General features: G+C 43.1%; 2 long non-coding RNA genes and 1 other non-coding gene across 5 annotated transcripts; 1 reads left to right on the forward strand and 2 right to left on the reverse strand.

Moving 5' to 3' along the window:
* Nucleotides 1-46923: 46923 nt before the first annotated feature.
* On the reverse strand, nt 46924-148674 carry LOC126483612 (uncharacterized). 3 transcript variants are annotated; one of them, XR_007587745.1, is made up of 3 exons: nt 148520-148663; nt 59166-59256; nt 46924-47114 (listed from the first exon to the last, which is right to left on the reverse strand). It is a non-coding gene; the product is annotated as an uncharacterized LOC126483612 (long non-coding RNA). The 3 variants fall into 3 exon arrangements; XR_007587743.1 differs by lacking the exon at nt 148520-148663 and adding an exon at nt 72125-72208; XR_007587744.1 differs by lacking the exons at nt 46924-47114; nt 59166-59256 and adding exons at nt 120882-121072; nt 133601-133691 and having other exon boundaries at nt 148520-148674.
* Nucleotides 148675-213406: 64732 nt separating this feature from the next.
* LOC126484580 (uncharacterized) lies at nt 213407-243885 on the reverse strand. The gene is made up of 3 exons (XR_007587884.1): nt 243819-243885; nt 219936-220039; nt 213407-213589 (listed from the first exon to the last, which is right to left on the reverse strand). It is a non-coding gene; the product is annotated as an uncharacterized LOC126484580 (long non-coding RNA).
* Nucleotides 215328-215402, forward strand: Trnal-caa (transfer RNA leucine (anticodon CAA)). The gene has a single exon. It is a non-coding gene; the product is annotated as a tRNA-Leu (tRNA).
* Nucleotides 243886-288358: the final 44473 nt, after the last annotated feature.

Raw genomic sequence — 288358 nt, forward strand, 5'->3', positions numbered from 1 at the left:
CATATGGCAAAATACTCTCCTCTGTGTGTGCTATCATTTACCAAAATCTCGTTACCAGGTGTTAAACCGTTTATGAAATATGTGGAATCTTGTGGATATTCGACTCTGGGTTAATCGGCAGCCCGGCGCCATCGCAAATGAGTGTGCTATATCAGGTTAACTTTCTCGAGATTGGTGACAGACAGAGACTTCCATCCAATCTAAAGAAAAATTCAATATGTTAGGTAAATTTCACATGCAGCAACATATTATGTAATATGCACCAAGTGGAAAATCATAGTGACCGCTATTTTTTATTGCAAACTTTTTCGAATTTCGCGCAATGTCTTACAAAAAAATGGTCCAAATGGCTCTGAGCACTATGGGACTTAACATCGGAGGTCATCCGTCCCCTAGACGTAAGAACTAGTTAAACCTAATTAACCTAAGGACATCACGCACATCCATGCCCGAGGCAGGATTCGAACCTGCGACCGTAGCGGTCGCGCGGCTCCAGACTGAAGCGCCTAGAACCGCTCGGTCACTCCGGCCGGCAATGTCTTACATACAAATATCATAACAAGCATGACTATTAACGAAAAGATGGGCACATCATATGAAGCTGACATATAAAGCTATAAGTAATGTAAAAATGAAACTTTTTTGCCGAATCGTTTCTGTAGAATCGTTTGAGAAACATTGCAGGCCGTGCGACTCGATTCTGTTATCACTGCCCGGGTGAAAGGGGGCAAACGCTGTCGGACTCCCGAATAAATGAATGAACTTGCCCAGCATTATGGACCGCTGCGCATCGGCCACCGTATCATGTGCAAACTCTTACACACAGTCAATAAAATTCTTCTTGGTTTGAGACCGCATTGTCATCTCTAAAATTCCGACGTTTCGGCGACTGTTGCAAGGCGCCTTCCTCAGTGCGTATTGCTAACTGATGACAGATGACAATGCGTCCTCAAACCCAGAAGAATTTTATTGACTGTGACAACAGCCGCGGAAGCCTACGTTTACTTATTACACACAGCTTACACAGAGCTTAGACACAGTCGGCAAAAGACAGGCGACCCGCTTGCCCCTCGCAAAATGGGTTCGCTGCCGACAACAATTCGGTGGCCTCCGGTTCGGCGCCTGGTGCTTGCATCATGAGGGTAAATTTCTCTGATTTAGATGTCTGATTCTGAAGGAGCTCCGTAGTCCGGTGCTCACGGACGTTTTGGTGGGGTTGTCCGAGTACAATGCACGAAATTTGATTGGTGTACGATCCTGCGCACAACTCCAATCGGAAGTATCGGGGCGTGGAGGGAACATGACGCATTAACTTTCTGGGTAGGTGCTAAGAGCTGAGCTTCCAGAGGGAGGGAGGGAGAGAGAGGACAGACAGAGAAAGAGAGGGGGGGGGGAGGTTTTTGGAAGTCTCTGGAACAGCAACGAGTGAATTAGAGGTGTAATGAGGAGTGATCCTGTTTCGGTAGTCCGGGTAGAGGCTGACAGATTCCATTCGGACTCGATGGTCTGGAATGTTTGCTTATGTACTTCGCATTTCATTGGGTCACCATCGTGGACGGAGACCGTCGCCTAGGTCAGCATACCTGAGGTAAGCATGCAGTGCAACCCTGGGCGGAAAACTGTCCACTAACGAGTCGATCTCACATATGGTAAGGAATTCACTCCACCGGCAAAGTAGTGACTTGTTTATTTGTACTAATGCTCTCACCGACGTACTCATTCACCTTTCCGCCACAGCAGACACCATTTGCATGTGGGTTTCCGTTGACGAGCTACCCTATTCGATCACTGTTGTGTAATAGAATCTCTTCGCAAATTTGCTCATGCACACCACAGATCATTGGATGCCGTAATTATATCATAGGACAGAATTTTTACTTAGCCAACAGCTCGTTCTGTTATACCCCTATGCTTTTATTTTATATTCAATTATTGGGCCATATGCTGAACTATTTCAAAATGCTCAAGTGAATAAATATAATTGTTATACTAAATTCCTCTATCATTTCTATGCTTACAACATTCACATTTAATATCTAATACTTTATCACATACTGTTGACAGCTATTAATTAGTCACGTTATTAATAAATTATGAGGAAGTGCCAACTCTTGAACAGTCCACCAACAGGGCTAAATAGTTTTTCTGCATTTCCTTTTTTTCTGTCGCGTGATAAGAAAAGTGGCAGCTCAAGGGGAGGTAGTGTGTATCGGTATTCTCATAAAGTTTCTTTTTAAATTAGGTGAACTTTACACCTTTCCACCCCGACACCTCGCAAATTCCGCTGCTACTTACATTAGAGTTGCCATTTTTTATGCTGTCTGTAATGTTCTGCCATGCCATTTGAATGTTGTCATGCGATGAGAAATTTTCTAATTCACTGTCAAGCTAATGTTGATCTGGTTTCTCGTACTTCACCGTCAAGGTAAAGTTGATCTGGTTTCCCGTACTATCCTACTTCAAAACTTTCTCTTGATGTACGTTTCACTGCTTGGTTGCTTTTATTAGTTTTCAGCAATTTCTTATGCATTGCTGTTTTTATAACTAATGAATAATGGTTTGCTTAAACATCATTTTTAATGCACACTTCTGCACCACATCGTAATTTGGCTACTTTCATTTTTGTTAGCATGCGGCCAGTGAGGGCTCTATGACTACAAGATTCTGTTAGAAGTATTGATGCATATCTCTGTGTCTATTTTGATGTTCCTTCAGTCATTGAAACTGCAAAAATCTGTTAGTGACCTTCCGTTTAAATTTAAAACATGCTCTCCAATTTTCGTCTTATTACATTCTGCAGAGGTGTGTTCCCTACTCGAGCAGAGAGATTTACCATCGGAACACTCCTGACAGATCTTCTCAACAATGTATCCAGTTCTGTACCGCTACTACACCACTGTTACAGGAACTGTTAACAACATTTTTACAACCATCCTGTTGCTCGAACATCGAGTTATTCAATCTTGTTTCTGATCTGTTCTTTCTGATCACTCCCGCTGTTGATAACCACTTTTTTCAAATTCTTTGAAGCATGCAAGGTATTTTTGTGGCTATAACAGCGCTGGGATCTATAAAAGCAGTCAGTGATTCCTACAAGTCTGATGCTGTTATCTGCAGATTACTGTTCGTTACTTGAAAGCGACTGGCCAGCGTCGGTCGAGTAGCCTACTTTCAAGTGCTGACAGTAATACACTCCTGGAAATGGAAAAAAGAACACATTGACACCGGTGTGTCAGACCCACCATACTTGCTGCGGACACTACGAGAGGGCTGTACAAGCAATGATCACACGCACGGCACAGCGGACACACCAGGAACCGCGGTGTTGGCCGTCGAATGGCGCTAGCTGCGCAGCATTTGTGCACCGCCGCCGTCAGTGTCAGCCAGTTTGCCGTGGCATACGGAGCTCCATCGCAGTCTTTAACACTGGTAGCACGCCGCGACAGCGTGGACGTGAACCGTATGTGCAGTTGACGGACTTTGAGCGAGGGCGTATAGTGGGCATGCGGGAGGCCGGGTGGACGTACCGCCGAATTGCTCAACACGTGGGGCGTGAGGTCTCCACAGTACATCGATGTTGTCGCCAGTGGTCGGCGGAACGTGCACGTGCCCGTCGACCTGGGACCGGACCAAAGCGACGCACGGATGCACGCCAAGACCGTAGGATCCTACGCAGTGCCGTAGGGGACCGCACCGCCACTTCCCAGCAAATTAGGGACACTGTTGCTCCTGGGGTATCGGCGAGGACCATTCGCAACCGTCTCCATGAAGCTGGGCTACGGTCCCGCACACCGTTAGGCCGTCTTCCGCTCACGCCCCAACATCGTGCAGCCCGCCTCTAGTGGTGTCGCGACAGGCGTGAATGGAGGGACGAATGGAGACGTGTCGTCTTCAGCGATGAGAGTCGCTTCTGCCTTGGTGCCAATGATGGTCGTATGCGTGTTTGGCGCCGTGCAGGTGAGCGCCACAATCAGGACTGCATACGACCGAGGCACACAGGGCCAACACCCGGCATCATGGTGTGGGGAGCGATCTCCTACACTGGCCGTACACCACTGGTGATCGTCGAGGGGACACTGAATAGTGCACGGTACATCCAAACCGTCATCGAACCCATCGTTCTACCATTCCTAGACCGGCAAGGGAACTTGCTGTTCCAACAGGACAATGCACGTCCGCTTGTATCCCGTGCCACCCAACGTGCTCTAGAAGGTGTAAGTCAACTACCCTGGCCAGCAAGATCTCCGGATCTGTCCCCCATTGAGCATGTTTGGGACTGGATGAAGCGTCGTCTCACGCGGTCTGCACGTCCAGCACGAACGCTGGTCCAACTGAGGCGCCAGGTGGAAATGGCATGGCAAGCCGTTCCACAGAACTACATCCAGCATCTCTACGATCGTCTCCATGGGAGAATAGCAGCCTGCATTGCTGTGAAAGGTGGATATACACTGTACTAATGCCGACATTGTGCATGCTCTGTTGCCTGTGTCTATGTGCCTGTGGTTCTGTCAGTGTGATCATGTGATGTATCTGACCCCAGGAATGTGTCAATAAAGTTTCCCCTTCCTGGGACAATGAATTCACGGTGTTCTTATTTCAATTTCCAGGAGTGTATTACTGAATATGAAGGAACGCGATGAGTGTCACTTTGCATCCAAACTAAGCAAAATCGCCATATATAGTTATAACTGATTAACAAGCACAGTAAATATCACGATCGTTCGAGAGTACAAAATCAAAGCTCTGAAATGGCCTACATGGCTGAAATTGACCAGTCGTGTTGATGCAGCAAACAGAATTCAACTGATGATGTAAAGCCTTGAGGTATACTGGCCTTGGTTGCTGCTGCTGCTATCGTTGTTGTTGTTGTTGTTGTGGTCTTCAGCCAGGAGACTGGTCTGATGCAGCTCTCCATGCTACTCTATCCTGTATAAGTCTCTTCTTTTGTGGACAACCTGTTTCCAGCTCAACTCGCATACTCTTTTCCTCTACAGTTTCTATCTCCGTATTGGCTCCATTGCCAGATTAACATTCAATAAATTTAGCATGATGGTGCCGTATGTGAGGAAAGCTTGTATTTTTGTAATTTTCTTAGTATTTGAGTCAATTTATATTTATAAAAGTATGAAAAAAACTCAATCTGCGGTCAGCTGACGATGTAGCACATTTGTTAATTATTTGAATCTTCGTGTTCTCCCTTTTAGCTCAGTCAGTTTATCAATGATATAGGTGACTAGGGGTAAGATAGATACTGCCTACAGGAAAAACAAAGGGACCTTTGGAGAAAAGAAAACCACTTGCACGACAATCAAGAGCTCAGATGCAAACCAACCTCTAAGCAAAGAAGGGAAAGCAGAAAGGTGGAAGGAGTATATGGAGGGTCTATACGAGGACAATGTCGTTGAGGACAGTATTATGGAAATGTAAAAGGATGTAGATGAAGATGAAATGGGAGATATAATACTGCGTGAAGAGTCTGACAGCCCCTTAAAGATCTAAGTCGAAACAAGGACCTGGGAGTAGACAACATTTCATCAGAACTACTGATAGCCTTGGGAAAGCCAGCTCTGCCAAAACTCTACCATCTGGTGAGTAAGATGTATGAGACAGGCAAAATACCCTCAGACTTCAAGAACAATATAATAATTCCAATCCCAAAGAAAGCAGGTGTTGACAGATGTGTGAATTAGCGAACTATCAGTTTAATAAGCCACGGCTCCAAAATACTAACACGAATGGAAAAACCGGTAGAAGCCGACCTCGGGGAAGGTCAGTTTGGATTCCGTAGAAATGTTGGGCCACGTGAGGCGATACTGACCCTACGACTTATCTTAGAAAATAGATTAAGAAAAGGCAAACCTACGTTCCTAGCATTCGTAGACTTAAAGAAAGCTTTTGACGATGTTGACTGGAATACTCTGTTTCAAATTCTGAAGGTGGCAGGAGTAAAATACAGGGAGCGAAAGGCTGTTTACAATTTTTACAGAAACCAGATGGCAGTTATAAGAGTAGAGGGATATGAAAGGAAGCAGTGGTTGGAAAGGGAGTGAGACAGGGTTGTAGCGCATCCCCGATATCATTCAATCTGTATATTGAGCAAGCACTAAAAGAAACAAAATAAAAATTCGGAATAGGAATTAAAATCCATGGAGAAGAAATAAAGACTTTGATGTTTTCCGGTTACATTGTAATTCTGTCAGAGACAGCAAAGGACCTAGAAGAGCAGCTGAACGGAATGGACAGTGTCTTGAAAGAAGGATATAAGATGAACATCAACAAATGTAAAACCAGGATAATGGAATGTAGTTGAATTAAATCAGGTGATGCTGAGGGAATTAGATTAGGAAATGAGACCCTTAAAGTAGTAAAAGAGTTCTGCTATTTGGGATGCAAAATACGTGATGATGGTCGAAGTAGACAGGATATAAAGTGTAGACTGGCAATGGCAAGGAAAGCGTTTCTGTAGAAGAGAAATTTGCTAACATCGAGTATAGATTTCAGAGTCAGGAAGTCTTTTCTGAAAGTATCTGTATGGAGTGTAGCCATGTATGGAAGTGAAACGTGGACGATGAATAGTTCAGACAAGAAGAGAATAGAAGCTTTCGGAATGTGGTGCTACAGAAGAATGCTGAAGATTAGACGGGTAGATCACGTAACTAATGAGGAGGTATTGAATAGAATTGGAGAGAAGAGAAGCTTGTGGCACAACTTGACTAGAAGAAGGGATCGCTTGGTAGGACATTTTCTGAGGCATCAAGGGATCACCAATTTAGTATTGGAGGACAGCGTGGAGGGTAAAAATCGTAGAGGGAGACCAAGAGATGAATACACTAAAGAGATTCGGAAGGACGTAGGTTGCAGTAGGTACTGGGAGATGAAGAAGCTAGCACAGGATAGAGTAGCATGGAGAGCTGCATCAAACCAGTCTCTGGACTGAAGACCACAACAACATCAACACGTGACTAAGAAGCTAAAGAAATTAATTATCGTGTGTTCTCTAGACTCATAGCGAACTCAGCATCCAAAGGGGCTGTCTTTCTGCTCCTGTATTAATCAGCAGTTTTAGCCCTTCTTCCACTGCCGTGGTTATTAGACGTTGTGTTTCCATGAACTCGGTGTGCTACTGTGATACTAGTTACAGGAGCTAAGGGTGGTCTTTAATACATTTTCCACTGTTGTTAAGATAAAACATCTACGCAAAGACCTACCATTTGCCTTCGCTGAAAGTCTCTGACGTGTGATATGTTGGTAGATCAGCACAATACCACAAAGAACGCAGACGTTGTGGCGGCCCTAAAGATGTTTGGGCGCAATGTAGTGCAAAAGGGAAAGCAAAGGACAACTTCAGTATGTTACAGATAAGTCAAAGAAGAGATCCAGAAAATTCATACTCACACCACGGTGTTAGTGATATTTTTTCTAATCCTTGTACAAGCTATATGTTGAACGTCTCAGTAACAGATTTGAACACTAGAATAAATAGGATCCTCTCGACTCACCCAAAGTGTATGACGAGGCTAGCACGTGTAACTGCAGGAGGAATACACAGCCGGAGGAGGACTCCTTATATGCCAGGCGCTCGGCTGATAGCACCTCTTCGACGAGAGGACACTCACGTTCCACTTTGCTGTTTGTGGAACAGCTTAGTACACAGACGACTGTTGCAGCCAGGGTCACGTATTTAAACTGCTGATTGCTGAGTAATGTTTATGGTGTTGCTCTAGTTTGCCTTGAACCCGCTAAGGGCACAGTTGTGAGCAAAGGCGTGAAAAAGATCGCAGTACATGGCAATGCTCGTCAAAGTAAACCCAGAATTCGATGTGGCTCACCGCTACGACGTTATACTGCTTAGTCGTCGTACGGTACTGTTCTGCTCTGTACCCTGGTGTTTTAACCTCTTGTTGTCGCCCTCTACTCTTGGCTACTCAAGCGGAATATTGCTTCATCTGACGTGTTGCTCCTGCCTTGGACAACTGCCGAAAATTAGCCGTTTCCCTCGTGCATCTAAAACCTATAATACGATTCTCATCAGTACATCAAAGGTACATAAGAGTAACACGGTAGATAACTGATCGACTGTTTCAGATTAAAAGCTCTTTGGTTTCCTACGCTAAAATTACAGACAGTCAAAGTTTATTCTGATGTAATGTAACATATACCTCTGAATTAAAAACAGACTTGTTGGGAACTTATTCTTTTATTATCAGCATGTTTCGCCTTCTTGGGACATCTCCACATTACCAAAAGGGATGACAAAATAAGCAAAATATTGGATGTGGTCCTAAACGTGAATAAAAAACTGTTACTAACCTTAGAATTTTGCTTTTACAACGGATTAAAGAACCATAAAACTGATCTGTGCTAGACTGAAGCATGCATCGAATCAGATGAACCCACAGAGACCTAGATAAAAAAATAAAAATAAAAAAAATGCTACCGCAGTTGGAAGATATTCTAGGAACATGGACAGAGCATTTCTCAGAAATGTTAAATTGCACTGACTCCCACATAACATTCAACTACACAGAGATCGAGAGTAACAGCAGTAATATTGACGAATACAGCATTACAGTACAGGAAGCGGTACACACTATTCAAAAGCTGATAAACAAGAAGGCTGCAGGCAAGGACCAGATATCAGCAGAGATGTTAAAAGAGGACGTAAGCAAATTACTCAAAGAAATTTATCACCTTATCACAATGATCTGGAAAACTTAACCTGAAGACCGGAAAACTGCAGTACTTTATCCATACAAAGAAAGGAAACGAAATGGAATGTGGAAATTGCAGAGGAATCAGCCTACTGAACATTACACAGAAGGTTCTGGGTGGTTCAAATGGCTCTGAGCACTATGGGACTTAACTTCTGAGGTCATCAGTCCCCTAGAACCTAGAACTACTTAAACCTAACTAACCTAAGGACATTACACACATCCATGCCCGAGGCAGGATTCGAACCTGCGACCGTAGCGGTCGCGCGGTTCCAGACTGTAGCGCATAGAACCGCTCGGCGACCCCGGCCGACTAGAAGGTTCTGTCAACGATCATTCTCGACAAAATTAAGCCGTACACAGGAAACATTATTCAAGAGTACTAGGCTGAATTTCGACCAAACCGTTCCACAAGTGACAATCTGTTTACTCTAGGGCAGATCTTTGAGAAATACTGGAAATACAACAAAAACATTCTGTGTCTTTTCATTTATTTCCTAGGAGACTATGACAGCATCCACAGAAGTAGCCTATACAACAAACTACGAGAATTTAGAGTGCCTAATAACATCATTAGGATGATACAACTGTGCGCAGATTGCTCACAGGCAGTAGCGAAGTTCAGAGGATCCGTATCCCCCAGCTTTCCAATCAAAACAGGCTTACGACAAGGAGATGCTCTTTCATCTGGTCTCTTCAACCTTGAATTGGAAAGTGGTTTGAGAGAGTGATTTACAACTATGCAATAGCCTTCGATTTGACCACAGTGAAGTAAAATTCCAGGCATACGCAGATGACGTAGTCTTACTCAGCAAAACAGAAGAAGAGCTGAAGGATAACTCTCAGCACAGTGCCAGCAAAATAGGAGTTTTGACAAACCAAGAGAAAACAGGATATATGGAAATAAGTCGAGTCATAAACCCAAATCCACACTTTGAAATTGATCGCCATACTAGATTCAGAAACGTTCATCAGTTTAAATACCTCGGATCGCGCTTCCTAACATTGGATATAAATGACAGAATAGCCCCAGGATCAAGATGTCTGTTCTCTCTGAGCAGCCCACTCAAAAGTAAAGCTTTGTCAGTCACCACAAAGATGAAGATAGATAACACCACCATCTGCTCAGAAGCACTGTGTGATTCGGAAAGCTGGACACTTATCAAGTAAGAAAGAGAAAAACAACGTTTTCGAAAGAAAAGTGATGACAAAAATCTGGGGACCTATGTTGGAGAATGTCATCGGGAGATTTCGAAAGAACGCTGAAATTTATCAGTTTATGAAGCAACCTGCTATCGTCCAGAAATTAATAAGTAGGAGACTGCAGTAGGCTGGGCATGTGGCGGGAATGGAAACCAACAGAACTGTTAAGAAGGCATTTAAGGGCACTCTCCGAGCAACAAGACCGTTAGGCCGACCTCGCACACTGTGGAAAGATGACATAGAAAAGAACGTTACAGCGTTAGGAACCCCCACATGATAGGGAGAGACAGCGAGAGATAGGAGAAGATGGAAGCAGATCGTTTACGCAGCGCGTGGTCTACAGGACCTGTGACTGCTGAAAAGAGGAAGAAGAAGGAGTGGTCCCACCACTGCACCAGTTAGGCCTGCTGGTACGACTTTATTAAGGTATGTCTCGTTCACTTTGAGTATTTATTTAGCAGTCTATCCTGCGATTACACGATGTTACATTAGATGTTTCTGACTAGATCTCTGCGGTTTCGTCGGATTCGACGCGTGCTTCAATCTAGCACAGAGTAATTTTACTGTTTTATAATACGTTGTGAAACGAAAATTTTAAGGTCGGTAACAATTCCTTACTCACATTTAGAATCGTGCAAGCTGGAAGCATAACCTAATTTTTGTTTGTTTTGTTATCCCTATACATAATTTGACGATGCCCCGCGAAGGCGAAGCACATTGTTAAAAGAATCAGTTAAAACCAAGATTGTAATTCAAATATTCTACATACGTCTTGGATATTCATCCTGGACAATAATAAACCGCTTCAGCTGTATTTACTCCTTTATTTTTATATCAGTAACTGTTTCATGGCACAAAAAGCCACGTCTTCAGGTGAACATATGTATAACAATAAATCAAGAAGGAGAAACAACACTGAGACATCCACTGATATGATAATTTTCTAAAATTATTTTAAGGGGCTTCGGAACGCCCTATACTTGCAATGTTAAAATAACGCTTATAAATTACATCTTTCCTCACAAAGTATTTGAGGTAGGAAGTTGAACTTTTTACAGATTATTTATTGGAATATGGGCTACAACTTAATTCAGGGATTTTACAAAATTTTAGTTCAGTTATTAAAGATGATTTTTTTCAATTGTAATGAAAATTCACAACATTTTTTTGCAATTTTTTATTTATATATTCAAAAATATACAGTTTTTTGGAAAAAGGCTGTGTTAAATTATGCAGAAGGTACTGTGTAACATTTACTGAAAGTTTGAAACAAATATGTTTGTAAGATCCTTAGGAAACATGTAATTAGTATGAGAAAATAAAAGTTTTGGGAATCGAGCGACAAAGATTGGATTAACTTTTTAGTGCATTCCAGGTCCATAGGATGGATTATCTTCATCCTCTGCAAACTCCTCCTCCAGCTTCCTCTTGTTACTCCTCCTGTTTACTCTTGCTTGTATTTCTAGACTCTTTACAGCCCTGTCTGCAACCCGAAGGCGTTCCTTGTCTAAAGCAAGCATCGCTCGTTGTTGTGTTCGTAGATTTTGCTACCATTTTCTTCAGTTGCAGTTACTGCAACACTGTTCCAAAAGGTGGTCATGTATGAACACTTATCACATTTCAGTTGTATTTCACTAGCAAGTCCTACGTGCTTTATTATGGAGAGTTCCAGACCAACTTCACTACAATGAATACATCTTACACAGTTTGAAAAAATTCCTTTGAGAACCGACATATCAAATATTTCATTCACATCCGATTCGCCCATAAAACATTCATAGTTTTCACTCATTGAACCAAGCTTCTTCTGTGAAGTATTTTCTTTCCCACTTTGACTGCTATGGGCAGGTGTACTTGAGAGGTTAGGTTCACTCACTTGGTTATCGTCTTTATTGTTTACAGTAATAACACATACCTTTGGCTTTCCAACATTTCTCCTTTTCTTAAAAGCCTTCAGAGGATTTCTAATAACTTTACTTTTACTCATTATTATACTTCAACAAAACAGAGACTCAAGAAACAGAATTAATTACGAATATTTTCGAGATAACGACAGAGTAAATAAACATGAAACAATCGACAATCACACCAGCGATATATATTGAACCATCACAGGTTAGCCACAACACATACTTTATCTCACATCACTAAAATGTACCTGATGAACACGGACGTTAATAACACCATTTGACAGCAGTTTAACAGCGCCACAGTGGGTCACGCCCATGTAGAACACATTTCAAAAAAAATTTAAAAATAGTTGTAGTCTTCGGAATTGAATAAATTATATATCTAATAAAAGGTAACAGTCTGCAGATTCAGAAAACGCAAAAAAGTAAAAATTGAACTTTTCATGATTTTGAGCCTTTCCGGAGCCCCTTAAGGTCTTTAAAAATTATTGTAAAGCTATTAAAAACTTTTGCATGAGGATATTAAAATATTTGTACTCATTGAAACTGGCCACCGAGTTGTGCAATTTAGACTCGAAATTCAAGGAATTAACCCAAGAGAGGAGCATATTTAATTGCACAATACGCTATCTGACATTGTTATGTTGACCCTACAATACAACTAACTTGAGAGTGACCAGTTTCCTCATATAGGATTATGTAAATCTTTACCTTTTTTTACAACCCTCCAAAATTAATGATTGGTAGGGGCCAAGGAACGGATGTTTTGAGCAGATAAGTGCTATGAGGACCAGAATAATAACTGAATTTTTTCAGTTCAGCAGATACAAATCAATTAGATTGTTATTGAAAGTTTTCCCTACGTGGTTAGAAGAGAACAGTTAAAATCTACACAGTAAACTTTGAAACAGCTTGTGTGACGGCTGACATTCTCCCTGTCCAGATGTTCTGCACGAAATTGTATACGTATTCCGTCAAAAGTCTATATAAAAATAAGAGAGAGAGAGAAAGAAAATGACGTAATGTGGCAATTGATCAAGAATGATGTGAACTAGTAATCAAAAGTCGTGAGTTCTATCGTTCTAGCAATATGGAGCAGTACTCATTCTGGAAACATCCCCCAGGCTGTGGCTAAGCCATGTCTCCGCAATATCCTTTCTTTCAGGAGTGCTAGTTCTGCAAGGTTCGCAGGAGAGCTTCTGTAAAGTTTGGAAGGTAGGAGACGAGGTACTGGCAGAAGTAAAGCCGTGAGTACCGGGCGTGAGTCGTGCTTCGGTAGCTCAGTTGGTAGAGCACTTGCCCGCGAAAGGCAAATGTCCCGAGTTCGAGTCTCGGTCGGGCACACAGTTTTAATCTGCCACGAAGTTTCATGGAGCAGTGCTGATCAAACCTTGCCGGTGTTGCGTATATTTACCAGCAAAAACTGCAGCTGTACCCGGTGTTGCAGTCGACTGCCTGCATTGATCGATGGATTGCTATGTATATGACCGACGGAGCTGCAACTGCGCCGATGCGCCATCACGGTAAACGTGTTCCTAGGTAAAACTGCTACCTCCGCACTCCGCAGCGGAGTACTACTACGATTGCTCGCTAAGTTGACAGAATACGAATCCTTTCTTCTCACATCGAGGGTAGCCTCAGTCTCTCCTACTCTGTACAAGCGGCTACCCAATCATCTTCTTGCAACAAAATTTCCGCCAATCTCCTGTCTTCCCACCAAACATTGTGTGCGCGGGAATCAACGCCCCACGTCACACAAGTACAGCCAATGGGTGGCTTCTGGGATACGTTTTAAGTTGAAACATTCTCGAGTCTTCTGCGTCGCTAACGGGACTATCGGAATGTTTCTGCAGAGTCCCACGTAAGAGCAGGTGTGTGAGGGGCTAACAAGGAGCACATCTCGCCAGCTTGGTCCGTAGCGGCGCCGGGCCGTCTTTTGTGTTAATCGGCGTGTTGGTCGCAAAAAAACTGAGTCTGGGCCAGCTTTCCACGTAGTGGAGGAAACGCAGCTTCAAGTGGGTGACGAGGGTGCCACGCCTCCCCCGTCCTGCACAAAGGCTGCCGCCCGCCGAGGGCGACGCGTCCGCTGACTTTCTGTCGGGCCGTCCGTGGAGTCCGCTATAAACCAGCCCGACTCGGCCGTTACCCCGTTTCATCGCGCAGGGTGCGTTGCGGCTCGCTCACAGAAGCTGAAGCTAACTGAATCATTTGCAAAAGTTACTATCTGTGTGAAATGAGTCATTTAATCACCTCTTGGTTGGTTGGTTGGTTTTGGGGAAGGAGACCAGACAGCGTGGTCATCGGTCTCATCGGATTAGGGAAGGATGGCCTTTCAGAGGAACCATCCCGGCATTTGCCTGGAGCGATTTTAGGGAAATCACGGAAAACCTAAATCAGGATGGCCGGACGCGGGATAATCACCTCTTGCGCCGCTTGGTTACTCCCGTGTGAAGATGTAGAAATATTGAGAATTATTCCGCAAAACCATTTGCTAAGTCCACAGTTGAGTGTTAAAAATGTAAGGTGGGCGAGTGATGTGGGTGTTGCACTCATTGTGGAGGGGCCACGGTTACCACCATGCAATCACGTAACTAAAACATTAGAGCTAAAAAGCTCGCAACTTTGTGCCCAACATTTGTAGTGTGTCAGAACAAAACATCGCTAAAAGGCGGCGTGTCATCGGATAAAAGAGCCGGATTCCAGTCGAATACGGTGGATGGGTTCGCTTCTCCAGTCTATATGCAATCACAAGAAATTTATTGTTTCTTCTACATATACACATACCGGCAGAAGTAAAGCCGTGAGTACCGGGCGTGAGTCGTGCTTCGGTAGCTCAGATGGTAGAGCACTTGCCCGCGAAAGGCAAAGGTCCCGAGTTCGAGTCTCGGTCTGGCACACAGTTTTAATCTCCCAGGAAGTTTCATATCAGCGCACACTCCGCTGCAGAGTGAAAATCTCATTCTGGAAACATCCGAAAAAGTTTTGCATCACTTCGGTTCCGAGAATTCAGGAACCTGTACAGAAAACTGAAATAGAGATCAACATAAACATCATTTCCGCCCTTTTTATTGCTCATGAAAACCACACATTACATGTTGCGACACCTTCAGACGTGGTGGTCCAGATTGCTGTACATACTGGTACCTCTAATACCCAGTAGCGCGTCCTCTTGCATTGGTGCATGGCTGAGCCCTGCGTGGCTCATTTTCGTGCCACATCTCATTAGACATCCTGTTTTTACTGTACGATCACCTCGTTACGTTAATTTCAATTACTGGTCTCACTGAGTTGCCGCCTTGCCTGCCCGTGAGCGGCAGCAGCAGCGCTTATCTACAGGGTGTTACAAAAAGGTACGGCCAAACTTTCGGGACACATTCCTCACACACAAATAAAGAGAAGATGTTATGTGGACATGTGTCCGGAAACGCTTCACTTCTATGTTAGAGCTCATTTTAATTTCGTCCACTTACGCTCAATGGAGCACGTTCCGGGATACTCTACCTGTGCTGCTAGAACATGTGCCTTAACAAGTACGACACAACATGTGGTTGATGCACGATGGAGCTCCTGCACATTTCAGTCGAAGTGTTGGTACGCTTCTCAACAACAGATTCGGTGACCAATGGATTGGTAGAGGCGGACCAATTCCATGGCCTCCACGCTCTCCTGACCTCAACCCTCTTGACTTTCATTTATGGGGGCATTTTAAAGCTCTTGTCTACGCAACCCCGGTACCAAATGTAGAGACTCTTCGTGCTCATATTGTGGACGGCTGTGATACAATACGCCATTCTCCAGGGCTGCATCAGCGCATCAGGGATTCCACGCGACGGAGGGTGGATGCATGTATCCTCGTTAACGGAGGACATTTTGAACATTTCCTGTAACAAAGTGTTTGAAGTCACGCTGGTACGTTCTGTTGCTGTGTGTTTCCATTCCATGATTAACGTGATTTGAAGAGAAGTAATAAAATGAGCTCTAACACGGAAAGTAAGCGTTTCCGGACACATGTCCACATAACATATTTTCTTTCTTTGTGTGTGCGGAATGTTTCCTGAAAGTTTGGCCGTACCTTTTTGTAACACCCTGTATATAAGTCATGGCATATTATCTTTGCTGACTGCTATTACTTCCCGGTTCATGTGTTCGGAGAGAGTTCGGATGTGCCAGGCAGTTGGAACGTACCAACAGTGGAGTTCGGACCTGGCAGCCGGACAGGTAGGACGCGGCAGGAGTCGGTCGGGTTGGAGCGGCAGTGAGGTTCGGATAGCCACGGCTCGCCCGACCGTTGCCGGCACACATGGTTTCAATAGGGACGGTCTTGGTTGATCGTCAGTTGGTCGTCTTACCGGACGACGTGATTGCTCGCCGATCGTTTATGGGTTGGCGATGTGTGTGTGTCTCAACTCGTCGTTCGTCCTCGTCACTCCATAGTCACTGCTTTTACCATTGGTCGCGTTCTTCGTCCAGGTGTTTGTGATATTGTGTGTAGATTGTTATGTCGACTGCCCAGTTATTTTAGTGCTGTTTCAGTCCTGATGTGTAGCAGTTGGTCGGTTGGCGCAGTCGTGACGTTGCATCAGCAGCGGGGCATGCAGCGCCAGGGAGCCGCGGATAGCCACCACTTGCCCCACGACTGCCGACGCACGTTTTCAGTGGCGACGACTTTGGTTGACCATGGGTCTGACCGTGTCAGACGACGTGTATTCGGCCGGTTTATTGCTTATGGGATGGCTGTGTGCGCCGGCTCGTGGTTCGTCCTCGTTATTGCGAAGCCACTGCCGCGAGCATCGTCTAGTCCTCGTGCAGATGTTCGTGGGGCTGTGTGTAGTTTATGTGATTTTCACTGACAAGTTTATTTGTGTTGGTGGCGTACTGGCTCTGAGATAGTCAGTCGTTTGATTAAACGACGTGGGTTTTCGGGTCGTACACCCCTTTAGGGTTGTCTGGGATCCGTTCTTGTTCGTTTCCACAGTCTCCGCTGTCAGCATCGTTGGAATTTTGGTGCAAGTGCAGAGCGGAACCTTGGTGCAAGTGTGGAGCATTGGTCTGTTGACTGTCGGTCGGTTGTGTTGCCGTCGTAGCGTGAATGGTTGGCCCGACTGCCTTCTCACCTAAGGGAGCGTTAGTGGTTGAATTACGTGCCGGCCCTCGAACATCTGGGCGCCCTTGTGTGTACTGGCTTTTTCTTTTCTTAAAATTCGTTCTTGTTGTTGGTACTTGTATGGATTCGAGCCGGTTTTGTGTTTTAAATTAGTTATTTTACTGTTAAGGCCTTCAGCCTAGTTTAAAGTACTGTTTCACATAAACCCTTTGGCATTTAAAATTTTTTTTTTAATTTTTAAGTCTTCGGCCTTCAGCTGATTTGAATTTAAGTTGTTTACTTCAGCCTAACTAAAGAACCGTTTTAAGATAAGGCTTTCCTTTTAAATTTCTGCTTATGCTTGTGTTTTAAGTTTATCCTTCAGCAGTTTTTAAATTAAAGTGGCTTTCGGAAGGTAATTAAGTCCCAAACGTTAAAGCTGTGTGTTTTAAAATTTTTTTTGAGCTTTTGTGATGTTTGACCAAATAATAAAGTTCTATGTTCGAGTGTAGCTGACAGCCCCTTATTTTGGCCCCTTTCAACAATTTATTCCATCTGTCCTGTCCTGCGGGCTAAGCAGGGCGTCTCAATGCCTGTATTTGTCGTGGCATGCTATCCACAAGTTCATCAAGGCACTGTTGGTCCAGATTACCCACTCCTTAACGGCGATTGTGCAAAGATCCCTCAGAGTGGTTGGTGGGTTACGTTGTCCATAAACAGTCCTATACAATCTATCCCAGGCATGTTCGATAGCGTTCATGTATATAGAACATGCTGGCCACTAGTCGAGCGATGTCGTTATCCTGAAGGAAGTCATTCACAAGATGTGCACAATGGGGGCGCGAATTGTCGTCCATGAAGACGAATGCCTCGCCAATATGCTGCCGATATGGTTGCACTATGGGTCGGAGGATGGCACTCACGTATTGTACAGCGGTTTCGGCTCCTTCCATGACAACCAGCGGCGTACGTCGGCCGCACATAATGCCCCACATAATGCCTCCACCTAGCTGCACTCGCCGGACAGTGTGTCTAAGGCGTTCATCCTGACCGGGTTGCCTTCAAACACGTCTCCAACGATTGTCTGGTTGAAGGCATATGCGACACACATCGGTGAAGAGAACGTGATGCCAATCGTGCGCGGTCCATTCGGCATGTTGTTGGGCCCATCTGCACCGCGCTGCATGGTGTCGTGGTTGCAAAGATGGACCTCGCCATGGACGTCGGGAGTAAAGTTGCACATCATGCAGCCTATTGCGCACAGTTTGAGTCGTAACACGACGTCCTGTGGCTGCACGATAAGCATTATCCAACATGGTGGCGTTGCTGTCAGGGTTCCTCCGAGCCATAATCCGTAGATAGCGGTTATCGACTGCAGTAGTAGCCCTTGGGCGGCCTGAGCGAGGCCTGAGTAGCTTCACTAATTTTGTTGATAAACCGAACGCCCTTTCATTCAGAATGGGATACTGTGTCTTGTAGGAGACTACTGTTGTGAGATGCCTAACACCACCAAATCTGATACGAAAGCACTGCAGCATTTGACTTCAATTTCTTTTCTAACAGAACCAGGTGGCGTAGTGGTTAGCACCCTGGATATATACGAGGTGTGGCTAGAAAAAAACCAGACTAGTACTGGTGAAACAATAAAACGAATGCAATAAGTCTGAAAGTCGCGTGGCCTTTCACGTGACTCTCGCTCCGCCTACTGCTCGAGTTTCATCTGCCTCCTGCACTCAGTCTGCCCGTGGCGTCTGTTTTAAGTAGTTGACGTTTTGTCTGTGCGTCGGAAAATGTTGAGTGTACAGAAAGAACAGCGTGTCAACATCAAATTTTGTTCCAAACTAGGAAAATCTGCAAGTGAAACGTTTGTAATGTTACAACAAGTGTACAGCGATGATTGTTTATCGCTTATCGCGAACACAAGTGTTTGAGTGGTTTAAACGATTTAAAGATGGCCGCGAAGACACCAGTGATGACACTCGCACTGGCAGACCATTGTCAGCAAAAACTGATGCAAACATTGAAAAAATCGGTAAACTTGTTCGACAAGATCGCCGTTTAACAATCAGAGCAGTGTCTGAGTTAACAGGAGTTGACAAGGAAAGTGTTAGCTAGATTCTTCATGGAGAAAAAAGTCATGGATCCTTCACCAAGACAATGCCCCAGCTCACAGTGCGTTGTCAGTGAAGACGTTTTTGGCAAAACACAACATTCCCATCTTAGATCATCCACCCTACTCACCTGATTTGGCCCCCTGTGACTTTTTTCTTTTCCCTAAAGTCAAGTCAGCTTTGAAAGGAACTAGATTTGAGACTGTTGAAGCAGTAAAAGAAAAAGCGACGGAAGTAATGTATGGACTTACCGAAAATGATCTGCAGCATTGCTATGAACAGTGGAAAATTCGTATGGAGCGGTGTAGAGACCGAGGAGGAGAGTACATTGAAGGAGATAACATGAAATTGTAAATAATTGTAAATAAATGTTTTTTTCCAGCATCAGTCCGGTTTTTTTCTAGCCGCACCTCGTATTGAGGAGGACGACAGTCAAATCTGTGTCTGGCCATCCAGATTTAGTTTTCCCGTGACTTTCCTGAATCTCTTAAGGCAAATCCGAGGATGGTTCATCTGAAACCACGATGACTACCGCAGTCCACTTCACCCCTCTGCCGCCCCACACCGAACCCAGGGTTACTGTGAGGTTCGGCCCCTGGTGGACCCCCAGAGAACGTCTCACACCAGATGAGTGTAACCCCTATGTTCGCGTGGTAGAGTAATGGTGGTGTATGCGTACGTGGAGAACTTGTTTGCTCAGCAATCGCCGACATGGTGTAGCTGAGGCGGAATAAGGGGAACCAGCCCGCATTTGCCGAGGCAGATGGAAAACCGCCTAAAAACCATCCACAGACTGGACGGCTCACCGGACCTCGACACAAATCCGCCGGGCGGATTCGTGCCGGGGACCAGGCGCTCCTTCCCCGTCTGGAAAGCCGTGCGTTAGACCGCACGGCCAACTGGGCGGGCTTTCGACACACCACTTAGTTTTTAATTTGCCAGTATTACAGTAGATTTTAGTGTTTTGTTTGAGCACTGAAGTTCTTGTGTGAACAAAGGTCACTCATTAACTAACAAACATCATTAGCATGAACAGAGAACAACCTGTCAGCAAAGAACGACTTTTTATATTATAATTATCTCTAAAATATAAATGAAATTGGCTTACAGCCTAAATTAACAACGTATTTATAGTATGGATGCAATGTATGTCGGAACCAACATTATATAATTTGAATTGTAAACAAAAGCGTTGTTCAATCAAATAATACTGGCAGATTGTGGTGTGTCATGGAAGCTATCAGGATATGCAGCTGTGTCTCCATTAGATAACCTTCATCAGAATCAGCAGCCACACAAGAAAATTCATCTAATCTGTCGATTTCTTCATGGGATAGCCATTGAAACCCGTCCATCAGCAGAGATGCAAGGCATGACTGTATGAGTTGTTTATGTCCAATTATAGGATCTAACTCAAATCGTCAGATGTATTGATCATCTCACACATTCATGGATTGTTTGCCTCAACATGTACATGCACACTGCGTTTGAAAAAGATTAGAATGTCGACATCGGTCAATAGTTCGATTTTGACATGTGTCTTTTCAACATGGCGACCCACGAAAGCCGCGCTGTGATATTAAAGATGACAGGATCCAGCATGTAAGTAGTTGTGCATCCACTCCGGATATTTTTAGAAAATATCCTGAAGTAAGGTACATCAGAGTGCTTATATAGCTTATATGCTAGTTTCTTAACCATTTTCTGCAAGCTCACAATCAATATCCGTTATGGCATTGCCTATGACTTATGAATGATGTTACTTCGACAATGTGGTTTCATTGAGCCCCTCCTTCGAATCCAGATATTTGCATTAGAAGATCTTCATCATCACAGTCTGAAACTTTGAATCGTTGGGATTTGCAGATAAGGTGAGGTGCATATCCTCATGATGCAATTGTTTCTGCAAGCTTCTGAAGCTAAGCACGCATAATCGAAGAGAGTCTAAGAAGTGGAGCATATTGGTTTTGGTGATTCATGAATGAGATGTGGTTTTCGACATTCTCAGGTAGGACCTTGCTATTTTCCAAGCTGAAATCACTCACGTTCTCAACAAGGAAGTGAGTACCATACCCGATGAAATTGTGAAAGAAAACAGCTATGTGTCATGGGGTCTGGTATTTCAGGTCGCGAGTATTGTGTGCTACATCATGGAATTTCCCTGTTAGGTGACAGTACAGTGGCCGGTACGCGAGTTTCCACTTTTCTATCTAACGGCTGCCCACTGATATGATAGTGAACTGCTTTCCTGTAGAATGTATCATTCTCCCACGTTTTTGTCATGTGAATGTTGGTGTGTTAAATCTCGCCAATACAACCTGCAAATTGTTAGATCTCAGAGAGGAAACATCTTATAGGATTATCCGCGATGTATGAACCAATATGATCAAGATTTGAGTCATATTTGCATAGAAGCTGGTGTGCCACTCTATGAACGTACTATGGGAGGCAGTGCGGTCACCCTGACAGTGCATCGTAGAAGTGAGGAGGTACTCGAAGTCAGCAAATATACGAAAAAAGGACAATATGACTGATGGTGTGCGTTTTTAAACTTCAAGAAGTTCTCTACCTTGCAATCCGCACTTAACGTTTCCTGTGTGGTACAGTCTACCAAATAATTTGATAAATAACCCGCTCATAGAAAATGAATTGAGGCATCAAGGAAAAACAACGCACAGTCTTAACAATTTTTACGCTACTAGGAGTGAAGTAAATGAGGTATGGATTCGTATGTAGTGCTGAATCTCCCCCAGGGAGAAAAGGTACAAATGTACGTGTTTGGGAAGCTGATGGGCTACTTGAGAAAAGTGGATGGGTCCGACGACTTTATGCTTTACCTCGTTCTCATTTGGAACGTCGTGCTCTTGTTCTCGCTTGCTTTCTTCTTCTTCCGCCTTCAGGCCTTAAAAGTCAACTGAAAAATCCGAATTATGCTTCTCAATTTTCGACACATCCTGCAGTTTAACAGGGAAATCGATGCTACTAAGTTATATTACTCACAAATATTATTACCTACACTGTATTTAGTTGGACATTGTGCACCTTTCGTGCAAGTTCTGACACGAGTTGTTAGTTATCGACGAAACAAAACTAATCTTTGCGAATTTGAACATTAGTACAACCCTGTGTAGCAACTACATCCTTTGCAAGGATGATATAGGAGGACGTCCCTTTTAGTGGATCGCAGACAAACAAGTGAATGTCCAAATGGAGTTTACAGCTGAGTGCCTTACCAAACCCCTTTCCCAACATATCCGACAAATGAGCCAGTATGACACTCGAACTAAAAGTTTCGAACTACTCAGTGACTGAGACACCTTGTGATATCACTGATTTATTAGCAGAACAGGCAGGAGAGTTGGTGCTGCTAGCCAGTTAGTTATTTGTGGAACTAGCGGCGGAGCAGATTGAGGGCTGAAGTGAGCGAGGAGACAGTCCTGGAAGCTGTTGAGACTTTGGCCAACGTTGTGGAGTTCACAGTGAGTGTGATGGTGCAGGATACTGGCGTGGTGTTGATGAAAGCCCACCTCCAGATCACCCCACCATGTCTGGAGTGAAAAGATAATGATGACGTTGATAAGTATCATGTGAAGATTTTGAGAGAAACTTGATAGAAATATGCAAGAGTAAATAATGATCTCATGCATTTACCTAGCAATTCATTGGATCTGTAGTGTCCCATGTGGATTTCATATCGTTGTCAAGTGGATTCAATTGTACTACATCATCATCAACATTATCACCAGCAGCTAAGCTTCCTATAACAAAAAATGTTATAAGCAATAAACACTGCATGCAGGTGTGAATTATTAACTATTTTAATGTTACTTAGCTTCTATTTACTCGGTCAATGTCAGGGATATTAATCACAAGGAAATCTGAATGGAGGATTGCATTGGAACATCATCATAATGGCGTAAGTCGTTAACCATATCCCCAACCCATTCCGATCTCTTTACCTCATCATCCAAACTCCCTAGAAACATTAACATTTAACAAGAATTCAAGTGTCAATTATTTTTATTAGTACCTTTTCCTATGTGAATCAAACACTTACTTATCTGATCTCTGACAATCGGATCCATTCACCAAGAACTCTGGATGGAGAATGACATCATGTTATTACAGGTGATCTTGAAGTAGACGTGCTTACACAACTCAATTATTTCATCTACATCATCTACGTTAAGTGTTATAGGCACATGTACATTGTAGAAACACTTTCAATGTGACATGAAACACATATGTATCTGTTTGTCCTCGTATTCGATAACTAATTCTACACAGTGCTAGCTGCCTCATCGCAAGCAGCAGCCGCAGCGTGGACTTGCTTGCACGGCTCAATTGCTCTATGTAACACAAGCTGCGACAATGTCGGGAATAAAACAGTGACCCATATATAAAATAAGTTTTCTTTAATTTACGTCTATGGTCACAAACTTTTTGTTAGCAAAAAGTTTGTGACCATAGACGTAAATTAAAGAAGACTTACTTTATGTAAGTCTGCTAGAAACAACAAAAAACAATATATCGTCAATGATGTGTGCATACGTAAATTGTAAGGAGACTTTTGACATGAACTGACAGACATATGTATTCACTCGTCCTCGTTATCGACAGCTGCGACAGTTGGAACCTCGTTTGATAAACGCTCTGTGCTACTTTCAAGTACAACATGCCCACGCACATCCATGAAGCCTAATCAGTTGAAATGTCCTGCACAAGAAAAGAACATACATGTATCAAGTAAAAAATACACACGCATACGCCGATACATCTTACATATCAATTTGACCTTCTATCGTTGGCTTATCTGCACTGGACAATGCAATGATAATGTTTTCATTTGATAATGCCAAAATGAAAAACAATAAAACGTCATATAACCAATTTAAACTCTAAATACAAATATAATAATAGGAAAAATGGCAACAACAAAAAACAGTTAATGTAAGGTTAGGAAATATCGGGAATGCATTTGTTTAGGTGACATATTTACGTGATTAACATTGGAAGATGAAAAGTTAATGTAAGTGTGAAATAAGACATTGCAAATGTGAAATGCTGATACATTAGTAACCTGTGTAACTACCCGAATGTTGAATGCAAGTATGAAAACGTGCGTGCACTGTGTTATACAGGTGCAGAATGGTAGTTTATGGGATGGAGTTCCACGCCTGTTACACTTGGTATGTCAGTACATGGACAGTTAATCTGTTTGTGGATGATGATGGAGTTGTCATCCAGTAGTGTGTCATATATGCTCAATTACATATATATCCGGTAATCCAGCAGGCTATGGCAATATGTCGACACTCTGTAGAACATGTTGGGTTGCAACAGCAGTTTGTGTGTGACAGTTATCCTGCTGGAGAACATCGCTTGAAATGGTGTTCATTAAAGGCACCACAACAGGTCAGACCGACAGACTGAAACACAAATTTGCAGTGAAGATGCATGGGATAACCATTTGACTGCTCCTGTTGTCATACGATATCAAAAAATGGTTCAAATGGCTCTGAGCACTATGGGACTCAACTGCTGAGGTCATTAGTCCCCTAGAACTTAGAACTAGTTAAACCTAACTAACCTAAGGACATCACAAACATCCATGCCCGAGGCAGGATTCGAACCTGCGACCGTAGCGGCCTTGCGGTTCCAGACTGCAGCGCCTTTAACCGCACGGCCACTTCGGCCGGCTCATACGATATCACATCCCAGATCATAACTCTAGGTGAAGGCCCAGTGTGTGTGTGCCATGCAGACAGGTTGGTTGCAGGACCTCAACTGGGCTTCTTCTAACCAACACACGGCCGTCACTGGCACCGAGGTAGAACCAGCTTTCATCAGAGAACACAACTGACCTCCACCCTGCTCTACAATGAGCTCTCGCTTGACATCCTGAACTCGCAAATGGCGGTGGTTCAGGGTCAGTGGAATGCACACTTCATGGCACCTGGCTCGGACCTCTCCTTGAAGTAATCGATTTGTAACAGTTCATTGTGGTACCAACTGCTGCTGAAACTGCTGCTGCAGGTGCAGTACGATGCACCAGAGCCATATGCTAAACACAATGGTCTACCCTCTTGGTAGGGCCACGTGGCTGTCCAGAACGTGGACTTGTTGTTACCGTACGTTCCCGTGACCACCGCCGCCAGCAATCATGTATAGTGGCGACATTCCTGCCAAGTCTTTCTGCTATATCGCAGAAGGAACATCCACGTAGCTGTAACCCTATCAGATGACCTCGTTCAAACTCAGTGATGTGTTAATAATGGCATTCAGTTCATACCTCGTATGGTGTATTCTCTCCCTGACGATCGCAAGACTTGTCTTCCGCAAAATTCTATTCACTGCAGCAGTTCGGATGTGATGTTTGACAACTGCAAAATTTGGTACAACCTCCTTGTCACGACAACGTTGTAGAAAAGCCAGATTACTCAGCAGCTGTGACTGTTTCAAGCGCAGCTTGTTGATCATTTGAATAGTATACATCAGAACATACGATTTACAGTGGAGGTGGAGAAGGATGGGAAGCTACCCTTCTTAGATGTGCCGGTGGAGCGAAAATCAGATGGACGTCTCGGACATTCTGTGTACAGAAAACCGACGCATACAGATTTATATCTAAACGCGCGTAGTTTTCACCAGTCAGCTCAGAAGAGAGCTATGCTGAATACCTTGGTACACAGAGCAAGGACTATTTCGGACAAGGGTCATCTCGCCTCCGAGATTAGCCAGCTGACGACGGTATTCAGAAAAAAATGGATATTCCGATCGTGATATCAGATCTACTCTTTCGAAGAAACCTAGGAAGGTCGCTGTTCGAACAGATGAAGAGGGCCAGCATATCGCGCTGCTACCATTCTGCGGTGCAACGACCAGTAAGATCGGCAGAGTCCTGAGCCGGCAGGGAATCAGACCAGTCTTCCGGCCACCCAGGAAGATTAAGGAAATGCTGCGACCCGTGAAAGATAATCTTGGCCTGAGAGGGCCGGGAATTTACAGCATTCCTTGCGAGTGTGGCAAAAATTATGTGGGCCAGTCTATAAGAACTGTTGCCGATCGCTGTGTGGAACATCAGCGTCACCTGAAAAACAGGTATCTAGAAAAATCAGCGGTGGCTGAGCACAGTTTGATGAATAAACATAAGATTTTATTCGATGAAACAAGACTACTGGCTCACGCTTCAAACTATTGGGACTCTGTCATCAGGGAAGCAGTTGAAATTAAACTCTGTGAAAATAATTTCAACAGAGACTCCGTTTATGCACTCAGCAATGCATGGAAGTGCGCAATTGATGAAGAAAGAGCGCAGAGGGAGACTTCTTACATTCCTCGCAGTTCTCCGCCTGTTGCGATGGATGGCGCTGCAAGCAACGCTGGACAAAGCGCGCAAACAAAATCTATGGATATAGAGGCCGCCACCTCGGTACGCGCCGTTTTCACCGTGACGTCATCCAGCCAATGAGAAGCCATCCACTGCTTATAAAAGCGGAAGCCTCACCGGTCCACGACAGTCAGTTTTACCCCTGACGAAGATGACGGAGGTAGTCATCGAAAGCTTGGGATGTTATCCAAATTTGACGCGGCAAGTAAACCGAGAACTTTTTATGCAAGGACTCCGTCGCGAAAGACTTCGTAATCAACTTTCGTTTATGTCGCATAACTCCTTGGTGTTGCGATTTTCTTTCAGTCAGTGTATACACATAAACATATGTGCATATATTCATAATAGTTGTCAGTAATCCCCATAAACGTTTCCATGGTATCATCACCACTGAGTGGCAATGCTAAGCTTTCATTTGCAATAGAAAATTCAATAGTCTATGTCCTTGTTTGGGAAAAAAGAACGCACCGATAATGACTAAGGTGCATACCATCAATGCAGTAGGCAAACAAGGATGTGTACAAGTGCTGCTGCTTCTGCTGTTGTCACCACCACACTTACTGAATGAGTGTTTCATGCTTGATGCTAGCACTCTTAAAGGGAAATAAGCTTAACCAGAGCAATTACTATTTGTGTTTATGTTCGGCCTGTGGGTGGTGGACAGAGAAGACAGATCTGTGTTTGCACCTGCATGTTTGTGCTTGCTTCCTGGTTCACATGGAACTGATTCCTGCCAAGAATGAAGGTTATGTATTGGCTCCTGGAAACACGCATCTTGGGTCATCAGGGTGGAATAATGGTTCATAATGTTTTTCTTGGAAATTAGAGCAGTAGTTCTTCTATGTACCTATCTGAAATATACAGTGAAGTGCCCAGTCTTGGGATAGCGATCTGCACATATACAGATGGTGGTAGTATCGTCTACACAGGGATAAAAGGGCAGTGCGTTGGTGACACTGTCATTTGTACTCTGGCGATTCATGTGACAAAGTGTACGATGTGATTATAGCCGCAAGGCGGGCATTAACAAACTGAACGACGAATGGTTGTTGGAGCTAGACACATATGAGATACGCCAATTCGTAAATCGATGCAATATCCCCAGATCCACAGTGTAAAGAGTGTGCCAAGAACATCAAACCTCAGGCACCATGTCTCATCACGGACAAGACAGTGGCCGAGAGCGTTGACTCAATGACCGAGAGCAGCGGGATTTGCGTAGTTAGGGTAACGGAAAAGCAACACTGCGTGAAATGGCTGCAGAAATCAGTGCGGGATGTGCGTCGAAATTTGGCGTTGACATGGACGACCGACACGAGTGCCTTTCTAAGAGTACAACATTGTCTGCAGCACCTCCCCTCTCGTGACCAGATCAGTTGAACCCTTGACAAGTGTCCAACTGGCTCCTGGTCATACGAGTCCTGACTTTGTTGGATTGTCGAGTTGGAATGTGGCGCAGACCTCATGAAGCCACGGACCCAAGTTTTCAACAAAGGCACTGTGCAAGGTGATGGTGGCGCCGTAAGAATGTGGGCTGTGTTTACATGGAATGGACTGCGTCCTTTGGTCCAACTAAACCTATCATAAACTTGAAATGGTTATGCTTGACTACTTGGAGACCATTTGCAGCTATTCATGGACTTCATCTTCCCAGAAAAAGATGGAATTCTTGGGGATGACAATGCATAATCTCATCAGGCCGCAAGATTGTGCGATTGGTTTGAAGAGCATTGTAGACAATCCTAGCGAATCATTCGTCTGCCCATATCACCCAACATGAATTTCATCGACCATATACGGAACATAATTGAGCGGTCAGTTCATGCACAAAATTCTGTACCGGCAGCACTTTAACAGTTACGGACAGCTATAGAGGCAGCGCTCAGTATTTGTGGAGGGGACTTCCTAGGACCTGTTGAGTTCATATCACATCGACCTGTTTCACTGCGGCGGGAAAAAGAAGGTCCAACACGACGTCACCTCAGAACATATACACGGAAGAGCCAAAGGAACTGGTTGTTGTTGTGGTCTTCAATGCAGAGACTGGTTTGATGCAGCTCTCCATGCTACCCTGTCCTGTGCAAGCTTCCTCATCTCAGAGTACCTACTGCAACCTACATCCTTTTGAACCTGTTTAGTGTATTCATCTCTTGGTCTCCCTCTACTATTTTTACCCTCCACGCTGCCCTCCAATACTAAATTGGTGATCCCTTGATGCCTCAGAACGTGTCCTACCAACTGATTCCTTCTTTTAGTCAGGTTGTGCCACATAGTTCTCCTCTCCCCAATTCAGTTCCGTGCCTCCTCATTAGTTATTTGATCTATCCATCTAATCTTCAACATTCTTATGTAGCACCACATTTCGAAAGCTTCTATTCTCTTCCAGTCTAAACTCTTTATCTTCCATGTTTCACTTCCATACATGGCTACACTCCACACAAATTCTTTCAGGAAAGACTTACTGACGGTTAAATCTATACTCGATGTTAACAAATTTCTCTTCTTCAGAAACGCTTTCCCTGCCATTGCTAGCCTACATCATCAGTTATTTTGCATCCCAAATAGCAAAGCTCATCTACTATTTTAAGTGTCTCATCTCCTAATCTAATTCCCTCAGCATCATCTGATTTAATTCCATTACATTCATTATACTCGTTTTGCTGTTGTTGTTGTTCATCTTACATACTTCTTTCAAGACACTGTCCATTCCGTTCAACTGCTCTTTCAAGTCCTTTTCTGTCTCTGACAGAATTACAATGTCACCAGCAAACCTTAAAATTTTTATTTCTGCTCCATGGATATCCTACTCCAAATTTTTCTTTTGTTTCCTTCACTGCTTGCTCCATATACAGATTGAATAACAACAGGGATAGCCTACAACCCTGTCTTACCCCATTCTCAACCACTGCTTACCTTTCATGCCCCTTGCCTCTCATAACTACAGTCTGCTTTCTGTACAAATTGTAAACAGCCTTCATTCCGTGTATTTGACCCCTGCCAACTTCAGAATTTGAAAGAGTATTCCAGTTAACATTGTCAAAAGATTTCTCTGTCTACAAATACTAGAAACTTAGATTTGACTTTCCTTAATCTATCTTCTAAGGTAAGTCGTACGGTCAGTATTGCCTCGCGAGTTCCAACATTTCTACAGATCTTCCCCTAGGTCACCTTCTACAAGTTCTTCCATTCGTCTGTAAACAATTCGTGTTAGTATTTTGTAGCCGTAACTTATTATTTTCACATCTGTCGATACCTGCTCTCTTTGGAATTGGGATAATTATATTTTCTTGAAGTCTGAGGGTATTTCGCCTGTCTCATACATCTTGCTCACCAGATGGTAGAGTTTTGTCATGGCCGGTTCTCCCGAGGCTATAAGCAGGTTTAATAGAATGTTGTCCATTCCTGGGGCCCTTTTTTGACTTAGATCTTTCAGTGCTCTGTCCGCAGTATCATATCTCCCATTTCATCTTCGTCTACGTCCTCTTCTGTTTCCATAATATTGTCCTCAAGTACATTGCCCTTGTATAGACGCTCTATATACTGCTTCCATCTTCTGCTTTCCCTTCTTTGCTTAGGACAGGCCTTCCATCTGAGATCTTGATATTCATACACGTGGTTCTCTTTTCGCCAAAGGTCTCTTTAATTTTCCTGCAGGCAATATCTATCTTACCCCTAGTGAAATATGCCTCTACATCCTTACTTTTGTTCTCTAGCCATCCTTGCTTAGCCATTTTGCACTTCCTGTTGATCTCATTTTTGAGACGTTTGTGTTCCTTTCCACCTGCTTCACTTACTGCATTTTTATATTTTCTCCTTTCATCAGTTAAATTCAATATTTCTTCTATTACCCAAGGATTTCTACTAGCACTCGTCTTTTTACCTACCTTCACTATTTCATCTCTCAAAGCTACCCATTCTCTTTCTACTCTATTTATTTCCCCCTTTCCTGTCGATTGTTCCCTTATGTTCTCCCTGAAACTCTGTACAACCTCTGGTTTAGTCAGTTCATCCAGGTCCCATCTCCTTAAATTCCCACCTTTTGCAGTTTCTTCAGTTTTAATCCACAGTTCATAACCAATAGATTGTGGTCAGAGTCCACATCTGCCCCTGGAAATGTCTTACAATTTAAAACCTGGTTCCTAAATCTCTGTCTTACCATTATATAAACTGTCTGAAATCTTCCAGTGTCTCCAAGCCCCTTCGACGTATACAGCCTTCTTTCATGATTCTTAAATCAAGTGTTAGCTATGATTAAGTTATGCTCTGTGCAAAATTCTACCAGGTGGCTTCCTCTGTCATTACATACCTCCATTCAATATTCACCTACTACTTTTCCTTGTCTTCCCTTTCCCACTATCGAATTCGAGTCCCCTGTGACTATTAAATTTTCGTCTCCCCTTCACTATCTGAATAATTTCTTTTATCGCATCATACACGTCATCAATCTCTTCATAACCTGCGGAGCTAGTTGGCATATAAACTACTGTGGTAGGTGTGGGATTCGTGTGTATCTTGGCTACAAGAATGCGTTGACTATGCTGTTCGTAGTACCTTCTCCGCGCTCCTAATTTTTTGTTCATTATTAAACCTACTCCTGCATTACGTCTATTTGATTTTGTATTTATAACCTTGTATTCACCTGACCAGAAGTCTAGTTCTTCCTGCCACCGAACTTCTCTAATTCCCACTACATCTTAATTTAACCTATCCATTTCCCTTTTAAAATCTTGTAACCTTCCTGTCCGATTAAGGGAACACCAGTTTTCTTTCTCCTGATAACGACATCCTCCGAGTAGTCTCCGTCCAGAGGTCCGAATGGGGGACCATTTTACCTCCGGGATATTTTCCCCAGGAGGACGCCATCATCATTTAAGCATACAGTAAAGCTGCATGCCCCCGGGAAAAATTATGGCTGTAGTTTCACCTTGCTTTCAGCCGCTCGCAGTACCAGCACAGCAAGGTCGTTTTTGTTAATGTTAACAAGGCCAGATCAGTCAATCATCCAGACTGTTGCCCCTGCAACTACTGAAAAGGCTGCTGCCCCTATTCACAAACCATGCACTTGTCTAGCATCTAAACAGATACCCCTCCGTTGTGGTTGCACCTACGGTACGGCTATCTCTATCGCTGAGGGACGCAAGCCTCCTCACCAACGGCAAGGTCCATGGTTCATGGGGGGAAGAAACTGGTACACCTGCCTAAAATCGTGTAGGGACCCCGCGACCATGGAGAAGTACCGTAAGGGCTCGACTAATGTCTGAAGTAGTGCTGGAGGAAACTGCCACTATGAATCCTGCAGGCTGTCCATTAGTTCGTAAGGGTACTAGGGGGTGGAGATCCCTTCTGAACACCACGTTGCAAGGTATCCCAGATAAGCTCAATAACGTCAGATCTGGGAAATTTGGTGGCCAGCGAAAGTGTTTAACTCGAAAAAGTGTTCCTGGGGCCACTCTGTAGCAATTCTGGACGTTTGTGGTGTCGCGTCGTCCTGCTGGAATATCCCAAGTCCGTCGGTATACACAATGGACATGAATGGATGCAGGTGACCAGACACGATGCTTACGTACGTGTCAACTGTCAGAATCGTATATAGACATATCAGGGGTTCCATATCACTCCAACTGCACACGCCCCACACCATTACAGAGCCTCGTTCAGCTTGAACATTGCTCGGCTGTCTAGCAGGGTCCATGGATTCATGAGGTTGTCTCCATATCCGTACACGTCCATCCGCTCCATACAATTTGAAATTAGACTCGTCCGACCAGGAAACATGTAATAAATGAAAAGCACCAGTTTGCTCTTGTTCTACAATATATTACAATGTTGTTCTACCAAGAACCGACGGAAGATTCTGTTAACAGGAAACATGTGTCCAGCCATCCAATGTCGGTGTTGACACGCCCACGCGAGGTGTAAAGCTTTGTGTCGTCCAGTCATCCAGGGTACGCGAGTGGGTCTTCGGCTCCTAAAGCCCATATGATGATGTTTCGTTGAATGGTTTGCACGCTGACACTTGTTGATGGCCCAGCATTGAAGTCCGCAGCAGTTTGCGGAACAGTTGCACTTCTGTCACGTTGAACGATTCTCTTCAGTCGCCGTTGGTCCCGTTCTTGCGGGATCTTTTACCGGCCGCAGCGATGTCGGAGATTTGATGTTTTATCGGATCCCTGATATTCACGGTACACTGGTGAAATTGTGGTATGGGAAAATCCCCACTTCATCGCTACGTCGGAGATGCTGTGTCCCATTGCTCGTGCGCCGACTATAACACCACGTTCAAACTCGCTTAAATCCTGCTAACCTGCCATTGTAGCAGCAGTATCCGATCTATGAACTGCGACAGACACTTGTTGTCTTAGATAGGCGTTGCCGACCGCAGCACCGTATTTTGCCGGTTTTCATATCTCTGTATTTGAATACGCATGCCTGTACCAGTTTCTTTGGTGCTTCAGTGTATGTAGGTCACTAAAGTGAAAGGGGAAGAGGTCTGCGTTGGATTCTGCGCGTTGATACTCACAGGGTGAAGTGATACAGATTTCTGGAAGCTCAAACAGCAGCAGGCCATCAGGGTGAAGTCATTCGCAGTGTTTTTCATGGTAATTGGGCAATAATTCTTCTTCTATCCATCTGAAAGAATCTATGTGTCGATAGTGTTGTAAGTAGGCTGTTTAACTATTTATGTTGGTAACGCCACGGAGCGCTCTGTATGAAAATTCACTGACTGTGCTGTGTGCAATCTTTGGCTGTTTGGACTCATTGTTGGATTATTCTCTTGTGTAGTGTTGGGCAGTTGGATGTGAACAGTGCGTAGCGTTGGGCAATTGGAGGTGAGCTGCCAGCAGTGGTGGATGTGGAGAGTGAGATGCCAGAGTTTCGAGTGGGCGATCTGGACGTGTGTCCCCCAGTAAAAGGAAATTTGTGAAGATGGATGTATATGATGACTTTTGAACGCTGTTAAGGTAAATACATTGTTTGTTCTTTATCAAAATATTTCATCTGCTAACTATGCCTATTAGTAGTTAGTGCCATCAGTAGTTACAATCTTTTATTTAGCTGGCAGTATTGGCGCTCGCTTTATTCCAGTAGTTCGAGTAACGAAGATTTTTGTGAAGTAAGTGATTCATGAAAGGTATAGTTTATTGTTAGTGAGGGCCATTCTTTTGTAGGGATTATTGAAAGCCAGACTGCTTTGCTCTAAAAAATAAAATATTGTGTGTCAGTTTAGTGATGGTCAGAATAAGTAAAGAGAGAACTGACTGAGTATGTTGAGTTTTGCTCAGCTGTCTTTATATCAAATAGCGTAAGAGGATTACCAGCACAGTAATTCATAATTTTTCTAAGACGACGTTGCAGTGTGGTTTACAATTTCTTTGGGTTAGATGAATGAATGTACCATTTAAAATGATATCCGGAAACGTACATCTCAGTGCACTGTATTCTTATTACTTGTTGAGATCAAGCAAGTTGCACAAGGAGAATGCCGTGGGAGACTTTTATCTGTTATGCACGTCTTAATAGACAAAATGTGCATCTGCTGACACTTATCTCTCATTAAGCTACAGCTGCAGCTACGAGATATACTCATCTGGGTGGTGGTCATGTTGTCGAGCAAGCTGGGACGTGTTGGAGGTGCCTCCCACCACCAGAGGTCACGGCCACCAATGCAGGGAGAGAGACCGAGCAGTGGTGCGGCATCCAAGGGAGCATGGCCACTGTGATTAGCTACCAGCGCTCGTGCGCCCGGTCTCAGGTAAAGTAACCTGGTCGCAAGTTGGTAGTAGTGGCCCCTACATAATAGAGCCGCTGCTGATTAACTCATGTCAATAAAACAGCTATAATAGTACATTTTTTCACACACTAATTTTTGTATTTTTATTTATTTATTTATTTATTTTTTTTTTTTTTTGGTCATCAGTCTACTGACTGGTTTGATGCGGCCCGCCACGAATTCCTTTCCTGTGCTAGCCTCTTCATCTCAGAGTAGCACTTGCAACCTACGTCCTCAATTATTTGCTTGACGTATTCCAATCTCTGTCTTCCTCTACAGTTTTTGCCCTCTACAGCTCCCTCTAGTACCATGGAAGTCATTCCCTCATGTCTTAGCAGCTGTCCTATCATCCTGTCCCTTCTCCTTATCAGTGTTTTCCACATATTCCTTTCCTCTCCGATTCTGCGTAGAACCTCCCCATTCCTTACCTTATCAGTCCACCTAATTTTCAACATTCGTCTATAGCACCACACCTCAAATGCTTCGATTCTCTTCTGTTCCGGTTTTCCCACAGTCCATGTTTCACTACCACACAATGCTGTACTCCAGACGTACATCCTCAGAAATTTCTTCCTCAAATTAAGGCCGGTATTTGATATTAGTAGACTTCTCTTGGCCAGAAATGCCTTTTTTGCCATAGCGAGTCTGCCTTTGATGTCCTCCTTGCTCCGTCCGTCATTGGTTATTTTACTGCCTAGGTAGCAGAATTCCTTAACTTCATTGACTTCGTGACCATCAATCCTGATGTTAAGTTTCTCGCTGTTCTCATTTCTACTACTTCTCATTACCTTCGTCTTTCTCCGATTTACTCTCAAACCATACTGTGTACTCATTACACTGTTCATTCCGTTCAGCAGATCATTTAATTCTTCTTCACTTTCACTCAGAACAGCAATGTCATCAGCGAATCGTATCATTGATATCCTTTCTCCTTGTATTTTTATTCCACTCCTGAATCTTTCTTTTATTTCCATCGTTGCTTCCTCGATGTACAGATTGAAGAGTAGGGGTGAAAGGCTACAGCCTTGTCTTACACCCTTCTTAATACGAGCACTTCGTTCTTGATCGTCCACTCTTATTATTCCCTCTTTGTTGTTGTACATATTGTATATGACCCGTCTCTCCCTATAGCTTACCCCTACTTTTTTCAGAATCTCGAACAGCTTGCTCCATTTTATATTGTCGAACGCTTTTTCCAGGTCGACAAATCCTATGAAAGTGTCCTGATTTTTCTTTAGCCTTGCTTCCATTATTAGCCGTAACGTCAGAATTGCCTCTCTCGTCCCTTTACTTTTCCTAAAGCCAAACTGATCGTCACCTAGCGCATTCTCAATTTTCTTTTCCATTCTTCTGTATATTATTCTTGTAAGCAGCTTCGATGCATGAGCTGTTAAACTGATTGTGCGATAATTCTCGCACTTGTCAGCTCTTGCCGTCTTTGGAATTGTGTGGATGATGCTTTTCCGAAAGTCAGATGGTATGTCGCCAGACTCATATATTCTACACACCAACGTGAATAGTCGTTTTGCTGCCACTTCCCCCAATGATTTTAGAAATTCTGATGGAATGTTATCCGTCCCTTCTGCCTTATTTGACCGTAAGTCCTCCAAAGCTCTTTTAAATTCCGATTCTAATACTGGATCCCCTATCTCTTCTAAATCGACTCCTGTTTCTTCTTCTATCACATCAGACAACTCTTCACCCTCATAGAGGCTTTCATTGTATTCTTTCCACCTATCTGCTCTCTCCTCTGCATTTAACAGTGGAATTCCCGTTGCACTCTTAATGTTACCACCGTTGCTTTTAATGTCACCAAAGGTTGTTTTGACTTTCCTGTATGCTGAGTCTGTCCTTCCGACAATCATGTCTTTTTCGATGTCTTCACATTTTTCCTGCAGCCATTTCGTCTTAGCTTCCCTGCACTTCCTATTTATTTCATTCCTCAGCGACTTGTATTTCTGTATTCCTGATTTTCCCGGAACATGTTTGTACTTCCTCCTTTCATCAATCAACTGAAGTATTTCTTCCGTTACCCATGGTTTCTTCGCAGCTACCTTCTTTGTACCTATGTTTTCCTTCCCAACTTCTGTGATGGCCGTTTTTAGAGATGTCCATTCCTCTTCAACTGTACTGCCTACTGCGCTATTCCTTATTGCTGTATCTATAGCGTTAGAGAACTTCAAACGTATCTCGTCATTCCTTAGTACTTCCGTATCCCACTTCTTTGCGTATTGATTCTTCCTGACTAATGTCTTGAACTTCAGCCTACTCTTCATCATTACTATATTGTGATCTGAGTCTATATCTGTTTATTATAAAACATCAAACTATTAAACTACGCCAGCCCTTCATCAACACGAGTGCAGAGACAGGACTTGTGGATTAAGACGGAATATACTGTAATTAGATTAACGTGATGATTGCCGGAGTTCCTCATATCAGTCAGCATGTGTGGGGCCTGGGGAAGAGGTTGGAGTCAGTCCGTGTCGATTTCGATGGAGCACTGACAAACTGAGTAATATTCTCTCAACTATTCTTGACGAATTTCATAGATAGCATATCCGAACAAAACTGAATACATACTATTAATAAATAGTTACCAGTACGACTTGATCAAACCTCTGGAGGAGGAGGAGTAGGAGGAGGAGGGGGAAGAGCAGGATGTGGAGGATAAATACATAATAATACATCTATTTTCATCAGAAATCATATATTTGTCACCGAACTTAGGGTAACTTTATACTTTATGAAGCAGACATAAAACGATTTTATTCGTCATATTTCTTCTTCGTCTGTCAGAGGGAAGGACACCCATACGATCTGAGATGCAAGATTGCTGCTTTCTTGTAGATCCCGCGCATCCATGAGATCTACTCATCATCTTTAACAACATCTTTGTGGTCAAATATTTGAAGGAATATCATTATATCTTGATAAGATATGTGCAGATTATCACATCATACTTAACGGTGAAAATGTGTTAACAACAACGGAACTCATCCTGTTTTGGCATGTTTCACCTCCTCGAAAGGATTTGGTCAAGCAACGTTTGCAGAGCATGTGGTTATTGAATGTCCTCTGGAGGCGAATGGAATAAATGCAATATTATTAAAAACAAATTTTCTGCATTCGTCATGGACGATTTAGGCGTCTGTAACAATGTTCACACTTTGAGGTATCATCATGAAATGCTTTCGCTATCACACAAAACTCGTTCACTTAAACATCTGGCTGTGAGTGATGAATAATCAGTGACACTGTCGTATATTACTAAAGCATAAGTTGTAGTGTTAGGCAGGAAACTGAAGGTTCGAATTACATTCTGACATATATTGCTCTTGATTTAATTATTTCGTTCTGCTTCGAGCAGTCTATTATGATTATTGGCGATTATTGGCGACAAATTTCGTTGGAGTGAGCAGACATATTTCGTCTTCGTTAACACTCTCATAGTGCGAATGGTGAAGCCTCACCAGGACGTTATGGCTCCAGTCCATTCAGCGGAATATTCCAATTCCCTTTTACTTTAATCGATTGGTGGTAGGTGTCTCACGCATAGAACTGGCGATCGTTCTTGTAGTGTCAGAGTGTATAATACCACATCCGAAACTCAGCTGATGCAATGATGTACATGGTGCATGTTTCTATACGTTTTTCAGGCGGAATAGCAGGCAGAAATGTCCACAGAGAAACGAGTCGAGGCCTTGGTGGCTTTGAGAATTGCAGAAAACACAGTTTCTGGTGCACTAACGGCGCAGTTTTTCAGGTGGGTGCAAATGAAATGGCTCTGAGCACTATGGGACAACTTCTGAGGTTATCAGTCCCCTAGAACTTAGAACTACTTAAACCTAACTAACCTAAGGACATCACACACATCCATGCCCAAGGCAGGATTCGAACCTGCGACCGTAGCGGTCGCTCGGTACCAGACTGTAGCGCCTGGAACCGCTCGCCCACCTCGGCCGACGGGTGCAAATCATCAAAGTGTGTATCCTGTAAAGTGCGGGCAGCACTTTCTTTGCAGTCAGCTTTATTACATGAATATGTGGTTGAAAACGAACAGTTTCCTAACAGTATCGGTGAGGCTCACATCTCTCCGCTGCCCATGAAATTTTACAGTCGCAGTACAAAAGAAGAAGACTAATGTGTCGGTCCTCTGATGAAGTTGGCGACACTGCCATGCCACAAGGCCCGGCATGCCGAATTCAGCCAAACAAGACTTATTAAGAGAAAGAGCGGCGTTAACAAATGCCAAACTGGTTACCATCACGTAGGGATGGGACAGCGCTATGGTTATGACCACTACAAACGTCGTGATCATAGTGAAGGTATTGTTCAATGCATGATACGTGTGTTCTAAGAAAGATACTGACTACGACTGTTTTAGACATAAGATTCGTGCGTTCATAAAAGTTCCCACGTTTCCTGCACAAAATTTTAAGATCATTGGAGCTATTGGTTTTAAATCGAGAAATGTAAGAATACAAATACAAATGCAGATGGAAGTAGGGAATGGAGTTATAAAATTCCCACTGCAAGTAGTAAATGAGTTAGCAATAGAACGTATTTTTGGCATTGATTTCCTAAGAGAGGAGGAAGCATTAATTGACTTCTCTTCAGGAAAATGCTTTCTAAACACCAACAACCAAAAAAATGTAAACAATTTAGTAAAAGCAACGATAGAACATGGAAAATACTGCCAGGATTTAGAGGTAACGTTTCTTTAGGCAGAAACAACGTGCACCATTAGTACACTGTTACAGTGGTCAGATTGAGAATACTGGAAATGAAATAATACAAGATTGTAGGATCTAATACTATTGACTCGTTGCAACAGTCAGAATTAAAAGAATTTTTATTTAAATATGTTCAAGTATCTGGAAATAAGCCTGGTATTATTAACACATACAAACGTCAAACGGAAAGTCGCCCCCGTGACATATACTGTCAGAATACGTACTCCACCCTGTGTACTAAAGAAAGGGGTGGTCACTAATGAAATAATGCAAATGCTTGAATGGAGAGTAGCGGAACCCTCAGTGTCACAACAGTGTAGCTCTCTTCTAGCTGTGACAAAGAATGGTGCAAAGATTCACCTACTTTTATATGCAAGAGCCATCAATAAAATTATTTTTGCTTGAAGAACCAGACCTGTAAATTCAGATGAACAGTTGCAGAAGTTCCATGGAGTTAAGTTCTTACCACCCTGATCTGAGGTGTTGATACTGGCTGGTCAGGTAACCCAAAGAATCCAAAAGACATACTGCTTTCATCTTTGGAGGAAGGAGTTATCAATTCTGTATACCATCCTTCTGATTGTATGTAAGTTGAAGTGTGTTTACTATTGCCTTGGATAAAGTTTTCAGACCTGAATTACTAAACAGAGTTACTTCATGTGTTGATGATCTATTAAGAGCCACCTCTAGATGGAAAGAGCACATAGGTTTGTTGGAAAGAACATTTCACAAATATTCTGAAGCAGGAGTTACAGCAAACCTACAATAGTCGAAGTTTGTATTGGACAAAATTAAATTTCTAGACCACATTATTTCTTCCATAGGAACACCTCCCGACCCAGACAAAATCAGTGGTTTAAAGAATTTTCCTTATCCTAGTGGCAAAAAGCTACTTGTAGCATCTTGGCTTGTTTCCTTTTTTCCAGATAATTCATGCTATTAAGCAGCACAGATATGTTAAGTTTATTAAAGAAAAATGCACATTGTGCGTGGCCTAGCGGCTGCACAATGTAATTTGATCCAATAAAAATGCTTTAGTCAATTCTGATATTTTGCATCATACAGAGATTTTTTAGTAGTAACTGATGGTCGATGACTATTTCAAATTAACGAGGATAATGGGAAGCAATATACTTGTAAAATTTTAGAAAGCATTCCATCAATGAAGCATACACAGCGATCGGTATCCAATGTTAAAATTCAGTCAATTAGTCTCTATGCTGACAGATGTTTATTTTAATTGGTGGTTGGTTTTGGTCTATAATTTAGACCATCTTCGGACTGTAAGCACCATGACAGCGGCTGGTAGCTGTGAATGGAGCAAGATCCGTAAGAGCAGTTGACATCTCCATACTCTTCTGGATTTGGCTCTGTCCAGTGACATCAGCAGCCGTCATGGGGCTTATGGCCTGAAGATGGCCTAAATTATAGACCACTGGGTGCCAACCAAAATAAATATCTGTTGCAGCCGAGACTTTTTTTCTGAATTGTAACAAGATATTTGTGTTATAAGTTTTTTTAGCTGTACCTTGTTAAAATGTGAGCGAGCCTACTCTGCTACCGAGTCGGAAACTCTAGCAGCACTTTGGGCCTTGAAGGAGTTCAGTTACTATATTTATGGATAAAAACATCGAGGTTTTCTGTAATAATCAGGCATTAAGCTTTCTTGTCATACAAGCTACTTTATGCACGCTAAGATCGTTGTCACTATTTCTACAAGAGTACAGTTTCGAGGTCACACATTTGAGTAAGAGATAATATAGTGGCAGATATTCTGTCACACCTACCACAAGATTTACCAGAATGCACAGACATCATAGAACAAATCACTGACTACCATATATTACTAATGAAGGAGAGGAAATTTCGACAGTACTAGTTAAATATTTGCAGAAGCATGTCTGTTTTGCAGAATGCTGTCTATCATTGGTGTGAAATTAAATCACTGCTCTCACAAAACGCTACAGAAAAATTAAAACAACATTTCAAAACACATAATGAGATTCTATTTATAGATGTGGTACTCGATCTGACATATGGTGTGTTTGCATTCCAGGTACATGTGAGGATACTTTAATTTGGTACACCCACCATGTGTGAGGACTTTATGGTGCATCCAAGTGTATAATGAAAATGAATCTGTATTGCTATTTTCCTAAAATGAGCAAATGAAAACACTTCCTTAAAACATATCTTGTATGTCAGAAAGCGAAACCAACAAACAAATGTGGACGTACAGAATTACATCCACTTGTACCAACAAAACCACTAAAATTCGTTTCAGCTGATATTAAAGGACCGTTTCCCTCAGCTAGAGCCGGGGTTAAGTACGTAGTAGCGCTATATAGTATTTTCACAAATTATTTTAAAGTATGCTACAAAGTCTAATGCAGTGGGTCCAATCATTAAAACAATAGTAAACCATTGTATACCATCAGTTGACAAACCTGACGTCTTGCCGTCAGACAACATCTCAGATTTCACTTGTTGAGCTTAGGAAACATTTATACATAACATTAAAAAGATACTAATACCACGATTTCATCCAGAAAGCAATCCCAGGCTATCCACCTTTTGTGAGCTTAACCATATCATACGAACATACGCACACAATGTTCAGACAATATGGAGAGACTAATTAGAATTCTTCGAACAGCATGTAAGCAATATGCCACTGTATACCACACAATTAACACCATCTGAAATAATACGCAAGACAAAAGAGAAGGATGAATGGATAAATTTGTTTCCATGTCTTTAGAGTGAAGAATGTTCCTGGGAAGAAAAGATAAGATAGCTTTTAGTTGCTTTCACTGAACAAATGCACTTGAGAAAGATCTACTATGATATGAGGTAACGGTAAATGCTAAGATATCAGGTAAGAAAAGTATTCTGTTGAAAACTCACCCAAAATCTTCGCTCCTTCAAAAAAGAAATTGTAAATGGCAGCTTTTATACACAGCTCCTTATAAAATAATCAGTATTCCGCATGAAGAAATTTATCTCATGAATTATTCTAAAACTAATAAAATTAAGGGATTTGTTGCCCACCTGGATCTTAACTGAAAGCTACATGAATGATTAGTCTTGTTTATGCTATGTGAGATGTTTGCACTAAATTGCTTGTTAACTGTGATATAGGGACTGATTTAACCAGTGATGTTAGTAGGAAATTTTGGAGTCATGTGTAGGCAAAGTTTTTGTGCAGACTGAAAAAAATATTGTGCAAGCAGTAATAGTAGTACTTGGACATTGATTAAAGGAGCGAGTTCAGGCTACTAATATATAGGTGAAGTTATTTACCACATACCAGTTGTGTATTTCTAATGAACTGATTGTTAGGCACAGATTATTCAAACACATACTGTTATATGTACGTAAATATCAGTCATTAAGAATGTAAGATCAAGAGACACTCTAGCATTAGCATGAATATAGCATGGACACTGTTCTTAAGAGACAGAATCTATATGTTGCAGTAGAGATGTTAAGGGACAGATGGCGAACCACAAGCAATCCTGTGGGACGACAGCTACCGTTAGCTGGCTGCCAAAGCTCTGCCCCGATGGCGGCACTACCACAGAAAGATCGAATATAAAGATTCTGCAGAACAACATCAACACACTGGTTTGTTGTCTAAGGAACTTCCGTCAGGCCACCAGTCACCACAGTAATGTGCCATGATAGCCTCTCCACCAGCAACATAAGTATTACCATCAACAGTACTGCAGTCACGGATACTACTTCGCATTCACAGATGATGCGAAGACCACGTGCTGAATAGATAGCATTCTGTCGTATTTAGGACACCGCCCGGCCACTATGCAGCAGTTCAGTTCACAGAGCCAAAGAATGATCTACTCATTGCTGCGTCCAAGCAGCCAAAGAGGCTGCCACCGTATCAACCTGGACGTCATGCCTACGCAACCACAAGCAGCAGCCAGTAGACAGCTACGAACCTCAGCCTCTCCGACATTGCCGTTTGTGGACTCTGGGCATTCTCCATAGTTTATTGACTAAAGAGATCGTGTTTAACGACAACCCTCGTCATAGTAGTCCAACTGAACTAAGAAATGTAGCATTTACACTCAACTACTGTTCGGCGATTTTGGTAGTATTGGTATCATTGATAGATGAACAACATAGATGAATATGTAAGAGAGAAACTGGGAGCCAACGCCTTCTCTTTGTTTATTTTGTTTGTTTGGTTGTTTGTTTTGCCTATCTTTGGAACTGTACATCATGCATCATTCAGCATTAATCAATAGTGTATTTTATATCATCACAGAATATAAATTGCATTTTGTAAGTAATAAAACTTAACTAATAGCATAACTTCTTCGTTCGTACATAAACAAAACAATTACTTTAGATGTAAGTACAGTTTGCATGCACAAACATAAAAAACATAATTACTGTTGTTATTTTGTACTCAACAGAATTTTCTTCATCATGGTGGAAAGAATAATTTCCTGTTGTCATTTACAAATGCATAAGTTCTTCATGATTAACAGAATCCTTTTTATATATGTTCGATGAAATATTGAAGCGATATTTTATACGTCTTTGGATCGTATTTGTTTTTTATTTTACCTGTTTGTTGAGAAAATTGCGTTTTTTAATGCTATGTGATAAATCTGTATTGTTTTGTTTATTTTTACTACAAAATCTCTCCATTTCACGTTAGAAATCAATAGTTTTCGAATAAATCATGAATTAAACATTGACTATTTAAGTTTCTGTTCACTTATTGTTTATTTTTAAGTAACAGACAGGACAACTAGGTAGAACAAAAATATTCCATAGGTTACCGAGATCTTTACATATCCTCACTCAGGTTCTAGATGGTTCACTGCTTCCGGTTTGTAGCGGAATCTAGTAACACATTGATCGCATAAGTAAAGAAATCGATGGATATGAGGCAACGCCCGGTAAGTATGCAACAACCGAACATACAGGTAATGCAGGTACGACCTCAACTGAAAAAAGCAACCAGGAAATATATCGTAGTCTACACATATTTATGATAGCCTACGGTAGCGTATAGTAGTTTTACAGCTCTAGTTATCTTGCATCTGGTGGAAATTGTAGACCTGAGTTGTGGATCATTTTTTTTGCGCTAGTTACGATAAAACGTTTGCGGTTTTATATCTACCTGGGAATCTTGGCTACATCGTGCACTGCACACAGCCACTACAGCATTCAAAACTAATTTGAAATTAACTGCCATGTAGCTCGTGATGTAGATAAATATGGAACAGGAGATGTTTATGTCAGTGACAGATACGCGGAAGGTTTCTTTGGCTGATGCTAAGCCCTCTTTGTACTTGACGGAGGCTGGTATGTGACTTTATTATTTTGTGATTGGCAGAAGGGGTGACGTCTTTTTACGCTGTTAATGAAAATGGAAGGAGTTGGACATAATTTAGCTAGGAACTGTTCTGCAGACAGGTAATGTTCTTGATATATTTTGGTGACTTTCAATATAGATTTAGATTATGTCAACCAATTCTTCATTAGTAAATGCCATTGTACTACTGAAGACAGGTTAATGTATTACTAACGATTGAACTATGTGTATGTAACAGACCGTAAATGAACCGCAGCGTTCCTCATAACAAAACTGATCTACATAAGTGAGTGGTTCCACCGCATTCCCCCGAAGTACAATACACAATTGAAAACGTATCTCTTATTTCGACGGCACATGTTTCTATCAAAAGTAGCGTAAACATCACGCACCTACTGCCTCGGCCACGTAATTTTCCTTGCAGAATGATGTCATCTTTCGGGTAGCTGTGCATTAAATCGTTGCAAAGGCCTGAAAAATCACTATATTCAATGTATTTCAGATCCCTGCTTTCTTGTTACATCTGCAAAAAATTATATCACTTAACTTATATCATCGAGATCCACTATTTGAGGGTATAAATAGCATTGTTTTATTCAAAAACATAGTTTTGATTCCTGTATCTCCGTTATTAAGGAAGTTGTGTGAGCGAATTGTTATTTGCTTCACGAGCTCCTTTTCACTGTTCGTCTAGCTGCAAACAGATTACAAATGAACTTAATGTGACGCTAATAATTTAATATTTATAAACTGAAGTATGCATAACGGATTAGCTGTGTGATACACTCACAACGTCAAGAGACTATGCACCTTCATCACCGTAAACAGGACAGGCTACGTTGGTAATATCGCAGTTTCTGTACGCACCATGCCGCACCACTGGCCAAATGAATGGAAGACACTATACTGTCGTGGTGGAAGGAATGATCCGCTTGAACAAAACTGCCAGAAAGAAACTGTGAATGTGGAGGCGAGGAGAACTGTTGCTTAAGTCTGATGTACAAGTTAACACCTATAATCAATTCAGTTAAACTGTAATTTGGTGTGTTGTTATGTTACGTAATTTCGATATACAGCCTGTAATGCAGCCGGAAGCGCTTCATTGTAATTAACTTTGAAGGCATTTTTAGAAGAAACAAGACGATCCACACTACTGGCCATTAAAATTGCTTCACCACGAAGATGACGGGCTACAGACGCGAAATTTAACCGACAGGAAGAAGATGCTGTGATATGCAAATGATTAGCTTTTCAGAGCATTCACACAAGGGTGGCGCCGGTGGCGACACCTACAACGTGCTGACATGAGGAAAGTTTCCAACCGATTTCTCATACACAAACAGCAGTAGACCGGCGTTACCTGGTGAAACGTTGTTGTGATGCCTCGTGTAAAGAGGAGAAATGCATACCATCGCGTTTCCGACTTTGATAAAGGTCGGATTGTAGCCTATCGCTATTGCGGTTTATCGTATCGCGACATTTCTGCTCGCGTTGTACGAGATATAATAACAGAATATGGAATCGGTGGGTTCAGGAGAGTAATACGGAACGCCGTGCTGGATCCCAACGGCCTCGTATCACTAGCAGTCGAGATGACAAGCATCTTATCCGCATGGCTGTAACGGATCGTGCAGCCGCGTCTCGATCCCTGGGTCAAAAGACGGGGACGTTTGCAAGACAACAACCATCTGCACGAACAGTTCGGCGATGTTTGCAGCAGCATGCACTATCAGCTCGGAGACCATGGCTGTGGTTACCCTTGAATGCTGCATCACAGACAGGAGCGCCTGCGATTGTGTACTCAACGACGAACCGGGGTGCACGAATGGCAAAACGAAATTTTTTCGGATTAATCCAGGTTCTGTTTACAGCATCATGATCGTCGCATCCGTGTTTGGCGACATCGCGGTGAATGCACATTGGAAGCGTGTATTCGTCATCGCCATACTGGGGGTGCCATTGGTTACACGTCTCGGTCACCTCTTGTTCGCATTGACGGCACTTTGAACACTGGACGTTACATTTCAGATGTGTTACGACCCGTGGCTCTACCCTTCATTCGATCCCTGCGAAACCTTACATTTCAGCAGGATAATGCACGACCGCATGTTGCCGGTCCTGTACGGGCCTTTATGGATACAGAAAATGTTCGACTGCTGCCCTGGCCAGAACATTCTCCGGATCTCTCACCAATTGAAAACGTCTGGTCAATGGTGGCCGAGCAACTGGCTCGTCACAATACGCCAGTCACTACTCTTGATGAACTATGGTATCGTGTTGAAGCTGCATGGGTGGCTGTACCTGTACACGCCATCCAAGCTCTGTTTCCCTCAATGCCCAGGCGTATCAAGGTCGTTATTACGGCCAGAGGTGGTTGTTCTGGGTACTGATTTCTCAGGATCTATGCACCGACATTGCGTGAAAATGTAATCACATGTCAGTTCTAGTGTAATATATTAGTCCAATGAATACCTGTTTATCATCTGCATTTCTTCTTGGTGTAGCAATTTTAATGGCCAGTAGTGTATTACATGGTGACCTTACGAGACACTAAACAAAACTCATTTCTTTGTCACAGAACTTTCATTTAACTTAGATTATTTTGCCTTTGTAAACGGACACTTACTAAGGGGAGCAATCATAGGAAAACGTGACATGTTAATACAACATTAATAGCAGTTTATTGATCACACAGATGAGTTACAAAAATGTTTCAGTTAGGCAGGCGTGCGACCGCTAGTCTTGACGCAAGACGGGACGTCGCAGCACGGCGCTCTGACACACACCACCTGCTCTGGCACGCAGCGCTCTCCTTTGGCGCAGGGCGACGACCTGCATGGATCCGGACACTGCAACAGAGACGAAGGATATTTTGAGAGTGGAGCTTCGGACGTGACCAATTTAGGAGCAATTTCAATTTCCAGAATTCTGTGTTAATAACCGAATAAGGCCTGAATTGCAATTAATCTTTGTGGTATAAGCAACCATGGTCATTGATTTGTCACTTTACATCGAATTTCCAAGATGCAGCCATTCACTATTGAGTGTAAATTGTAATATCCCTGAAGGGATAGCGACAAAACGTCTAATAAACTACTAATCATGCTAGTAAACGATCGCAGTTTGTGGCTAATATTGCCTCCTTCTGAATGTATTTATCGACAATGAAAGTCATGAAGATCATGTGGTACCCTTACATTCTGACCGCATGAACTGTATTTGTGGTGTCACCGCCAGACACCACACTTGCTAGGTGGTAGCTTAAATCGGCCGCGGTCCATTTAGTACATGTCGGACCCGCGTGTCGCCACTGTGTGATCGCAGACCGAACGCCACCACAAGGCAGGTCTCGAGATACGGAATAGCACTCGCCCCAGTTGTACGACGACTTTGCTAGCGACAACAATGACGAAGCCTTTCTCTCATTTGCCGAGAGACAGTTAGAATAGCCTTCAGCTAAGTCCATGGCTACGACCTAGCAAGGCGCCATTAACCGTATCTGAAGAGAGTCTTATTTGTATTATCAACAGCGATGTACCACAACATGGAATAAAGTTAAGTATTTGAGGAGCTGCATACTTTTCTTATTAGAATTCACTACTTATCCTGTTCCAGACTTGACGCCAGTCGGCGTGTGTGTACGCGTGCCTTTCGGCTCCCTTCTCAGTGTGGCGTAGCTAGCTTGTTACGCCACAACAGTATTGTTGTGCTTTTTCAGTCAAGTTGTCTTTCTTCCCGTAATCGCAGCTTTGCTTCTAAGATGCTGAGGTACGCGAGCGAAGAGTCGTACGTGGCGAAGGCTTTTCGATTTATTGCACAATTCCAAGCTGTCGCAATATTTCCGACACTTCTGGGGTCTTCCCTCTTGTTCAGTCACCTGCATCTCGCAAAGGAGCAAAAATGTTCCTCAAAACTACACACTCAGAATAGTTTGTGCCGACCTTTTGGTACTCAGATTCTCAGTTCCAAATAACGCAAACGAAAGTACACTGACGGAAATGGAAAGATGTTACATCACGAAAACCTTGACCGAGGGCTACCAAAGTGATACTTATTTTCAGTATTTTCAGCACAGTAAAAGTCATTCCTACAGATGAAGAACCATGGGAGGACAAAAAGGCTATTGTGCGTATCTAGCGCGTGTGTAACACATGGCGAGGAAGTAATTAATAGTGCGGAAAGAGCATTCCAAATGACGAAAAACGTATATAACAAAAAAACTTTGTCCTGGAACACAAAACTAAGATGCTATCAAACAGTGAGAAGGCCTGAAAAACTGTGCAGAGCAGAAACACTTCGGTGAAGGAGATCTGGGGATCTTGAAAAACTGAAAAAGTTGAATGAAGAGGTACAAGGAAAATACTGGGGCCTAGAAGTAACAGTAATATTGAATATAAATTAAGATAAAACGGGAGTCGTATTTGAAAATGGGAAAGGTAATTCATGTAACGAGGAAAAGAAGGCTACAGTTTTGTGGACACATATAACGAATGAATAATAAGTTACTAAACAGTTACAAATCCAATTGCACATGGTTCATCCAAATTGACAAAGATATGAAAAACACAGAAAATAAACTGGACACGATAGACAACAGATTGACTTTTAGAGAAGTAACAAAAGAGGCAGGATTTCACGATTGAAAGACGTCTGAAAAAGGAAGAAAGTGGACACAGGAAGAAAAGGAAGAGAAAGGATTTCACGTAAGAAAGACGTCTGAAAAAGGAAGAAAGTGGACCCAGGAAGCAAAGGAACGAAAGATGAAGAAAGTCTGGCAGCAACGAAAAATAAGAACAAAGAAGCGAAACCAAAGTTGATTTAACGTACCCTCCAAAAGGGTTGTTAGAATAAATAAATAAATAGTGTGGAAACTTCAAAATTCTTAGATCTACATATTGTTGATGATTTAAATTGGACAAAGATCATTTTGAAATTTCTAAAACAGTTTAGTTCAGCTACATTTCCACGTAGAATCATTGCAAATCTTTGGGAAGAGACAAATCATTCAGCTGACGCATTCTGTATATTTTCATTTAATAACATCAAACAGAATAGTGTTCTGAAGTAAGTCGTCTTTCAGAAAGAAAATCTTCATTGCTCAAAAACACGCTGTAAGGATAATATGTCGTGCTCGCCACCTGTCATCTTGTGGAAATCTGTTGAAGGAGATGGGGGCCCTGACTATTGCTTCATAGTACATTTATTCACATAAGAAGTTTGTTGCAAATAATCCATAACAGTTCTAAAAGGAACATCGATGTATACAATTACAATACCAGAAGGAAAATTTGCATTCATTATTCCACATAAAGATCGTCTTTAGCACACACAAAAAAAAACTGTTCAAATGACTCTGAGTACTATGGGACTTAACATCTGAGGTCATTAGTCCCCTAGAACTTAGAACTACTTAAACATAGAAGTTGCAGCATTAGGAAATTGCAGCGAAATTCAGGAAGATCTGCAGCGGATAGCCACTTGGTGCAGGGAGTGGCAACTGACCCTTAACATAGAAAAATGTAATGTATTGCGAATACATAGAAAGAAGGATCCTTTATTGTATGATTATAAGATAGCGGAAGAAACACTGGTAGCAGTTACTTCTGTAAAATATCTGGGAGTATGCGTGCGGAACGATTTGAAGTGGAATGATCATATAAAATTAATTGTTAGTAAGGCAGGTTGAGATTCATTGGGAGAGTCTTTAGAAAATGTAGTCCATCAACAAAGGAGGTGGCTTGCAAAACACTCGTTCGACCTGTACTTGAGTATTGCTCATCAGTGTGGGATCCGTACCAGGTCGGGTTGACGGAGGAGATGGAGAAGATCCAAAGAAGAGCGGCGCGTTACGTCACAGGGTTATTTGGTAAGCGTGATAGCGTTACGGAGATGTTTAGCATACTCAAGAGAGGCGCTCTGCATCGCTGTGTAGCTTGCTGTCCAGGTTTCGAGAGGGTGCTTTTCTGGATGAGATATCGAATATATTGCTTCCACCTACTTATAGCTCCCGAGGAGTTCACGAATGTAAAATTAGAGAGATTCGAGCGCGCACGGAGGCTTTCCGGCAGTCGTTCTTCCCACGAACCATACGCAACTGGAACAGGAAAGGGAGGTAATGACACTGGCACGTAAAGTGCCCTCCGCCACACACCGTTGGGTGGCTTGCGGAGTATAAATGTAGATGTAGATGTAGAAACGTAACTAAACTAACGACATCACACACATCCATGCCCGAGGCAGGATTCGAACCTGCTACCGTAGCAGTCGCACGGTTCCGGACTGAAGCGCCTAGAACCGCTCGGCCACCGCGGCCGGTTATCACAAAAAGAGATGCATGAAGCTGCAACTAAAATTTTTAATGACTTACCTAGTTATATGAGATGTCTAACAGTCAGTACCAAAGTATAATTTGAAGACAATCTGAAAATTTTATCCTTGACAATTCCTTCTATTCCGTAGAAGAATTTATATTATCGTAATGTTTGAAAGGTGATGGGTAGGAATTACTAACTCACATCGCTATACTAAAAAAAAAAAAAAAAAAAAAAAACCTTATAAATGTCAGCACGTTATCATATTTACAAATTAATTTGCGACGCGAATGCAAAATGACATCATTACGATTTACCGTGCAAATTAATCCATGGAACATGAAACTAACCAGCTAACTAAACATTTTCGGGTGGTGATCACAGTACAACATGCCCGGATGTTCTGCAAGTGGAGCCCAGTGTCCATTATTCAGACGCACGCAACCAGCGGTTGTAAGTGAGTCGCTGTTACCAAGTGTAAACGCCCGCATCTCGTGGTCGTGCGGTAGCGTTCTCGCTTCCCACGCCCGGGTTCCCGGGTTCGATTGCCGGCGGGGTCAGGGATTTTCTCTGCCTCGTGATGGCTGGGTGTTGTGTGCTGTTCTTAGGTTAGTTAGCTTTAAGTAGTTCTAAGTTCTAGGGGACTGATGACCATAGATGTTAAGTCCCATAGTGCTCAGAGTCATTTGAACCATTTGATTTGAACCAAGTGTAAACAAGTCAACTCATACATTCCGTATTTCCACTTCTCTACAGTATTCACACCAATAGGTTGAGCAGTGGGACATTCGAAAGAAAGTGGGCGAAAACCCCAGTTGATAGTGGTCAATTGAAAGCGAGTGGGATCGCTACATGTTATGCTGACCCCACCAGCGGTGATTACGGAAAAGATACCCCTAAAAACCAAAGTGTCATGCCAGGCTGCAGACGGCCCATAACTTACAAATCAACAGCCCAGCATGAATTACCATTACGCCAGACGTAGGTCCAACCACAACAGCTCCAAGAGCCCGTTCTATAGAGGAAAGCGCCAGAGACTTCCTCTGGACTCAGAGAGACAGTGTATGTGAGGAGGGAGGAGATCAATGTTTAACATCCTGTTGACACCGAGGAGATTAGAGACGGAGCACAAGCTCTGATTATGGGAGAGCATAGAAGGAAGTCGGGCGTGTCCTTTCAAAGGAACCTTCCCGGGTTTTGTCTTAAGTGATTTAGGGAAATCACTGAAAACTTAAATCTGGATGGCTGGACGCCGGTTTGAACCGTCATCCTCCCGAATGCGACTCCAGTGTGCCAACCACTGAGCTCCCTCGCTCTGTACAGTTTATGTGAGTGTCGGCACCCTAGTACTGGTAACAATGCTGGCATGTCAGCTACAGTCAGTTGTTCTTCGCAGCTCGGACTTACCGTAAATGATCAGAATGGCGGCATGTTTATACATGTAGACAGTCATCGGAGCAATTCCACTCAAACTGTGTCGGCAACTGTTATACCCAAAGCACTAGACTAGTAAAACAGAGGATTTCAACGATCCTAGCTAAAAGCAATCGTTACGGTCACTATAATAAGGGTCCGTGTACAGGGTGGTCCATTGATAGTGACCGGGCCAAATGTCTCACGAAATAAGCTTCAAACGAAAAAATGGTTCAAATGGCTCTGAGCACTATGGGACTTAACATACCAAACGAAAAAAACTACAAAGAACGAAACTCGTCTAGCTTGAAGGAGGAAACCAGACGGCTCCATAGATGGCCCGGTACATGGCGCTGCCATAGGTCAAACGGATATCAACTGCATTCTTTTAAATAGGAACCCCCATTTTATTACATATTCGTGTAGTACGTAAAGAAATATGAATGTTTTAGTTGAACCACTTTTTTTGCTTTGTCATAGATGGCGCTGTAATAGTCGCAAACGTATAAGTACGTGGCATCACGCAACATTCCTCCAGTGGGGACGGTATTTGCTTCGTGATACATTACCCGTATTAAAATGGACCGTTTACCAATTGCGGAAAAGGTCGATATCGTGTTGATGTATGGCTACTGTGATCAAAATGCCCAACGGGCGTGTGCTGTGTATGCTGCTCGGTATCCTGGACGACATCATCCAAGTGTCCGGACCGTTCGCCAGATAGTTACGTTATTTAAGGAAACAGGATCTGTTCAGCCACGTGTGAAACGTCAGCCACGACCTGCAACAAATGATGACGCCCAAGTTGGTGTTTTAGCTGCTGTCGCGGCTAAACCGCACATCAATAGCAGACAAATTGCGCGAGAATCGGGAATCTCAAAAACGTCGGTGTTGAGAATGCTACATCAACATCGATTGCACCCGTACCATATGTCTATGCAGCAGGAATTGCATGGCGACATCTTTGAACGTCGTGTACAGTTCTGCCACTGGGCACAATAGAAAATGCGGGACGATGACAGATTTTTTGCACGCGTTCTATTTAGCGACGAAGCGTCATTCACCAACAGCGGTAACGTAAACCGGCATAATGTGCACTATTCGGCAACGGAATATCCACGATGGCTGCGACAAGTGGAACATCAGCGACCTTGGCGGGTTAATGTATGGTGCGGCATTGTGGGAGGAAGGATGATTCGCCCCCGTTTTATCGATGGCAATCTAAATGGTGCAATGTATGCTGATTTCCTACGTAATGTTCTACCGATGTTACTACAAGATGTTTCATTGCATGAAAGAATTGCGATATATTTCCAATATGATGGATGTCCGGCACATAGATCGCATGCGGTTGAAGCGGTATTGAATGGCATATTTCATGAGAGGTGGATTGTTCGTCGAAGCACCATACTATGGCCCGCAAGTTCGCCGGATCTGACGTCCCCCGATTTATTTCTGTTGGGAAAGTTGAAGGATATTTGCCATCGTGATCCACCGACAACGCCTGACAACATTTGTCAGCGCATTGTTAATGCATGTGCGAACATTACGGAAGGCGAACTACTCGCCGTTGAGAGGAATGTCGTTACACGTATTGCCAAATGCATTGAGGTTGACAGACATCATTTTGAGCATTTATTGCATTAATGTGCTATTTACAGGTAACCACGCTGTAACAGCATGCGTTCTCAGAAATGATAAGTTCACAAAGGTACATGTATCACATTGGAACAACCGAAATAAAATGTTCAAACGTACCTACGTTCTGTATTTCAACTTAAAAAACCTACCTGTTGTCAACTGCTCGTGTAAAATTGTGAGCCAGATGTTTGTGTCTATTACACAGCGTCATCGATCACAAAGCGAAAAAAGTGGTCGAACTAAAACATTCATATTTCTTTACGTGCTACACGAAAATGTAATAAAAAATGGGGGTTCCTATTTAAAAAAAAAGCAGTTGATATCCGTTTGATGTATGGCAGCGCCATCTAGCTGGCCAACCATAGCGCCATCTGGTTTCCTTCTTCAAGCTAGACAAGTTTCGTTGTTTGTAGTTTTATCGTTTGACGCTTATTTCGTGACATATTTAGCCCGGTCACGATCAATGGACCACCCTGTATAATATACCTTGAGAGTAATCGCAAAATGTGGGAACATTCCGTCCTATGGCTGTAGGTATACTCTCGTTTAAAGCAAGTAACGATGTAATAATCAAACTGTTGATATCAAAGAGAAATAAGGTAAGAGTTGAACTCATATCTAGCAATCTAGTTCACTTATGTCATTATCACTGAAAGAGAATGTTCTGTATCGACACACATGATAGATAGGGAATTACCCACAATATCGATACGGATTTAAATGATGACGACATAGTAATTAATATTTATAAGCATCAGTTCATTGCTCAATTGGTACATCTCGAGTTTAATTCATAAACGATTTAAATTCGTCGCAGTCTGAGTTCTGCCCTTGTCAGTTAACAGATATTCAGCGCTTGTAATAATTTACTGCAATAACTGCCGAGATTAATCCATCTACTTTCATACTGATTATTTCTCTTTCCTGTTGGGAGCTTTCTATGTGGTATTTTCTGTAGTTTCGTTGGGTCCATGAAGAGTCAGGGTAGCATAGAGAGCCAGGGCAGTGACTCGCTGACTGGTTCGACACCCTGGCAGTTTTGATTCGGTTTTCAAAGGAGAAAGCGACGGGGCTGAAGTGAAGTGTCCATTAGCACCAGGTACAATGCAACAACTGAAGATCTGTTTGTTCCGGGCTCCTGGGAGCCGCACTCTGGCAGTTTTTTTTTTTCATAATGTGCCCTGTGCAATATGGGGTGCAGGTTTCCATTCAAAGAACTTATGTAACGTGCTGTGACGAGCATCTGCACTAATGCAGGATCTTGGTTTTTACCAGCAGTGCCTTCTGGTCTAAAAACACTTTAAAAGTACTGTTTTTCACCAAAGAGTCGCCCTCCTGGAATGCTATGTTGGTGGAAGCTCACCATACACACTGATCTCTGTATTTCGTGAGAAGTAACATAACTTCCTTGTGTTCAATAATTCTTTTTTATGTTTGTAAAGCATTGGACCTACTTTCTGGGACTCCTATACCCGGGTGAACACCCAATTGTTCTAAAAGTTTTAAGAGGTTTCCTCATTGGTTAAAGAATTGTGGAGAAGAGAAAGTCAGGAGCCATTTTTCAAGAAATTCAGTCGTGGAGGCTAGCGTATTGGCTGAAGTGAGAAAAACATAACTCAATAGTTGAGGTGCAACACAGAATTGTTTAAGAACTGCGTACATTGGAATTAGTCAGTTGGTTAATATTGAGCAACATTTTCTTGCTGGGGAGCTAGTTATTTGGCTAACAACAATATCATTGGCCACCATTTTGCAGAGCCTTTCTCACTGAGACACAGGATTTGTCGGGAGTAGTAGAGAGAAGAATGTTTCAGAAGAGAGTACTTGGTCGACGGGTTCTGAAGGTAACGCTTTTGGCTGCAGATTCTGAAGAGAGCGCCTTGTCTGTCGAGTCTGAAGAGAACAGGTGTTGCCACAATTGACAGCTGATGTAAAGCAGACGGCACCAGACCTCTGCACTCACAACTCTCCACATTACTGAATGCAGAATATGGTGAGAAATTGTAGCGTTGGTCAACAGGGTGTGAGACTTACTGAATGTCTTTAGATGCATTGTTAGGATAAAGCAGAGTCCGCGAATCTCTTGTTCCCAAGCAACTGAAGATTCACTCACGTCTCTATTGTTAGTGTTACGTGCATGATGTAGTTTTTCATTCTTTTGACACAGTCAGGCTATCACCTTGCGTGCATAGTGGATTTGTATTTCTATAACTCATTTGTAAGATCCCAGTTTTGTCCCATTTTCCTAACAATCTAGTCTCTGCCAGTTCATTTCAGTGCTAGATTATGACTATTCCATGTTAACAGTTGTCAGTTTTCGTGTTCTCTGCATTTTTTTAAGATCGAATAGCTCCTATGATTATTTCTTGTTCGCGAGTACTTTAGTGTGGGACATTATAATAAATAGGGGTTAATGTGTATCAGTGTTCCAGTTGATAGATGACCCCCTATTTATCATGTCTGATGTTTGCTAGGACCAATTGTTATCTGTTAGTTACCTATTGCGCTACAGACCTGCTGAAGTATATGAGCCTACGGGATGCGATCTATCAGGCAATCCAACTAATGCGATCATTCTGGCATCCACCGGGGTATGTTAAAAGTTCAGTTGACCCCTCACAATATACCATCACCTATATGGTTAAAATTAAAAGCATACTCCTAAAAACAAGAGGTCAGTGGTGAATCCATCTATCGAATTACTGTAGGACTTCAGGTGACATTCAGGTCTCGACGACATCCATACAACGTCTCATTTTACTTGAGGTGCGGGGTTCTACACCATAGTTAGTTTTATAACTGCCTCCGGTTTTATCACGTATGGACGCAGGATCGGAGTAAACCATGCTGCGCCAGGTGTGTTAGTCAACATGATCACACACAGTGTAGATCAACATGTCCTCCTAGATGCCTGTACTGCTCTGTTAATCACCATTATACCGACTGGAACTTTATATTATGTCCTAATTTACCGTCAGATACAAGGGCGCCGCCGTTTTTGGAGTTCTAAATTCACAAACCTATATGCAATTGTATTCATATACGAGGAATGGAAAATTCCCGCCAACCGACGTGAATATGTCGTGAGATCTGAATAAATGTACTATTTAATTTATGAATCATGAGTTACACTTTAACTCAAGACGTAAGAAAAAAAATCAGATTTTCTTTGCTCTAAAGGTTCACTAAAATTCAAGTCTCGCAAATAACAACCTTACAGTAAATGATAATTAATTGAAACCCTCAGCCGCCGACAGGTGCTGGTGATATACACGATGGGGACAGCTGAAAATGTGTGCCCCGACCGGGACTCAAACCCGGGACCTTCTGCTTACATGGCAGACGCTCTGTCCATCTGAACCACCGAGGACACAGATGAATAGCGAGACTGCAGGGCCTTATCCCTTGCACGCTTCCCGTGAGACCCACATTCCCAACTGTCCACAATCTACATACGTAATGTTCCTACTAGACATTATCATTTATTCTAGAGAAGCTTCACGGTCATCAATGGTATCTGTTCTTTCGAGAACAATTACTATCTTCATATAAACCTCGCAATGCTTTTCAAAACATTACAGCAATCATTCATTGGCAGAGGGAATAAGCTATTAAAATATTATTTTCTGTATTACAACTTACATGAGATATTTACTACTGATTCCTAATTAAATATGTTTCATAATAAAATGTGACCTATCTGACGATGAAACACATAAAAAAATACAGGGTTATTACAAATGATTGAAGCGATTTCACAGCTCTACAATAACTTTATTATTTGAGATATTTTCACAATGCTTTGCACACACATACAAAAACTCAAAAAGTTTTTTTAGGCATTCACAAATGTTCGATATGTGCCCCTTTAGTGTTTCGGCAGACATCAAGCCGATAATCAAGTTCCTCCCACACTCGGCGCAGCATGTCCCCATCAATGAGTTCGAAAGCATTGTTGATGCAAGCTCCCAGTTCTGGCACGTTTCTTGGTAGAGGAGGTTTAAACACTGAATCTTTCACTTCACTATGCGTGAAACTTGCCCGCACGCGTTCAACCGTTTCTTCGCTCCTGCAGGCCGACCCGTTGATTTCCCCTTACAGAGGCATCCAGAAGCTTTAAACTGCGCATATCATCGCCGAATGGAGTTAGCAGTTGGTGGATCTTTGTTGAACTTCGTCCTGAAGTGTCATTGCACTGTTATGACTGACTGATGTGAGTGCATTTCAAGCACGACATACGCTTTCTCGGCTCCTGTCGCCATTTTATCTCACTGCGCTCTCGAGCACTCTGGCGGCAGAAACCTGAAGTGCGGCTTCAGCCAAACAAAACTTTATGAGTTTTTCTACGTATCTGTAGTGTGTCGTGACCATATGTCAATGAATGGAGCTACAGTGAATTTATGAAATCGCTTCAATCATTTGTAATAGCCCTGTACTTTAACATTATTTAAAGGACTCACAGCGCGCAAATCGTTGCAACATAAATATTGTACTATGTTTTCGTTTCCCTTTACGAATAAATTAAGGAAAGAATGGCAACTTACACACAACCATACCATGTGCGATTATTCCAATAGTATCTGTTCAGCACACAAGACAGGTTATTCAGCTCGCATGAAACGCGGCACACCGTGGCTGGCTCTCATCTAGTCGGTCAGAACTACCCACGAATGCGTGTCTGCGTTACTACTGCAACATCCCATTGCCCACGTCAGTGCTTCATAAGTCCAGTTCGGATAATTGTGGCCAGTCAACTTCCCTACTACCACAGTCATGTATACTTCACTTCGTCAGCTGCTCAATGTGCTTACTCCGCAGAACCTCACCTCGGGGATCAGTTACCTGTCATCTCGTCATAAACGAAAGACAAGGTCTCACTTAGCTAATAAGGAACCTTTGTACATCCATAAAACAAAAACTTCTGCAAACTCCTTCTCTGTTGCTGCTGTCTGGCTCTGGATAAAGCTACCCTACAGACAGTTGTGTGCCTTGTTGTTTTTATGAAGCAGGTGAAGCACTTATTTCTGTTGGCCTCATACGCTCCCTCAACGGTTAATGTACATGACCGGTTTCCCTTTTGTCAAACATTAAGGCAAATACTCCCATATTCTTCCAGTTTGTTTGTTACTCTTTCCAGTTCTCCACTAGTCACGCTACTTTCTTTTCCCCTGCCTACATGATTCGTTCTTTACCATGTTCTCTTTCTGTCCTTCTTCTACAGTTTCTCTCTCGTCCATTCCTGCTAGTCTTCATAGTTTCAATCTACTTGCGTGTAAGTTGTCTTAATTGTCGTACTTGCAGTAAACAGATATCAACTGTTTTTTTTCTGCACTATCCATATCATACTAGTTTCCAAATGTTGAATTCTATGTTCGATGTTAGTTATAACATGCTTGTCACAAAAAAATGTAACGGACAACGACTGGTTGGATGTACGAGACAGCCTAATGGCCCCCAGTATTTCAATGTTAAAAGAAATAATTATACTGTTCAGAAGGAAAACAATTTAGGCATGAAACAAAGTTTCTTTCTCACCTCTTTATCATCAGCTCTAGCAACAGTTGACAACGCCAGCAGTACAAAGCACAGCTTCAGTAAGATACTCATAATTTCTGGAGAAGCGTCCCTGGAACAAAGATTTTGTCTGAGTTATTTTACACTTTAATGTATTGAAATAAACATACAGGTATTTAGTTTTTTTATCGATCATTAGCAACTGTAGTTCTTACACAAAAGAAATCTTATTTCTTTACCGGTTTCAGACACCCAATTCCTTTCTTCAGATGATTCTAAGCGTCGCATTATTTGCGAGTGTCAAAATAAGATGTATGGAGCATACTGCTGTGAATGAATGTTGATAGAAATGTAAACTGAAATAAATACAAAACATTTGTGTTTGTTTCTTTGTTACATCAGCGACGAAGCAAGTACGTGGGAGAGGACGGCAGTTTTCACTGCTGCACAGGTTGTTCGCATGGCCGAATGTAATCTGCCCGGAGTCGACGGCCGTGCAGCCTGCAGCTACATTTAACTGCTGTGTCAACTGTTACGCCAGTATAACAAATAAAATAAAATACTGTATATGTCAAAATATGTTCACTTCTGACCTATCCATGATTGCTTTTGTACATTCTCAGAAACTTAACATTAATTATATGGCTGTAGCATGTAAATTGCTCTGTGCAATAAATATGTTTGATATATTGAAGATAACATAAATACGTTGCTCGAATGATTTGTTTGATATTACCCTAACCAAGATGTTTTTGAAAATTATCTAATCAGAAGATACTTTGAAGAACTGATAATACTGATATAAAACAAAATGGCCTTTACAACTCTAAAGTGATACTCTGTGGTTATCTGCGGTCCATAAACATTAAGTCTACTTGAATTTTACGCTGAATATTTCCCATATTCTTGAAGGATAGGAGCAGGACATTGTCTATCAGTGAAAAGTATAGTGATTAACAGTCCCAAAAATGTACATATTGAACACAAACTTTAAAATTTGAATTAACAGTTGATTCAAATTAATTATTTCGCTTGTCGAAGATCATTGCATACTGCGACATCAGTTTTAGGATGACATGGAAACGCAATTACCTGCGCCACTAATAATCGCCATTTTGGTTGAACTTTTTGATATTTACTATCGAAAAATAAAAGGGATGTTGTGGCCACAATTTAACCCCAAGAAAGCGATAAACTGCCTCCTGAGTCGAGACAAAATCTTCGGAAGTTAGTGACGTGGCATTCTAATGATTGTAGCAATTTCGGTAGTACAACGACGATTTCGATATCATGTTCGGGAGTGCATAGTCATTATACTGTTATCCCACACTAGGACGATCTTTCTGACCATCCAGACCTTACGCCTCTCTCTTTCCATATCCTCCTCGCCACTGTAAGTGCCAATATCTTCCTCCACAGTCCCTCAGGTCAGCTCCCCATCCATCATCCTCTCTGTCCATCTTCTTCTCTCACCTTTCTCTGTTCATCTTTTCATACTCCCATCTCTAAACATCCCCCTCTTCCTCCTCCTCATTTCCCTTCTCCTTCTCCTCCTCGCTGTCTCTGTCCATCTCTTCCTGCTCTGCTCTTTATGTCCATCTCCTTTTTCCCCTCTCTTTTTGTCCACCTCATCCTCCCACCTCCCTGTGTGTCCATCTACTCCTCCTCCCAGTCTCTGTCTCTCCATCTCCTCCTCCCACCTCTCTATCTGTCCACTTCATCTTCCCACATGGCTGTCTGTCCACCTCCTCCTCCTCCCTTTCACTTTCTGTCTCATCCTCCACCTGTCTCTGCCTGTCAAACTCCTCCTCTTTCTCCATTTCTCTGTCTTTGTCCCAGCTCTCTCTGTCCTACTCCTCCTTTCCCCTCTCATTGTCCATTTTCTTCAATGCCCTTTCTATCTGTCCACCTCCTCCTCACCCTCTCTCTCTGTCCAACTACTCCTGACAACTCTTTGTCTGTTCATCTTATCCTCCCCTATCCTTCTGACTACAGCAACCTCCCACCTCTATCTGTCCATGTCCTCCACCATACTCTCTCTGTTTCTCCATTTCCTTTTCCCCCTCTGTCTACATCCATCCACCCATCTCCTCCTCCTTCTTCCCCTCTCACTATCTGTTTCCTCCTTACCCCTCTTTCTGCTCAGCCATGCCAACCTCAACATGTAGCCCCAGCAACACTTTCTGGTACTACCTATACTGACACCTGTCGTGGCAGTGTGGGCTAGATGGAAGAATCTGAAAACCCTATTCACCTGTATCTCTTCTCGTATAGGAGCTAGGAGGTTTCAGCCTCACAATGTTGATTCCCAGAAAGTAAATAGTATGTGTACAATCGGCAGCAAAGAAACACCAGAAACAATAGTTCAGGTATACATGCTGACATCGCAAGCACATGATGAAGAGCTAGAGAAAGTACAAGAAGATATTGAAATGATAATTCAGAATGTAAAGGGAGTTGAAACTCTAATAAACATGGGAGATTGGAACGTAGTTTTAGGGAAGGAGTAGAAGAAAGGGTAGCAGAGAACATAGGAATGAGAGAGGAGGAACACAAATCCAGTTCTGTAACAAATTTCACCTAGTAATAGCGAATACTCTGTTCAAGAATCACAAGAGAAAGACGTATACTTGGAAAAGGGTGGGAGATACTGGAAGATTTCACTTAGATTATATCAAGGTCAGGCAGAGATTCCGAAATCACACATTGGATTGTAAGGTGTACCCAGGAGCAGATATTGTCTCAGATCACAATTTAGTGATAATAAACAATAGGCTGAAGTTTAAGAGACTAGTCATGAAGAATCAATGCGCAAAAGAAGTGGGAAATGGAAATACTAAGGAATCCAGAGATGCACCTAAGTTCTCTGAGGCTGTAGATACAGCGCTAACAAAAAGCCCAGTAGGCAATCCAGCTGACAAAGAATGGACATTTGTGTAAAGGGCAATCACAGAAGTCGGAAAAAAGAAATATTGGTACAAGGAAGGCAACTGCGAAGAAATCATGGGCAACAGAAGAAATACTTCAGAAGAGTGATGAAAGCAGGAGGTACAAAAAAGTTCAGGGAAATTCAGGAATACAGAAATACAAGTCACTTAGGTAAGAAACAAATAGGAAGTGCAGAGGAGACTGAGAATTCGATAAATGAAAAATGTGAAGAAATCGAAACAGCAATGATTGTTGGACCGACTGACTCATCATACTGAAAATTCGAAATAACCTTCGTTGAAATTAAAAGGAAGAGTGATAACGTTAGGAGTGCAATGGGATTTCTACTGTTAAATGCAGAGGGTTGAGCGGACAGGATGAAAGAGTAAACTGTAGACGTCTGTGAGGGAAAGGAATTGTCTGATGATGATGTGATAGAAGAAAAAGTGGGAGTCGACCGGGACGAGATAGGAGATACAGTATTACTCAGAATTTAAAAGAGCTCTGGGTGATTTAAGACAGAATAAGGCAGAAGGGATGGATAACTTTCCATCAGAACTTTAAATCATTGAGGGAAGTGGAAACCAAACGACTATTCATGCTGGTACGCAGAAAGTATGAGACAAACGACGTACCATCATACTTTCGGAAAAACATGATTCCAAAGATAGCAAGAGCCGACATTATCGTACAATTAGCTTAATAGCTCATGCATTCAAGTTTCTGACAAGAACAATATGCAGAAGAATGGAAAAGAAAATTGAGGATCTGTTAGATGACGAGCAGTTTGGCTTTCGGAAAGGCAAACACACCAGACAAGCAATTCTCACGTTCCAGTTGATAATGGAAGCTAGACTGAAGTAAAATGAAGACACATTCTTAGAATCTGTCGACATGGAAAAGCTTTCGTCAAAGTCAAATGGTCCAAGACGTTCGAAATTCTAAGGAAAATAAGGGTAAGCTAAGGGAAAGATGAATAATGTACAATATGTACAAGAATCAGGAGGGAAAAATATGAGTAGAAGACCAAGAATGAAGTGCTCAGATTAAAAAGGATGTGGTCTTTCGCCCCTACTGTTAATGCATTGAAGAAGCAATGACAGAAATAAAAGAAGGATTCAAGAGTGGGATTAAAATTCAAAGTGAAAAGATATCGCCGATAAGATTCGCTGATGACATCGCTACCTTAATTTAAAGAGGGGGAGAATTACCTGATGTGCTGAACGGAATGAACAGTCCAATGAGTACAGAATATGGGTTGAGAGTAAATCGAAGAAAGAGGAAAGTATGGAGAAGAAGCGAAAATGAAAACAGCGAGAAATTTGGCATCAGAATGGCGTTCTCGAAGTAGACGAGGCAGAAGAATTCTGGTACCTAGGCAGCAAAGTAAATCATCATGGACTGAGCCAGGAGGGCATACAAAACAGACTAACACTGGCATAAAGGGCATTCCTGACCAACAGAAGTCTGCTAGTGTAAAACATATGCCTGAACATAAGGAAGAAATTCCTCAGAAATTGCGTTTGGAGCGTAGCATTATATGGGAGTGAAACGTGGACTGTGGGAAAACTGGAACAGATAGAATCGAAGTATTTGGGATGGGGCGCTACAGAAGAATGTTGAAAATTAGGTGGATTGATCAGGCAAGAAAAGAAGAGGTTCTTCACAGAATTGGCGAGGAAAGGAAAATATGGAGAACACTGACAAGAGGAAGGGACAGGATGATAGTATCTGCTAAGACATCTGAAAATCTGTTCCATGGTACTGGAGGGAGCTGTAGAGGGTAAAAACTGTAGAGGAAGACAGAGATTTGAATATACCCAGAAAATAATTGAGGACATAGGTTGTAAATGCTACTCTGAGATGGAGACTTCCACACAATAGACGAATTTGTGGTTGGCTGCATCAAACCTGTCAGAAGACTGATGTTAAAAAAGTGCACCAAATTTGTTGCAACGGATCCAGTGGTTTATAAGGAGATGGTGGACATACACAGATACACTTCTACATCACTTATATATATATATATATACTAGTGTTTTACCTTCAGTTTTGTCCATGTTTGCGTTTGACATGCGTATTCAACACACCTGCTCCTCCCCTCTCTGTGTCTACCTCTTCCATTGTCTGTCCACCTCACCTTCCCATGTTTATCTATCTGTTCCTCCCCAGTTTCTCTGCATCTTCATCTCCCCCTCTCCCTCTCTTTGTCCATTTCCTCCACCCTCTCTCTCCTATAATTTCTTCCTCCCCACTGCCTATGACCATTTTCTCCTCCATCTCTCACTTTCCATCTCCACCTCCCTCTCTTCCTTTTTCACCTGTCCCTACCTCTCTAAACCTTGCACTTGCCTCAAGCATTTACATCTCTGCCTATTCCCTCCTTGCACTGGCTCTGTCCATCCCCACCATCTATCCATCTCAACTTCAGCCACTCCCACTACTCTTCCCATAACTTCTACTCCCTCTCATACTCCCACAACAAGCCTTCATGCAGGGTGGGCAGGACATAAGTGTCTTGAAGATCATTTATTTGACCATAATGCACAGGCCACCATGTAAAGTAGTTTGATTAAGCTGGCTCATATTATTGCAGTGCAAGATGCTTGTCATGCAGTGCAGCCTACATGCTGGGACCTGTAAAATCGTTTCTTGCCCCTGGCATGTAGGCTTCCCTGCAAAGTAGGTTGATTTGGCAGGCTGATACTGTTCCCACAGAATATGCCTGTCATGCAGAAAAGCCAATACATCAGAAGCTGGAAAAAACACACACTTCTACTCCTATTGGTGTTAGGAGGTCATAAACCCCACTGTGCTGGTACTTATGAGACCTGTTGTTTTTGTGCCAAATTCGGTTGAAATAGATTTAGGCGTTTGGGAGAAGATCTCAGACATATACATATAATGCACATACGGTCTGTGTGTGTGTGTGTGTGTGTGTGTGTGTGTGTGTGTTTTTCTTACAAATAGCTTCTTCCTCTCTTTCTCTCACTATTTCTAGCAGATTGTAAAGTTATTTTTTAGCAAATATTCTGAGAGGATGTTCAGAAGGAATATAAAATACACGGAATTGATATCTGTTGATAGCCATAACGACTATCTTGTATATCATATCTGATCATGTATTATACTTGGCTTTTCATACATTTGAACGTCACGAATTCATTAGCTTACACAAATTCGAAGTGTACCTTGCTGCGTGTTAAAGTACTTAATCTATGTTTCATGCGAAACATGCACCATTTACTTTCATTGTATCTTTCTCAGGGGCTACGTTGCAAATGCTTGCCATGCTTCCATTTATCTTTAGTTAGAAATTTTTAGCAGTCCAGGTATGGCGACGCTGAAGCTGTTCTTGGAGCCGTGCAACGGCAGAGGCGCGTTATTAGCTAATGTAGGCAATGGATGAGAACCACCTTTGTTCCTCCACAAATGGAGCCTATAGTGCACTTTGAGCCAGTGTATATTGGGGTTGACAGAGCATGTCTAATTCTATCCACAACTGTTTTGCCATCAGTGAACCAAGTCGTCGAAGCCAGTGAGGTCATTAATGGTTTAGTTCAATGTCTGTGGGCATATTTGAAGGCATGAACTGCGTTCGCCAACCTGTGTGAACACTACGGAATAGTTCCGAAAAGACTGCCATGTTTACGACACACCTATCAGAAGTTTAGGCTTGGTGCAAAAAGATCGACCCAGTAATTCGTGTTGCAGAAATTGCTCAATACACTCCTGTTTTCGCGTCATGCAGACGCCCTTGATATAACTGGTGAAGATTTCCAGAAGTCCAGTGCCAATTACTGCGCAAGTTCATGTATCTATACCTATGTAAATACTTCGCAAGGCACCATGTGGTGTATGGCGGAGAATACCTTGTGCCACTACTAGTCATTTCCCTTCCTGTTCCAGTTGCAGACAGAGTAAGGGAGAAAACACTGTCTATCTGGCTCCATATTATCCCTGATTTCTCTTGTCTTATCTTCGTGGTCTTCCCCCATGAACCATGGACCTTGCCGTTGGTGGGGAGGCTTGCGTGCCTCAGCGATACAGATGGCCGTACCGTAGGTGCAACCACAACGGAGGGGTATCTGTTGAGAGGCCAGACAAACATGTGGTTCCTGAAGCGGGGCAGCAGCCTTTTCAGTAGTTGCAGGGGCAACAGTCTGGATGATTGACTGATCTGGCCTTGTAACATTAACCAAAACGGCCTTGCTGTGCTGGTACTGCGAACGGCTGAAAGCAATGGGAAACTACAGCCGTAATTTTTCCCGAGGGCATGCAGCTTTACTGTATGGTTAAATGATGATGGCGTCCTCTTGGGTAAAATATTCCAGAGGTAAAATAGTCCCCCATTCGGATCTCCGGGCGAGGACTACTCAAGAGGACATCGTTATCAGGAGAAAGAAAACAGGCATTCTACAGATCGGAGCATGGAATGTCCGATCCCTTAATCGGGCAGGTAGGTTAGAAAATTTAAAAAGGGAAATGGATAGGTTAAAGTTAGATATAGTGGGAATTAGTGAAGTTCGGTGGCAAGAGGAACAAGACTTTTGGTCAGGTGATTACAGGGTTATAAATACAAAATCAAATAGGGGTAATGCAGGAGTAGGTTTAATAATGAATAAAAAAATAGGAGTGCAGGTTAGCTACTACAAACAGCATAGTGAACGCATTATTGTGGCCAAGATAGACACAAAGCCCATGCCTACTACAGTAGTACAAGTTTATATGCCAACTAGCTCTGCAGATGATGAAGAAATTGATGAAATGTATGACGAGATAAAAGAAATTATTCAGGTAGTGAAGGGAGACGAAAATTTAATAGTCATGGGTGACTGGAATTCGTCAGTAGGAAAAGGGAGAGAAGGAAACATAGTAGGTGAATATGGATTGGGGGGAAGAAATGAAAGAGGAAGCCGCCTTGTAGAATTTTGCACAGACCATAACTTAATCATAGCTAACACTTGGTTCAAGATCATAAAAGAAGGCTGTATACCTGGAAGAATCCTGGAGATAATAAAAGGTATCAGATAGATTATATAATGGTAAGACAGAGATATAGGAACCAGGTTTTAAATTGTAAGACATTTCCAGGGGCAGATGTGGATTCTGATCACAATCTATTGGTTATGAACTGCAGATTGAAACTGAAGAAACTGCAAAAAGGTGGTAATTTAAGGAGATGGGACCTGGATAAACTGAAAGAACCAGAGGTTGTAGGGAGTTTCAGGGAGAGCATAAGGGAACAGGAATGGGGGAAAGAAATACAGTAGAAGAAGAATGGGTAGCTCTGAGGGATGAAGTAGTGAAGGCAGCAGGGGATCAAGTAGGTAAAAAGACGAGGGCTAATAGAAATCCTTGGGTAACAGAAGAAATATTGAATTTAATTGATGAAAGGAGAAAATATAAAAATGCAGTAAATGAAGCAGGCAAAAAGGAATACAAACGTCTCAAAAATGAGATCGACAGGAAGTGCAAAATGGCTAAGCAGGGATGGCTAGAGGACAAATGTAAGGATGTAGAGGCTTGTCTCACTAGGGGTAAGATAGATACTGCCTACAGGAAAATTATAGAGACCTTTGGAGAGAAGAGAACCACTTGTATGAATATCAAGAGCTCAGATGGCAACCCAGTTCCAAGCAAAGAAGGGAAGGCAGAAAGGTGGAAGGAGTATATAGAGAGTTTATACAAGGGCGATGTACTTGAGGACAGTATTATTGAAATGGAAGAGGATGTAGATGAAATGGGAGATAAGATACTGCGTGAAGAGTTTGACAGAGCACTGTAAGACCTGAGTCGAAACAAGGCCCCGGGAGTAGACAACATTCCATTAGAACCACTGATGGCCTTGGGAGAGCCAGTCATGAGAAAACTCTACCATCTGGTGAGCAAGATGTATGAGACAGGCGAAATACCCTCAGACTTCAAGAAGAATATAATAATTCCAATCCCAAAGAAAGCAGGTGTTGACAGATGTGAAAATTACCGAACTATCAGTTTAATAAGTCACAGCTGCAAAATACTAACGCAAATTCTTTACAGACGAATGGAAAAACTGGTAGAAGCGGACCTCGTGGAAGATCAGTTTGGATTCCGTAGAAATGTTGGATCACGTGAGGCAATACTAACCTTACGACGTATCTTAGAAGAAAGATTAAGAAAAGGCAAACCTACGTTTCTAGCATTTGTAGACTTAGAGAAAGCTTTTGACAACGTTAACTGGAATACTCTCTTTCAAATTCTGAAGGTGGCAGGGGTAAAACACAAGGAGCGAAAGGCTATTTACAATTTGTACAGAAACCAGATGGCAGTTATAAGAGTCGAGAGGCATGAAAGGGAAGCAGTGGTTGGGAAAGGAGTGAGACAGGGCTGTAGCCTCTCCCCGATGTTATTCAATCTGTATATTGAGCAAGCAGTAAAGGAAACAAAAGAAAAATTCGGAGTAGGTTGGTTGGTTGGTTGTTTTTGGGGAAGGAGACCAGACATCGAGGTCATCGGTCTCATCGGATTAGGGAAGGACAGAGAAGGAAGTCGGCCGTGCCCTTTGAAAGGAACCATCCCGGCATTTGCCTGGAGCGATTTAGGGATCGGAGTAGGTATTAAAATTCATGGAGAAGAAATAAAAATGTTGAGGTTCGCCGATGACATTGTAATTCTGTCAGAGACAGCAAAGGACTTGGAAGAGCAGTCGAAAGGAATGGACAGTGTCTTGAAAGGGGGATATAAGATGAGCATCAACAAAAGCAAAACGAGGATAATGGAATGTAGTCAAATTAAATTGGGTGATGCTGAGGGGATTAGATTAGGAAATGAGACACTTAAAGTAGTAAAGGAGTTTTGCTATTTAGGGAATAAAATAACTGATGATGGTCGAAGTGGAGAGGATATAAAATGTAGACTGGCAATGGGAAGGAAATCGTTTCTGAAGAAGAGAAATTTGTTAACATCTAGTATAGATTTAAGTGTCAGGAAGTCGTTTCTGAAAGTATTTGTATGGAGTGTAGCCATGTATGGAAGTGAAACATGGACGATAACCAGTTTGGACAAGAAGAGAATAGAAGCTTTCGAAATGTGGTGCTACAGAAGAATGCTGAAGATAAGGTGGGTAGATCACGTAACTAATTAGGAGGTATTGAATAGGATTGGGGAGAAGAGAAGTTTGTGGCACAACTTGACTAGAAGAAGGGATCGGTTGGTAGGACATGTTTTGAGGCATCAAGGGACCACAAATTTAGCATTGGAGGGCAGTGTGGAGGGTAAAAATCGTAGAGGGAGACCAAGAGATCAATACACTAAGCAGATTCAGAAGGATGTAGGTTGCAGTAGGTACTGGAAGATGAAGAAGCTTGCACAGGATAGAGCAGCATGGAGAGCTGCATCAAACTAGTCTCAGGACTAAAGACCACAACAACAACAACATCTTCGTGGTCTTCACGCGAAATGTACGTTGGTGGAAGTAGAAACGTTCTGCAGTCAGTTTCAAATTTGTATGCCATTGAGTGCAGCCGCGAGTCACCAGGAAAAAGAGAATTTTAGAATCAACATATCACGCAAAGACTGTAGCAGCCAGTTACAGTACAGTAAGTCGAGCAAAATAATCTGAACTGCCTGTCGATGCACTGCCATTACTTCGTAGGACGTCAGTTCAAGTTTGTGCAGAGCTCTATGTACAAAAGTTACTGACACACTAGTGCTAAACGGAGCTAATTATTTCCAAGACCACTTCTAACTCCTCCAGTTCCGTTGAAAAGGGTACTCCACTTGTCACAGTCCGACAAAATGACTGGAGAATAAATGCGTATTGGAGCGAACCGGCCTGTCTGGCAATCCTTCCTGTGCAACGCCTTACATGACATTCCCTGTGCTCTTAGTTTGCAGTCCAAGCCTTCTCTCAAGCATCCTTTCGTCCAGCGAATCCAAAAAAAGTGCTGTATTCGCTATTTTTTTTTATTTCCCATCTGCAGGGTAATAAATAAGACCTTTTGTTCATGTTTGCCAAGTTAGACAGCAGAAACGAGCACACTTTTCAACAATAAAGATAACTGCCGTCAAAACTCGCCCAACAATTTCTGTGGCCCATAGAATAAGTCCCACCCTAAGCCACTCTGCCAGGCTCCTACTAGTAGATTATTCGTTCGCTCTACCAACATTACTGGTAGATTCGACGCTCGACAGATTGTGTGTGTGTGTGTGAAATCTTATGGGACTTAACTGCTAAGGTCATCAGTCCCTAATCCTACACACTACTTAACTTAAATTATCCTAAGGACAAACACACACACCCATGCCCGAGGGAGGACTCGAACCTCCGCCGGGACCAGCCGCACAGTCCATGACTGTAGCGCCTAGACCGCTCGGCTAATCCCGCGCGGCGACAGATTATGGCGCAACTTGAAAATGAAGTAGCTGACTTATTTATAAGCCTCTGCCGACGATGCAAATTTTTCGCATTATGCAGTATTTCGATTCACCTTATATAAGCTAGGTACAAACATACACACAGCACCACTCAACTCCGAAAGTTACACAAATAAAGCTATTCAAATGGTTCAAATGGCTCTGAGCACTATGGAACTTAACATCTGAGGTCATCAGTCCCCTAGAACATAGAACTATTTAAACCTAACTTAAGGACATCACATACATCCATGCCCGAGGCAGGATTCGAACCTGCGACCGTAGCGGTCGCGCTGTATTAAAGCTATTCTGCAGGTCAAGTTGATACACGTAGACCTACGAATATAACAGAAACAAAATTTCAGTCATACCAACACATTTCAGTGCTTAGAAAAAGTTTTTGGCCTTGCCACCGTGTATAACACTAAAACGGCGAGAGCCAAGGTTCATGAACAGAAAGTGAAGGGGCATGATTTAATACACAACTGCGTAACGAAAAATTAATTTTCTCTACATGATAAACAAAACAGTCACTGCGGAAACCGTATGTCTTAGCAATTATAGTTGTGACTGAGAATCGTTTCTCAATATATTATGGTATAGTCATGGAAGACTATCACAAGCTGGTTGAACAGTACGTGCTTCGATCGTAACAACAAACTCATTACAATAATGGGATTCCAGCACTGCAGACGTTCAGCATCACAATGTAGCCGTTTGATAAAGACTTCAAAAAGGCATAAATTTTAAATAAAAAAAAAAACAGTCACCCTACGATGTGGAAGCATATTTGTAACGCCAAGCTTAAGATAGCCTTCATATAATCTACCTGAATCCAAGGAAAGTCAGATTTTTTCTATATTAGTATTTGCTGCCAAGTCATACTGGCGGCTGTACTTGTAATTCCATTATAACTTCGGTCACTTTCTGCAGACACTTGTATTGGATTGGAAGCAGCATTATTTGTTCTATGCCATGGTTTATCTCTGTCCGATTTCTAGGAACTGAGGATACTCAACAGTAACTATTGACCAAGAAAAGTAAAAGAACGCCGCGGTTACGTCATTTGTTCAATATTTTAACAACTACCAACGTTGTATTACGATTTGGTAAATCACATTAAGGGTATTGGTGTCTGTATCTCAGCACATCTCAAACCATTCATCTTTGGATTGACCTTTTGCAGTCATTGTCCTGGAATGGATACGTTCCACATTCGGTTTCTTGCCAATTTGTCCATCACAACCAGTGAATTGTGGACTTCAATTAAAGCCTGCTGATATCAAAGAGGGAGAAACACTTCAAACTGTTATTAATTCACTTTCGTAACTCACATACTATGTCATTTCTGCTAGTAGTAGGTTTATAAAACATTGATTCTTGCGCTGATTTAGTCGTACTTGACAGAAACTTGAAACTCTTTGTTTGTGTTGGTGTCAGTCAAATGTTGAATCAGTTTCAGGTTTACACTATAGCCATTTGATGTACATGCAATTCTTTGTCCACTAAATCAGACAAGAATTCTGACGAGAAGACCTACAAACAACACACATTCTTCAAGGGAACGACACAGTCAATGCCAGAGCGCACGCATACACCGTACATTTATCACCAAATTTGTGTCGCCACAACTATCTCCCAATGTCAGTACTTACACAGACACACACCAACAGGAACCCAGCTCCGCGTTTGGAAGTCGCTGACTGACTGGCAGTGTGTGCTGTCTTTTTATAGGGCTCTTGGCAACCGACGCGTTTAACTGGAGGAGGAGAGGGGAGTAATATCACCGTCCCCCCCTCCCCACCCGCCAACCCCCAGAACACGTTAGAGGAATGTGGGGGAATCACCTGATGCACAGACTTCCGATAACTCAGCGAAAACAAGTTTCGGCGTTACCAGCTACGCGTGGCTGATACAACAGACCTTGTAAGGAAAGAGGTTGCGTGGTGTCGCAATACCTCATGATAAAAATTCTGTTGTCTTTTTCCATTTCTTTGTGCGGCTGCAAAAGTCTACGCGGGAAACACCAAGGTCTTCTACGAAGAATGCAGCTATGGACGCGTGCTGCAAACTGAACAAGACCGCCCTTTGCTGGTTGTCACGATAGTCTAACATAACAGTCGCGACTCTCCGTCTCATTTTCGTTGTCCCCAGCGATAGCAGCACCTCGAGCGGCCAGCAAGCAATACTTCTGAATACGATATGGGATGGGTGCGAATGCAAACATTTATACTGATTTTTAACACAGTTTTTGCAATAGAGAGTGAACTTAGTATCATAAAAACCGACAATAACTAAAAAATTACAGCACATTTATGATTATTTAGTTTCCTAAGGGCCCTGGGAGATACGAAACGGTGCATTACTGGGCAGTTTATTTACGATTCTCTTGCAACATACAGACATTTCCTGAGTAATGTCGTTTACCTCCAGTAGCAAACTACTACTAGTACAAACCAGAGGACCTGATCTTTTACAAAAAGACGTCGTATATCGATTCAGTTTTGTTCGCTACGTTTTCAGCCAAATCAGTGAATGTGGACGGCAGGAAACCCATATGGAATGTAAGAGCTACATTATTTTACTTATCAAATAAGCCATCACAGCTGCTGCTTAAGGGAAAACCACAAAGACTTGACTAAAAAACGTCAACAGCAATAAAACTATTCCCAGCACAGGAGAAAGCAATTCCACAATTGCTGCTAGATATGAGCCACAAAAATATTCGTCTGTTAGAGAGTCAAGCGAAGAGTAAGAAAGGGCGAATTATTGAACTCCATTACAATTTTGATCCCCATCCTCTCCCGCTCCTCCTCCGCACCCCTTCCCCCCCCCCCCTCCCCCGCCCCATGGACCTCGCCTAGCATGCCTTAGCGATACAGACAGCCGTAACGTAGGTGCAACCAGAACGGAGGGCTATCTGTTGAGAGGCCAGACAAACATGTGGTTCCTGAAGACGGACAGCAGCCTTTTCAGTAGTTCCAAGGGCAACCGTTTGAATGATTGACTGATCTGGCCTCGTAATATCAGCCAAAGCGGCTTTGCTGTGCTGGTACTGCGAACAGCTGAAAGCAAGGGGAAACTACAGCTGTACATTTCCCGAGGGCACGCAGCTTTATGATGAAGATAATGAGGCGCCCTCTTGCGCAAAATATTCCGGAGGTAAAATAGTCCCCCATTCGGATCTCCGGGTGGGGACTACTCAGGAGGACGTCGTTATCCAGAGAAAGAAAACTGGCGTACCACGGATCGGAGCGTGGTATGTCAGATTCCTTAATCGGGTAGGTAGGTTAGAAAATTTGGAAAGGGAAATGGGTAGGTTAAAGTTAGACATAGTGGGAATTAGTGAAGTCTGGTGGCAGGAGGGAAAAGACTTCTGATCAGGTGAATACAGGGTTATAAATATAAAATCAAAGAATGGTAATGCACGAATAGGTTTAATAATGAATAAAAGAATAGGAACTAGGATAAGCTACTACGAGCAGCACTGTGAACGCATTATTGCAGCGAAGATAGACACGAAACTTACGCCTACCACAGTGTTACAAGTTTATATGCCAACTAGCTCCGCAGATGATGAAGAGATTGAGGAAATTATTCAGATAGTTAAGGGAGACGAAAATTTAATAGTCGTGGGGGACTGGAATTTGATATTACGGAAAGGAAGAGAAGGAAAAGTAGTAAGTGAATTGGACAAAGACTAAGGAATGAAAGAGGAAGCCGCATGGTAGAATTTTGCACAAAGAAAAAAATTTTTCATACCCAACACTTGGTTTAAGAATCATGAAAGAAGGTTGTATACATGAGAAAGGGCTAGAGACACTGGAAGGTTTCAGATAGATTACATAACGGTTAGACAGAGATTTAGGAACAGGGTTTTAAATTCTAAGACATTTCCAGGGGTAGATGTGGACTCTGACCACATTTTATTAGTTATGAACTGTAGATTGAAACTGAACAAACTGCAACAAAGCGGGAATTTAAGGAGATGGGACCTGGATGAACTGAAAGAACAAGAGTTGTAGAGACTTTTAGAGAGAGTATTAGGGAGCGATTGACCAGAACAGGAGAAAGAAATACAGTAGAGGAAGAATGGGTAGCTTTGAGAGATGAAATAGTGAAGGCAGCAGAGGATCAAGTAGGTAAAAAGACGAGGGCTAGCAAAAATCCTTGGGCAACAGAACAGATGAAAGGAGAAAATATAAAAATGTAGTAAATGAACCAGGAGAAAAGGAATACAAAGTCTCAAAAATGAGATCGACAAGAAGTGCAAAATGGCTAAGCAGATATGGCTAGAGGACAAATGTAAGGATGTAGAAATATGTATCACTAGGATTAAGATAGATATTGCTTACAGGAAAATTAAAGAGACCTTTGGAGAAAAGAGAACCACCTATATGAATATCAAGAGCTCAGATGGAAAACCCGTCTTAAGCAAAAGAGGGAAAGCAGAAAGGTGGAAGGAGTATATAGAGGGTCTATACAAGGGCGATGTACTTGAGGGCAATGATATGGAAATGGAAGAAGACGTAGTTAAAGATGAAATTGGAGATGTGATATTGCGTGCAGGATTTGACGGAGTACTGAAAGACACAAATCGAAAGAAGGCTCTGGTGTGTGTGTGTGCGTGTGCGTGTGTGTGTGTGTGTGTGTGTGTGTGTGTGTGTGTTTGTGTTGGGGCTCAACATGGAGGTCATCAGCACCCTGGCACACATTAAAAGGAACGAATGTGGACAGACCTAATAAAACTGAAGCACACACTCAAAGAAAGCAGGAAAAGAAGGATAATGCTACATAAGAAAGTAAAACCTAAGGAAAGGGAAAACATAGCAACAAGAATGCCACAGTAAATCGTCATTGGCTGGCCACTTACATAAAATATGGGCGAGCTTCTCACACAGTGAGCAAATTAAAATCCTCTCCCTAAGATCTATGTAAAAACATTTGACATGGCACATAACTTTAAAACTTTAACCACATTCGTTCGAGTGTTGCCTAAAAGGGATGGCAGGTCCGCTGGCAAGCCAGACGCGGCCCGCTGGTCAGAAAATAAAACACAATCCAATAAAACGTGGCGCACAGTGACCTGAACGCCACAAGCACCACAAATTGGAGGGTCCTCCCGCCGGAGCAGGAAGCTATGCGTAATACGACTGTGGCCTATTGGAAGCCGAGTGAGGAGAACCTCGTCCCGTCGATGGGGCTGAAAGGAAGTACACCACACACGCGTTGTGGGCTTGACTATACGGAGCTTATTGTCAGTTACTTCCAGCCACTCATCCTCCCACCGACGCATGACTCGTGAGCTCAACAGCGAGGTGAGTGCGTGCAAGGGGATAGCACACTGAGAGACTTGTGGGGCGAGACACGCCTCCTAGGCTGCGAGATCTGCCCTTTCATTCCCAGCAATGCCGACATGCCCCGGAACCCAGCAGAAAGCTACAACCTTCCCCAGTCGCTGTAGTCGGAGGAGGGCATCCTGGATGGTCTGGACTATTTTATCTGCCGGATAAAAATGGTGCAATGAGTGAAGGGCACTGAGTGAATCGGAACAGACAAGAAATTTAGGAGAGGAAGAATGTCTCATCTGCTCCAGCGCCCGCAAGATCGCAGACAATTCTGCATCAAAGACAGTAAAAGTCTGAGGCAGTCGGACCTTGAGGACAGGATCCGGAAAAACAACTGAGCAACCAACGGAATCCCCTTGTTTCGACCCATCCATAAAAACAGCTACATAGTCGTGCTGCTCAGATAAAATGGCAGAAAATGCTGCATTAAAAACGGTGGCGGGAGTGCAATCTCTCTTGTACTGCAATAAATCTAAAACCACTCCGGGCCTCTTCAGTAACCAGGGTGGCAGGCGGTTAAAACCCTGCATTTGGGGTTGTACAGACTCCACACCAAGCGACTCTAGCACACGTTGCACACGGATCCCAAACGGCAACGTAGCCCGGGGGCGGCGGGAAAAAAGGCGGTCCAGAGGTGGATGGGCAACAAGATGGTGAGCAGGCGAGCTGGGAGCTGCAAGAAAGTGACAAGCCTGGCGCACCAGCAGGAGCTGCCGCCGGATGGTAAGTGGCGGTTCGCCAGCCTCAGCACAGAGGCTGGGTACGGGACTGGTCCGATAAGCACCCGTGGCCAGTCGAATCCCAGCATGGTGAACAGCGTCAAGGATCTGCAAATAAGACAGCCTTGCTGAGACATATACTGTGCACCCATAGTCCAGCTGTGAACGCACAAAAGCTCGATAAAACTGAAGGAGACGCGCCCTGTCCGCTCCCCAAGACCTGTGGCTGAGGCACTTGAGGATGTTCAGTGCCTTCAGGGTTTGGCTTTCAAGTCACGTAGATGTGGCAGCCATGACAACCTGGAGTCAAAAATTAGGCCCAGAAACTGCACTGTGTCTCTAAAATGTAGGAAAGTATCCCCCATATACAAGGCAGGCAAAGTAAAAAGACGACGAGAACGATTAAAATGAACACAAACACACTTATCGGCAGAAAACCGAAAACCCGTCTTTGCAGCCCACTCCTCTAACCGCCGCACTGTTAGCTGCAACTGACGGCTCATGGTTGCAACACTGGAGGAGGAACAGAAAACAGCAAAGTCGTCCACAAACAAGGAGCACTGTACTGGACTCCTCACTGTAGACGTTATACTGTTGATGGCTATGGCAAAGAGGGTAACGCTTAAAACACTGCCCTGGGGGACACCGTTCTCTTGCTCAAAGCGATCAGTGTGTTACCAACGCGGGTCCCAAAAAACCGCTGAGACAGGAAAGACCGAATGAAAATGGGGAGGCGGCCACGAAAGCCTCATTGATGCAGTTGTCCAAGAATACAGTGTCTCCAAGTAGTATTATACGCCTTACTGATATCAAAGAAGATACCAATACAGTGATGCTGACGGAGGAAAGCCTGCTGAATAGCCGTTTCTAGGAGGGTCAGGTTGTCGACTGTGGACCGAAATTTTCGGAATCCACACTGAAAGCGGCTAAGGAGCTGTTTAGTCTCTAACAGCCAGACCAGACGACGGTTAACCATCCGTTCCAGGGTCTTTCCGACACAGCTTGTCAAGGCGATACTACGATAACTACTGGGACATGTGCGGTCCTTTCCTGGTTTGAGGAGAGGGATGAGGATTGCCTCCCTCCACGAGGTGGGGAACACTCCTCTCTGCCATATGAGATTAAAACATTTGAGGAGGACTTCCTTTGACGCAGCTAGACGATGTCGAAGCATGGAGTACCAGATGCGGTCGGAACCTGGTGCAGCGTCAGAAGTCGCAGTAAGTGCCGATTCAAGTTCCCACATGGAGAAAGGGGAGTTGTAGGTCTCAGAACTGTTCGACCGAAAGTCCAAGTTCGCTCTTTTGACAGTCGCACGGTAGCGACGAAACGCTGGATCCTGGGTTGCAGTGGCAGTACTTTGTGCAAAATGCTCTGCCAGCGTCTGAGCAATGGCTCTGGGTGTTGTTTGGAGGCATCCCTGGTTCAGGACTGCAGCTATTGGTAAACGGCTGCGTTTACCGGAAATCCTCCAGATGGCTTCCCATACTTTTGTGGAACAAGTGGAACGGTTGATGGAGTCCAGGAACTCCTGCCATGACCTTTTCTTGCCCTCTTGAATGACACGGCGTGCCCTGGCCCTCGCGATTCGAAAGGCGGTAAGATTGACCGCTGTTGGGCGGCATTTAAATCGGTGAAGAGCCGCACGCCTGTCCCGGATGGCTGAACGGCTCTCTTCTGTCCACCAAGGCACAAGACGCCGCCTAAGAGGGCCAGAAGACTGTGGTATGGGCAGGTCAGCAGCATGTTGGATCACAAGTGTGATGTGATCTACCCATTCCTCTTCACTGTTGTGGCATTCAAAGACAGCCAACCGAGTGAACAGTGGCCAGTTAGCCCTTCGAATCATCCACAATGGCGGCCTCTGTTCCAGCAATACACCATCCAGGAGATGAATGCGGATGGGGAAGTGATCGCTGGAATGAAGGTCGTCAATGACCTCCCAGTGAACAGAGTCGGTAAGGGTTGGAGAGCAGAAAGATAGGTCAATGGTTGAGAATGACCCAGTAGCAGTAGAGAAATGAGTTGGAGTACCTGTGTTGAGGATGCACAACACTTGAGGTGTTAGGAGGCTCTCCAAAATTCGACCTCGAGTGCAAAGAGAAGTGGGGCCCCACAGGACATGATGGGCATTGAAGTCTCCCAGGAGGAGAAATGGGCGGGGGAGTTGATCGATAAGATCTGTGAGGGCGTCTAAGGTCATTGTATCCAGAGGGGGTAAATAAAGGGACCAAACGGTAAGCCTCCAACGTGAATGAATTTCAACTGCAACTGCTTGCAAGTCAGTATCCAGGGGGAGAGCAGAGGAGTGGTGGTCATTATTGACAAACACGGCGACTCCGCCTTTGGCCCTTTCTCCAGTCAGGTCATCTTTGTGATATAATGTATAGCCCCTAGTACAGGAGCATCAGATGGTTTGAAATGCGTTTCCTGTAAACACAAGCTCAGGGGGCGTTGCCGTGCTAGGAGGTTCAGTTCCTCCACATGTGCTCGGAAACCATTGATGTTCCACTGTATAATGGGAGCCATCTATCAGGGCGGGAGTACCTTCATTCTCACTTTCTGTCGGGGAGGAGAGCCCACAACAGGTGGAGGCTCAGTTTTGGGGCGAGATGATTGCCCCAGTCTGACATCAACCTCCATCGCCTCTGAAGAAGAGTCGAGAGAGACGTCAGAGAGAATGACATCGACATCAGCAGACTGTATAACTCCAGTCTCCTTCAGCGGGCGAGTCTTTACCTTTGGCTTTGGCTTAGATTTTTTAGTCTGAGGTGGCACTGGAGCCAAAAACTCAGAAGCACTAGGGGGTGTAGCAGTGCTGGGCAGTGCACAAGACTGGACCCGGGAAGGGGCAGCAAGGTCGAAGATGTCAGCTACCACGGCCTGGTTAGAAGGCCAGGGAGGAGCAGCAGGCTTCACAGGGACTGCAGCAGCACACGTACATTGACAAGCGCAGGTGCTAGTGCTGACAGTAGCAACCTCCGTTTGTGTAGCGGCATCAGTTTTCAAGACTGGCTGTTTCAGGACGGAGGAAAAGGAAGCAGCGAACGTGGGCGGCTGCAGGGACTTGTATATTTTCTTTGCCTCACCATACGGGATGCGTTTTGTGGTTTTAAGTTCCTGGATCTTCCGTTCCTCAAGGAAAACTGTGCATTCCCTACTCCACACAGGGTGATCCCCAGAGCAGTTGACACACTTGGGACGAGAGGAGCAACCAACTCCCTCATGGGTGGCTTTACCACAATTCCGCAAGTGGCTTCCCCTCTACTGCCGAGAGTAGTGTGTCCAAAGTGTTGGCATTTAAAACACCGCATGGGGTTGGGGTAATAAGGCCGTACACTAAGATGTAGGAAACCTGCCTTCACATGCTCCGGCAATTTGGTGCTGTTAAATGTAAGGATAAATGAGTCAGTCTTTATGAGAGTACCATCCACCCGTTCCATAACGTGTTGCACGTCGACAATTCCTTCCCGGTACCATTCAGCCTTCAGTTCGTCTTGGGGAATGTCAACAAGATCTCTGCAAGTCACAACACCCTTGCTGTAGTTCAAGGTGTTGTGAAATTCAGTCTCTATCGCAAACTCCCCAAGAAATTGTGCCTTCTGAACGTTCTGGACTTGCTGGAAGCTAGATGTTTCAACCAACAAGGTGCCATTTCGCAAGTGCTTCACAGATTTTAATGTGCCAGCAATACCTTCTAAGCCCTTCTGTATATAAAACGGTGAAACTTTATCGAAATTCCCATCTTTTCTTTTAATTATAAGAAACACATTCTGCGAAGCGGCATGCGTTCTGTTACGACTACCTGAATCAGGAGGACTGGCTACACGAGCCCTCTTGTTAGATTGGGTGTTAGAACCTACCAGCGGCCTACCCTTTCCGCTGGGAGGAGAAGAAGAAAAGTTGGAGGGTTCCATCTCGGTCCCACGAGAAGCTAGGTAACTAGAAGTCCACCTAGACAGAGCCCCGCGTGCCTAGGTAAGCCATATACAACTGAGGTGCGGCAGGTTCCCCAGAGGTTGCCCGCTAACGACTGTTTCACCTCAACAGCCATGCATCTCATTAGCGCGCAGCACACCTTGAGATTGAGGGGTTGTTTATAGAGGTTTATCCCATCTTTGCGATCCGGGCGGTCAAGCCAAGATCCCCACTCCCTGAGACACACAACATTCCACCGCCGCGCCGCACGGTGGTCGCTGAAGTATGCCCAGAGCTTACGGTGACAGGGGACTGGTGGCGCTTACCAGTCCCCAGCTCAGGAACCCCGGGGTCACCAAGCCCGTACCCAGCAAATGAATGCTGAGCCCCTGGGGGCAGAAGGCTCTGGGAACAGACAACATTCCATTAGAACTACTGATAGCCTCAGGATAGCAAGCCGTGACAAAATTCTTCCATGTAGTGAGCAAGGTGTAAAAGACAGGTGAAATTCCCTTAGACATCAAGAAGAATATAATTATACAAATTCCAAAGAAAGTAGGTTCTGACAGGTGTGAAAATTACCGAACTATCAGCTTAATTATTCACGGATGCAAAATACTAACACGAATTCTTTACAGACGAATGGGAAACTGGTAGAAGACACCTCGGAGAAGATCAGTTTGGATTCCGGAGAAATGTAGGAACACGCGAGGCAATGTTAAAACTACGACTCCTAATAGAAGATGGTTAAAAAAAGACAAACAAAGTTTATAGCATTTGTAGACTTAGATAGAACTTTTGACAGTGGTGAATGGAATACTCTCTTTCAAATTTTGAACTTGGCAGGTGTAAAATACAGGGAGCGAAAGACTCTTTACAATTTGTACGGAAACCAGATGGCAATTGTAAGATTCGAGGAGCAGGGAAGAGAAGCAGTTGTTGAGAAGGAAATGAGATAGGGTGGTAGCCTATCCCCGATGCTATTCAATCTGTGTATTGAGCAAGCAGTAAAGGAAAGAAAAGAAAAATTCGGAGTAGGTATTAAAATCCATGGAGAAGAAATAAAAACTTAGAGGTTTGCTGATGACATTGTAATTCTGTCAGAGACATCAAAGGACTTGGAAGCGCAGTTAAACAGAATGTACAGTGTCTAGAAAAAAGGAGGATATAAGATGAACACCAACAAAAGCAAAACGAGAATAATGGAATGTAATCTAATTAAATCAGGTGATGCTGAGGGAGTTAGATTAGGAAATGAGACACCTGAAGTGGTAAAGGAGTTCTGATATTTCGGGAACAAAATAACTGATGGGGCCCAAAGTAGAGAGGATATAAAATGTAGGCTTGGAATGGCAAAAAAAGTATTTCTGAAGAAGAGAAATTTCTTAGCATCGACTATAAATTTAAGTGTCAGGAAGTCTTTTCTGGAAGTATTTGTATGGAGTGTAGCCATGTATGGAAGTGAAACATGGACGATAAACAGTTTACAGAAGAAGAGAGTAGAAGCTTTTGAAATGTGGCGCTACAGAAGAATGCTGAAGATTAAATGGTTAGATCACGTAACTAACGAGGCGGTACTGAATAAAATTGGGGAGAAAAGGAATTTGTGGCACATTTGACTACAAGAAGGGATCGGTTGGTAGGACACGTTCTGAGGCATCAAGGGATCACCAGTTTACTACTGGAGGGAAGCGTGGAGGGTAAAAATCACAAAGGGAGGCCAAGAGATGACTACACTAAGCAGATTCAGAGGGATGTAGGTTGCAGTAGTTACTCGCACATAAAGAGGCTTATATAGAATAGAGTAGCATGGAGTACTGCATCAAACCAGCCTCTGGTCTGAAGACCACACCAACAACAACAACAATTTTCAAGTCCCAAGGAAAGTGCCTATGATAATAATAACAGACAACAACATAAATATACACTTCTCATGCATGAAATGTGTTTATATTCTCTTGCTTTCAGCGGAATAAGCTGCAAATATAGACACATTCGAAATTATATCTTCGTAAGTGGGATGTAGCTTTTGTCATTGAATCAGTGTGATTCGGCTGTATATGATATATTTCACGACGATTCATGCTTCTGTGTACCTTACTAACATATGGAGAGCAAAGAAATGAGAATTATTCCGTTAATTAAGTAGAAAATAATTAAAAACAAATGACCCTATGGGGCATGTGACTGTACGTTTTGTCACCGCTTGGAGCGGTAATGTCGATCCAGCTACCAAACGGTAACAACTTTCGCACCAGATTGTACCGCGACTGTATTTATTAGACTGTCACTGTAACACTATTTATCTATACTGGCCTCGACGGCATCTCAGAATCGCTGCTCACAAGCTATGCACAGAAGCTGAGAGTGGGTTACTCTATTTACTGTTGAAACGGGGTACCAAAAAGCCGTTGAGCGGTAGAAAACTGCTTTTTGCGTCTAGAAAAAAGCACGATTTTCATTCACCTTAAAAAAAAGGGGTGCAACAGATCTTCAGTCCTATAACATTTATCGCTACCTGTTGCAGAATTATAGAACGCATTCCAATCTACGACACGATGAAAAACTTCGAACTAAATGTCTTTATGGACACCAGCATGCATTTTGGAAACGTTCATCATGTGAAACCCAGCTCACTGTAGTGGGATATGTATAGAGATAAGCAGGTCGATATAGTGTTCGTCGACTCTTGAAAAGTTGTTGAGTCAGAGCCACACTGCTACCTGCAGAAAATACATATGTGACACCTAAATGGGCTTGTGACTGGATTGAAGATTTCTTGACCTGCGTGCAGCACATCGTTTTCCTCTGTGCAGAGACAAATGAAAAATTCAGTGTGTCATAGGGACACGAAATACAATGAATTTTAACTATCATTTGTTTATTTGTCCCATTAGTCATCTACTGGTTATTAACCATCGTCCAGGACGTCTATCAACACCAACATTTTATGTATATATGCACAAACATCACAAAAAGTTTCGTATCAACCCCGATTCCCAGAAGCCCCGAAGACAGGCGTTGACTGTTGATATTGTATCACAGACACAGTCCCGTTGACTGTTCAGAGATGGCACTATACCCGCCCAAAGATGTAAACAACCATGCATGAGCAGCACATGACTGAGGGGGTCCGACAGCCGATCAGTTCCAGTCATTCCACCAGGAAGGAGGTACACGGCTGGTATTTTCTGTAGTTCAACCATGCCTAGACGGTCAATACCGCGGTTCGATCGCGTCCGCATTGTTACTTTGTGCTAGGAAGGGCTGTCAACAAGGGAAGCGTCCAGGCGTCTCGGAGTGAACCAAAGCGATGTTGTTAGAACATGGAGGAGATACAGAGAGACAGGAACTGTCGATGATATGACTTGCTGAGGCCTCCCAAGGGCTACTACTGCAGTGGATGACTGCTACCTACGGATTTTTCCTCGGAGGAACCCTGACAGCAACACCACCATATTGAATAATGGTTTTCGTGCAGCCACAAGACGTCTTGTTACGACTCAAACTGTGTGCAATAGGCTGCATGATACGGAACTTTACTCCCGACTTCCATGGCGAGGTCCATCTTAGCAACCACGACACCATGCAGCGCAGCACAGATGGACCCAACAACATGCCATATGGACCGCTCAGGATTGGCTTCACGTTCTCTTCACCGATGAGTGTCGCATAGGCTTTCAACAAGACAATCCGGTCTGGCTGAACGCCTTAGACACACTGTCCATCGAGTGCAGCAAAGTAGAGGTTCCCTGGTCGCCGCTGATGGTCATGGAAAGCGTCGTAGCGGCTGTACGATAAGTGAATGCCATCCTCTGACCGATAGTGCAACCGTATCGGCAGCACGTTGGCGAGGAATTCGCCTTCACGGACGACAATTCGCGCCCCCATCGTGCCCATCTTGTGAATGACTTCCTTCAAGATAATGACATCGCTCGACTAGAGTGGCCAGCATGTTCTCCAGACATGAACCCTATCGACAATGCCTGGGACAGATTGAAAAGGGCTGTTTAAGGACGACGTGAATCACCAACCACTCTGAGGGATCTACGCCGAATGGCTGTTGAGGAGTGGGTCAATCTGAACCAACAGTGCCTTGATGACCTTGTGGATAGTATGTCACGACGAATACAGGCGTGCGTCAATGCAAGAGGACGTGCTACTGGGTATTAGAGGTATCGAAGTGTACAGCAGTCTGGAATAGTACCTCTGAAGGTCTCGCTGTATGGTGGTATAACTTGCAATGTGTGATTTTCATGAGTAATAAGAAGGGCGGAAATGATACTTATGTTGATATTTTGATATTTATTCCAATTTTCTGTGCAGGTTCCGGAACTCTCGGAATCGAGGTGACGCAAACCTCTTGCACACACACACACACATATGAGTGCAGAATGCATACAAAAATATCGAAACTCAATATATACTTATATGGGTATGCTTATAAGATACAACAGATTAGTTAAAAGTATCCCACAATCTTTTAAAGCTGAACACTATCGAAATTATCCAGTGAAATTGTACAGACACCTGGCATAAATTTGTCTCAGAATACTGACAGTCATATCTTATATCAAACAGGCAAACGTCACTGGAAAAACAAGACGAACAATTACTGGAAGAATCCCTCAGGAACCAAGTTATAAAAACGTTAGTACATTTGTACTGCTCAGGTAACATAACAACACACTTTTCCGTCAGTGGTGGTGTGAAGGAACAGAACATCTCCACCAACATGTTTGACTGAACTTAAACAAAAACAGAGAACCATTAACACTAAAAGTTTCATCTACGTCCACGGTGGCTCAGATGGCTAGAGCGTCTGCCATGTAAATAGGAGATCCCGAGTTCGAGTGCGGTCTGGGCATATACTTTCAGCTGCCCCCATCGACGTATATCAACACCTGACGGCAGCTAAGGGTTTCAATTAGGTATCATTTACTAAAAGTTTCAGTAAATCAGTCACAAAATAAAATTGGAACCACATATCACTGAAGTCAGATATGCTTACAACACCAAATTTACACACCTCGTTCAGGGCGCAAAACAGATTGTGCAAAAAAAAAAAAAAGAAAGCAATAATGTTAAAGTACAACATCGAATTTCCAGTGGTACTTCATTTGGAGCGACACCCTTTATGCAATAAACATGTCAGTCAGGGCATAAATTCAGAAACATCCAGTCTCCTTTTCAAAAGAAACTGTATCTAACGTATTAAATTAAGACAAACAGTGATATACAATTGTGAACATCGTTTCAAGATGATCAGTTATATAGTTCTAGGTAATGTAATTACAGACTTTAGTATGCAATTATCTAGTGACAAGCCTAAAATCACCTATACCTCATACTGTAGGTGCTAATCTTAAAAGTCAGAAGACAATCATCAGATAAGTAAATAGAGATTACCAAATGAAGATACATAAAACAAATGGCGTAAATGGTTCTTAGGAGGCTACTAATCTATATACAAGAAATAATTGTTACATTGACATATTTTAGTAGTCAAAAACAATGTGTTGTTCGTCTTGTTTTTCCTGTGATGTTTGTCTGTTTGACATGAGATATGACTGTCATTGTTCTAAGACAAATTAAGTCAGGTGTTTGTACAATTTCACTGGATAAGGAATATGGAATGCTTTTAATTAATCTGTTGTACCCTGTAAGTAAACTTACGAAATGTTGCACCCAGATATACGTTCTTTTAATGTTGATAAACATCCAGGATTAGATTAGATTAGATTAGATTACTACTAGTTCCATGGATCATGAATACGATATTTCGTAATGATGTGGAACGAGTCAAATTTTCCAATACATGACATAATTAGGTTAATTTAACAACATACTTAAGTTAATATAACAACTTTATTTTTTTGTGTTTTTTTATTTTTATTTTTTTATTTTTTTTATTTTTTTAATATTTTTTTTCTTAATTTATACCTAAAAATTCCTCTATGGAGTAGAAGGAGTTGTCATTCAGAAATTCTTTTAATTTCTTCTTAAATACTTGTTGGTTATCTGTCAGACTTTTGATACTATTTGGTAAGTGACCAAAGACTTTAGTGCCAGTATAATTCACCCCTTTCTGTGCCAAAGTTAGATTTAATCTTGAATAGTGAAGATCGTCCTTTCTCCTAGTATTGTAGTTATGCACACTGCTATTACTTTTGAATTGGGTTTGGTTGTTAATAACAAATTTCATAAGAGAGTATATATACTGAGAAGCTACTGTGAATATCCCTAGATCCTTAAATAAATGTCTGCAGGATGATCTTGGGTGGACTCCAGCTATTATTCTGATTACACGCTTCTGTGCAATAAATACTTTATTCCTCAGTGATGAATTACCCCAAAATATGATGCCATATGAAAGCAATGAGTGAAAATAGGCGTAGTAAGCTAATTTACTAAGATGTTTATCACCAAAATTTGCAATGACCCTTATTGCATAAGTAGCTGAACTCAAACGTTTCAGCAGATCATCAATGTGTTTCTTCCAATTTAATCTCTCATCAATGGACATACCTAAAAATTTGGAATATTCTACCTTAGCTATATGCTTCTGATTAAGGTCTATATTTATTAATGGCGTCATACCATTCACTGTACGGAACTGTATGTACTGTGTCTTATCAAAATTCCGTGAGAGTCCGTTTACAAGGAACCACTTAGTAATTTTCTGAAAGACAGTATTGACAATTTCATCAGTTAATTCTTGTTTCTCAGGTGTGATTACTATACTTGTATCATCAGCAAAGAGAACTAACTTTGCCTCTTCATGAATATAGAATGGCAAGTCATTAATATACACTCCTGGAAATGGAAAAAAGAACACATTGACACCGGTGTGTCAGACCCACCATACTTGCTCCGGACACTGCGAGAGGGCTGTACAAGCAATGATCACACGCACGGCACAGCGGACACACCAGGAACCACGGTGTTGGCCGTCGAATGGCGCTAGCTGCGCAGCATTTGTGCACCGCCGCCGTCAGTGTCAGCCAGTTTGCCGTGGCGTACGGAGCTCCATCGCAGTCTTTAACACTGGTAGCATGCCGCGACAGCGTGGACGTGAACCGTATGTGCAGTTGACGGACTTTGAGCGAGGGTGTATAGTGGGCATGCGGGAGGCCGGGTGGACGTACCGCCGAATTGCTCAACACGTGGGGCGTGAGGTCTCCACAGTACATCGATGTTGTCGCCAGTGGTCGGCGGAAGGTGCACGTGCCCGTCGACCTCAGACCGGACCGCAGCGACGCACGGATGCACGCCAAGACCGTAGGATCCTACGCAGTGCCGTAGGGGACCGCACCGCCACTTCCCAGCAAATTAGGGACACTGTTGCTCCTGGGGTATCGGCGAGGACCATTCGCAACCGTCTCCATGAAGCTGGGCTACGGTCCCGCACACCGTTAGGCCGTCTTCCGCTCACGCCCCAACATCGTGCAGCCCGCCTCCAGTGGTGTCGCGACAGGCGTGAATGGAGGGACGAATGGAGACGTGTCGTCTTCAGCGATGAGAGTCGCTTCTGCCTTGGTGCCAATGATGGTCGTATGCGTGTTTGGCGCCGTGCAGGTGAGCGCCACAATCAGGACTGCATACGACCGAGGCACACAGGGCCAACACCCGGCATCATGGTGTGGGGAGCGATCTCCTACACTGGCCGTACACCACTGGTGATCGTCGAGGGGACACTGAATAGTGCACGGTACATCCAAACCGTCATCGAACCCATCGTTCTACCATTCCTAGAACGGCAAGGGAACTTGCTGTTCCAACAGGACAATGTACGTCCGCATGTATCCCGTGCCACCCAACGTGCTCTAGAAGGTGTAAGTCAACTACCCTGGCCAGCAATATCTCCGGATCTGTCCCCCATTGAGCATGTTTGGGACTGGATGAAGCGTCGTCTCACGCGGTCTGCACGTCCAGCACGAACGCTGGTCCAACTGAGGCGCCAGGTGGAAATGGCATGGCAAGCCGTTCCACAGGACTACATCCAGCATCTCTACGATCGTCTCCATGGGAGAATAGCAGCCTGCATTGCTGCGAAAGGTGGATATACACCGTACTAGTGCCGACATTGTGCATGCTCTGTTGCCTGTGTCTATGTGCCTGTGGTTCTGTCAGTGTGATCATGTGATGTATCTGACCCCAGGAATGTGTCAATAAAGTTTCCCCTTCCTGGGACAATGAATTCACGGTGTTCTTATTTCAATTTCCAGGAGTGTATAATAAGAACAACAAAGGACCCAAGACTGACCCTTGTGGAACCCCATTCTTGATAGTTCCCCAGTTTGAGGAATGTGCTGATCTTTGCATGTTACGAGAACTACTTATTTCAACTTTCTGTACTCTTCCAGTTAGGTACGAATTAAACCATTTGTGCACTGTCCCACTCATGCCACAATACTTGAGCTTGTCTAGCAGAATTTCATGATTTACACAATCAAAAGCCTTTGAGGGATCACAAAAAATCCCAATGGGAGGTGTTCGGTTACTCAGATCATTCAAAATTTGACTGGTGAAAGCATATATGGCATTTTCTGTTGAAAAACCTTTCTGGAAACCAAACTGACATTTTGTTAGTACTTCATTTTTACAGATATGTGAAGCTACTCTTGAATACATTACTTTCTCAAAAATTTTGGATAAAGCTGTTAGAAGGGAGATTGGACGGTAATTGTTGACATCAGATCTATCCCCCTTTTTATGCAAAGGTATAACAATAGCATATTTCAGTCTATCAGGGAAAATGCCCTGTTCCAGAGAGCTATTACACAGGTGGCTGAGAATCTTCCTTATCTGTTGAGAACAAGCTTTTAGTATTTTGCTGGAAATGCCATCAATTCCATGTGAGTTTTTGCTTTTAAGCAAGTTTATTATTTTCCTAATTTCAGAGGGAGAAGTGGGTGAGATTTCAATTGTATCAAATTGCATAGGTATGGTCTCTTCCATTAACAGCCTAGCATCTTCTAATGAACACCTGGATCCTACTATATCCACAACATTTAGAAAATGATTATTAAAAATATTTTCAACTTATGACTTTTTGTTTGTAAAGTTTTCATTCAATTTGATGGTAATACTGTCTTCCTCTGCTCTTGGTTGAACTGTTTCTCTTTTAATAATATTCCAAATTGTTTTAATTTTATTATCAGAGTTGCTGATTTCAGACATGATACACATACTCCTGGATTTTTTGATAACTTTTCTTAATATAACACAGTAGTTTTTATAATTTTTGATAGTTTCTGGGTCACTACTCTTTCTTGCTGTCAGATACATTTCCATTTTCCGGTTACAAGATATTTTTATACCCTTAGTAAGCCATGGTTTGTTACAAGGTTTCTTTCGAGTATATTTAACTATTTTTTTGGGGAAGCAGTTTTCAAATGCATTTACAAAAATGTCATGAAATAAATTATATTTTAAATTGGCATCAGGTTCACGGTACACCTCATCCCACTCTAACTGCTGTAGGCTTTCCCTGAAATTTGCAATTGTTAAATCGTTGACTGAACGTACTACTTTGGAGGACTGTTTAGTATTGCTGAATGGAGCTATGTCATATATTGTAACTAGCTGTGCACCATGATCAGAAAGACCATTCTCAACAGGCTGAGCATTTATCTGGTTAAACTTATCTTGGTCTATAAAGAAGTTATCTATCAGTGAGCTGCTATCATTTACCACCCGAGTAGGAAAATCAATAACGGGTGTCAAATTGAAAGAACCGAGTAATACTTCAAGGTCATTTTTCCTATTACCCTCTTTCATAGAATCTACATTGAAGTCCCCACAAATAATAATTTGCTTCCCCCCAGGATGATGATTAATAACCGGTAGATAACTAATGGGACCAATAAGCAGCTGATTGTGTAAAATACTATATGGCTGTTGAACCTCACCTTTTGGAAACATTACTGCAATTATTGTCAACTTCATACGTTAGCGATGTAGCAAGTTGATCTTGTTGTAGCGTTGTTGTTGCTATGCTCGTCTGTCCAAAGACTGGTTTGATGCAGCTCGTCTCTTCATCTCAGCATACCTACTGCAGCCAACATCCATCTGATGCCACTTACTGTGTTCTTCGTCTTCCCTGCAGTTTTACTTCCCCACCCCTACTCTTCCCCCTCCACAACATTAGCAATTTGGCAAATCTTTTATACATTAGAATGTATTCTGTCAACAACTTCCTTCTTTTAGTTATGTTGTGTCTTAAATTTTTGGATTCAGTACCTCTTCATTAGTTATTTGACCTACCCAACTTCTATAGTATTACATATGAAACGTTTCTATTCTCTTCTTGTCTGAACAGTACTGTTGACGTTTCACTGCTGTGCAAGGCTACACATGAGACAAATACCTTAGCGAAGAATTTTGCAGAACTTACATTTATAGTAGAATTTCACAAGATTTTCAGAACAACTTTTCTTTACTGTGGCTACCCTGCATGTTGCATCCTCAGATATTCGGTCATCATCAGCTATTTTGCTGCCCAAATAGCAAACCCTACTACAATGATAAATGTTTTTACAGACGACAGTTCAAAAATGGTTCAAATGGCTCTGAGCACTATAGGATCTAACTTCTGACGTTATCAGTCCCCTAGAACTTAGAACTACTTAAACCTAACTAACGTAAGGATATACACACACATCCATGCCCGAGGTAGGATTCGAACCTGCGACAGTAGCGGTCGTGAGGTTCCAGACTGTAGCGCCTAGAACCGCTCGGCCAATCCGGCCGGCTATTACCGCAGTTCTTAATACAATTCTCTTAGCATTGCCAGATTTAATTCGACAACATTCCGCTACCCTTATTTTACTTTTGTTTTTCCGGCGTAGCGATAAGCGACTTCACTAAGATGAAGAACGCAAGAGCAGAGAATGCCGTGAGACGACGTCAGTCAATAGTACTCTGACTAGGACCGCACCACGACAGGAGCGGCCTCTAGCCGAAGAGAATATGAGTAAGCTACGCTCCTGCCAGCCTCGGCCGTACAGTATTCGCACAGTACTAGGAGGGAACTACGATAGCAGTGACGTGTGACCCATATCAGTTGCCTACAATGACCTCGAATACAGCGAAAGACTGCTTGCATTTCGCCCGTCACTTGTGACACCATTGTAAATTCAAAGTTAAGTATTGTCAGTCTGCTTATTTGTAATAAAAGATGTTAATGTGATCTGCTTGAATTGTTGCATAACTTTCTGAGAACGCATCATCCTTTAGGTACCCTCTAAGAGACAAGTGGGCAGGACCCCACATTTGTTGAAGTACTTCTTGTACTATCTTTTCAAAACACTACCCAACCTGTTCAACCGTTCTTCCAAGACTAATTCGAGGCTTTACTGTGAAAAAATTGTAAGAAATTTACAATTCATAGCGTTGACCGTCGCTAGCCACTGCTTCCTTGCATTTTTCGGGCAGCATACGAATCCCACGGCGCATGAACAGGGAGTCTTTTTGAAGAAACCAATCAATCGATCCAGTTTTAAACTTATTCTCTTATCCTTGTGACACGCAGTGATTGTCATCCAGGCCAAAAAGGTGGTACTATAGCGGGCAGTGTCTCGAGAAAACGGCAGGTGGGGTTAGGACTTCCCATTTCAACGTTTCAAAGTATGTTTTGAAGGGTTTTTCGGAATAGGATATGTCACTGTCAGTCTGCAAATATTTCGTTTTCATGTTATCGCCGTATTCTGGGAGTCTGTCTTTGAGTGTGCTTCTCAAACGCATTAATTGCTTTCGCTAACGATCTACTGTGACTGTTTCCGTCGGTTGCAGTAACTTCGAAAGCCAACTTTCTTCCTTCGCCATGCCTGTATTCGGCGTCAAAATCAGCTTCCTTGAAGCGTTGAACCCATTCTCTGCACGTTCTTTTACTAATAGGTGCCTCATCAAAATTCATATGAGCCGCATCCACAGACTGCTTCATGTTAAAGCAGTAAATTAAAACTTCCAGCAAATGACGAGAACTGGGTCCCTAAATTGACCTGTTCAGTCGAGGACAACTTAATGGCCGGCCGGAGTGACCGAGCGGTTCTAGGCGCTACAGTCTGGAACCGTGCGACCGCATCGGTCGCAGGTTCGAATCCTGCCTTGGGCACGTATGTGTGTGATGTCCTTAGGTTAGGTTCAAGTAGTTCTAAGTTCTAGGGAACTGATGACCTCTGAATTTAAGTCCCATAGTGCTCAGAGCAATTTGAACAACTTAATGACAGCATCACAAATCGACTAAGATTTTGATGGCGTTATGTTTACAAATGTCTAAGCTTACTGTATGACACTTATGACCTATGACGTGCACCACCACTGCTACAGCCGTCTATTGCAAAACGGCGGAAGCAAAGTTGCAGCCTTGATACAATGCAATCTTCAATGTTTTTATATGTTCTGCCTGATTTAATGCCTTTTCCAAATGTCTGCTTGGTTTCCTACACAGCTTGATAAACGTACAGGCTGATTAACATTGGGGACAGATTATAACCAAGTCTCACTCCATTCTCAACCGCAGCCTAATTTAGGTCCCCTTCGACTCTTATAACCGCAGTGTGGTTGCAATACAAGCTACGCTCAAATTTTCGCTCCCGGTGTTTTATACTGGCTGCCCTCATAATTTAAAAGAGTGTGTTCCCGTCAACGTCGTCAAAAGCTTTCTCTGAATCTACAAGTGCTATAAACAAAGAGCCGGCCGACGTGGTCGAGCGGTTCTAGGCGCTTCAGTCTGGAACCGCGTGACCGCTACGGTGGCAGGTTCGAATCCTGCCTCGGGCATGTATGTGTGTGATGTCCTTAGGTTAGTTAGGTTTAAGTAGTTCTAATTTCTAGGGGACTGATGACCTTAGAAGTTAAGTCCCATAGTGCTCAGAGCCATCTGAACCATTTTTTAAAATTTTCTTAGCTCAATTTCTCGCTTAATATAAGTCATAAGGCGAATATTGCGTCGTGTGTTCCTAAATTTCTCCGGATCACGATCTGATATTCGCCGATGTGGCCTACTGCCAGTGTTTTCATTCCACTGTAAATAATTCGTGTCAGTATCTCGCATCCATAGCTTATTAAAGTGATTGTTTGGTAATAGTCACACACCGTCTGCATTTACCTCCTGCGGAATAGGAATTACTATATTACATTATTCTAGAAGAATGAAGGTATTCCGCCAGTCTCATATGTCTTAGCACAGCAGCTGAAACAGATTCGTCAAGGCTGGCTCTTCCTAGGATCTCAATAATACTGACTTACGTCTGTCGTAGTTCTGCCAAATTTTTCTCTTAGTATCATATTTCTCATATCATCTTCATCTATTCCCTCTTGTATCGTCTTTCTCCCCCCCCCCCCCTCCCCCACGCCCCCCTCTCCAATTCCCTCTTGCCTCTCCCATTTTTCTACGCGGTCAGCACCTTTATACCAGGTTAGGAAGTCTTAGTGGCATTTGGTGGCGAGAGCCCCTTCCTGACGCCACCACTTTCCCCAGAAAGGAGTCTGTGTACCTCATCTGTCCCCGTCCAGTTTATGTTTCATGTTCAAGTGTGAAAACGTGTGAATCTGAGAGGAACTTGGGTACCGGCGATAACCGCCTAAAAGCCACATCCAGGCTGGGCGACTCACCAAGCCTCGTCGTTAATCCGCGAGGCGAACTCGGCCAGAGGTTGGCTCGGCTACCCGTATCCCAGAAGCGAGTGATTTAGCGCCCTCGGGTACCCGGGACGGTTCTGATTCCTTTGTATAGCCCTTCTGCGTATTAGTTCCTCTTTCAGCTTTCTTTTCTTTGCTTATTTCTGCCCTGCACTCTGACTGATGCCGTATTCTGCACCAAACATATCGTAACCCCTTCACATCTTCTCCTGCCATCCGAAAGCTAGTAATGGTTACGCTGCAACGTTCTGTGTCATAAAGCACCACTGGTCACAGTCTAGCAACAGACGAAATAACGAATTACCATCCCACACGCAGGCTTCCGTTAACACCACATCACAAACGCCGTGATGCTGCCGTGACTGGGAAGCATGGACGGTTGATGAATGGCGCGGCATTGTGTTTACAGACGAATCAGAGTTCTACGCTACACGGATGACCATATTCGCCGAGTACGGTCGCAACCTGGGGAGAGGCTCTAATCTTCCAATATTCTGGACGGGGTCAGCGGTGGTAGCCTACTTCTCGTTTCGTGCTGTTGGGCAGCCATCAGACATGCCTTCAGGTCACGGCTGCTGCTAATGACAAAGGTAACCTTGATGGCAGAACGTTAGGTGACGAACGTCCTGCATCCTTGTGTATTAGCTCTCAGTGACAATATCGTGGTGCCATTTTTCAACAGGACAATGCTGTAGAATGCTGAGGTACTCATGTGGCCAGCATGATCCCCTGATCCGTTCTAGATTAAATATGTGTCGGCACAGCCCGAATGGCAACTCGTCCAAGTGCCGGTATCCAGTTACAGTTACAACAGTTGTCGGCCAGCTTAGTACATCCACACAAGCCAGAAGCGGTGTAACGTCATAGTGATAACTTGGCTGATACTGCCAAGTTCTTTGTAAATTGATTTCATAATCACTGAAATAGTCTCACACGCCCTCTCAACACGTGAAGTGTCATTTAGTTTCCGCTTCTCCTTCCGGATGCTCAGTTCTGTTAATCAAGAGTTACAAACCAAATAAGTTGGTAAGAAAATACCTTTACCACCCTTGACAGTCATCAGTAGCTGCCACACACCTCTGATATCGGTTGCAAAGGTGTTGGCAACTGTCAAAAACGCTGCTTGCGGAATCGTTCGAAGCACCTTGGTCACGCGTTGTTGGTTATCTGCACCACCACGGGAGATGAAACCTGGTGTTACCAATACCATCCAGAAACAACGCGACAGTCAGTGACACGATGTTCATTGTTTTCCCCGTCTCCTAAAGAAATTCAGCTGACAGAATCCAAGATCAAGACAATGTTTATTACCTATTTCGACGGCAAGCTCTTGCTCGAACACGATCATCTTCCTGAGGGAGGTGGTGAAGACGATGAACACCAAGCCACTGACTGTCGCTTGATTAGATTAGATTAGATTAGATTAATACAAGTTCCATGGATCATGAATACTATATTTCGTAATGATGTGGAACGAGTCGAATTTTCTAATACATGACATAATTAGGTTAATTTAACAACATACTTAAGTTAATATAACAACTTTATTTTTTTGTGTTTTTTGTTTTTCTTTATTTTTATTTTTATTTATTTTTTTTATTTTTTAAATATTTTTTTTCTTCTTAATTTATATCTAAAAATTCCTCTATGGAGTAGAAGGAGTTGTCATTCAGAAATTCTTTTAATTTCTTCTTAAATACTTGTTGGTTATCTGTCAGACTTTTGATACTATTTGGTAAGTGACCAAAGACTTTAGTCCCAGTATAATTCACCCCTTTCTGTGCCAAAGTTAGATTTAATCTTGAATAGTGAAGATCATCCTTTCTCCTAGTATTGTAGTTATGCACACTGCTATTACTTTTGAATTGGGTTTGGTTGTTAATAACAGATTTCATAAGAGAGTATATATACTGAGAAGCTACTGTGAATATCCCTAGATCCTTAAATAAATGTCTGCAGGATGATCTTGGGTGGACTCCAGCTATTATCCTGATTACACGCTTTTGTGCAATAAATACTTTATTCCTCAGTGATTAATTCCCCCAAAATATGATGCCATATGAAAGCAATGAGTGAAAATAGGCGTAGTAAGCTAATTTACTAAGATGTTTATCACCAAAATTTGCAATGACCCTTATTGCATAAGTAGCTGAACTCAAACGTTTCAGCAGATCATCAATGTGTTTCTTCCAAATTAATCTCTCATCAATGGACACACCTAAAAATTTGGAATATTCTACCTTAGCTATATGCTTCTGATTAAGGTCTATATTTATTAATGGCGTCATACCATTCCCTGTACAGAACTGTATGTACTGTGTCTTATCTAAATTCAGTGAGAGTCCGTTTACAAGGAACCACTTAGTAATTTTCTTAAAGACAGTATTGACAATTTCACCAGTTAATTCTTGTTTGTCAGGTGTGATTACTATACTTGTATCATCAGCAAAGAGAACTAACTTTGCCTCTTCATGAATATATAATGGCAAATCATTAATATATAATAAGAACAACAAAGGACCCAAGACTGACCCTTGTGGAACCCCATTCTTGATAGTTCCCCAGTTTGAGAAATGTGCTGATCTTTGCATGTTACGAGAACTACTTATTTCAACTTTCTGCACTCTTCCAGTTAGGTACGAATTAAACCATTTGTGCACTGTCCCACTCATGCCACAATACTTGAGCACTGATAGCACCAGATCTCATCTATTGTAGTGGTGAGGATATGACATTCACGGTGCTTCGAGCAATCCCACAACAAGCTTTAATACCTATATCAGAACTGTTCGGAGACTAGCTGCAACCTGACTAGGGAATTACTGTGCCATGAGTGCAGGACTAGGGAATTACTGTCCAATGCGTGCAGGACTAGGGAATTACTGTCCCATGCGTGTACTGCCGTTAACACCACAACACAAACGGCTGCGTTGGAAGTGGTGACGCGACGGCGACGCTTGAATTGCTGGTGAATGACGTCTCAATGCGATCAGAGTTGAATCACGTTTCTGCGCTGCTCCGGATGACCACCGCCGGCAAGTTCGGCGTCGACTTGGGGAGGGGGACCGAGCCTTGCAATGTTTTGGAGAGTCATAGCGGTGATACTAGTGGCATCATGGTATAGGATATGACTCCGTGTCGCGGCTGCTGGGGACTGAGCTAACACTGATGGCGGAGCGGCGCGTCACGGACGTTCTGCGTCGTCGTGTACTGTCTCTCATGAGACAGCACCGTGGTGCCAGTTCCCAGCAAGACAATTCTTGTCAACACACGGCAAGTGTGTCTGTGAACCGACTGCGTGACGTTGAGTTACTTCCGTGGCCAGAAAGCTGAACCGCATAAGTGCGTACATCCAGACGAGACAGGTTGCAACGCCATACTGGCAAGTGGCACATACAGCCAACTTCTTCGTGCATGTGACGAGATTATGTAGTTACTGAAATTGCATCACTTACCCTCTCAACATGTCAAGTTTCATTTCCTTTCCTCCTCTCCTTGTGGGCGCTTCTCTATTTTTTACAGATGCAGTATTTCATGAACCGTTCAAGATATCATAATTCTGGATTCAGAGAAATTCTTTCTGATGTTATATGTTTGTAACGTTGTTGCTTTAATTTGTTCTGATAGCGGTGCTGATATTCAAGACCATAAAAGTGGGTTAAAAGCTGTGAGCTGTCTGGGAAGTTAACCTTGCATTACTGCGCAACTGTTTCACCAGGTATCCAGTCTAGCTTACCAAATTCCCAACCAGACTAACATTAATTATAATCTTTTAATAGTCATACGACAACCGGTAATATATATATATATATATATATATATATATATATATATATATATATATATATAAAAGAATTTAAATAAAAAAATAAAGTAGTTTATATTTGGAAATTTGTTTTAACATTGATCATTGAAATTTCAGCATATTAAACTTGACTCATAACTAAACTGGTGCCTTATTTAGGACTGTGAAAATGTGAGTTTGTAATCTTACGGAACACATCAAATAGGGAGCCAATATTGGGAGACTGCATACAACACTACATTCATAAAATAACACACAAAGAACGTTGAAACATATGCAAGAGGAAATTAACCACAACCAACCGATTCAATTTTCACCCAAAGAAGTTACGTTCGTAGCGCAATCCCGTCCGTCATGAAATTACCACACACTGGAATATTAAATTCATACTAACTCTCTGTGAAATCTTCCCGAAAAGAATACCTGAGGGCTACTTTGATGCTTTCACCACATGCTTCACGTGGTCAACTTGGTTTATACAAAGAGTGTAACTCCACAATAATTTTGATAATTAAAATAAATTACATCGAAACGCAATTTACTAAAGAAAAACCTCGAACTGGTTACTATCGTCTTACTATTAACCTGATGGGCCAAACAGTTGTATAAGCACGTGGTACTGGTATCACAAAGTACACCCCACGTGGGCTGAACATAAAGAAAAGTTGCTATATTGAAAAATATTGTCAAGACGAGACGTTATAATCACACGAGCATTCGCATTTAAGATTGATGATCTTAGTTAGAGTTACTGATCAACACGTGGTTCCACTTTACTCACAAAGTAGTGACAAAGCAACTACCGGAAGATATTCTGAACTACTTCACACGCGTATTACAATGCGTTGCAATTTAAGATAACATTAGATATTTTAGAGCTAAACCTGAAATAAAGGTGATTAAATTTTCAGTTAGGCTGAACTTAAGAAATCCATTGTCCTGCGGACTTAGCAGACACGCGCTCAGCCGGAGATCTTACCTCTTCAGACGCTCGCCGCGGACAGCCTGCCATGGGTCCCTTCCTGAGCGGTGCCTCACAAATACCAACGGAAGTGGCCAGAGGGGCAGCTTCCTATACCAACATGACAAGGGACGGACAGGACCATACCAAGAATAGAAACCTCTCTGCTTTTAGAAATCGTAGCTGCCTGTTCCGACGTTGGTCCTACTGTTCTCTAGCAGACAGGCTTGTCTGCTACCCTCAAGCATGCAACTAGAAATACATTTGCTCATTCACCCTCTCACACAGAAGGGAAGGGGGATGACAGTATCTTATCATATACAGTATATAAAAGAAAGCGGATGTAGGTTCCGTATGAGACTGTGTGACATGAATTGCATGTAAACTGTGTTTTAAAGTGTAGTAGTGTGACAGATCGTTCTTGTTTATGTGTAAAAGCAACACGTTCCAGTACTCAGTCTCCTCCCAGATAGTCAGAAACGCCACAGTATATTTAGAAGAGGAATTTATGCCGTAAATGACAACAGATTTAAGAAATTAACATGAAAGGAATCCAACAGAGACCTTTCATGTTATCTCTTTTCATAGCTGTTTTAATTACAGAAGTATCATTATCATCTTGGTCTTTTGAAATGAAACAATAGTAATTCCTATTCTAAGGAGACAAATTCAAAGGTGTTTCACCCTTTCGATTACTAGATTCGGACAACTTACAATGTTTAGAAATAAGGATTTATCTGTTTTGAATTTGAAAGCGCAGCTGTTTTATGCAGAAGTTTTTTTTTTTTTTACCCAAACGAAGCGAAACGCGTTATCTCAGGTAAGAGAGAAACCGTGGCCTACGATAAGTACAGGCCTGAACGCACGTCTGTGTGACGTCAGCAATGTAGTGTTAACAGCTGGGAATGCTTTGTCAAAGATTCCGTAAAACTTCTTTCATCAAATTAGCTCGTGGAGTTTTTGCACTATCGTAAAATTTTTTGTCAGAGTTGTTCGGGAATGGGTGCCAAACAGTTACTTCAAATCAAATGGCTCTGAGCACTATGGGATTTAACATCTGAGGTCATCAGTGCCCTAGAACTTAGAACTACTTAAACCTAACTAACCTACGGACATCACACACATCCATGCCCGAGGCAGGATTCGAACCTGCGATCGTAGCGGTCGCGCGGTTACAGACTGTAGCATCTAGAACCGCTCGGCCACAGAGGCCGGCCCAAAAAAGTTACTACAGCTTATGTTGGCGGGGAGTGCACTGTTTGAAAAGAAAGAGAAATGGGAACGATTGTGAATGAAACTGTGGATAGCGAGGGGAGAAGCTCGAAGTGTTCACCAGAATTTGCATCGTGAGTTACAGTGCGAGGACATAGTCTGAGAATGAAACATTTCAATTTGTCCTCACGAAAGTGGCGCCTCCTATAACATACATATTTAAGAAATCCCATTTCTTAATTTTATTTTTCACAATCGATGTTTTTGTAAACCCTACAACTGTGTCTTTCATGATTTAAATAATGAAATACTCCACTAATTATGTATTTCTTCATGCGTAATATGAAGCTTTCCGAGAACTTTTTTTATTGTCAAAAGGAAATATTCACATAGGTATTTTCTGTGATACTTGTACGTGTGTGGATCTGCCTTTCTTGCAATGCAGTCGTGTTTTTAGGGTTTACCCCAATCGGACAAATTTCTTTTGCCAGATATTCCGAAACATCACTTAAAATATCGATGCAAATATTTGAATTTGATCGTGAGAATAAATTCTCACAAAGCATTGTGTATCGTGAAAAAATACGTAACTGCCTCAGTATTTCATTACTTAAATCAGGAAAACTGTTTATACTAAAGGTCGTCTCATGGATAATTTAAGATTTTTAGCAACGGGCGAGAGTTATTCCAACTTTCAGGCCGGCCAGGGTGGCCGAGAGGTTCTAGGCGCTACAGTCTGGAACCGGGCGACCGCTACGGTCGCAGGTTCGAATCCTGCCTCGGGCATGGATGTGTGTGATATCCTTAGGTTAGCTAGGTTTAAGTAGTGCTAAGTTCTATGGGACTGATGGCCTCAGAAGTTAAGTCCCATGGTGCTCAGAGACATTTGAACTAACTTTCAGTATAGAATTCGAATTCCAGTGTACCATTTTACGTATTATTCCAGAAACGTGAACAAATATTTAAGTCAGGTAATGAGAAATTTATGAAGGTTTAGAGTACGAATAAATACGTTTATTTCACTTATGTACACTTTGGACACACTTGGCCTTTCCCATCTCCATCTCCTTGCACTGTCCTCGATCTTAACATCTACCGCAGTGCAGCAATTTCGAATGCAGTTGATTGCCGCCGCTATTTCTTTGTAATTGTCCAACCGCTTGTTACGGTTTTTGTAGGCAGCGTGCTTTGTGTTATGACGAATTTCATAATCTTCACGCTTTGCAATGATCACCGAGGTGGCAATTTAGGCACCAGATATAAGCGTTATCTGTATAAAAGAGGCACAGAAGTGATGTGACTTTCATTCTGTCTGGGTTGTTGACAGGTGTCGACTGCAGGTTAGTTTAAAAAAAGTAACTGTCTTTCACAAACCAAGAGCAACTCAATATGCTACTTCATTATTGAGAATGCACAAGTAATACGAATAGGACAGAGGAGATGTATGGACATAGGTGTCCAACAACAATAATAAGTCAGCGATTGCGCAAAAATTGTTATTTTGAGGCCACTGGAGCACTACGCGGAGGTTGAGAGGCAAGCCTGCAAGGAGCAGAGCGAACGAAATAAATTTTCTGGTAGCTGTTACTCGGAATACACACGCTAACTCCAGAAAAACTGCGAGCGCTTCTGGAATGAGCCAGCCTAATATTGTTCGTATTTTGCGTGCGGACGCCTTCCATCTGGATCACGTGTCAAAATCAACAGATTAACGGGGGCGATTTCAAAAGACGCAAGGAATTCTGTCGCTCTTTTCTGATGTGAAATCAGCACAAAAAGTGCTTTCTTCAAAGAAATCTATTTACCGATGAAGCTACCTTTCCAAACCATGAAAATACCGGGTTATTTCAAATGATTGAAGCGATTTCACAGCTCTACAATAACTTTATTATTTGAGATATTTTCACAATGCTTTGCACGCACATACAAAAACTCAAAAAGTTTTTTTAGGCATTCACAAATCTTCGATATGTGCCCCTTTAGTGATTCGGCAGACATCAAGTCGATAATCAAGTTCCTCCCACACTCGGCGCAGCATGTCCCCATCAATGAGTTCGAAAGCATTGTTGATGCGAGCTCGCAGTTCTGGCACGTTTCTTGGTAGAGGAGGCTTAAACACTGAATCTTTCACATAACCCCACAGAAAGAAATCGCATGGGGTTAAGTCGGGAGAGCGTGGAGGCCACGACATGAATTGCTGATCGTGATCTCCACCACGACCGATCCATCGGTTTTCCCATCTCCTGTTTAAGAAATGCCGAACTTCATGATGGAAGTGCGGTGGAGCACCATCCTGTTGAAAGATGAAGTCGGCGCTGTCGGTCTCCAGTTGTGGCATGAGCCAATTTTCCAGCATGTCCAGATACACGTCTCCTGTAACGTTTTTTTTCGCAGAAGAAAAAGGGGCAGTAAACTTTAAACCGTGAGATTGCACAAAACACATTAACTTTTGGTGAACTGCGAATTTTCTGCACGAATGCGTGAGGATTCTCTACCGCCCAGATTCGCACATTGTGTCTGTTCACTTCACCATAAAAAAAAAAATGTTGCTTCCTCACTGAAAACAAGTTTCGCACTCAACGCATCCTCTTCTGTGAGCTGCTGCAACCGCGCCGAAAATTCAATGCGTTTGACTTTGTCATCGGGTGTCAGGGCTTGTAGCAATTGTAAACGGTAAGGCTTCTGCTTTAGCCTTTTCCGTAAGATTTTCCAAACCGTCGGCTGTGGTACGTTTAGCTCCCTGCTTGCTTTATTCGTCGACTTCTGCGGGATACGCGTGAAACTTGCCCGCACGCGTTCAACCGTTTCTTCGCTCACTGCAGGCCGACCCGTTGATTTCCCTTTACAGAGGCATCCAGAAGCTTTAAACTGCGCATACCATCACCGAATGGAGTTAGCAGTTGGTGGATCTTTGTTGAACTTCATCCTGAAGTGTCGTTGCACTGTTATGACTGACTGATGTGAGTGCATTTCAAGCACGACATACGCTTTCTCGGCTCCTGTCGCCATTTTGTCTCACTGCGCTCTCGAGCGCTCTGGCGGCAGAAACCTGAAGTGCGGCTTCAGCCGAACAAAACTTTATGAGTTTTTCTACGTATCTGTAGTGCGTCGTGACCATATGTCAGTGAATTTATGAAATCGCTTCAATCATTTGTAATAGCCCTGTATAAATGGAATACCGAAGCAAACATTTGTACTTATCGTGAGAATAAATAATATGTACCGAGTGGTTACAACTGAAGTGCAGTTACCGACAAAGGCTGCATTCTAATGCGTTAACGCGGAACAGATCTGCTCTGAAAAAAATTAGTTACAATTGTGGCCATCAGTTGAAAAATCTGGAGCTGTGAATGCAAGAAAGACGTATCGAAATGTTTCCATATATAATGGATTAGGAACGGGACGTGGGCAGAAAAGGTCAAACAAACCGATATGTTGATTTTACTATTAACAGCCGCTTACACATTTTGTTCAATATGAGCACTGGAGACGTCGACGAGATGCTTCATCCGTGAAACGATGTGATCAACAGTTCCTCGCAGCAGTTCCGGTGATATTTTAGCAAATGAGCAACGTGCCGTTATATGATCTGGCAGACAGTGCATCTGGAAATCCTACGGAGGCAACACGTTTGTGGAAGGCTGCATTAAGCAGATCTTTCACTGGTCAAGCAACACGAGGCTTTTGTTTCGCTCTTCCAAAGCGGGAATCGCATGCTATACAAGTGGGTCTCGATGACGTCACGGTACACCTGGCAGGCCCTCTGGGTGTATTCTCTTCAGAGAAGAACGGACCGAGAATAAAGGTGCCTGTGAATCCACACCACACAGTCACATTCGGTGAGTTTAGTGGTTCTTCGTGCACAACACGTTGTTTAACAGTACCCAAAATTCAGCAGTTACGTGTATTCGCTTCTCCCTGCTTTGTAAAATGTGCCTCGTCACTCCATACAATAATGCCCGATCACATGTTATCAACTTCTATCCGTGCCACAAACCGAAAAACAAATTCCGAACGTTACTGCGGATCATGAGGTTTCAGTTGCCGCACCATCTGGTTATACGGGTACCAGCGTAAAATAGACCGCAAAACTTTCTGTACTTTTGACCTTAGGATGGACAATTCTCGTGACACTGCACGAGCACTACCATAGACCACGGCAAGTGCTGCGTGGTCAGTTACAGCGACAGCAAACTTATCGATAACTTCCATCGGGATAGGACACCTTCCTCTTTCAGGTGCCACACCAAGCTCACCCGTGTTTTCGAATTTCCTTATCATCTTATTTAAACGATTTAATGATATAGGGCCTCCCGCAACCTTTCAATCGGCACCGTAATTGCTGCCGTTCACATAAAACAATTTCTCTCTAACAGCGCGTGGTCTCTCTGCTCGATGCAAAGGGGTTCACTCGAGGTATGACTTGTCAAATGACCACGTGGATGTCACACCGTCACGCAAACAGTGTACAGCACCAGATTTCCACCTGGTAGCTACAGTTGGAAATGATTTGTTGTCAAGCGTAAATCGGTTCCGCATTAACGCATTAGCATATCCACCAAGTTTCGTTGCCATATAACTGCAGCCCACACTGGGCCTCCGCGGGTAGATACACTTTAATTATAACCAGCCGGTATTGCTGGGCCGCCGAGAATATCCACTGGCTGAGGCAGACTGATCATCGGAGGCTGTGAAGATAGAAAGTTCGGTGCTGGACTATTGGTGACTGCCTGATCTGTCGTTACCTCAATCAAGAGACCTTATCACGTGAAGATACGCACAATTTCTTGCGGAAGTGCTAACAGTTCTCCTAGAAAAAGCATCCCACGTGTAAAGATAAACCCAGGGACGAAGTCTATGGACATGTTTCGTCGACCCAAGATAATCTGAAACATTTCACTGTTTTCGTACGTGCAATGATGTCAAAAAAATGTGTATTGTACTACACGGTGGCCATTTCCAACACTTGATGCTATAAGTGTAATTTTAACTTAGTACTTATGGCCACATTTTTGTGGTGTCTTTTTGTTGCTGTTGCTGCGGACTTTTCATTAAACAAACTTTATATATCAGTTCCCTGTGTTAAAAATTAGACCAGTTTTTGACATGTGCCTATCTTTCAAAGCTCTGCCAGAAAGAAGACCATAATTTTAGTCTTATTTAAATGGTGAATAATCATCTTGTGACTGAAGCTCACTGTTCCTTTTTGTATACTACTCACTATGCCGAATAATTCAGCTGCTCCTACCTACAGCTTTTATGCAACCCACAACGCCTTCAAAAATCACGTGCGAGATTTTCATATTCTCTCACTCACTACACGCCAGCTATTAGTGCTACAGATAAAATGAACAGGATCTTCTTGTAGGAAATTTAACGTAGTTGAATGTTGTACTGGGATACGTTTTCGCTCGAGGCCTACGGTTTTCGAGTTACTAAATTTAACTACATTATTTTTTTCTGTAGTACTAATAGTCTTCACATAGCGAGCGAGAGAACATGAACATCTCCCGCGTGGTATTTGAAGGCACTGTGGGCTGTATTAAAACTGTAGGTACGATCAGTCCCTATAACTATGGCGAGTCATTCTTAGACACCACTTTTTTTCGGTTTGTCTGTAGATCCAGCCACACGTAGCCAGATGTGATTAGTATCAGTTGTAAAATAAATTTTTCCCCGTTTTTCTTTTTCCGTGAACACACTCTCTTATCTGTGTAAAGCTGGGGCGCACCACTAGCTTGACGCAGCAGTTCCACAGCATACAATGATCGCTTCTAAATGTTGTTAATTTCTCCGGGATTACTAATCTGTTCTGAAAGAGTGAAAAGCCGTTGAATTTTTCTCTTTTAGAACAGAAATTACTGTAGTTCAGTTTGAAAATCATTTCTATAAAAACAAAATTTCGATTTTTAAACTGACCGGGAAATTCCTGAGGGGAGCAGTTTAGCTGACTTGCCGTATGTATTGCAATGTGATGTGGAAATTAGTCCCGTGAGCCACAACAGAAATTTCTAAAGTACCCTAAAAACTGTCATTGTTCTATTAAAAGAGAAATCTTAAACACTTTGTTCTACCCAAGTAGTAATGCGTAATCTGGGAACTGTAACCAAATTAGAAGCTTAGTCTCTGCTGATGATAACTAGCTATAAGATATGTAACGTATTGTAATATCAAAACAGACTAAAAAATGGCATATTGATCACAGACTGGTTTCTTCCCTATTTTCCAAACTTCGTAGATGGTATCCTCCATACTTTACAATTTTGAGTTTGCATCACTACCAGGAAATGGAAAAAGTGTGATCTGTCGAAATATTTTGTTAAGCTATTTCAACACCATCCGATTTATCATTCAGTACCTGTAGATATATCTACAGTGCCGGGAAAGCCATAAACAGAATAAATGTAGTTCTTCGTGGTTTAATAGGTTGTGTGTTTTGTTTCAGACTGGGTGACAAATCAGCATTTACGTAGATAGGTGTGGGAGGTCATCCTAAAACCACTCTTGATTTGGCTGGTATATCAAATCAAGAGTAACTACCTGCATGCTGATTGGAGTAGCATAGTAGAGCATTAGTATCGACGAATTATTATTACTGCTCCGCCAGGCCACATTGCTGCTACGTGGAAGCCAAAAGACATACCTAAGTATATTTGGGATATTTCATTTAATTTAGCCATCAAACTGCCTGGTACACTCTCACGGTACGTGCCAATAACGTAGGTGTGTTTACAGTGTTCTTGTGTTGATGACGAAGTTCTGTTCATGGTAATGGTGAAAGAATAGAAAAAATAAGGCACATGTAGATTGTAGCTCTTTAATGGGTATTTATCAATACATTCAGTACACACATATAAGCTATCACTTACACCTAACCGTAAGAAGGTGGCTTGCATTCCGATATGGGGCAGCATGGGGGCACGTAACACTGCACCTGTACTGAGGTGCACCTCTCTCCACCCTTGCATTAATTATTCGCGCATGGGTCGTCGCACTGAAACAGACGGACAGCTTATATAGAAGTTTCTTGAAACCACTACGTCAACAATCACTTTATTGTGTGAATACCATTCACTTACATTACTATTAACACATGTTAAGTAATCTGATTTTTGACTGGTTCTGTTGCTACCCTCAGTTTCATCATATTTTGTGCTAACATATTCAACTCTACATGTGACATACGTAAGCTGTTATGAATTTTCTAGACTACGTCTCTCCTTACAGTGTCTCCTTCCTCTTTACTGGCCATTTAAGCGCCAAGCTAATCAGTCATGGGTGCCATAGTAGATGACATAAGAACGTGTACCTTCTTCTCGGGGTTAGAAATTTTCGTAACAATCCATCCTCGACTATTTTAACAACTATTTTTCCATTTTATACCGCTTCAGTTCACTTAGTTTTCACCACCCTTCTGCACCAATAAATCAAACAATAGTCTTACCTCTGAAAACGGAATTTAATGCAGATCTATAGCAGCCTTTCATCTCTGCTCTTAGCAGGAAAAATAATAGAAGCATTTATGGAAGACTAATTAAGTTTATGAATTAAACTGTCTAGCGAAGCACAGTTTGATTTTCAAAGTGGTCGAAGTACAGAATTAGCTATAGCAGAGATTACAGAGGTAGTACTTGGTCACTGGCCAATTATGGCTTCATTACCAGTTAATTTTGTACGTTGAACTGTTGAGACAATAATGTCCATGTTCCCGTGTGTCGTGGCTTAAGGTACTAGTCAACTTGGCCCCGCCTAGTCTGGACATACTTTTATAGAGTGACGTACCTACGAAGTTCAGTGCTTCATTTGCTTTAAAGCATTATATATTTGCTTGCTATTTCTGTGAAATAAGAATGAAGAAGGAAATTTTGGTAACAATAACAAATTAAGTAATTAACAATAATAGTAACAACATAGCACGCCATAAAAATAGAAAGTAGCTGAGCCGCCGCCTGTGTCTACATAATATGACCCTATCTGCTTGCAGCTCTTCAAACCGGACAATTTAACACGAAAAACAAACTTCTTTAACCCCAGAGTTTATCCTTCAGCACAAATAGCGGTTTGATTCCAGACTGCTACATCATTTTAGATGTGTACTGACTAAATTTTCTTTTATTGCCTATTTAATTTAATATTTTCGTCGTATATATCTTGAAACTGAGAGTCAAAAAATTTTTTTAATCTTTCTTCGGTTTTTACGTTTATTCCAGAAAATAATAAGAATAAAACACAGAAAATATGTTATTTTCGTAACTGTTTGTGACACTTAGGTTCCACTGGCATGGAAAAAAGCGACATAGCAGAAACCGGTTGTTTATAGCCACCATCCCTACAACACAGGGCTTAGAAAGATGTATGCCTGCCGACCAACAACTATCAAAAGCATACAGGAAAGCGTGTATGCGGTATGGTTTCCTTCCCCACGATATGCTGTTGTAGGTTAAACTTTACGTATTGCCTATTGTATGGAATCGTATAACATACAAACAGAATCATTTTTATGTCAAATCACTTCACTCCTATGTTTATCTCCACAGACATACGTTTCTGTCGTGGTAGCACATGATTCCTACACACTATATGTTAGACTACAAAACATTTATCTAGCAGGCATCTATTCAAAGGACTGAGAACACTGTTCACAGCATCAAAGCCCATTTATTCACTAGTGAAATTTGTTGCCAGAACTCTAATGCAATTGCAGTGCAACAGGGATAACCACAAATTAAATTCTGAAACGAAAATAACCTGCTGTTCCATCTAGTGAATCTGTCTTTATTGCAAAAATAAGTGAAATGCATAGCTACAAAACTCTGAGAATCTGTTCATGTTTGACAAATACCAGAGGTATTTTCAGAGTTGTTTCTCCTTAACAACGTCTTCTGTGTCATAGAAGAATAGTAATTAGTAGCCAATTACAAACCCACAGAAACCATCATTTAGCCACACGTGTATAATTGTCTATGCAATCTCCAGTTGATACAGTCCACATCAAAAAGTCTGTTGTGAATATGATCTATGGAGCATTTCATTAACTACTCTGAGGTACTTGCTGTTATATAGTGATGATACATTCTGTGCACATAAAGTAAAGTGTTGATCACACTTTCCGTACTTCTACTTCACTTATACTGTAGTAACTGTCAATATCCATGCCTTTGTTTGCAGCAAACTCTATGAAAATATCACATGCAATTAATGTGAAGGTATTTTTTCGTCTCTTATAGCTGAAATTAACAATTGTTTCCTTTGTGTTACGTCATTATGTATTGAAAAATACAAAAGTCCCAACATTCCAGAGAGTTCCGTTTGAATTATCTGTCAGAGCCATTTGAACCATTTGCCAATATATTGCAATAAGCTGACAGAAGAGAAATCACACCACTAAATTGGAGTTTTGCGACATAAACGAAAGTTGGTAGTCGCCTTTCTACATCTGAAAGATATCTAATAAAATTTCGCACCAGTGCAAAGTGGCGCTAGTAGAGTCCCTACGAGGAGACAAATCAGGTTTGTTTTAAACGTTAGTTGCCTTTAAAATTGGACGTGGTGAGTTTATGTCAGTCAAGCATGCCTGTAAGACGATAAGGACACAACTATCAAGACCTCACTGACTTTGAACGGGGTCCTTTAATAGGGCTACGAGAATCTGGATGTTTCTTTTGCGATATAGCAGGAAGACTTGGAAGGAATGTAGTCACTGTACATATTTGTTGGCACGAGAATGTACAGTCGCAGAAGACCGGGCTCTGTACGGCTGCTTGGCACTACCGAGAGAGAAGACCATCGTGTTCGGCTTACGGCTCTGACGCATCGTACTGCTTCTGCAGCAGCTAATTCAGCAGCAGAGGGTCCGCAGTGACAAAACGAACTGTTACACATCGGTTTCTTCAAGGACAGCTCCGAGACAGACGCCCTCTAGTTTGCATTTTACTGACCCCAAACCACCACCATCTGCGACTTCAGCTCATTGGAGGACAGGATGGGGTTCTGTCGGGTTTTCCGATGAAAGCTGGTTCTGCCTCGGTGCCTGTGATGGCTGTATCTTGGTCAGAAGGAGGCCAGTTGAGGGCCTACAGCCAACCTGTCTGCGTGCTAGACACGCTGGACATACACCTGGAGTTATGGCCTGGGGTGTGACTTGGAATCACTGCAGGAGCATTCTCGTGGTTGTCCCAGGCACCCTGATTACAATTGTGTACGTCGTTCTCGTGATGCGACCTGTTGCGCTGCCTTCGCGAACAGCATTCCAGGAGGTGTTTTCCAATAGGATACCGCTGTTGTAACCCAACAAGGCTTGCAGAGTGTCGACATCTTCACCGGGCGTACTCGAGCATCAGATCTGTCTCCAATCGAGCAACAGCATTAACCGTCCCTGTATTGACAAAGTGCAACAGGCGTGGAATTCCATCCCACAAATTGACACCCTGCACCTGTGCTGCACGCATGTTTGCACGCTTACCTTCAACATTCTGGCCGATACACCGATTATGTGTTATGTACCAGCATTTCACATTTGCAATAGTTTCTTTTTTGATTGTATTAACCTGTGATTTTGCAATGTTAATCACTTAAACATGCTACCTACACAAATGTGTTTCAGAAATTTCGTTACCCTACATCAATAATTTTTTGGTGTTGCAACTTTTTTACCGTCAGTGCATATCCAATTATTTAGTAGGGGACATGGCAGTCCTGAAATCGAGCACGTATACATACAAGTATCAAGTCTGAAACAGACAGTTTAGACTACTGAGTGCTGTAATGGTCGTCTTAGGGACATTGCCGCTTCCTGAAGGTGAACATATGTAGTTGTTTCAGTATTAAAGTCAGCAATTTCAAAACCAAATGTTAGGTAACATATGTGCGCCAAACAATGTTTGTTGTATACTTTAGCAGAAATATCAGAATCTAAATGCTGTCATCTGTTAATAAATGACACAAAAACAAATGATATTTTTCAATCCGTTCTGCTTACATTTGCTGTGGGTGAAGAATCGAGACATTCAGTTGGAAGCTAGTGTTTTACCTGAGCAGCATCAGTACACGAGGCAGCTGAGCTCACTTCTCTAATAGAAGTGGCTAAATATGCTGTACAGAACTTGTAATCTCATGCATCTACTGGCACTCAGACAAAACCCCTGGGAGAATCTGGCCCTATGTAGCACTCAGTATCTGTTTTTTTTTTCTTTATTTAGTCAATCAGTCAGTAGTGGAGAAGCGCTTCTATCGGACTGATTGAAAAGTATACTACCAGCTGCCTCATTCTACCTTTTTCAGCACTTTCAAAAATTTTCCCAAAAATTTTGGTATGTGAACATATTCGCTCTCTTTTTAACGTGTAACTCATCTCTCGTTCCCACAAGCTCCCCTAACTGTAGCTCGCTCACGCCCACTGGTCCAACGCTGTAAGTCCCTCAAATCCACCTACTCCCACTTGCCCATTCGCACTCACTTATTCAGTCCAACTCATTGTATTATCTCTTTGTGTCTCTCTAACTGTCACTGTCTCCTGTCTGAAAGCCACAGTCGCCTTTGTTCTGTCCTACTTTGTCCTCTTACTGTCACTGTTTCCCTCTTACTCTCGCTTACTGCTACTATCTCATTGATTCCCTCACACTGCTAATGTCTCTTCTCACTATCATTATCTCTCTCTTCCTCGTTCTTATTGTCAGACTGTTTCTCATATCTCGGCTCTTCTAATTTCTCCTGCCTTTATTCCTCTCCAACTGGTACTGTCTCCTTCATTCCTTCCCCAACACTGTTCCATCACTGACAATTGTGTTCCACTGCCACTCTCACTCTTTCTCTCACACCGCTATAGTCTCCTATGCTCTTCCTATACCACAACCAGTGTGAACTATCTTCCAATATTAATCACTTTTCCATCTCTTTTCCATTGCCCTGTCTCTTTCTCCCTCACCATAAAAAAGCTCAAATATGTTTGCATGCCAAACTCCTTGGGGAAGTGTTTAAAGGTGCCGAGGAACGTAGAATGAGGCAGGTGATACCCCACTTTTCAGTTTGTCTTTTAAAACAGGAGGATATTAGCCTTTTCTGTGCTTCGATAGGTGCATTTCTCCGCTGGGAAAATCAATCTCATGAAAAGAACTTTATGGGTCAGTAAAATTTTCATAGTTCACTTATGTGAAACTGGAATAACGCCGAACTAATTTTACACCTCAGAGCGGATTTTACATGCACATAAATTTTGCATGTGTTTCAGTACTACGACACTGGGTTCCCAGAATCCTTCTAATAATAACGGAGACACTTTACAGCGTATTTCTCTGTGATACGTCATTTTATAAACTATATTATCGCCTCACGCCGTACTTCACGTGCGTGTTTCACGTGTACGAGTAGGGTAACTTTGAACCTCTGTACCTCGGAAACGACTGAAGATATGCAGGAAATTTTCGAGGTTGTTCGAGACTAGGATCTATTTGTTATTTATAGCGGATTTAGGTACCCAGAGACCATGTTTTCCGGGTTTTCTCAGGAACCACCAGTGAACTAAATTGTGCCTCCGTAACCCCCTAAAGTGCACCATAGATCACATACACTAGAGCACCAGAGAAACTGGTATAGGCATGCTTATTCAGGTACCGAGATATGTAAACAGCCAGAATATGGCGCTGCGGTCGGCGACGCCTAAATAAGACAACAAGTATCTGGCGCATTTGTTAGATCGGTTACTGCTGCTACAATGGCACGTTATCAAGATTCAACTGAGTTTGAACGTGGTGTTATAGTCGGCGCGCGAGCGATGGGACACAGCATCTCCGAGGTAACGATGATGGGATTATCCCGTATGCCATCAACAAGTGTCGGCGTATGAACCATTCAACCAAACATCATCGATATGGGCTTACGGAGCCGAAGGCCCACTCGTGTACCCTTCATAGCTTGCATCCATTCATGTCCATTGTGCATTCAGACGGACTTGGACAATTCCAGCAGGACTATGCGACACCTCACACGTCCAAAATTGCTACAGAGTGGCTCCAGGAACACTCTTCTGAGTTTAAACACTTCCGCTGGCCACCAAGCTCCCTAGACATGAACATTGTTGAGCATATCTGGGATACCTTGCAACGTGATGTTCAGAAGAGATATCCACTCCCTCGTACTCTTACGGATTTACGGACAGCCCTGCAGGATTCATGGTGTCAGTTCTCTCCAGCACTACTTCAAACACTAGTCCAGTCCATGTCACGTCGTGTTGTGGCACTTCTGCGTGCTCTTGGAGGCCTGATGTGATATTAAACAGGTGCACCAGTTTGGCTCCTCAGTATAATGGATAAAGGACCAATCGATTTGCTCCATTTGCCTAAGCTGCAGGAAGTGTGTAAAATTCAAACTTTGACCCTGTACTGTATGATAGTTATAGTAAGACGATCCTTATGTTGAGCATACAAATGGTCCCTAGCCCAAGGACTATCCAAAACTCTTGACGCGCCTTTCTGTGGACACTAGATGTCTAGGTATTAACAGCGGAAAAAAACGGTTTTAAATGCGGCATTTGGGAACATGTTAGGTAGCGCCTGCTGTCGCATGCATACCGATGCTAAAAATTTTGTTCCGTTTTATTACGAGTGGGGCCCGTTTCAGGCCCCTTTTATGTAACTGTGCAACTACACTATTGACGAGAATCTATCGCAATAATATCTAGGAGTAACCATTCAGAGCGACCGTAAGTGGAATGACCACATAAAATAAATAGGTAAAACAAATGCCAGACACATTCGTACGAAGAATCTTAAGGAAATGTAACTCATTCACGAAGTAAGTGTCTTAAAGCTGCCTTTTCGACAGATTCTTGAGTATTCTTACAATTTTGAAAATGGCCGATAATGCAGCAACCGTAGACGAAATTTATAATATTACTTGAAAATACAGCTCTTCGGTTGCACAGGTAAAAAATTTTCAACTTTACCTGGGTTTCAACTGCTCTAAAGCAGCCTTCATCAAAAGTAAAATATTTTTACATTACCTATAACAGAGTTTTGGAATAATATAAAAATTATTAAATTCAACAAATGTAATAAAATTACATCATAGCTAACTGCTACGGTACAGTAGACAAAGAAAGCATACTTACATAGAGTAAATAGTTATGAAATGGTTTAGAGCAACAGTGCTCATGTTAAAAATATTTGTACATTATAAAATGTTCCTAGGAATGCACAACCTGATTAAGACGCGGCGCTAATGGTCGCGTGTGCGGCCGGCACTGTAAGCAGCATCAGACTGACAGGCGCGAGCGCCGTCGATGTTAGCAAGTCAGCACCTTGTATCGCGCCATCTACTATTGAATGCTTGTAATTTACAGTGAGAACAGCTGTCAGAAGCATTGGAACAGGAGTGCACGTAATGTGTTGATTACATTATGTAGATTGTAAGAGATCGAAAGTTGAACAAAATATTATACCGTTAGACAGGGAGAGAGAGAACAATATCTAAGGCTACAGTACGGGAAGCATAATAGCAACATTGCGCGTTAAGTGATTTTAAGCAAGGGCTTTACACCATCAAAGAAATTTTTATCATGTAATTGTAATTGCTCATTGAGGATTAAATGGTCCCGTAACGACCATGATCCTACAACTCTCATGGCACAGTCGGGAAGCCGGTAAAAATATCCAATTAACTTGATTTCACCTAGGCCGGTTACTCGTGTACAGGTAACTTAGCAGCCAGACTCAAATACGACCTAACAGGAAAATTTATTTTCGTCGACTGCCTACTATGGCCTTTAATTTGTCTTTTCGATAAACTTTCCACGACACGTTACATATTTCGGAGATTGCTATTTAGGGTTTCATGCAGCTCCCGCTTCAGAGGACCTCAAAATGTCGTCTATCCTATAAAAACCAGCATGAGCATTCCACTCTAGACCAGCTGTTTTCTCTACGTAGTGTACCCCTGGCTTATCACGTGGAATACTAATATTCTCTACAACGTAAAGTAGGTACAGAAATATGCAGCCACTGGTGAGACTTTCCACTCGGCTCCAAATCAAAGGTTACAATACTGCAAATTGTAGTGTCATATATTGATGTTATATTGATCTGTACATTGTTAAGCTTAAACCTTTTGGAAGCCAACTGGGGCACTCCAAGATAGGAAACCAGGAACACAATGCAGAAAGCAGGCAAACGTGGTAGCGTTTAGCTCACAGGAGGTAAACAGTAACGCTAGGACCATCGGAATTACAGACACTGTGGGCAACTGTCCCAGGAGAGAAGTTTCATTTCAAAGAATTAATTGGTAATCTCGTCGCTGCGCGGGATTAGCCGAGCGGTCTGGGGCGCTGCAGTCATGTACTGTGCGGCTGGTCCCGGCGGAGGTTCGATTCCTCCCTCGGGCATGGGTGTGTGTGTTTGTCCTTAGGATAATTTAGGTGAAGTATTGTGTAAGCTTAGGGACTGATGACCTTAGCAGTTAAGTCCCATAAGATTTCACTCACATTTGAACATTCGGTAACCTCGTCGGCCGCCTAGACGCTGTTGTGAGATGCTCAGAATGGTAAGATGGTCAGGAAACGGCACGTTTTAGCAGATTTCAGTGGGTTTACATAGGTTAGAGAGCTACAGCACCGGTCTCCACTCAGAAGACTCCTCAGGGTGGCGCCAAGTGACGTAAAACACTGTTGTTGGTAGCCATAATATGAAGAGCAGTGACTCTAGCTTCCAGCTGAACGCTGTTGCTCCGAAACAGAGTTTGTTAATGTAAAGCTCAGAGATGTCCCTGCCTGCCGTGTAATGGAAGGGGAGGAATCTGAAAGTGGTTGTGCAGAGGACCCCTGGACGTGCAGAGCCACTCGTCAGATTGGCCGAAGCCTGTAAAGTTTCCGTGGATTGTGGCGCGACTGTAGGGAGGGAGAGATAGAGTGCCACCACAATCCTTTAAAAACCCATGTTTTTGTATTCAGAGGGGGTTCTTAGTCAGATCATTGAGACGCCAACTCCGTGTCACTTGTCGCCAGCCTCGAGTAAGCTCCGAGAAGTCTATTTTTCTCACTTGGAGTGGTCCTCTCAAAGTTTGTACTCAAAACACTGCTAGTGATTGTTATGCCTGTTACCTCGCACCCAACAGACTCAGACGCTGATTTCTATTGTGCTTCCACTTCCACCCTTTGCTTTTTACAACGTTTAGAATCAGTCTTTAGTGTAGTAATTAGTGTGATTGCTATTTAACAGCATTAATCAGACCTCTGAGTTCCCTGAGTCTCCTAATCGAGGATCCTATTAGGTCGAAAAACTCCCGCCTCTCGAAGGTGCCCTGCGATAGTACTTACAAGGGAACCTCCCCATCGCACCCCCCTCAGATTTAGTTATAAGTTGGCACAGTGGATAGGCCTTGAAAAACTGAACACAGATCAATCGAGAAAACAGGAAGAAGTTGTGTGGAACTATGAAAAAATAAGCAAAATATACAAACTGAGTAGTCCATGGGCAACATAGGCAATATCAAGGAGGCTGTAAGCACAGGAGCGCCGTGGTCCCGTGGTTGGCGTGAGCAGCTGCGGAGCGAGAGGTCCTTGGTTCAAGTCTTCCCTCGAGCGAAAAGTTTACTTGCTTTATTTTTGCAAAGTTATGATCCGTCCGTTCGTTCATTGACGTCTCTGTTCACCGTAATAAGTTTAGTGTCTGTGTTTGGCGACCGCACCGCAAAACCGTGCGATTCGTAGACGAATGGACATGCCTCTCCAATGGGCACCGAAAACATTTGATCCAGTAAAACACGTCTTATATATTCTATACGACACTGGTGATGGCATGTGCGTAACATGACAGGAATATGTTGCCGATCCACCTAACTTGCACACTTGGCGAATGGGTAAAAAGATTCTTCTACCTTGCCCGATTTAGGTTTTCTTGTGGATGTAATAATCACTCCCTAAAAAGTGATGAAAACAGAAGAGTGTGTCACATAAACTGCAACAAATGAATGCAACAGTTTCACAGTCGCACAGTTTTCTCTGTACTCTCAAAACATATGTTTTTAACGTTTTCAAATTTTTCCGTTTGTAGACCGCCAAATCCTGCATATGTCCAAGCAAATCTTAAAATGTCCTGAAATTTTGGAGAGCGAAGTTGATTATGAGTGAGTGCCTGAACTCTGATAATTGTCTCAAAACAAAACTTTTCACGCGAGGGAAGACTTGAACCAAGGACCTTTCGTCCTGCAGCGGCTGACGCTAACCACGGGACCACGGCGCTCCTGAGTTTACATTATCCTAATTGTTGCCTATCTTGCGCATGGACTACTCAATTTGTATATTTTGCTTATTTTTTCATAGTTCCACACAACTTCTTCCTGTTTTCTCGATTGATATGTGCCAAATTATAACTAAATCTGAGGGGGGTGCGATGGGGAAGTTCCCTTGTTAGCGCTGAATCACGCCATCACCCTGCCACCATCGGAAGCTCGTCTTTCCGCAATTTCTCCTAACGGCTCGGGAATTGTAGACGTATCCTCCTGTCTTCCCTTTATACTGTGTTAGGAGACAGTAGGCTGCGCTTGCACCCGCGAATGAGGCCAGCGGTCGTAACCACTTCAGCCAACCGGCTGTACGAACTGAGGATGGCCTCACGCCCTAAGCAACAGGTGTCTTGAGGATGACTGCGCCCTGCATTCTTTAAAGCTCCAGACAGGGCCTCATCCACATCTCAACCGAGCGCACATTAGAGTTTTTTCCAGTTCGTAACGCCACTTCTCTGAGGCTAACATTGGATCTCCTAATAACCAAGAAACCCTTCCCCCGTGTGCTCACTCGGACCCTGCTGACGGGGAGCCAGCCACCTGTCCACTCGCAGTGTGAACAGCTGAGGCCAGACGGTCAGTCCCCACATTGAGTCTTCTCTTCAACCAACGCAGCACCTTACAACCCGCCACGGACATAGCGGTGAGCGCAGACCCCTTGCGTCGAGTACGCTGGAAGATGCTTCGGTAGCAGAGCCCGTGGGCGAAGCAAGCGACACCTAAGGTGTCGTATGCCGGCCCGTGTGGCCGAGCGTTTCTAGGCGCTTCAGTCTGGAACCGCGCCACCGCTACGGTCGCAGGTTCGAATTCTACCTCGGGCATGGATGTGTGTGATGTCCTTAGGTTAGTGGTTATTTATGTGGTTGGCATGTGATGTCTTTTGGTGTTATTAATGAAGGTGGAAGGAGTTGGACATAATTTACTTGGGAACCGTTCTGGATACAGGTAATGCTGTTCTTGATGTATTTTGGTGACATTCAATATAGATTTAGATCATGTCAACCAATTCTTCATTAGTAAATATCATTGTACTCCTGAAGGCAGGGTAATGTATTACTAACGATTCAGCTATGTAGATGTAAAACACTACAAATGAACCGCAGCGCTCCTCATAACAAAACTGATCTACATAGACAGTGGTTCGACGACATTCCCCCGAAGTGTAATACACAACTGACAACGTATCTCTTATCTGGAAGGCACATGTATCAAAAGTAGCGTAAACATCACGTACCTATTGCCTCGGCGACGCAAGTTTCCTTGCAGAATGACCTGAACTTTCGGGTAGCTGTGCATTACAACGTTGTAACGGCCTGAAAACATTCTATATTCAATGTATTTCAGCTCCCTGATTTCTTGTTACATCTGCAAAAAATTATATCACTCAACTTATATCATCGAGATCCATTATCTTGAGGGTATAAATAGCATTGTTTTATTCAAAAACATAGTTTTGATTCCTGTACCTCCGTTATTAAGGAAGTTGTGTGAAGGAATTCCTGTTTGCTTCATGAGCCCCTTTCGCTGTTCGTCTAGCTGCAAACAGATTACAAATGAATGTGACGCTAATAATGTAATATTTATAAACTGAGGTATGCATAACGGATTAGCTGTGTGATACACTCAAAACGTCAAGAGACTATGCACCTTCACCACCGTAAACAGGACAGGCTACGTTACTAATATCGCACTTTCTGTATGCAGCATGCCGTACTACAGGCCAAATGAATGGAAGACACAATACTGTCGTGGTGGAAGGAATGATACGCTTCAACAAAACTTGCAGAAAGAAACTGTGAATGTGGAGACGAGGAGAACTGTTGCTCAAGTCTGATGTACAAGTTAACACCTACAATCAATTCAGTTAAACTGTAATTTAGTGTGTTGCTGTGTTACATAATTATGTTAGAGTATAATGGCTTTTGTGGAGACTAGAAATCTACTTTCTAGGAGTCAGCATGGGTTTCGAAAAAGACGATCGTGTGAAACCCAGCTCGCGCTATTCGTCAACGAGACTCAGAGGGCCATAGACACGGGTTCCCTGGTAGACGCCGTGTATCTTGATTTCCGCAAGGCGTCTGTACAGTTCCCCACAGTCGTTTAGTGAACGAAGTAAGAGCATATGGACTATCACACCAATTGTGTGATTGGATTGAAGAGTTCATAGATAACAGAACGCAGCATGTCATTCTCAATGGAGAGAAGTCTTCCGAAGTAAGAGAGATTTCAGGTGTGCCGCAGGGGAGTGTCGTAGGACCGTTGCTATTCACAATATACATAAATCACCTTATGGATAACATCGGAAGTTCACTAAGGCTTTTTGCGGATGATGTTGTGGTACATCGAGAGGTTGTAACAATGGAAAGTTGTACTGAAATGCAGGAGGATCTGCAACGAATTGACGCATGGTGCAGGGAATGGCAATTGAATCTCAATGTAGACAAGTGTAATGTGCTGCGAATACATAGAAAGAAAGATCCTTTATCATTTAGCTACATTAGAGCAGGTCAGCAACTGGAAACAGTTAATTCCATAAATTATCTGCGAGTAGGCATTCGGAGTGATTTAAAATGGAATGATCATATAAAGTTGATCGTCGGTAAAACAGATGCCAGACTGACATTCATTGGAAGAATCCTAAGGAAATGCAATCCGAGAACAAAGGAAGTAGATTGCAGTACACTTGTTCGCCCACTGCTTGAATATTGCTCACCAGTGAGGGATCCGTACCAGATAGGGCTGATAGAAGAGATAGAGAGATCCAACGGAGAGCAGCGCGCTTCGTTACAGGATGATTTAGTAATCGCGAAAGCGTTACGGAGATGATAGATAAACTCCAGTGGAAGACTCTGCAGGAGAGACGCTCAGTAGCTCGGTACGGGCTTTTGTTGAAGTTTTGAGAACATACCTTCACCGAGGAGTCAAGCAGTATATTGCTCCCTCCTAAGCATATCACGCGAAGAGACCACAAGATTAGAGCCCACACAGAGCCATACCGACAATCTTTCTTTCCACGACAATACGAGACTGGAATAGAAGGGAGAACCGACAGAGGTAGTCAAGGTACAAATGGCTCTGAGCACTATGGGACTCAACTGCTGTGGTTATCAGTCCCCTAGAACTTAGAACTACTTAAACCTAACTAACCTAAGGACATCACACACATCCACGCCCGAGGCAGGATTCGAACCTGCGACAGTAGCAGTCGCACGGCTCCGGACTGCGCGCCTAGAACCGCGAGACAACTGCGGCCGGCGGTACTCAAGGTACCATCCGCCACACACCATCAAGTGGCTTGCGGAGTATGGATGTAGATATAGACATAAAGCATGTAATGCACCTGGAAGCGTTTCATTGTAATTAACTTTGAAGGCGTTTTTAGAAGTAACAAGAAGATCTATTACATGGTGACCTTACGAGACACTAAACAAAACTCATTTCTTTGTCAAAGAACTTTCATTTAACTTAGATTATTTTGTCTTTGTAAACGGACACTTACTGAGGGGAGCAACCATAGGAAAACGTGACATGTTAATACAACATTAATAGCAGTTTATTGAACACACAGATGAGTTACAAAAATGTTTCAGTTAGGCAGGCGTGCGACCGCTAGTCTTGACGCAAGACGGAACTTTGCAGCACGGCGCTCTGAAACACACCACCTGCTCTGGCACGCAGCGCTCTCCTTTGGCGCAGGGCGACGACCTGCATGGATCCGGACACTGCAACAGAGACGAAGGATATTTTGAGAATGGAGCTTCGGACGTGACCAATTTAGGAGCAATTTCAGTTTCCAGAATTAAGTGTTAATAATTAAATAAGGCTCGAATTCCAATTAACCTATGTGGTATAAGCAACCATGGTCATTGATTTGTCATTTTACAACGTATTTCCTAGACACAGCCCTTGACTATTGAGTGTAAATTTTAGCATCCCTGAAGGGATAGCGACAAAACCGCTGATAAACTACTAATGATCCTAGTAAACGATCGAAGCTTGTGGCTAATGTTGGCTCTTTCTGAATGTATTTATCGACAATGAAGGCCATGAAGATCACGTGGTACCCTTACATCCTGACCCCATGAAACGTATTGATGTGCTTTTGCAATCAAGTTGTCTTTGTTCCCGTCATCGCAGCTTTGCTTCTAAGGTGCTGAGGTACGCGAGCGAGGAGTCGTACATGGCGAAGGATTTTCGATTTATTCACAATTCTAAGCTGTAGCAATATTTCCGACATTTCTTGGGTCTTCCCTCTTGTTCAGTCATCTGTATCTCGCAAAGCAGCAAAAATGTTTCTCAAAACTATACACTCAGAACAGTTTGTACCCACCTTTTGGTACTCATATTCTCAGTCCCAAATAACTAGGGTGACCATATTTTCTTCAGACAAAAGTGGGACCTTCATACATTTTCTTGGCCAAAAAGTGGGACAATTTTTATTTCTCGTTAAATATCACTTTTAATGCTAAAATTTCTTCTTCCTCTGCAAATATGGCCTTCACTGATATTTGTGTGTGTGCGTGTGTGTGTGTGTGTGTGTGTGTGTGTGTGTGTGTGTGTGTGTGTGTGTCTGTGCACAAAACCAAACAAAGAATCGAAAGACTGGAAAGAAGTACATTTCAAGTTTTCAGAAATTTACTTATTAAGAAATGTTACATTTATAACACAGAATGTAGAAAGACATACAGTAACAATCACTACAAAAAAAGTTCTTAATGAACACAAGGAATTTATGGTTTTGTGGATTTCACACTGCAATCATATTTCTTCGAAGATGAAATTTCATTCAGCAACTCAGGTTTGCCTAATAGGTACGAATAGAAGTCACTGCAACTGTATTTACTGAAGTTTAAACAGGTCAGTAAAATACACTTAACGCTCCTCACCATAAATCTATTCCTCTCATCTGCCCACTGTGACGATAGTAAGCTGAAAACTCTTTCAACATTTGCATTGTGGCCAGGGAGTGAAAAGACGTACTGCACTATATTAAGCGATTCTCTGAACTGTTCATTACACTGGCAAGATCTGAAAAACCTACACCATTTTTCATGTGCCATCAACTGATTCCATTGTTCACTGTCTGTTTCCACTTGTTGTTTACAAATGACTGTATATGAACTATTTCATCAGATAAGAGGCTGTCATTTACTAGAATGCGCTTTTCATTTACCCACATTAAAGTACTTTCAACTACTGACCGTTGTGGTGGTTCTGTGAGCATCATCCATGAGAATACAGAAAACTCAGCTATTCCCTGTAACCATGAGGGTAAATAGTCTACTGAAACATCATAAAACGTTGATACTGCTATGTCAAATTTCTTAACAGACTGGTCATCACAATCATTCTGCAGTTTTTTTACACTTAGTGGTACAAAATGTTCATGTTTCCTTTAATTTAGACTTGTCAAAGCTTTATTTAAGACTGCTAATACTTCACATATGGAAGTATTCTGTTTCTCAATGCTCAGAATGGATTGTTGTAAACACTCATTTGTGAATATACAAAAAGTAAATAACATTCATTTATAGGATCACTGAAAAAACCCTTTAAGATTGCAGGGCTCTTTGAGTTAGACTGTGACAAAAAGTAAGATTTCAAAGGTTCATACATTTTCAAGATCCTTTCTATGGCTGGCAATAATGGTAGCCACCTTGTTTTGGAAAAGGAAAGTAAATTTTTGGAAGCGTCACCAACAAATTCACAGAATTCAGTGAGTTCTGCAACACGAATAAGAAAAATATGAAAATGGTTGTACAAATTCATGACAAAGCAGTCAATGTCAACAGGTAAAACGTCACAAGCATTTTGAAGTGTGTTATGAACAACATGTGCTATGCCAACAATGTTAGAGTTTTTTAATTTTTTTTTGGATGTGTGAAAACATTATTACCCTCTTTCTTCATTAACCCCCCCAAATTACAGTTAGTATTGTCTGCACCAAATGCAACACACTTTGAGATGATACTGAATGACTGTATAACATGAGAAAGAAATTGGAAATTGTTTCAGACTTTTCGTTCTGCAATTCATCAAGATCAAGCAACTTCCTCTGCATTCCACCCTCTCTTACATAAAAATACTGAAATATCACAGAAAAAATTTTCTGATGCCCATGGTTGCTAGCATCAGTAGATATTGAAAAGTATTTTGCACTGTTTACAGCAGCTATTACCTGTTTCTGGGAATGCGGAGCTATAACATTGTTGATAATTGCTTCACACTTTGTTCTTCCACACGAAACATTTTCTGCAATCTAAGAATCAGTAAATTTTTTTTGTTTATTTGAACATTGCAGCCATTAGAACGATAGCTTTGGTGGTGTTTAACAACATGGAATGACAGGGTTCCTTCTGCTGCAGCTACGTTTTTCTGTTCCTGTTTATTTGAAGTTACAAAATATCTCGCAATTTTTTGCGAGGAACCTGCCGATCGAAGATTCTTCCTGTGTTTCTCTGATTCAATATGATGCTAGAGATCTGCAGCACCACCATGAGACACGGATACAGCACTGTTACATACGTTACATTTTGCTGAACAGTCATTGTCTGTAGCAGTGAAGCAAGGAAATTTCCTTTTGCTTTTCGTTTCGGCATCGCCACGACGTGCTAGCACTTCACGAAACTGATACTGAGTGCTGACAACAATGGCAAGCAAAAGCAATGAAAATAACAATACGCAACAATTATAGTGCTTAAGCTGTACATTATCAGGGGGTACCAACGTACGGAATGTCAGTTTCAATTGATAGTTTATAAAATCGACACTCAGAAAATATTTTAACCACTTTGTATATGTCTGAAAATAATCCTTGAAAATCGGGACAAATTGCTTGTTAAAAAACAAAAAAGTCGGGACAAGTTTTTGAGCCTCAAAAAACGGGACAAATGGCCTCCCTACAAATAACACAAACGGAACTGCAGGGACGTAAATGGAATGATGTTACATCACGAACACCTTGACCGAAGGCTACCAAAGTGATACTTACATGCCTGTCGAACATGTTGACTAGAAGTTCACCGTTTAGCGAGCTTATTTTCAGTATTTTCAGCACAGTAAAAGTCATTCCTACAGGTGAAGAATTATGGGAGGATAAAAAGATTATTGTGCGTATCTAACGTGTGTGTAACACATGGCGAGGAAGTAATTAATAGTGCGGAAAGGGCATTACAAATAACAAAAAAAACGTATATAACAAAAAACTTTGTCCTGGAACACAAAAGTAAGACACTATCAAACACTGAGAAGGCCTGAAACACTGTACACAGCAGAAACACTTCAGCGAAGAAGATCTGGGGACCTTGAAAAACAGGAAAAAGTTGATAGAAGAATTACAAGGGAAATACTGGTACCTAGAAGTAACAGTAGTTTTGAATACAAATTAAGATAAAACACGAGCTGTATTTGAAAGTGGAAAAGCCAGATGACGTCACGAAAGAAATCGGTCTGAAAAAGGGAGAAGGGGAAAGGGGAAGAAAGTCTGGAAGCAACGATAATTACAAACAAAGAAGAAAAATCAAAGTTGATTTATCGTACCCTCCAAAAGGGTTATTAGAATAAATAAATGAATAGTGTGGAAACCTCAAAATTCTTAGATGTACACAGTGATGATGATTTAAAGTGGACAAAGCACATTTTGAAATTCCTAAAACAATTTAGTTCAGCCACAGTTCCAGGCAGAATCACTGCAAATCTTGGGGAAGAGACAAATCAGTAAGTTGACATATTTTGTATATTTTAATTCAATAACATCATACACAATAAAGTTCTTAGGTAACTCATTTCAAGAAAGAAAATCTTCATTGCTCAAAAACACGCTGTAAGGATAATATGTCGTGCTCACCACCTATCATCTTGTGGACACCTGTTGAAGGAGTTGGGCGCTCTGACTATTGCTTCATCGTACATTTACTCACTTAAGAAGTTTGTTGCAAATAATTCACAACAGTTCTAAAAGGAACATCGATGTATACAATTACAATACCAGAAGTAAAAATGACATTCCTTGTTCCACATAAAGATTGTCTTTAGCACAAAAAAATGGTTAAAATGGCTCTGAGCACTATGGGACTTAACATCTGAGGTCATCAGTCCCCTACAACTTAGAACTACTTAAACCTAACTAACCTAAGGACATCACACACATCCTCGCCCGAGACAGGATTCGAACCTGCGACCGTAGCAGTTGCGCGGTTCCGGACTGAAGCGCCTGGAACCGGCCGGCCACCGAGGTCGGTTAGCACAAAAAGCGATGCATGAAGCTGCAACTAAAATTTTTAATGACTTACCTAGTTATATGAGATGTCTAACAGTCAGTAACAAAGTATAATTTGAAGACAATCTGAAAATTTTATCCTTGACAATTCCTTCTATTCCGTAGAAGAATTTATATTATCGTAATGTTTGAAAGGTGATGGGTAGGAATTACTAACACACATCTCTATACTGAAAAAAAAAAAACCTTATCAATGTCAGCACGTAACCATATTTACAAATTAATTTGCGACGCGAATGCAAAATGACATCATTACGATTTACCGTGCAAATTAATCCATGGAACATGAAACTAACCAGCTAACTAAACATTTTCGAGTGGTGATCACAGTACAACGTGCCCGGATGATCTGCACGTGGAGCCCAGTGTCCATTATTCGGACGCACGCAACCTGCGCTTGTAAGTGGGTCGCTGTTACCAAGTGTAAACAAGTGAACTCATGCATTCCGTATTTCTACTTCTCTACAATATTCGTACCAAAAGGTTGAGCAGTGAGGCATTCAAAAGAAAATGGGCGAAAACGCCAGTTGGGAATGGTCAATTGAAAGCGAGTGGGATCGCTGCATGTTATGCTGACCCCACCAGCGGTGATTACGGAAATGATACCCCTAAAAATCAGAGTGTCATGCCAGACTGCCGACGGCCCATAACTTACAAATCAACAGCCCAGCATGATTTACCATTACGCCAGACGCAGGTCGAACAACAACAGCTCCAAGAGCCCGTTCAGATATAGGACTGCATCAGCAGGCCACTCTTCCGGCGCTGCTACCACACCAACATGGAGAATTTCATCAGCTCACGCAGCTCCAGGATGAGTTACAGCAACAGCAGGTTGTCAACAACACCACTGGCAACACCTGCGATGCACAGCTGTCAGTTCGGCAAAAGCCTCGCATTAGGTCATCATCTATAGAGGAATGCGCCAGAGACTTCCTCTGGACTCAGAGAGACAGTGTATGTGAGGAGGGAGGAGATCAATGTTTAACATCCTGTTGACACCGAGGAGATTAGAGACGGAGCACAAGCTCGGATTAGGGGAGGACATACAAGGAAGTCAGCCGTGTCCTTTCAAAGGAACCATCCCGGATTTTGTCTTAAGTGATTTAGGGAAATCATTGAAAACTTAAATCTGGATGGCTGGACGCGGGTTTGGACCGTCATCATCCCGAATGCGAGTCCAGTGTGCCAACCACTGAGCTTCCTCGCTCGGTACAGTTTGTGTGAGTGTCGGCACCCTACTACTGATAACAGTGCTGGCATGTCAGCTACAGTCAGTTGTTCTTCGCAGCTCGGACTTACCGTAAATGATCAGAATGGCGGCATGTTTATACATGTAGACAGTCATCGGAGCAATTCCTCCCAAATTGTGTCGGCAACTGTTATACCTGAAGCACTACACTAGTAAAACAGAGGATTTCAACGATCCTAGCTAAAAGCAATCATTATGGTCACTATAATAAGTGTCCGTATTTACACTACTGGCCATTAAAATTGCTACACCAAGAAGAAATGCAAATGATAAACGGGTATTCATTCGACAAATATATTATAATAGAACTAACATGTGATTATATTTTCACGCACTTTGGATACATGGATCCTGAGAAATCAGTACCCAGAACAACCACCTCTGGCCGTAATAACGGCCTTGATACGCCTGGGCACTGAGTCAATCAGAGCTTGGATGACATATACAGCTACAGCCGCCCATGCAGCTTCAACACGATACCACAGTTCATCGAGAGTAGTGACTGGCGTATTGTGACGAGCCAGTTGCTCGGCCACCATTGATCACACGTTTTCAATTGGTGAGAGATCTGGAGAATTTGCTGCCCAGAGCAGCAGTCGAACATTTTCTGTATCCAGAAAGGCCCGTACAGGACCTGCAACATGCGGTCGTGCATTATCCTGCTGAAATGTAGGGTTTCGCAGGGATCGAATGAAGGGTAGAGCCATGGGTCGTAACACTTCTGAAATGTAACGTCCACTGTTCAAAGTGCCGTCAATGCGAACAAGAGGTGGCCGAGACGTGTAACAAATGGCACCTCATAGCATCACGCCAGGTGATACGCCAGTATGGCGATGACGAATACACGCTTCCAATGTGCGTTCATCGCCATGTCGCCAAACACTGTTGCGACCATCATGATGCTGTAAACAGGACCTGGATTCATTGGAAAAAATGACGTTTTGCCATTCGTGCACCCAGGTTCGTCGTTAAGTACACCATCGCAGGCGCTCCTGTCTGTGATGCCGCGTCAAGGGTAACCGCAGCCATGGTCTCCGAGCTGATAGTTCATGCTGCTGCAAACGTCGTCGAACTATTATGCAGATGGTTTTTGTCTTGCAAACGGCCCCATCTGTTGACTCAGGGATCGAGACGTAGATGCACGATCCGTTACAGCCATGCGGATAAAATGCCTGTCATCTCGACTGCTAGTGATACGAGGCCGTTGGGATCCAGCACGGCGTTCCGTATTACCCTCCTGCACCCACCGATTCCATATTCTGCTAACAATCATTGGATCTCGGCCAACGCGAGCAGCAATGTCGCGATATGATAAACCGCAATCGCGATAGGCTACAATCCGACCTTTATCAAAGTCGGAATCGTGATGGTAAGCATTTCTCCTCCTTACACGAGGCATCACAACAACGCTTCGCCAGGCAACTCCGGTCAACTGCTGTTTGTGTATGAGAAATCGGTTGGAAACTTTCCTCATGTCAGCACGTTGTGGATGTCGCCACCGGTGCCAACCTTGTGTGCATGCTCTGAAAAGCTAATCATTTGCATATCACAGCATCTTCTTCCTGACGATTAAATTTCGCGTCTGTAGCACGTCATATTCTGGGTGTAATAATTTTAAGCGCCAGTAGTGTAGTATACACTGAGAGTAATCGCAGAATGTGGGAAAATTTCATTCTATGGATGTAGGTATACTCTCGTTTAAAGGAAGTAGCTATGTAATAATGAAACTGCTGATATCAAAGAGGAATCAGGTACGAGTTGAACTCATATCTAACAATCCAGTTCACTCATGTCATCATTATCACTGAAAGAGAATGTTCTGTATCTACACTCATGATACATAGTCAGGGAAGTACCCACAATATCGATACGGATATAAATGATGATGGCATAGAATTAATATTGATAAGCATCCGTTCATTGTTCAATTGGTACATCTCGAGTTTAATTCATAAATGATTTAAATTCGTCGCAGTCTGAGTTTTGCCCTTCTCAGTTAACAGATATTCAGCGCTTGTAATAATTTATTTCAATAACTGCCGAGACTAAACCATCTACTTTTATATTGATTATTTCTTTTCTGTTGGGAGTTTTCTATGTGGTATTTTCTGTAGTTTCGTTGGGTCCATGAAGTGTCAGGGTAGCAGAAAGGGCCAGGCAGTGACTCGCTGACTGGTTCGACACCCTGGCAGTTTTGATTCGGTTTTCAAAGGAGAAAGCGATGGGGCTGAAGTGAAGTGTCCATTAGCACCAGGTACAATGCAACAACTGAAGATCTGTTTGTTCCGGGCTCCTGGGAGCCGCACTCTAGCAGTTGTTTTCATAATGTGCCCTGTGCAATATGGGGTCCAGGTCTTCATACACAGAACTTATATGACGTGTTGTATCGAGCATCTGCACTTTTTACCAGCTGTGCCCTCTCGTCAAAAACATTTTAAAAGAACTTTGTTTTTCACCGTAGAGTCGCCCTCCTGGAATACTATGGTGGTGGAAGCTGACCATAGATACTGATCTTGTGAGAAGCAACATAGCTGCCTCGTGTTCAAGAATTCTTTTCTATCTTTGTAAAGTACTTGTACTTCCTGGCACTCCTATACCCCGGGTAAACATACTATTGTCCAAAAAGTTGTAAGAGGTTTCCTCATTGGTTAATCATAAAAAATGTGGGGAAAGAAAATCAGGACGCCGTTTTCCAAGAAATTCGGTCTTGGAGACTAGAGAATTGACTGAAGTTCAAAAAACTTGACTCAAGAGTTGAAATGCAACACAGAATTGTTTAGGAACTGCGTACATTGGAATTATTGAACTGGTTAATATTGAAAAACTTTTGCTTAGTGGGGAGTTAGTTATTTGGCTAACGACAGTATCATTGGCCATCATTTTGCAGAGCCTTTTTAGTTGAGACATGGAATTTGGCCAGACTAGTTGAGAGAGCAGAGAAGTCTGTTTTGGAAGAGGAAACTTGGTCTGCGGATTCTGAAGGCAACGTTTTTGGCTGCAGATCCTGAAGAGAGTACCTAGTCTGTGGAGTCTGGAGAGAAGATTGGTTCAAATGGCTCTGAGCACTATGGGACTTAACAGCTGTGGTCATCAGTCCCCTAGAACTTAGAACTACTTAAACCTAACTAACCTAAGGACATCACACACATCCATGCCCGAGGCAGGATTCGAACCTGCGACCGCAGCAGTCGCGCGGTTCCGGACTGAGCGCCTAGAACCGCTAGACCACCGCAGCCGGCTGGAGAGAAGAGATGTTGCCACAATTGACAGCTGATGTACTGCAGACGGCACCAGATCACTGCACTCACAACTCTCCACTTAACTGGATGCAGAATATGGTGAGAAACTGAAGCGTTGGTGAGCAGGGTATGAGACTTATTGAATATCTGTAAACGTGTTGTTAGGATCAAGCAGAGACCGCGAATCTTTTGGTTTTCCCAAGCAACTGAAAGTTCGTTCATGTCTAGATCAGTGGTATTATATGCATGTTGTAACTTTTCGTTCTTCTGATTCAGTCAGGCAATCACTGTGTGTCCACAGTGGATTTGTTCTTCCATAACTCATTTGTAAGATCCCAGTTTTTTCCACTCGCTTAAATTATCTAGTCTTTGTCAGGTCATTTAAGTGTTAGATTATGACTAATCTATGTTAGCAGTTGTCAGTTTTCGTGTCCCCTGCGTTTTTACGATCGAGTGGATCCTGTGATTATTTCTTGGCCACGTATACTTTAGTGTGAAACATTATCAGAAATAATGGTTAATGTGGACCAGTGTTCCATTTGATAGATGAACCCCCTGTTTATCATGTGTGATGTTTGCTAGGGACAACCGTGTTCTGTTAGTTGCCTATTGTGCTATCGGCTTACTGAAGTACACTGAAGCGCCATAGAAACTGGTATAGGCATGCGTATTCAAATACAGAGACATGTAAACAGGCAGAGTACGGTGCTGAGGTCGGAAACGCCTATGTAAGACAAAAAGTCTTTGGTACAGTTGTTAGATCGGTTACTGCCGCTACAATGGCAGGTTATCAGAAGAGTTTGAAAGTGGTGTTACAGTCGGCGCACGAGCGATGGGACACAGCATCTCAGAGGTAGTGAAGTGGGGATTTTACCTTACGGCAGTTTCACGAGTGTACCGTGAATATCAGGAATCCGGTAAAACATCAAATCTCCGACATCGCTGCGGCCGGAAAAAGATCCTGCAAGAACGGGACCAACGATTACTGAAGATAATCGTCGAACGTGACAGAAGACGATTCAACGAAACATCATAGATATGAGCTTTCGGAGTCGAAGGCCCACTCGTGTACCCTTGATGGCTGCACGACACAAAGCTTTACGCCTCGCCTGGGCCCGACAACATCGACATTGGACTGTTGGTGATTGGAAAGATGTTGCCTGGTCGGACGGGTCTCGTTTCAAGGTGCATCGAGTGGATGGACGTGTACGGGTATGGAGACAACGTTATGAATGCATGGACCCTGCGTTTCAGCAGGGGACTGTTCCAGCTGGTGGACGCTCTGTAATGGTTTGAGTGTGTGCAGTTGGAGTGATATGGGACCCCTGATACGTCTAGATACGTCTCTGACAGGTAGGAAGTACGTAAACATCCTGTCCGATCACCTGAATCCCTTTATGTCCATTGTGCATTCCGACCAACTTGGACAATTCCAGCAGGACTATGCGAGACCTCACACGTCCAGAATTGCTACAGACTGGTTTTCATAGTTTAAACATTCCCGCTGGCCACCAAACTCCCCAGAGGTGAACCTCATTGAGCATATCTGGGATGCCTTGCAACGTGCTGCTCAGAAGAGATTTCCACCCTCTCGTACTCTTACGGATTTATGCGCAGCCCTGAAGAATTCATGGTGTCAGTTCCCTCCAGAACTTCTTCAGACATTAGTCGATCGATGCCAGATCATGTTACGACACTTGTGGGTGCTCGTGTGGGCCCCATACGATACTAGGCAGGCATAGCAGTTTATTCGGTTTTCGGTGTATATTGAATTTTACTCATATACGATGACTGACAAATTCCCGCCAACCGATGTAAATATGTCGTGAGATCAGAACAGATATACTATTTAAGTTATGAATCATCAGTTACAATTTAACTCAAGACGTAAGGAAAAACAGTTTTATAAATTATAGAGCGCAGCAATCAGTCGTCCTTTTTTTCTTTTTGCATGTTTTATTACGCAAATCCAGATTTCGGCTAGTGATAAGTCATTACCAATGCACTATTTTCTAATCTGTGGTTCTGGCTCAGTCACAGTTCTTTGAATATGAGTATTATTCAAAGAACTATAACTGAGCCCGGACAACAGGGAAATAACAATCATCGAGATTAGAAAATCGCGCATTGATAATGGCTGGGCACTAGCCGAAATCTGGATTTGCGTAATAAAACTTGCAAAAAAAAGGACGACTGATTGCTGCGCTCCAACTTTGCTAATGAAAGGTAACCTGCAAAACAGTTTTTCTTAGTTCTGAAGGTTCACTGATATTTGTGTCTTGCAAATAACAACTTCACAATACTTTTAAAAACGTTACAGCAGTCATTCATCGGCAAAGGGAATAAGCCACTAAAATATTATTTTCTTAGTTACAACTTACATTAGAATATACTACTGAATCCTAATTAAACATGTTTCGTAAAAGATGTGACCTACCCGACGATGAATCATATACAAAAATATTGTCACGTTATTCAAAGGACTCATTGCGCGCAAATCGTTGCAACATAAATAGTGTATTATTTTTTCGTTTCCCTCTACCAATAAGTGAAGGAAGGAATGGCAGTTCACACACCACCATACCATCTGCGATTTTTCCAATGATATCTGTTCACCACACAATACAGCGCACACATCGCGCATGAAGTTTGGCACACCGGGACTGGCCCTGCTATAGACAGTCGAAACTATCCACGAATGCTTGTGTGCGTTACCACTGCAACATTTGATTGCCTACTTCAGTGCTTCATACGTCCAGTTCGGATGATTGTGGCCAGACAAATTCCGTTACTACCACACGCCGTGTATACTTCACTCCGTCAGCTGCTCAGTGTGCTAATGTGCAACCTTTGTACATCCATAAAACAAAAATATTTGCAAACACGTTCTCTGTTGCTGCTATCTGGCTCTGGAACAAGCTACCCTACAGACTGTTGGGTGCCTTGTCGTTTTTAAGAAGCAGGTGAAGTACTTCTTTCTGTCGGCCTCATAAGTTCCCCAAATGGTTAACGTACTTTACCAGTTTCCATTTTGAGAAATATTAAAGCAAATACACCCATATTCTCCCAGTTTGTTTGTTACTTTTTCCAGGTCTCCACTAGTCACTCCACTTTCTGTTCCCCTGCCTACGTGACTTGTTCTTTACCACGTTCTCTTTCTGTCCTTCTACAGCTTCTCTCACGTTCATTCCTGCTAGTGTTTATAATTTCAATCCACTTCCGTGTGATTTGTCTTTATTGTTGTACTTACAATAAACGAAGATAAACTGTGTTTTTTCCTGTACTATTCATATTCCATTTCCAAATGTTGCATTCTATGTTCGATGTAACTTATAACATGATTTTCATAAAAAAATGTAATAGAAAATGAATGGTTAGATTTACGAGACAGTCAGTGGCCCCCAGTATTTCAAGATTGAAGAAATAACTATTCTGTTCACAACGAAAACAATTTAGACATGAAACAAGGTTTCGTTCTCACCTGCTCATCATCAGCTCCAGTAACTGTTGACAACGCCAGCAGTACAAAGCACAGCTTCAGTAAGATACTCATGATTTCTGGAGAAGCGTCCCTGGAACAAAGATTTTGTCTTTGTTATTTTACACTTTAAAGTACTGAAATAAACATATTAGATATTTAGCTTTTTGTCAATCATTAGCAACTGTATATCTGTTTGTTGAAATAATCAGCAACAACCTGCGCAAAATAAAATTTATTCCTTTACCGGTTTCAGGCACCTTGTGCCCTTTTTCAAAGGGTTATAAGGGTCGCATTATTTGCGAGCGTCAAAAGTAAGATGTATGGAGCATATTACTGTGAATGCATGTTGGTAGGAATTTAAATTGAAATAAATAAAAAACATTTGTAAGTATTTGCCTCTTTGTTACATCAGCAACGGAGAAAGTATGTGGGAGCCGACGGCAGTTTTCACTGCTGCACAGGTTGTTTGCATCGCCGAATGTAATCTTCCAGGAGTCAACGGCCGTGCAGCCTGAAGCTACATTTAACTGCAGTGTCAACTGTTACGCTAGTATAATAAATAAAAACAAAATATTCTATATGACAAAATATGTTCAGTTCTGATCTACCCATGATTGCTTTTGTACATTCTCATAAATTAGGTTAATTATGTGGCAGTAGCATGTACGTTGCTCTGTGCAGTAAATATATTTGATATGTTGAAGATAACATAAATATGTTGGTGGAATGATTTGTTTGATATTACCCTAAACCTAGATATTTTTGAAAATTATCTACTGAGAAGATACTTCAACGAACTGATAATACTGACGTAAAAAAAAATGGTCTTTACGACTCTAAAGTGATATTCTGGTTATCTTCGGTTTTTAAACATTAAGACTACTTGAATTTTACACTGAATATTTTCATGTTTCTGGAGGGATAGGAGCAGGATATCGTCTATCAGTGAAAAGTATAGTAATTAACAGTTCCAAAAATGAACATAATGAACGTAAACTTTCAAATGTGAATTAATGGTTGATTGAAAATAATTATTTCGCTTGTCAAAGATCACTGCATACTGCGACATCAGTCATAGAATGACACAGAAACGCAATTAACTGCGCCACTAATAATCGCGATTCGTTGAACCTTTTGATATTTATTTTCGAAAAAGAAAAGGGATGTTGTGACCACAATTTAACCGCAAGAAAGCGATAAAGTGCCTCCTGAGTCGAGACAAAATCTTTGGAAGTTAGTGACGTGGCATTCTAATAATTTTAGCAATTTCGATAGTACAACGACGATTCCGATATCATGTTCGGGAGTGCATAGTCATTACACTGTTATCCCACACCAGAAGGGTGGTACCACTGCACTGTTCATCCCCTATCTCTCTGACTATCCAGACCTTACGCCTCTCTCTTTCCATATCCTCCTCGCCACCCTAAGTGCCAATGTCCACCTCCCCAATCTCTCAGGCCAACTCTCCATCCATCACCCTGTCTGTCCATCTTGTTCTTTCTCCCTTCTACATCTACATCTACATCCATACTCCGCAAGCCACCTCACGGTGTGTGGCGGAGGATACCTTGAGTACCTCTATCGGTTCTCCCTTCTATTCCAGTCTCGTATTGTTCGCGGAAAGAAGGATTGTCGGTATGCCTCTGTGTGGGTTCTAATCTCTCTGAATTAATCCTCATGGTCTCTTCGCGAGATACATGTAGGAGAGAGCAATATACTGCTTGACTCCTAGGTGAAGGTACGTTCTCGAAACTTCAACAAAAGCCCGTACCAAGCTACTGAGCGTCTCTCCTGCAGAGTCTTCCACTGGAGTTTATCTATCATCTCCGTAACGCTTTCGCGAGTACTAAATGGTCCTGTAACGAAGCGCGCTGCTCTCCGTTGGATCTTCTCTATCTCTTCTATCAACCCTATCTGGTACGGATCCCATACTGCCGAGCAGTATTAAAGCAGTGGGCGAACAAGCGTACTGTATCCTGTTTCATTTGTTTTCGGATTGCATTTCCTTAGGATTCTTCCAATGAATTTCAGTCTGGCATCTGCTTTACCGACGACCAACTTTATATGATCATTCCATTTTAAATCACTCCTAATGCGTACTCCCAGATAATTTATGGAATTAACTGCTTCCAGTTGCTGACCTGCTATATTGTAGCTAAATGATAAGGGCTCTTTCTTTCTATGTATTCGTAGCACATTACACTTGTCTACATTGAGATTCAATTGCCATTCCCTGCCCCATGCGTCAATTCGCTGCAGATCCTCCTGCATTTCAGTACAATTTTCCATTGTTACAACCTCTCGATATATAACAGCATCATCCGCAAAAAGCCTCAGTGAGCTTCCGATGTCATCCACAAGGTCATTTATGTATATTGTGAATAGCAACGGTCCTACGACAGTCCCCTGCGGCACACCTGAAATCACTCTTACTTCGGAAGACTTCTCTCCATTGAGATGGACATGCTGTGTTCTGTTATCTAGGAACTCTTCAATGCAATCACGCAATTGATCTGATAGTCCATATGCTCTTACTTTGTTCATTAAACGACTGTGGGGAACTGTATCGAACGCCTTGCGGAAGTCAAGAAACACGCCATCTACCTGGGAACCTGTGTCTATCGTCCTCTGAGTCTCGTGGACGAATAGCGCGAGCTGGGTTTCACACGATCGTCTTTTTCGAAACCTATGCTGATTCCTACAGAGTAGATTTCTAGTCTCCAGAAAAGTCATTATACTCGAACATAATACGTGTTCCAAAATTCTACAACTGATCGACGTTAGAGATATAGGTCTATAATTCTGCACATCTGTTCGACGTCCATTCTCGAAATCGGGGATGACCTGTGCCCTTTTCCAATCCTTTGGAACGCTACGCTCTTCTAGAGACCTACGGTACACCGCTGCAAAAAGGGGGGCAAGTTCCTTCTCGTACTCTGTGTAAAATCGAACTGGTATCCCATGAGGTCCAGCGGCCTTTCCTCTTTTGAGCGATTTTGATTGTTTCTCTATCCCTCTCTCGTCTATTTCGATATCTACCATTTTGTCATCTGTGCGACATTCTCTGTTCATCTCTTCGTACTTTTGTCTCTAAACATCTCCCTCTTCCTCCTCCTCATCCTTCACCTCCTCCTCCTTCTCCTAACTGTCTCTGTCCATCCCTTCCTGTTCTGCTCTGTATGTCCATCTCCTCTTCCCCATCTCTTTTTGTCCATCTCATCTCCCCCATCTCTGTGTGTCCATTTCCTTCTCCTCCCTGCGTCTGCCTCTCTGTCTCGTCCTCCCACGTCTCTCTCTGTCCACCTCATCTTCCCACATCGCTGTCTGTCCACCTCCTCCTCCCTTTCTCTTTCTGCCTCCTCCTCCTCTACGTGTCTTCGTCTGTCAGTCTCCTCCTCTTTATTCCTATCTCTGTCTTTGTCCCATCTCTCTCTGTCCAAATCGTCCTTCCCCCTCTCATGGCCCATTTTCTTCAATGTCCTTTCCATCTGTCCACCTCCTACTCACACTCTCTCTGTGTCCATCTCCTCCTGCCAACTCTTTGTCCATCTCATTCTCCCCCCTCTCCTCCTGGTTTCAGCAACCTTCCACCTCTATCTGTCCATGTCTTCTCCATACTCTATTTCTGCTTTTCCCCTTCTCTCTACATCCATCCACCCATCCTCTTTCTCCCTCCCCTCTCAATATCTGTCTCCTCCTCACCCCTCTCTCTGCTCAGCCGTGCCTATTTCAACATGTAGCCCCAACAACACTTTCTGGTACTACCTGTACTGTCAACTGTCATGCAGGGTGGACTAGATGCAAGAATCTAAAAACCCTATTCACCTGTATCTCCACTCCTATAGGAGCTAGGAGATTTCAAACTCACAATGTTGATTTCCAGAGAGCAAATAGCATGTGTAGAATCGGCAACAAAGAAAACCAGAAACAACAGTTCAGGTATGCATGCTGGCATCGTAGGCACATGATGAAGAGACAGAGAAAGTACATGAAGATATTGGATGGATAGTTCAGAATGTAAATGGAGCTGAAACTCTAATAAACATGGGAGATTGGAACGTAGTTTTAGGGGAAGGAGTAGAAGAAACGGTACCAGAGAATACGACTTTGGCCAAAGGAATGAGAGAGGAGGAAGACTAATTCAGTTCCGTAATAAGTTTCAGCTAGTAATAGCGAATACTTGGAAGAGGGTGGGAGATATGGGAAGATTCCACTTAGATTACATCATGGTCAGGCAGAGATTCCGATTAGAGTGCTGCAACGCTCCATGTTTGACCGGTCACGGCTCGCCTGTTGACGGGGGGACCGAGCCGCTCGTGTCCGGCCCCCCCACGACTCGGCTCGGTCACGCACTCGCGCCATGTCTGATGTCCGGATTCCGGACACGCGGGTAACCGAGCACGACCGGTCACCGCTGACGTCTCACCTCGCCTCGCCACGGCTCGCTGCTCTGTACTTTACTGTACAAATCCAACGCGTCTCTCTCTTTTAATACAAAAGTAACGTTTCCAAGAACGGGTACGTTACACAGCTAAATTCATAAAGCACCTGGAAAGTAAAATGATATTTCAATACAATCGTGGATAGAAGACGAGTCTCATTTCCAAACAAAAGAGATATTTTTCCTTTCATTTATAGGAAACATTAAATAAGTGCTTTCCCTGTAATCTAGAAGACAACCATCTTCATAAAGAAAGCATACAAAGAACATTAAACATTTACAGACGTAACGTGTCATACGTTTCAATTGTTTGCATCATAAACAAAATTATAGTTATTGTTGATCAGCAGGAAATCACTAACGCGTTCCGGATTTAATCGGCTGCGGCAATTTGTTAGTAACATGCCGGCTTTACTAAAGCACCTTTCACTAGGTGCGCTTGTTGCTGGGATACATAAAATACGTCTTGCAACTGTAGCCAAATCTGGCAGATCTGTTTCATGTCTGCTCCACCACTTTAAGGTGTCATCATCATCTCCGGGGGGCATTAAAATGTACAGATCTACTTCATCTGCTGCGGATGATCTGTTGTTCCTCCATTCCTTGAAACGAGCTCTCTTTCTGGGTGGTGATGACACAGTACTTGAAAGATCTATGATAATAAACAAAAGAGACAAGTAATACGGAACTGATATGGAAATCATCGAAACATTCCCGTAAGAGACCGATGACCTCGCTGTTTGGTCTCTCCCCCCAAACAACCCGACCCCCCGTTCCCATAAAAACGAGATGTTTTACGTTAATGAAATATTATACGAGTCACAACATTCCCGTTTCTCTATAATACACTTTCCACTAACTATGCAAAAACGATTATGTTAATGATTGAATGTTGTACCTGCGTACGTAGCACACATTTGTCGCACATTGTTAAGAATTTCCTGCTTTTCACTTATTTCAAGCATATTAAGATAACGGAAGGACGGCCAAAGAAACGGTCTTTGTGAGGTTTCTTGCAACTGTGTTTCTTTAAATGAGTGGTTGCCGACTGGAAAAACAATAAAGTGGAGCAGTTTATGCACGATACGTACCCAGTAGACGCAATGTTTTCATCTACAACCAACAGAAACGTACTCCATACTTGGCTTTTTAGACCTTCCCGATTCTTTAATGTGTAAACATTGGTTTCAGTCTTACGTCTTACTACACTGGCTTCCTCGCGCTGCATGATTACAGAGAGACACACCACAAATAAGAAGCCCGTACCGGCTGCAGTGTCACACGGATAATAACACGTGCAATGTGTTTGAAGTTACGTGCTACGTATTCGGTCACGGCTTCTATGCTCGGTCACAAGAACTAGTGCGGGTAGCCTATCCAGTTAGGGTGTGCTCGCCCCACCTCGTATTTTGTGCTCGCTCTCGGTCATGAAGGACTCTAATTCCGATATCACACATTGGATTGTAAGGTGTACCCAGGAGCAGATACTGACTCAGATCACAATTTAGTGATGATGAACAGTAGGCTGAAGTTTAAGAGACTAGTCATGAAGAATCAATGCGCAAAATAAGTGGGAAATGGAAATACTAAGGAATGCAGAGATACACCTGAAGTTCTCTGAGGCTGTAGTTACTGCGCTAACAAACAGCTCAGTAGGCAGTCCAGTTGAAGAGGAATGGACATTTGTATAAAGGGCAATCATAGAAGTCGAAAAGAAGAAATATTTGTACAAGGAAGGCAACTGTGAAGAAACCATGGACAACCGAAGAAATACTTCAGTAGACTGACTGAAGAAGGAGGTACAAAAATGTTCAGGGAAATTCAGAAATACAGAAATACAAGTCACTTAGGTAAGAAATAAATAAGAAGTGCAGAAGACACTCAGAATTCGCTAATTGAAAAATGAGAAGAAATAGAAATAGAAATGATTGTCGGACAGATTGACTCATCATACTGAAAAGTCAAAATAACCTTCGTTGAAATTAAAAGGAAGGGTGGTAACGTTAGGAGTGCAATGGAATTCTGCTGTTAAATGCAGAGGATAGAGCGGATAGTAGGAATGAGAAAACTGAAGATCTCTGCGAGGGGAAGGAATTGTCTGATGATGACGTGATAGAAGAAAAAGTAGGAGTCGACCGGGACGAGATAGGAGGTATAGTATTAGTCAGAATTTAAAAGAGCTTTGGATGACTTAAGATCAAATAAGGCAGAAGGAATGGGTAACATTCCATCAGAATTTTTAAATCATTAGGAGAAGTGGAAACTAAACGACTATTCATGCTGGTATGTAGAAAGTATAACGACGTACCATCAGTCTTTCGGAAAAACATCATCCACATTATTCCAAAGATAGGAAGAGCCGACATTAAAGCTCAATTAGCTTAATAGGTTATGCATTCAAGTTTCTGACAACAATAATATACAGAAGAATGGAATAGAAAATTGAGGATCTGTTAGATGAGGAGTAGTTTGGCTTTAGGAAAGGCAAACACACCAGATAAGCAATTCTCGCGTTGCAGTTGATAATGGAAGCTATACTGAATTAAAATCAAGACACATTCTCAGAATCTGTTGACATGGAAAAGCTTTCATCAATGTCAAATGGTCCAAGACGTTCGAAATTCTAAGGAAAATAAGGGTAAGCTATAGGGAAAGATGAATAATGTACAATATGTACAAGAATCAAGAGGGGAAAATAAGACTATAAGACTAAGAACGAAGTGCTCATACTAAAAAGGGAGTAAGACAGGGACGTATTCTTTCGCCCCTACTGTTTATGCATTGAAGAAGCAATGACTGAAATAAAAGAAGGATTCAAGAGCGGGGTTAAAATTCAGAGTGAAAAGATATCAGTGATAAGATTCGCTGATGACATCGCTATCTCCATTGAAAGAGAGGGAGAATTACCTGATATCTTGAACGGAATGAACAGTCTAATGGGTACAGAATACAGTTTGAGAGCAAATCGAAGAAAGAGGAAATGACAACAGCGAGAAATTTGATATCAGAATGGGGTTTCGCGAAGTAGACGAGGCAGAGGAATTCTGCTACCTAGGCAGCAAAGTAACTCACCATGGACTAAGCAAGGAGGGCATAAATATTAGACTAACACTGGTATAAAGGGCATTCCTGGCCAACAGAAGTCTGTTAGTATCAAACATATGCCTTAACATAAGGAAGAAACTCCTGAGAAAGTGCGTTTGGAGCATAGCATTTTATGGGAGTGAAGTGTGGACTGTGGGAAAACTGGAACAGAATAGAATCGAAGCATTTCAGATGTGGCGCTACAGAAGAATGTTGATAATTAGGTGGACTGATAAGGCAAGAAATGAAGAGGTTTTTCACAGTATTGATGAGGAAAGGAAAATATGGGGAAAGCTGATAAGAGGAAGGGATAGGATGATAGGATCTGTTAAGACATCTGGAAATCTGTTCCATGGTACTGGAGGGAGCTGTAGAGAGTAAAAACTGTAGAGGAAGACAGAGATTGGGATACACCCAGAAAATAATTGAGGACATAGGTTGTAAGGGCTACTCTGAGATGGAGAGTTTGACACAGTAGATGAATTTGCGGTGGGCTGCATCAAACCTGTCAGAAGACTGACGTTGAAAAAGTGTACCAAATTTGGTTGCAACGGATCCAGTGGTTTATAAGGAGATGCTGGACATACACAGATACACTTCTACACATGTCCATTTATACATATACTAGTGTGTCCCTACAGTTTTGTCCATGTATGTGTTTGACATGTTTATTGAACACACCTGTTCCTCCCCTAACTGTGTCTACCTCTTCCATTGTCTGTCCACCTCACCTTCCCATGTTTATCCATCTCTTCCTCCCCATTCTATCTTCATCTCCCCCTCTCCTTGTCCATTTCCGCCACCCTCTCTCTCCAATCATTTCTTCCTCCCCACTGCCTATGACCATATTCTCCTCCATCTCTAACTTCCCATCTCCACCTCCCCCTCTTCCTTCTCCACCTGTCCCTACCTCTCTACACCTTCCACTTGCCTCAAGCACTTACCTCTCCTCTACCTCTGTCCATTCCCTCCTTGCACTGGCTCTGACCATCACCACCATCTATCCATCTCAACTTGTCCCCAGCCACTCCCACTACTGTTCCCACAACTTCTACTCCCTCTACTACACCCACAACAAGCCTTCATGCAGGGCACGCTGGACATAAGTGTCTTGAAGATCATTTATTTGGCCCTAATGTACAGGCCACCCTGCAAAGTAGTTTGATTAAGCTGGCTCATATTATTGCAGCGGAAGATGCTTGTCATGCTGTGCAGCCTTCATGCTGGGACCTGTAAAATTGTTTCTTGCCCCTGGCATGTAGGCTGCCCTGCAAAGTAGGTTGATTTGGCAGGTCGATACTGTTCCCACAGACTATGCCTGTCATGCAGAAAAGCCAATACACCAGAAGCTGGGAAAAACACGCACCTCTACTCCTATTGGTGTTAGGAGGTCATAAGCCCCACTGTGCTGGTACTTGTGAAACCTGTTGTTTCTGTGCCAAATTCGGTTGAAATCGATTTAGGCATTTGGGAGAAGATCTCAGACATATACATATAATGCACATACTGTGTGTGTGTGTGTGTGTGTGTGTGTGTGTGTGTGTGTGTGTGTGTGTGTGTGTGTCTTACAAATAGCTTCGTTCTCTCACAAGTCTATTTCTAGCAGATTGTAAAGTTATTTCTTAGCAAATTTTCTGAGATGATGTTCAGAAGGGATATAAAATATTCTGAACTGATATCTGTTGACAGCCATAACGACTATCTTGTATATCATATCTGATCACGTATTATACTGGGCTTTTCATACATTTGAACGTCACGAATTCATTAGCTTACACAAATTCGATGTCTACCTTGCTGCATGTTAAAGTACTTAATCTTTTTCGTGTGAAATATGCGCCACTTACGAGGTGCATTCAAGTTCTAAGGCCTCCGATTTTTTTTCTAATTAACTACTCACCCGAAATCGATGAAACTGGCGTTACTTCTCGACGTAATCGCCCTGCAGACGTACACATTTTTCACAACGCTGACGCCATGATTCCATGGCAACGGCGAAGGCTTCTTTAGGAGTCTGTTTTGACCACTGGAAAATCGTTGAGGCAATAGCAGCACGGCTGGTGAATGTGCGGCCACAGATAGTGTCTTTTATTGTTGGAAAAAGCCAAAAGTCACTAGGAGCCAGGTCAGGTGAGTAGGGAGCATGAGGAATCACTTCAAAGTTGTTACCACGAAGAAACTGTTGCGTAACGTTAGCTCGATGTGCGGGTGCGTTGTCTTGGTGAAACAGCACACGTGCAGCCCTTCCTGGACTTTTTGTTGCAGTGCAGGAAGGAATTTGTTCTTCAAAACATTTTCGTAGGATGCACTTGTTACCGTAGTGCCCTTTGGAACGCAATGGGTAAGGATTACGCCCTTGCTGTCCCAGAACACGGACACCGAAATTTTTTTGGTGGCGGTGAATCTGTGTGCTTCCATTGAGCTGACTGGCGCTTTGTTTCTGGATTGAAAAATGGCATCCACATCTCATCCATTGCCACAACCGACGAAAAGGAAGTCCCATTCATACTGTCGTTGTGCGTCAACATTGCTTGGCAACATGCCACACGAGCAGCCATGTGCTCGTCCGTCAGCATTCGTGGCACCCACCTGGATGACACTTTTCGCATTTTCAGGTCGTCATGCAGGATTGTGTGCACAGAACCCACAGAAATGCCAACTCTGGAGGCGATCTGTTCAACAGTCATTCGGCGGTCCCCCAAAACAAATCTCTCCACTTTCTCGATCATGTCGTCAGACCGGCTTGTGCGAGCCCGAGGTTGTTTCGGTTTGTTGTCACACGATGTTCTGTCTTCATTAAACTGTCGCACCCACGAACGCACTTTCGACACATCCATAACTCCATCACCACATGTCTCCTTGAACTGTCGATGAATTTCAATTGGTTTCACACCACGCAAATTCAGAAAACGAATGATTGCACGCTGTTCAAGTAAGGAAAACGTCGCCATTTTAAGTATTTAAAACAGTTCTCATTCTCGCCGCTGGCGGTAAAATTCCATCTGCCATACGGTGCTGCCATCTCTGGGACGTATTGACAATGAACGCAGCCTCATATTAAAACAATGCGCATGTTTCTATCTCTTTCCAGTCTGGAGAAAAAGAATTGGAGGCCTTAGAACTTGAATGCACCTTGTACTTTCATTGTACCTTTCTCAGGGGCTTCGTTGCAAATGCTTGACTTGCCTCCATTTATCTTTAGTAAGAAATTTTTAGCAGTCCAGGTATGGCGACGCTGAAGCTGATCTTGGAGCTGTGCAACGGCAGAGGCGCGTTATTAGGTAATGCCGGCAATGGATGAGAACTAACTTTGTTCCTCCACAAATGGAGCCTATAGTGCAGTTTGAGACACTGTAGAGTGTGGTTTACAGTTCATGTCTAATTCTGTCCACAACTGTTTTGCCATCAGTGAACCAAGTCGTCGAAGCCAGTGAGGTCATTAATGGTTTAGTTCAACGTCAGTGGGCATATTTGAAGGCATGAACTGCGTTCGCCAACCTGTGTGAACACTACGGAATAGTTCCGAAAAGACTGTCATGTTTACGACATACCTATCAGAAAAAAGAAAAAGAAAAAATGGGTACTCAGAGTGGCAGATTCAACGTGCTCTCCGCCCAACCACTGCAACACAACCTGTTGAGATGGATGAAGTCACGAGGGGGGAGGTAGGCACTGCATTTATTCCACACACAGGCGCACTCTCGGGGAAAATCGCCCACATTCTGAAGAAACACCAGGTCAGAACTGTGTTTTGTCCTCCAAATAAAACTCGTGCACTGGTGGGGAGCGCCAAAGATGACCTCGGTTTGAGGAAGGCCGGCGTGTACCAGATTCCGTGTCAATGTGGCAAGTCGTGTATTGGTCAGACGATGCGTACCGTCGAGGATCGATGCCGTGAACACCAGAGGCACACTCGACTGATCTATCCGAGCAAGTCGGCGGTCGCTGAACATTGTTTGTCGGAAAATCACGCCATGGAGTATGACCGCACGAGGATTCTGGTACAGACGTCGAGATACTGGGACAGCGTTGTTAGAGAGGCCATCGAAATTCGCACCAATGACGACCTCATAAACTGTGACTGTGGCTATAATCTTAGCAAGGCTTGGGAACCAGCGATTGGGTTAATCAAGAGTAAATCGAGCAAACGTATAGTTGTGACGACCACGGCGGACAGAGCCATCACACCGACGTCATCTCAGACGCCGTCGCAATCTGTCCTACCGCGCCACCGTGGCGCGGGGCACGGACGGCGGAGGGAGCGCGCCGCGGGCGGAGGGTATTTAAATCGGCCGCCGCCGCGACCGAACCCAGTTCCCTCTGAGCAGCCATAGCGTACGGATCTCTGTGCCGGCACGTTCACAGGAGCTCAGTCCGTCGTTCACCTGATGATGGCGACATGTATGATCGCCGAAATATTGTGCCCGTTGGACACTATAGACCGGCAGTACACCCGTGGATATTTTGATTATACCTATCAGAAGTTTAGGCTTGGTGCAAAAAGATCGACACAGTAATTCATGTTGCAGAAATTGCTCAATACACTCCTGTTTTCAGGTCACGCAAACGCCCTTGATAGTAACTGGTGAAGATTTCCAGAAGTCCAATGCCGATTGCTGCGCAAGTTCAAGTATCTACACCTACGTAAATACATCGCAAGCCACCATGTGGTGTATGGCGGAGAGTACCTTGTGCCACTACTAGTCATTTCCCTTCCTGTTCCAGACAGAGCAAGGGAGGAAACACTGTCTATCTGGCTCCATATTATGCCTGATTTCTCTTGTCTCATCTTTTTGTGGTCTTCACGCGAAATGTACGTTGGCAGCAGTAGAAACGTTCTGCAGTCAGCTTGAAATTTTTATCCGAATGAGTGCAGCCACGCTTCACCAGGAAGAAGAGATTTTTTAGGATCAAACTATCACGCAAAGACTGTTGCAGACAGTAACAGTGCAGTAAGTCGAGCAAAAGAATCTCTACCGTCTGTCGATGCAGTGTCATTGCTTCGTAAGACATCAGTTCGAGCTAGTGCATAGCTTTATGTACATATGGTACTGACACACTAGTCTGAAGTGCTAAGCGGAGCTAAATGTTTCCAAGGCCTCTTCTAACTCCTCCAGTTCCGCTGAAACGGGTACCCCGCTTGTCACATTCGGACGAACTGACTGGAGAACAAGTGCCTATTGGAGCGAGTGCCTGCCTGACAATCCGTCCTGTGCAACGCCGTACATGAAATTCCTGTACTCTTAGTTTGCAGTCCAAGCCTCCTCTCACGCATCTTTTCGCCCAGTGAATCCAAAAAACAGTATTAGCTATTCTTTTTATTTCCCATCTGCAACGTAATAAAGAAGACCTTTTGTTCATTTTTGCCAAGTTAGACAGCAGAAACGAGCATACTTTTGAACAATAAAGTTAACTGCCGTCAAAACTCGCTCAACAATATCTATAGCCCATGGAATAAGTCCCACCCTAAGGCACTGTGCCAGGCTCCTACTAGTAGATTATTCGATCGCTCTACCAACATTACTGGTAGATTTGACGCTCGACAGATTATGGCGCAACTTGAAAATGAAGTAGCTGACTTATTTATAAGGCTCTGCCGACGATGGAAATTTTTCGCATTGTACAGTATTTCGATTCACCACACACAGCACCACTAACTTCGAAAGTTACACAAATAAAGCTATCCAAATGGTTCAAATGGCTCTGAGCACTATGGGACTTAACATCTGAGGTCGTCAGTCCCCTAGAACTCAGAAATACTTAAAAGTAACTAAAGGACATCACACACATCCATGCCCGAGGCAGGACTCGAACATGCGACCGTAGCAGTCGTGCAGTAATAAAGCTGTTCTGCAGATCAAGTTGATACATGCAGACCTACGAATATAATAGAAACAAAATTTCAGTCACACCAACACATTTCAGGGCTTAGAACACCGTGTATAATACTAAAACGGCGAAAGCCAAGATTCATGAACAGAAAGTGAAGGGAGATAATTTAATACACAACTGCGTAAGGAAAAATTAATTTTCTCTAGATGATAGACGAAACAGTAAATGCGGAAATTGTATGTCTCAGCAATTTTAGTTGTGACTGAAGATTTTTTCTCAAAATATTATGGTATAGTCATGGAAGACGATCACAAGCTGACTGAACAGTATGTGCTTTGATCGTAACAACAAACTCATTACAAAAATGGGATTCCAGCACTGCAGACGTTCAGCATCATAATGTAGCCAGTTCATAAAGACTTAAAAACGGCATAAATTTTAAAAAAGAACCAATCACCCTACGATGTACAAGTATATTTGTACCGCCAAGCTTAAGATAGCATTCATATAATCTACCTGAGCCGGCCGAAGTGGCCGTGCGGTTAAAGGCGCTGCAGTCTGGAACCGCAAGACCGCTACGGTCGCAGGTTCGCATCCTGCCTCGGGCATGGATGTTTGTGATGTCCTTAGGTTAGTTAGGTTTAACTATTTCTAAGTTATAGGGGACTAATGACCTCAGCAGTTGAGTCCCATAGTACTCAGAGCCAATCTACCTGAATCCAAGGAAAGTCAGATTTTTTCTATATTAGTGTTTGCTGCCAAATTATACTGGGCGACTGTACTTGTAATTCCATTATAACTTCGGTCACATCTTGCAGACACTTACCAGAATCTCGTTTGTATTGGACTGGAAGCAGCATTATTTGTTATGTGCCATAGTTTATCATCTGTCTGATTTCTAGGAACTGACGATACGCAACAGTAACTATTGAGCAAGAAAAGTCACAAACGCTGAGGTTACGTCGTTAGTTCAACATGTTACTAACTACCAACGCTGTATTACAATTTGGTAAATCACAACAAGGGTACTAGAATCCTTATCCCAGCACATCTCAAACTATTCATCTTTGGATTGACCTTTTGCCGTCTTTGTCCCGGAATGGATACATTTCACATTCGGTTTCTTGCCAATTTGTCCATCACAACCAGTGAATTGTGGACTTCAATTAAAGCCTGCTGATAGGCAAGGTGGGAGAAACATTTCAAACGCTTATTAATTCACTTTCATAACATACATACTATCTCATTTCTGCTAGTAGTAGGTTTATAAAATATTGATTCTTGCGCTGAATTAGTCGTACTTGACAGAAACTTGAAACTCTTTGTTTGTATCGGTGTCAGTCAAATGTTGAATCAGTTTCAGGTTTACAGTACAGCCATTTGATGTACATGCAATTCTTTGCCCACTAAATCAGACAAGAATTCTGAGGAGAAGACCTTCTACAAACAACACACATTCTTCAAGGGAACGACACAGTCAATGCCAGAGCGCACGCATACACCGTACATTTATCACCAAATTTGTGTCGCCACAACTATCTCCCAATGTCAGTACTTACACAGACACACACCAACAGGAACCCAGCTCCGCGTCTGGAAGCCGATGACTGACTGGCAGTGCGTGCTGTCTTATAGGGCTCTTGGCAACTAACGCGTTTACCGGAGGAGGAGAGGCGAGTAATATCACCGTGCCCCCTCCCCACCCGACAAGCCGCAGAACACGTTAAAGGAATGAAATCAAGTTTAATGCGGGGGAATCACCTGATGCACAGACTTCCCGCTAACTCAGCGAAAACAAGTTTCGGCGTTACCGGCTACGCGTGGCTGATACAACAGAACTTGTAAGGAAAGAGGTTGCGTGGTGTCACAATACCTCATGATAAAGATTCTGTTGTCTTTTTCCTTTTCTTTGTGCGGCTGCAAAAGTCTACGCGGGAAACACCAAGGTCTTCTACGAAGAATGCAGCTATGGACGCGTGCTGCAAACTGAACAAGACCGCTCTTTGTTGGTTGTCACGATAGTCTAACATAACAGTCGCGACTCTCCGTCTCATTTTCGTTGTCCCCAGCGATAGCAGCACCTCGAGCGACCAGCAAGCAATACTTCTGAATACGATATGGGATGGGTGCGATGCAAACATTTATACTGATTTTTAACACAGTTTTTGCAATAGAGAGTGAACGTAGTGTCATAAAAATCGACAATGACTATAAAATTACAGCACATCTATGATTATTTAGTTTCCTAAGGACCCTAGGAGATACGAAACGGTGCATTACAGGGCAGTTTATTTACGATTCTCTTGCAACATACAGACATTTCGTGAGTAACGTCCTTTACCTCCAGTAGCAAACTACTTCTGGTACATACCAGAAGACCCGATCTTTTACAAAAAGACGTCGTATATCCATCCAGTTTCGTTCGCTACGTTTTCAGCCAAATCAGTGAATGTAGTCGGTAGGAAACCTATCTGGAATGTAAGAGCACAGTCATAAAACTATTTCCCAACACAGCAGAAAACAATTCCACGATTGCTGTTAGATCTGAGCCACAAATGGCAAGAATATCAAGCACATTTGCTTTCGAAGCAAACGTAATTACATTTACAAAAATATTCGTCTATAAGAAAGTCAAGGGAAGAGTAAGAAAGGGCGAACTATTAAACTCCATAACAATATTCACCCCCCCCCCCCTTCGCCCTTGAGCCATGGACCTTGCTGTTGGTGGGGAGGCTTGCGTGCCTCAGCGATACAGATAGCCGTACCGTAGGTGCAACCACAACGGAGGGGTATCTGTTGAGAGGCCAGACAAACGTGTGGTTCCTGAAGAGGGGCAGCAGCCTTTTCAGTGGCTGGATGATTGACTGATCTTGCCTTGTAACATCAACCAAAACGTCCTTGCTGTGCTGGTACTGCGGACGGCTGAAAGCAAGGGGAAACTATAGCCGTAGATTTTCTCGAGGACATACACCTTTACTGTATGGTTAAACGATGATGGCGTCCTCTTGGGTAAAATATTCCGGAGATAAAATAGTCCCCCATTCGTATCTCCGGGTGGGGACTGCTCAGGAGGACGTTATCAGCACTGGCGTTCTACGGATCGGAGCTTGGAATGTCAGATCCCTTAATCGGACAGGTAGGTTAGAAAATTTAAAAAGCGAATAGTTAGGATAAAGTTAGATATAGTGGGAATTAGTCAAGTTCGGTGGCAGGACGTACAGTACTTCTGGTCAGATGAATACAGCGTTATAAACACAAAATCAAATAACGGTGATGCAGGAGTAGATTTAATAATGAATAAAAAATATGAACGAGGATAAGTTACTACAAACAGCATAGTGAACGCATTATTGTAGCCCAGATAGACACCAAGTCCACGCCTACAACAGTAGTACAAGTTTATATGCCAACCAGCTCCGCAGATGATGAAGAGATTGAAGAATGTATAATCCGATAAAAGAAATTATTCAGATAGTTAAGGGAAACGAAAACTTAGCAATACTTGATTGCGACTGTAGGAAAAGGAAGAGATGGAAAAGTAGTAGGTGAATATGGACTGCTGGTAAGGAACGAAAGGGGAAGCTACCAGGTAGAATTTTGTACAGAGCGTAATTTTATCGTAGCTAACACTTGGTTTAAGAATCATGAAAGAAGATTGTATATGTGGAAAAGGCCTAGAGACACTGGAAAGTTTCAGATAGATTAGATAATGGTAAGACAGAGATTTACGATCCAGGTTTTAAATTGTAAGACATTTCCAAGGGACTCTGATCACCATTTATTATGAACTGAAGATTAAAATAGAAGAAAATGCAACTAGATGGGAATTAAGGAAATGGGACCTAGATGAACTGAAAGGACCAGAGTTGTAGAGAGTTTTAGAGAGAGTATTAGGGAACGATTGACAAGAACAGGGGAAAGAAATACAGTACAAGAGGAATGGGTAGCTTTGAGAGATGAAATAGGGATTTTGGAGCATATACTGTATTCGAACATTCGAACATTATGAATCACATTGAAGAAAATGATTTATTGATACATAACCAACATGGATTCAGAAAATATCGTTCTTGTGCTAGCTCTTTATTCCCATGAAGTAATGAGTGCTGTCGACAAGGGATCTCAGATCGATTCCATATTCCGATATTTCCAGAAGGCTTTTGATACCGTTCCTCACAAGCGACTATTAACCAAATTACGTGTATATGGAGTATCGTCTCAGTTGTGTGACTGAATTCGTGATTTCCTCTTAGAAAGGTCACAGTTCGTAGTGATAGACGGTAAATCCTCGAGTAAAACAGAAGTGATATCTGGCGTTCCGCAAGGTAGTGTCATAGGCCCTCTGCTGTTCCTGATTTACGTAGATGATCTAGGTGATAATCTGAGCAGCCCCCTCAGATTGTTTGCAGATGATGCTGTAATTTACTGTCTAGTAAAATCGTCAGACGATCAATTCCAATTACAAAATGATCTAGAGAGAATTTCTGTATGGTCTGAAAAGTGGCAACTGGCTCTAAACAAAGGAAAGTGCGAGGTCATCCACAAGGGTACTAAAGGAAATCCGATAAATTTTGGGTATACGATAAATCGCACAAATCTAAGGGCTATCATTTCGACTAAATACCTAGGAATTACAAATACGAGGAACTTAAATTGGAAAGACCACATAGATAATATTGTGGGGAAGGCGAACAAAGACTGCGCTTTGTTGGCAGAACACTTAGAAGGTGCGACAAACCCACTGAAGAGACAGCCTACGTTACACTTTTTCATCCTCTGCTCGAATATTGCTGCGCGGTATGGGATCCCTACCAGGTAGGATTGACGAAGGACATCGAAAAAGTGCAAAGAAGGGCAGCTCGTTTCGTGTTAATGCGCAATAGGGATGAGAGTGTCACTGATACGATACTCGAGTTCGGGTGGCACTCACTGAAACAAAGGCGGTTTCATTTGCGGCGAGATCTATCAACGAAATCTCAATCACCAACTTTATCTTCCGAAAACGAAATAATTTTGTTGACACCCACCTACGTAGGGAGGAATGATCATATAATAAAGTAAGAGAAATCAGAGCTCGTACGGAAAGATTTAGGTGTTCCTTTTTCGCAAGCTCCATTCGAGAGTGGAATGGTAGGGAAGTACTATGAAAATGGTTCGATAAACCGTATGGCACTTATGTGTGAAATACAGAGTAACAATGTAGATGTAGATGTAGGTGTAGAACCAGCCATGACAAAACTCTTCTATCTGGTGAGCAAGATGTATGAGGCAGGTGAAATATCCTCAGACATCGAATATAATAATCCCAATTCCAAAGAAAGTAGGTTCTGACAGGTGTGAAAATAACCGAATTATCAGTTTAACAAGTCACGGATGCAAAACACTAACTGGTAGAATTCGACCTCGGAAAAGATCAGTTTAGATTCCGGAGAAATGTAGGAACACGCGAGGCAATGTTAAACCTACGGCTCCTAATAGAAGATGGTTAAAGAAAGCCAAACAACGTTTATAGCATTTGTTGACTTAGATAGAGCTTTTAACAGTGTTGACTAGAATGCTCTCTTTCAAATTCTGAAGGTGGCAGGTGTATAATACAGGGAGCGAAAGGTTATTTACAATTTGTACAGAAATCAGACTGCAGTTACGAGTCGAGGGCCATGAAAGGGAAGCAGTGGTTGAGATGGGAGTAGGACAGGGTTGTGCCAAACTCCAATGCTATTCAATCTGTATATTGAGCAACCAGTAAAGGAAACAAAAGAAAAAATTGGAGTACAAATTAAAATCCATACAGATGAAATATAAACCTTGAGGTTTGCCAATGACATTGTAATTCTGTCAGAGACAGCATAGGACCTGGAAGAGCAGTTGAACGGAATGGACAATGCCTTGTAGGGATATAAGATGAACATCAACAAAAGCAAAACGAGGATAATGGAATGTAATCTAATTAAATCAGGTGATTGTGACTGTATTAGATTAGGAAATGAGACACCTAAAGTAGCAAAATGTGTTTTGCTGTTATTTTGAAGAAGAGAAATTTGTTAACATCGAGTACAGATTCAAGTGTCAGGAAGACTTTTCTGAAAGTATTTATATCGACTGTAGCCATGAATGTATGTGAAACATGGACGGTAAACAGTTTAGACAAGAAGAGAACAGAAGATTTTGAAATGAGGTGGTATTGAAGAATGGTGACGATTAAATGGTTAGATCATGTAACTAATAAGGAGGTACTGAATAGAATTGAGGAGAAGAGGAATTTGTGGCACATTTGACTATAAGAAGGGATCGGTTGGTAGGATATGTTCTGAGGCACTGAGGGATCGCCAGCTTAGTACTGAAGGGAGACCAAGAGAAGAAAACACTAAGCAGATTCCAAAGGATGTAGGTTGCAGATAAAGAGGCTTGCACAGGATAGAGTAGCATGGAGAGCTGCATCAAACCAGTCTCTGGACTGAAGACCACAACAACAGTATTGGAACAAGGCCTGTTCTACCCCACAGTTCCATTACAAAAACGTCATCCAAGATGGCGGCGATGGCGTCACCCCCTCCCCAGGCAAGTTCAACCCCACAGGAACGCCCAAAAGTTCCGTCACGATGACGTTTCCAAGATGGCGGTCATGACGTCATCCAAGATGGCGTCGATTACATCATCCAAGATGACCGCCGTGACATCATTCAAGATGGCGGATTTTGGTGGGATGTTTGTATTTTGGTGGGAAGAAAGTCAATTGGGCAAAATCCACTAGCCTAACCCCCTCCCCTACCACAGAAAATGGCAGGAAGTTCAAATTCCAACAGGATAATGCACCACACCATGGTTATCTCTACTAATCAAAGAAAATCGCGGGAAGATAGCTCACTTGGGCTACCTCCACTAACCTAAATCAACTGACTGCCACTTCCTCCCACGAAATGGCGCCATGTTTGAATTTTGGCGGTAAACAAAGATCACTTGGCGGTTTCGCTATTAACCTAAGAAAATTGCGAGAAGATAGATCATTTCTACTATCCTAAGTCATCGGACCATCACCTCCTCCTACGAACTGGCGCCAAGTTCAAATTCCAATAGGGTAACGCATCACATCTCAGTTATCTCTACTAATGAAAGAAAATCGCATGAAGATAGCTGACTTGGGCTACCCACAGTAACCTAAGACGGCCGACCGCCACTTCCTCCTATGAACTGGCGCCAAGTTTGAATTTTGGCAGTAAACAAAGCTCACTTGGGGTTTCGCTACTAATCTAAGAAAATGGCGTGAAAGAAAGGACACTTGTACTAACCTCACTCGCCCAACCGTCACCTCCTCCTAAGGATTCGTGAGCAAAAAAGGACTTGTCTGTATTATTTGAACAATTTCATCCATGTGTCCCTGCCACTGGATCCAGAGCCCAACTGACTTAGTGCACATAGCCAACAGCAGAGGGTGCTCTCGTGAAGTCAGGTGATGACACAAGTACCGCAACCCATGATGGCAGCACCCAGTGTATTCACCAAGAGATGGGGACTCCAACTTGCTTAGTACATATCGTCACAGCCAGAGGGCGCTACCGTGACGTCAGGTGATGACCCAAAAACCGTTATTCAAGATGGCTGCATACATTTTGTTCGCCATATGCTATAGGTCAAACTAACGTCACCCCTGTAGTCAAGCACTGAGAGACAGATGGTGTAATGCTTTCTCTCTCGCGTTTCTATAACGACGTGTGCTATGCGTGTAGACCCTGCAGGCGCCACACATAGTCCTCTGGAAGTATGCTAGCGAATGTAACTGAACACATATGACACCCACATTGGGCATCTAACCTATCAATTAATTAAGTACTTAATTCCAATCCAATTTTAGTGATATTCCATAAATGAATGTACTATTTGGATATTCAATTATCAAATGAGGATTTACACTAGGAGCACAGTGTTCATTCATGAGGTAGCAGCCTCAACCTATAGGATGCTGCACTCCTATTGACTACTGCATTAGTCACGTGATTCTATGTCATAGAACCCTAGATGATGGTCTGTAGAAGGAAAATGGCGCGAAAATGACTGAGGCTGCGCTGGGCTGCTGGGGAGAGTAAGGAAATTTATTTTTGAACATTTTATTTAGGGATGGAGTACACTTGTAACACTGATACAAAACACACGCTCTCACATGCTTGGGGTCATCTCACACAGCACACAGACCTACAAACTATTTCTAAATAACGCTCTCCAGACACGCAAACAACTCCTAAATTAACCAAATAATTTCAGTACACACTTGCAGACTACTCCTAAATAACGCAGCACAGTGATGTGTAGACACGCCCAGTACTCATAGACTGTCCAAATAGCGCATGGCACAGCCTACAGGCCCGCTCACAAAAGAATGTAATCAACAAGTGCAAGCACTGCCCCCCCCCCCCCCCCCCCCCACACGCTGTCCACCGGACCGCAAAGTGACACAGCCGTCAGCTGTCAAACCATGCACAGGCCCCTGCTCGGGTCCCGCAAGCATGAGGCGGCCACATACATTTCTTACTTGATTTCTGAGAAATTCCTATCCAAATACCTCTTCACCTATACTCACGTCCTGGCGCGACTGGCCAACGACGTGCGCGCTGTCACAGTCGCGGTGAAAGTTGCATCTTGACGCCATTGATGATGCAATCGGACGGGATCGAAGACTCATTTACAGACCGCAGATTCTCCAAGCTTGGCCGCGCTCTAACTGCAGTCCGGTGAAGAGAAGGAACACAAACAGTGCTAGTAGATGATTTGGCGATTGAGGTTGTAAGAAGAAAAATGTACATTAGCTTCTCAGATCTCTAGTGTTAAGCTATCCTCTAGAAATGATCTCAATCATTTGGAATCAGGTCTCTCCACTCCAGCACATAGCTGCATATGATCACACCCAAAAATGAATCATATTTATGGCACTCCCAGATCTCGAAACGAGTCACCTTTTCTGAACCTAGCTGCTACAGTAGAATTGCAACGGGGTTTTAGTCACCCCCTACGCATCTTGCGAACTGAGCAGAAGTCAGAGAAAGACATACCCAGCACCTTCCGCAACCAGTGTAGAAACAGAACGACCCGAGTTAGTGCAAAAGGACAGTGTTTTGACCGTTCGATGGAAATGCGCGCAATGCCGTACATCCCCAAACTACGTACAAGTACTACAGATCCATGTCCATTCAAATCAAACAGCCCAACATGCTATCATCGTTATTGTCTACCCCACACATAGAAAAATTACGAAATCTAAAAGATCATCCCATTTAGAAGTCAGCTAGGCACCGATTTGGGCACAATGACGCGTAGCTGCAGCGCGGTCCAGGGCAGAGAAACAAATTTCCCAATGCTTCCCGAGAATAGCCATCCAAGCATTCCTAATGGTTTACCAAGTGCCTCACCGAATTTACACTACAAACTGCTACTTCTGCTAACACCTATTAAATATACAGGCGCTGCAGAGGCCACTAAAATTTGACCAGCTATACTCTAGGTGAATGATCTTATTCCGCAGACTATCCTAACTCGCATGAGACGCTCCTTCTGGTCTTGGTTCAAACACTGTTTTCCAACACGCTTTTGTACAATGCCAAACATTTCGTTTTTCTGCCACGACTTCGAGGCCAGCGTCAGGTTCTAAACTGACATTAATAAGTTCTGATCTATGGCCTTTCGCAGGAAATTTGTCATAGATCTCGAAACTACAGTCCGAAGGTGATTCACGAGCTTTACATTTATACTCTCACATTGACGGAATAGCTCATGACTCTGGATTCTGCACTCGTGTACACGACCAGTGTTTCGTCGCTATCCACCCAGAAGTTGCTGTCCACACACGAAAACTTTTTCCCCAGCTCAAACAAGCAATATCAGTTAATTATTCTGTGGTAACCAGTGCACGGATGGAATGGAAAAGACAACATTCATGTACTGTAATAATAAGCATCATAGCTGATAGCGCGAACAGTTTTACAGTAACTTCAACACCGGCCAGTGATATGACAGCATGTTCCCCCAATTTCAGTATAGTAGCTAAATCACCTTTCTCCACGTTGCGAGTAATAGTGTGATCATGGATAGATGACTGTGCAGTACATCCATTCAGTGTTAATTCTTGAACACATAAATCATCAAAGTATACCAGACAGCGCTACACGTATTTCTGTCACATCGAGAACAGTACGTAATTTACGATCTGTCTCTCTGCCTATGGGAGTCACAGAGCATTCTCAATGTCTTAGGGTAAAATTAGAGAGTGAAAGACCCTACTCACATTGTCACTGACCAACCCGCCATGCAATGCCGTTAGTGAATTAATCTCCAACTGACCAGAAGGAGACCGCTTGTGAATCCTCACCATACAGTCACATACGGGGAGTGCAATGGCTCTTAGTGCACAACACGCGGTTTAACGGTACCCCAAATTCAACAGTTACGTGTATTCGCTTCTCCCTGCTGTGTAAAATGTGCCTCGTCACTCCATAGAATATTTCCCGACCACATGCCATCAACTTAGATCCTTGCCAGAAACCGAAAAACAAATTCCGAACGTTACTGCGGATCATAAAGTCTCAGTTGCCGCACCATCTGGATCTTGTATAGCTACCAGTCTTATACGGACTTCAAAACTCTGCGTGCTGTTGACCATAGGATGGACAATTCTCGTGACACTTACAAATAATATAAATAATAGTATTGCTTCTGTGTGTGACGATGAAAATAAAGATCAGTTAATTAATAATATTTCAAAGTATTAAGATTAAACAATGTTATTTCCTCACACGTTGTTTGGCGTACGAACAATGGCATTGGCGGCTGAGGTTGTGCATTTGCTAAGTATTTTTGTATTACCGTGTGCCTTGCAAGTTTCCAAAACAAAATATCAGATTCGTTGCTGTAAAATTGCCGTGAAGATTGAATTGTTTCTTTTATGCTAGGATTTTATAGTTTTCCATCACATTGCACACAAACCTCTGCCATGTCACAGCCACTTACATCGTTGTTAAAACTACTAAAATGCAAAAAAGACGTAGAGATTAATGGAATATACAGGGTGAGCACAGAGTCTTGCCCTGATTATAAAAATTTATAACAGAATAACCGTTTGACATAATAAGTTACATTTCATGCCCTTACATAGGTTAGTATTACTAGTGTTTTTTAAGAGCAGTTACATTAGTAAACCTCAACGTGCGCTCTCTTGGTAGCTCGGAGAATGTCGAGACGGTATTCCAGTTCCCGCCAGGTGTTTCGTAACATGTGTCCTGTCACAGTACCCATAGCGGCTTGTATCCTAGCCTTCAGTTCGTCGACGTCAGCAGACGTCAGCAACTGATGTGACGAAGACTCTGTCCTTGATAGAGCCCCAGAAAAAAAGTCAATGGGCGTAATGACTGGAGAGGGGAGTAATGTACAGATCGGTGGATTGGAAGGAACGGTCCGACACCCTGGCCACCCCACTCTCCAGACATTACGCCCCTTGACTCTTTTTTTCTGGGGCTATATCAACGACAGAGTCTTCGTCACACCAGTTGCTGACGTCGACGAACTGAAGGCTAGGATACAAGCTGCTGTGGGTACTGTGACAGAACACATGTTACGAAACACCAGGCGGGAACTGGAACACCGCCTCGACATTCTCTGAGCTATCAAGGGAGCACACGGTGAGGTTTACTAAAGTAAGTGGTCTTAAAAAAGAAACTAGTAACACTAACCTGTGGAACGGTATAAAATGTAAATTATTATGTGAAACAGTTATTCTGTAATAAATTGTTATAATCAGGGCAAGACTTTGTGCTCACCCTGTATGTTCAAGAACTGACATATGCACATAAATTATGAATAGACACTTACATATAAATAATAATTGTTGCTTGGCAGTATAGTAATATAAATGAGTACGTCGATGCGCCTCTTTAAATCTGCCTATGTGCAGTATGTAAGAAAATGTGTGGAGTTACGGAGCAGTGACAAAATGCGTCCGTACAGAAGCAGATTATCTCACCACATCATTAGTGCGAGAGGAGTCAGAGTTGAAGTACAATATTAAAACATTTGCTGTTTTTTTCATCACAACTACATATTGTTATTCGATGGCGCTTCATATCACGTCTTTGACAGAGTGAAAAAATTATATTATATCTTTCGCGTGCAGATGAGCCCCTAAACCCTGCACGAACACTAACACTACCTGGGGAACGTACTGCATCGTCAGTTACAGAAACAGCAACCTCGTCAATAACTTCCATCACAATAGGATGGCTTCCATGTGCCACACTAAGCTCACCCTTATTTTGGAATTTCATTGTTTTCTTTAAACAATTTAATCACACCAGCCCTTCCCTCCGACCTTACAGTCGGTGATGCTCTCTCATTGCATCGCTGCAACTGCTGCCATTCACATAAAACCGGTTCTCTAACAGCGCACGGTCTCTCTTCTCGATATCCATACCGTTCACTCACGGTATGGCTTGTCAAATGATGACATGGAAGTCACACCGTCATACGAACATCATACAGCACCAGATTAGCACATGGTGGTCACAATTCGAACTGATTTGTCGTCCAGCGCCGGCCGCGGTGGCCGTGCGGTTCTGGCGCTGCAGTCCGGAGCCGCAAGGCTGCTACGGTCGCAGGTTCGAATCCTGCCTCGGGCATGGGTGTGTGTGATGTCCTTAGGTTAGTTAGGTTTAAGTAGTTCTAAGTTCTAGGAGACTTATGACCTAAGATGTTGAGCCCCATAGTGCTCAGAGCCATTTTTTTGTCGTCCAGCGTAAATCGTTTCCGCATTAACGCACTAGCATATCTACCAAGTTTACCTGCCTTAAAATAATTACAGCCCACACTGCACCTCCGTGTGTAAAGCACTGTCTTCAGGCCACGAGTGGCCTACCGGGACCATCCGACCGCCGTGTCATCCTCAGTCGAGGATGCGGATAGGAGGGGCGTGGGGTCAGCACACCGCTCTCCCGGTCGTTATGCTGGTGTTCTTGACTGAAGCCGCTACTATTCGGTCGAGTAGCTCCTCAATTGGCATCACGAGGCTGAGTGCGCCCCGAAAAATGGCAACAGCGCATGGAGGCCTGGATGGTCACCCATCCAAATACCGACCACGCCCGACAGCGCTTAATTTCGGTGATCTCACTGGAACCGGTGTATCCACTGCGGCAAGGCCGTAGCCCACCTTCGTGTGTAGCTCCACTTTAATTATAACCACCCGGTATTACTGGGCCACCGAGAATATGCACTGGCTGAGGCAGACTGAACATCAGACGCAGTGAAGAGTGAAAGCTTGGTGCTGGACTATTAGTGACTACCTGACCTGCCGTTACTTTAATGAAGAGCCTTAGCAGATACAGATACGCACAATTTCTTGCGAAAGTGCTAACAGCTCTCCTAGAGAAAGCGGCCCACGTGTATGTGTGGGGTACCAGAACGATGCATGCCCGGCTCAATACCAACTTGTGGCCAGGAAAGCGCTCACCCTGCTCTTTCCTGGTCGCTGGATAAGATGTGAAGGTGTCATCAATTTGTCTGCGCGCTCTCCTGATATAACGCCACTGCACTTTTTCTCTTACAAAGATAAACCCAGACATGAGGTCCATGGACAAGTGTCGACGACCCAAGATGATTTTAAACATTTCATTTTTTCCGTACATGCATTGTTTCCGTCGAAAAGACGACTTCGGTCTATCCAGTAGTCGTTGCACCAGCGGCTGCAAACGTATATTATACTAGACGGTGCTATTTCCAACACTTGATGCTATAAGTTTAATCTTAATTACGTAGGTGTGGCCACATTTTAGTGGTGTCGTTTTCTTGCTGTTGCTGTGGACATTAAGCTCATGTTACGAACTTATCATTAAACAAACTTTATATATCAATTTCCTGCGTTAGAAACAAAATTAGTTTTTGAAGTGTACCTTTCTTTCAAGGTTCTGGCAGAAAGAAGACCGTAATTTTAATCTTCTTTAACTGGTGAATCATCATCTTGTGACCGAAGCTCAGTGTTCCTTTGTTTATGCTTCTTACTAAACAGAATGATTCAGCTGCCTCTACCTACAGCTTTTATGCAACTCACTACGCCTCCAGAAACCACGTGCTAGATTTTCAGATTCTCTCGCTCAGTACACGTTAACTATTAGTGCTACAGAAAAAATGAACAGGACCTTTTTGTAGGAAATTTAACATAGTTAACTAAATTTTACGTTAGGATACGTTTTCGCTTGAGGTCACGGTCTTCGTGCTATTCAAGAGAAATGCGTTTGAAGGTCACATTGTATGTTTTTCTTGAATAATTTGAAAACTACGGCCTCTAGCGAAATGTACCCGAGTAAAAATTTAACTACATTAAATTCCCCACAAAAACGTACTGTTAATTTTTTTCTGTAGTACTAACAGACTGCGCATGGCGAGAAAGAGGATATGAAAATCTTGTGCATGGTATTTGAAGGCATTGTTGGTTGAATAAAAGGTGTAGGTAGGGGCAGTCTGTATAATCGTGGTGACTAATCCTTAGATGCCCCATTCTTTTTCTGCAGAAGATCCAGCCACACGTAGCCAGGTGTGATTAGTATCAGTTGCAAAACAAATTTCTTCTCCGTTATTCTGCTTTTGTGAACAGACTCTGTTATCTGTGTAAAACTGGGGCGCACATTAGCTTGATGCAGCAGTTTCGCATGATACAGCGATCGTTTCTAAATGTTGTTTATTTCTCCGAAACTACTAATCGGATCTGAAAGAGTGAAAAGCCGTTGCATTTTCCTCTTTTAGAAGAGAAATTACTGTAGTTCAGTATCAAAATCATTTCGGATAAAACAAAATTATGATTCTTAAACTGTTCAGGAAATTTCTTATGAGAACAGATTGGTTTCTTTCCTATTTTCCGAACTTCGTAGGAGCTATCCTCCATACTTTACAACTTTGAGTTAGCGCCACTACCAGAAAATGGAGAACATGCGATCTGTCGAAATATTTTGTTAAACTATTGCGACACCGTCCGATTTATCATTCAATGTCTGCAGAAATATTTATAGTGTCGGGAAAGCCATAAATGGAATAAATGTCGTCCTTTGTGGTTTAATATGTTCTGTGCTTTGTTTCAGACTAGATGAGAAGTCAACACTACACTTACTTAGATAGGTGTGGGAAGTCATCCTAAACCACTCTTGGTTTGGCTGGTATATCAGATCAAGAGTAATTAACTCTGAATACAGATTATAGTAGCGTAGTAGAGCATTAGCATCGACGAGTTATTACTGCTCCACCAGAGCAGAATGCTGCTACCTAGAAGCCAAAAGACGTACCTATTTAGGATATTTCATTTAATTTAGTGATCACACTGCCTTGTACACTCCCCCGATATGAGCCAATAACGTAGGTATACATGCCGTGTTCTTGTGTTGATGACGAACTTCTGTTGTCGGTAGTGGTGAAAGGGTAGAAAAAATAAGGCTCATGTAGATTGTAGCTCTTTAATGAGTATTTATCAATACATTCAGTACACAAATATAAGCTATCACTTACACCTAACCGTAAGAAGGTGGCTTGCATTCAGATATGGGGCAGCATGGGGGCACGTAACACTGCACCTGTACTGAGCTGCACCTCTCTCCGCCCTTGCATGGATTATTCGCGCATGGGTCGTCGCACTGAAACAGATAGACAGTGTATATAGAAGTTTATTGATACCACTACGTCAACACATCACTTTATTATGTGAATACCATTCACTTACATTACTATTAACACATGTTAAGTAATCTGATTTTTGATGTTGCCCTCAATTTCATCATATTCTGTGCCAACATATTCAACTCTACATGTGATATACACAACGTGTTTTGAACTTTTTAGACTACGCCTTTCCTTACACTGTCTCCCCTATACTGCCCTTTTAAGCACCAAGGTAATCAGTCATGGGTGCCGTAGTAGATGACCTACGAACGTGTACCTTCTTCTCGCGGTTGAAAATTTTCGTAACAATCCATCCTCGACTATTTTAACTACGCTCTACTATTTTTCCATATTATACCGTTTCAGTTCACTTAGTTTTCACCATCCTTCTGTACTAATAAAGCAAACAATAGTTTTACCTCTGAAAAAGGAATTTAATGCAGAATCTATTGCAGATTATAGCCTTTCATCTCTGCTCTTAGCAGGAAAAATAATACAAGCATTTATGGGAGACTAATTAAGTTTCTGAATTAAACCGTCTAGCGAAGCACAGTTTGATTTTCAAAGTGGTCGAAGTACAAAATAAGCTATGGCAGAGATTACAGACGTGGTACTTGGTCACTGGCCAATTATGACTTTATTACCAGCCAATTTTGTATGTCTGTTCAAAGTACTAGACACTATTTCTCTTAAAATTATACCAAATAAGTTGGAATCATTAGACATAAGATGAATAACAACTAACAAGTTCTGTTACTATCTGCAAAATAGACTACACAGAGTACAGAAAGCAGCAATGCCAAATGAAGTAAAAGTTTTTGTAGAACATTCATGAATGAAAATACAGGGTTATTACAAATGATTGAAGCGATTTCACAGCTCTACAATAACTTTATTATTTGAGATATTTTCACAATGCTATGCACGCACATACAAAAACTCAAAAAGTTTTTTTAGGTATTCACAAATGTTCGATATGTGCCCCTGTAGTGATTCGGCAGACATCAAGTCGATAATCAAGTTCCTCCCACAATCGGCGCAGCATGTCCCCATCAATGAGTTCGAAAGCATCGTTGATGCGACCTCACAGTTCTGGCACGTTTCTTGGTAGAGGAGGTTTAAACACTGAATCTTTCACATAACCCCACAGAAAGAAATCGCATGGGGTTAAGTCAGGAGAGCGTGGAGGCCATGACATGAATTGCTGATCATGATCTCCACCATGACCGATCCATCGATTTTCCAATCTCCTGTTTAAGAAATGCCGAACATCATGATGGAAGTGCAGTGGAACACCATCCTGTTGAAAGATGGAGTCGGCGCTGTCGGTCTCCAGTTGTGGCATGAGCCAATTTTCCAGCATGTCCAGATACACTTGTCCTGTAACGTTTTTTTCGCAGAAGAAAAAGCGGCCGTAAACTTTAATCCGTGAGATTGCACAAAACACGCTAACTTTTGGTGAACTGCGAATTTGCTGCACGAATGTGTGAGGATTCTCTACCGCCCAGATTCGCACATTGTGTCTGTTCACTTCACCATTAAGAAAAAATGTTGCTTCATCACTGAAAACAAGTTTCGCACTGAACGTATCCTCTTCCGTGAGCTGTTGCAACCGCGCCGAAAATTCAAAGCGTTTGACTTTGTCATCGGGTGTCAGGGCTTGTAGCAATTGTAAACGGTAAGGCTTCTGCTTTAGCCTTTTCCGTAAGATTTTCCAAACCGTCGGCTGTGGTACGTTTAGCTCCCTGCTTGCTTTATTTGTCGACTTCTGCGGGCTACGCGTGAAACTTGCCCGCACGCGTTCAACCGTTTCTTCGCTCACTGCAGGCCGACCCGTTGATTTCCCCTTACAGAGGCATCCAGAAGCTTTAAACTGCGCATACCATCGCCGAATGGAGTTACCAGTTGGCGGATCTTTGTTGAACTTCGTCCTGAAGTGTCGTTGCACTGTTATGACTGACTGATGTGAGTGCATTTCAAGCACGACATACGCTTTCTCGGCTCCTGACGCCAGTTTGTCTCACTGCGCTCTCAAGTGCTCTGGCGGCAGAAACCTGAAGTGCGGCTTCAGCCGAACGAAACTTTATGAGTTTTTCTACGCATCTGTAGTGTGTCGTGACCATATGTCAATTAATGGAGCTACAGTGAATTTATGAAATCGCTTCAATCATTTGTAATAGCCCTGTACATTAATACCGTTTCTCTTGTGACAGAATCTTAGGACAAAAATAATTCGTCAGTAACTCTCCATATAGGGTTAGACAAGGGGGAGAACTACTGTTAGGTGACGGCAGTGACATCGTTATCATAGATAATAGTTGCACATTCCTGACAGATAATGCAAATGAAACTCTCTGGAATGTTTGGACTCTTGTATTTTTCAATACATAATGACGTAACACAAAGGAAACAATTTTAATTCCAGCTAAAAGAGACAAAAAAAAATACCTTCACATTAATTGCATGTGATATTTTCACAGAGTTTGCTACAAACAAAGGCATGGACGTTGACAGTTGTTACAGTATAAGTGAAGTAGAATTACGGAAAGTGTGATCAACACTTTACTTTATGTGCACAGAATGTATCATCACTATATAACAGCAAGTACCTCAGAGTACTTAATGAAATGCTCCATAGATCATATTCATAACAGACTTTTTGATATGGACTGTATCAACTAGAGATTTCATAGACAATTATACACATATGGCTAAATGATGGTTTCTGTGAGTTTGTAATTGGCTACTAATTACTATTTTTCTATGACACAGAAGACGTTGTTAAGGAGAAGCAACTCTGAAAATACCTCTGGTATTTGTCAAACATGAACAGATTGTCAGAGTTTTATAGGTACGTATTTCAGTTATTTTTGCAATAAAGACAGATTCACTACATGGAACAGGTTATTTTCGTTTCAGAATTTAATTTGTGGTTATCCCTGTTGCAATGCAATTGCATCAGAGTTCTGGCAACAAATTTCACTAGTCAATAAATGGGCTTTGATGCTGTGAACAGTGTTCACAGTCCTTTAAACAGATGCCTGCTAGATATATGTTTGGTAGTCCAACATATAGTGTGTAGGAATCATGTGCTACCACGACAGAAACGTATGTCTGTGGAGATAAACCTAGGAGTGAAGTGATTTGACATAAAAGTCTGGAACCGCGCGACCGCTACGGTCGCAGGTTCGAATCCTGCCTCGGGCATGGATGTGTGTGATGTCCTTAGGATAGTTAGGTTTAAGTAGTTCTAAGTTCTAGGGGACTGATGACTTTAGAAGTTAAGTCCCATAGTGCTCAGAGCCATTTTTTCAACATAAAAATGATTCTGTTTGTATGTTATACGATTCCGTACAATGGTGTAGGCAATACGTACAATTTAACCTACAACAGCCGATCGTGGGGAAGGAAAACATACCGCATACACGCTTTCCTGTAAGCTTTTGGTAGTTGTGGTCGGCAGGCATACATCTCTATAAGCCCTGTGTTGGCTATAAACAACCAGTTTCGGCTATATCATTTTTTTCCATGCCAGTGGGACCTAAGTGTCAAAAACAGTTACGGAAATAACATATTTTCTGTGTTTTATTCCTATTATTTTCTGAAATAAACGTAAAAACCGAAGAAATAAATTTTTTGACTCGCAGTTTCAACATCTATACGACGAAAACATTAAATTAAATAGGCAATAAAAGAAACGTTAGTCAGTACACATCTAAAATGATGTTGCAGTCGGGAATCACACCACTATTTGTGCTAAAGGATAAAGTATGAGGTTAAAGAGGTTTGCTTTTCGTGTTAAATTGTCCGGTTTGAAGAGCTGCAAGCAGATAGGGTCATATTATGTAGACACAGGCGGCAACTCAGCTACTTTCTATTTTTATGGCGTAATATTGAATTGTTGTTAATCACGGTACTTAATTTGTTATTGTTACCAAAATTTTCTTCCTCATTCTTATTTCACAGAAATAACAAGAAAATATATAATGCTTTAAAGCAAATGAAGCATTGAACTTGATAGGTATGTCTCTCTATAAAATTATGTCCAGACTAGCTAGGGGCAAGTTGACTAGTACCTTAAGCCACGACACACGGGAACATGAACATCATTGTCTCAACAGTTCTGTGCCGGTTCTTATGCCATGTGTTTGTTGTTCGTTCCTGTTGCCATTCCTATTAAAATACTACTGATCGCTTTTTCCCATCACCTACAATAACGCAATATTACAAACCACTGCAAAATTTACATATAAAAGTTACGCCTCTTTTAAAAATGGTTTCTTTAAAAATGAAAATTTAAGCACTGCTGCTATGGCTAATTCATAATTCGGTTTCTTTACTCGGTTATTAGGAAAATATAAGAAAAAGTCTGTTATCACCCAGACAACATAAATACTGAAAAATACCGGTTATCCAGAACTAAAATACCGCTATCGCTTTTAACCCGTCGGTTTTTCCCCATCCCTGCTGTGCCGTCTAGTTGGTGACAGGAAACGTCCGTCTCGGGAAAGTGAGTGTGGCAGAGAGAAGCGGTCACACTCAAGAGGCTGTTCGAATATTGCTAGTCGATGGAAACCTGTCAGTTTTAGAAGGAACTCTCACGAGGCCAGGAACCCTTGGGAGCCAAACATCGAAATCCCGATCGCAATGTCTTTTGGGGGGAACAAAACAGCACCAGGCAGACTTGGTGCTAGCCACGGGGTTGTAACGCTGCCGTCCACAGGTTGGAGAACGTACAGTAGATTAGCCAATGACAAGAAATGGAAAAAAAGGAGCAAGCATAGGAAAATACTTTGGTGGACACTTCTGTGCAGCCTGGGTGTTGGGAGTGGAACACTTGCCATACAGTCTGCTCTTCTGTTGCACTGTTGCAGTCATCTTGCAACAGTCCGTGAGCAGCTTTTGCGTCGAGGTGGCAACATTACCAATGTCTGCCACTACCAGCTAGTCTACATTCAGCAGAAGAAGGGAGAGATGTACCAAGTAGAAGTTTGACGATTAACGTAAATCCTCTTATGTTTTATTATTCAACCGATGAGTACAACACGTAACAAAAACTAGTCTTTTAATCATTTTTTTTCACATGGTTTTTCATAGCTGCATATTTCTTGAAAGACACTAATATGTTTCCAGCTAGGCTGTTTTCTTTTACACTTATTTACTTTATTTAATTTTGCACGATTGGTGAATGTCGGCCTTACCGGGAGTCGTAAGCGGTGTAGGTACGAATATATTGCAATAAACTGACAGAAAAAAAATCTCACCACCAAATTGGAGTTTTGCGACATAAACGAAAGTTGGTAGTCGGGTTTCCACATCTGAAAGATATCTAATCAAACTTCGCACCAGTCGCATAAGAGTGGCGCTAGTAGATCCCCTATGAGGGGACAAATCAGGTTTGTTTTAAATACACATTGCAACGGTCGTGAACTTTAGTTACCTTTAAAACTGAAAATAGTTAGTTTATGTTAGTCAAGCATGCCTGTAAGACGATAAGTACACCATTATCAAGACCTCACTGACTTTAACGGGGCTGCGAGAATCTGGATGTTTCTTCTGCGATATCGCAGGAAGTCTTGGCAGGAATGTAGTCACTCTACATGTTTGTTGACTCGAGAATGTGCAGGCGCAGAAGACCGGTCTCCGGACAGCCACGTGGTACTACCGAGAGGGCAGACCATCGTGTTCGGCGTATGGCTCTGGCGCATCATACTGCTTCTGCAGCAGCTATCTGAGCAGCAGTGGGCACCACAATGACACAACGAACTTATTACAAATCGGTTTCTTCAAGGACAGCTCCGAGCCAGACGCCCTCTAGCGTGCATTTCACTGACCCCCAACAACCACCACGTGTGACTACAGTGGCGTCAAGCGAGAGGTCATTGGAGGACAGGGTGGAAGTTTGTTGTGTTTTTCTGATGAAATCTGGTTGTGCCTAGGTGCCAGTTATGGCTGTGTCTTGGTCAGAAGGAGGCCAGTTGAGGACCTACAGCTAACCTGTCTGCGTGCCAGACACGTTGGACCTACTCCTGGAGCTATGGCCTGGGATGTGACTTCGTATGACAGCAGGAGCACTCTCGCGGTTGTCCCAGGCACCATGATTACAAATATGTATGTCGCTCTGGAGATGCGACCTGTTGCGCTGCCTTCACGAACAGCATTCCAGGGGGTGTTTTCCAATAGGATAACGCACGCCCATATACAGCTGTTGTAACCCAACAAGGCTTACAGAGTGTCGACATCTTCATCTGGCCTACTCGAGCATCAGATCTCTCTCCAATTGAGCAACGGCATTAACCGTCCCTGTATTGACAAAGTGCAACAGGCGTGGAATTCCATCGCACAAACTGACACCCTGCACCTGTGCTGCACGCATGTTTGCACGCTTACCTTCAACATTCTGGTGGATACACCGATTATTAATGTACCAGCATTTCACATTTACAATAGCTTCTTTTGCGCTTGTATTAACCTGTGATTTGGCAATGTTAGTCACTTAAATATGTTACCTACACAAATGTATTCCAGAAATTTAATTACTCTACATCAATAATTTTTTGGTGTTGCAACTTTTTTCCATCAGTGCATATCCAATTATTTAGTAGCGGACATGGCAGTCCTGAAAGCGAGCACGTATACATACAAGTCTCAAGTCTGAAACAGACAATTCAGACTACTGAATGCTGTAATGGTCGTCGTAGAGACATTGCCGCTTCCTGAAGGTGAAAATATGTAGTTGTTTCAGTATTAAAGTAAGCAGTACCTAATGTTAGGTAACATATGTGCGCCAAACAACGTTTCTTGTATACTTCAGCAGAAATATCAGAATCTAAATACTGTAATCTGGCCGGCCGGGGTGGCCAAGCGGTTCTAGGCGCTACAGTCTGGAACCGCGCGACCGCTACGGTCGCAGGTTCGAATCCTGCTTCGGGCATGGATGCGTGTGATGTCCTTAGGTTAGTTAGGTTTAACTAGTTCTAAGTTCTAGGGGACTGATGACCTCAGAAGTTAGATCCTATAGTGCTCAGAGCCATTTGAACCATTTTTGAACTGTAATCTGTAAAAACATTTATCATTGTCGCTGTTAATAAATGACAGTTACACAAAAACAAATGATATTTTTCAACCAGTTCTGCTTACATTTGCTGTGGGTGAAGAATCGAGACATTCAGTTGGAAGCTAGTGCTTTACCTGACCAGTATCAGTACACGAGGCAGCTGCGCTCACTTCTCTAATATAAATGGCTAAATATGCTGTACAGAACTTGTAATCTCATGCATCTACTGTCACTCAGACAAAACCCCTGGGAGAATCTGGCCCTATGTAGCACTCAGTATCTGTTTTTAGTCAATCAGTCAGTAGTGGAGAAGCGCTTCTATCGGACTGATTGAAAAATATACTACCAGCTGCCTCATTCTACCTTTTTCAGCACTTTCAAAAATTTTCCCAAAAATTTTGGTATGTGAACATATTCGCTCTCTTTTTAACGTGTAACTCATCTCTCGTTCCCACAAGCTCCCCTAACTGTAGCTCGCTCACGCCCACTGGTCCAACGCTGTAAGTCCCTCAAATCCACCCACTCCCACTTGCCCATTCGCACTCACTTATTCAGCCCAACTCAATGTATTATCTCTTTGTGTCTCTCTAACTGTGCGCCAAACAATGTTTGTTGTATACTTTAGCAGAAATATCAGAATCTAAATGCTGTCATCTGTTAATAAATGACAGTTACACAAAAACAAATGATATTTTTCAACCAGTTCTGCTTACATTTGCTGTGGGTGAAGAATCGAGACATTCAATTGGAAGCTAGTGCTTTACCTGAGCAGCATCAGTACGTGAGGCAGCTGAGCTCACTTCTGTAATAGAAGTGGCTAAATATGCTGTACAGAACTTGTAATCTCACGCATCTACTGGCACTCTGACAAAACCCCTGGGAGAATCTGGCCCTATGTAGCACTCAGTATCTGTTTTTTTTTCTTTATTTAGTCAATCAGTCAGTAGCGGAGAAGCGCTTCTATCGGACTGATTGAAAAGTATACTACCAGCTGCCTCATTCTACCTTTTTCAGCACTTTCAAAAATTTTCCCAAAAATTTTGGCATGTGAACATATTCGCTCGCCTTTTGACGTGTAACTCATCTCTCGTTTCCACAAGCTCCCATAACTGTAGCTCGCTCACGCCCACTGGTCCACCCACTCCCACTTGCCTATTCGCACTCACTTATTCAGCCCAACTCATTGTATTATCTCTTTGTGTCTCTCTAACTGTCACTGTCTCCTGTCTGAAAGCCGCAGTCGCCTTTGTTCTGTCCTACTTTGTCCTCTTACTGTCACTGTTTCCCTCTTACTCTCGCTTACTGCTACTATCTCATTGATTCCCTCACACTGCTAATGTCTCTTCTCACTATCATTATCTCTCTCTTCCTCGTTCTTAGTGTCAGACTGTTTCTCATATCACGGCTCTTAGTCACTTCTAATTTCTCCTGCCCTTATTCCTCTTCAACTGGCACTGTCTCCTTCATTCCTTTCCCAATACTGTTCCATCACTGGCAATTATGTTCCACTGCCACTCCCTCTTTCTCTCACACTGCTATAGTCTCCTATACTCTTCCTATACCACAACCACTGCGAACTATCTTCCAATATTAATCACTTTTCCATCTCTTTTCCATTGCCCTGTCTCTTTCTCTCTCACCATAAAAAAGCTCAAATATGTTTCCATGCCAAACTCCTTGGGGGAGTGTTTAAAGATGCCGAGGAACGTAGAATGAGGCAGGTGATACCCCACTTTTCAGTCAGTCTTTTAAAACAGGAGGATATTAGCCTTTTCTGTGCTTCGATAGGAGCATTTCTCCGTTGGGAAAATCACTCACATGAAAACAACTTTATGGGTCAGTAAAAATTTCTATAGTTCACTTATGTGAAACTGAAATAACGCCGAACTAATTTTACACCTCAGAGTGGATTTTACATGCACATAAATTTTGTATGTGTTTCAGTACTACGACACTGGGTTCCCAGAATCCTTCTAATAATAACGGAGACATTTTACAGAGTATTTCTCTGTGATACGTCATTTTATAAACTATATTTTCGCCTCACGCCGTACTTCACGTGCGTGTTTCACATGTACGAGTAGGGTAAGTTTGAGCCTCTGTACCTCGGAAACGACTGAAGATATGCAGGAAATCTTCGAGGTCGTTCGAGACCAGGATCCTACGAATACATCGCAAAACTTTCAGCTATTTATTATCTATAGCGGATTCGCGACTCGGTTTTGGTACCCAGAGACCATGTTTTCCGGGTTTTCTCAGGAACCACCAGTGAACTAAATTGTGCCTCCGTAACCCCCTAAAGTGCACCATAGATCACATACACTGAAGCACCAGAGAAACTGGTATAGGCATGCTTATTCAGGTACAGAAATACGTAAACAGCCAGAATACTGCGCTGCGGTCGGCGACGCCTATATGAGACAGCAAGTGTCTGGCGCAGTTGTTAGATCGGTTGCTGCTGCTACAATGATAGGTTATCAAGATTCAACTGAGTTTGAACGTGGTGTTATAGTCGGCGCACGAGCGATGGGACACAGCATCTCCGAAGTAACGATGATCGGATTTTCCCGTATGCCATCAACAAGTGTCGGCGAGTGAACCATTGAACCAAACATCATCGATATGGGCTTACGGAGCCGAAGGCCCGCTCTTGCACCCTTCATAGCTGCACGACACGAACGTTTACGGCTTGCATCGGCATTCGGATGTTGATGAATGGAAGCATGTTGCCTGGTCGGACGAGTCTCGCTTCAAATTGTACGGGTATGGAGACAACCTCATGAATCCATGGGCGCTGGACGTCAAGAGGGGACTGTTTAAGCTGCTGAAGGCTCTGTAATTGTGTGGGGCGTGTACAGCTTATAGTCTAGATACGACTCTGACAGGTGGCACGTAACGTAAGCATACTGTCTGATCGCTCACATTCATTCATGCCCATTGTGCGTTCAGACGGACTTGGACAATTCCAGCAGGACAAGGTGACACCCCACACGTCCAGAATTGCTACAGAGTAGCCCCAGGAACAGAGTAAACACTTCCGCTGGCCACCAAACTCCCCAGACGTGAACATTATTGAGCATATCTGGAATGCCTTGCAACGTGCTGTTCAGAATAGATACCCAGCTCCTCGTACTCTTACGGATTTATGGACAGCCCTGCACAATTCATTGTATCAGTTCCCTCCAGCACTACTGCAGACATTAGTCCAGTCCATATCACGTCGTGTTGCGGCACTTCTGCGTGCTTTTGGGGGCCTGACGTGATATGTAACAGGTGCACCAGTTTATTTGGCTCTTCAGTGTATAACGCATAAAGGACCAATCGATTTGCACAATTTGCCTAAGCTGCAGGAAGTGTGTAAAATTCAAACTTTGACCCTGTACTGTATGATAGTTACAGTAAGACGATCCTTATGTTGGGCATACAAATGGTCCCTAGCCCAAGGGCTATCGAAAACTCTTGACCGCGCCTTGCTGTGGACAGCAGATGTCTAGGTATTAACAGCGGAAAAAAAAACGTTTTTACATGCGGCATTTGGGAACATGTCAGGCAGCGCCTGCTGTCGCATGCATACCGATGCTAAACATTTTGTTCCGTTTTATTACGAGTGGGGCCCGTTTCAGGCCCCTTTTATGTAACTGTCATTTTAAATACCTAACATACACTGAATTAGCCTAGGAAAAGAACTCCACTACTGTGCAACTACACTATTGATGAGAATCTGCTGACAAAGAATCTATCGCAAAATATCTAGGAGTAACCATTCAGAGCGACCTTAAGTGGAATGACCGCATAAAATAAATAGGTAAAAGAAATGTCAGACACATTCGTACGAAGAATCTTAAGGAAATGTAACTCATTCACGAAGTAAGTGTCTTAAAGGTGCTTTTTCAACAGAATCTTGAGTATTGTTCATCAATATTGTATCCTTACAAGGTAGGACTGATAGAAGAAATAGAGAAGGTCCAACGAAGAGCTGCACATTTCGTCACGTCATGGTATAGTCGGCGCGAGAGCACTACCGAGATGCTCAACATATTCCAGTGGCAGACGGTACAAGAAAGGCATTGTGCACCACGGGGAGCTTTACTACTGAAATTTCGAGACAGCAGTTTCCGGGGAAAGTCGGAGAACATATTACTTATGTTACTTCCACATACATCTCTCAAAATGACCCCTACGAGAAAGTTCGAGAATTACAGCTAATACAGAAGTTTGCCGGCAACATCCTTCCCACGCGCCATTCGAGAGTGGAACAAGATAAGGGGATCAATCAGTGGTACCGTGCGTACCCTTCTCCACACAATTTTATGTAGCTTGCGAGGTATGATGTAGATGTACTGCGTGATCAAGGCCTAACGCGCTTCTGACCGTAGACTTTCTTTGAATGATTCTACAACTATTATGGCACAGTCGGGAAGCCGGTAAAAATATCCAATTAACTTGATTTCACCTAGGCCGGTTACTCGTGTACAGATAACTTAGCAGCCAGACTCAAATGCGACCTAACAGGAAAATTTATTTTTGTCGACTGCCTACTATGGTCTTTAATTTGTCTTTTCGATAAACTTTCCACGACACGTTACATATTTCGAAGATTTCTATTAAGGGTTTCATGCAGCTCCCGCTTCAGAGGACCTCAAAATGTTGTCTAGCCTAAAAAACCAGCATGAGCATTCCACTCCAGACCAGCTGCTTTCTCTACGTAGTGTACCCCTGGCTTATCACGTGGAATACTAATATTCTCTACAACGTAGTGTAGGTAAAGAAATATGCAGCTTCTGGTGAGACTTTCCACTCGGCTCCACATCCAAGGATACAATACTGTAAATTGTAGTGTGATGTATTGATGATATATTGATCTGTACATTGTTAAGCTTAAACCGTTTGGAAGCCAACTGGGGCTCTCCAAGATAGGAAACCAGGGACACACTGCAGAAAGCAGGCAAACGTGTTAGCGTTTACCTCACAGGTAGTAAATAGTAACGGTAGGACCGTGGGAACTACAGACACTGTGGGCAACTGTCCCAGGGGGGAAGTTTCATTTCAAAGAATTAATTGGTAATCTCGTCGCCGCGCGGAATTAGCCGCGCGGCGACGAGCTGGTCGCGCTGCAGTCATGGACTGTGCGGCTGCTCCCGGCTGAGGTTCGAGTCCTCACTCGGGCATGGGTGTGTGTGTTTGTCCTTAGGATAATTTAGGTGAAGTATTGTGTAAGCTTAGGGACTGATGACCTTAGCAGTTAAGTCCCATAAGATTTCACTCACATTTGAACATTTGGTAATCTCGTCGGCCGCCTAGACGCTGTTGTAAGATGCTCAGAATGGTAAGATGGTCAGGAAACGGCACGTTTTAGCAGATTTCAGTGGGTTTACATAGGTTAGAGAGCTACAACACCGGTCCCCACTCAGAAGACTCCTCAGGGCGGCGCCAAGTGACGTAAAACACTGTTGTTGCTAGCCATAATATGAGGAGTAGTGACTCTAGCTTCCAGCTGAACGCTGTTGCTCCGAAACAGAGTTTGTTAATGTAAAGCTCAGAGATGTCCCTGCCTGCCGTGTAATGGAAGGGGAGGAATCTGAAAGTGGTTGTGCAGAGGAGCCCTGGACGTGCAGAGCCACTCGTCAGATTGGTCGAAGCCTGTAAAGTTTCCGTGGATTGTGGCGCGACTGTAGGAAGGGAGAGATAGAGTGCCACCACAGTCCTTTAAAAACCCATGTTTATGTATTCAGAGGGGGTTCTTAGTCAGATCATTGAGACGCCAACTCCGTGTCACTCGTCGCCAGCCTTGAGTAAGCTCCAAGAAGTCTATTTTTCTCACTTGGAGTGCTGCTCTCAAAGTTTGTACTCAAAACACTGCTAGTGATTGTTATGCTTGTTAGCAATCACCCAACGGACTCAGACGCTGATTTCTGTCGTGCCTCCAGTTGCACTCTTTGCTTTTTCCAACATTTAGAATCAGCCTTTAGTGTAGTAATTAGTGTGATTGCTATTAAATAGCATTAATTAGACCTCTGCGTTCACTGACTCTCCTGATCGAGGATCCTATTACATCCCAAAATTCCCGCCTCTCGTAGGTGTCCTCTGATAGTGCTTAGCGCTGAACCACCCAATCACCATGCCACCATCGGAAGCTCGTGTTTCTACAATTTCTCCTAACGGTTCGGGAATTGTAAACTGACTTGTATCCTCCTGTCTTCCCTTTATACTGTGTTAGGGTATAGTAGGTTCTGCTTGCACCCGCGAATAAGGCCAGCAGTCGTAACCACTTCAGCCAACCGGCTGTACGAACTGAGAATGGCCTCACGACCTAAGCAACAGGTGTCTTGATGATGACTGCGCCCTGCATTCTTTAAAGCTCCAGACAGGGACTCATCCACATCTCAACCGAGCGCACATTAGGGTTTTTTTCCAGTTCTGAACGCTACTTCTCTGAGAGGTTCCATAATGTGGCTAACATTGGAGCTCCTAATAACGAAGAAACCCTACCCCCCGTGTGCCCACTCAGACCCTGATGAGGGGGCGGCCACCTGTCCATTCGCAATGTGAACAGCTGAGGCCAGACGGTCAGTCCCCACACTGATTCTCCGCTTCAACCAACGCAACACCTGACAACCCGCCACGGACATAGCGGTGAGCGCAGATCCCTTGCGTCGGTTACGCTGGAAGATGCTTCGGTAGCAGAGCCCGTGGGCGAAGCAAGCGGCACCTGAGGTGTCGTATGCCGGCCGGTGTGGCCGAGCGGTTCTAGACGCTTCAGTCAGACCGCCACGGTCGCAGGTTCGAATCCTACCTCAGGCATGGATGTGTGTGATGTCCTTAGGTTAGTTAGGTTTAAGTAGTTCTAGGTTCTAGGGGACTGATGACCTCAGATGTTAAGTCTCATAGTGAAAAAAAAAAGTGTCGTATGCGACGCACCAGTTTCTGCGCCGCCGCTAGACCCCGAGGCAGCAGCCTGCAGGTCGGTGACCACGGCCAAAAGCGTCTTCAGCTGTTCACCGACTGCGGTCAGTTCCTGCTGCGTCTGCACACAATACGCACACACCCCATCCACTCCACAACCAAAATACGAATTTAAATAATGCGAACAAAAGATGACAACAAGTCCTCTTGTCTTAGATAGAAACTTTTTAAAAGGGCAGATACTGTAACAGATTCTATTTACTTTTACAAAATTGTTAAGGTTTTCGGGGGACACTTGTTGACAAACTGCCTGTTGGCTTCCGTCTCGGGTTTTTTCCGCCGACGTTTGTTTGAAGACTTTCCTGATGTTTCGCCAGCACAAGTGGCAGCCATTGTCAAAGCCTCGCACTCCATCACTGGTGGAAGACCGGTCCACACCTAGCAGTGAAGGGTGAAGCTTTGACAGCGCTAGCCACTTGTGCTGGCGGATTGTCACAAAAGTCATCAAAGAAATGTCGACCGAAGAACCCAAGACAGAAGCCAACAGCTACAACTTCTTTACTTTCTTTTGTTTGAACAACGAATAATTATGTTTACCTGTACGAGAAGTTAGTCCAGAATACACTCCTGCAAATGGAAAAAAGAACACATTGACACCGGTGTGTCAGACCCACCATACTTGCTCCGGACACTGCGAGAGGGCTGTACAAGCAATGATCACAAGCACGGCACAGCGGACACACCAGGAACCGCGGTGTTGGCCGTCGAATGGCGCTAGCTGCGCAGCATTTGTGCACCGCCGCCGTCAGTGTCAGCCAGTTTGCCGTGGCATACGGAGCTCCATCGCAGTCTTTAACACTGGTAGCATACCGCGACAGCGTGGACGTGAACCGTATGTGCAGTTGACGGACTTTGAGCGAGGGCGTATAGTGGGCATGCGGGAGGCCGGGTGGACGTACCGCCGAATTGCTCAACACGTGGGGCGTGAGGTCTCCACAGTACATCGATGTTGTCGCCAGTGGTCGGCGGAAGGTGCACGTGCCCGTCCACCTGGGACCGGACAGCAGCGACGCACGGATGCACGCCAAGACCGTAGGATCCTATGCAGTGCCGTAGGGGACCGCACCGCCACTTACCAGCAAATTAGGGACACTGTTGCTCCTGGGGTATCGGCGAGGACCATTCGCAACCGTCTCCATGAAGCTGGACTACGGTCCCGCACACCGTTAGGCCGTCTTCCGCTCACGCCCCAACATCGTGCAGCCCGCCTCCAGTGGTGTCGCGACAGGCGTGAATGGAGGGACGAATGGAGACGTGTCGTCTTCAGCGATGAGAGTCGCTTCTGCCTTGGTGCCAATGATGGTCGTAAGCGTGTTTGGCGCCGTGCAGGTGAACGCCACAATCAGGACTGCATACGACCGAGGCACACAGGGCCAACACCCGGCATCATGGTGTGGGGAGCGATCTCCTACACTGTCCGTACACCACTGGTGATCGTCGAGGGGACACTGAATAGTGCACGGTACATCCAAACCGTCATCGAACCCATCGTTCTACCATTCCTAGACCGGCAAGGGAACTTGCTGTTCCAACAGGACAATGCACGTCCGCATGTATCCCGTGCCACCCAACGTGCTCTAGAAGGTGTAAGTCAACTACCCTGGCCAGCAAGATCTCCGGATCTGTCCCCCATTGAGCATGTTTGGGACTGGATGAAGCGGCGTCTCACGCGGTCTGCACGTCCAGCACGAACGCTGGTCCAACTGAGGCGCCAGGTGGAAATGGCAAGGCAAGCCGTTCCACAGGACTACATCCAGCATCTCTACGATCGTCTCCATGGGAGAATAGCAGCCTGCATTGCTGCGAAAGGTGGATATACACTGTACTAGTGCCGACATTGTGCATTCTCTGTTGCCTGTGTCTATGTGCCTGTGGTTCTGTTAGTGTGATCATGTGATGTATCTGACCCCAGGAATGTGTCAATAAAGTTTCCCCTTCCTGGGACAATGAATTCACGGTGTTCTTATTTCAATTTCCAGGAGTGTATCACCCCATAGACCATTATTCATTGAAAATATGCAAAACCATGTTAACTTCTTAGTTTCTATGTCCTTGAAGTTCATTATTTTTTCTCATGGCAATAATGGCTGAGCCTAACGTTTTACTTCTCTCACTGTATGTTTTTCCTTCAGTTTATTTTCTCGTAGGAATGCACATGCAATAAATCAAAATTTTCAACACCACTCATTGTTATTTGTTTGTAAACTTCGTTAATCGGAGGTAGGATGTATTTTACTGTACTAAAGTGGACGAATTGCGTTTTTTTTAAAGTTGAAAGGCACTTATTCACGAAAAACCAGTCAGTAACTGTAACAAAACTATCGTTTACTGTTTTACTTGTTGGTGCTTCTTCGCCCAGGTTGACAATTATGCTTGTATCATCCACAAAATAAATTAATTTGTCTCCTTATTCAAATGATATGGTACAGTATTAACATAGAGGAAGAACACTAATGTTGCGCACTATCGATGCCTGCGGAATGCCTGTTGCATTTTGTCCTCATGTACATGATTGGTGTCGCTCTTTGTATCATTTTAACACGTTAATCTAATTCAAAACTGTTCAAATGTGTGTGAAATCTTATGGGACTTAACTGCTAAGGTCATCAGTCCCTAAGCTAACACACTACTTAACCTAAATTATCCTAAGGACAAACACACGCACCCATGCCCGAGGGAGGACTCGAACCTCCGCCGGTACCAGCTGCACAGTCCATGACTGCAGCGCCTCAGACCGCTCGGCTAATCCAGCGCGGCTCTTCATCTAATTCTCCGCATCCTGTTTCATTAATAGAAACTAAATCATCTACCCTATAGGACATAACTTTTCTAAAGAATATTATGACTGACTCAATCAAATGCCGGCAGTAAGTCACAAAATTTCTCAACTGATGATATTATCCAACTTAAATATTTTATTAAATGCTCAGTGAATGTATGAATAGCTCCCTCAGTAGAGTAGCAATTTTGAAATCCAAGTGATTGACTAAGTATCCAATGCTATTCCTCAGGTACCTTCTCAAAAATAGAATACGAGGACTGGCTGGTGGTTATTGACATCTGTGGATATTACACATATATCTTAGAACGTTACATATTATAACGCTATAACACTTCGTATATTGTTGGATGTACAACCTACTACTTTGGAGGGTCATGTCTTTCCTTATTTCAGACAGGAATATGTGAGAAATTTTCACTTTACTAAATATCCTCTATGTTGCTTTTTCAATGTATTATTTTGCATCTTCCCTGAACTTATTGAAGCAATTTTCTCACCTAGTTTTAAAAAGTATTTTTTTTAAATATGTTGCTTTTTGAATGTATTATTTTGCATCTTTTCTGAACTTATTGAAGCAATTTTCTCACCTAGTTTCGAAAAGTATTTTTTAAAAAATCCTTGCTCACAAGTACTTTGTGTAATACTTCCTTTCTCTTTAATTTAAGTAGTGTTCCCTTTTAGCAATATTCCAAGTGATTTATTTTTATTTTCGTGACAGCATTACACTATTAACTCACAAGAACATGATCCTATATTCTAGTTCATACAGAATGTATTTATTTCTATATTCCTCAAATGACATTCATTTTTGATGACTGTGTATCTTCATGAATATGCCGCTAATTTTGACGATTTACTTTACGTTTTTGTCGGTTTTCTATTTTCCTGGTTATGTGGCGCTCGGACTAACAAATGACATCCATCTCTTTTTAGCTACTGAGCTCTACCAAGCAAACTAACAACTCATTTTATTTATTCCCCTCCCTCCCCCCTAGTGATCAAATGAAGTAACTTAATTTCTCCCTCCGTCTACATCCTTATTTGATGAACTGTGAGTCCCAGACATTGTAATTTCCTCTTAAACGGTCTGTGTGAGTTCCGAGTTTAACCTAAAACAGTTGTCCTACCTGACCCCTTAAAGACAGGGATGCGCCTGTATGTGCTGCTGGACGGTCTTATGCTTCCTGCTAATAGATCTGCTAATTTGTCTATACCATTCCTACTCAGGTGTAGACTGTGAAAACTATTCCTATAAGTGTACTGGAATAGAATCAATAACAGATCTAGCTGCTGTCGCAAGCTGTCTGTAAGGCTCCGTGTCTACTGTCTTGACGACATAGGGAACCCAGAGCTACTCATGGTGTTATAGGGCCACCGCCCTCAGGAAATATAACTCATTCACGGAGGAAAGGGCTTATAAGGAGCTTTTTTGTCCGATTCTTGAGTATCAGTATCTAGGACTGATAGAAGAGACAGAGAAGATTCAACGAAGAGTGTCGCGTTCTGTCACGGAATCGTTTAGCTGGCGGGAAAGCGTTACGGATATGCTCAAGAAACTCCATTGGCAGACGTTACGATAGAGATTTACTATTGAAATTTCGAGAGAGCACTTTCCGGGAAGAGACACAAAATGTAATACTTTCTCTCATATACCTCTCGCATAGTCACCACGAGAAGAAAATTCGAGAAATTAGAACCAATACAGAGGCTTACTGACAATCATTCTTCCCATGCGCTATTCGCGAGTGGAACAGAGTTGGAAGGCTCAGATAGTGGTACAAAAAAAATCCTCCGCCACACATTACTAGGTGGCTTGCTGAGTATGATATAGACGTAGATGGAGAAACCCTGTTTCACCTACACTACTGGCCATAAAAATTGCTACACCAAGAAGAAATGCAGATGATAAGCGGGTATTCATTGGACAAATATATTATACTAGAACTGACATGTGATTACATTTTCACGCAATTTGGGTGCATAGTTCCTGAGAAATCAGTACCCAGAACAACCACCTCTGGCCGTAATAACGGCCTTGATACGCCTGGGCATTGAGTAAAACAGAGCTTGGATGGCGTGTACAGGTACAGCTGCCCATGCTGCTTCAACACGATACCACAGTTCATCAAGAGTAGTGACTGGCTTATTGTGACGAGCCAGTTGCTCGCCACCATTGACCAGACGTTTTCAATTGGTGAGAGATCTGGAGAATGCGCTGGCCACGGCAGCAGTCGAACATTTTCTGTACCCAGAAAGGCCCGTACAGGACCTGCAACATGCAGTAGTGCATTATCCTCCTGAAATGTAGGGTTTCGTAGCCCGCATCTCGTGGTCGTGCGGTAGCGTTCTCGCTTCCCACGCCCGGGTTCCCGGGTTCGATTCCCGGCGGGGTCAGGGATTTTCTCTGCCTCGTGATGGCTGGGTGTTGTGTGATGTCCTTAGGTTAGTTAGGTTTAAGTAGTTCTAAGTTCTAGGGGACTGAAGACCATAGATGTTAAGTCCTCAGAGCCATTTGAACCATTTTTTGAGGGTTTCGTAGCGATCGAATGAAAGGAAGAGCAACGGGTCGTAACATTTGAAATTTAACGTCCACTGTTCAAAGTGCCGTCAATGCGAACAAGAGGTGACTGAGACGTGTAACGAATGGCACCCCATACCATCACGCCGGGTGATACGACAGTATGGCGATGACAAATACGCGCTTCCAATGTGCTTTCACCGTGATTTCACCAAACACGTATGCGATCATCATGATGCTGTAAACAGAACCTGGATTCATACGAAAAAATGACGTTTTGCAATTCGTGCACCCAGGTTCGTCGTTGAGTACACCATCGCAGGCGCTCCTGCCTGTGATGCAGCGTCATGGGTAACCGCAGCCATGGTCTGCGAGCTGATAGTCCATGCTGCTGCAAACGTCGTCGAGCTGTTCGTGCAGATGGTTGTTGTCTTGCAAACGTCCCCATCTGTTGACTCAGGGATCGAGACGTGTCTGCACGATCCGTTACAGCCATCCGGATAAGATGCCTGTCATCTCGACTGCTAGTAAGACGAGGCCGTTGGGATCCAGCACGGCGTTTCGTATTACCCTCTGAACCCACCGATTCCATATTCTGCTAACAGTCATTGGATCTCGACCAGCGCGAGCAGCAATGTCGCGCTACGATAAACCACAATCGCGATAGTCTACAATCCGACCTTTATCAAAGTCGGAAACTTGATGGTACGCATTTCTTCTCCTTACCCGAGGCATCACAACAACGCTTCACCAGGCAACGCCTGTCAACTGCTGTTTGTGTATGAGAAATCGGTTGGAAACTTTCCTCATGTCAGCACGTTGTAGGTGTCGCCACCGGCGTGAACCTTGTGTGAATGATCTGAAAAGCTAATCATTTGCATATCACTGCATCTTCTTCCTGTCGGTTAAATTTCGCGTCTGTAGGACGTCATCTTAGTGGTGTAGCAATTTTAATGGCCAGTAGTGTATTTTGTACAGATCACATCTAATTTTGTACTTTAAGCTTTTTTTGTCTGTTTCCAGTTCTCCCATTTGTCAGTACCTGATTGTCTTTGATAAAATCCTCACATTTTTGCCTCAAGCTGTCTGTTACCTGGCGTACAAGACTAGTACTTGGTTCAACAGAACTTCGACCTGAGTACCCAGAACCTAAGTCGTGCTGTAGCTACATGTTTCTCATGATTGCTTCCTATCAGCAGAACTTTGCCTATTCAGTTTTTCTTCCGAGTTACCCGTAAGGTTTCCGAAGAGTGTTATACTACACCCTACATTCCACTGCATGCGTGCGAGACTCGTACTTGTCTGCTTCTCATAGCAAGCAAAATATATTTATTAACTAATTTTCAGATTTCCTAACAACATTTTCCCCTGTCCACTCTTTGTTTACTAGCTTTCTAATACCGATATTTAAAGTTCTAACTCTGTTTGAGGTAGCCCTAATAAACTAGAGTGGATCGTTCAAACAACAAGCTGCAATCTTCATTTGCAGGTCTCATTTATTTCGACATTAAGGCGTACGAGTTCACATGGGATAAACCTGCATAAAAACAAATGAACACCTTACACTAATAATCTTCAGAATATGAGGACTTGAGGAGGGAAGGTGAGTATCAAGAATAAATGTTTCGCTCTTACCTGGTATGAATCATTCGCTCTGGCTACAGACAGCAGCAACAAGAAGAAGCACAATTTTGGCAGGACACTCATCTTGCTGCAACAAGAGAGACACAAGTGTATGCTTCATTGAATTTCATGCTGTGTAATCACACGAAAGGTCCACCAGTTCAACACATCGAAAGTCCCAGAGTAAGTTACTTTGACTGAAAGCAAACCAAAAGAAAGTTAAACAGTCAGATGTAACTCTGAATGTGTTAAAACAAATGAAGAGAAGATCCTGGACTAGCGTATGAAGCTTTTTCTCCTTCATATATTGAAAGTGTATCTACCAACAGGAAACCTCCACTCTGCCCCTGTGGCTGAAGATTATCCACAGTTGCAACTGATCTCAATTATTTGTTCCCCATTGTTGAACATCCCGGCTTTTATCTAAAGTCCTAAACGATATACCGCGTGATCAAAAAGTCAGTATAAATTTGAAAACCGAATAAATCACGGATTAATGTAGATAGAGAGGTACAAATTGACACACACGCTTGGAATGACATGGGGTTTTATTAGAACCAAAAAAATACAAAAGTTCACAAAATGTGCTACACATGGCGCTTCATCTGATCAGAATAGCAATAATTAGCATAACAAAGTAAGACAAAGCAAAGATGATGTTCTTTACAGGAAATGCTCAATATGTCCACCATTGTTCCTCAACAATAGCTGTAGTCGAGGAATAATTTAGTGAACAGCACTGTAAAGCACGTCCGGAGTTACGGTGAGGCATTGGCGTCGGATGATGTCTTTCAGCATTCCTAGAGATATCGGTCGATCACGATACACTTGCGACTTCAGGTAATCCCAAAGCCAATAATCGCACGGACTGAGATCTGGGGACCTGGGAGGCCAAGCATGACGAAAGTGGCGGCTGAGCACACGATCATCACCAAACGACGCGCACAAGAGATCTTTCACGTGTCTAGCAATACTTTTTTTTTTGTTCTAATAAAACCCCATGTCATTCCAAGCATGTGTATCAATTTTTACCTCTCTATCTACATTATTCCGTGGTTTATTAAGTTTTCAAAATTATACTGACTTTTTGATCACCTGGTTTGTCCTGGAACACTCTTTTCACTCGCTTCCTTTCGCATTCAATTTAATCTGTGTCTCGACTTTTCAACGTCGTTCTAAGCCTATATTATATATTTTTTCTACAATTGTGTTCATGTTGCCGAATATGTGTAAGAACAGTGGAAGTGTTGATAATGTGTTTAACTTAAATATTCCAATTTTGATTAATAACAATTTTTTTGCAACGAGCTACCCCACTTCGAAGTTTCGCCATGCATCTAAAATTTTATTTGCGACGAGCTCATACAACGAGGTATGATACACGAACGATAGACACAGACAGCCATCACTATACCGGTGTTTGAGAAAGCTGGCAATACCGGGCGGAGAAGGGTAACATGGATAACCTTCCATATGAAATTCATCGCATATCAGAGTTAATCCACTTTGTGAACCAGAGTACACATTCGCATGAAAGACCCACATGAAACATTAGACTGATAATTTGTGCGAGAAGAGTCGGCAGTCTAATGGTCCATCAAAAATAGCATTTCGGAGCTCTGTTAGAGGATTATCTTACAGAAATGCTTTCAGTTGGTTAGTAATGTCCAGAAAGAAAGACGTATTTCAACTTCTATTATTAATAAGACACAGTCATCGCATTACTAATACTGTTAAGACTGCGCGAAGAATACACGTTTGCTTTCTTTGATTAGTGGAACTAAATGCTGCCTATTTCCAGGACGACCACGGCTAGCAGAAAGCATTTATTAAATACATAAATTTGCAGCATCAGCTTCTCTCCGCTTTTTCCAAAAAATTGAGATTGACTGCAACCAATCACTCTATTCCAAATCGTGTTTTGTTTGTCATAATCTAAGTTCCAAGAAATAGACGTTGATTCTGACGTAAAGCAAGAGGCATTTTCCGCCACTATACAAAATTATTTGAAATTATCCGTCCTTTCCGTATCCTTTTTAGCATTCCGTTCCCCAGTCGGTAAAAATAGAACCCTCATAGTATCCCCGACAGATAAAAACCCCTTTTTTTCAGGAACGAGTAGACGTATCAAGCTGAAATTTATGTCACATAGTGAGCTCTATGGTCCTTTAGCGATGTAATAAGAGCTTCTAAGCCAATGCAACCAAAAGCTACGGTCATTTGTCACATATTTTGACACTCGCAAAGTCCATTATCATAAACTATAGGGTATTGTATTGTATGTTAACCGGGGACCTAGAAGCGACGGAGAGGCTTCGTCCCCGCCGCAGCCGCAGTGGTCCACAACCCCACGACGACTACCGCAGTCCACTTCACCCCTCCGCCGCCCCACACCGAACCCAGGGTTATTGTGCGGTTCAGCCCCCGGGGAGCCCCCACTCCCCACCGCCCCCACCCCCAGGGAACGTCTCACACCAGACGAGTGTAACCCCTATGTTTGCGTGGTAGAGTAATGGTGGTGTACGCGTACGTGGAGAACTTGCTTGCGCAGCAATCGTCGACATAGTGTAACTGAGGCGGAATAAGGGGTACGAGCCCACATTCGCCGAGGCAGATGGAAAACCGCCTAAAAACCATCCACAGACTGGCCGGTTCACCGGACCTCGACACAAATCCGCCGGGCGAATTCGTGCCGGGGACCAGGCGCTCCTTCCCGCCCGGAAAAACTATAGGGTACTTCCCGTTGGCCTAGGATCACACAATTTCGCAAAAAGGAAGGTTTCATAGTGTAACTAAAGCAAAAAAATCCGAAAGTGCAAATTTGTAATTATATCGCACGAAAAAAAATTGTTATTTCTTATCTGATACTGTGTGTTTATCCGTCTGTTGAGACGTATTTTCTTAGGGAAGGGTAGACGTATCAAGTTGAAATTTACGTCTCACACTAAGACCTACAATTCTTTGACGGTAAAAAACTTAAGCGTTAAGTCAACGTACTCAAAAGATATGGCCATTTACGGCACATGTTTTGATATTCGCAAGCTCACTCATCGAAAACTATAGGCCACTTTCCGTTGATCAAAAACCATGAAATTAGGCACGTGAAAAAATATTTTTTTTGTCATTTGTTATCCTACGTCAAATTTGAACTTAAAACAATCAGCAGTTCTGCATTCAAGCTGACTGCGTTGCAGTGGTAAAATTCAAACATCAGGCGAGGAATGACTTTATTGCTCATATGGCGCGTTTCGGAATTTATCCATGATCAGATATCTGAGAGCGATTACTGCTCGTGGATTCGGCATTTCAAGTTGTATGTGAAACAAATATTCGCAGACTAATCTAGTGTGCAATAATCGCACCTGGATATCTGATGATGGATAAATTCCGAAACGTGTCATATAAGCAATAAAGTCATTCCTTGCGTGATGTTTGACTTTTGTCATTGCGACCCAATCAGCCTGAATGGAGAACTACTAATCATTATAATAACAGTAGCCTGCCTCCTGCTTAACTTTACGCCACGTTTATACTCGTGTTATTGAAATTAAAACATTCTCTAAAATCTTGAATCGCTGGGCCAGATATCTTGCATCATTCTCGACAACCGGCAAAAACAATTGAAATTCTCGATTCCCTGACTGGATGAACTGTCTGTATACATTACTAGTCTGTACTGCAGCCTCAGTACGCAAGTCTTACTCGTATCTGGCCAATTTTTTTCTTTCTTTTTTTTCCAATTAGTAATCCGTTTCCTCGTGTGATTCAAGTTTTCGTACTTGGTTTGACTATTGGAAATCTTCTGCAGGTTTGCTAACATGTACTGAAAGTCAGAATCACCCCTTAATCGCAGTCACATAATAGGTTTTGTGGCAGGTAGCTTCCATTAAAAAAAACACAAAGCTTCATATGAGTGTACTACTCATTATCGTTTTGACATTCTTTTTTTACAAAATCCTTCACTCGAAACACGAGGTCAAAATACCTTGATCTTAATAACTATTTTCACTATACAAAATTTAATTACTATTAATTAATTTTTAAAAGTCAATAAAGCTGTAACAACAACTTCTCATAATTCTTCCCATAGACATAGACATATCAAAAATAGTAAGCAGTACTTAACATCTACGTCCACACCTATATTCCGCAAACCCCTGTAAAGCGCATGGCAGAGTGTACTTCCCACTGCAGCCGTAAGGAGTGTGGGAAATATGATTGCTTAAATGGCTCTATGCGTTCTGTACTTAGTTTAATCATGACTTCGCGACATATAGGGGTGCAGTACATTCCTTGATCACTCACTTATTACAGTTTCTGGAACTTTCTAAACAAGCATCCGAGGGACAGTTTCCTTCCATTTTTTAGCGTCTGCCACTTACCTCTTTCAGTATATCAGTGACGCTAAACAGGGATCAAACGACTCTCTGACGAAAGTACATGTTAAAAATGAGGGTGTTTCGGGAATTATTGGCTTCTGGTCTGTGAGACTGTCACGTTTTGACACGTTGCGTTTGCTATGTTTTATGAATGGGTCGCAGTACTTCATCGAACATGAACCTAAGAATATGAAACATTGCCGCCTATCTGGATCGCTGATACGTCGGACTTCGTCGAAAGCACGTGCTAGAAACTAGGCGAAATGCTAGCTAGATCCTGACATCAAACAGGAAAACAGAAAAAACTTGTTTTTGTTGAACAGAGCTCTCGGAACAAACTTTTTCTATGCGGAAAATTTTTTAGTATTTCGGAGAGATTCCATGACGAAACAAACTTTCCGGCAAGCGTCGTTTAAAACAGCGTATACGGAAACAAAAAGATTTGCCCAAAAATGACATGTTCCTTTTCACGGCCATCTTCTACAGTAGCTGTTATAATCAATTATTATTGCTTTTTCCGTCTTAAGCTTACTGCAGTTGATTAAAGAGTATTTTACTCCAGACGCACTTCGCTTTTATTTACAAAATATATTCTGTGGTCATTATGGGAATATGGTTACAGAATATGTTTGAGATTTTGGCTTTTAAACATTAAAAACAGCATTTCTTTGTAAATCTGACGGGCAGTTTACTTCATCCAGATCTATCTACATCTACGTGATTACTCTGCTATTCACAATAAAGTGCCTCGCAGGAAGTTCAATGAACCACCTTCAAGCTGTCTCTCTGCTGTTCCACGCCGCGCGGAATGGCCGAGCGGTTAGAGGCGCGCCGGCACGGTAGCTCAGAGTATTCGGTCGGAGGCTTAGCTGCCGTGTGCAATAAAAAAACTGAGTTAATGTACCAACGATGAACTTCAAGAAGAGTCATAGGACGTAAACCCCGAACAAATACAATGATCAATTATGAACAAAACGAGATTAAAGAAAAAAAAGGGCGCCATGTCACGGATTGCGTGGCCCCTCCCGCTCGAGGTTCGAGTCCTCCTTCGGGCATAGGTGTGTGTGTTCTTCTTAACATAAGTTAGTTTAAGTAATATTGGATTAACTATTACGTCTTCAACTTACCAACGAATTTTTGGTACAGTTGTTCAGCTCCAGTGTAGGAACAGAAATGCCGAGCCACAGCTGTTATGGAGCTCTTATAGGCCCCCTTATCTGCTCCTTAAGTGCTTGTGACAAGACTGGAAGTGCCAAAAACACACACAAATAGTCTGCTGGCCCACGCTGTTCGGAAAACGACCGTTTACGTAAACGACGTGAAAGCGTGATGGGATCAGAAAGTAACGACACCAAAACACCCAAGTTTCTACAGCTGTTCGTATTCTCGCTTTCTCTCCGGGTCTTCTTCGAGAGCGCAGAGTATCACCGGAATTATTTGCAGAAGACTTTCCGGATAAGTCAAGGAACCAAACGTGAAAAATATTCAGTTTCCTCACATTACGAGGCAACTGCTGCTTGTTGTCCAGTATCAGAAGGAGCGAATATCCCGTCTGGTAGAAAGAGCTGCTCCGTAATTCCATTTCAATGAGCTGGAACTGGCGTACTAATGGCAGTCGCTATTTCGCTTATCGTGCCGTACTGAGTGAGTTCTAGATGCTGCTGAAGGAGGGATGCAGACATCTGCCTGTTTATTAGTGGGTGTGAGGTAAGTGTTGTTGGAAAGTTCTTCTTCGTGAATATCCAGTAACTGCTCCCTCCAAACAACTACGAGGAGACGCCAAAAAGGATGGCGGGGCTAGTAACTTCTGCTGAATATTGGACAACACTTCAGAGATACATAACATTATTTTTCAACGTACTTATTAAGTCTCTGTAAAAAATGGTAGGAACATCCTACCAGCTGTTCATTTCATCGACGACAGAAATCCGCAGCCGGCCGAAGTGGCCGTGCGGTTCCAGGCGCTACAGTCTGGAACCGCGTGACCGCTACGGTCGCAGGTTCGAATCCTGCCTCGGGCATGGATGTGTGTGATGTCCTTCGGTTAGTTAGGTTTAAGTAGTTCTACATGACTACTCTGCATCTACATGACTACTCTGCAATTCACATTTAAGTGCTTGGCAGAGGGTTCATCGAACCACAATCATACTATCTCTCTAGCATTGCACTCCCGAACAGCGTGCGGGAAAAACGAACACCTAAACCTTTCTGTTCGAGCTCTGATTTCTCTTATTTTATTTTGATGATCATTCCTACCTATGTAGGTTGGGCTCAACAAAATATTTTCGCATTCGGAAGAGAAAGTTGGTGACTGAAATTTCGTAAATAGATCTCGCCGCGACGTAAAACGTCTTTGCTGTAATGACTTCCATCCCAATTCGCGTATCATATCTGCCACACACTCTCCCCTATTAGTTCTAAGTTCTAGGGGACTGATGACCACAGCAGTTAAGTCCCATAGTGCTCAGAGCCATTTGAACCATTTTTGAACAGAGATCCGCTGCTTGGTCACAGAGCCACTAGAGAACAGTGGTGTGAACATGGTTGGAAAATCTCTTTCCCCCAAATGTTCGTTCAGTTCGCCGAAAAGATGAAAACTGCGTGGTGCAAGATCTGGAATTCCGTATCAGCATCATCCAAGTCAGTGCGGTTTTGGTCAGATTACAGGCAACATTTGACTACAGCTGGATGAGACATCGCATTTGGTCCGTATACCTCCAGAATTTCTCGGAGAATCTGTTTGCAACTTGGACGATTTCCCCACAAGAATCGTGCTGTCAAGTGTACTACAACTTTGGAGTACGTTTCCAGTTTCCACGCCATTTCTACCGCACACTGTGATGCACTTGGTGCCCGTAACGCAGCAGCTCTGTACCTGCGTGAAACCTGCAACCTGTGCTCTCTTCTGACAATGCGCCACTACTGTTGCGCGACCGCCTTAGCGTGTGACTACATGTGTAATTCATTTTCTGAGGTTCCTACGAACAACTTGCATCTACTGGACGTAGGTAGACGTTTCTTCTCTTAATTGTCCACGGTGTTATGCTCTCGCGTATCTACCCACAGTACCTCAAATACTCGTGCATTGCATGTACTATGCACTGGAGAATCAACAGTAATTCTCAAATAATCACTCTATTTCTCTTAAAGCTCTATTGACGTTTCCAAGGAAAATTTATCTTTCGCAGGTAATCAAACTTGGCATGTCAAGGTGCTACAAAAGAAAAATTCTCTCTTCACGGAGGTATGTTCCGTCTATGCAACTAAATGAAGGGCAGTTTGTTTATTGCCGTATGCGTTTCGCTTCTTTTATTTTGTGAAGCATCTTCATATACATATTTATTTTCATACATATAATAAATGTGTTATGTAGCAGTTACAATATGTTACTATGTTACATTTTGTCGTATGTTTCTCTTGTTTTTCGAGTTAGAATCAATTTCTGTAGCACAAATGTCGTGAGCTGAAATAATCGTTCGGTGTTACTTACGATTTACCGTGCTGTTAGCCCACATGTGTGGTCCTGCAGATGTATTCATTAGTCCCCATGCTCCAGCTGGTCGATTTACGGCCTTTTTTTTTACCCACATTTCTTACAACAAATCTCTTGCATTACTTGCACTTTTCCTTTTGTGATCAACACTTGTCTGTTTATGTGTATAGTCTCGCCAACTGTCGCTGTGTGTTTATCTTGCGTCTTTTGTTTGTGTTGTGTGTTTGGTTTAATATTCTTCATTTGTTTTGTATGTGGTGTCTTTTGTCTTTTGTTGGTTTAATATTCTTCATTTGTTTTGTGTGTGTGTGTGATAAACACACAGTAACAGCTGGCAACATTACGCACTGTAAACACATACGTGTTGATCACAAAATGAAAAGTTCAAGTGATTTAAGTGATGTTTTGTACCACATTTGGGTAAAGAATCGCCGGAAATCGGCCAGCTGGAGCGTGGGGACTAATGAACATATTTCAAAGACCACACATGTGGACTAACAGTACTGGAGATCGTAAGTAACACTGAATGATAATTTCACCTCACGAAATTTGTGTTACAAAAGTTGATTCTAAACTGAAAAACATGACAAATTGTAACATAGTAACATATTGTAACTACTACATAATACATATATTATATGTATAAAAAGAAACATGTATTACAGGCCACTGAAAATGCTTCACAAATCAAAAAAGGAAAGGCGTATGGCAATAAGCAAAATGCCTTTCATTTAGTTGCTTAAACGGAACATGTCTCCATGAATTTTGAAGCAACTAGGTATTTTTGTGTGAAGACTATTTAGTCCCGAAGAAAATCATAGTTCAGCTTCATTTCTTTACACAACAATCACTCTAACACAGAGTAAGTTAACGAAATATCGTGGACGGCAGTTAATCAAGATGACGGAAATAAATAAGATACAAAATGCAAGATAAATGGAAAGAATAGCGTTTCTGAAAAAGAGAAATTTGTTGACCTCGAATATAAATTTAAGTGTTAGGAATTCGTTTCTTAAAGTACGGTATTTTCCTGGACTTATATGGGATTGCACTGTTGACGATGAACAGAAAAGACATTACTTCTAAGAGAAGCGTTTGAGATGTGGCGTTACAGAAGAATGCTGTAGGTAAGATGTGAATAAGTAATCAGTAATAAGTATTAGACGACCACAATATTACTGCGCTTGTGAATGAAGGCGCTTCGGTCGGCTTACCGTGAGTTTTTTATCATGTACTACACGAGGAGATGCAGAAACGTTTGATTGTATATGCACGACTGTCTTGAAATTATTCACAGTGCGATGTGTTTCCCTTAGTCATCACTGTACTTGCTTATGCGAATTCGCCTTTTGCTTCAGACAAAATTTTGTAATATTGTAGTATATATACTAAGATGGTATCTGTTCTTTCGGACATGTCCGAAAGAACAGATACCATCTTAGTATATATATATATAGTTAAGGCTCACCGGTCACTTGGCCATCTTCTTCTTCTGTGCGAATGCACAAACAGTGCAGAACTCTTACGGGAATCGGCAACGCGCCGCGAGTAATGAGTATAATGGGCGGAGGCACTACGAATGTAGTGCGGGACGATACGTTGAGAATGTGGGTTTCGCGGGAGGCGTGCCAGAGATAAATCCGTGCACTCGCGCTATCCTCTGTGTCGTCGGTGGCTCAGATGGGTAGAGCGTCTGCCATGCAAGCAGGAGATCCCGCGTTCGAGTCCCGGCCGGGGCACACATTTCCATCTGTCCCCGTTGACGTATGTCAACGCCTGTAAACAGCTAAGTGTGTTCAGTTCATTGTAATTGTACGCTTATTTTAACACATAAATTTCACCCACGTAGTGTGTAGAGTTACTTTTGAATCACGCTGTATAAGGTGCACTGCATCAACAACGAAATGAAATTCAGCCGCAGAAGCAACATCCTCTACAAAATTGTAAGCTCAAATTGTTATACCACAAGTGGAGAAGCAAGTTAATGCGTGCCTCAGCGAAGTCTTTTGGGACGCTTGTTGTCCGTCCGCAGCTCGTGGTCGTGCGGTAGCTTTCTCGCATCCCGCGCCCGGGTTCCCGGTTTCGATTCCCGGCGGGTTCAGGGATTTTTTCTGCCTCGTGATGACTGGGTGTTGTGTGATGTCCTTAGGTTAGTTAGATTTAAGTAGTTCTAAGTTCTAGGGGACTTATGACCATAGCTGTTAAGTCCCATAGTGCTCAGAGCCATTTGAAACATTTGTTGTCCATATTGTCCCCCATGAACCACGGACCTTGGCGTCGCTGGGGAGACTTGCGTGCCTCAACGATACAGATAGCCGTACCGTAGGTGCAACCACAACGGAGGGGTATCTGTTGAGAGGCCAGACAAACATGTGGTTCCTGAAGAGGGACAGCAGCCTTTTCAGCAGTTGCAGGGGCAACAGTCTGGATGATTGACTGATCTGGCCTTGTAACACTAACCAAAATAGCCTTGCTGTTCTGGTACTGCGAACAGCTGAAAGCAAGGAGAAACTACAGCCGTAATTTTTCCCGAGGGCATGCAGCTTTACTGTATGATTAAATGATGATGCCGTCCTCTTGGGTAAAATATTCCGGAGGTAAAATAGTCCCCCATTCGGATCTCCGGGCGGGGACTACTCAGGAGGACGTTGTTATCAGGAGAAAGAAAACTGGCGTTCTACGGATCGGAGCGTGGAATGTCAGATCCCTTAATCGGGCAGGTAGGTTAGAAAATTTAAAAAGGGAAATGGATAGGTTAAAGTTAGATTTAGTGGGAATTAGTGAAGTTCGGTGGCAGGAGGAACAAGACTTTTGGTTAGGTGAATACAGGGTTATAAATACAAAATCAAATAGGGGTAATGAAGGAGTAGGTTTAATAATGAATAAAAAAATAGGAGTGCGGGTAAGCTACTACACACAGCATAGTGAACGCATTATTGTGGCCAAGATAGACACGAAGCCCACGCCTACTACAGTAGTACAAGTTTATAAGCCAACTAGCTCTGCAGATGACGAAGAAATTGATGGAAAGTATGAGGAGATAAAAGAAATTATTCAAATAGTGAAGGGAGACGAAAATTTAATAGTCATGGGTGACTGGAATTCAAGCATAGGAAAAGGGAGAGAAGGAAACATAGTAGGTAAATATGGATTGGGGCTAAGAAATGAAAGAGGAAGCCATCTGGTAGAATTTTGCGCAGAGAATAACTTAATCATAGCTAACACTTGGTTTAAGAATCATGAAAGAAGGTTGTATTCATGGAAGAACCCTGGAGATACTAAAAGGTATCAGATAGATTATATAATGGTAACACAGAGATTTAGGAACTAGGTTTTAAATTGTAAGACATTTCCAGGGGCAGATGTGGACTCTGACCACAATCTATTGGTTATGAACTGTAGATTAAAACTGAAGAAATAGCTAAAAGGTGGGAATTTAAGGAGATGGGACTTGGATAAACTGAAAGAACCAGAGGTTGTACGGAGTTTCAGGGAGAGCATAAGGGAACAACTGACAGGAATGGGGTAAAGAAATACAGTAGAAGAAGAATGGGGAACTTTAAGGAATAAAATAGTGAAGGCAGCAGTGGATCAAATAGGTAAAAAGACGAGGGCTAGTAGAAACCCTTGGGTAACAGAAGAAATATTGAATTTAATTGATGAAAGGAGAAAATATAAAAATCCAGTAAATGAAGCAGGCAAAAAGGAATACAAACGTCTCAAAAATGAGATCGACAGGAAGTGCAAAATGGCTAAGCAGGGATGGCTAGAGGACAATGTAAGGATGTAGAGGCTTATCTCACTAGGGGTAAGATAGATACTGCGTATAGGAAAATTAAAGAGACCTCTGCAGAAAGGAGAACCACTTGCATGAATATCAAGAGCTTTGATGGAAACCCACTTCTAAGCAAAGAAGGGAAAGCAGAAAGGTGGAAGGAGTATATAGAGGGTCTATACAAGGGCGATGTACTTGAGGACAATATTATGGAAATGGAAGAGGATGTAGATGAAGATGAAATGGGAGATACGATACTGCGTGAAGAGTTTGACAGAGTACTGAAAGACCTGAGTCGAAACAAGGCCCCGGGAGTAGAAAACATTCCATTAGAACTACTGACGGCTTTGGGAGAGCCAGTCCTGACAAACTCTACCATCTGGTGAGCAAGATGTGTGAGACAGGCGAAATACCCTCAGACTTCAAGAAGAATATAATAATTCCAATCCCAAAGAAAGCAGGTGTTGACAGATGTGAAAATTACAGAACTATCAGTTTAACAAGTCACAGCTACAAAATACTAACGCGAATTCTTTACAGACGAATGAAAAAACTGATAGAAGCCGACCTCGGGGAAGATCAGTTCCGTAGAAATGTTGGAACACGTGAGGCAATACTGACCCTACGACTTATCTTAGAAGTAAGATTAAGGAAAGGCAAACCTACGTTTCTAGCATTTGTAGACTTAGAGAAAGCTTTTGAAAATGTTGATTGGAATACTCTCTTTCATATTCAGAAGGCGGCAGGGGTAAAATACAAGTAGCGAAAGGCTATTTACAATTTGTACGGAAAGCAGATGGCAGTTATAAGAGTCGAGGGGTATGAAAGGGAAGCAGTGGTTGGGAAGGGAGTGAGACAGGGTTGTAGTCTATCCCCGATGTTATTCAATCAGTATATTGAGCAAGCAATAAAGGAAACAAAAGAAAAGTTCGGAGTAGGAATTAAAATCCATGGAGAAGAAAGAAAAACTTTGAGGTTCGCCGATGACATTGTAATTCTGTCAGAGACAGCAAAGGACTTTGAAGAGCAGTTGAATGGAATGGACACTGTCTTGAAAGGAGGATATCAGATGAACATCAACAAAAGCAAAACGAGGATAATGGAATGTAGTCGAATTAAGTCGGGTGATGCTGAGGGAATTAGATTAGGAAATGAGACACTTAAAGTAGTAAAGGAGTTTTGCTATTTGGGGAGCAAAATAACTGATGATGGTAGAAGTAGAGAGGATATAAAATGTAGACTGGCAATGGCAAGGAAAGCGTTTCCGAAGAAGAAAAATTTGTTAACATCGAGTCTAGATTTAAGTGTCAGGAAGTCGTTTCTGAAAGTATTTGTATGGAGTGTAGCCATGTATGGAAGTGAAACATGGACGGTAAGTAGTTTGGACAAGAAGAGAATAGGAGCTTTCGAAATGTGGTGCTACAGAAGAATGCTGAAGATTATATGGGTAGACCACATAACTAATGAGGAAGTATCGAATAGAATTGGGGAGGAGCTTATGGCGCAACTTGACTAGAAGAAGGGATCGGTTGGTAGGACATGTTCTGAGACATCGAGGGATCACCAATTTAGTGTTAGAGGGCAGCGTGGAGGGTAAAAATAGTAGAGGGAGACCGAGAGATGAATACACTAAGCAGATTCAGAAGGATGTAGGCTGCAGTAGGTACTGGGAGATGAAGAAGCTTGCACAGGATAGAGTAGCATGGAGAGCTGCATCAAACCAGTCTCAGGACTGAAGACCACAACAACAACAACATTGTATGTAAGCGACGTAACAGACAATGTTAGACTATTTGCAAATGATGGACTGATCTATAATGAAGGACTATATGAACAAACTTGCACAAACATGTAGGTACATCTTGATAATATGCCAAGCTGGTTCGAGGATTGCGTTTACTTTAATTGTTCATATATGTCAAACAGCGCATTTCATAAGACGCAGAAAAGTGATATCGTATGACTACAGTATCAATAAGTCAGAATTCGAATCACTCACACAAATACCTTTAGGTATATGAAATGAAATGATCACATAACTTCTATCTTAAGTTATGCAGTTGGCTTACTTCGATTTATTGGCATAATTTTGGGAACAACTTACAAAAAACTAGCGTGTCCCATCCTTGAAAATTGCTCAAGTGTCTGAGGCCCATACAACCAGGTCTAAAATGACATACTAAATTGTGCAAATAAGGGCACGTGAATGGTTACATGTTTGTTAGCCTCACGGGAAAGAGCCACGGAAATGCTCGAAACCCAGAATTTGCGGACTTACAAGAAAGACGTCATTTATCAGGTGAAAGTCCGTATAAAAAGTTTTGAGAACCAGTATTGAGTGAGGTATCTACGCTCTTGCTCATAAATTAAGGATAATGTTGATACATGGTGAAACAACGCTCTGGTGGGAGGTGTGCGGGTTTAAATCACCTCGGGGTATAACCATGCGGTGCATTTGACCTGTGGTCGTCGCACGGTGGTGCTGGCAGCGGTCCGCATACGCAGAGGTGTGTTGGTGCATGTCAGAGTACGCTGCAGCGAGTAAGTGTGCAGGCGTTTTCAGACGTGGTAATGGTGACAGTGGGTTGAAAATGACTCAAAGAACACATATTGATGACGTTATCAGAGGTAGAATACTGGGGCGACTGGAGGCTAGTCAAACACAGCAGGTCGTAGCACGAGCCCTCCGGGCGCTACAAAGTGTGATCTCAAGATTATGGCAACGATTCTAAAAGACAGGAAACGTGTCCAGGTGCTACAGTACGGGACGTCCACAGTGTACAACACCACAAGAAGATCGATATCTCACCATCAGTGCCCGCAGACGGCCACGCTCGCTACGGGCAAGTCTTCAGATCCAGATTGTATACCGATTAGGTTCCTTTCAGATTACGCTGATACAATAGCTCCCTACTTAGCAATCATATACAACCGCTCACTCACCGATAGATCTGTACCTACAGATAGGAAAATTGCGCAAGTCGCACCAGTGTTTAAGAAAGGTAGTAGGAGTAATCCATCGAACTACAGACCTATATCAGTGACGTCGGTTTGCAGTAGGGTTTTGGAGCATATACTGTATTCAAACATTATGAATCACCTCGAAGGGAACGATCTGTTGATACGTAATCAGCATGGTTTCAGAAAACATCGTTCTTGTGCAACGCAGCTGGCTCTTTATTCGCACGAAGTAATGGCCGCTATCGACAGGGGATCTCAAGTTGATTCCGTATTTCTGGATTTCCGGAAAGCTTTTGACACCGTTTCTCACAAGCGACTTCTAATCAAGCTGCGGGCCTATGGGGTATCGTCTCAGTTGTGTGACTGGATTTGTGATTTCCTGTCAGGAAAGTCGCAGTTCGTAGTAATAGACGGCAAATCATCCAGTAAAACTGAAGTGATATCAGGTGTTCCCCAGGGAAGCGTCCTGGGACCTCTGCTGTTCCTGATGTATATAAATGACCTGGGTGACAATCTGAGCAGTTCTCTTAGGTTGTTCGCAGATGATGCTGTAATTTACCGTCTAGTAAGGTCATCCGAAGACCAGTATCAGTTGCAAAGCGATTTAGAAAAGATTGCTGTATGGTGTGGCAGGTGGCAGTTGACGCTAAATAACGAAAAGTGTGAGGTGATCCACATGAGTTCCAAAAGAAATCCGTTGGAATACGATTACTCGATAAATAGTACAATTCTCAAGGCTGTCAATTCAACTAAGTACCTGGGTGTAAAAATTACGAACAACTTCAGTTGGAAAGACCACATAGATAATATTGTGGGGAAGGCGAGCCAAAGGTTGCGTTTCATTGGCAGGACACTTAGAAGATGCAACAAGTCCGCTAAAGAGACAGCTTACACGACACTCGTTCGTCCTCTGTTATAATATTGCTGCGGGGTGTGGGATCTTTACCAGGTTGGATTGACCGAAGACATCGAAAGGGTGCAAAAAAGGGCAGCTCGTTTTGTATTATCGCGTAATAGGGGAGAGAGTGTGGCAGATATGATACGCGAGTTGGGATGGAAGTCAATAAAGCAAAGACGTTTTTCGTCGCGGCGAGATCTATTTACGAAATTTCAGTCACCAACTTTCTCTTCCGAATGCGAAAATATTCTGTTGAGCCCAACCTACATAGGTAGGAATGATCATCAAAACAAAATAAGAGAAATCAGAGCTCGAACAGAAACGTTTAGGTGTTCGTTTTTCCCACGCGCTGTTCGGGAGTGGAATGGTAGGGAGATAGTATGATTGTGGTTCGATGAACCCTCTGCCAAGCACTTAAATGTGAATTGCAGAGTAATCATGTAGATGTAGATGTAGCCTTGCTCGGGACCTTACCGCAGTCACTGGAACAGTTGTCTCTAGACACACAGTCTACAGACTACTGAACAGACATGGTTTATTCGCCTGGAGACCGGCAAGGTGCATTTCACTGACACCTGGTCACAGGAGAGCCTGTAAAGCCTGGTGTCAAGAACACAGTACATGGTCATTGGAACAGTAATCCCAGGTTATGTTCACGGACGAGTCCAGGTGTAGACTGAACAGTGAACTCGCCGGGTTTTCATCTGGCGTGAACCAAGAACCAGATCCCAACCCCTTAATGTCCTTACAAGGGACCTGCACGGAGGTCGTGGTTTGATGGTGTGGGGTGGGATTATGATTGGTGCACGTACATCCCTGCATGTCTTCGACAGAGGAACTGTAACACGTCAGGTGTATCGGGACGCCATTTTGCACCAGTATGTCCGCCTTTTCAGGGCTGATAAAGCACGGCCCCACCGAGCTACCATCGTGGAGGAGTACCTCGAAACTGAAGATATCAGGCGAATGGAGTGGCCTGCCTGTTCTCCACACCTAAACCCCATCGAGCACTTCTTGGATGCTCTCCGTCGACGTATCGCTGCACGTCTTCAACTCAAAAAATGGTTCAAATGGCTCTGAGCACTATGGGACTTAACTTCTGAGGTCGTCAGTCCCCTAGAACATAGAACTACTTAAACCTAACTAACCTAAGGACATCACACACATCCATGCCCGATTCAGGATTCGAACCTGCGACCGTAGCGGTCGCGCGGTTCCAGACTGTAGCGCCTAGAACCGCTCGGCCACTTCGACCGGCCCATGGTGATCATATCCCATATTCATGTCGGGGTACATGCGCAGCAAACAGTGGCGTTTTGTATCACATGTGTTTCGGGACGATTTTCTCATCTTATCACCAATACCGTGGACTTTCAGATGTGTGTCGTGTGTGTTCCCTATGTGCCTATACTATTAGCGCCAGTTTTGTGTAGTTCCACGTTGTGTGGCACCACATTCTACAGTTATCCTTAATCTATGAGAATGAGTGTGGAAATATACTACAGGTCCTCACTCGTCCCATAGGGAACACGAAGATATGGGATAGACTAATTAGAACGCCCGCAGGGGCATTCAGGCATTCATTTTCCCTTCTTGGAACGATAAGAAAATCTAACACGTGATATGATGCTAAATACACTATGCAGAGCAGTTCGCAGTCGCTGGCAGAGTATGTGTGATGTACAGCAACAGCACTGGTAGTTCGCTATTCCGCTGCAAACATTCCTCTCCTGCCTGATACAAAAGGTAAATTGGTGTCTTCAGTGGTAGGTGATTAGTCATCACAGACTGCTACAACCCACTGCCCTAAATATAAAGTCCAGCCACATTAATGTGACCATCACGATTGTTCGTAGTGGGAGGTATATAAAGCGTGCCGGGGGTACAGCGAAAACACTGCAGTCGTTGCCGTAATGCGTAAACGGGGTGGTTTATCTGACGTCCAGACACGCACGATCGTTTGCTTTCGGGCAAGAGTAGAAGTATTTCCGAAATATCTAAGATTGCAAACAGTTCGTGTGCCTCCACAGTTAAATTATACCGTGGTGCTACTGTGAAACACCTCTCTTCCACTGAACCAGAGCTCATAGATGTTAAGACATGCATTTTAGAACCCCTATCTACTAGACATTTTTTCGTGTTTCGGTCCGTACCACCTCCTTCCAAAATATCGACATCAAAGATCTTGAAGTAGAAGACATATATTTCGTAGAACTCAAATGGACACATTACATTTTAGAACCCATGTTTACCAAACCTTTTTTTCTTGTTTTGGTGTAAGGAACCTGCCCTATCGCTTGTCGGTGTTTTCCTGGGACACCCTGTATATTATACAGACGCGTAAGCGACGGGTACCCCAAACTTACTATGAAACGATATTACAAGACCATGCGGAAAGAATTTAATGATTTAGCTGGCAGAAAATGACAACTATCGACAGAGGGGATTCAATGTTCTGTACACCAAAAAGTACCTAGTGTTAAATTTACAGGCATGGATCACGTGAAGTAATTTGGTGGTACGAATAGTAAAATTTCCGAAGTCTCACGCAGGGTTTCATTTGCATCAGTTTTCGATGGAACTGAAGAAAGAGTAATGGACGCGTTATATATTACCGCAAAGTACGTTGGTTAACTCAAGGGACATACCTAAAACTATTTTTCGATTTAAAACTCGCTACAGGTGTATTTATTAAGGAAAAAAGAGTGCAGAAACGAAAATTAGGACACCTGGAATGGGTTACGGACCTCGCATTTTAAGTGGACTTCACTGCAAACTGCCGACAGTAAAATAGTGCAAGCCGGTCGTTGTGGAGGAGCGATTCTGGGCGCTTCAGTCGGGAACAACGCTGCTGCTACGGTCGCAGGTTCGAATCCTGCCTCTAGCATGGATGTGTGTGGTGTCCTTAGGTTAGTTAGGTTTAAGTAGTTCTAAGTTCTAGGCCTCAGAAGTTAAGTCGCATAGTCCTCAGAGCCATTTGAACCATTTGAACCGAAATGGTGCTATCCAAAACCAACACCGAAGCAACTGTAGTGCACCGTGGGCCATAGAAGACAAGTGTGAATGACGGCTGCAGAGATGTGTACGCGAACAGACGTGCAACTCTTGAGCAGCTGACAGACCAGATGAACCCAGGGGCTACCAGCAAATGTTTCCTCAGAGACCGTTCAGCGAACATCGCTGCGTATGGAACTCCGCTGCAGGCTCCTGGTTGATGATCACATACTGACTGCTGCTAATCGCCGACGGAGGCTGAAATACGCACTCCAATACCGCAGCTTGACGATCACTGAGTGGCGACATGTGGCCGTTCCGGATGAATCACGTTTTATGCTCCATTAGGCAGATGGCGATTGGCATGTATGGCGTGAAATGTCAGAAAGCAAACACAGGAGGGACCGATGCGGTATGGGGAATATTTTCGTGACACTCCCTAGGCGATCTCGTCATTCTGGAAGATGCAGCGGACGAACACAAGTATGCAGCTATCCCTGAGGACCCAGTCCACCCCTGCATGCAGTTTGTTTTTCATCAGCACGATGGCATCTACAATCACAACAATGCAACGAGTCACACAGCTCACGGCGCATGTGCATGGTTCAAAGAGTGTCAGGATGAGTTCACGGTACTCCCTTGCCACCAGCTCCCCGAATTTAAACCCAATAGAGAATGTGTGGGTCTACCTCGATCGGGCTGTTCATGCCATGGATCCTCAACCGAGAATCCTGGCACAGCTGACCACGGTACTGGAGTTGACATGGCTCCACATCCCTGTCGATACCTCCCAAAACCTCATTGACACTCCTGTAAGTCTCGCGGCGGTGCGCGCTGCAAGTGCTCCTATTCAGGCTTTTGATAGGTGATGACATTGGTATGAATGAACAGAGTAATATCAACCACCTGGCTGGAATCGTTCCACCAACAGTTCTTCGAGAAGCAACTGCCTTCACCGAGAGGATGAAGCCCTTCACGTCTGTACAACACTCAATATGCAGCATTCGACTGGCAACCAAAAGCCACATCAGTTGAGGATAGCAACATTCAAACTCAGACTAAACTGGAAATTTGGTCAACCCTAAATGACCATCACTGGATGGAACCACCAGAAAATCTAGCTCCTGGCCATTATGAAAACGGGGAAGTCTTCATATTTCTAAACAGACTGTGGACAGGAACAACAAGATCGAAAGTATGTCTCCTGGAATGGAGAGACGCAATATCGTCTAACCTGTGCAAGTGTGATAATTCCAGAGTACCCAACTCATTTACTTTTATCCTGACTGCACCAAGCAGTGTATCAGGAACGACTGCAATCAGCAACCAGTAATGCAGCTTGCTTTGCCTGTTTCTAGACTAAATTAGCATTATTAATACACTTTGTTCTGTAATATACAATCGTTGCTATTTAATTTGTGTCGAAAGTGACAGATGTAAATAGAGTTTTATCAAACTATGTTTTAGTTGCTTTTCCTGCTTTTAATTTTTAATTTATTGCGTCTGACAAGAATAAAAAATGATGGGTTGAATGAATGAACGAATATCTTCTTAAATTTTTAGTGCCTGTTCGTATTAGACAAACCATTTTCAGCTTCCAGAACACCGTATTCTAGCTCAAATTCAAGAGCTCACGCAATGTTAGACAAATATTTCTAGATGGAGAATTGCTACCTATTAATACGTTAGACAAATATACCAAACAGAAAATGTTCGAATGAAGGGCGTTTGGTAAATCTCATACTGCAAGAGAACCGACCATCAGAAGTGTGATAGCTACAGAATCTCAGGCAGTGTACAGACATTTAGTAGCTTTTCAAGTTAAAGTTGTCCGAGTCCAGAAATATGTAATACGAATTGTTTGTGGTTTGAAATAAAGAACGTTCTTCAGACACCTGGTCAAGGAGATGGGGATAATATGTTCCACTAAATATTTATTACTTAATGAAATTTGTCATAAATAATATAGCTCTTGCACAATTTTGGTAAACATTTTTGGAATACAGTGATCAATTAATTGTTATATTTAGATTAAAGTTCAGTCTTGATCACGTTATGTCTGTTTTAATGAGTAACCGGTTTCGGTTTTTTTTTCTATAAAACCATCATCAGACCCATTGGCTCCCTTGGGTTGGTAGGTGGAGCTCTCCTTGCTGCTGTGCAGTTGACTGCACAGCAGCAAGGAGAGCTCCACCTACCAACCCAAGGGAGCCAATGGGTCTGATGATGGTTTTATAGAAAAAACCGAATCCGGTTACTCATTAAAACAGACATAACGTGATCAAGACTGAACTTTAATCTAAATATAATATAGCTCTTCTTGAAACAAACAGCGCAGTTCGTGCAACCAATACCGAAAACAAGACTAATCTGCGTAATGACATTAAATTACTTACTTTCGCCAGAAAGATGTCCATTAGTAAAGAAAACACATTTTTAATAACTTTCCAGTCGCCATAAATAAATCAGCTAATAATGAAGTGCAGTTTAAGAGCAAATTAGACGATTTCTTGGCAGGCAGCTCCTTCCACCCCACCGACGATTTTTTTTTTACTGAAACCTTACTACGTATATCTATTACTAATAAAATTAAGTAACGAGAATGCTAAATAAAATCTGACTTCTTCATATCTTCAGAGCACTAAAGTGATCAATGCAATTATAAAATAAGTTTATCTTTGGCGGTGTATGGCGACAACAGGGTAAGAATTATTGTGCATTTAGGTGATTTGCAGTAAGGTTGTTATCACTTCTTAAGTAAAGTGTGTGTCACATATTTTTATTTATTGCGTGACGGCCATTTCATTTAGGATCTGTGGCATGGACATTATCAACGCTCTAGTTATGCCTCTAAACGTGTGTTATGTATTCCTGTGTTACGACAAGTCCTGCAACTTTGAGGGTCAGTTCACTGTGGGTCTACGGAACGAAATGTCTGTGTAACCTAACCTCTCTTAACAAATGCCACAGTCTTAGAAAAAGATCTAGGAAACTGCACACTGGATTCCCGATATTACTGAATGCACAGAATGTGCGAACCGGAAAAAATTCTGATTGGAATGTTTTGTTGACATCACATAACTTTCCTGGTGCTTTTGAACACAGAGCATAGAGACTGAACTTGCGACAGTAATAACCTGCATACCATGTAAGATAACAATGAGTATGGATGAACTACCAGCCCATAATTTACCTAAGATGCGGAAGTTATACAGATCTAGGACAACAACAGAAATAGCCAGCGATGAACGGGAATCAAATTGTAATACACTGCCGGAAAAACTATGATGAAAAGCAACCTTGCACTGGAACGTAATGGCGCGGATTCTTCATTGTAAGTAATCGAAACATCTTCCATTGAATAATAATAATTTGTTTACATCATTTAAAATCGTCGTGAGGCACAGTTACAATTAAACAGACGTTGTCTCACATTTTGTTTTGGTTGTTGGGCACCACCACCCCAAGGAAGTTTCGTCAAGTGGGAAAACAAAACACGAAATCTGATGTAGAACGTGCACTAGCCGTCTGAAGATGAACCTATCGTTTCGAAACCGGTAACGGCGTTATTTAAATAAATAAATAGCACTGTAAAAAATGGCTGGTTACTGTAATCTTCTTTGTGAGAGTCAACCTGTATACTGCCAGTAACTCTATTACTCACAGGTGGCACATGCCGTCATCTGTTCAAATTCGACGTCATCTTTCCAGAGGCACTAACATTTTTCCGGCAGTGTATATGCCGACCCCGTGTCATTAAGTGCTTAGAGCAAGGCAGAGGACATCACAGGCACAAACATTCTGCAGTCTCCGACTTTTCGACAAATGATCGATTATGTGAGAGTCTCGAAGACCATATGATTTGCGTGCGGTTCAGACAGTATTTGGTACATATATATCGAGTTCCTGAGGCACTGGCTGTACACGTTTCACTTACGTGCTTTACCGTGTGTGATCGATGTCAAGCCAAGCGTTACAAGTAATTCACACCTAGAAAGAAATGATAATTAAATCGAAACTCTTAGCTGCCGACAGGTGTTGTTGATATACATCAATGGGGACAGCAGAAAATGTGTGCCCCGACCGGGACTCGAACCCGGCATCTCCTGTTTACATGGCAGACGCTCTATCCATCTGAGCCACCGAGGGCGGATAAGACAGCGCGACTGCAGGGACTTATCCCCTGCACGCTTCCCCATTGATGTGGATCAATAACACCTGTCGGCAGCTAAGGGTTTCGATTTAATTATCGTTTCATTCTAGAGAAGCTGCACGGTCATCAATGGTATCTGTTCTTTCTGGAACAGATACCATCTTCACACACCTATAAACGTAATAGCCATCTGTTTTTCGAGGAACGAGTCGTGTCACCTGTTGTACAGCAACATTGGAACAGATTGTCCTCCTTCTACAATTGGTTATATCCCTATGATTTTTCTCTGACGTGGTTTGTTAGACATTACGCCCGTTCTGCTTTCTTTATTTGAAAGTATTTTCAGTGCTGATATCCAGACGTCGTTTGTCACGTCTGTTCTACTAATAAAGCCAATAGGGCGATTTTGAAACGCTTACACGCAATTTAGACTGTTTTAAAATGTTTTGACTCTGTGTGTCGTACTTGAGCGTCTACTTTCTAGAAGAGACGGATCTCGTATAAAAAGATAATTGAAGAAACTCATCCTTAACTTTAGTGACAGAGTGGACAGACAGATACAAAATCGTATCGTTTTATTACAGCCATACCTTTCTCTCACTTCGACGAAGCATAACACAGTAACAGCAGTTATTACTTTTTAATTTATCAGGACGTTCTACGGCCTGCCTCAGGTGGAAACGGAAGATAATAGTAATCGAAAAATAATATCAAGGGTGATAAATCAATAATTCAGAAAATATTTCCACAATGAGAGATTCTCCCGCAAAAGCACGGAAAGTAAATGGATTTTCTTTTTCTTTTAACTACACTAACGGATATGGAAAGCGTTACACTATGAAAGACTTGACCCAACGCTGCCAAACTGATACTCCAGTCTTTCCTTACCTTTTGGACATGTTTAAAAATTTACCCTTGTGAGATCTTATTTCAGAATTTTTAGTACAGAAAAATTCATGTCTACAGATAAAAAACAGTGTGAGTAAACTATAGCTACTATGTCTAACGCTACTGCGAGTTTCCAGGTGGACATCGCAACACAGCAACCCCAGCGGACGTCCACGTGCAGCATGTGGCCATCTGTCATACCCTGCCCAGTCACAATTAAAGTGACCACCTGTCAAAAGCCTGAATAATCACGTTTTATAGTCCGGACGGCTGCGAGACGCACAGGAAGGGGGTCAGTGAGGTTATGGAAGGCACCGGCAGGGGTGTGGGACCATCGCGACTCCAATGCCGTGGCCAGCTGCCGTATGTTTCTCGGCTGAGAGGCCTTGGCGCGAACAGCCCGATCGAGCTGGTCCTGCAGTTTTCGATTTGGGTTTAAGTAGGTGGAGTTTGGTGGCCAGGGAAGTACGGCAAATTCATACAGGTGCTCTTCGAACCACCCACGTACACCGCGTGCTGTGTGACACGTTGCACTGCCCTGGTGGTGTAGATGTCATTGTGCCGAGGAAAACGAACTGCATGTAATGCAGTCTTCAAGGATAGATGCAGTGTTGTGTTGATCCATTGTCCCTTCCTGAATGACTCGATAAGCCGGGAAATGACGAAAACATTACGACGATTTACACCTGATGATGGACCTACATGGTCCGAAATGCATTCTGTACTTGATAAAACACGAAAAGTTGTGACTGAATGCGTTTTGTAATTCACAGCTTCAATATATTAAGTACAGTCATGTTTGAAGCTGCGAAATATGGATAAAATTTAAAAAAGAAACTTTTTGTAATTCGTAATATCTTCAGCACGTCTTCAATGTAAAGAATCCCTTGTATCATCAGCTAAACTCTGGATCACTGGGTTCCGAGTTTGATTCCCGGCCGGGTTGGGGATTTTCTCTACCCGGGAACTGGATGTTTGTGTTGTCCTCATCATTCCATCATCATTCGTGAAAGTGGCTAGATTCCACTATGTAAAAATTTGGATTTTGTACGGACGCTGATAACCGCGCACTTCAGTGCCCCACAAACTAAAACATCATCGCCATCATCGTCATCAGCTGTCGGTTCTCGACGAAAACACGACACTGTCAGAATGTGTGCGGATCTCTCGTTGGTTTTATGCCAGTCTCTGAATAATTCTTATGTGACTTACCGTTGGAAAATGTCATCTGTTCATCATACGCGTGCGTAGGTAGCGCTTGAATTCGAGGAGGTGACTGGGTATTTAGTTTCCTTGCGTGTATCTGTTGAACGCATTGAGGAGTTTATTTTAACCATGCAAATATTGTACTGTTCCGTAGAATGATAAAATTTTGAGACATGTGTATCTGTATTGCCCGTTACTCGATGTGACTTTCTTTTAACTGTCACTTGTGTGTTGTTATTAAGTATTGTTTCTGTTGTATACAGAAATTCAAAATGTAGATTTACACAGTTCGTCCAAAAAGTTCCGAAGTTGATTTTTATTCCTGGCGTTAAAGTGACGTCAGCGCAGAATCTTGAACTAACAACTACAAACAACAGATATGCATTTGACCAGTCAGTTGTGAGCAGGAAGTGTTAAGCTGTGGCCTTGCGGCAGTAGTGCGTCAACGTTGTTGTGACACGTATCGCAATAGAGCAACACCTCTAAATTAAGTTTCCCAGATATTCTCCAGGAAATTTTGAGGGAGAGAAAAGTGTGTGTAAAGTTTGTCCGGCACACTTTGACTCGCGAGCAAAGCCAACGACGCGTGGACTCCTGAACCACTACGAACCCACCACCAAAACAGAAAGTGCATTCACATGAAATATCAAAGCTGTGACGACAGAACCGCCAATGTGACACACGAGTTCAACGGCATCCCAGAAAGGGACTCTCTTGACAGTGTCCCATGGTTCTATGAAGGTTCTGTGCCTTGTACTCAAGTGGGGGGAGGGGGGGGGGGGAGACTATCTATAACACCTGAAGCATTAAAACCACTACCTTATCTATTGTATATTTTGTTACCCAAATCTTATAACTTTATGGAACGACGGAGTATTATCAAAATGTACCTTCACGGATTTTATTTCGACTATGAGAACTGTCTGTGTCTCAGATTGACTTTGTTCTGATGTATGCCACATGTGGTCACGACAGACTTGTACATAGTGCGACCACTTACAACAAAGATTGCACTCTATCATTCATATTTGTGCCCACGGTTCAAGCTAAGTACGCTCTAATAGCAAGATTACAGGAAAGTCATAAATTATCGTCTTGTTCGACATAGGTGTTACAACGTCTCACACGTGGTCAGTTACGAGACAATTAAAGCAGAAGTATGGGAGAGTTTCACGCAATAAGGAACTTTATACTGTATTTCTTGTTTTTAAAGGACGATGGAGCAATTCTCTTGTCCTCCATTGTTTCATCGATAGTTGTTTCTGGTGGGATTCGATGATTAACTATTTCTTTAATGGTTAGGAGCTTGTGTTTCGTTGCGCACAGTTGTAAAATATAGATTTCGTGAGACGAAATTTGGGGATGACCAATTTCTAAGGGTAGTATCGTGTAGTCCGTTGCGCTTAACTTTTGATGTATAGCAGAGAGAGAGAGAAAGGAAATGTGAGTATTCTCCCTGATGTAAGTTTAATCGCAATGTTAACATTTTTAGTCATATCTGTACAGACAGGGTGCCAATGGAATGACTTTCAATGAGCCCGTCCACTTAACAGCTCAAAGATTGAACATGGGAATAGGTTCCCAGTATAACTTTTAAACTCCAATAATGCAGCTGGATCGACATCACTGGGGGAAGCAATAGGGCAGAGCGTTTGTCACGAAATGTTCATCGCAGCCTGTACTCGGTTAACTGTTTGAGGCATAATGATATGAAAGCGACACTACCTGTTCAATATTTTATAAGGAAGCAACAAGGTAATATACATTCAATAACAATTTTGTCGCATAGTTTTACCACTTCCATTAGTGGCGTGATGACACCTCATATTACTGAACGAGGTGGCGCAGTGATTAGCACACTAGACTCGCATTCGGGAGGACGACGGTTCAATACCGTGTCCGACAATCCTGATTTACGTTTTGCGTCTTTTCCTCAAATCGCTTCAGGCAAATGCCGGGATGGTTCCTTTGAAAGGTCACAGCCGACTTCCTTCACCATCCTTCCCTAATCCGATGAGGCCGATGAGGCCGATGACCTCGCTGTTTGTTCTCTTCCCCCAAACAATTTAACCCTACACCTCATATTCCAAGTGCCACTGAAAGCGGCAAGTGACAGGACTTTTCTTTTTTTTTCGTTTTGTAGCCACTTGAGCTACATTGTACTAGGTTTTCTCATTGTGTGGTGCTTCTGGAAAGTATCACTATGGAATACACAAGTTATGTTTTCGCTATTATTGTTTGGTTGCCTGACTCGTGATATTTCAGATAGTAAATTCACTTTATCGCCACCCAGATGGAAGACTTTTGCCAAAAACTTTTTTGTAATCTAAAAACCCAACGTTCATCGAAGCGTCGAGAAGATACAGTTGAATGTCAATGTAACTTCGCACATGTACACACCATCGGTGGCTATGTACAGTAGATGTTCAGAATTGCAGTTCTCTGTGACATTAAGAATGGCCACTAAGAGATAGTTAGTGTTGTTTAGTGTTGTTATCACGTCTGGTAGGGCACAAAAGTGGCGTGAATAGCGTCAGATGTTCTGAGAACCCTGTGAAGGACACGGAAATGGCGAGACCGTGTTATCAGCACTCGACAGAATTTGAAAGGAGGCTCATTGTGACTCTCCATTTGGCCGCTTGGTCGAATCGTGTAATATCGAGAACTGTGCGGCATTCGGATGTGACAGTGGGCCAGTGTTGGTTTGCATGGGAACGTCAATATTCGATGTGAAAGTTCCATGTCTGACCATCACAAATGAGGTTCACTGCATTGTGCACCTAGCACATCATAACTCATTCACATCTATGCCTGACATCCGAGAACAAGAAATGGACTCCCTGCAACATTGTGCGTCCTCTCGCACCGTCAGTCAGAGTGTATCAGCAGACGCATTACGGGGTTATCGTCCCACGGGCATCCTGCTGTTAACACCACAACATAAGCGGCTGCGGTTGGAGTGCTGCCGTGACTGGGGAGCATGGACTGCCGATGTATGGCGTCTGATCGTGTTCAGCGATGAACCATCGTCGGCAAGCATAGCGCCGACCTGGGGAGAGCCGCACTTTTCCTGTGTCTTGCAGAGGCACAGCGGTGTTACCCCTGGCGTTCTGATGTGAAGAGCTGTCGGGCCTGACTTGAAGTGGCGGCTGGTTGTGACAGGGAATACTGACGACAACGGTACGTCACAGACATCCTGATCTCACACGGTACCTCGCGTATGACAGTATCCTACTGTCACTTACCAATAGAACAATGCTCGTCCACACATGGCACCTGTCTCTACGAACTGTCAACGTGGTATTTAGCTACTCCCTTGGCCCCGAAGATCTCCAGAGCGGTTTCCAATAGATAGCCTTTAGGGCGGTGTGTGTGTGCCGGGGAGGGGGGGAACACATCAGCTTTATTACACTTCCCAACTGAATCGGCGCTAATGCATCCAGGCCAGACGAGTGCAACACCATATTGATACGTGGGCTCACACTCCCAAGGTCTTTGTAAATTTTACTTGACTTTTTTGATGTTAATTACATCATTTACCCTCTGAACACGTGAAGTTTCAATCTTTCCTTCTCTTCTTCTGGGTGCTTCACTTCTTTGTCAGGCAGTATATGATTTGATGCCAACAGAAATATCTGTGTTCTTATTCCCTACGCATTAATTCTTGGGATCCTTTTCCTCACTTGTATGTTGTGTACAAGACAAAGTGACCGCTGTATCTTTTGTCAAAGAATTACTTGTAGCAACATAGTTCGAGAGCCTTTGTTGAACTTGGAGGGTATCGGTATGAAAAATTCAAGTTCAAGATTTGATACGGTCTTTGGTTTCTTGATAATACAGATAGTGATCCTGATTACAAAGCAGAAAGTTCCCAAGAATCATGTGCTTCGCTAGAAGAGCGTAGTAGTGCCGCATATGAGTATGATTCTGCCGTAGTAATCAGCTACATAGCACATCAGTCAGACCCTAAAATCACTCAGAAAAACGGTGGAGGTAAAGAGGTACAAACCGCATGTACCGCAAGATGCACGTCTGTAACGTTTCGCCGGCCGAAGTGGCCGTGCGGTTAAAGGCACTGCAGTCTGGAACCGCAAGACCGCTACGGTCGCAGGTTCGAATCCTGCCTCGGGCATGGATGTTTGTGATGTCCTTAGGTTAGTTAGGTTTAACTAGTTCTAAGTTCTAGGGGACTAATGACGTCAGCAGTTGAGTCCCATAGTGCTCAGAGCCATTTGAACCATTTTTTTGTAACGTTTCAATCACCTGTCAGAGTGAACGAAAATTTGTAAAACTTCGTGCAAGTTGCAGCATTAAAAAGTAAAGCAAGGACACAGGGGATTTATTCTAAATACAAGGTCTCACTCAAGAAGAGTTAATCAAATACTTTCACAAAACTAGGTAGAATGTAAATATTTTCTAATATTTTTCTTATCGATTAATGTTAATTAACGAGGTTAGGTAAATGTATTTTATTGTTATTTAATTACGTCAGTAACGACTTCCGTAACACAATTAGAGATCCCTCTAAACGACTTACAGGCGTCCGAACTGCAGTCCTTAACTAACATGGCAGAAAAGCACCACGTATTTCCAAGAGTCTTAAGCAAACTAATCAAACGTTAATCCACTTTTCAGCCTTCTCTTTCCATAAACAATACAAGCTTATCACGAAATGCCGCTTCAAACACATACCTTGAGGCTGCTGTAAGTTCTTGCCGTATCCTTTGTCCCACCATTCACTAGTGCACTCTAGTCCATGTGAGCTTGGAAGGTGTGGAGGAAAACGCTTGAAATTTTGAGTGGTCGTTTAGAAGTACGCAGATAACGCAGTCGATAACAAACTTCTGCAAGAGGCAGAATGCTCACGAGTCCATAATCGCAAGAGATACAGATTCTGAGGTGAAGGAGATCTGCTCTCAGATCGTTACATGTAAACGTAGTTTGTAGTGCAGTCTCGTCTTCCAATAGTATTCCAGAAGTAATTATAATTTAGTGAATAGTTAAAACTAAAGTTATTGTAAAGGAACCACTAGCCAGGAGACAAAGATTACATAAAAAACATTTATGTTTTTAATTTGTGAAGATTTGTATTATTTTCATTTTATTTCTCGTTGCTTTTATTCTTAGGATGACTTTCAGTTGCTGTCACAATTTTTTAGAGGGACACACTTCGCTTTGCACCCTCCGTTGTCCTTATAGGAAATGCACCTAGTGTTCGTCTGGCATAAGGTGTATGCGCAAGCGTTTGGTTCGCACTGCTCTGCCACCTGCAACAGAAAAGAAACGTAAACCAGTGTTACAAAAGGTCGACCAGCAACCTGTCTCACTGACTACTCGGACGTTGCGCTTTACCACGAGAAACAGTGAAAAATGTAAAACACAAAAAGCTGAATATCTGTGAGATTTGACCAGAGAGAGATCTGCTGTATATCACTTTGTTTTATTAACAGAAGTGACATCACGGTGAAAGCTAGCGCAGAAAATACACATAACACACTCCACCACAGTACATGTATATTTATAAAGCACTGAACGGCTACCGCGCACAAAATTGCTCCATTTAACTGACGTTTTTGCGATAACTTTCGAGTTCTAGGAACTCGCTTTCAGGCATATCGGAAATGCAATGAACGAAATACTTAACCAGTGATTGACCTAAGTTGTACAGTACAGTTGACATTAAACTTTTAATGTTTTTGTGTGGAGTTTGGTTCTACCAATGCAGTTAATATTGTCTGATTATCTGAAGTTTCTTGTAACGTATGCGAAAAAAATACTGATTATTATACTATGCCCACAATTACCACGTTTGCCCCTGTGATATTAACAGCCTTACGTAATGTTGATGTGACACCATTTGTTTGTATGCTGACTATTAGTGTGGTACGTTTATGGACCACAGATGTGACTTCCCGTGTACTCTTGCCTTGTGCCAACATGCTAGTCAGTCTGGGAACCTTCGGGGTAGGATTATTAGAGGATGAGGAGTTGATACAAAGGAGAGCTTCCGGAAGGACCGGTGTTCGAGCCTCCGTACAGCCATTCAGATCCAGCTTTTCAGCGTTTTCTCTAATGTCGCGGTGTTTCCTTACAAGGGGGGACAGTCGGTTTCCTTCCCCACCTTTCCCCAGTCCGGTCTTATGCTCCACGTCTAACTGTCCTCGTTAACGAAGGAACAATTTTCCTTCCTGCCAAAGAAGAGAAGAGCAGCGAGTGTCATCACAGTTTTGTTTGAAACATCCCCTTAGAATAATTAAGAATAACAGTGCTGGAAATACTCTTACGTTATTTGATTTTCAAACAGCTGAGCAAAACTCAACGTACTCAGACAGTTTTCTCTTTACTTATTCTGATCATCACTAAACCGACACACAATATGTTTAGCGCAACGTAATCTGACTTTCAATAATCCCTACAAGGAAATGGCCCTGACTAACAATAACCTATACCTTTCATGAATCACTTACGTCACAAAAATCTTCGTTATTCGAACTACTGCAATACAGCGAGGGCCAATACTGCCAGCTAAATAAAAGATTCTAACTACTGAAGGCGCTAACTTCTAACAGGCATAGTTAGCAAATGAAAGATTCTGATAGAGAACAAACAATGTTTCCAGAATGAGATTTTGACTCTGCAGCGGAGTGTGCGCTGATATTAAACTTCCTGGCAGATCAAAACTGTGTGCTAGACCGAGACTCGAACTCGAGACTTTCGCCTTTCGCGGGCAAGTGCTCTACCAACTGACCTATCCAAGCACGACTCACGCCCGGTACTCACAGCTTCACTTCTGCCAGTACCTCGTCTCCTACCTTCCAAACTTTACTGAAGCTCTCCTGCGAACCTTGCAGAACTAGCACTCCTGAAAGAATGGATATTGCGGAGACATGGCTTAGCCACAGCCTAGGGGATGTTTCCAGAATGAGATTTTCACTCTGCAGCGGAGTGGAAGGTAGGAGACGAGGTACTGGCAGAAGTAAAGCTGTGAGGACGGGGCGTCAGTTGTGCTTGGGTAGCTCAGTTGGTAGAGCACTTGCCCGCAAAAGGCAAAGGTCCCGAGTTCGAGTCTCGGTCCGGCACACAGATTTAATCTGCCAGGAAGTTTCAACAAACAATGTATTTACCTTACTAGCGTTCAAAAGTCATAATATACATATAATTTTGTGACACCCAATTAAACAAATTTCCTTTTTCTGACGGACACACGTCTAGATCGTCCGCTCAAAACTCTGGCTCCTCTCTCGCCACATCCACCTCTGCTGGCGGCTCACCTCCAACTGCGCAACGCTACGCGCTGTTCACATCCAACTGCCCAACATTACAATAGCGAATATTCCAACAATGAGTCCAACCAGCCACAGACTGCACACAGCGTAGTCAGCGATTTTCATACAGAGCGCTACGTGGCGTTACCAACATAAGAACCTAAACAGCCTACTTCCATGTTTTGTTAGAGCGAGAATGTCACGAAGAACCTCGTGCAAATGATGTTAAAACAGAGGCATTGTGCCTCACTTAGAGGGGTTTACTATAAAATTTAAGAAACCGTACGCTACAAAAGGAGTCAACCAACATATTTCTTCCTTTCACCTATTGCTCTTGAAATAATCGTCATGATCAAAACAATGCGCTATTCAGTAACGGGAAAGAGAAATGGCGGGAGGGCGGACGACGAATGTACAACGATAGTGGCACACCAAGGATCACCTACCAACAACCATAAAAATGTTTCAGGAGTGTAGCTGCAGATGTACTTTTTTATTATTATTTCTGTTACATTACATTCAAACTGTATTCCAGGACCTGGTGGAATTTTAAACGAGTTGTGGCTATCTCTCGTTTGATGGGTGTGTGTGTGGGGGGGGGGGGGGGTGTAGGACGTCAGACGGGCCGACTTTGAGCAGGATGGGCACCACAGGACATTTTAATTTCCACTGTGTATACTTTTACAAATAAATTCATAAAACTTTGCCAGCATGACCAGAAAGGATTCAGGATTCATACTCATAGCAGTGGAAGTTCAAAAAAAGCAACAAAATAATTTTTTTTTAAATGTGAAGTTTCATCATTTTTTCACTAACTATTGGCTGCATTTGTTGCTATAGGTACACTTTTCTTCATAAGTAAGAGAGATTCTCCGATGAATTTTGCACAGCATGCAAACCATACTTAAGGGTGTATGAAACTCTAGAATTAATTTATGAAAAACTGAATGAGCTGCTTCATTTTGTACTTCATGTTTAGAAAAAAAAAGTGAAATTTTATAGTTAATTATCTCAATTGTTACCACAGTTCTTAATAGATTTGTACCTATAGCAACAAATGCAGCCAATAGTAAGTGACAATATGATGAAATTTCACATGTTAAAAAATTTATTTTGTTACTTTTTGAACTTCCACTGCTATGAGTATGAACCCTGAACCTTTCTGGTCATGCTGGCAAAGTTTTATGAATTTATTTGTAGAAGTATAGACAGTGGAAATTAAAATGTCCTGTGGTGCCTCTCCTGCTCCAAGTCGTCCCGTCTGACGTCCTACCCCCCCTTAATAGAGTGGTTTTGAGGAATGCTGAATCGTACAGCAGTCGATGCCAACTGATGTCACAAGTTGGTACTACGTTTCCTGGTACTCAGTGGTGTCGCTCAGTTTGTTTGAGGAATGTATAATCAAAGGGTCGTACGTAAGTCTCAAAAATGGATTCTTACATTTTTTTTTTGGTTGACAAGGGGATACTAAAAATGTGTTCAAATACAGAAAATGCGAGACTCACTTGTCGAAAAAAAGTGCAGTAATGTGTGAATAACAGCACTGTATCTTCGTTCAAAAACTTGATGACGAAAACAACAGCAACAGTGATACATGTCATATATCAGTCAGGCATTATGTCTGTGAGGGACTCAGTGACGAATAGTAACTCCTTTATATTGTACAGTGCCTGACAAAAAAAGTGAAGCACCTAGAAGAAATTGTCGGATTGTCAATATAACTTTGTACTTGTAGACACAATTGCCACGTATGTAAACGAACAGAGTTGCAGTTCTCTGTTATAAATAGAACGGCCAACAGTGCGCATTACTGTTGTTCGTGTTTAGTGTTGTTACCAGTCCTGTGAGAGCTAGAAGGGGCGCGAACAGCGTCTGACACTGAGAGCTCACAATGAAGGAGATGCTACGTAGTTGTGTGAGACAGCGTTATCAGCAACTGGCAGAGTAGTAGACTTGCCTCCCGGTGTCGTACGCCGGGAGACGTGACTAAGTTTCGGCTGAATAGGCTACAGATGCGATTCATAATTACCAGCCTTAGAAGGTACATAGCAGTGAACCAAAACAGTTCTCCCCAGAACTACTTGCGGGATACTCTGCGGCTCTTACAACTAAAGGTAGAACGAATAAGGGGAGCAAAAGGTGATAATCTGACTCAAATATCAACTGAAAATGACGTCGATATTACTATAGGAAACTCACTGCTCAGATGAAATCAAGCTTCATACCACCTGTAAGATATCTGGCTATACGTTAGTTGCCACACATCACTCAAGCTATGTATCTGCAACGTCTATCGAGAATGACGAATGTAACAGATGTTCTAACAAAAACAGAAAATTACGTCTATACCATCAGGCTGAAAGTCGCCAACACAGAGATTGTGAACGTCCACAAGACTCCCGGCACAATCATGGGTATAAGAAGGTGGTCAAAGTATCCAACACCTGGTAGCAGTAACTGGAGACTTCAACAGGCATAACACAGAATGGGGCTACAGAACTACGGATGAAGATGGCTTGATGGTATCCGAATGGGCTGAAATGGAACGTCTTCTCTTGTTATTCGACGGGAAGGACAAGTGAACATTCCACTCAGATAGATGGGCTCAAAAAAGCAATTCAGACCTCGGTTTTTGTTATCACTCACAGCAGAGAACTACCGCTACAAAGCAGCAGGAAGGTGCACGTGATTTTCCGAGAAGCTACGACAGACCTGTTCTGGTGAATGTTGGACTCCAAATCCCAATAGCCAGGTCTGCACCAGAGCGACAACGGAACAAATGGGAAAAGTTCTCAGAAGAGGTTGACTAAACTATCCACTTTATTATCCCCAAGGCTAGGCATTATGACCGCTTTGACAGACTAATTCATTCTATTGCCAGAAAACAGCTTCCAAGAAGCTATATGGAGAACTACATCCCCGGATGGAATCTTAGATGCCAGCAATTGTATGAAGAATTTCAGTGACTCAGGACACCGATGTAGCACATGAGCAGATCTCTCCTCTCGACTCAATTAGGCAAAACAGACTGAGGGATCTAATAGAAAACATGCCTTTCCAACACTCAGGCAAGAAAGTATGGAACGTAAAAGAAAGTTGCTAGTGCCACAAGAGCTAACAACACCTTACCAGACAAAATAAATCCTAACGAAATAGTAGCTAGAATTTTCAATGAAATAAGAGCGCCAAGAAACAAAAACAAACAGAAAGTCAAAGGAGTGAAACACGAGCTAAATTCTAAAATTTCTCAAGCACAGCCATCCCAATTCGCACAAAAAATCTCTACAGCCAAAGATGCTGCAGCCTTAGACACCTTCAAACTTTGTAAAGCTGCTGGGTTTGATGGCATATATCCTAAGTTCCTTAAACATGCTGGTCAAAGTGCAGTGCAGCGGCTAGCTGCACTGTTTAACGATGTCTTCGTAATAAGCAGACTGCTTTTTAAGAGAAACACTTTGTGTTGATTCTGATGCCGCGTCATGTCAGGTATTCTGGAAATTCTGGAATGAAAAACACTTTGTGACTGACTCCACAACAAGATCCTATTTTTTCTTCAACAGAAAAAAAATAGCTCTGAGCACTATGGGACTTAACGTCTGAGGTCATCAGTCCCCTAGAACTTAGAACTACTTAAACCTAACTAACCTAAGGACATCACACACATCCATGCCCGAAGCAGGATTCGAACCTGCGACCGTAGAGGTCGCGCGGTTCCAGACTGTAGCGCCTAGAACCGCTCGGTTTTCTTCATCGCCAGACCCACATTGCCCTTAGTAGGTCTGTGGCATCCAAACATATCCATGCCCGGTCCTGCTTCGAAAACAAGCACTTTAGATATCCGTAAAGTTAGTGAAGCAGGGAGAACTGGCAGACCAGGGAATGTGGAAGAATAGAAGAACGATTAATGTCGAACGTCCATTTGACAACACTATCATTAGAGACATAGCACGCGCTCAAATTGGAGGAGGATTAAGAAGAAAATCCTCTGTGCACTGTTAAATGAATCTTCCAGGAATTTGTCGTAAAAGGTTATGGGAAGTTACGGAACCAAAAATCTAGATGATCAGGCAGCGCTGTGAACAGTCATGTCCCAGAATACGAGTTCATTCCAGCCGCCCTTATTTAGTATTTCTGCTTTTTCCCTAAATCGCTAAAAACCGTGCCGAGGTTGGTTCCTTACAGAAGTACACGACCCATTTCCTTCCGTATCTCCAAACACTCGCCGTCTCCTATACGCAAAGCCCTTCGTTTCATTTCATTTCGCATGCGTTCGGAAATATTAAAGATATTCTGTTTTGCAATGTTTTAATGCGAGGATTAAGTTATTATAATGGTAATAATTCCTCACCGCAGTTGAAGGCAGTACAACAGCAACCAGCAGCACGGCCAAGATGAAACAACTCATCGACTTCCTTTCCATGTTGATACACCAGAAGCAGCGTTTGCAACTTTCTGTAAGAAAAAGATGCCATACGTTTCTGAGAGATCTTTCACAGACATGAGATTCAAGTGACTCAGAGACAAATACAATAACAATCTGCAGGTGCATTTCGTACTTCACTGGAACTGTAGTGTTTCTGTAAGCACATATCATTTCATTTTAAATAGTCTTTGCAATTTTTCAATACGTCAAACTTGCTTGCAACTACCATAAAGTGGATCATACCATAAAGTGGATACCACCATAAAGTGGATGCTTTTGATGATCTGACATAGTGAACGGCAAGTCAGAAAGTGCTGATACGACAAACGGACCGTAACTATATTCCTTTGGTCTCATTCTGTTACTTCCAGCTATTTCATTAGCAGTATAGAATAGACATTATAAATTGTAGAATCAGTTGTAGTCTCCTTGCAATGGAGTTCATTGTAATGATCTTCCTCATTAATTGTTGAGTATACCTGATAAATATTTACGATACATTTCATTGTTAGATATTTGTTTTCCATGTCTTCAATGGGAATGTTTTCATCTTTTTAGTTTTGTGAATTGAACTGTAAATACTGAACTGCTGCATTCATTTATGACATACTCATAATAAGGTTCGTCCATCTGATATAAACTAAAGCACACGAGCATTGCTAAATAGGGCGCAACCTTTCCGAATGGCAATTTATCATTCCAGATACCATTATTATTCAACTGACCTTCCAGTACCCTCATTTTGGTATTATTGTTCTCCGTTACAGATACGTTATCCTTTTGAATCCTTCTGATTTTTTTCCAATCGAAGGAAAGAAAATAGTATCAGTCTCAAACTGAATATGTTACAAATAAGATCTTACGATGATTGCCGCTTCTTCACTTCAGTCTAAACTCTAAAGGCTTAAAACCGCTTTCCATAATAAAAGGAAAATTCCACCACTTTTCCTACTCTTTCTTTAGTTCATACGTATATAATGTCGTCATCCTGTACCATTACTGTAGATGATGTATAAACTGACATATGGAGGATCGTTTGCAGATTTATCAAGAGCTTTCAGTGTAAATTTCGTCAAGATGCAGCTACATGTTTACTCAAAAACAATAAATCCAAAGCAAATTGGTAATACACATCGCTGCTTCTTCCTGTAAGATTATTTACAAACTGCTAGTGTTTCGTTACGCAACATCCATCTGTCAAATAATTTTCGTTGCTTGTCTCGTTTAAAGTTCAATGTTTTTTTGGACGACTAGGGGGCTTCACTGAAACAAGAGAATTACATATACGATGATGAGCGGCAAGGAAAGGGCTGTTGAATGTACATGCACAATTTATAATTAACTCCAATACAGTCACAAATAAAGGCACACGTAAGTAAATATTATTTAAAGTCTGAGTCAGAATAGATATATTCGCTTGCTCAAAATCACGCATCTTAATACAAAGGGGCCGAAGTTGAAGTACATGGTTCTCTTAACCAAATATCACTTAGGTCTTTTCAGATAATTTTTCTTGTGCTATAATCATATACTGATGGCCCCATTTTTCAAGGAAAATTTTTTTACCAATGACGAGCTGAATTTTATGAAGCCTAGTAGAAATCTGAGATAGCAATATAGGTAAACATACAAGTGGCATGGCGTAAACATCTGAAAATTCAAACTGTTTGGTGTTATGTGTGGTTTTCCTTGTTGTGGAGATACATGAGCGCATTGTAGAACTTTCAGTCTCAGGATCATATTTGCATTACCTGACTCAACGGAAATAATCACCAAGACTCTGATAAAATAAAAAATACCAGCATTTGTAATTACACAGACACACAGCGCAACTGTAGGTGTATATTTACAAGGAATTGACATGCATAGTGTTCGAAACTAAGTGGTCAGCAAAAAAACAAACGTGGACGAAACATCAGTGTAAAGATTAAAACCTATTTTTCTGCAAATGAACTCACGTCATTGTTACACTCTTTATGAGATTACACCTACAATGTCCTTACAAAGAATATTATTTGTGACACAAAGTACCAAAATCTTGACAACAGTGGCATTTCTTGTAATTTATTTCAACGACTTCGTTTGAAACTGTGACATTAGGCAGTCTGCTTTGTTTCCTTTAGTATCCTACTTGCGACTTGTAAATTAAATTGTGGTGAATAATACTATTTTTATTTTTATTTTTCTCAATTGTAATATTATGGCAGAGTAAGTGTAAGTAGTTGGTCGGTGTAAAAGCAAGACAGTAATATTAAGAAATAAGGTTTGCCTTCCAGAGTACTTCGAATATTCTTCTTAATGGTGGGCATAGCAGTGACATTCAGCTATCAGAGAAATTATTTTTCAAAAATCTGTGCAGTGCATACTCCCAGGACAGTAAGAATATGTAATGGAAAGTGTGTTAGGAACTTCTTAAGCCCAATAGGACAGCAAAAACGTATTAGCCCCTCATAAAGTAGTTGCACAGCAAGAGTTACACTACTGAGCACATTCTTTGCCAACTATGGCGCAGTAGTAACATCCGGAGTTATATATTGAAGAGGAGGTCGTACAGAGAAAAATAAAGGAGGCGAATGTTATTGTTTTGCGGCTATAAACAGGCTGAGCTGCGTTAAAGAGAATTCCAGTCAGTCTCAAAAGAAGTAAGCAGATTGAAGCCATTAATTCCAAATAGCACAAGTCCATCTTTTGGCTCTATACGAGCTATTGCTATCAGCTGATATTCATCCCACGCTGTGCAAATGATCAACAGCCAGAACAGCACAAAATTTTGGTCAAAGTCATGGTATAGTGATACGCACATACACAGATGGCGATAGCATCGCTTACAGAAGGTATAAAACGGCAATGCATTGGCGGAGCTGTCATTTGTACTCAGGTGATTCAGGTGTCCGATGTGATTAAGAAGACTTTTAACGCGGTATTAAGACTCTGAAAGCAGAATGGTATTTGGAGCTGTGATGATGATGTTTGGTTCGTGGGGTACTCAACTGCGCGGTTATCAGCGCCAGTACAAATTCTCTCAGCCCAATCTCGCCACTTACATGAATGGTGATGAAATGATGACGAGAACACAAACAAACACTGAGTCATCTCGAGGCAGGTGAAAATAACTGACCCCACCGGGAATCGAACCCTGGACCCCATCCACGGGAAGCGAGAACGCGACCGCGAGACCACGAGCTACGAACGGCATTTGGAGCTAAGCGCATGGGACATTCCATTTCGAAAATTGTTAGTGAATTCAATATTCCGAGATCCGCAGTGAAAACAGAGCGCCAAGAGTACCACATTTCCGGCCTTACCTCTCACCAGGGACAGTGCAATAGCCGACGGTCATCATTTAACGACCGAGAGCGGCAGCGTTTGCGTAGCGTTGTCAGTGATGACAGACGAGGCAACACTGTATGAAATAACCGCAGAAATCAGTGTTGGACAGTGCGGCGAAATTTGGCGTTAATGGGCTGCGGCAGCAGACAATCACGCGAGTGCCTTTGCTAACAGCACGACATCGCCTGCGGCGCCTCTCCTGGGCTCCTGGCCATATCGGTTGGACTGTACATCTACATACATACTCCACAATCCACCATACGGTGCGTCGCAGAGGGTACCTGGTGCCACAACTACCATCTTCTCTGCCTGTTCCACTCCCAAACAGAACGAGGGAAAAATGACTGCCTACATGCCTCTGTACGAGCCCTAATCTCTCTTATCTTTGTGGTCTTTCCGCGTAATATAAGTTGGCGGCAGTAAAATTGTACTGCAGTCAGCCTTAAATGCCGGTTCTCTAAATTTCCTCAGTAGCGATTCACGAAAAGAACACCTCCTTTCCTCCAGAGACTCCCACCCGAGTTCCTGAAGCATTTCCGTAACACTCGCGTGATGATCAAACCTACCAGTAATAAATCTAGCAGCCCGCCTCTGAATTGCTCCTATGTCCTCCCTCAATCCGACATGATAGGGATCCCAAACGCTCGAGCAGTACTCAAGAATAGGTCGTATTAGTGTTTTATAAGCGGTCTCCTTTACAGATGAACCACATCTTCCCAAAATTCTACCAATGAACCGAAGACGACTATCCGCCTTCCCCACAACTGCCATTACGCGCTTGTCCCACTTCATATCGCTCTGCAATGTTACGCCCAAATATTTAATCGACGTGACTGTGTCAAGCGCTACACTACTAATGGAGTATTCAAACATTACAGGATTCTTTTTCCTATTCTTCTGCATTAATTTACACTTATCTATGTTTAGAGTTAGCTGCCATTCTTTACACCAATCACAAATCCTGTCCAAGTCATCTTGTATCCTCCTACAGTCGCTCAATGACGACACCTTCCCCTACACCACAGCATCATCAGCAAACAGCTGCACATTGCTATCCACCCTATCCAAAAGATGATTTATGTAGATATAAAACAACAGCGGACCTACCACACTTCCCTGGGGCACTCCAGATGATACCCTCACCTCCGATGAACACCCACCATCGAGGACAACGTAGACGGCTGGAAAGCCACGGGTTGGTCAGACGAGCCCCGATTTCAATTGTTATGAGTTGACGATAGGGTCAGTGAGAGACGCAGACCCCACGAAGCCACGGGCCCAAGTTATCAACGAGGCACTGTGCAAGCTAGTGGTGGCTTCATAATGGCGTGGGCTGTGTTCAAATGGGATGGACTGGGTCCTCTGATCCAACTGAACCGACCGTCGATAGGAAATGGTAATGTTCGGATACGTGGGGACCGCTTTCAGTGATTCATAGATTTCATGCTCCCAAACAACGACGGAATTTTTGTGGATGACAATACGCCATGTAACCAGGCCACAGTTGCTCGCGATTGATTTGAAGAAGATTCTGGACATGAATCCCATGGAACATTTATGTGACACCTGGACGGCTATAGAGGCAGCATGACACAGTATTTCCGCAGGGGTGTTCCAGTGACTTGCTGAGTCCATGTCACGTCGAGATGCTGCACTATGCCGGGCAAGATGAGGTCCGACACGATATTAGGAGGTACCTCATGACTTTTGTAGTCTCATTTTATAGAGGTAATGATACTCATAACAGCTCGGGTCCATGAACTACTGCGTTTTTGATTATTAGTAGAAGTGATGCATTTCATTCCATTGAGTTTTCCTGCCTTGTGACCGTAATTTTGCCCGTATACAACTGAAGAAAAGAAAGCAAGATACTGGCTGCATACCAAATCAGTGGGTTAAGATGATGCAGGAAGGTGCTAATAGTATAAGCGTTGTCGATACTGAGCAATCCATGATTGAAGATTATGAAACACTTTGTCCAGTATCCAAGGTTCTCGGGTGTCCCGCCGGATCCGATCGTTGAAGTCCCACGATATTTCGGCGAATAACCTTTCCGCCATCATCAGGTGGTTCTGATGGAATGATCTGTCTGCTCATTGTCAGTGTTATTTATGTCCGTCGGTTGGGCTTCGATTTCCTGCGCCGACATGTCGGCCGCCGCAATCGACCGTCGGCGCAGGGAATCGAAGCCCGACTGACGGACATAAATAACACTGACAATGAGCAGACAGACCATTCCGTCAGAACCACCTGAAGACGGCGGAAAGGTTATTCGCCGCAATATCGTGGGACTTCAACGATCGGATCCGGCTGGACGCTCGAGAGCCCTGGAAACTGGACATACGCCGGGAAAGCCTCCGATCACACTTATGTCCATTTCGAAAAAACCTGTTCCTCTGACAAATAATCAAGGGAAGTGCAAAACGACGACAAATAAAAACACTGAGTACCATTATAATCGTGTGACTGTAAGTAATACTATAAGTAGTCTTGCCACCGATAGATATTAGTTCAGACAGAAACGGATTCTTAATGATCGAATTCGTAAATGTCGTTAAGAAAATAACAAACCAATAAAAGCTCCTGGAGCAAAGGACATGGGGAAGTGTGCAGCAGCCATTAATCAACAAATCCACATCATCGCTGATACTTTGAGGAGCAGATGGAGAAATACATAACACAAAATGAAAAATATATTGATTCAGAAAGTGAAATCTGGGATTCAGATTAAATGTGGGAATATATTTATAGTTCACGCTATCGTAATTAATTTAGTTCAAAATAAACAAATTTCCTTTCTTGCCAACTTAATTAAAGATCCCTTAACGGGAAACTGCACAACCTGGAATACAATGACTTTCAAAACAAGACAAAAATACCATTTTTTAAACTTATTAGGGTTCCGTGCATCACCCTGTAAAAACGAGGCCCTTACGGAATCGATATGTTGTCCGACTGTCTGTCCGACTGTCAAGAATCTTTTTTCTTAGGAGTGGGTTGACGTATCAAGTTCAAATTGATGTCCCATGTTAAGGTCTATAGTTCCTCGGCGACGTAAAAATTTTAAGCTTCTAAATCACTATAATCAAATGATACGGCTATTTATGTCACATATTTTGGCACTCAAAAACTCACTCGTCTAAACCTATAGGGTGCCTCTCGTTGACCTACAATAACGCAATTTGGCAAGAAGCAAGGTATCACAGTAGAAATAAAGGGAAAGAATACAAAATTTGTTAATTTGTTATTATTTAATATGAAATTTTTTTTGTCTTTTTTATACGTCTGTCTGTCCGTCTGTTAAGTCCCTTTTTCTATTGAACAGTTTGATCAAGTTCAAGTTTGTGTCACACAATAAAGTCCGTCGTCCCTTGGCGGTGTGAAAATTGTAAGCATCCTTCTGAATCTGCTTAGTGTATTCATCTCTTGGTCTTACGGTTTTTTACCCTCCACGCTGCCCTCCAATGCTAAATTTGTGATCCCTTGATGCCTCACAACATGTCCTACCAACCGGTCCCTTCTTCTTGTCAAGTTGTGCCACAAACCCCTCTTCTCCCCAATCCTATTCAATACCTCCTCATTAGTAATGTGATCTACCCATCTAATCTTCAGCATTCTTCTGTAGCACCACATTTCGAAAGCTTCTATTCTCTTCTTGTCTAAACTATTTACTGTCCATGTTTCACTTCCATACATGGCTACACTCCACACAAATACTTTCAGAAAAGACTTCCTGACACTTAAATCTATACTCGATGTTAACAAATTTCTCTCCTTTAGAAACGCTTTCCTTGCCATAGCCAGTCTAAATTTTACATCCTCTCTACTTCGACCATCATAAGTTATTTTGCTCCCCAAATAGCAAAACTCCTTTACTACTTTAAGAGTCTCATTTCCTAATCTAATTCCCTCAGCATCACCCGACTTAATTTCACCACATTCCATAATCCTCGTTTTGCTTTTGTTGATGTTCATCTTATACCCTACTTTCATGACACTGTCCATTCCGTTCAACTGCTCTTCCAAGTCCTTTGCTGTCTCTGACAGAATTACAATGTCATCGGCGAACCTCAAAGTTTTTATTTCTTCTCCATGGATTTTAATACCTACTCCGAATTTTTCTTTTGTTTCCTTTACTGCTTGCTCAGTATATAGATTGAATAAAATTTGGGAGAGGCTACAACCATGGCTCACTTCCTTCTCAACAACTGCTTCCCCTTCGTGCCCCTCGACTCTTAATAAACGCCATCTGGTTTCCGTACAAATTGTGAATAGCCTTTCGCTACCTGTATTTTACCCCTGCCACCTTTAGAATTTGAAAGAGAGTATTCCAGTCAACATTGTCAAAAGCTTTCTCTAAGTCTACAAATGCTAGAAACGGAGGTTTGCCTTTTCTTATTCTAGCTTCTAAGATAAGTCGTAGGGTCAGTATTGCCTCACGTGTTCCAATATTTGTACGGAATCCAAACTGATTTTCCCCGAGGTCGGCTTCTACCAGTTTTTCTATTCGTCTGCAAAGAATTCACGTTAGTATTTTGCAGCCGTGACTTATTAAACTGATAGTTCGGTAATTTTCACATCTGTCAACACCTGCTTTCTTTGGGATTGGACTTATTATATTCTTCTTGAAGTCTGGGGGTATTTCACCTGTCTCATACATCTTGCTCACCAGATAATAGAGTTTTGTCAGGACTGGCTCTCCCAAGGCCGTCAGTAGTTCCAATGGAATGTTGTCCATTCCCGGGGCCTTGTTTCGACTCAGGTCTTTCAGTGCTCTGTCAAACTCTTCACGCAATATCGTATCACCCATTTCATCTTCATCTACATCCTCTTCCATTTCCATAATATTGTCCTCAAGTGCATCGCCCTTGTATAGACCCTGTATATACTCCTTCCACCTTTCTGCTTTTCCTTTTTTGCTAAGAACTGGGTTTCCATCTGAGCTCTTGATATTCATACAAGTGGCTCTCTTTTCACCAAAGGTCTCTTTAATTTTCCTGTAGGCAGTATCTATCTTGCCCCTAGTGAGATAAGCCTCTACATCCTTACATTTGTCCTCTAGCCATCCCTGCTTAGCCTTTTTGCACTTCCTGTCGATCTCATTTTTGAGACGTTTGTATTCCTTTTTGCCTGCTTCATTTACTGGGTTTTTATATTTTCTCCTTTCATCAATTAAATTCAATATTTCTTCTGTTACCCAAGAATTTCTACTAGCCCTCGTCTTTTTACCTACTTGATCCTCTGCTGCCTTCACTACTTCATGCCTCAGAGCTACCCATTCTTCTTCTACTGTATTTCTTTCTGCCATTCCTGTCAATTGTTCCCTTATGCTTTCCCTGTAACTCTGTACAACCTATGGTTTAGTCAGTTTATCCAGGTCCCATCTCCTTAAATTCCCACCTTTTTGCAGTTTCTTCAGTTTTAATCTACAGTTCATAACCAATAGATTGTGGTCAGAGTCCACATCTGCCCCTGGAAATGTCTTACAACTTAAAACCTGGATCCTGAATCTCTGCCTTACCATTATAAAATCTATCTGATACCTTCTAGTATCTCCAGGATTCTTCCATGTATACAACCTTCTTTTATGATTCTTGAACCAAGTGTTAGCTATGATTAAGTTATGCTCTGTGCAAAATTCTAGCAGACGGCTTCCTCTTTCATTTCTCTCCCCCAATCCATATTCACCCACTATGTTTCCCTCTTTCCCTATTCCTACTCTCGAATTCCAGTCACCCATGACTATTTTCATCTCCCTTGACTACCTGAATAATTTCTTTTATCTCATCATACATTTCATCAATTTCTTCATCATCTGCAGAGCTAGTTGGCTTATAAACGTGTACTACTGTGGTAGGCATGGGCTTCGTATCTATCTTGGCCACAATAATGCGTTCACTATGCTGTTTGTAGTAGCTTACCCGCACTCCCTATTTTTTTATTCATTATTAAACCTACTCCTGCATTACCCCTATTTGATTTTGTATTTATAACCCTGTATTCACCTGACCAAAAGTCTTGTTCCTCCTGCCACCGAACTTCACTAATTCCCACTATATCTAACTTTAACCTATCCATTTCCCTTTTTAAATTTTCTAACCTACCTGCCCGATTAAGGGATCTGACATTCCACGCTCCGATCCGTAGAATGCCAGTTTTCTTTCTCCTGATAACGACGTCCTCTTGAGTAGTCCCCGCCCGGAGATCCGAATGGGGGACTATTTTACCTCCGGAATATTTTACCCAAGAGGACGTCATCATCATTTAATCATACAGTAAAGCTGCATGTCCTCGGGAAAAATTACGGCTGTAGTTTCCCCTTGCTTGCAGCCGTTCGCAGTACCAGCACAGCAAGGCTGTTTTGGTTAATGTTACAAGGCCAGATCAGTCAATCATCCAGACTGTTGCCCCTGCAACTACTGAAAAGGCTGCTGCCCCTCTTCAGGAACCACACGTTTGTCTGGCCTCTCAACAGATACCCCTCCGTTGTGGTTGCACATACGGTACGGCCATCTGTATCGCTGAGACACGCAAGCCTCCCCACCAACGACAAGGTCCATGGTTCATGGGGGAACTTAGAACTACTTAAACCTAACTAATCTAAGGACATCACACACATCCATGCCGAGGCAGGATTCGAACCTACGCCCGTAGCGGTCGCGCGGTTCCAGCCTGAAGCGCCTAGAACCACTCGGCCACTGCGGCCGGATAGTTTTCTCAGAAGTAAGGTTAGTGGACTTGTGGTGTTCTGGAAAGCTTCAAGTGTATTTTGCAAATAAAAATGGTTAACCACGTACTGCAAGCAATTTGCTCTGAATTCACTTTTCGGTACTACATTGTTTCCCACAACCAGAAACACGTTTTCTTATCCGTTTGACTACAGTATCTACATCTACGTACATAATCCACGAGCTCACGTACGGTGTGTGGCGATGGGTGGTATGTTCAGTGCCAGTCGTTCCCTTAACTGTTCCAGTCTCAAATGCAGCGCCAGGAAAATGTGTGTCCGTATCTTTCTGTCAGATAAGTAATCTCCCATCTGTTGTCATTACTGTCCTCAAGCGACATGATTGTGGCAGAAAGTGGAATCGTTCTGCAATCTTCTGTAAACGATGGTTCTCTGAACTTCCTCACCAGCGTTCCGCAGAACGGTACTCTTCTTCCCTCTAATGATTCCCACGAAAGACCGTGAAGTTATTCCGTGACACTCCTGTACTGATCGAGTCGATCGCTAACGAATCCAACCCCACAACTCTGCATGTGCTCGTTCCATTTAATGTCATTTAGTAGCTTTACTCCCATGCGCGTAACCGACATGACTTTGTGAAGCAGCATACCATTAATGATGAAATCGAACATTACAGGAATGTTTCTCTAGCCATTCACATTAACATAAAATTATCCACGTTTGTTTATGTCTTTTAAATCAGTCTTTGCAACTACAGAAAGCGTCGTCTACGTACACATTTCCCAAGTCTTCTTGTATTGTTTTCAATCTAATTTCCCTTTGTCTTGCATGCAAGCAACACTTCTGGATGTAAGTAGAAATAATGCAAAAATGCAGTCACCGATCACGCTTCAATCCAATAAAACTAAACGCGTTACACAGAATAAATGTGCATCTTAGTAGCTGCATCGACGATTTGAAATACCTTAAATAATTATACAACAATTACGGACGCCATGACCAAACATTTCTATAATATATTCACATTAAATGAACCAAACAGAAGTTGTATCCAAGTAATTCAGAATCTTCTACAGCCACTTAACGACAACACTTCCCCGCACACAACAGCCTCATCAAAAAACAGTTCTAGATTGTTGCCCGCCTTTTCTGACAGACCATTAACGTGAATGGAAAACAGCAGCGATGATAACACAATTCCCGTGGCACACCTGACGTTACCAATAGTTAAAATGAATGCTTGTCGTCTTGGACGATGTAGGCGGTTCTGCTACTGAAAATGTCTTCGACACAATTACAAACCTAATGTATGACAACTGCAATTAACCTGCTGCATTGCTAAGACTAAATATCTGTCACGTTTTCTTCAGTGTCTAGTCCACATTGACAAGTAGGCGTGAACCGCGTGAGTATACAGGGAGTTGGGAAATTCCCGTTACAAACTTAATATATCGAGTTCCATTGTGCACTCGACTGTGCATGCCAGCTAACTGCCTCGCACTTTACTACTTGGTTGAAATGGCTCTAAGCACTATGGGACTTAACATCTGAGGTCATGAGTCCCCTAGACTTAGAACTACTTAAACCTAACTAACCTAAGGACATCACACACATCCATGCCCGAGGCAGGATTCGAACCTGCGACCGTAGTGGTGGCGCGGTTCCAGACTGAAGCGCCTAGAACCGCTCGGCTACAACGGCCGGCGCACTTTACTACTGTGTACCATTCTTGTTGTCCAACTGCGAAAGACAGTGCCACCCAAGTTTCCGGAAACTCATCCCCAAGGGCTTGTAGAGGGAAGTGAGTACGTAATATTTTGAATAGGAACGCATGTCCGGAAACGCACCCTTTCCATTCTACGACGGTTTCAGTTAAGATGTGTATCGCGTCCACGTCTGCTAAGGGAAAGAGAATAGCGTCAGAGTTGCTTGTCTCAATATGCAGTAAAATAGACAGGATGACATGTATTACTCCCATGGACTATTTCTTGCGGGGTCGAAGGGGAAATTTATTATTACGTGACGGAAGACGATCTGCTGGCACGAGTTCTGGCCGCTGCACTAGAAACTGAAGAGACACCATGCGCTATGGAGAGCGTGTACCAGAAGATGCATCGCAAGGATAGCGTCTGTAACGATGTCGGTGGTCGCCACATCGAGCCGCTGTTGTAATGCATCAGTACTTTTCTGTATATATGGCGTGCTGGTTTCTGTTTTGAAATAACAGAGACACGTAATGTTTAAGTGTTAACACAAGCAAATGTGCTTAAATGATAAAAGGATGTTTCGCTATGTTTCCATTAGAATTTTTACCTAATATCAGAACAACGTCACATCCAAGCAGAAGTGGATGAGTTAAACGACTTAATTTCAACCGCCGTAGAACGTAAATGATACATTTACGGACATAGGTTCCTGTTCAAAATATTATGTACTCACTCCCGTCTACAAGTCCTAGAAGTTAGTAACAGGAATTTCCGAATACCCTGTATACACAAGGAGCAGGGGAAGGGTTTCTGGCCGGCCGGAGTGACCGAGCGGTTCTAGGCGCTTCAGTCCGGAACCGCGCTGCTGATACGGTCGCAGGTTCGATTCCTGCCTCGGGCATGGATGTGTGTGATGTCCTTAGGTTGGTTAGGTTTACGTAGTTCTAAGTTCTAGGGGACTGATGACCTCAGATATTAAGTCCCATAGTGCTCAGAGTCATCTGAACCACTTGAAGGGTCTCTTTGTGGACATCAGACAATGAGTCAGGCGACGTCTCCCATGATTTCGAGTGTGATGTCTGTCTATTGTGAAGCTCTGTCTATACAGGCCACACATGCACTCTTTTTATCCCTCTTTAAAGTAACAGTAGTTGGACGAAAGTTACTTTTTTTTTTAAATTATTTCACATAAGCAACTAGCCGCTACGTGTAAGTTCTCAGGCAAATCCAACACCTTCCATGATAACCCTGACATGATAGCAAATCCAGCAATATGTCACATAGCTCCGAATAAATCGTGACATTAAATTAACCAAAGTAATATGATCAACGAGTGAGCAAATGGAATACCACAGACTAACACAAGAACGACTAAATGCATGTCATAGTTCCCACTGTGAAACAGACGCAGTTGCGAGGGGAGGAACGAGAACAGAAGCCGAGAGCAGAGCCGTGTAGGCTAGAAGGCCCTACGATAAGAGCGGGGCAACGGGACACCCACATTGCCGGCCGATAGCCGGGAGGTCCATCCCCCAGCCCAGGTTAAAAGATAGAGCCCTCCAGAAGAACAGTATAGATCTTACGATGACACTAAAAGGGCCACACCAGCTACAAGTTTTAGCGTGAGACTATAAGTGTCTCTGTTATGTAGCAAACATTACAAACATTGCCCCACCACGAAAAGTATAACATTGGATGGACAGAATTTTTGTAGGCCGAGCTTAAGGTTAACATTGACACGCTGACTAGTCAGTTCAGAACACAGCCAGATACCTTTTTCTTAAACCAACTTCGGTAAACAGTAGTAAGGATAAGTTCGAGGAGTTGCTACCGAGACGACGAGGTGTGTGGAGCTGCGCCGCCCGCCACCCCTGATGCTGCCTAACCACCGACAAGGTAATGAACGCACGCGATGCCGCATAGGAGCGCATAAGGCTTCTCTCAGAACTGCAGAAGTCTCATCTGTTACACCCCCTTTTTACGTAATACTACTGTCGATCGTCAATTAAACTTCGTGGTATTCACATTTGCTACTTGAAGTTAAAATCTGAAACGCGATGATTTTTCTGTTATATAATTATTGAGAAGCCACATCAGCCACTGTAATTTATGACAAGTTAAATAAGTAATTAAAGATAATCGAGGGTCACTGTAGACCATTTTGATAGTTTTCTCTTTTGTGAAACTTAATTAAAACTTAGATTATAGATGTGATATGGCATATGACATCCTTCGATCCATTATAGAACTTGGAAACCCATTCAGGGAATATTCGTTCACATTTTTTGTTGAACGCAGTTGGTTTTTATCATCCTGTATTAAAATATTTCCTTTTATCAGTAGTATAATTTATAAACAATGTTTCGTGAGTAGAATAAAAATTCCAATGGTAAACTTAACTGCTTTTTCGACGTCATTTTACCAGCTAACTAAAAATACGAAAGCCTTGAACCCCTTCCACTAAATTTAGTTAGTATTAAGATTCTTTTACAGGGAGTGCAGTGGAGCTGACGCTGAAATCATTAAGTATTTGATTATATCATCGCTAGTCTCACTGAACTCTTCTGAACTCTACATGTCATGTGTGGTCTGGCGTCTCCTTACCAGTAACAGGTCCCAGGTTCAAACTAGTCAATTCCCTAAAAAAACACGCTAAGTACGTCGTTGCGTGAAAGCCGTAGGGAGACACGACTTAGAACAGATACCACGCAGAATGTTAGACACGCTGCATTCAAATCCGTCAGGGAACGGACTACCTGTTTGTAAGCAGTATGAGCAGTGACGGCAATACGGCAGTAGACCGGGGAGCAATGAGGGTAAAGCTGATTCAAAAGAAGACGTGAATTACACAGTCCGGTCGCATTAAGCGACCATCGTCTATGTTCGACATCAGCGTGCGATAACCTCTCACAGACGCCAGGTGGCAGCACTAGCAATGAAGGGTATATAAAGCGTGTCGGGGGATGCAGGAAACAGTGCAGTCGTTATCGTAATGTGGAAACGGAGCAGTTTATCTGACTTCCAAAACGGCATGATTATTAGCTTTCGGGCCAAGGATGGAACCATTTCCGAAACGTCTAAGTTTATAAATTGTTTGCGTGCCACCTGGCTTGATGTATACCATGCAAAATAGCGCTATGCAAAATAGGCGCCGGGGCAATTGTGGTGCATCACGGGATAACGGGCGCGGAGATGTGTACGAGCGATTAGACCGGCAACTGTTGAGGAACTGGCCACCCAGCTGAACCACGGATCTAACAACAGTGTCTCCTCAACGACCGTTCATCAAACGTTGCCACATATAAGGCTCCTGCAATACGCGCCTTGTTCATGCACCTATGCTGACCGGTGTTCATCTGCGACGAAGGCTGGAATGTGCACGCTATTTCCCCAACTGAATGTCCATTGAGTGTTTCCTTCTCAGATGAATCACGTTTCGCGCTCCATCGGACAGATGGCGGTTGGCGTGTACGGTGTGAAACATCTGAAAGCAAACACCCTGCAACAACCAAGGGAGCGATATGGTCTGGGGACCGTTTTCCTGGCATTCCCTGGGTGGTCTCGTCATTCTGGAAGCCACAGTGGATCAACAGAAGTGTGCATCTATCTCCGGGGACAATGTCCACCCCTACATGCAGTTTGTTTTGCCTCTGCAAGATGGCTTTTACTCCCAGGACATAGCAACGTGACACACAGCTCACGGTGCCCGAGTGTGAGTCGACGAGCACCAGGATGAGTTTCCCGTACCCCTCTGCCCACTAAAATAACCGAGTTTAAACCCAATCGAGAATATATGGGACCACCGCGCACCGTGGCTCCTCAGACGTGAAACCTACCGCAGCAGGCCACGTCACTGGAGTCGACATGGCTCCACAGCCCTGTCGGTACCTTCCAGAATCTCGCCGATTCTCTTCCCGCACGTCTCGCTGCAGTCCGCGTTGGAAAAGGCTGCTATTCAGTATTTTGAGTGAGCGTCACAATAAGGTTACTGGACTGCGTATAATGTAATGCATCAGGTAGTAAAGCATTCTTGGTTCAAATGGCTCTGAGCAATATGGGACTTAACATCTGAGGTCATCAGTCCCCTAGAACTTAGAACTACACTACTGGCCATTAAAACTGCTACACCACGACGTGCTACGGACGAGAAATTTAACCGACACGAAGAAGATGCTGTGATATGCAAATGATTAGCTTATCAGAGAATTCACACAAGGCTGGCGCCGGTGGGGACACCTACAACGTGTTGACATGAGGAAAGTTTCCAACCGATTTCTCATACACAAACAGCAGTTGACCGGCGTTGACTGGTCAAACGTTGTTGTGATGCCTTGTGTAAGGAGGAGAAATGCGTACCATCACGTTTCCGACTTTGATAAAGGTCGGATTGTAGCCTATCGCGATTGCGGTTTATCGTATCGCGACATTGCTGGTCGCGTTGATCGACAGCCAAGGACTGTTAGCAGAATATGGAATCGGTGGGTTCAGGAGGGTAATACGGAACGTCGTGCTGGATCCCAACAGCCTCGTATCACTAGCAGTCGAGATGACAGACATCTTATCCTCATGGCTGTAACGGATCGTGCAGACACGTCTCGATCCCTGAGTACAGATGGGGACGTTTGCAAGACAACAACCATCTGCACGAACAGTTCGACGACTATTGTAGCAGCATAGACTATCAGCTCGAAGACCATGGCTGCGGTTACTCTTGACGCTGCATCACAGACAGGAGCGCCTGCGATGGTGTACTCAACGACGAACCTGGGTGCACGAATGGTCAAAACATTTTTTCGGATGACTCCAGGTTCTGTTTACAGCATCATGATGGTCGCATCCGTGTTTGGCGACATCGCGGTGAACGCACATTGGAAGCGTGTATTCGTCAACGCCATACTGCCGTATCACCCAGCGTGATGGTATGGGGTTACACGTCTCGGTCACCTCTTATTCGCATTGACGGCTCTTTGAACAGTGCAGGTTACATTTCAGATGTGTTAAGATCAGTGGCTCTACCGTTCATTCGATCCCTGCGAAACCCTACATTTCAGCAGGATAATGCACGACCGCATGTTGCAGGTCCTGTACGGGCGATGCAGTGGAACGAAGAGGATTTTATTATAATGGGAACGTGTGTTTCTGTCATGTTGTTCCGACATGACCGTTAGGGACGAGGAGAGATATGAGGGACAGTGTACATTTATAAGGCAGTAGATGAGACAGAGTGTATGGAAATCTCTGCGTTTGTCTGCACGCAGCCAGGACAATTTTGCATATGCTGGTGAAATGTGATCAAAAAGTCGAACGTCACAGATATATCGGACGCAGGCATTCATATCCAGTTCTAGACGTCGCGAATTTTCCTGAGAGGCCTTGTAGGATAATGTCGCTGCAGTCAATCATTGGGAGTATAAGCGTTTGTACTAATTTCTTTTTCAGATCGAAAGGGAAGAGCTTTTTATATTTTTGTAGGACATGAAGGGATGCTGATGCTTTTTTTGCACACTACAGTTACGTACTCGGTCCAATTTAGATTTTCATCTATTATTACTCCCAAACTCTTTGCTGAGGGAGAGAAGTTAATGTTTGTTCCATTTAGGATAAGAGGTGGTACGGATTCCCGATGTTTTGGGCTAAAGAGCTTAGAGTGACCAACAAGTACCGCTTGGGTTTTAGATGGATTTAGTTTTAGATCTATGTCCAGTGCCCATTTTGACAGTGCATCGAGGTCAGTATTGAAATTTTCAATAGCTTTCTTGAGATTGCTTGGTTTCGCACTTAGATACAACTGAAAGTCATCAGCATACATATGATATTTTCAATAGGTCAGAACCGATGACACATGATTGACATACAGAGAGAAGAGTATAGGACCTAATACTGAGCCTTGGGGAACGCCTGAAACTACCCGCCGCCATTGTGATTTTATATTCCCAGACAGGACGCGTTGCTGACGAGACGTCATGTATGAGCGAAACCAACCACTTGGTGAGAAATTTAGACCGCTAAGTTTGGCTAGTAAGATATCGAAGTCAACAGTATCAAATGCTTTGCTGAAATCTAAGAAGCAAATGATAGTCGCTTCTTGTCTGTCCATGGCAAGTTTCAGGTCATCTGTCACCTTTATCAGTGCGGATGTTGTGCTTCGATGTTTACGGAAACCTGACTGGTATTCGTCTAGTAGGTTGTTACTAGTTAGGTAGTTGGTGAGCTGGTCATGAACTATATATTCGAAGGCCTTTGATAGTGCAGGAAGAAGGCAGATGGGGCGGTAGTCAGAGGGTGCTGTGGCGATGTTCTTTTTAGGCAGTGGCTTAATTTGTCCCAGTTTCCAGGCCTCAGGGAAAACACTTGTGATTAATGAATCGTTGAAAATGTCTGTTATAGAGGGCAGTAGTTGGTCAATAATAAGTTTTACCATCTGGATAGTGATGCTATCATGTCCAGTAGATGCTGATCTAATCCGCATTATGGCTTTCTTGACAGTACTGCATGTGACGTGCTGTAGATAGAATTTTTCTTCGGTACAGTCGTTCATCCCCATGAAGTAATCAATGATTCTCTGGTTTTTTTTGCGGCTCAATTTTGGTTGTAGGTAATGTGAAGAATCGGTTTAGTTCTTCAGCTGGGACCATGGGATTTTCTGCAACTTTTATTTTGCCTAAACCGAGACTACGGAGATTTTTCCACAGGATAGCTGGTCTATATCTATTGTCAGCTAATGTACGGGCATGTCTGAGCTTAGCGTTTCTCACCGCTTGACTGACTTTGTTTCGTTTCTGCTTGTATGCAGTATGATTTTCAGGTGTAGGGTGTATCTTGTATGCTCGATGTGCAGCGTCTCTGAGATTCATGAGCTGTTTTAGTTCATCAGTCAGCCAAGGTGCAGGTTGCCTTTTTACTTTTCTGGTCTTTATTGGAGCATATTTGTCATATAGTTGAGTAATTTTGTTAGTGAAATCCTGGAGTTCGTCGTTTATGTCCATGAGGGGAGTAGAAGTCATCCCCCAAACTATTTCTTGTGCCTCAGTTTCGAGTTCAGGCAAATTTATGCGTTTGAGGTCTCAGTATGTAGATAGTTTTTGTTTCTTTCTACGACATTCTAGTGCATGCGTCATGAAAATGATGTCATGGGCAGACATGCCAGGCGCAGATATTTGAGAGGTGCGGATTATTCTATGGAGATTTCGTTGCGAATATATCTATGAAAGTGTGACTGGTAGTCGTGTGATGAGTAGGTGCCAGCTGAAGTAGCGTCATATTTGAGGAAGAAAGCATCCTCTTAAATTTCCCAGTGGAAGGACTATTGCACGGAAAATTAATGTTAGTGTCATCTGCTATAATTACATGTTCATATGACGATTCGAGAGTAGAGAGGGCAGTTTCGAAGCAGGCGAACCCACCTACTTTCGGAGGTTTGTAAAGGACACATATTAAGCACTTTCTGTTAAGTGATTTGATCTCTATGAACATATATTCCTCTTGTTTATCTACATTGTTGTCGGATGTGTGTAGTACTGTAGGTGACAAATCAGAGCGTATGTACGCCCCTACTCCGCCCCCTCGTCTGTTGCAACCGTCGTGCCTGAGAAAGATATAGCCATCTAGATTTACGGAAGTTGTAGGAATACTTGGTTTGAGCCAAGTCTCTGACAAAAGTATTACGTGTATATCAGCAGTTTGAAATATATATTTGAACTCGTCGAAGTGAGCTGGCAGAGACTGGACGTTTGCATGTGCAATATGCAGCTTGGTACGTTAGGGTGTTGATTGCCCGAGGAGGCTGCCGACCGATGTTTGCGAGTCGTGGTTGGGGGTGACAAGAGGGTCTGGCATGAGGAATGCGGAAGGCGTGTGAAGGGGGGGGGGGTGAGGGAGTGTCCTCCCAGTTCTGTGCAGTGAAAGCGGACGGGAGGGGGAGGGGGTGGGTCACCGGGGAGGCAACGGGATCTGCGGCCAAGGTCAGCGAGGTCTGCAACGGTTCTGGAAGTAGCCGTGGGCTGGCAGGGGAAGGAATTTCGCTAAGCACAACGGGAGTAATCTGCACGTTACGACAGAGGGTGATATTAATTGCACTTATGAGGATATCAACTAAAGTATGATGGTGGGTTGCTAATTAAGGATGGAAGTGAGACTACCTTATGTAATAATTAATAAAATTACATGAGAAAAACAATTAAAGATGAAAATAGTTATGTGGAGAAACGAAAAGTTGATAATACAAATAAAAACAAAAATTACACGAGAAAAAATAATTAGAGATGAAAAAAAATAGTTATGTAGAGAAACGAACAATTTGATAATACATTACTTAAGTTATGGTTGACACTGTAAACAATATAAACATACAGGTTAGTGGCAGCAAGATTAGACATGATTTAGCTTCTAAAGCACAGGCTTTCGAGTTCATTAACACTGCAAATTGTTTTCTTTCCGTTTTCGGTCTTAACCATTATCCTGTCGTCATTTGTCCGTACGTTCTGTAGCCCAAATTTCGAAATCGCGCTCTTCAAAATGTTTAGTCTTTCAGAGGTCAGATCCTCGCGTACTGTCAGACCCGACTTCGCGAGATTCTTCTTTGCTCTGAAGACTTCAGATCTTTTCCTGTACGACATAAATTTCACTATTAAAGGCCTTGGTTTTGCAGAACCTGGCGACCTACGACCCACTCTATGACTTCTGTCAATGTCACTCAGTCACCTGCACGCCTAGCTTCTCTTGGACAAGGTTTATCACAAGCTCATCTGTGTTCTCTCTGCTGCTCTCTGGAATGCCGAACAGTCTGAGATTATTGCGTCTCTGATATTGTTCGAGCTCGTCCGTCTTCTCGATCAATTTCTGTTCGAGCAGTCGTGCTTTCTCCTCACTTGATTTTAACGATGTGTCCAGTGCACGGATCTCGCTCGCATTCGCCTCCAGAGTTTTCTGTATTTTGTCCGTCACTGCTGCAGTGACGGCATCAGTGATGGTTTGAACAACGAGCCCGAGCGTCTCCTTAGCCTGGCTGCACTGCGGCACTCACCTCACCTCAGCCTTCACGAGTGCGGCGACGTCAGCGATGGCGGTCGGAGCGGCCGCAGCTCCCGGTGTGGACTCCACCCCTGCGCTGTCGCCGGCCTGGCCGTTGGCTGCACTGCGCGTTGTTCGGCGATTTTCCATTTTTAGTGCGATTCCGTGTAATTGGTGCTCAGTATGTGATGTAAAATACGACACTCGGCAGTAGATATACGGCCTTAGTATATGTAGACTAGCCCAACTTCTTAAAACACCCCCAGATTTCACGTAAGCGCGAGCCAAGCTAACGCACGTCACTCACTCGCTGCCATGTTGCACATTATTCAAATAATTCAAGGTTTTTCTTGATACTCTGAGAAGATATGAGTGTGTGTAAATTTTCAATTTAGCAAGAATGTAGTATTGCAAGTATCTTTTGATTTGATGAAAATTAAGTGAATTAAGGAGAAATAGTTATTCCTTGAAAGTGCTATTTACTCTCTGAAACTGAACTTTTGCGGTAGTAGGAGATACGTGTATCTTAGATGTCAGATGCACATTTCAAGTCATGCGAAGACTTTTAAATAATTATCCGCTGCACATTAATGGGGCTTAACGTGTTGGCTCCTATTTGATGAACATTTCACCCGAGCCAGAACTATATTATTTGTGAAGCACTTGGGACTTAGGTACTGGGACAGTTATCAGTTAAATACGAGGCCCGACCCTCTATAGGGCAGCTTGTCTGTACATTGTGCAATACGAAGAGACATACATGATCGATGCACAAAAGTCTTGCAGACTAGGCTGTTGACGCAAATGAGGAACTGCTTTGCAATTCAGTCGTTATCGATAATTTGTGGTATACTGTATAGAAAACATTCAAGGTAATTTGACGCAACGGCAAGAACAGGCCTCTTAGAATAATTTATAGACTACGCTGAAATTTAGGAGTCATTTACTTTACAAAACACATGCCAAAAAAAGCTTTAAATGTTCGGCAGTGATAAAGTAATGCGTACATACTAGGCTTTTATTAATATTTATAATCGGGATCAAGCTGCGTCCCACCTCAGCTTAAGGACAAGGATTTATACAGGGTGAACCAGAATTCCACCGACGACAATTCCGAGGAGGTTCTGGGACATGTTTCGAAAGTTTTGGCGCAATAGAGCCATGGTCTCAGAAAGTTTATTACAGAGAAATAATTTAATTATGATTAATTCACTTTTTTACCCACATTACCTTCGTTTCTGTAAAAATATCTTCACAAGAATAAAAAAGCCTGTAACATGCACTCATGATAATGTATAATGCAGAACACAGAGTAATGCATCAACCCTCGAATGAAAAGTACTGTTAGGTGTTTGCTGTCGCTTCTGGAACAGTTCAAGGTCGTTGTAACACTCTTCAAGTGGAGCCCATACATGACGCGCATATTGGCCAACTCTTTCATGAGTAAATCTATTCATAGTACTGCTTTGTATCACTGCTAACGTACGACAAACATCACTTAGAAAACAAACGTGAGACAGCACAGAGCAGTACTGAATGCAAGCTTGAGGAGCAAGAGTAAGGTGGGCATTACTGTTTTCAACAAAAAGTACTGCTCGACCACGATATTATTGCACTTGGCCTCCCGTGACCGTTATCAGAAGCATGCGCTGACGGTACGGTAAACAAGTATAGGGGTGATTAAGGAAAACGCATCACACTGTGATAGCTTTCAGGACACTTGTGGATAACACTATCAAGTGGTTCAGTGTGTCCTCGTGAAATATCACGACAAAAAATTGTAATCAGCCAACCAAAGCGCCCTCATTCCCATCTGGAACAATGTTGTAGTAAGAAAAAAATGTTCAAAAATGTGTGAATCGTTATGGGACTTAGCTACTAAGGTCATCAGTCCCTAAGCTTACACACTACTTAATCTAAATTATCCTTAAGTACACACACACACACACACACACACACACACACACACACACACCCCAGGGAGGACTCGAACCTCCGCCGGGATCAGCCGCACAGTCCATGACTGCAGCGCCTTAGACCGCTCGGCTAATCTCGCACTAATACTGTGAGTCAATGGAAGAAGTTTGTTTACACACAAAACACACAGTACTCACAACAGATATTTGCACTGTTATGCTGATATTTTCAGTACAATACAAATACAACAGTGAATGGGGGGTTAAGAAATCAAAGGAGACCATGGGTCCCCTTCCTCAACATACTACAACGACGGTTGCCAGGCATTGTTATAAAATTTCGACTACTACAATAGTAGCGAATACTGTGCATTGTTTCCGAGAGCTTATACCCAGTAGGACAATAATACTCGTCTTATCTGGCGACAACTGGCATTGGATAAGATTTTAATTATTGCAAGCTATAATTTGAACAACCCGAACGCTCAGATTTGACACCTGTAGCAGATTCAGAAAAATAAAAACTATCTGAATACCTACTAAGAAATTCTAGCCTTCCATATAAGATACTGAAATTTGCACATAAAATACTTTGAATTAATCACGGATGAATTAGCATTAGGATTTCTTATGTACTCAAGTAATAAGGTTCGGTAAACAATTCACACTTATAAATAAGCCCACACTATGGATGCTTTTATGGTTCACAGTTAAATTGACTTAGAATTACTTCGATACGCTATGCTCACATTGAGAGGTTGAAACTTTGTCATGAAGTTGTTCTGAAGAGAAGCCCCAGGGAGAAAATTTTTTTTTGTTTATCTTAGAAGTTGGCTATCGCAGAATAAACTATCACAGAAGTGTGGGTCATAAAACTGACATTGAATCTTTAATAGTTTCTGACAGTCAGCAAGTAGAACGAAAATGGCCTCAGCGATGCTTAAATTATGTGTACAAGCGTTTCCGGACTCAAATTCGATCGACAACCAAACATGCGGTAGTCGCGTATAAAAGATTCGAAATAAATTGATATAATACTGAGCATACGTCCGAAGTTTTGCCGATAGAATTCGTGTTCGTCTTTTATGTAGTGTTATAACTTCACCAGGTCTGTGCAGCTGCTTGGTAAACTGGAGGAAGAACCGTGGTGCATTCTTACTTGGCTGAAGGCTTGCCTCTGGCAAGTGACGTGTTAACTCGGCAGCAGGTGGCGTCTGTTGCGAAGCAGTGAACTGTCAGGCTTTTATAGCCGCATCCGGTTGTTGTGCGCCTCTCTTTCTGCCTGGGGAATCACCTGCTCGTTATCTCACGCCCGCAGCTCACGTCCGTGGCATGACCGCAGACTGTGTGCCTGACCTTGGCCCCACTAGCTGGCTACCTGGATACACTGATCAGGGCCGGTTCACACAAGCGACGTATCATTATTATTTTCGTGGCATTCGATGAGTGATCTGATCATTCGGCCTCCAAATTCGTGGGATTTAAACCCAATCGAGAATATGTGGGACACTGCCATCGGGCTGTTCGCATTATACACTACTGGCCATTAAAATTGCTACACCACGAAAATGACGTGCTACAGACGCGAAATTTAACCGACAGGAAGAAGATGCTGTGGTATGCAAATGATTAGCTTTTGAGAGCATTCACACAAGGTTGGCGCCGGTGGCGACACCTACAACGTGCTGACATGAGGAAAGTTTCCAAACGATTTCTCATACAAAAACAGCAGTTGACGTGCGTTGCCTGGTGAAATGTTGTTGTGATGCCTCGCGTAACGAGGAGAAATGCGTACCGTCACGTTTCCGACTTTGATAAAGGTCGGATTGTAGCCTATCGCGAGTGCGGTTTATCGTATCGCGACTTTGCTGGTCGCGTTGATCGAGATCCAACGACTGTTAGCAGAATATGGGATCGGTGGGTTCAGGAGGGTAATACGGAACGCCGTGCTGGATCCCAACGGCCTCGTATCCCTAGCAGTCGAGATGACAGGCATCTTATCCGCATGGCTGTAACGGATCGTGCAGCCACGTCTCGATCCATGAGTCAACATATGGGGACGTTTGCAACACCACAACCATCTGCACGAACAGTTCGACGACGTTTGCAGCAGCATGGACTATCAGCTCGGAGACCATGGCTGGGGTTACCCTTGACGCTGCATCACAGATAGGAGCGCCTGCGATGGTGTACTCAACGACGAACATGGGTGCACGAATGGCAAAATGTCATTTTTTCGGATGAATCCAGGTTCTGTTTACAGCATCATGATGGTCGCATCCGTGTTTGGCGACATCGCGGTGAATGCACATTGGAAGCGTGTATTCGTCATCGCCATACTGGCGTATCACCCGGCGTGATGGCATGGGGTGCCATTGGTTACACGTCTCGGTCACCTCTTGTTCGCATTGACGGCACTTTGAACAGTGGACGTTACATTTCAGATGTGTTACGACCAGTGGCTCTACCCTTCATTCGATCCCTGCGAAACCCTACATTTCAGCAGGATAATACACGACCGCATGTTGCAGGTCCTGTACGGGCCTTTCTGGATACAGAAAATGTTCGACTGCTGCCCTGGCCAGCACATTGTCCAAATCTCTCACCAATTAAAAACATCTGGACAATGGTGACTGGCTCGTTACAATACACCAGTCACTACTCTTGATGAACTGTGGCATCGTGTTGAAGCTGCATGGGCAGCTGTACCTGTACACGCCATCCAAGCTCTGTTTGACTCAATCGCCAGGCGTATCAAGGCCGTTATTACGGCCAGAGGTAGTTGTTCTGGGTACTGATTTCTCAGGATGTATGCACCCAAATTGCGTGAAAATGTAATCACATGCCAGTTCTAGTATAATATATGTGTCCAATGAATACCCGTTTATCATCAGCATTTCTTCGTGGTGTAGCAATTTTAATGGCCAGTAGAGTACATCGTGAACCGACGAGAAACCTAGCGTAGCTAGCCACGGCGCTGGAGTCGGCATGGCTTCACATCTCTTTTGCCGCTTTGCACAACCTCGTCGCCTCTCTTTCTGCACGTCTGCTCTGGAAAAGATCGTCATCCACGCTTCTGACAAGTGGTCACATTAATATGGCTGGACCGTGTATGTATTTATGAAACTGAGTTTTGAAAAATGTCTTAATCCACGTGTAACATGTTGAAACAGTACTGTATTTTTTGGAAACGTAGGACTTTGATGAAATTTGAGCCTACTAACATGCGGACTTAATGTAAGTGTTTACATACATTTGTACTAAACAAATACTATTTGATACTGGAGTCAGTGGCGCAGTGGCGACTCGCCACGATACACTCTCAATTATCTCGCAAATGGGTCGTTTGTGCACCCATAGTTGCTGGAAAGTTGTTCCTTGCATTAGGGTATACTTTCAGCTGTTTAAGGTTTCGCATTTGGCGCCCCAAGCTGCCACTTATGTCGCTTGGCTCTTAAATCGGCGTTTACATTGCTACAAGTTTCATGTCTGCACTTTATGACAAGTTTATTTCCTTATCGATGTCCTTGTAATTAGACACAGAGAACTTACCTAGATCGCTGACATCAGTCTTATGTTGAATTATGGATCATGTTACGTACTTACGTACTATGACGTTTGTGGAGAACAAAAAAAACCTTTTCTATAGGCCGGCCGAAGTGGCCGTGCGGTTAAAGGCGCTGCAGTCTGGAACCGCAAGACCGCTACGGTCGCAGTTTCGAATCCTGCCTCGGGCATGGATGTTTGTGATGTCCTTAGGTTAGTTAGGTTTAACTAGTTCTAAGTTCTAGGGGACTAATGACCTCAGAAGTTGAGTCCCATAGTGCTCAGAGCCATTTGAACCATTTGAACCTTTTCTATAAAAATCAACACGCATTCCGCTCACAATGATCTCAGGAAACTCAGCTCGTTCATTTCGTCGATGAGCTCCAGAGCGTCGTAGACAACGGCGTAAAAGTTGACGTCGGTTTCCTTCCCCGCAGGGAGGCATTCGATTCAGTTCCACACTCTTGCTAAGTGAACAAAATACGCGATTGCCGAGATTTTTATTTAATTGATAACTCAACAAGTCGCTCTTAACGGAATAAAATTACCAGTTGGAAAGCTAATTTTAGGAGTATCACAAAGAAGAATCTTACGAACGTTACTGTTTGCAATATAGATAAATGATATATAGAATAACTTCTAAACCTCCATGAGGCTCTTCGCAGAGAATTAAGTTGTCTGTAAGAAAATAGTAACGCTAGAAGACTAAAGGGACGTACACGGTCGACTATTGGCAGAGGGACTGGAGTTGAGCCTTGACGGACGTAAATGTGATCTATTGTGCACAAGTAGGCTAAAAAACTCAGCACAATTCACTAGACACAGTAACTGCCGTGAAGTAGATAACAGTAAACATTGGAAGCGGCCTAAAGGGGAATGATGGCAGGAAACAAAATGTAGGAAAAGCAGATGAGATTGACTGGCTGAACCTTAAGCTACTGTGTTTCAGCTACAAAAGAAACAGCTTGCAAAACATTTGTTCGACCGATTCTTGAGTATCGATCCTCGGTCATGGACTCTTACCAGATTAATGGAACACACAGAGACGATACAGCAAAGAGCGGTGCGTTTCCTTACGGGCTAATCTAGTCGGCAGGAGAGCGTTACTGGGATGCTCGATAAATTTCATCGGCAGTTGTTACAGGCGAGGGGTTGTGCGTCAGCGGGAAGTTTAATACTGTAATTTTGAGACAGTGCATTTGTTGATGAGTAGGACGATACGTCACGTCCTACCAGATATGTTAGACTAAATTATCATAATGGGAAAATCAGCGAAATTCTAGCTAATCTACAGGTTAACTGACAATCGTATATACAAATGCACTCTGCACGGATGAAAAAGGGAAACGCGGGAACGTAAAGGTGCGAGTTGTGTCCTCTCCCGAAGCCTTAAGGTGGCTTGCGGAGTATACCTGTAGACGTATTTAGTGAATAAACAAACACCGTCTCAGGATGAGACACATAGTGAATTCAAAGTTGTTACGTCTCAAAATCACTGTTTTCGATCAAAGATGACAGAAGACTGATAAGGTTGATTTTATTATTAACTACTCCTTACACAATTTGTTCAATATGAGCACTGGAGGCGTGGATGCGACAGCGTCAGATTTGCCCCTGGTGGCCAAAATTTGAATTAATTTTTTCCCAGCGTAAATCGGCTCCGCAGTAACGCATTAGCATATCCGCCACGTTTCACTGCCGTACGATAATTACAACTCAAATTGGAACGCCGTGAGTAGCTGCTTTTAAGTACAACCACACAATATTATATTTTCCTTGGATGCAGTTCCCGTATATGTCAGTGTTTTTGTTACTCCTCATTACTTTCTCATTAGTGCTGTTATATTCTCGCACGTTTCCCAGTATCCAAACAAACCAAGGAGCTCTGCAAATAGGAATGTCGCCGACACATTACACGATAGATAAAGAACAGGAAATCAACGTAAAATCCCCTCGACCTGTTAACATTTATCGTGCCCGCAACCTAGGACAAACTCCTTCCCTTCCTGCCGCCTGGTGTTGCAGGATCTGTTTAAATTACTTATATTCAGATTCTTTACTGCTGCAGACCACACACAGTAGAATAGGCTTTGCCAGTAATACTAAGTTGCAGCTATGACTAAGCATAAACATTAATATTCATATTACACGTACAAATCATGTATCTTATATGTAGCTACAATCTTAGTTATTAATATTAGCATTATCCATAACAGAGAACTCTTATATTGTAACACTGATTTTTTGTCAACCAGTTATACAGTTTAAATTTGAATTTTTTGAATGGTAACGATCGAGCAGCGAGACGAAACCCGTTAAAAATATGAGGGCATTCACTTCTACATCTACATCTAAGTGATTACTCTGCTATTCACAATAAATTGCCTGACAGAGGGCTCAATGAACCACCTTAAAGCTGTCTCTCTACCGCTCCGCTGTCGAACGGCGAGCGGGAAAAACGAGCACCTAAATTTTTCTGCGCGAGCCCTGATTTCTCTATTTTATTGTGATGATTATTCCTTCTTATGGAGGTGGGTGCCAACAATGTTTTCGCAATCGGAGGAGAAAGCTGATGATTGAAATTTCACAAGAAGATCCCGTCGCAACGAAAAACGCCTTTGATTTAATGATTGCCACTCCAATTCCCGTATCATCTCTCTGGCACTATCTCATTTCGCGATAGTACGAAACGAACCGCCCTTTTTTGAACTTTTTAGATGCCATCCGTCAGTCCCACCGATGTGGATCGCACACCGCACAGCAATACACCAGAATATGGCGAACAAGCGTGGTGTAAGCCGTCTCTTTAGTAGACCTATTGCACCTTCTAAGTGTTCTTCCAATGAATCGCAATATTTGGTTTGCTCTACCTACAACATTATCTATGTGATCGTTCCAGTTGAGGTTATTTGTAATTGTAATCCCTAAGTATTTACTTGAATTTACGTTCTTAATATTTGTGTGACTTATCGTGTAATCGAAACTCAGAGGATTGTTTTTAGTATTCACGTGAATAACTTCAGACTTTTCTTTATTCAGGGTCAACTGGCACTTTGCACACCATACAGATTTTCTTATCGAAATCATTTTGCAATTCGTTTAGATAATCTGATGACTTTACAAGAGGCTAAATGATAGCATCTGCAAACAATCTAACAGGGGTACTCAGATTGTCTTCTATGTCGTTAATATAGATCAGGAACAATAGAGAGCATGTAACACTTCCTTGATGAACGCCGGATATTACTTCTGTTTTACTCGATGACTTTCCGTCTATTACTACGAGCTTCGACCTTGCTGACAGGAAATCACGAATCCAATAGCACAACTGACGCGATATTCCATAGGCACACAGTTTGGTTAGAAGGCGCTTGTGAGCAACGGTGTCGAAAGCCTTCTGGAAATCTAAAAATATGGAATCATTTTGGCATCTGCTGTCGACAGCACTCATTACTTCATGAGTATAAAGAGCTAGTTGTGTTTCACAAGAACGATGTTTCCTGAATCCGTGCTATGTGTCAATAAATCGTTTTCTTCGAGGTAATTCATAATGTTCGAAGACAGTATATGTACCACCCTACAGCAAATCGACGTTAATGATATGGGCCTGTAATCCAGCGGATTACTCCTACTTCCCTTTTTTGGTATTGGTGTGACTTGAGCAATTCTCCAGTTTTTAGGCATGGAACTTCCTGTGAGCGAGCGGTTGAATATAATCGCTAAATATGGAACTATTGTATCAGCATACTCTGAAAGGAACCTGACTGGAATACAATCTGGGCCGGAGTCCTTGCCTTTATTAAGTGATTTAAGCTGCTTTGCTACACCGAGGATATCTACTTTTATGTTTCTTATGTTGACAGTTGTTCTTGATTGAAATTCAGGAATATTTACTTCGTCTTCTTTGGCGAAGGAGTTTCGGAAAACCGTATTTAATATCTTTGCTTTAGTGGCAATGTCATCAGTGACTTCACCGTTGTTATCGCGTAGTGGAGGTATTGATTGCGTCTTGCCACTGGTGCACTTTATGTATTACCAGAATCTCTTTGGGATTTCTGGCAGATTCCGAGACAGAGTTTCGTTGCGGAAATATTTAAAAGGATCTCGCATTGAAGTAAGCGCTATATTCCAAACTTCTGCAAAACTCTGCCAGTCTTGGGAATTTTGCAATCTTTTAAATTTGGCATGCTTTTGTAGTTGCTTCTGCAACAGCGATCTGACCCGTTTTGTGTACCATGGGGGATCAGTACCACCACTTATTACTTTATATGATATATATTTCTCAATTGCCGTCGATACTATCTCTCTGAAATCACTGCACATCTTTTCTCAGCTTACGTGATCAGATCGGAAGGAGTGGAGACTTTCTCAAAAAAAGGCGTTAAGAGCAATTTTATCAGCTTTTTTAAATAGATGTACTTTGCACTGCTATCTGATGGTTGTAGGAGTTGAAGTATTCAGCCTAGCAGCAACTGCCTAGTGGTCGTTAATCCCTGTATTCGTCATGATGCTCCCTATTTGTCCAAGATTATTTGTTGCTAAGAGGTCAAGTATGCTTTCGTAACTATTTACGCTTCGAGTCGGCTCATGAACTAATTGCTCAAAATAATTTTCTGAGAAAGCATTCAGTACAATTTCGATGACATTTTATGCGTGCCGTCTGCCTTAAACGTATAATTTTCCCAGCATATCGAGGGTAAATTGAAGTCACCACCGGCTATGATTGTGTGATTGTGGTACCTATTTACAATGAGACTCAAGTTTTCGTTGAACTGGTCAGCAACTATATTTTCTGAGTCGGGGGGGGGGGGGGGGGGGGAGGGTAAAACGATCCAATTAATAGCTTAGTCCGATTGTCAAGTATAAACTCTAACCATACTATTTCGCAGGAACTATCTACTTCAATTTCACTACAAGGTAAACTACTTCTGACAGCAATAAATACTCCAACGCGAACTGTATTTAATCTATCCTTTCTGAGTACTGGTAGGTAGATTAAAAAATTTAAGCTGAACTTATTTCCGGCTTTAGTCAGCTTCCGTGCGTATAACTATGCTTTCTATTAGGGCTTGGAGTTCTGTTTCATTCCCAATACAGCTACGACAATTTTCAACTACAATACCGATCGTTCCTACAACTACGTTACTGTGTTTGACCTGCCCCCTTTAAAACGGACGCCCTTTCTGTGGTTTCCTGAGACCTTCTAACTTAAAAAACAACCCAGTCACTTCCACACAGCCTTGTTTCTCGTGTAGCCGCCTCCTGTGTGTAGTGGACTCCTGAACTGTAAAGTGGAACCCGGAAACCCACCACCCGATGGCGCAATCAGGGAATCTGCAGCCTACACGATCACAGAACCGCCTGAGCCTCTGATTCAGACCCTCCACCCGGCTCTGCACCAAAGGACCACAAACGGTTCTGTCGACGATGCTGCAGATTGTGAGCTCCGCGTTAATCTCGGAAGCAAGACTGGCAGTCTTTACTATTTCCTCTAACCGCCCTAAACCAGAGAGAATCTCCTCCGATCCAAAGCGACACATGTCATTGGTACCGACATGGGCCACCACCTGCAGCTGACTGAATCCTATACTCTTCATGCCATTCGGAAGCACTCTTTCCACATCCGGAATGACTCCCCCTGGTATGTACACGGAGTGCACTCTGGCTTCCTTCCCCTCCTTGGCAGCCATGTTCCTAAGGGGCCTCATTACGCGCCTAACGTTGGAGCTCCCAACTACACGCAAATCACCCCCTGTGAATTCCCAGACTTTGCAGGGCGAGAATCTTCCTCTGGAACAGCGTGGATGACTGCATCCGGCTCAGAGACATCGTCAGCCACAGATAATGCCCGAAACCTGTTTGTCAAATGAACTGGGAAGGCCCTACAGTTGGCCCGTCAGAAAGTCTTTCGCTACCTGCCAGACTTTGGGATGATCTCCCACTCGACCACAGGTGAGGGGTCAACCTCAGTGCAGGCAGTACCCGTGGCGGCCACAGCAGTGGACCAACCGGGGGACACGTGGGACATGCTCAACATCCCTCGCGTACCCGCATCCGAACGCCCACTGTGATGCTGCTTGGCAGCAGCCTCAAGCTGTGTGACGGAAGCCAATACTGCCTGGAGCTGTGAGCGAAGGGTCAACAACTCAGCTCTCATCTGTCAACACAGCAATCACAGTGCCTATCCATTACTGAAGTCGCTCCTGCTTGAAACGCGTAAAAATATGTAATAAACTAATGGTGTAGTCGCCTTATTAGCAGCAGGAACTCGCGGTGCTCTCTCACTGGCGGTCTAACCGACACTGAGCTGTTCTACCCTAAAGAAACAAAAGCCTGTACGATACGAGGGTTGATACAAGAGCCGATTGCAACACCGGTATTGTACGCTACACTGTTCTTAAAATAAATGGTTGTGCCTCGTAAGCACTCAAACACGCAAGAAATTACATTAATAACTTTATGGAAGTTTCCTGCTATTGCTAGTCTGTGTCTTGAGATGTTTCCTTTATTTCTAGTGTCATGTTCGCAAATTGTTTCCCTGATAACACAGTCTTTAATTTTGTTTTGACAAAGACTGCAGACTCATAGATATACAAATCCTAAGCCACATAAAAAGAGGGGGCAGTCCTCTTTAGGACCAGTCTTGCATGTTACACAATGTTTTTTTTTTTACTTTTAAAATGTTTCAGATATGTGGAGAATGTCCCCACATAAGTGGGCCATATGATACATGTGAGTGAAAGAGTGCGAAATTTGTCTGAACCGTGGATTTATTTTCAAGGAATATTCTTAAAAATTTATTTCATTTACTAGAGATTCATCAAGAACATTAACACATGTACTCACACTGGAAGTAGTTGCCAGGGTTCAAATGGTTCAAATGGCTCTGAGCACTATGGGGCCCAACTGTTGAGGTTATTAGTCCCCTAGAACTTAGAACTAGTTAAACCTAACTAACCCTAAGGACATCACAAACATCCATGTCCGAGGCAGGATTCGAACCTGCGACCGTAGCGGTCTTGCGGTTCCAGACGGCAGCGCCTTTAACCGCACGGCCACTTCGGCCGGCAGTTGCCAGGGATTATTGCTTTTAACAAATGGGAATTTTATTCTTAAAATCGTTTTTTTTTTAAGAAACAGATTTAAAATTATAATCAGAAAGCACCCTCTAAATATCAAGTTACAGTTTATTCAGAGGCAGAAAGAAACAAATTTTTGACTGTATGAGCTTTCAGGCTGAGAACCTTGCCGCCCCCTTTTGACACGGCCGTAGTCACGACCGTTGACAACAAGACTACACTGGTGCAAATCTGCAACACACCAAATGACCTCAAACTAAAAGTTTTAACACAAACTATGCGCCCCGTAGGAGGGATGGAAATGGTACAAACATTAAAATTAAATATTAACTTGCCACCGAAGGTGCAACTTGCTTTTAACTTCTAAGAAAAGTCTTACGGTGATAGGGTGGCAATTTTATATACTAAAATGATCATTTAAAGAAAAGCCTATAAAATGGAATCTTATATAAAATTCTACAAGGTTGACCAAACAAACTAAGATGCTCTACAGTACGCAGACACCGCCTCTCAAGATGATAGGCAAGATCAAAACATTTCAGGTTTTAGGCCGTTACACTCCCAGCAATAACTCTGTTAACACACCGAATCCGACAAACATGACAGAGGCAGCTACTAAAGTACGGCAGATTGATAGGGAGATTACCGAACAACCCGAACTGCAGGTTGCTCTAATCCGCCCCTACTCCACAAGGGAAAAACGGGCCACCCAATTCATAAATAACCACCTTCCCGCGGGTAGGCAAACGGAGAAGAATGGTGGGACGACCCCAAAACAAAGCGGCTGGTGACCTCACCAAGAAAACAAGTAGAATTTAACAAGTAAATGAAACAACATCACCAATCACTTAACTTCTAATAAACTGCGATTTTTGGAGAAGACCTGGCGCAGCACCCCCAAATCCCTCTCCCGAACCGTCCGCTGCCAGCCGCTTCAACGGACGCAGGAAGGCGCGCCGATCTCCCGTCTCACGGCGTCGCAGCTCGCACCGGCCAGACTGATGTCGTGGGCTTACTCCTGTTGCCCTCGTGCCGACCGGGAAGTCACTACTCCTCGCAATACGGCGCGGCCCACTGGACTCACGTGGCGACCTCACATACACCGACGCCCAAGGCGGACAAGTCATCTCGTGTCCCAGTGTGCGACCGACCAACCGATCGATCCAGCCGCCAATGACCATTGCCTGAGCAACTCGAGCAGACTGGCGGCCTAACGTGCAGACTCAGATGCAGGAACTAAGCCCCGACCGGGCTACCACTGGCTGAGTTCTCTTACTGGCGTAGTGGAAAGACTCTGATTTTGCCGGCTTTAGAGGTTGATCCGAACGACAGACAGACACTAACTGCCTAACAAATGCGGATGAGAGACAGACTCAGACTGACTCACTGGCGAGTTTTTTTTTTTTCCTTTATTGTAATTTTAATCACCTATAGAGGCGGGCTGGCAGCAGCACATTACGCTGCTCTTCAGCCTTAAGTGGAACAATAACATGACATAGAGGCGATACAGACAATACAAAAAACGGTGGGCAAAAAATGGAGGTACAAAAAAACAATAAACATGCAGCCGTTCACGTTGGACGATAAACACTAACACTTGTGGACACGGCGCACAAAACACGGAGAACGGCGATGGCACATGTGAACAGTGGAATCGTAACTGCACAAAACACAAAACGAAGCACACACACGAGATACTGATGTCGATGATCTCCGGCGCGCGAATGTTCACTATGCGTGTGCGAGTCCGGGGACCTGCCAAGAGAGGAGGAGGAGGAAGGGGAGTGGGAGAGCGAGAGGGGAGAGCAGAGATGCCACGGGCAGGGGAGAAAGGGGGGAGGGAGGAAGGGAGGGGAAACCGGGGGGAAGAGGGGCGGAGGGAGGGGACGTGGGAAAAGGAAAGAGAAGGGAAGGGAAGAGAAGGGAGGGAGGGTACCCAAAGGAAAGGACACCGGAAGTGGGGGGTGGGGCAGGGTCAAAGTTGATAGGAGGGGTAGATGGAGGGGAGGAGGACATCATCAGGGAGGGGGAGCTGGCGGAAGCCACCTTGGGAGAGGGTAAGGAGGGTGGAGAGATGGAGACCAGGTGGGACGTGAGAATACAGGGGCGGCAGCGGGCGGGGGTGGGAGAGGATCGGGGAGACGAGAGGGTGAGGAGGATCGAGTTTGCGGGAGGTGTACAGGATCCGTATCCTTTCAAGGAAAAGGAGGAGGTGGGGGAAGGGGATGAGATTGTACAGGATCCGCGTGGGGGAGGGGAGACGGATGCGATAGGCGAGGCGGAGAGCATGACGTTCAAGGATTTGGAGGGATTTATAAAAGATAGGGCGGGCGGAGATCCAAGCCGGATGGGCATAACAAAGGATAGGGCAGATGAGGGACTTATAGGTGTGGAGGATGGTGGAGGGGTCCAGACCCCACGTACGGCCAGCGAGGAGCTTGAGGAGACTGAGGCGGGAGCGTGCCTTGGCTTGGATTGTCTGGAGGTGGGGAGTCCAGGAGAGGCGACGGTCGAGGGTGACGCCAAGGTACTTAAGGGTGGGAGTGAGGGCGATAGGACGGCCATAGATGGTGAGATAGAAATCAAGGAGGCGGAAGGAAGGGGTGGTTTTGCCTACAATGATCGCCTGGGTTTTGGAGGTATTGACCTTGAGCAACCACTGGTTACACCAAGCGGTGAACCGGTCAAGATGGGATTGGAGAAGGTGTTGGGAGCGCTGTAGGGTGGGGGCAAGGGCAAGGAAGGCGGTGTCATCGGCAAACTGGAGAAGGTGGACGGGGGCTGACGGCGGCGGCATGTCCGCAGTGTACAAAAGGTGCAGAAGGGGGGAGAGGACGGAGCCTTGGGGCACACCGGCGGAGGGGAAAAAGGTGTAGGAATCTGTGTTATGGATGGTGACATAGGAAGGACGGCGGGAGAGAAAGGAGCCGATCAGACGGACGTAGTTAATGGGAAGGGCGAAGGTTTGGAGCTTGAAGAGGAGACCGGAATGCCATATGCGGTCATATGCACGTTCGAGGTCCAGGGAGAGGAAGATTGCGGAGCAACGGGAATTAAGCTGTTCGGAAAGGAAATGAGTGAGGTGAAGGAGAAGGTCGTCGGAAGAGAAGGACGGCCGAAAGCCACACTGGGTAACGGGAAGGAGGCGGTGCTGGCGGAGATGCTGGTGGATGCATTGGGTGAGGATAGATTCCAGGACCTTGCTGAAGACCGAGGTAAGGCTGATGGGACGGTAGGAGGAGACGGCGGACAGCGGTTTGCCAGGTTTAAAGAACATGAGAATACGGGAGTTCTCTGGCGAGCTCATAGCGCCCCTTAAATGCACATGAACAGGCAACCTTCCCCATTTCCCACCAGAGGGAGACACCAAAGCTGCGATTGCCACAGCGGCGCCACCGCCAGAAACGGAGGGCAACTGCTTCACACTACTCAGTGTCATACAGAGATAATTATTACTGATCGTATCTCTCAGATTCCACATGAGACAGAACACTGGTGAAATGTTTTTACAGACTTGGTTGATATTTTCTTTCCAACTGAGTTTGGCATCAATATGTAATACTAAGAGTTTGACATATTTAGTATCTACATTCATAGACGCTCCTAACATAAGCTTTTGGGTTTTGTTCGATGGCTAAAAATCAATTTAATGCAGAGTCAAGAGTTTCTTAGTCTTACCAAGAGCTGTGATGTCGTGGAGCTAAATAAGTGAAGTTGTATCATCAGCATAGCAGATAACCGACAGTGATATACAAAGAGGTAGGTCATTCATAGCCACAATGAAAAAGAAGGTGCTAAGGACAGAGCCCTGTGGAACACCTGCACCAATTTCTACTAAGGGGCAGTGTCTATTTCTAACGCAGACAAACAGTCTTTTGTTGTTCAGGTAGGAAGAAATAACTGATAATGTGGATTTTTCTATATTACAATAATTTTGTTAGTATATATTAAATCGAATGTGGTCGAATGCTTTACCCAGACCACATTATGCAAGTTCAAAAATCAACTGCTGAGGTCATAAGTCCCCTAGAACTTAGAACTACTTAAACCTAACTAACCTAAGGACAACACACACATCCATGCCCGAGGCAGGATTCGAACCTGCGACCGTAGCGGTCACGTGGTTCCAGACTGTAGCGCCAGAACCGCTCGGCCACCAGCGGCCGGCCATTATGCAAGTGACACAGTTTTCTTGTTCTCAAAAGCTGTTAACGTCTGATAACAATTTCGATAACAGCTGAGTGGTGCTTTTTCGCGGACGAAATTCATACTTATCGTTGCTAAGGAGGTCATGCTTTTCAAGATAGCTTAACTGCATGTACTTGAGTGATTCAAATAGTTTTGGGAACACTGGCATAATAGAAAGTGGTTGATAGTTCTGGGGGAGTTGTTTATCACCTTTTCTGTGTATGGCCGGCCGGAGTGGCCGAGCGGTTCTAGGCGCTACAGTCTGGAACCGCGCCACCGCTACGGTCGCAGGTTCGAATCCTGCCTCGGGCATGGATATGTGTGATGTCCTTAGGTTAGTTAGGTTTAAGTAGTTCTAAGTTCTAGGGGACTGATGACCTCAGATGTTAAGTCCCATAGTGCTCAGAGCCATTTGAACCATTTTTTTTCTGTGTATGGGAATAAAGTTTGAGATATTGAGTGAATCCCAAAAAAACCCATATCCAAGCAATTATTAAAAATAAAGCTCAGTGGATTACATATCAAGTGAACAGTTCTTACAACAACATAACCATAACTAGACATCCGGTAGCAGTCCATACTTTTGGAATTAGATAATGTGGAAACAGTTTTACAAACGACATCGGGTGTGATTTTATCCCAATGAAACAAAGGTCTTTCATACAACTGGGGACAAAGCAGATCCCTTGCAGATGTGTCTGTGGCCTTAATTGTGTCTCCGACGTATCTGCCCTGATGTAGTCATTCAGTTCGCCTTTTCAAGCAGAGTTTGAGAGCGGAATGCGCTAGTCGACGTCTTGACTTTTACGGACACAAAATAGCTCAATAGGGAAAAGGTCTTTGTGTTCAGTGCACCGTTCCTATTCCTTCTACAAAACTACGTTATTAATTATGGCCTATGTTGTATTCATCAAGCTAGATGGCGCAGTCATAAGACACTAGATTTGTATTAGAGAGAACGGTGGTTCAGATTCAGGTTTTGCATTATTTCCTTAAATCATTCAAAGGCGAATGCCAGGGCTGTTCCTTTCTTAAAGCCGTGCCTAATTTCTTGCGTTACTGTGACAAAAGCAGCTCCATTGCAGCAGTATGTGAGGCAAGCAGTCATGCGCAGAGACTCTAACGTGCGATTTAAAGAGAATTGGCTAAGCGCGAGTAGGGCTCGGCCACCGACGGTTCCGTATAAACATAATTATGTACATAGACAGTTTATCCTTCCTGGGAATCGACAATGTCGACGATTTTTGCCTGTCATCGATGTCGGCAATGGCAAATTATTAGTCCCGGGAATTCCAAGACCGTATCAAAATCTCTACGGTAGTTACTTAACACGTCCCCGGACTTATAAAAGAAGCGAGCAGGGGACTTCAGTTTATGTATGTAAGGAAATAAAATTCAATGAAACATTTTTTATTTATTTAATAACACGTGACTACGACGTGCAGTTTATGTCTGCAAGCAGAAATGTTTTTCTGTTATGCTTTTGACGGGTGATGAATGCAATGTATGTTCAAATGGCAAAAGATGTTTTTTATTACCCCCATGAATCATGGACCTTACCGTTGGTGGGGAGGCTTGCATGCCTCAGCCATACATATAGTCGTACTATAGGAGCAACAACAACACAGAGGTATCTGTTGAGAGGCCGGAGAAACGTGTGATTCCTGAAGAGGGGCAGCAACTTTTCAGTAGTTGCAGGGGCAATAATCTGGATGATTGATTGATCTGGCCTTGTAACACCAACCGTAACGGCCTTGCTGTTCTGGTACTGCGAACGGCTGAAAGCATCGTGAATCTACAGCCGCAATTTTTCGCGAGGTCATCAGCTCTACCGTATTGTTAAATGATGATGGCATTCTCTTGGGTAAAATATTCCACAGGTATGTCCCGCATTCGGATATCCAGGTGGGGACTATTCAGGTGGTTGTCGTTATCAGGAGAAACAAAACTGGTGTTCTCCGGATGGGAGTGTGGAATAACAGGTGCCTTAATTGGGAAGGTAGGTTAAAATAAAAATGGAAACGGATAAGTTAAAGCTACCGTAACGGCCTTGCTGTGCTGGTACGGTGAACGACTGAAAGCAACGTGAATCTACAGCCGTAATTTTTCACGAGGTCATCAGCTCTACCGTATTGTTAAATGATGATGGCATTCTCTTGGGTAAAATATTCCACAGGTATGTCCCGCATTCGGATATCCAGGTGGGGACTATTCAGGTGGTTGTCGTTATCAGGAGAAATAAAACTGGCGTTCTCCGGATGGGAGTGTGGAATATCAGGTGCCTTAATTGGGAAGGTAGGTTAAAATAAAAATGGAAACGGATAAGTTAAAGCTATCGTAACGGCCTTGCTGTGCTGGTACGGTGAACGACTGAAAGCAACGTGAATCTACAGCCGTAATTTTTCACGAGGTCATCAGCTCTACCGTATTGTTAAATGATGATGGCATTCTCTTGGGTAAAATATTCCACAGGTATGTCCTGCATTCGGATATCCAGGTGGGGACTATTCAGGTGGTTGTCGTAATCAGGAGAAACAAAACTGGTGTTCTCCGGATGGGAGTGTGGAATATCAGGTGCCTTAATTGGGAAGGTAGGTTAAAATAAAAATGGAAACGGATAAGTTAAAGCTACCGTAACGGCCTTGCTGTGCTGGTACGGTGAACGACTGAAAGCAACGTGAATCTACAGCCGTAATTTTTCACGAGGTCATCAGCTCTACCGTATTGTTAAATGATGATGGCATTCTCTCGGGTAAAATATTCCACAGGTATGTCCCGCATTCGGATATCCAGGTGGGGACTATTCAGGTGGTTGTCGTTATCAGGAGAAATAAAACTGGCGTTCTCCGGATTGGAGTGTGGAATATCAGGTGCCTTAATTGGGAAGGTAGGTTAAAATAAAAATGGAAACGGATAAGTTAAAGCTACCGTAACGGCCTTGCTGTGCTGGTACGGTGAACGACTGAAAGCAACGTGAATCTACAGCCGTAATTTTTCACGAGGTCATCAGCTCTACCGTATTGTTAAATGATGATGGCATTCTCTTGGGTAAAATATTCCACAGGTATGTCCCGCATTCGGATATCCAGGTGGGGACTATTCAGGTGGTTGTCGTTATCAGGAGAAAAAAAACTGGTGTTCTCCGGATGGGAGTGTGGCATATCAGGCGCCTTAATTGGGAAGGTAGGTTAAAATGAAAATGGAAACGGATAAGTTAAAGCTACCGTAACGGCCTTGCTGTGCTGGTACTGCGAACAGCTGAAAGCAACGTGAATCTACAGCCGTAATTTTTCGCGAGGTCATCAGCTCTACCGTATTGTTAAATGATGATGGCATTCTCTTGGGTAAATTTTCCACAGGTGTGTCCCGCATGTGGATATCCAGGTGGGGGCTATTCAGGTGGTTGTCATTATCAGGAGAAACAAAACTGGTGTTCTCCGGATGGGAGTGTGGAATATCAGGTGCCTTATTTGGGAAGGTAGGTTAAAATAAAAAGGGAAACGGATAAGTTAAAGCTAGGTATTGTGGGAATTTGTGAAGTTTGGTGTCAGGAGGAACAGGACTTCTGGTGAGATGGTGGTTCAAATGGCTGTAAGCACTATGGGGCTTAACATCCGAGTTCATCAGTCTCCTAGACTTAGAACTACTTAAACTAACCTAAGGACATCACACACATCCATGCCAGAGGCAGGATTCGAACCTGCGACCGAAGTAGCCACGTGGTTCCGGACTAAAGCCTCTAGTACCGCTCGGCCATCGGGGCCGGCTGGTGAGGTGAATATAGTGGTATAAACACAAAATCAAATAGGGATAATGCAGGAGCAGGTTTAACAATGAATAAGAAAATAGAAACGTGAATAAGCTACTACGAACAGCATAGTGAACGCATTATTGTAGCCAAGATAGACACGAAGCCCACGCCTACCACAGTAGTACAAGTTTATATGCCAACTAGCTCCGCAAACGATGAGGAAGTTGAAGAAATGTATCATGCGATAAAAGAAATTATTTAGATAGTTAAGGGAGACGAAAAAGTGATAGTCGTGGCGGATTGAAATTCGATAGTAGGAAAAGGAAGAGAAGGAAAAATAAAAGGTGAATACAGACTGGGGAAAGAAATGAAAGAGGAAGCCACTGGTAGAATTTTGCATAGAGCATAATTTAATCACCGCTAACACTTGCTTTAAGAATCATGAAAGAATATTATGTACATGGAAGAGACCTGGAGACACGGAAGGTTTCAGATTGACTGTATAATGGTAGTACAGAGATACTTCAACTGTGCAGACTTTATTACAGTTTGTATGTACACTCATGCTCAGAAAGTAAGGATAATGCTGATACATGGTGAAACAATGCCCTAGTGGGCGGTTTGCGGGTTTAAATCACCTCGGGGTATGACCATGCGGTGCATTTGAGCTGTGGTCGTCGCACGGTGGCGCTGGCAGCAGTCCACATACGCAGAGGTGTGTTAGTGCATGACAGAGTACGGTGCAGCGAGTAAGTGTGCTGACGTTTCAGGCGTGCTAATGGTGACTGTGTGTTGAAAATGGCTCAGAGAACACATATCGATGAGGTTATGAGGGGTAGAATACTAGGGCGACTGGAGGCTGGTCAAACACAGCAGGTCATATGACAGGCCCTCCGTGTGCCACAAAGTGTGATCTCAAGATTACGGCAACGATTCCAGCAGGCAGGATACGTGTCTATGCGCTACAGTACGGGACGTCCACATTGTACAACACCACAAGAAGACCGATATCTCACCATCAGTGTCCGCAGATGGCCACGGAGTACTGCAGGTATCCTTGCTCGGAACCTGCAGCCACTGGAACAGTTGTCTCCAGACACACAATCTACAGACGACTGAACAGACATGGTTTATTCGCCCAGATACCTGGAAGGTGGATTCCACTGACCCCTGGTCACTGGAGAGCCCGTAAAGCATGGTGTCAAGAACACAGTACATGGCCATTGGAACAGTGGTTCCAGCTTACGTTCACGGATGAGTCCAGGTATAGTCTGAACAGTGATTCTCACCGGGTTTTCATCTGGCGTGATCCAGGAACCAGATACCAACCGCTTAATGCCCTTAAAAGGGACCTGTATGCAGGTCATGGTTTGATGGTGTGGGGTGGGATTATGATTGGTGGACGTACACGCCTGCAATGTCTTTGACAGAGGAACTGTAACAGGACAGGTGTATCGGGGCGTCATTTTGCAGCAGTATGTCCGCCCTTTCAGGAGTGCAGTGGGTCCCACCTTCCTCCTGATGGATGATAACGCACGGCCCCACCGAGCTGCCATCGTGGAAGACTACCTCGAAACAGAAGATATTAGGCGAATGGAGCTGCCTGCCTGTTCTCCAGACCTAAACCCCATCGAGCACGCCTGGGATGTTCTCGGTCAACGTATCGCTCCACGTCTTCAAACCCCTAGGACACTTCAGGAGCTCCTAGAGGCACTGGTGCAAGAATGGGAGGCTATACCCCAGCAGATGCTCGACCACCTGACCCAGAGAGTGGCAACCCGTTTTGCGGCCCGTGTACGTGTGCATGGTGATCATATCCCATATTGATGTCGGGGTACATGCGCAAGAAACAGTGGCGTTTTGTAGCACATGTGTTTCGGGGCGGTTTTCTCAACTTATCACTCATACCACGGACTTACAGATCTGTGTCGTGTGTGTTCCCTATGTGCCTATGCTATTAGCGCCAGTGTTGTGTAATACCACGTTGTGTGGCACCACATTCTGCAATTATCCTTAGTTTATGAGCACGAGTGTACATTAGCGCTCCCACTTTGTATACAGACGTGTCCAATGCCGTTCCTGCTACCAGTATGTTGGTTGGCTTTCGTCACACGTACTATTTACAGTTTGCTCTTTGACAGTTCATTGTTTGTTACTCATCGCACGTAGCACATATTTTTAGCGATGCACTTATTGATTCTATAGCAAAGGCATATTGTGGCTCTCAAGCTTAATTGAAAGGGTAGCCACCTTTCATTGCCAACTCTCGTAGTGGTCAAGTCGGCAAAGAGTTTCCGCTACTTGGGAGAAATCCACCTGCGTTAGGTTGGTGGCGGAAATGGCATCCTGGGGTTTTCCGGTCCACGCGGAGCGTGGAAGAGGCTGGAGAAGCGGGAGGCAGTCTGCCGCCGGTACGGGAAGCGTCCACAGCTGTGCTCCAGTCGAAGAAGGGTGAGTTGGACTGACCGCGTGGCGCGTTGTCACATAGAGAGGGGAGCTTTTAGCTTTTGGTCTCGAATTTCGTCTTATAAAGATTTACTTGCTGGGTTGCAGCAGGGAATGCAAGGCTTTTGTAGACTTTCAGTTTGATTCCCAATGCAGTCTTGACTTTGATCCGTGAGAGGAACGCAACACGAAGGAGTTGCATATGTTGAAGTGCCCTCGGTTCAGTGTGAATGTTTATGTGCCTACAACTGTGTGTGTATGCTTCTAATCTTTTCCGGATCTTGGTAATTTTTGTGTATTTGTGAATTTTCTTTGTCTCATGTGATTAAAATTTGACCACGGTCCATAGAAATTGTCTCCGCGGACCGAGTGGGCACGCGAGTCTGTTATGAAACGTATAGTATTTCACAAGCAATTGTACACAGTTGGCATGCAACAGCAGTCTATAGATGCACTACATCAATGTTTTAAGGAATAAATAATTTTGCCTTCAATCTTATCTTGTGTACCGATGTTACGTCGCCGTTAGCTTCGCCATTTACCTTGTAGTTTTCCTTGTTGGCCCACCTATAGCGTTTCCATGTGCACAGGTGTAGTGATTAGTGTCCCTTTTTTTATCTGAAACAAATGCTCTGGAATAGATCGTGTTTTCACGAATCTTGCTGCAGGCTGCACTTACGCATGGTGTTCACGACCTATTTACTTTACTCAATATTTGATTCACGGGAAGAATGCCTGGATGATATTAATAACTACATCCCATTCTTTATCAATGACTTTACAATGAATGTTCTTTTGTGAGTTTTTCTTATCAATAAATTAAGTAATTTTCCGACTCAGTGCTACCTCTTCTTTGTCGTGTGGCTAGAGTTGGTGGCGACCCTATCTTTTATATTGATTTCAGTGTCAAATAGCATTTTCTTATTCAAAGTGCGCGTGGCTCTTTTAGCTATCAGGATACATTCAAAGGGCGCTTCATGCTTCTTGCACATAGCGTCCTTTTATTCACGCTACTTACATAATCATTTTACATTTGATTTAGCAAACCAGTTTTACTTTATCTGTTCAACTTTGTTCATTTGTTTTTAACATACTTGCTTTATATATGCATTTTCCGATCCTTTGTAGGACACTAATGTCTGTTCTTGTTTTGACGTTTTCACTTCTGAAGATGACAGTTTAAACTGTTGAAATCAGCAAGATGAACCTAATAAGGATTTCCTTGTGCAGCTGGTGACTAATATTTTTTCTTCGTTGAAAGGTGTTTTATCTTACAGCTGATTTTTCCTAGGCACCACGGGCCAGCACCGCCGCTTCAACACCCCGCCACTCCACCATCTCTACACTGTAGCGGACCAAATCACCCCAGTCCAGTACACTTTTTAACGTCACAGCCAATTCCCTACGCTCTCCGTGCTTGTGGCCTGACTGAAATGACCGCCTCGCCTGTAGGATGTCCCAATTCTGCATTGTTTCTCGTTTTGCTATTTTCGTTAGTTCCCATGCCAGTCCAGTGCATGTGCACAGTTATTGATCTTTTATTATCAACTAGTATTGGTGCATGTTCGAAGAAGAAGATTTGTACGTATTAATATGTTTGTTAATGAACTTCGAAATGGGCGTTTATTTTTAGCGATAACCTGCATCTATCAACAGTCTACGGATGTAGTTAGAATCATAATTTCCAAAAGAAATACAATAAACACTCTATTATTTTGGAATCTGTTCATTAAGCGCATTTTGGATTTATGAGACAAATCAAATTAATTTCGTGTGGCTTTCAGTCTGGTGCACGCCGTTCTTTAAAAAAAATTATAATTTAGTCTGTGAGATGTAAATAAAGGGTGATTAATTTTTAATGATCCGTCGGTCACAGGGTCACTAGAGATGGAGTACAATTTCGGATTGGAGAAGCGTGTCTCGCTAGACCTTTTCACAGGAACCATCCCCGCATTTGCCTTGAAAGTGAGTCCACGAGCCTAACCACTGCTCCTGTCTGAGTAGGTCTCTGCGTTTCCAAGTGGTCACAACTTATTGCAGCAGATGTATGCCGTGCTGAAGAACGGACGTTGCTGACATCTTTGGCGGCGCCATGTGTATCACTGGGAGTGCTTTAAGCCCGCTTTAGCCCCAGATGTCTGGATTCTAAATGGTCTCCAGCTGATGACCACCATCTCTGTTAACGGTATCACCTGCTACTGAATTTTTTTTAGGTTCATTTATGGCAGTATGCCACAAGTCGCCTATTCGCCAATCACAGGTGTAATATTATCCACCATCTAATTTTTTTTCATCTTTACGACGTACACATTAAATTTCGTATTCTCTGTATGAGTAAAATATATGAAAATACAGTTAAATATTATGTGTATTCTAATTGTATTTAATAATTGTGTGCAAGCATATTTTAAACGCTATGTGTATTCTAATCGTGGTACCAGAACTAAAAGGTAAATTTTATTTGCACATGCATCAGCGGACAAGATAATAGAGAGTGAACTCTAATATCAGTAGTAGGGTTTCTTCCAGACTCCTTACAAAGACCACCAAATTGGCGTGTGCCGACTGCTCCACCGAGTCTCTGCCACTCTGTTTTCGACTATGATGGAAAAGAAAACGGATGTACTGGTAGTAAGTGGGTACAACCAATTATGTGATGAATTTGGGCCCATTACTGCCTTTACATTCCGCAAGCTGTCGTGAATCAGATACTGTCAAGCAAAGATCTGTAACATACTATATAGCAGCACCGAATTAGAATATGTGCATAATCCAAGAGGACCCACTGGAGCATTGTTGTCCTCAGGACTGTCAGTGTAAAAGTTATGAATGCTAGGTAGCGAAAGGCCAAAGATGTTTTCGGCATTCGACGCCCCACATACAGTCTGTCATGCAACCAGATCATTGGTTGCTAGTGGCAACAGGAGGTGGAACTGGAGTTATGCAATAATGAGCACAGCATGAGGTTACGGAGCGTAGTTGAACTGTTTAGTCGACGAGTACTACAGTGCTAGTGGTGTTGATGCAAAGCAGAGCAATGGCAATGATAAACAAAGCAACCATTGATTTGTATCTACAGCAACAACTGCTGAAGTCAGAAACGAACCCAACGAATCTTGTAAAATGAGAAACAAGTGGGAGATGAAATATCAGGCTTTCTGCAAGGCGAGACAATGGAATGTATGATGTCGTATACGCTCGACTGTGCGGACGATCTACATGAGCAGTACAGTGATGACGATGCGTCCTTAACATGTGAAAGTGGTACTGAAATAGGTGTTGAGTCACGTAGTTCACAATCCTCGTCGGACGGTCAGCCACAAATGTCGTCTCCAGTGAAACGTAGTAAAGGACAAAGAGCGGGTTATATCCGTGGCGCGCTGCACGTTTGAGTCGCTGTTCACATTGTGATGTCGTTTGTGGAGACGACCAGCGGCCTAGTGTAGAAAAAATGAGATTCATCCGAAGAACCGGCGCGTTTCCATTGGTCAACGGTCAAACACTGATGGTCCTGTGCTCACCGCAATCATAACTGACGATGTCATTGGGTCAACATGTGAACACGTAAAGGTGGTCTGCTGCAGAACTCCATGTTCAACAATGTATGATGAACTGTGTGCTCCAAAACAGTTGGGCGTGCACCTGTATTGTCTTTCGGTAGAAATGACACAGACCACCATCTGTCCTGCTGTACAGAGCAGACAAGCCGCCGAGCTCCACGTTTAGTGAAGAGTCACGGACGTCCAACCATTTAGCGCCTAGCGGTAGTTTCACTGTCCTACCTCTTTTCGTGGATGCTCTTGACGTAGCACGTGAATATTCGTACAGCTCCGCCGTTTTCGAGATACTCGATCACAGGCTCTGCGTAATGATAGTCTGCCCTTTGTCAAAGTCGCTTATCTCAATGGATTTCCCCATTAGCAGCCCATACCTTCGTTAGTACGATCCCCAGTCAGAGTCTGCTCCGCTCACATACTTTTGTTACCGCATCACGTGCCCGCAACGCCAACAGGTGGCATCCAACGTCGCAGTGAGCAGTGATCACAATGTTTTCTCTTATCACTGCAATTGCGTAAACGGACGATCACCTGCAGCCTAGTAAAAAGATAATTATGGACCGATTTCGAAAAAGTCCGCAGCAGTATGACCGTGTAGTCCATAAGAAAACCTACGAATATTCAAGAGAGGACAAGGCGCACTTGTTACAAAAACTGGTGTTTGCTTGTTTCAAGGACGCTCGATACAATTTAATATTTGTGCATGATAATGATCTACTGCGTTGTGAACGTCCACCTGCACGTGACACAGATTTCAGTGATGTCAAGAGAAGCAATGGATGGTTGCGTAACTCCAAACAGTTTTATAGAACTGGAAGACGTTAGATAACGAAATTTCAAACAAAGCGCCAACTTGATGATGCACTCACACTGCGGAATCAGCCTGAAAATATGTAGATGAGAAACAAAGCTAACCCGTCGTTCAGTTAGGAATTCGTTTTCATATCTAACCAATAGGGATTTGAAGAGGAAATGTATATGAAAGGAGCCCTGGAAGTTAGAGGTACGAAGATAATTCGATCAACATTAACTAACATTAATGCCAAACGCATTCATATACAATTATGCAGATTGTTAATATGGATGGTAAATTGGCTGTAGAGTGATTTATTGTGATGCGAGAAGTTGGAGGTGCTGTGTCCCCTACAATTCTTTCTCGTGCGCGTGATCTTGCAAGGATAGTAGAGAATATTCACGTCACAGCCAAGCAAGAGTGGGAAAATGGGCGTAAGAGAACTACAACTACGGTATGAGCACTGCTTTTGGCCAATAGCTGTCAAAAATAATTTGCTTTTGATTGATTCCTGGTCTGCGAATAAAAGTCTTACTCCATTAGAGAAAACTATCCCTCTTGAAAAGTGTGTGAGACTGCATTTCATACCACCTGGAACCACTGGACAAATTCAGCCTACGTACGTTTGTTTTTCCGTGCCTGTAAAACGTATTATCGCACTATCTGCAGCTACGCATTAAAGGACAGCCAGTTTCACGGTAAGCTCCACAACAGACTGCTTCGCATTCGGTAGCATACCATCACATTCGATCAGTTCTCATCACATCATATGATTGTGTATGCATTCTTTAAAGTGGATGCCAAGCTGAACGTCCTGCACGATTTGTAACTCTTAACGAGTTCGCCTTCGATGTTGATGGTGCGAACCTTTGTGATCACAATGGCGCTCCATTTTTCAGTTGGCGTTCGTAGTGCAAGTTAATGGTTGGATTTGAGAATTTCTTGAATGTCGACGATGTCCATTTGCGAAGTGTAATGCCTGCCTCACATAGAAGACTGATCTCTGCGTCTCCCGGACACTCATTTGCTGTCGCCCTCCTGATGCCACTAGGAGCTACTAACACAACACTTTCAAGTGAGCCTTACTCACGGGGACCCTTGTTAGATAGAATGTTCGGTGTCGTCCCATAGGCAGAAGGTCATCGAACTGCTGTAAACTGGTTTTATGAAATGAACGTAGGCTTCCGCGGCCACTGTCACAGTCAATATTTTTCTGAGTTTGTGATCGCATTGTCAATATGTAAAACTACCGACGTTTCTGTCACTGTTGCAAGTGACCTTCTTCAGGGTATTTTTGTTTGCCGCTGAATGAAAAAACTTTGTTTCTTATATACTTGCAGATGTGGCTGTTATCTAAATCTGATAGGCTGTTAAGGATGAAGGGGAGCCATGTTAGTAGTTCTTTAGTGGTGTTTCCATTATTTCTTTTTATTGGTGGAAACCCGACGTTTTGATTGGTATATGCATTACTGCTTGTGACTGGTGGAAATCGGCGAACAAAAAGGCAGGCGACAGTAGTGACGAGACGTTGTTTTCCGGGAGACCGCAGCGACCGCAGGTACATACAGTACTATGCACGCCTCAGCCGGCACTAGAAATCAGGAAAACAACCCCACGTCACAACTGCCGCCTGGTTTTCCATTCGCCGATTTCCACCAGTCACAAGCAGTATTGTAAACACCAATCAAAATGTCGGGTTTCCACAAATGAAAAGAAATAATAAAAGCACCAATAAAGAAATTCTGACATCCCTCCCCTTCATCCTTGTCAGCCTATCGGAATTAGATAATAGCCACGTCTGCAGGTATATAAGAAACAAAGTTTTTTCATTCAGCTGTAAGCAAAAGTACCCTGAAGAAGGTCACTTGCAACAGTGACCGAAACGTCGGTAGTTTTACATATTGACAATGTGATCACAAACCAAGAAAATTTTTGTTGACTGGTTTTATGATAAATTCTCGCGTAACGTACATAGCACAGTGTTTAATTAATATGACTTGTTTGTAAATTTATTGTTACTGATGACAATATGCTGACCAGGTTCAGGTTTTACATTAAACCTTGTTCAGAGGCAGTTACTTTCAACTTCATCAGTATGACAGTCACAGTTTCTCTACAGCGCACTTCCACAATCGAGCTCTGACAAAATAGCATCACAACACTGGTTTCAGTTTACACGGTCGGTTAACATACCAGATTTCCTGATCTATGACACAGATACACAGACCACAGGACGTTGATTCAAAGACGCAACCAGAACGAATGTAATCGGATTCACTCGAAAAAGATCATAAAAGATAATACAAGTTGCTACATGAGTGACAGGAAACGTTGATCATACACATGCTGAAGGCAGTCTGTCATGGCGATGTTAGTAGTGTATTAGCTCGGCTGGGACTGAAGATTTTTGGGTTGGAAGGGGTAAACTGGCGTAATAACATTTTATGATCTTCATAACTACATTATAGTTTGTAAAACTGCAGTATGACATTTTCATAGTGTACGTGGCCTACGGGGCCCAGTAATGATTTGGTTTAAATAATAGATGGCTGGCTATAAAAGTTCTCATTACTGTTTGATAAGCACAATTTACACCTCCGTGGTGAATAACATCTTTACAAGTAAACTTGTCATATTTGACTGTACGTTAATGTAGTTAAGTCTCCGATTAGGGGCTTAAATGAATAATGAATTCTGATATCTGGTTCAAAAATATTGGAGCAAAAAGATATAAAGTCAAATCCGGGAATGTAACATGCATATCGGCTAAAATGCTAAAAGAAATTTTGGGCGGACGTAAAATTTAACTATGGATAGCTCCTAAGTTAATAAGTTTTTGGAAAACTGAAATACATTACTGGAAAGAATGGAAAGAGCACTTCTTAATGAGTGGAGTCACTATTCTCAAATTACTAATTATATCATTCATATTTCAACATTACATACTTAGTAACAATTTCAATTATCATTATTATGCTTCATTAAAGTGGTTTCAGGCAAAATTAAACATATTCTAATTATCAACTAATGGAAAATTATCGTCTGAGTAATAAATGTGTACATGAATAGACCAATGTAATAACTCCATATTCAAAGAAGGCAGGTGCATGCACTGCAAAATCATCACTTCCATCAGCTACAGTTGCAAATTAGCAACGCGAGTTATTTACAAATGAATGTAAGTTTCGTAGAAAGTTTGGTAAAAGCCATATTGGAGGAAAATCAGTTTAGGTTCCGGAGAAATCTAGAAACACGCGAGGAAAAAATAAGTCAAAGATTTAAGTCAGTAGGCAAACCTATATTTATAGCAAGTGTAGATTTAGAAAAAAGAAACTTTTGATACTGTGGAATAAAACCTTTGAAAGTGTGCAGGTAGCAGGGTTAAATTACAGACGGTTAAGGATTATATACAACTTCTACAGAAACCAGGTGGCTGTTATAACTGTTATATGAGTTAGACTACGTGTAACAATCCCCTAATGACATTCTGAATGGCTATTCCAAGCTGGTGCAACCATTGTCAAAGCCATTCAAGGAGGCGATGTAAAAGATTAATTTTTTATCGATTCGCTTATCAGAGAATTATTGCCATATCTTTGCTAGATTTTTAGTCGCCTTTTTCTTGTAAGACAAATGAACTTACATCCCAGTCCTTCAGGCTCACCTTTCTCTATTCTGCTGTTCAACATGTGACATGTCTAATGCAGTAGTCATAAACTGAATGAAATAGTTGGCATAATTTTTGCATATTGTGAGTTACTGTTATTTAGACATACCTGTCCTCTTTCCCTAATTACTTACATGTGTGGATTTTATGTTACAGCTATTTATTGCCACTGCGAAGCTTAAGTTCGGTGATATGACGACGACGCACAATCCACATACCATTACATGAATCATTACTTTGTTCATTTTAGAACCTGCAGCAATAAATCCCATCTTGGTGGCCATTCATGTGATACTAGTAAGTAAAAGGTCGATACCAACGTAAGCGAATTTTCAAGTGAAGTATTAAAAACAGAAATCAAAAATTTTCAGCATTTGTACACCATATCAATTTACACATTTAATAACATTCATTTTATAACATGACAAAAAGTAATAAATAGGTATCAACAGAAGTTAATGAATAAGTTGGTGTAGTTTTCCAGCTATAGAAATACGTTTTTACCCGATGAATGGCCACTGTATCTAAAACGTGTTAAGCATACATATCACGTTACGTGAAAAAAAAAATTGTTTTTGTTGCGCAGGTATTGTAGGAAAAATATTCGTTACATTTAACTTGACAGGGATAGAGGAACGAGTGTCCCCTTAAAGAAAATAAAAACTGATTTGCTTACCTGAATCATAGTTATAGTATAATGTATAGTTATAGTATAATGTATTCTTATGTCATTTGTTACATTTGTGAAGAATGGTATACTCTTATGACAATAGTGCTGTTTCCCAATAAATTTATTTAAATGAATTTACATTTATTTATACAACACCCAGAGAAGACAAGTATTGACGCCATCTTCTGATTAAAACGTTGTTTCTGGCTGGCAGCAGCTTCAGCTAGAGGGAGCGACGCATTTTCCTCTGCACACGAGGCTCTTGTCCTCCACGACAACTTCAGGGACGCAGTCAGAACCCGGCAGACACGTTGTGGCTGCGCAGGGGTCGAAAGGGCAGCACCTCGGCAGCTGCAACACAGGAGAGGAGAAGGTCAGGTACCAACAGTCGGAATCCCACGGCGTCTTCGAGATTATAGACAAAACGTTCAAAAGGTTCCCGACAAATTTTAACCTGATTAAGACCCCAATTTTCAAATCAGGACCTCTGGTTCAAATGGTTCAAATGGCTCTGAGCACTATGGGACTACTTAAACCTAACTAACCTAAGAACGTCACACACATCCATGCCCGAGGCAGGATTCGAACCTGCGACCGTATCGGTCGCGCGGTTCCAGACTGTATCGCCTAGAACCGCTTGGCCACCCTGGCCGGCGGACCTCTGGTAACGCAATCTGAATGGTGAAAATCTTTACTGACGCGGTAGAAACTATGCAGGTGCAACAAGGATTTCTGCGAAACAGGTGTATTATCTGAAGGCCACAGATCGACACGCACTGACGTCGCAAAAGTCACAGGATTGCCATATGCACACATACAGGTGGCGGTAGTATCGCATACACAAGGTACAAAAGAGCACTGCATTGGCGGTACTCAAGCGATTCACGTGAAGAAGTTACGACGTGATTACGGCCCCACGACGGAGTTTAAGAGACTGAGAATGCTCAGTGGTAGTTGGAGCTAGACGCATGGAACATTCAATTTCGGAAACCGTTAGAAACGTCAATACAGTATTGCGAGATACACAGTGTCAAGAGTGTACCGAGAAGACCAAATTCCAGACATAACGTCTCACCACGGGCAATGCAGTGGCCGACGGCTTTTACTTAACGACCGAGAGCAAGGGATCTGCGCAGAGTTGTCGACGTCGGACGTACGATGAACTTTTTTTTTTTTTTTTTTTTTTCATCAGTCTACTGACTGGTTTGATGCGGCCCGCCACGAATTCCTTTCCTGTGCTAACTTCTTCATCTCAGAGTAGCACTTGCAACCTACGTCCTCAATTATTTGCTTGACGTACTCCAATATCTGTCTTCCTCTACAGTTTTTGCCCTCTACAGCTCCCTCTAGTACCATGGAAGTCATTCCCTCATGTCTTACCAGATGTCCTATCATCCTGTCCCTTCTCCTTATCAGTGTTTTCCACATATTCCTTTCCTCTCCGATTCTGCGTAGAACCTCCTCATACCTTACCTTATCAGTCCACCTAATTTTCAACATTCGTCTATAGCACCACATCTGAAATGCTTCGATTCTCTTCTGTTCCGGTTTTCCCACAGTCCATGTTTCACTACCATACAATGCTGTACTCCAGACGTACATCCTCAGAAATTTCTTCCTAAAATTAAGACCGGTATTTGATCTTAGTAGACTTCTCTTGGCCAGAAATGCCTTTTCTGCCATAGCGAGTCTGCTTTTGATGTCCTCCTTGCTCCGTCCGTCATTGGTTATTTTACTGCAGAATTCCTTAACTTCATTGACTTCGTGACCATCAATCCTGATGTTAAGTTTCTCGCTGTTCTCATTTCTACTACTTCTCACTACCTACGATGAACGTATCCGTTAGGAAAGTGCCACGTAATTTGGCGTTAGTAGGTTATGGCAGCAGACGACCGACGCCAGTGCCTTTGCTAACAACACGACATCGCCTGCAGCGCCTCTCCTGGGACCATCACCATGTGCTTGGCCGCGCGGTTTTGACCACATGGTTTGAGGCGCCATGTCACGGATCACGCGGCCCCTACCGCCTTAGGTTCGAGTCCTCTTTCGGGCATGGGTGTGTGTGTGTTGTTCTTAGCATAAGTTAGATTAAGTAGTGTGTAAGTCTAGGGACCGGTGACCTCAGCAGTTTGGTCCCTTAGGAATTCACACACATTTGAACATTTGAACTGTGTGCTTGTCATGTGTTCTATTTATCACTTATGGCCACAACCGCAAACTGGAATCCGAAACACATCGAGGGGCGTGCATGCGAGACGCATGTGAAACCCTGCCGCCGGGTGTTAGAACACTGCAGCCACCGCATATTTGCAACACCACAGCCTGCCGTAGTGGTGCGCAAAGTGTTCTGCGGCACACTGTTACGCTTCCATAGAGCTACGTAACCAAATGCAGGCTCGTATAACAACATGCGATCAAAATATACGGTTAGTGAATTTTTTAGCAGCAACGCTACAACCATTTCACATAATTTTCCTCTGTGGTGTCACCGCCAGACACCACACTTGCTAGGTGGTAGCCTTTAAATCGGCCGCGGTCCATTAGTATACGTCGGACCCGCGTGTCGCCAGTATCAGTGATTGCAGACCGAGCGCCGCCACACGGCAGGTCTAGAGAGACGTCCTAGCACTCGCCCAGTTGTACAGCCGACTTTGCTAGCGATGGTTCACTGACAAATTACGCTCTCATTTGCCGAGACGATAGTTAGCATAGCCTTCAGCTACGTCATTTGCTACGACCTAGCAAGGCGCCATTATCATTTGCTATTTATCTTGTGATACATGTACCGTCAGACCGATGTTCACCAATTATGAATTGAAGTTATGTATTCCAGTAGTTACTTACGTTCTTTGCTACTATAAATTCCCTTACCTGTTCCAGACCTCACGCCAGCCTGCGTGAGCTTAAACGCGTGCCTTTCGGCTACCCGTCACTGTGGATTGGCTGTCTTGCCAGTCCACAACAGCCTCATACGCTGACCCGCTGAGATTCTGCGACAAGTTGTGACTTGTCAGTCAGCGTGCAGACACGCTACAGTTTAAAGGTTGTATTTACTGTGTCTGTCGCGCATTATCGATTTCAAACAACACGTGAACATTAGACTGTGTTTCAAGTCGCAAAAAAATGTGCCAAAGAAACACATGAAACGTTGGAATTGGTATTTAGCGATAATAAAGTCTGAAGACTGTTCACAATTGGTATGGGCGATTTAAGTGCGGAAATGAGTCGATAGAAGACGAGCAACGCTAACTTCAAGAAGAGAAGAAAACGTCCAAAAAATGCGAAAACTGTCAGTTCAGACAGGCAATTAACTATTCGAGACTGTGCCGAAATAATTCGCTTCTCGTTCAGCTCTGTTCATAGCATTTTAACCGATAGTTTGCAATTGTGAGAGTGAGTGCAAAATTTGTTCCTAGAGTTTTGAGTGACGAACAGAAGGAAAATCATGTGTTAGTTTGCGTCGTCATTCCGATCCTGACTTCATGTCCAAAACTGTAACTGGAGATAATACTTGAGTCTACGGGCATGACGCTGAGACCAAAATTCAGAGATCCCAATGGAAAACTAGAGCATCTCCTAGGCCTAACAAGATAAATTAGTCAAAATCGAATATCAAAGTCATGCTCATTGTTTTTTTTCCGATACTGAGAGCATAGTGCGATCAGAGATCGTTCCATGGGGAACTCCGAATGCTTGCGAGATGCTTGCTAGATGATGTACGACAAAAGAGACCACAAAAAGGGTCAATAGTTTCGTTCTTTATCACGACGACACGGCTTGCCGAACCTCGATTTTGTTTCGCGAGTCGGAAAAAGCGTTTTTTGTCGGAAAAAAGCGTCCCTGTCTGTCCAAATCCATCTTACTTATCAAATGGTTCAAAGGCTCTGAGCACTGTGGGACTTACACATCTGAGGCCATCAGTCCCCTACAACTTAGAAGTACTTAAATTGAACCAACCTAAGGACATCACACACATGCATGCCCGAGGCAAGATTCGAACCTGCGACTGTAGTAGTCGTGCGGTTCCGGACTGAAGCACCTAGTACCGCTCGGTCACAACGGCCGGCCTACTTATCAGATTTAGTACCATGCTACTTCTGGCTCATCCCAGAAAGTAAAACCGTGCTTAAAGGACAACGCCAACGGCCTTGCCGCAGTGTCAACACCGTTTCCCGTCAGGTCACCGAAGTTAAGCGCTATCGGCCTGGGCTAGCACTGGGATGGGTTACCATCCGGTCTGCCGAGCGCTGTTGGCAAGCGGGGTGCACTCAGCCCTTGTGAGGCAAACTGGGCAGCTACTTGATTGAAAATTAGCGGCCCCTGTCTCATAAACTGACATATGGCCGGGAGAGCGGTGTGCTGACCACATGCCCCTCCGTACCACATTCAGTGACGCCTGTAGGTTGACGATGACACGGCAGCCGGTCGGTACCGTTGAGCCTCCACGGCCCGTTCGGACGGAATTTAGTTTAGTTTTTAGTTTTTTAAAGGACGACGTTTTGACACTATTCCCGTTGTTGAAAGGACACAGATGTTGAACTTCCTTCCAAAAGAAGCTTCCAGAATTGCTTCCAGGCGTGGATTCAAAGTTGATATAAGTGCATTGCTAGCCAAGGACCGTACTCTGAAGAAGACTGAATCAAATTCCTTGTAAGGTTATTACTCTGCTTCTATTAAAATTATCCACCATATTTTCTATTACACCTCCTAACTGGCGAGAACGACTGTAAATACTCGCTACTCATTCCTCGAGATAACTAGAATTTGAGCTACGAATGATTGTGGAACTTACAACTGCAGCCGACGCCATGACAATGATAGCCGTCAGTCCAATGTGGGGCCAACCAGCTTCAGTTTCGTCTAGCAGTGTCACCAGCTACCCGCTGATCTACAAGGTGCTCCTAAAGTCTATTCACCGAGAGCTGGGACGAAACATAAACAGTGTCACGTGAGCGACTACGCTCGTTTCCAGAGAAAGCATTCGGTGTTCACGTGGTACGTAGGGGTGTGGAAAATCCTTGGGGCACGCTTCGCAGCTGGCGGCGTTCGGCTGGCTACCGAGCTGTCACAGCGGACCGTGGGAAACCTGGGCAACAATGTACGAAATAAATTTAACAATAATGTTAAAATAATGTTAAACTGAGTTCATTCTGTCGAAGCAGATTTATTTTCATTCAGGTTGCTAACAAAATGCTCCATTCAAACACAATTAATTGTTAATTTCAATAACAATACCAGTAATAATAATGATAAAGGACGAAACAAGGTTCACTCTGTCGAACTTGAACTGTTTTCATTGATGTTTATAACAAACCACTCCTCTCTCTCCTCTACAATGCAGTCTAATTTCCACATTTGAGTTTCCACTTTCTCTACGACATGGAGGACGCACTTGTTCCAGTCCTCTGCAGTCACTATTCTTACTGCTTCTTCTAGCAGTACTTTAACTTCCGGCATTTTATATGTTTTGTTTTTCGCTGCAACATAGCCTTTGATTCTGGCCCACACTAACTCGATGGCGTTTAATTCACAGCGGTACGGAGGAATTCTGAGAACAGTTTTCCCTGCATTCTTCGCCATTTCATCTATTGCGTACTCGTTGTGCGCTATTCTGTGATTTTTTAACTGTATCTAAAAGTTCTTTCTTCAACATACTGTCTTCGAAATCGATGTTTTTAGATTTTAGCCACTCTGATATTTCGTGCTTATTGGAATATGCATTGGCAACTTTTTCTTTTCTCCGAGAATGGTACGGTGCGTTACCAAGAACAATAAGTGCATTTTCCTGAAGCCGAGGAAGAACATCCTGAAACCACTTCTCGAAGGTTTCAGCGCACATCTCCTCATGATAATCTCCACTTTTCTTGGATTCGAAAGTCCACAAACATCCTTCAACGAACCCTGCTTTGCTGCCAATGTGTGCGATAATCAGACGTTTCCCCTTACCTGATGGGCCCTTGCTTCCGGTGGATAATCCGGACAGACGCGCTTGTTTTGAGGAATTTATGGTGTCATCTACCCAGACGTAACTTCGGGTATGTCCTGCGTTCACCCACGTCTCGTCCAAATAGTAAACGGGTCTGCCTTCATCTCTCAACCGTTTAATGGCTTGAAGATAACGCCGCCTCCATAAAATGATGTCATCCCTGTCTATTAGCATGCTATCGCCCCCACGCTGGATATATTTGAAATTCATTCCTCTCAATAACTTATAAAATGTAGTTCTCCGAAAATTGCCCAGATCTGCATCTTCGTCCACGACTATAAGCACTTTGTCAATTGTTGGCAATTCGCTACGAAAAAAAATTCGTGTACTTTCCTCTGTATCGCATTTCTATCGAAGTCACCAACACTTTCAGAAAGTTTCTGTCGTAATTTTCCTCTCTTGGGAGACTTCAAAGAGTGCGTGGCTTTGTACTCACTTATCACACGATACACTGAAGAACGTCCAACACCTGAAGCTGCAGCTGTTTTCGAAACAATGTCACTCATCGACTGCTCTGGATGTAACAGTTCCGTTTCATACACATTAAGCACCATGTGCTTCTCAGAAGAACTTATTGATTTCTTCTTTGCTCGCTTCTTTGGTGGACTCAGAACTGACACGTCGACCTCGCTCACTAAATCCGTGGATGTGATGCTAATAAAAAAAAAATGGTTCAAATGACTCTGAGCACTATGGGACTTAACATCTGAGGTCATCAGTCCCCTAGAACTTAGAACTAATTAAACCTAACTAACCTAAGGACATCACACACATCCACGCCCGAGGCAGGATTCGAACCTGCGACCGTAGCAGTCGCGCGGTTACGGACTGAGGCGCCTAGAACAGCACGGCCACCGCGGCCGGCTGCTAATGAAGTAAGTGAATATATAAAACAAGAAACCATGCGATGCTATTGGATGCGCACATAAACAGTGAATGCTCAGCGTGACTACAAACACTAGTCTTTCAAGCGTCTTTACAGATGAACTTACGATATCCTAAAATCACCGCTGTACAACACCCACTAACGAAACTTCCTGGCAGATTAAAACTGTGTGCTGGACAGACTCGAACTCGGGACCTTTGCCTTTCGCGGGCAAGTGCTCTACCAGCTGAGCTACCCAAGAACGACTCACGCCCTTCTTCACAGCTTTACTTCTGCCAGTACCTCGTCTCCTACTTTCCAAACTTTACAGAAGCTCTCCTACGAACCTTGCAGAACTAGTGCCCCTGAAAGGAAGGATATTGCAGAGACATGGCTGAACCACAGCCTGGGGGATGTTTCCAGAATGAGATTTTCACTCTGCAGCGGAGTGTGCGCTGATATGAAACTTCCTGGCAGATTAAAACTGTGTGCCGGACCGAGACTCGAACTCGGGACCTTTGTCTTTTGCGGGTAAGTGCTCTACCAGCTGAGCTACCCAAGAACGACTCACGCCCCGTCCTGACAGCTTCTGCCAGTACCTCGTCTCCTACCTTCCAAATTCTACAGAAGCTCTCCTGCGAACCTTGTAGAACTAGCAGTCCTGAAAGAAAGGATATGGCAGGAAGTTTCATATCAGCGCACACTCCGCTGGAGAGTGAAAATCTCATTCTACCCACTAACGAGCTCGCACCTGCGACTGAGACGGCCACACTGACTGAGCGCCGCGCCTGCGAACCGCACAATTCATCGCTCATAAAGGGCAAACGGTTGCACTCATCGCATTCGAACAAACTACAAAATTAAATTCAAACCTTTCCGAAACTTTTCTCTCTTACACCCCCACAAAAAAATTTAAAGGGGAAAAGTTTGTCGCTTACTATATTTCGGTTGATTATTTGGTAAAAGTTCTGCATCAGACGTGAGATTTAATTTATTACTTCACTATTACTGACTCTACTGGGCAGAAAATTTCCAGACGTTATCAACATATACTACTGAAGGCAATTATAAAATTATTTTGTTGTGCGACACACAGTTTAGGAGATATAGACTAACGCGAAAAAAGCTTAAATATTTCTCTTTTCCAGTAACAATAAATTTTAATGTAATGTAAAAAAAAGGTGTCGGAAGGTAGTTCTCGGATCACTTTATCATGTTCAGGTGCCAAATTATAAAAAAACGACTTTCATTTTTTAGCCTTGTACACCCCTCGAGGGCAGCGCTGTGGTTACGCGCCGTGTCGTGTTTACAGCACGTCTCTTGTTTCGGTGAATGGAGTATAGGTCTCTTGGCTTTGGGTCACAAGCCAGTGTCACCAAAGGCGCTCCAACATTTCTGGGTTCAGCGCAGGGCATATGAGTGCCAGACCTGCTGTTCATGCTCACCACCACACGAGCTCGCTGGCTAGCAGTGGTGCCTGCCTTGGGTCAGAAGATACCTTGATGACCTCAGCTCTTCTGGTGAGGAGCACTGCCTGCCTGGTATACGCTCCTACTGCTGCTGGGCCATGTGCGCCTCTGGGCATAGCTCTAAGATTGCAACCTGCTACCTGCTGACCACACATTCCACCAAGATGCTGGTGATAACTATCTCTCTAGGTGTCTTTCTAAATAATGAATATTAAAACTGGATGAGCTCTTCCGAATCTGCTGTTCTCGTATTGGTACAACACAACCCTCAGTCCCTGTATGCAGCATTCTCAGGCAAAAGCGACCTTCCTCGCTTATCTACATCTACATCTACATTTATACTCTGCAAGCCACCCAAAGGTGTGTGGCGGAGGGCATTTTACGTGCCACTGTCATTACCTCCCTTTCCTGTTCCAGTCGCGTATGGTTCGCGGGAAGAACGACTGTCTGAAAGCCTCCGTGCGCGCTCTAATCTCTCTAATTTTACATTCGTGATCTCCTCGGGAGGTATAAGTAGGGGGAAGCAATATATTCGATACCTCATCCAGAAACGCACCCTCTCGAAACCTGGCGAGCAATCTACACCGCGATGCAGAGCGCCTCTCTTGCAGAGTTTGCCACTTGAGTTTATTAAACATCTCCGTAACGCTATCACGTTTACCAAATAACCCTGTGACGAAACGCGCCGCTCTTCTTTGGATCTTCTCTATCTCCTCCGTCAAACCGATCTGGTAAGGATCCCACACTGATGAGCAATACTCAAGTATAGGTCGAACGAGAGTTTTGTAAGCCACCTCCTTTGTTGATGGACTACATTTTCTAAGCACTCTCCCAATGAATCAACCTGGTACCCGCCTTACCAACAATTAATTTTATATGATCATTCCACTTCAAATCGTTCCGCACGCATACTCCCAGATATTTTACAGAAGTAATTGCTACCAGTGTTTGTTCCGCTATCATATAATCATACAAAAAGGATCCTTTTTTGTATGTATAGTTGTGTCCATATTGGTGATACCATGACAACTTGAAAAACTAATAAAAAATGCACTGTGTTGGTGGAACTGAAATTAATAAAACTACTGCCAGAGCTGCACCTCAGGAATTGCATCATGCCGGCTTACATGATCGATGAAAAATGCAAAGAAAGATAATTGATAGTTATAAAGTTTAATAGCCGCCTTTCTTTCTAAACAAACCGTACAGGAAACTGGAACAAGGTGCTATGAGACCACCTAGTATTAACGTCAGAGGACAAAGCGAAGTGGTTGTATGTATGAACAAAGGAAATTGTCTCTTCCAATAAGTATGTGTATGCAAGATGTAATAAATGAATATTATCATGTTCAAAACAGCCATACCGAATAGGTATTCCCTTATAGGCAAATGTAGTTCATTAGTACAAATGTCACCCAAGTTCGAAAAATATATATCACGTAACGAGAATCATAATGAACACTACAAAACGGTTCCCTTACTTTTTAAGACAGAAAGAAAGAGACAGAGAGGGAGCGAGAGAGATGTTACAAACTACTGATATTCACGGATGGTATAGTTATAAATGGGTACTGCCACTCAAGTGATACGAATGGATCACGAAATAATATGCAAGTCCTGCTGAAAAGTGAATAAATGCGTGACACGAGAAAGTATTGTACAAACTGTGACTTCAGGATATACTTCAAATGGAAGAATGTAAATGAAATGCATAAAAAAGGCATAAATAAAGTCTACGGCCGCAAGTGGTCTCACTCAGTTATACTGAGCAGCACGGTGAGACACGAGAACAGTTACCTCCATCCACACAAAGCAAGAGACAGCTCCATAATCAAGTACATAATACGAATGCGAGAGCGAGAGTGTCTCCTACTGTTTCAGAGCATGCTAGCTGAGCTCTGAGTTGTAATTGGATCTCGGAGGCCAAAGTCCCTGAAGTGGCATAGATATATTACTCTAAGCAGGACAAAGAGAACTTGGGCTGGCCAGTCGATTGAGCCAGCCACATGATGTTTCGACAAGAAAGACAAATGACTCGCATGCAGCATGCCTGCATGCAGTATGAAACAATGCAGCACATGCTGGGCTGACATGCTTCACACTGAAGATGTCATCTGTGCCAAGGTAGGAGTACATGTGTACAAATGTACCCTACTTGTTGTTTTTCAAGTCCAATCTCGACTCATGTTTTGTTTCTTCCACGCTTTTCTGTCCGTTCATAGACCTGTAGTCACTTCTACACCACTGCACAGTGTAACACTGACAGCGTCTAAAAGATGACCCGTATTTCTACAGGCCATCTGTTTTTTCCAACACTACGGAAGGTGATCCGTGTAGTTACCAGTCATTCTTACACATCCTTCTGTCTTCCTTTTATAATGGCGGCAATTCCACAAGACTGTACGCAGAGAATGCAAGTCTGTATAACGTAGCAACGCCAGAAGACTATAGTCAATTGCAAGAAGTAGTGCAGAAAACCGAAGATTGTTGCAGGGCCTGGCAACTGGCCATGAACGTTAGGATATATAACATACTCGCTTAAGCAGGTGAAGAAATCCAGTACTTTTCGGTTACACTAATCGCGACAAATCGCTTGGAACAGGAACTGCCGTAAAATACCGTAGAATATCCATTTGGAGTGTACGAATGTGGAATTACCACATATAACAAACCGTAGGACAGCAGATGCTACGCTGAGGTTCACTGGAAGGTCACAAGGAAATGCAATTGATCCACAAAAGACGGTGACTATTTCGCCCATTTCTTGAATATAACTTGTCATTCTGGAGTTCAAATGATTCAAATGGCTCTGAGCACTATGGGACTTAATATCTGATGTCATCAGTCCCCTAGAACTTAGAACTACTTTAAATTAACTCACCTAAGGACATCACACACATCCATGACCGAGGCAGGATTCGAACCTGCGACCGTAGCGGTCGCGCGGTTCGAGGCTGTAGCGCCTAGAACCGCTCGACCACCACATTCTGGAATCCTAACAAAGTTCGAATAATCGAAGAGATAGAGGACATCGAACGAAGAGTAGGTTCTTTCTTCGCGGGGCGGTTTAGTCGGCCTGAGGGTGTTACAGAAGTGCCCTGCAAACCCTGTGGCAGACGCTGATGGAGAGGCATTGTGCAACACGGAGAGCTTTGTTATGGAATTTGCGAGAGAGTAAGCTCCAGGAAAGGCCGCGCAACGTATTTTGTCCGACCTCATGCCAATCGCCAAGTGACCTCAACGAGAAAATCAGAGACCATCACTCTTCCCACGTGCCATCCGTGAACGGAACAACGAGTGGAGAAAAGATGGCGGTACCAGACGAACCCTCACACCATCAGGCAAGTTGCTTGGAATCACAAATTCGTGCGTGGCTGCCTTCGGATTTAGCCATATAAACGAGATACACGCTCTCCTGTAATGTGTACGCGTTGTCAATGTGTTGGAATAAACCGATGTCTTTAAATGTCTCCATAGACTGTAATCTAATAGATTATTGTTTGGAGAACAGGGAGGCCATACTACTTACATCTTCGACCAATTCATCGTTCATTAAAAGTTTTTGTAATGTGCCTTTTAACGAGACATAGTATTGTGACAGTGCTCCATCATGCATAAATCGCATGCGTTGTTAAGATGTTTGTCTGCATGACCATCTTCCGGAGCAGTTGTTATGGAAGAAGAGGAAGAGATCAGTGATTAACGTTCCGTCAACAACAAGGTCATTAGAGACGCAGCACAAACTCGGATTAGCGAAGGGCAGAGAAGGAAAGCGACCGTGCCCTTTTGAAGGAATCCTTCCAGCATTTGCCTTAAGCGATTTAGGGAAATAACAGAAAGCCTAAACCAGTATGGCCGGACGCGGGTTTGAAGCGTCGTCCTCCCGAATGGCGGATCCAATGTGCTGTCCACTGCGCTACCCCGCTCGGTAGCAGTTGCTATAATCAGTTATTATCTATTTTTCCATCATAAGCTTACTGCAATTAAAGACGTGTTTTCACCACACGCGCTTCGACTTTATTTACAAAGAACCTTCTGTGGTCATTCTGGAAATATGGCTATAACATATGCCTGAACATTTTAGTTTTTATAGATTAAAAAGAGTATTTTATTATAAAGTTGGCATACAAACAATAGGCAAAAACACCGTAAACAAACTGAATGCCAGCTTTATAAGGAATAACTGTTTTAGTCTATAAAGGCGAAAACGTACAGACATATGTATACGTATGTCCAGAATTACAAAAGAAGATGCTTTCTACATACAAGTGAAAAGCGGTCTGGTGTAAAAATGTCCTTCAATTGCAGTAAGCTTGAGACAGTAAACCAATAACAAGTGATCACAGGCCAGATGTCTTTCACTAAGGGCATCGTTCTCCAGCAGGGCGGGTAAATAATCTGTTGCGTAGAAATTAGTGAGAAACAGCATATACTAACAGGCGAAGTCAAGTTATGCCTCCACGAATCTGTCAGCCACAATCCTACCCTCATATCGATACTAAGGTACAACAGATGCCTTTCTTTCGTAATCGTTCAAGAATTTTCATCTGATCCGATGTGGTAACTGCGGTAATTTCGTATCCCTCTGTGTGAATCCTGCAACAAGCGTAAATAAAATGCAAACTATGAAGAGCCGATCTTCAGCGCTCCATCTAAAAAGCAACTGGCAGAATCGTGAGCTGGCATGGTGGACGTGCAGTCAGATAGCTTGTAACTGTGAGCGGCATCGACAAAGTTACTGCTGAACATTTGTTCAGCTGGAAAGAAGTGTTGCGGGTGCTGTTCGCCGTACGTGCCACTTGCCTCTTGATTAATGTCGTTTGCTACGCTTAGCAGCATACCAGGTTTTCAGTTTTCCGTGTGGTATAACAGGACGCCATTTCATTGATTACAACTCGGATAGCCGAGAGCATTAAAGGGCCCGCTTCTGGGAGCTATGGAGACACGCCAGTCGCGAATCGAATCCGCCTCGCAGATTAACGGTGTGCTAGCCATCCCAGAGGTGTTTCTTCAGCGGTTTCACACAACGACCTAGGTAAATACCGGGTTGATTCCAACGCCTTACCTCAGATACACACTTTGCGTAATCACCTTGAAAAACAGTGTCACATTTGACCATGAGATTACATTTGACTCTCACAGATGTGGTCCACGGATTCTTACCTAGGATGAGAGCTGCCAGTAACTTTAAAATGCGTTTCGGAGTGGCGATCTCATCGTAATAATAGCCCATACGCGGGTATGGTCGGTTCTCGGTGGAACTGGAGACGTACCACACCAATCCTTATCCACAGTGGCTGGATAAAGGGCACCGGAAAGGAGGGAAGGAAGGATTTAACGGTTTACGTTGATCACACTCCACAGAATCACTAACGTTGTTCTGATGCCGGCACTAAGTCTAAACAATACGGACGGAATCAGTGATGCAGGAGACCTTTGCATGTCCTATGTGTTTCTACATCATTAAAGTCACGTACATAGCCAAGCGCAACTAATAAGACATGAGCAACAAAGACACCTGTAACACTGAATACTGACCATTGTCACCACAAGCGAAACTTCAAATATATCAATAGCAATTTGTTTCACGAAATAGACACTCAAAAAAAGGTCGCACCACGAAGGAATTATCCGACTGGGACGAAAATTGGTAGATGTGATTTACACTATAGACAGACAAATGATTACAGTTTCAGAAACATGTATGATTTATTCAAGCTAAAGATCTTCACAAACTGAGCAAATCAATAACGCGTTGGTCCATCTCTGGCCCTTAAGCAAGTAGTAATTTCGCTTGGCATTGATTGAACGAGTTGTTGAATGTCCTTCTGAGGGATATCGTGCCAGTTCTGTCCATCTGGCGCGTTAGATCGTCAGAATCCGAAGCTGCCGATAATGCTCCAGACGTTCTCAGTTGGAGACAGATCCGGTGCTATGCTGGCCAAGTTATGGTTTGGCAGGCACGAAGACAAGCAGTAGAAACTCTCGCCGTGTGCAGGCGGGCATGATCTTGCTGAAATGTAAGTCCAGGGTGGCTTGTCATGCAGTGCAAGAAAATGGGGCGTAGAATACCGTCAAGGTACCGCCGTATTGTAAGGTGTCGCGGATAACAAGCAGTAGGGTCCTGCTATAAAGGGAAATGGCGCTGCAACACATTCACTCCTGGCTATCGGCCCGTATGGCTGGTCATCGTGGCTGAGTTCGAAGAGGAACTCACAAAAGACAGCTGTACCCCAGTCATTGAGACAGCAGGCAGAAGATGTGTCTGTTTTGCTAAATCGGTATCCTGTGTCTCGCTAAAACAGATTTGTGGAGCTGCGAATTTACACCGCTTCTTTAACAACGCTGTACCAGTACGAAGACGTCGACGAGAGAAATGTGTTAACCCGAAGTTTAGAACCTGATTCCAGGAAAGGTGGGCCACGTATCATTTTCTGAACAATAATAACATCAACTCATTTGTAGAAAAGCAACTTCAGACTGATGATTCAGATTTATTTGCCAAAACTTTCATGAAAACGTGAAGAAAAATTGCTTGTGGAATGAGCCTCAATGGAAAAATAATAAGAAATTTGTGTGTGTCGCCCTCTTACCGTTGTCCCAGCAGTTACGACTGCCAGCACCATCGCTGTCACCAGTAGGCAGAGGAACAGTTTGTTACCCATGGTGGAACAGCAGCAGTATCTGGGGTTCCTGGAAGAAAACGATTCCGTTAAAAAATTTAAAAACGGCGCACTATTCTTGGCAGCGTAGAACTTTAATAGAAAGCAATTTGTTTTGTAGCAGAAAATGTTAACTGCCTTTATTCGTACATTAATGCAGAGAGAAATTACCACAACTGCACATGTGGGGCGTGTAATTCAGCAGTGACAGTTCCCCACAACATTGCAGGCTTCGTTACAAGGGTCACCGGAATCGATGGAAACATCCAATGATTAATGGGTTGTACAAAATTCCAGGCTAAAAGTATACCCCTATGGAAGCCGTCAGTAAGATAATTCCTCAGCTTCACGTCTAAAAATTAGTTCACTCATTGCAAAAACTCACCTTGTGCCAGAGGAGGACAATCTCTGTCTGTAGACGAGGGACGCGTTATTACGAAGTACAGGCAGTTACACTAACGCCTGTGAAGAATAAAACATCCAGAAACACTGTCGTGAATAAATTCAAGTCAGGAGGGTGTGTAGACAATTAATGCAACATTGATTAAGACATATCGCACATGTATCTCCAGCAATGCCCTCTCCGGGGTTGCGGGAGATGACAATGACAGGGCGAATTCAGGCAATAAATTGTAAATCTGATATCAAGTGCCAGAATGCCACCACATCTCAGAGTGTGTAGAATTAGCTTGAGGATGTGTTTCGATGGGGGTGTAATTATTGGTCCACATAAATATTGTTATTACTATTGATGTTGTGTTTTTAGGTAGCGAAGTCGATTCAGGTACACGTAATATCTGTCTTAGCAGAAAAGACATCTTTCAGCTGTTGCTACAAATGGACTTAATGCAACATACTCGAATGATAATTTCCTGTTGCTACTTAACATTCTTACGCTCCGAATTCGCCTTCATCTAGGGGTAGCGTCCTTGACTAATAATCAAAAACATTCTGGGTCCCGTGTTTGAACGCAGCCATTGCTTAAATTTTGACTAAAAATAATGAGCAATGGTGGCCGAAG

Source organism: Schistocerca serialis, chromosome 6 (genome assembly GCF_023864345.2).
Source record: "Schistocerca serialis cubense isolate TAMUIC-IGC-003099 chromosome 6, iqSchSeri2.2, whole genome shotgun sequence".
Taxonomy (NCBI): domain Eukaryota; kingdom Metazoa; phylum Arthropoda; class Insecta; order Orthoptera; family Acrididae; genus Schistocerca; species Schistocerca serialis.